The 268,815-nt window shown below is 39.1% G+C and overlaps 6 protein-coding genes and 1 pseudogene across 7 annotated transcripts; 5 read left to right on the top strand and 2 right to left on the bottom strand.

Moving 5' to 3' along the window:
- Positions 1 to 99,567: 99,567 nt before the first annotated feature.
- Positions 99,568 to 101,599, top strand: LOC145770993 (general transcription factor II-I repeat domain-containing protein 2B-like). Its single transcript, XM_082582732.1, has 2 exons — positions 99,568 to 100,774; positions 101,550 to 101,599. The coding sequence occupies exons 1-2, from the start codon at positions 99,568 to 99,570 to the stop codon at positions 101,597 to 101,599; spliced, it is 1,257 nt and encodes a 418-aa protein (XP_082438858.1).
- A 12,955-nt stretch (positions 101,600 to 114,554) lies between these two features.
- On the top strand, positions 114,555 to 117,352 carry LOC145770069 (exosome complex exonuclease RRP44-like). The gene has a single exon (XM_082581657.1). The coding sequence runs from the start codon at positions 114,555 to 114,557 to the stop codon at positions 117,315 to 117,317; it is 2,763 nt and encodes a 920-aa protein (XP_082437783.1). The 3' UTR covers positions 117,318 to 117,352.
- A 15,557-nt stretch (positions 117,353 to 132,909) lies between these two features.
- LOC145770853 (nucleoporin SEH1-like) lies at positions 132,910 to 260,668 on the top strand. Of its 2 annotated transcripts, none has more exons than XM_082582593.1 (11): positions 132,910 to 133,102; positions 160,391 to 160,547; positions 205,675 to 205,712; positions 205,787 to 205,867; positions 206,058 to 206,188; positions 222,048 to 222,146; positions 243,832 to 243,972; positions 244,343 to 244,418; positions 244,914 to 244,992; positions 257,779 to 257,911; positions 258,666 to 260,668. In XM_082582593.1, exons 1-11 carry the CDS (start codon positions 132,968 to 132,970, stop codon positions 258,748 to 258,750), a joined length of 1,155 nt encoding a protein of 384 aa, XP_082438719.1. In that variant the 5' UTR covers positions 132,910 to 132,967; the 3' UTR covers positions 258,751 to 260,668. The 2 variants fall into 2 exon arrangements, with proteins under 2 accessions (XP_082438719.1, XP_082438720.1); XM_082582594.1 differs by lacking the exon at positions 258,666 to 260,668 and adding an exon at positions 258,059 to 258,288.
- Positions 157,860 to 158,448, bottom strand: LOC145770109 (zinc finger BED domain-containing protein 5-like). The gene has a single exon (XM_082581694.1). It carries the CDS (start codon positions 158,343 to 158,345, stop codon positions 157,860 to 157,862), a length of 486 nt encoding a protein of 161 aa, XP_082437820.1. The 5' UTR covers positions 158,346 to 158,448.
- Positions 158,439 to 159,671, bottom strand: LOC145770108 (zinc finger BED domain-containing protein 5-like; annotated as a pseudogene).
- On the top strand, positions 186,607 to 187,761 carry LOC145770105 (zinc finger BED domain-containing protein 5-like). Its single transcript, XM_082581692.1, has one exon. It carries the CDS (start codon positions 186,607 to 186,609, stop codon positions 187,759 to 187,761), a length of 1,155 nt encoding a protein of 384 aa, XP_082437818.1.
- On the top strand, positions 237,562 to 240,350 carry LOC145770855 (uncharacterized). The gene has a single exon (XM_082582596.1). The coding sequence runs from the start codon at positions 238,256 to 238,258 to the stop codon at positions 238,511 to 238,513; it is 258 nt and encodes an 85-aa protein (XP_082438722.1). The 5' UTR covers positions 237,562 to 238,255; the 3' UTR covers positions 238,514 to 240,350.
- Positions 260,669 to 268,815: the final 8,147 nt, after the last annotated feature.

Here is a 268,815-nt window from a genome sequence, read left to right as displayed (position 1 = left end):
AACTAAATACTGTTCCGCCACACTAGCTATGTCTTCTAGAGTCTTTGGACTTTTCTCCATTAAATAAACGGACAGATCTTTTGAACATGAATCTGTGAATTGTTCCTTAACTATAAGGTTTGCCAATCCGTCCAATGATTGTTCGGCCCCCGAAAGTTCAAACCATTTTAACAAAAGGTTTCTTAAACGTTCAATAAATTGACCTGGGCTTTCATGTCGTTCAGGCTTTGCCTCACGGAATTTTTGACGGTATCCATGCTCGGTAAAATTGTATCGCTTTAACAGAGCTAACTTCAATCTGTCGTAGTTCATGGCCTCTTCTTGCGAAAGTCTTGAATATACATCAAGAGCTTGTCCCGATAATAACATGCTTACCTGGGTAGCCCACGTTGACTTCTCCAATTTGGCTATTGTAGCATATCTTTCAAATCTTAACAAATAACTATCTAACTCATCTTTTTCTTCAACAAATGATGGCAAATCTGGACGTCTAACTTGCGCCACAATAACATCTCGAACATTATCATTAGTAGAATTAGATCGCTCACCAATGTCCAGTTTTTGTTTTTCTAAATCAAGCCTTAACTTTTCCAATTCATATTGCGCTCTTCTCTCTTCAGCTTCTGCTTCGTACTGCCGTTGTGCACGTTTTTCTTCAGCTTCGTGCTGTGCCCGCTTCTCTTCAGCTTCTGCTTCGCGCTGCGCCCGCTTTTCTTCAGCTTCAAGTTGTGCTCGCTTCTCCTCAGCTTCAAGTTGTGCTCGCTTCTCCTCAGCTTCAAGTTGTGCTCGCTTCTCCTCAGCTTCAAGTTTTGCTTTCCTTATTTCACGAGAAGCTCTTCTTTCTTCTCTTTCGTCAGCTTCTCGCTGAGCTTTTTGATCCATCATCTTGTGATACTCTTCCACCACAAACTGAGACTTCTCATTGCCAGTCAGCCCCATTCGTTTAGCCATGCTCCCTAAGTCTTCAATCATCTCATGTTTGACAGTATCCGCCATTTTGACAGCTTGTTGTTAATTTATTATTCTTTCTATAAATCCTTCGGTATTCTTCGGGGTTTTTTTTTCGGTTTATCCCGGACGAGCCCCCAGAATGTCACGATTTCTTTCTATCTCTTACCAGGAAAAAGACTTGGAAAGGTTCAATGACGTAGTTTAATGGGTCAAACCGAAAAGCAGTCAATTAAATGTCGAATAATTCTACTAGTGAAATGATAATCTGACTTCTTGAAGGACTTTAACAAACGGCTTCTCAAATAACTCTAATTTCGAACACAATTTATATCAGCACCAATTCTCATCTACTTGTATTCGATTACTTCAAGTCTCAATCACCAATAATTTCTGCACCAACTACCAATCCACAACTCATAGCACAACTCCCATAATAATCTCAGAATAATAATTACGCAAATTACACCACTATTTATAGAAGGTGGCTTCGGTCTGGTAACATCGAGAAGGTTACGTAATGTCACATTGTTATGTCAAGTTGCAATAAATGTCAACAAGCAGAAGCTTATAGAAGTCTAAAGAATGTCACGTTCGCAAGAAGATTCTTACATAATAACGATTTCGCAATCGGACATTTACTGATAAGCAACCTTATGACGTCATGACAAACGACGCTCAGAAATCATGAAAAACAACAGAACCTTCTAGATTTTCTTGCTTACAGACGATTCTAGAAATACGTTACATAATACAGATTTCTCATTCAAAGGTTACTTCAGGTCAATAACCGATAATAACACATCGCACCAGAATTCTACAACCAAAACAACACGCTCGAAGATACAAAGCAAGCCATCGTGAGGCATTGCACCTTGATTGTGACACAAATCTACTTCGAATTAACAGAGCAAAACTTGAAATAGACCATCAGGAGACACTACCAAAACATGTGCGCTATTTGCATAAAGCGCTAATCAAAGACGGCCATTGGTAGAGCTTTGGTAGAAACTTTGCCTTGCTACAACTATAATACAAGCATATAAAGCGAAGTAGGCTGACACTCAAATAATTTGTGGGACCGAAAATCAACAGCTTTATTTTAAACACACAGAAAAACAACTATGTTTAACAAGTGTTTAACATTAACCTCGAATTTTTTGACACATTATGGTATCATCATTAGGACAACGACTTAGCCACGCCCGGCCTGGAGAAGCAATAGCCCCCTAAATATTTAATCTTGTCGCCACAAAAAACTTTTGATTTTGACATCAAATGCAAGTTGCTTGGAATTTAATACAAGTGTTTTGAAAACAACCAAGCAAATTTCTAGAAGCGTGGACACTCTTATCCACAAGTTTAAATTTCATCTCCAATGTGATTAATTTCAGTAGCCTCTAACTTAATCAAACTTCATCTCTAGCAATGAAAATGCATTGACACGTTAAGTGAGTCAAGTTTGCATCTTTATAGTGTATACTAGTTGGTTTGGTTTTGAATCTTTATCCTCGGACTGACAAAGCCTTGATAGGTTATTTCAGGTAGTTTCGCATACTCGTTGATAGGTTATTTCAGGTAGTTTCGCATACTCGCAAAGGCTCTTGACGCAGGGCCGGTTACCGAGATTGACAAAGTAAAATTTCCGATTGTTGAAGTATTATTGCCGGGAATTATTGCATCCATTAAGTGCCGCTGAATGGAGAGCAGTCGTTAGAATGCGTTGCTCAAGCGCACACCCCGAGAGTCGAACCAACTCCACTTGATCTTGAAGCTTCTTCGTTCACGAAGTCACATGCGCTAATCAACTGAGCTATCGGGGCGGATGAGGAAACTGATCAGTTGAAACTGATAATTCAGCAGTCAGCACACTCCATTTGTGTGGTCTTGCTCTGTAGTTTAAACGACATGTGGGTTTTGCTTATAGTAGGGCTACCATATGTTCTCTTTTTGGAGGATTTCTTTTCTCAAAACAAATTAATTTTCCTCCGAGGACACTCAAAAATGCTCAATTGACTCCATTTTTTCCTGTATTTTCTTGCTTTGCCTATAGGCTACTGTATTTTCAAAAAGATTTTATTTTAATGTGACTTTTCTGCGACGGCTTGTCTTTGATTTCCAAACATTTACTAGACAAATGCAACATGTTGTCACAGTTTTCTCTATCTTTTACACGTAAAGGGACTTTGTAAAGAAAACAAATCAATAGCCTAGCTTTTTTTCTCAACTCTAAACCTTAAAACATTTGACCAGGCTAACACTCACAATAGTATTTCTATAAATTTAATTTATGTTGTGGAACCGGTTTTCGTTCATTAGAACTCTTCAGCACAACTGAATCGAAACAAAAGTTAGCCTACAATGCAAATAGATGTCAACACAACTGGTCCAAAATGAACGAAAAATTACATATTAATTAGATAAAAATGTTCATGACCTCCATATTCTTTTCTTTACTTCTTCCTTTTCTTCACTATTTTGGCAAAAAACGCAACCATTGAATACTATAATTTGAACTAGCTTGAGCAAATAACGGCAAACAGTTGAAAAGTGAAAACTCAAATAAAATTTATCAGTAATAAAAATTTCACTTTTGATCATAGATATTTTTTTTTCTAGTTTTTCCATCCCTTGTCACCTATTTCTGCCGCATTGATTGCTTATTAACCTTTTGCATATTGCAAGTCTAGCATGATGATGTAATAGAAGCGTTTGTTCTAGGTTTCACTGACATAGCGTTTCTGTAATCCTCCTGCTTGGTAAATTTTATTTGAGTTTTCACTTTTGAACTGTTTGCCCTTACTTGCTCAAGCTAGTTCAAATTATAGTATTCTATAGTTGCGTTTTTTGCCAAAACAATGAAGAAAGGGAAGAAATAAAGAAAATAATGTGGAGGTCATGAACATTTTTATCTAATTAATATGTAATTTTTCGTTTATTTTGATCCAGTTGTGCTGACATCTATTTGTATTGTAGGCTAATTTTTGTTACGATTCAGTTGTGCTGAAGAGTTCTAATGAACGAAAACCGGTTCCACAATATACATTAAATTTTCTTGAAATACTACTATGAGTGTTGGCCTGGTCAAATATTTTAAGGTTTAGAGTTGAAAAAAAAGCTAGGCTATTGATTTGTTTTCTTAGTGATTGCTTTCCGTGTTAGGTAGATTGCCCATTTGAGGAAGTGTCATAGTACCAGATCACCTTTTCCAGTTAGTGTTTTCCACTTTTGACTTTGGAAAGGTTGATGACGTAGTTTATTGGAATATCAAACGTTAAACAGTCAATTAAATGTCGAATAGTTCTACTTTTGAGATTTTAGATTGCTTCCAGAATGACAGCAAACTTCTTCGTCGACTTCAAAACAGATATTCGCTACTACTTGCAACAGCAACTTTGTAGTCGACAATAACTACCAATTTTACAAACTATCCAACATCAGCTAAAACTCTACAATCGTCTTCAACATACTGTTGATTACGACTTCTCAACTTCTACTTCCCATAATACACATATACAATTACACAACTCTTAAAATCATAGTCAAATTACGCGGCTATGTATAACAGGTTTGAGTTGACTAGAAGCTTTTAAAAACTATAGCAATATTTATTTAAAAACTATCACAAGAACTCATTCTTCTGGTCATCAAGTCAAAGACATTTCCAGAATTGCACGAACACAAAATCTTCTAAAAGTATGCTGCCGTCTCAAGGTAAAGCGACGTAACTACAGAAAAGTTAAAGCCGAGAAAAAGCGCTTTAAAGTTAATCGTAAACCCTAACGACATTTTAATCGCAATTCAACATTTGATGCCTCCAACTGAAAGACCTTGCCTACTTTTTGTTTCAATGGGAACAAAAACATTGATTGCTGTCTACATTGATTGCTGTCCTACTTTTCGCTAATTAAGATAATTAGTGTAGTTACGTCGCTTTACCTTTACCTTCTGCTACAAAATTGTGGTCGATTTGCCGACATAAGAGGGCATAGCTTGTTTAGTATGTCTCCATGTAATCTCTGTCGTTAGCGTTATCGTCCTTAGAATCATTCATAAGCGTTTTCACAACTTCATGCAAAAGGATTTTTGCTATAATTCGCGTTTAACTTGTAGCTGTGTTTAAGCTAACTGTTGATTCTTATATTCACTAAAAGGATGCTACAAGACGCTTTATGAAGAGTGTTTGAGTAGGCTACAAAAGTTGCAGAATCAACACGCAACAAAATATTAACCTCATTTTGTAGATGAAATATTTTCACTTCAGAAGCAAATAAGAATTTTATCTACAAAATGAGGTTAATATTTTGTTGCCTGTTGACTCTGCAGCTTCTGTACTAATGTTTTCACTTCAGAAGCTAATAAGAATTTTATCTACAGTACAAAATGTGGTTATTCTTTTGCTACGTAATTGTCTTTGCAACACGAGCGAAACAGCTGGCGTTGTTTGGCAGACTGACATCCCATTGAGAATTTGGGATTGACTCTAGAATCTATTGTAAATCGATGTAACTGGGATTATTTGCTCTGGATTCTATGGTAAATCGACGTAACTGGCAGTTACGTCGTTTTGGCTTTGCATAGATGATCTTTATATGTAGTTACGTCGTTTTGACCAACAAATATCTCGCAAACTACTGCAGTTACGCTGTTGAGTTTTTGCTGGAAGAAAAATATAGTCATTGCGAAGCGTTTAAAAATAAAAAGTGGGAAAATCAAACATCTGTAGTTACGTCGCTTTACCTTGGGACGGCAGGATGGATGGATGGATGGATGGATGGATGGATGGATGGATGGATGGATGGATGGATGGATGGATGGATGGATGGATGGATGGATGGATGGATGGATGGATGGATGGATGGATGGATGGATGGATGGTCATTTTATTTTTGTTGTTGATTTTTTTAAAGCAAAGTTTTTAAAGTTTTTTAAGCAAGTTTTGCAATAACAGATTGCGTAATTAAAGGTTACTTTAGGACAATAACCGAGAATAACTCCTTAAAGGAATTACACAATTAGTGTAGCATACTTGTTCAAGAACATATAATGTGGCCTGCCGTTTGGATACGCATATTGATTGTGTCAATACTGATTCATAGGTTCTCCAAGAAATTGATTACCTTGCTGTTGTCGTTGCAAACGATCTATAACGTTCATCGTTTGATAGGTTCTCCAAAGCTCTTCATAATTGGTTTAAGGGTCAAAAAATCAACGAAACTTCAGATAGGTTTGAAGAAAAAATAGTTTATTGATTGATAATTTTATAGCAACAGTTGTAGCAAGTTTAGTTTCCCAGAGTCGGTACTTGCGGGGGCAACCACGTGGAGGTACTTGCTTTCGCCCCCAGTTTATTGATGTTGCCTTTTCTTGCCTGCAGTGCAATGCCATGCATCGTGAGGGTATGAAGAAACCTTCTGAAAGCTCATTTCACAGCATTGGCGCATTGTCTATTGTGTCCTTTTGATAGAGATTTCTCAACAACTACCACACGTCGAAAACCATCCGTTTCAGTACAACAACTTACTATTAAGAAGCAGTTTGAGGAGACGGTGATTTCATTTGTTTTTACCAGAGACCTTAGAATGTGCTGCTGTTGTATCCTACAGAGATAGTTATCCGTTTTTTTTTAAAGTAGCGCTCTACCCGCTACCGTTTCTTCTTCTTCAACAGATTAATCATGTTTAATCAGTTGTGGCCTCCCATAGCCTATGAACTCCCTCTATTTTGTTCTGTTTTTTTGTTTTGTTTTAGCTAGTAATTCTAGAATACTTTTTATTTGGGTAATTTGCTTGATATTGTCAAAATATTTCAATTTTTTGTCGTCCCTTTTTTCGTTTTCCTCCACCACCCCAGTCAACATTAAATTTTCCAACGAGTTGCTTCTTGCTATCAATACCGCTACTCGGGCTAAAATAGCGTGCGCTACCGCCACTTCTCCCGCTACTTTTGTCTTAACTTAAGCTGACACAAAAAGCACTTTTTGACGTTACAACGACCTTGCAAACAAATGATATCGTTGGTTACACAGACATTCTGGGGGCTCGTCCGGGAAATACTAAAAGAACAATAAATCAACAACAAGCTTTCAAAATGACGGACATCGTCGAAAATTACATGATTGTAAACTTACGGAGCATGGCTGAACGAATGGGTCTGAGTGGCAATGAGAAGTCCCAGTTTGTGATAAAAGAGTATCACAAGATAATGGACCAAAAAGTTCAGCAAGAATCTGACAAAAGAGAAGAAGAGCTGCTCGTGAAATTAGAAAAGCAAAACTAGAAGCTGAAGAGCAGAGAGCACAACGTGAAGAAGAAGCTGAAGAGAAAAGAGTGCAACATGAATTGAAAAAGTTAAGACTTGATTCAGAAAGAAAAAAGCTGGACATTGGTGAGCGATCTATGTCTATTAACGGTAATGCTCGAGATGTTACTGTGGCGCAAGTTAGACAACCAGATTTGCCATCGTTTGTTGAGGAAAAAGATGATTTCGAAGTTTAGAAAGTTATTTGTTAAGACTTGAACGATATGCCTCAATAGCCAAATTGGAGAAACCGACGTGGCTACTCAGGTAAGCAGGTTGTTATCGAGGCAAGCCCTTAATGTATAACTTGTTCAAGACTTTCGCATGAAAATGCAATGAACTACGATAAATTAAAGTTAGCTCTGTTGAAGCGTTACAATTTTACCGAGTACGGATACCTTCAAAGATTCCGTGAGGCAAAGCCTGAGCAGCATGAAAGCCCAGGTCAATTTATGGAACGCATAAGAATCCTTTTGCTAAAAAGGTTTGAACTTTCGTGGGCTGAACAATCGATAGATGGATTGGCAAACCTTATAATTAAGGAGCAATTTACAGAGTAATGTTCGAAAGATCTTTCTGTTTATCTAATGGAGAAAAGTCTACAGACTCTAGAAGATATAACTACTATGGCGGAACAGTACTTAGTTACTCATGATGAGAAGTTATCGATCGAAGAGACGTTGTTATACCATAATGACGAGGAGCAAACAGATCGTTTTAAAGGAGGTTCTGTTCCAAGAGAAGTACGTTGCTATTAACTGTAATAGCTTCGGTCATAAGGCTGTTAAGTGTCGAAGTAAGCCTAATAGAAATCATCAAGATGCAAGGAAATGGTGCAATCGTTGCAGTTGGCAAGAATACGAAGCAAAGGAATATAAAGATAGGTCGTTTTTCCTAACCAATCAGTCTGGAAAGAACGGTAAAGACACAGACGTTTATCGAGGCAGTTGTGCGATAATTAATCATTCGTAAACCACAGCTTAAGGAGACACCGGATGAAAATGATAATCTGTTGGAGAAGAAAGTGGGAAAGAAGGCGATAAAATGTGCTTGTGAAAAAATAATACCTGAAGATTACCTGCCAGTAATAGGCCACTGGGATCGTTGGAAAACAAAAGGTAAAAGTTTTACGTGATGCTGGGTCTGCCCGTATATTGGTGAGGAGAGATTTGGCAAAAGAAAGTCAGTTAACTGGAAAAACCGGCCATGTGATGTCGATTAATTACACTTTAATCCTATTTCCTGTGACTTTTTTTGGTCAGTTGACCTGCGGACGGGGAAGGGGGGGGGGTCGGTTCGACACTAGTACTCTGTGCTCGTGTAACTCCGAAACTACGCAAGATAGATCAAACAAATTTTCGCATGATGCAGTTAATAATTTATCTGACAACACAGCATCGAAAATCGTTTGCAATTTGTTCAACAGCACAACTTGAAAAATCACATGTGACGGGGCAATTCTTTTGTGTTCAATTTTAATCTTTTACGTGCGGACGTTCTCCACGCTTCAATGAAATCGTAATTGGCGCCCGACTTGCGTTTGCTTGTTGTTTTACCGGAGGTATTGTAAAAACATATTTTGCTTTGTTTCAACATTTGCAGAAAATTAGACAAAATCACCGCAAAAAAGGGCTTCAAGTTATTTTTAAGCCACATGTTATAGACTACACTTTTTCAAACGTACTGCCATCACTTGATATTAGAACTAAATCAAGCAATGAGCTTTAGTAAAGATTTAATTTGTGTCAATTGTGTTTAGTTCAGTTTTCTTTTCACACTCACACTGTCCAATTTGGTCATACATGATCAAGAAACACTTTGTATTTTACAGCACATCCCAGGGAGCTATTCATTCGTTTTTAAAAAATTTTTAACGTCTTGAGACGTTGAGTCGATGTAAAAAGTGTTTGATTTGCTGTCTGGCTAGCCTTTGAATACAGAAAAATAAGGAAGCTTAATGGTGTCACATGGTGTTTGAACAACAACCTATCCAAAGGTCGTTGCTTGCTTCGAAAGGGGCTAGTTCCAACTGAGGCCTTCATGCATTCCAAAAACAAAAATCGTCTAAAACTACTGACTGATAAACTATGTCACGATGCATTACAAAAGTGATATGGTTCAATACTTACCAACAATGATCAATTTGAAAGAAATAATTTTGCAAACAGTTTTGATAATGTGTAGCGATAATAATCGTTTAGTTAAATCGTATTGGTAGGCCATAGAAGAGGTCGTTTGTAGATTGCCAAATGGAACTCCCGTTCTGCATGACAAACTCAAAGTCGTGGCATAACGATACAAAAAATAAATCCATTTAACAAGATATCAAATCTTACAAAAAAATCTTTTTCAGGCTATTTGCTATTGGTTGTACAAAAACAAATCACTAAAGTTTTGACTTTTTCTTGCGGCAAAATTGAAGGTTATTGATATTTTAAAAATGCACATTGGTGTCTAAACAATTGAAATGGCATTTTTTATGTTGGCAACTAGATTTGCAAGGTCACATTTTCTACATTTTTTTTCTAATTTGTTGCACATGCATTTTGTGTCAAGCTATTTCTTATACATTAAAAGATTTCTTTGTCTTCAAATTTTGGAATAGCATTTTAGTTCCAGTTTGCGGTTGTTACTGCAAAAGCCATCTTTTGTAACTGATACACATCCAGTGCGGTGGGTGTGGTACACACCCAGTGCGGTGGTACACACCCAGTGCGGTTGGATGGCGCAGCGGGTAAGGCGCTCGTTTTCCAATCATGCAATCCTGGTTCGACTCCCGGCTTATGCTGGTTGTTGACAAAACACCGCTCACCTCTACCCAGGGTGTAATAAATTGGGTGGGCGTAGTTGCTGAAGTAAAGGCGGCCGAGAGAAAGGAACTGGCCACCCTACTCTCGTTAGTGCCGAAGGCTTATTACAATGAGAACCTTATCTTCTCATCCCCCGATGCTTGGATTCATGTATGGGACTCATCTTTTACACACCCAAAAACAAAAGGAGCATAAACTACTGCTGGCTGATAGATCACGTCACAATACATCATAGTGATGTTTAAAAACCCAGAAAAACAATTTTGTTGTATATTAGTTCAAACGTCTGCAGAAACATCTGCACTCTGCAGACGTTGAACCAATGACCTGACTTAACCAACTTAAAACAAAGCGATTGCTGTTCCCAATGTGCAAACGCTTTTATAAAAACTAATCAAGTTTTGGCCACAGCTTTCTGGCAACTTAGGCTACTCTGGTCAATCGACTCACGTAGCAAATAACTTATCGACATTACTGAGTAGGCTCACACTGAAGTTGTTTTGTGTAAAGTGTTGCTTGTGAAAAAGTGGAAGTAAAAATACAAAAATGAAGTAAATTATATTTACAAAGTATTATATTCTTGAATAAACCATTGTTAAAAAATAGTTTGAACAGGTTTCATCTGATAGAAACTATGATATCATCGCAAAGGATCAAATAGCTATAAAAATCACTTCGAGCAATTCTTTGTTATGATTTTCATTTTTCATCTTGCAAACCATGTGAACCTCAGTATACACATTGTTATGCCAAACGGTAAAAATCGTTTTTCTTTTGTTTTTTTTTTTAATTAGTTTTATGAGACAAGGAAAACGATCCGTATAAAAAATAATTCAATTCAACACATTTCCCTTATTTTGTTAGATATGCATTTTGTGCAACAATGCTTTAGAAAAATTGCTGAATATGGTATAGCGTTTGAGATGCAGTCAGAGAATGCAACTTTATGGTTGAAGGCGTTATTGAAAATGCCAATCCTCACGGAAATGTATTCGAAAACAAAAAGACACACAAGCGGCTGACTGATAGATTACGTTACAATACGTTACAAAAACGAGGCGTTGATTTGCAAACAACTGTGCAACAATCCAGAAATTATGAAACTTTTAGTCGGTAGGATCTATAGAAAAAATAAGAAAAAAACATGAAATTAATAAAAAAAATCAAATGCTGAAATGTGCAGGGGGTGCTGCAGTAGCCTACTGCAGTTTCTATAGACGAGCTGCCACTGGGCGTGTGGAACATAGGTTATGTCTGATGACAAGGCTTTAATAATGGCAAAAAAATTTGTATGCACAAGAAGAAATTTTGGGAGACCAAACAAGGGATGGCTAAAGTCGGCGATAGAAGACATTATGCAGGGGACTAGGTCGGATATAATCTTTAAATGACATAAACCCCCAATTTATTGAGAAAAAGATATAGGCCTACCCCGTTTTAAGGTAAGCTTTTGTGAAAATAAGCTTTTGAAGACCAACATTTGAATATAAAGTTTTAATTTATTGAGTTGGTGCTAATAGTCTTTCTGCTGAGATATATCAAAACTTTTGAATCCTCGTAGAGAAGAAATTATTTTGTAATCTCTCAAGATACCTCAAAATTGCTATTTAGGTAAAGATTCAGTTCTGATACAACATGTGCAATGTTTGTCAAAGCACAATAATTTAGCTGTGTGTGTTTTTCCACAAAAGCAGAGCAGTTTAGATAGATGATGTCAAGTTCTTTTCAGTATCCTTCAATCTCTCGTTTTTATAGAACATTTTAATAGGGATACATTTTAACAACATCCATAAATATTTATGTGAATATAAGTGTACGGTTACCGGTACATGCAGAACTTTATTGGCGGCTTGAGAACTCACTCCTTGTTGCTTCCCGACAAGCAATCAACAAAAAACTAATATTAATCCGTATAGTTTGAAAACAAAAGGACTAGCTAGTGGCAAGCTGAAATATCAGGGTATGTTTCTCGGCAGTCGAGTGTAGCAAGAACTCAGCTATAAACACGTGAGTAGCAAGAACTCAGCGATAGACACGAGTAGCAAGAGCTCAGCGATGGCTATTGGAGGCTACACCGGTATGGTTAGCGAAACACATTGCTCGCTGTTCTGTAGTGAGTAGTCAGGTAGTGCTGACGCCAGGAAGATCGTGCCTTCTCAACAATATCAGAGTATGTTATGAGAATCATGTCATATCTCTAAAACTACAGAAAATAGAAACGTTATTTAAAGCGGAATAAATACGTGATTAATTTTCAGGAAAAGTCAAAAAATTTCAAAGATGTGGATTGCGTAGTTCTTTAGTTGTATTGCTTTGAAAAATAAAAAGTCCCCTCCGACCCCCCACAGTACAAACAGTTAATCCATGGACTGTTAGCAAGGATATATATCGAAACTCCGTATCGTAGCGGGACTGTGAAAGCGTTATGTTTACAATACCCTTTAGTTGATTTTATAATTGGAAATGTTCCTAAGAGAGTTTCTAAATTAACTTTTTATTCTTGTAGCAAGAATGGTCACTTTGCTCGAGAATGTTCTGCAGATAATTTGCATCAGCGATGATCTTACGATCGCGGACACTACGAGCGCAAAGAACCGAGGAGAACTGGAGAAGATGTAGGCGACGACTGTCTGGAGTTTGCTATCGATGTTGTAGACGCAGACACTTCGCCAGGGAATGTGTTGCTGACGGCGGACATTCGGAAAACAGGGTTGCGTGACAACCACTGCTACCGATGTGGGGAGATTGGACATATAGCCAGGAACTGCTCGTTTGATAAAAGGCTTGCTACAACTGTCACAGAGAAGATCATCTGGCAAGGACTGTCCGGAGAGGAAATGTTTCCGATGTAGGAAAATTGGTCATCTTGCTCGCCGGTGCACTGAAGACATTGGTGAGGGTGGAAACGTTCGCAGAAAACGTGATAATCATTATTTTGAGAAACGCTGTCGTTGATAGATCATGCAACGATGAACTAATGAGTCGTTGAAGATAATTTAACTTATGGGAATTGCCGTATTGAGTGATTGTTTTGTTTTTGTAATGTGGTTGTATTGATTGTGTTGTTATATTGTTTGCAACAATATTCTAAGGGGAGGCGTATGACACAATCAATATGCAAAGCCTCACGACTGGCTACATTATGTGTCTTAATCAAGCGTACTGTTTTAATTGTATAATTCTTACGAAATGTTATTACTGTCCCATAGTGACCTTTGGTTGCAAAATCCTTATTATGTAATTTTTTTCTAGAAGATTCTGCATACGTGCAAGACTAGAAGGTTCTCCAACTAGATCGAACCATTTATCAGGTAGTAGGTTGTTATATGACGTCATGACGTCATAAAGATGTTTACGGGTAGTAAAACTTCACCAGAACAATCAGTTCTTTTGACGTAATATTAGCGCATTTTTGGAAGTTACTGGTCAAAACAAACCTGCTATAAATAGTGTAACTTGCGTAATTTGATATAGTGATAAAGATGGAGATTATTATAGCGATGATTATTGATTGAGAGTTGAATTGAAGTTGAAGTTATTGAATACGAGTAGATGAGAGTTGGTGCTATCAGAAGTTGTGATTGAAATTAGAGTTGTATGAGAAGCTGTGAGTGAAGTACGTTAAAGTCGAATATAAGAGTTACAGGTGTTGAAATCTATTGCTATTCACCGTTACTTTGATTAATTATTTTTTGGAAGTGCTGAGCCATTTGTTAAGGTTCTTCAAGAATTTTCATTTATCATCTCACTAGTAGAAAATTTCGACCATTTGTTTGACTGCTTTACGTTGATATCTCATTAAACTACGTCATTCATCTTTACCAAGTCTCTTTCTTGGTAAGAAATAGAAAGATGTTGCTTTAGCACTTGATTTAGGAGTTTTCTATTCGATTGTTCAGTAGCCTACGGTACTAAAGATCCATTTCTTATAGTTATTTCTTAGCCTAGAGTTAGGCCTATAGTTTTTGAAAATTTGCATTGCAATTATTTTACTGTTTTCTCAGGTATTTTATCTACCTAAAACATATATTTTAGCGTTATTGTAGACTGTAGAGTTTCACCGTCAAGGCGTTTACTTAAGGCGAAGATATGGTTTGTTTTTGACTTATTTAACCTCCTCATCAAATCCCTCAAATTAAAAGCAAGTTTCCAAATAAGTTGCGAAGGCTTGTTTAGAATAGGCTATAAAACAGTGGTTCGCAAGGGGGGAGGAATTTCCCACTTGGGGAAAATTTTTAATTTGCAAGGGAAAATGTGGTTGTAGGCTTTTAAAGCTTTTTAAGCCTAGTAAGTTGGCCTGGACTCTTTAGAGCGCGTTCAAATCATTTTTAAATTAACAATTTTTCACCCACTAACTAAACCTTTGCAACTTCATACTTTTCACACAAAACTTCAAAAGTTGAGAGTTTCAATAGAGAATGAAAACAGTAAACTAAGCATCTGTGATGTCATGGATACCACGCACTATACATTATCATTATAGCCTGTTTGGGAAAGCGAGCAATCACACGCAAAGAATTTTAGGTACCGTAGCTAGTAAAGGGGAAATGTAGATTTGATTATCGACTAAAAAGGTCCACAGGGTAAAAAAGGTTGGGAACCACTGGGTTACAGTTTAAGTTTCAAAATTTGTTTCATTGCGCCAATTCTAAATCAATAAATTTGAAAACAATGCAATCGATTTCACAAATATTCTAATTTCTACGGTGTTGACAACGTATTTAACATTTCATTTTACAGGCTTTGCAACCAAGATGACCTTGGTGTACCTGCTTGCACATTCTTGCATAGCAATAATGCCGTCCCACATACTAGATTTGGAACTCACTCACCGGAAAATCAGGTACCCAGTCTTCAGATAGGCTATTAAAAGCAAAATATCTTGTTCTGCATACATAGGCTACTTTTCAAAGATACACGCACAATCCTACTCTTCAAAGATACATGCACAATCCTACTCTTCAAAGATGCACCAATATCCTCAATAAACTAGCATACTTCTGTATTAGTGTTGACAAATAGGAATTTATTCCCTTGGGTGCAAATTAATGTTTCCAACCAGGGCTTGCCATAGCTAGGCACCAATTTTTTTGATATTTTTTGCTACCTGAAACTTGAGTTTCAAAATCTGGAAATTCGGTTTCATAGACAAATTCAACTTCAGTATATTACCTCCTTCAGAAAAGAGAAGGCTCTTTTTCGAAATTGCAAGACTCGGCGGAATAGTTTCGCAAGATGCCAACCGTTTATTCGAGCTGCGTAAGAAAAAAGTGATAGAGATAGTTAAACTTGAGAAAGTTTTGAGCTTTTCTAAGAAAAATGTGAAACGATCAAAAAGCTTTGTGTAGCTCTTGGTTCTATTGAAATGGAAGTCGAAGTTTTTTGCAAAGAGAATGTTGACCTATATCTGGCTGAAACAGTAATCACGTTCACCTTAAAAAACCTAAAAAACTTGGACACATAATTAGATAAGATCTTCAAAAGAGTTTGGAGTAGTGGCTCTCAACCCCTGACCATTGGGTCGCATGCGGTTCTCAACCATTCTTCCTGCGGCCCTCAGAAGAACAACCGAAAATAGCGAAAAAACATAGTAAGTTAATTACATATCGCACATGTTAAAAAAACTGTTTCATAATACCGTTTCCCCACACTAAGGATGCAGAGTAATTAACTGTGTTTATCAGGGGAATTACGCCAAACTTTAACATTTGCGAGCAATTTCTTTGCGTTCCATTCGCGGCATACCATAAGCAATATACACAGGGTGACCCAAAAAGATGCGTACCCATGAAAATTTCAATTGTGACTTTGATTGAAAAGCTATTTATTTCAAATTACAACTACACATTATTCAGTTTATGGAAGACCATTGACCAGAGTTTCAGCTTTTTCTGTTAAGTTTTAGTCAATTAATGGCTTTCCCAAGATGTGTTGTGTTCCAAATGTGAAAAAATCAAATAAAACATGGGTACGCATCTTTTTGGGTCACCCTGTATATGTTTCCTGAATTTCGTCCGTCTTCTAAAAGAAAATTCGGACCATTAAAAGCTGTGTTTAGTTGCAAAAGATGGGTATCCTTCCATGTTAGGAAAAAATCAAGGTCTTTATATTTAGTGCTGTATTCGTGAAAAAAGTACAGGGTATACTGACAGATTTGCCAAAATGATAAATAATACACAACTTTCAAAATACTAATCTATATTCTACCATAACATGAATTATCAACATCAAAATTGGACGAATGTTTTTGTACCTCGGTAGTCGGTACTGAATTAAGTTCATGGTACACCCGTGTACCATTGATCCTCAAATGATTAAGTAGTTAGGGAGTAGTTGTCAAGAATCAGTAAGGTTAGCATAGGCACTCTCTTTAGAAAACCAGAGGGTATACTATGGTTGCTCGAAAACAGCAGAGAGTATACTGCGTAATGCGTATACTTCCGTATACCCTCAAATACAGCACCGTTTATATTACGGCCCATACAGTTCCAAGTCACACCAGACACCAAAAGTACCACCTGGCTCAGATCGTCCAAGAAAAGAATTGGTGACTTTGAATCGCCTCGGTACTGGTGACTCAAATTGCTTCAAACACGTGTGACTCACCAGCCGTGTTTGTGGTGAACGTCCAACAGCACTGCACATCATAAACCACTGTCCAATGTTTCGACCTGCAGAACATGTAGATCTCATAGACCCTGATATGAAGATATTGCACTGGTTGCAACAACTGGGAGATGTTGCCTGCATTGCTGCCTCATAAGCAAGAAGAAAAAGATAGCACAACCCACAATGGAGCTTCACAGCACAAGGATCGCAGATAAAAGTGAACTCCAAATTTAAAAAAAATAGTTCATAAATCTTCAATTGTGAACATAGCGTACAGTAGGCTGTGATACACGTTAGCTGTGATTTATTGAAGGAATTGACTTGAATGTCGGCAAAACTGCTTATTGAAGCAATAATTGATTTTGATAAGACGAGCCAAATAAATAGCCTACTTATGAATTTATGATATAATATTCCAGTCGATATTGTGATTAAAACAACTTGATAAAAGAAACCACAAGGTTCATTATTGAATTAATTTGCAACAGTACAATTTTTGGAAATTTTGGATCGTCCCTGCACGACCGATTTTCGACCCTTTGCGACTCACGTTTGGGTCGCGACCCATAGTTTGGGAAGCACTGTTTTATAGTACATATGTTACTTTATGACTTGTTTTCTTTTGTTGCAGCCCTTTATAAAATTGTGATTTTGAATTTGGCCCCCGTGCTGCAAAAGGTTGAGAAACACTGATTTGGAGAAACGTGTGCAAGAATTGCTAAATATTCCAGCTACCTGGATGAGTATGAGAACCAATTTGGATACAAAATCCAAAACCCCGAAATTACAGCCTTTGCAACATCTCAACAAGAAAAGGTTCTGTTCACAAAGTTTTGTCAATCCTGTAAAAGAGGATAAAAGAGAGTTGAGGTTGAACTCGTTGAAAAGTCAGGACTCTTTCTGAGATGTTCCTTTCATGAAGATTAAAAACCATGACTGCGAGCTCATTCCTCCACACTCTACAACACAGGTTCTCAATCTGTTGGTTATGGTCATAGCACTTTTCTAACTGAGCCGCAGAGATGGATGAAGAATGATTTGAAACTTATAACGGTAAACTATGTGAAAAATGGAGCAATAAATACATATATATTTAGAATGTTATGCTCTAAGACATATATTAAGTACTCGAAATTGAATTGACTTTGCTATAGCCTAGTCGTATCGTGTCCGTTGATTGTCCAGTGGCATATAATGGTAGAAGATGGGGTGCCCCACTACAAAAAGCGTGCTTCCCCACTACAAAAAGCGTCGCATAGCGAAAATGTTCAGTTATTTGAGTAAATCAATCTGACCATGATGTTGCGACATCTTACCAATTTAGAAGCTTTACATATTTGTTATAATTTATGAAATATATTAACATTTTTCCATGAATGTAAAATGCATTATCATGGAAACTATTGCATGCACTGTTAATCAAAAGGATGAAAACGTTTGGACTGAAATCTCTCGCAGCAAGGATAGAAAGTAAAAAAAGATGAATGTTTCTACCTTTTAGAAATTAATCCACCCTAAGTGGTGGAAATGCATACGATGTTATTGGAGAAGGTAAGAAGTTTGTTGGAAATTGATTAAAGGGTGATTATTTCTCGCGGCAAGGATGAAATGAAAGAAAATAGTGAATTTTTCCACCAACGAAAAATTTGTTCAGACATCTCAAAAGAGTGATAACTGATAAGTACACTGTTAATCAAAAGGGTGGAATCCTTGGGTGGAAATTTCTATGGGTAGAAATCTCTCGCGGCAAGGGTGGAAAGCGAAAAGCATGAAGAATATTTTCACCTTTTTTATAAAGGATGGATATTTCCAGTAGCTCTAACCGTTTTAATAATTGAAGTAGTGTGCCTGCCTTTGCACACCTGTGTAGCTAGATTTATTATCACTGGGCATTAGTAGCTGGATGACCGCTTATAATCTTTCGCTGTCATCCTAATTGTGTCATAATCTATTCTAACCAACAACTTCAAATTACAATGCATTGTTTTTTGATGGTTTTGACAATTTGATTTGCCGGTATTCTGCTTGTTTGTACAGTACATTTAATTATCATATATTGGAAATTGGAATACACTGTTATGTCATAAATGCCATTGAAAGCTATTGTCCACTGATACCTGTTTGGTTGCCTATGGTGATAGGTGTTTACCTTAGTTTGGACTCTTTGTTTCATCTTTGCTTTGTGTAACTATTTTTTTGGCCATGTGCGAACTGAAGGCTGGGTGACCTATAAATTTGCCTTTTGTTGTACACCCTTGTTACCTATCCATAAACTGCATTTTAATACAACTTTGCAAGTGCTATTCTAATAGTTTCAGTAGACAGGGCTTCTACACTTGCAACAGTAGCTAGCTTGACCAGCAACTGCAGAATTTCCAGTGCGGATTTGTGGGATTTTGAAGCAACCTCAGCCAAAATATGACGTCGCTATTCCTCTTTGTTCTTCTTTTATAAGATCGCAACTGCAGAGCTTGCAGTTCAGGGCTTCCAAATATAAAATTTAACAAATCATGGTACTTTTTTAAATCCAGAAATTATGAAACTTTTAGTCGGTAGGATCTATAGAAAAAATAAGAAAAAAACATAAAATTAATAAAAAAAAATCAAATGCTGAAATGTGCAGGGGGTGCTGCAGTAGCCTACTGCAGTTTCTATAGACGAGCTGCCACTGGGCGTGTGGAACGTAGGTTATGTCTGATGACAAGGCTTTAATAATGGCAAAAAATTTTGTATGCACAAGAAGAAATTTTGGGAGACCAAGCAAGAGATGGCTAAAGTTGGCGATAGAAAACATTATGCAAGGAATCTGGATAGGATTAACTCCAACAACCGGAAAGCATGGCCAAAGATCTGTAAAAACTGGCTGGCCACTGCTAGCGTGGATAAAAGTCTGGTTTTAATCTATTAAAGAAAAGACAAATGGATGATGATGATGATACCACATAGGCTAACTTTAAACTGACACTTGCAGTCTTGCATTCCAAGTACCGGTAACCAGGGTTGGAAGTAACGACTAGTTGTCACTATTCGATAGCGTTATTTGTTGCTTTCTGAATAGCTAATGCTTTATACTCATTCCTTTTAAAAGTAAATATCGAATGCGCGTTATTCACTGCTTTTTTATGCAAGCAACGAAATCATTATTCGTTTTTCACTAATCCATATTTAGGAGAACTGCTGAATCATTTTTTGTTGTTAACTTATTTACGAGATTTAGTTTTCGGAATACTATCCGACCTAGTCCCCTTCCAGTTTTCGAACTTTAAAGGATTAGGGAAAATTTTGCGATAACACAGTTCAGAAAAACCATGCCAGTGAGAGTCGTTAAGAGTGTTGCCAACCTTGCGGCTTTCCCGCAAGTTTGAGCTTGTTTCTTCGAGTTTGCGTATTTTTTTAAGTTTGCGGGCTGCTTGTTATTTTATTTTTAGTAATTGCTATTCATTGCTTTTTTTAAGTATCGATAGCGGCAAGTCTTTGCTTTTTTGTGCACTATCGAATAGTGAAATAGTCATTGCTTTTTGACTAACGACTTCGAACCCTGCCGTAACCTACTGTATGGTGTGCTGAATCCTGCAAAGTTGTTTGGTATTGATAGCCCTGCATTCAAGTTTATGTCATAAGCCTATAAATGTTTTCAGTTGCAAAATACTGCCCAAAAGTATGTGTAGGCTTAAGGCAAAATGTTGCACAAGTGACAACAAACTGACTACATATGAAAGCTTAAAGGAATTTTGCAAGTTCTCTTTAAACTATCGTAAAGGCATTCCAGTAACATAAAAAAAACATCTTTGGAGTTGGAAACCAAAACCCAAATATATGCTTAGTCTACAAGGATAGGAAAATTTGGAAAACAGTGCCTATCTACAGCATTGATTCTAGAAGTAGGCTATTGACTTATTAACTATGAGTTAAAGCAAAACCTTTGGTCTAAGTCTCCCCCCTCCCCCTTGGTAAAGGCTGTTTAGTTGTAAAGCTTCTTTTAGTTAAACTTCGTAGCCCTTTGCTTTGCCATAGAGTTACATAAAAGGTAAAGGTGGTCCCATACTTGATTCAAGTGTTAGGTATGAGCAGGGCCTCCGAGAGAAATCATGACTGGTTGGGAAACAATGCTAAAAGTGGGCCCCAAAAAAACATTTTTTAGCAAAAATACAAGTAACGAATTTGTATCATGCGTTGTATCATGTGTTAAGCCGAACTTGGCTACTTTCCTCATCGTGAATCTGAATTAATTCCTTTAAAGTTATCTTTATATCTTTAATTATAAATATAATTATGTCTTTATAAAAAACTTCCTTCAATAATTATGAAAATCAACAAAAATGACTCGACTACACTTGCAGCAAAATTGCCATTGTTGCTCAATATATTCTCTTGAAAGAATTGCAGTAAAGTTATATGTAAAGTAAAGTAAAGCACACCTATGTAAAGTAATATGTATAGTATGTGTTATATGTAGTAAAGTTATATGTAGGCTATAGTGTTATATGTAAAGTAAAGTAAAGCAAGTAAAGTAAAGCAGTAAAGCACACCTCATACATGGTGTCTTTGGCCACGGTCGTTGGGAGGAAAATTTAGGTCCCGTACCAAAACAATTTTCCGGCCCCAAATAAAGACACTTCCAAGAAAAATGCACCATATTCAAAGAATGCAGTATAGCTTGTTCATATGTTCAAACTCTCTAGTGTTGAGGCAGATGAATTCTTGTCTGTTCATTGTGTGGCATCCTGCAAGAGCCGCTTTTTGGTCGGTGATAACGTCTCCTCCCTTGACAAGTCTGCGTTGGTTCCAGTCATGTTGTGAATCGAAATTGCTATAGGCCTAGGTGGTAATTTTAGTATAACCTACAGTAGATAAAGGAAAAATTGTAAACACACAATGCGGGCAATGAAAATAGCTTAACAAAGCATTCAATCCATTCCTAACCTTTTGCAATGCAAAGTTATGGATCACAGCATCAAATAATAAAGGTTCTGCAAGGTCTAATTTGATGCACAACATGCATAAACTGTTCACTCGGTTTTGAGTCGTGGTGGTGCGTAAACAAATCTGACAAATTTCAGTGTGCTAAAACCACGTTTTCAACTCGCAACCGTTGGAGGTAGGCTACTGGTTTACGTAACAAATTTCCAAAGCAACAAAAATAGTTGGAAAAGTGTTTCGAAAGTTGCAATCACTGATTTCTTTGAGTATATATCATGGGGTGATGCGTTCCGGTTTGTAGCTCAAGTTTGCCGGGTAGCTTTCTTTCGAAAGTAGCCTACCAACTTATCCAAAATGTCATTGTTGTACAATTTGTTAAAATTTGTTCCACATGCCTGCAACTGCACTTAAGACATACAATGATATTTCCATAGGACTTCAAACTTATCGATATCTTTGAGTTTGTTGAATGTTGATACATTTGTGAATAAACAACCAACAGCTAGCGAATCCTTTGCAACATAGCGTAGGGCGTAGGCTACAGTAGAATAAATTTCGTTTGTAAGTTTGAGCTGGTGAAGTGGAGTTGTTGGAGCGTTCCATCCTCAGAATTTTTTTAATTCATAGTTCCTATAACAACTTAAGCTTGCGAGTAGCCTACTCCTTCCAGCTTTTTGTAACTTTGGTTACTCTTTCCTTTAACTTGATTGAATTTATCGGCTTATTGTCCATCTGTCAACGTCGTGTGAGCCTCTTCTGGGGCCGAAAAACATTGAATGAACAGTTCTTTATCGCTGCATAAATAGGTTAGTAGAGCGAATCTCGCTTAGGACTGTGATCTATTCTACATAATGCAGAGAAGCACAGGTTTGAAACTGCTCAAGTAGTCTGCTTGGAATGGGATAGCTTTCTTTAGAATTTCCTATCTGGCTTGGCTGCAATTGAAAATGACGTAGGCTAAGCTTAGTCGATCAATTACACTACTCAAAAATGATAAAATATTTGAACAACACTACACACCATAAACTCCAACTCTAGTACATTTAAGCAATGACATCCATAAGCAGAAAATAGGCAAAAAGGGCTTACTTTCTTCAGTCTTGCTTGGACACTTTTCAAAATATGTTCATATGCCATTATCATATGCCTGGCAAACGCAGTTTTTCGTGTCAAAGTAGGCCTACACCAGTGACGTTCGGTGGCTTAAACCGTTGGGAAAGCAACTTGGAAATATGCTGCAGCAAGGTAGTAGGCACGAAGGGCGTAACCGTCGGGGGAAGCCCGAAGGCGTGTTGCCGAAGGCAACACTTCCATCGGGGGGTCTGGGGGCCTCCCCCAAAAACTTTTGAAAAACATTTCCAATTTGGTGCGCTGTGAGAGCATTTCCAAAACAAATCAAAAATAAAAATCTGTCAAATTGTGCTTCGCCTATGTCGTGATCATACATCCATCTGTAATGTTTAGAAGTCATGAACAATCTTAATTTTAACGTTGCAGGACCAAAATCCAGTGTTAGACATGGAATAGTAGTTGTCTAAATATTTAATTCGTCATGAATGTTCTTTCTCAGATATTTAGTTAGGCCTACACTACAAAAACTAACACTTAGGCCTAAACATTACAACCGCAATCAATTTGTACATAAAGCTGGATAAGTTTGCCTCCTGCGTATAGAAGCTTAACGAACTAAATATTGCATCCGCACCTGAACGTTCATTGGCGAAGTAACGTTATGTCAACGCTGTAAAAAGGGCAAATGCATGACTATGAAAGCTAGTAGGCTAAAGTACATGGCGAAGAGACATCAAAAAACAGCAACAATCTTTTCGCCATTATGATGCTGTGCTGTGTACCGTGACGAGAGACCATTTTGACGAGATAGTCTAGCGAATGTTTACATTGACGTCACTGGGAAAGCAAGTCTAACCATAACACATCTGATTGGCTAAGCAGCTGGTGACGTTTTGCAAAACGAGTGAGGATTGGATAAAACGAAGGCGTTTTTTGACGTTTTTGAACCTGGAGAAAGCAACTTTGATAGCTGCTTCCCTGGCGCCTCAGTGGTTGTTTCTGACCGGAGCATTTGCGTTAATTGGCATTTATAGGCAAGACATGTCGTTTGGTGAGGACTTAGACTACTCACAAGCGTTACGAGTAATTCTAGTCACGAATACAGTAATTTTCAAGTTAAAATAGATGTGATGAAAATAATAATAAGTTAAACCTAGAATTCAGTCATTATATTTTGCATAGTTTTCGCTCAGGTAAGCACTGCTTTTCTTGCTTTCCCTCACCGATCGTCACTGGCCTACACAGTGCTGTATTCGTAAAAAAGCACAGGGTATACTGCCAGATTTGCAAAAATGATAAATAATAATCTTTATTCTACCATAGCATGAATTATTATCAACACCAAAATTGGACGAGAGGTACAAAATTATTTATTTTTTCTATGAATACATTTCAAACAACCTGCCGAGAGGAATCTACATCTTTATCTTCTTTACAAATTTTGGATTTAGTATCCTTAGCTGATTGGTGGTTTAGCAGCCAGGATATTACATAATTTTAGCGGTGAATTGAGCCACAGGTGGTCCATTGCAATTAATGAACATCAAACAGCTCACATTATCATTCAATGAGCAAAGATGTTCTTAAACCTGTGATAATATTGTTCGTTAAACTGAAATCACGTTCACATTCTGCAGTCGAACAAGGTAAAGTTGAAATAGCTGTCAAGAGAGGCTTCAAATTATTCGGCACAATTTCAACTTTTTCATGGATTGACTGTATTTCATCAATGTCAAAGCGTTTACAAATTCTTCTCACCTCTGCTTCTCCATGACGCAAATTTCCTTTTATCCTTTTTTCAGGTTGCAATCTTCTTCTCTTCTTGCGTTTGAGGCCGCCACAGATCACGTTGTTACATCCAGGCGCAGAAGCCAATGGATTGTGTATTCATCGAGCGTTGTTAGGTCCACATGTCTATCTTGTGGTCGGTATACAGGACATTGATAGATAATGTGGTGTGCAGTTTGAAAATCTGAGCCACACGCATAAGATGGTGAATCGGCGAGGCCCCACTGGAACATGTTGCTGCTGAAACGGTCCACTCCAGTCCGCAGGCGATTGAGCTTCATCCATTCCTTCCCGGGTAGTTCTGCTCCTGGTGGGGTGTTGGTAGGTTGCAATTAAGTTAGCAGTATCAACCTCAACCAGTAGCTGACCATTGTCAGTGTCGGCATTAGTGCAAAGTCTCATTTGCATTCTGTTAACAATGCTCTGAATGAATTGATTCGCGTTAATTGGCACCATTTTAGAATTCTGTATCAGAGGAATATTTCTGAACATTAAACTATCCTTCGCTGCTAAAGTCAACTGTGTTTTTTCTCCCGGGTTTTCCTTGAAACTATCAATAATTCGTATTGTATTTACTAAAAATTCGGCTCTTGCTAAAGTCGTAGCCTACTTCGAGACTGAAGTTCAATGGATAACATGGATAATTCTTGCAGAACATCATACATAAGGAATCGGTAAGGATAGCATAGGCACTCTCTTTGGAAAACCACAGGGTATACTATTAGTTGATCGAAAAAGCAGAGAGTATACTGCGTATACCGCCATACACCCTCGAATACAGCACTGGGCCTACAGTTGGTCAAGTAAACTTAATACACGCTTAGCCAAAGCACTAAGCAGCACTAGTTTTCAAGTTAGAACAACATAACATTGATCGAAAAATACTTGTAAAGTTGTAACTACGCATTTCATTCAAAAATTTGTTTATTTTTAAGTTGATAAATTTTTGTTTTAGTAGTAAAAATGGGCCCCCCTCAAAAGTGACAAAATGAAAATCTACTAGTTTTTCCTTTACAATGTTATGCTAGGGGGAAAGTAGCCCGACTTCCCCCCCCCCCCCCTTCTCAGAGCCGCTGGGTATGAGAAGATAAGGTTTTCATTGTACTAAGCGTTCGGCACTAAGGAGAGTATAGGGTGGCCAGTTCCTTTCTCTCGACCGCCTTTCCTGCAGAAATTATGCCCATCCAATTTATTACACCCTAGGTAGAGGTGATCGGTGTTTTCAACAACCAGCTGAAGCCGGGAGTCGAACCAGGCTTGCATGATTGGAAAGCCAACGCCTTATCTGTTGCGCCATCGGAGTTAAAAATGGAGTCATAAAAGATTGTGGAATCAAAATCTGATGTTTTTGATCCGAATTGCCAACCTATGTTTCGAGAAATATTTTACGCACGATTAATAAAAAATAAGGGTCCATTAGTGAATTTTGGAGGGTCGAGATGGTGCTCACGCGGCCCTGAAGTTGACTGTGTTAACTATTAAACAGGATAACTGAGTTAACTCTTAAACCTGGCTTGAATAAGTAGTAAGCAGTTTAGTCTAGGTTAACTATGAAACGATTATCATCACTTTTGATAACGCACGAAGGTCGAGCAACATAGTAACTATCTATTTTGTCTTGTTTTTTGTTGTTGTTTTTTTATACTGATATAAATTTGTGAAAAATTTCACTTACCTTTTTTCTCTTTTCGTTTTTTTTTCTTTTAAATTTTAAGAATTCTGCTGAGATGTTGCGACCGTGCCATATTTTAAACTGATTGCCCTGCTTTGATATCATGCACGTTGTAACGTCCGCGTTTTGTTGATTCTGCCTTATTCTAAACCTCTGCTATGTTTGGCATGTATTGTTTTTTGTTTTGATGGTCAGAAATAAAAACAAACTGAATTGATACTGAACTTAAGCTAGCTAGACTATTCATTTAATCTTTTGTGTTTAACAATAGAATACGACATAACCTCAATTAGTGGGAAATTGAGCAGTGCTGTATACGAAAAAAAGCACGGGGTATACTGTCAGATATTCCAAAATGATAAATAATACACAACTTGCAAAAATACTAATCTTTATTCTACCAAAACATGAATTATCAAAACCAAAATTGGTCGACGGTATTAAGTTCATGGTACACCCGTGTACCATTGGTCCTCGAAGGGTTAAGTAGTTAGTTAGCAGTTGTAAAAATTAGTAAGGACACTCTCTTTAGAAAACCAGAGGGTAGGCCTATATTATAGTTGCTCGAAACAGCAGAGAGTATACTGCGTATAACGCCGTATACCCTCGAATACAGCACTGAAATTGAGTTAGTAGGCTCAAGTCTAAGCAATGGAATACATAGGCCAATGATCTACGTCGACAACATCAAGTTGTTGTTTTATGAGAACTCAAAGAGAGAAGATATTTGTGAAAAGAGTCAGTCACTTTTCCCAAGGCACGATTCTTCCGTATATAATCGCCAACGAAGGCAAAAATTTAACGCTGCATGCGGCTTCAAATTTGTAGCAAAGATCTCGGAAGAAAAGGTTATCACTTTGGTCCTCAAAGGCAGGCCAGATCTGGCCTCCCCCTATCATTTCCTTTAGTTACTTGAAGCATAATAATGTCATGCACTTTTTTTTTCTTTTTTTTTTTATCAAAAGCCAATCTTATGACATTGATTTTCCTACAAAATTTCTACAATTTATTAGAAATACCCAATACCTAAATGATGTAAACACAATATGATATAGCTTTCTTTACTCCACATGTCAAATTGCCAATATTGCCATAAAGATTCAACTACGTTTTATGTGTGTAGGATATGTTTGAATAATAGAAAACTCGCTCTTTTCGTTTCTATAATCTTTAAATTTTTACTATATTGCGTTGAAAAAAAGGTTTCAAAATATTACGTGACGTATTGTACAAGTTTCGTTTTCAACATTCTGTAGCTAATATCATAGAAAATGGATAGACAACAAAGTAGGCTAATTGGGATTGAATAGTGTTTTTCAACCCATTTACTTGTTGTCTGTCAATTTTCCATGATTGTAAGCCAAAACCACACAAACAAAAAAGTCAATATTTTAGGTACTATTGCTAAGGAATGCTGGGTTCCGTAAAAAATAAAAATTATAAGTTTCGGAAAGCATTGGCTGAAAAAAAACAATTGCAATTTTTGTTTCAATTTGATATTGAAAACGATAGAAACTACTGATATCAGGCCGATATAATTAGTCATTTTTGCATTGCACAACAATGTAAACGCTCATTATTTACTAAAAATTTCAGTCGTCATTTACATTGTAACATAATGTAAATAATGCCAGATTATACTGTATAACTAGTAAAATATCTATGGGTTTCTTGCATCGAAGATTTCAGAAGTAAAGCATGATGTAAGATTCTCACGCAAAGCTATCTACGGTAATATAACACACTGGCACACACACTTCGCATTGCGTTGGAGCGGGCTCATTGTTTTGCAGCGCTTCGCGTAAAATTGGATTAGCACGGTAGGAAGACGGAAGATAAAGCAAAACAATCGTTTTTGGGTATCTTTGCGAAAAATGAAATATCAAGTTAAGCATACAAAATGTCAAAATATTAACTTTTCAAACTTATTGACAAGTGATTTTTCTACACATTAGTACAAATTCTGTTCAAAAAGAACCAGCAGATCACACGTAACAACTGGTTAAATTTGGTCCAAAAATGGCCCTCCCTTGAGCAGTTAACTTGCGAAAAAAGGTTGAAAAGCAAAGGGCTGAAATGAATAAACACTCTACCCAATTCTTATGCACTCAAACAGGTAACCTAACCGGTAAATTTTCTACTCTTATTCAATACCTGAAGGCTTTTTTTTTTGCAGATGCATAAAATTTTACGTATGATATTCAGAAAACGACGCAGCAGCACTACTTTTTGTTTTCAGTTCAGCACGTGACAATGTTGTAGCCTAAGATTGCAGGATTGGTTACATGACAGATTTTTACAATTTTGGTAAAGAGGTGATTTTCTTGGACCATATAGACCAGGGGTCACCAACCTTTTTTGCATGCGGGCCACTTTGGCACTAAGGAGAGCTGTGGCGGGCCGCACTAATCAAATTTTAGGTAGGTTGACTCTTATACTAGAAAAGAGCGAATTACGTACCCAGTAGCCTATTAAGCGTTACATGTTGTTAATATTTATCTTAGAATACCGCAGCAACGAAATTAGTCGAACAACTCTACTGCCAGGCCAAGTTCCTTTAACTACACTTTTGACTTCTTTAACAATGTCTAATAAACGAGGCCACTTATTTTGAGCACTTAAACCGAAACGAGCGGTTTCATCAAAATATTCATCGCCAAGCAAGAGTGGTGTCGTCACTTCGCTTCACAAAAGATATCTTGCAATTAACAGTTTCAGTAAACAAGGAAATGTTTGGCACATCGCAATACAGGCAACAATAGTGACCTGTAAACATATCAGCAAAAAAATAGGCTCCAACAACAGGGAGAAAGAAACCAGGCACCATAAAACAAACGCTTGTGGAAATCACCGAAAAAACGTTTCTATCGTAACTCATGAACAGTGTTGCCTCTAAAAAGCAATGAGTTGGTTTTCCATCTTTTTTGAGAGAGCCTATTAAACCGTCTTTCCTTGATTATATTAGACAACTGTCACTTGCGGTGCTTATCAGCATGGCAAGAATTGTCGATTAACAACATTTTGCAGTACTAAGTTAGCCTGAATATTTTCATAATACAACCAGCAAAAATCTTTAAATTAATATATATAATATTTTGCCAATTTATTGCAAGTTGAGTTGGCACACCGACCTATTTTGCCAACAAAAACTTGCATAAAGGGAACACTGCTCGTGAAACACAATAACGGTGAAATGCACACTAGTCTTTACATGACATTTACAAATTTAAAATAAGCAACCCTATGCTCACAGACAATTTCGAAATTCGAAAACAGACGTTTTAATCAACCACTGGGACAGTGTGGTTGGACATCGCATTGGAATAACTTTAAGCGACCCCCACCTAGAACTACAATCTGATTAGTCGGTCGGTGGAATCGTATGCAAAGCGAAAATATGCTTCCCGGAAAGTAGTTTTTGCCTTCATGCTCTGTAATTCCTCAAGAAAAGTATTTTTGGTTATGCTTGTACGCTGATAGCTTCCGCGGGCCGCACATAACAGTGTGGCGGGCCGCATGCAGCCCGCGGACCGCCAGTGTTGATCCCTGATATAGACAATGTCTATGTCTATGACCGATTTTTGTTGGCTAAATTCGTTATAGGATATGATTTTTCATATTTTTTAAAATTAATTGATATTATTTATTGGTTTTCTACATAACTACTATTAATGCAGTCTAGTTTTAAGAACTTTTTAGTGTTTACAATTTATCGTCATGTGAATAGTTGGTAGAATAGTTAATAGTTGGTTACAACTTTTAAAATGGTCACCAATTTAGAAAAACGATAGAAAATTTGCTTGGATAAACGACCAATGTCATGTTGTTCAACTGGATCAGTAGCCTATACACACATCTGTATCTAACAAACATGTTTTCGTAACAACATAGATTTTAAGCTAATTTTTTTAAAAACCATATAATCTTGCCTTTGTCTAGACTCTAGAGTGAACTACTCGATGAGATTTGAAAGAATTGCATTGCCGTTTTTTCTGTCATACTTGTAGTTGTCTCTCGCAGCTCCATAGGTTTCACGCTTTTGTTCATGTGAAATGAACCATCTCGTCACGTCATAATCTTAATTATAATTTGGGTAACATTACCTCAATTCACTCATACACATCACCGTCCCAGCGAGAAAAGATGTTACCTGGTTTGGGGACTTTAGAATCATGCAAAAGTGATGCCAAGCGGGGATGAAGATTGTGACGTCATTGTTGTAACAAACAAAAATCCTAAAAAAAAACAAATTGATCAAAAAATATAAATAGTACCAAATGGAGATACTAAACTCATATTCAGCATAACATCACAATCTTCACCCCAGCTAGACATCATTTTTGCATGATTCTAAAGTCCCCAAATGCTTGCGAATAAACATGAGTTTAGTATCAACATTTTGGGCTCTTTATTTTTTGATCAAAAGCGAATTGCTCAGGAAAAAATAAAACATTTTTGTAATCAAAATTTTACTTTATTCACACCAATAAAACTTGTGAAAAAGGCATGAGCAGGTAAAAGAAAATTTAGTATACGTTTGTTAACGAAACAAAGTGTTGAAACAATGAAGTAGTTGATTTTTTCGGGCTTAATCATATAAATCGACACAATTTTTTTCATGAATAGATTTGAAACTGATTTCTTAGTTTTATGTTCGGTAAACCCATACCTCGCAATACTTCACATGTGAAAGAGGAGCCTACAAGTCAGATATGTTTCAAGTGTCCTTTCTTTAGCCCTTTGTTTGGTAATTCAGCTTTTCGATGAAAACCCAAGTTGCCGAAAAAGTATAATTTTCCCACGGAAATAACTTGAGACCAACTATTTTTCACTTTTCCAGTGTAACCACAACTTCATTTTTCGTTTCACAACGTTTGACCACTGCAAATACTTGAATGCGTGTGGCTGTTCGCGTTGGAGCTGTAGAAAAAGCACTGGAACTTTCAATTGAGTGCGACGAAGCATGTTAATCAATTAAGACAGGGTGTGTAAATCGGGACCCGCGATTTTAAACTTTTTGGGCCGGCAGAAAGGTCCGAATTTTAAATAATGTGTGGCCCGGTGGACAATTTTCATTTATGTCTCAAGTTTACAGCGTTTATGAAATATTTGGTTGTTTGGCAACCCTACAAGTTTAACTAGTGTGAAATAATACATAAAAATCTTTACCTACATCCCTAGTAGATATATCTTTTGATTGCAGCTACAGTTTATTTGTGGTAGCATTATTCCACTTGCTCGCACGCAGCATAAAACAGTCGCCCTGATAGGTCAGTTGGTTACGCGTCCCGCTCAAGATCACGCGGCGCTAGTTCGACTCTCGGGGTTTGCGCTTGAGCAACGCATTTCAGGACTGCTCTCCATTCAGCGGCACCTAGTGAATCGAATAATTCCCCGGCAACAACACTTCAACAATCGGAAAAACTTCACTCTGCCAATCTCGGTAACCGGCCTTGTGTCAAGAGCCTCTACAAGTCGCGAAACTACCAGGAATAACCTATCAATTCAATTCAATCCAATTTATTTTTCGTTGTCGGAAAAGAACAGCAATGATAAAGTTACAAATAGTGAACGGGAACAAAATCAACAAAAGGAAAAGGTGGCAAAACTACAAAAGTTTAAAACGTGCATGCGATGCAGATTTAAAGGTTACGTACACGAAAGTAAATTAAGCACGGTCGGGCACCAAACCTAACAGTTTAAAGTAGATGAATTAGTTGGAAGAACCAGTTGGCTCCACATACCTAAAGCAACTGGAGGTGCCAGTTGATGAAACCATGCGGGGACGACTGAACCTTACAACTAATATAAAAAAGAAAAATCAACAACACGAGCATTCAAGAATAAACAATAAACATACGGCATATTATTACATATTAAACATATTACATATTATCATACAAAATACTATGATTGTACAGTGTATCGTTTTAAGTAAAATGAAGTGTTCGCAGCAACGACAGTGGTGTGATGTTGAATAGGAATTGATAACTGATGGGTACAGGAATTTAGATTAATTAACTTATTATTTGAGCATGATATTAAACTGATGATCATGAATGATGAAAAATGTAGTGAAAATGATATGAAAATGGTCTTGATGGCATGCGGGTGACTTCGGTATCGGAGCGGGATGGAGTTTCTTTGGAGTTTTTTGAAATGAATTTCCAACCAAACTGCTGGAGAGTGACACAGCTTCATTGTTGTAGTACTCTTGTCAAACAAATCTACACAACAAAAAAAGTAACAGAAAGTTATAATAAGGTTCTGTGAACAAGTATATTATACGTAGTTCGGCTAATTAAAGGCGTATTGCATTGGTAACATATTAGCATCTAATAGCAGCCTATTGAAATTGAACAGTTTTAGGTGGTGATGGCAGATGTACGACAGTGACAGCTGTAATAAGCTAAGCAGATACTAGGTGTCAAACAGTAGTAACTTACTTGAAAGATTAAATGTACAAAAGTGGTATCAATTACACAATGGACGTATGCTAATCAGTTTGATTTTTTGTTTGCAGATGGGTTTTCAGTTTGCTGCAAAATAAAGGCGTTGTCAGTCCGAGGATAAAGATTCAAAAACCAAAACCAACCAAACCAAAGTCCGCATGCCGAAAAACCAGACAAAAATTCCGCTGCTGTGTTGCAGTTGAGTAGCCCACTCGCGTGTTGTGCGTAAACAAAGAGTGAGCATCTATCCTTTGAGCATCCCGCTGCAGTTCTCGCTCTTTGTCTGAAGGCGCCTTTATGTCAGATATGTGTGAAGTACAACAGCTGCGTGATCATTTCTTGGGTGCACATTTATCATAATGTGGTAGTCATAACCGGCTCGATGGCTTAGTGGTTAGTGCGCCCACTTCTGAATCGCTAGGCATGGGTTCGATACCCTGTCGGGTCATATCAATAACTTTTTTTAAATGGTACTGAATCTAATTTCTGCTTGGCAATGTGCAATGGAATGGATTCGGGTAATAATGTACTCGGTTAATCTTCTATACGGCAGCATTGACACTGTCTGCTTTGTAAAGCGTTGAGGAGCAACGCATTCTGCGATGGGTACAGCGCTATATAAAAACAAGCATTATTATTTATTAATACAGTGAACAATGGGTATTTTTAGTTGTGGGCGCGGACCAAACTGGTTATGCTTATTTGGCCCGCAGTGCTGAAAGTTCACACACTCCTGAATTCCGACATAGAATTGTAGATGTTTGATATTGTATTTTTATAAATAAACTTGGTCTTATGTATAAACTTTGTCTATGACTGTTTTTATTGTCACAACATTGACGACTGTTTCGCAAATTGTTTTCGGAGTGAACATTGTTGGTAGGCTACTACGAATTATATAGGCTGTCATCTTATGGCTAACGACTAGTCGGCATATAAACTGACTGATTGTGTTAGAGCAGTGGTTCTTAACCTATGGGTAATTACCCACATGTGGGTAATTTCAGGATAGCAGGTGGGTAATCAGCTGAACCAGAATATTTAGAATTATAGATGTAACAAACAATGTCACAGCTGTAAGTGGTAAAGTTGCTTTATTACTTATGCTTTTTTTATTATTTGAGTCCGTTCAAAACAACCAAACAAGCACAGTGATATTTTATCATTTTTAGAATTGTTTCGTCATAGTGATTTATTTTTCGCATCATTTTTGTTGCCGGTTTTATGTAAGCTAAAACCTCAATTGCTAAGGTAACAGGGATCAGTAAGTCAGTAGATGTAACAGAAAATATATTTCGCACTTGTTAGTGCATCGTCAGTTCTGATAAAGGGCAGTTAAGTTGTTATTTAAAACATTACTTGTAGGTTTTAACTGCCCTTATCAGAACTGACGATGCACTAACAAGTGCGAAATATATTTTCTGTTACATCTACTGACTACTGATCCCTGTTACCTTAGCAATTGAGGCTTTAGCTTTCTAGATATGGAACAGGGATCGTTTCAGAACAAGACTAGGTCAGAAAGCGAGGCAGACTCCGACTCAGCTCAGGAGCAGCCTAGAGCAGTTAGCTACGGTTTTATGTATTTCATTTTTGTGACATAATAGTAAGATTTTTCTTGTATAATCAGTTCAGTTACAGTTGTTTTATAAGCAAGCTTGATGGCTGCGTTGCTGTTAGCAGTTGTTTGAAGTAGTTTATATAGCTAAGTGTACATTTAGAGTTAGTGTTGAGACGAGCGAGCTATATTCTTTTGAAGGTGAAAGCTTGGGAAAATGATAGGGAAAGCATATCCAAAAGTTGTGCAAAACCACTAACATTGTTGACTATGTTCCCTTCCACTTATCTCTGTGAATCAGCATTTCCAAGTGTTGTTGCTTTGAAGTCAAAATTTCGAAACAAGCTGTTAGATCTGAAGTCAGATTTGCTTTGTGCAGTATCCAAAATCGCACCCAATATTGCATCAATTGTACACAAAAAAAAGCGCAAATGTCTCACTGAAACTATTGATGCCGTTCTTTACATTAAATGTTGTTTTTGTTGAATAACGCTGTTTTATATTTTTAATATGGTAAAATAGATAAAATTAGATTTTGGGTAATGGGACTTTGATCTGGACAGAAATGGGTAATAAGGGAAAAAAGGTTAAGAACCCCTGTGTTAGAGTATGAAGTTATAAACTATGATTAGGCCTACTTTCAGTGTTTTTGCTTCGTCCTTTATGCTACGACTTAACAGTTGTTGTTTTAGCATAGGTGTTTTTTTCTTCTTTTCTTTGTTTTTTTTCTCATACTACTTTTGTAAGGCATGATGTTTTTTGATATTTGAATAAAACCACTGGATTTCACTTGACTATCGTAGCAGTGAACAACTTTTACTTTTATTTTTATTGAACATAAGCCTGTCTTGGTTCAACGTAATGCCGATGCTTGACATTTTTCCTATTAAAAACACTGGAATTAGCTGACTCGATGACTAGTATAGTCTTTTGCTGCTTCCTGTCTGTTGTGGAATTTAGATTGTTATGGTGCTATTTTATTCACATTGTTTATAATTGTGCCGTATACTATTCCCGCAACAGACGAAATAAAGATTTCTCTTTATCTCCCTTGTATTTTAGTGTTTCTTTGGCCCTTACATCAGAAAACTAGTGTCGAGTAGTCCTACCAAGTTTAACAATATGCGATTAGCTAGCATAAATTTGTACTTCAACAATTATATTTTACTTTATATACTTTAGATGAAAACATGCGTTCTTCAATGAATTTGACATGTTGAATTCAAACAGTGGGCTATCACCCTAATGATGCATTTGTTTGTTAAAAAAAACTAGAACGAGCATCGAAGTTAAAACTACAGTAAGGTTAACATCAAATTCCAACTTTATTGTTGAGGTTTGGATAAAGGCTATCATAAAACAACCTCTTGTATAAAGTTTTTGATAACTTAGTTTTTACCGAAATCTTCCTCTGTTCCAAAATTTATTTTTTCGCTGACAAAATTTGTTTTTTACTATTTTCGCGGCTATTCCATTCTTTCGTTTCGTGAAATGATCATGATAAGTCAATCAAGAATCTATGTCAAAACCTTGCAGAGTCTATAAAGGTGAGTCCCACACTTGAATCCAAGCATCGGGGGATGAGAAGATAAGATTCTCCTTATACTGAGCCTTCGGCACTAACGAGGGTAGGATGGCCAGTTCCTTTCTCTCGGCCGCCTTTACTTCAGCAACTACGCCCACCCAATTTATTACACCCTGGGTAGAGGTGAGCGGTGTTTTGTCAACAACCAGCATAAGCGGGTAGTCGAACCAGGATTGCATGATTGGAAAGCGAACGCCTTATCCGCTGCGCCATCCCACCGCTTTCTTAAGGTATAAACGCCTTTATCTCACTTTTCTGAAAACATTATTTCAATAGTAGTGTGTATGGGTACAGGCCTACAAGTAATTTTTGTAGAGTTTTTTGCAACATTATCACGCTCATGAAACGGTGAAAATGTTGGCTGTTAATAGCCAGTAGCGTATTAGCGATGATAAAGGTGGTTCAATGTGTAGGTTTAAATCTGGAATCATTATAGACACAAAGATCTCTTTAAGAGCTCTACAACTCTAAAAAATGCCAACATGCGTCATTTTGAAGCTACTTTGTTATTTTAAAGAAGCAACTTTGTCTCCGTACTAGTATATTTGTTTGTTTTTTAAATATAGCCTTTTATATACAGATAAGCCTATTTTTTTCGGATATTAACTGCAATGGAGTGTTTGACTCTTATCATGTTTCGTCGTGCATACTCCTTCGGGCAAGAGTAAGATTTGAAAAAAAAAATCAATCAAGTTTTTGTATTTATGTATTTGTTCATTTATTAGTTTTAAATCAAATAAAAATAGGCTATTTTTGATAAGGGCACAATGATACATAGAAGCGCTTTAGTTTGTTCTGCTTTGTTGGTTTCTTTCAATTTTGAGTATTGTTACTGTAGCCGGACGCTTTTTTGTTTTTCTGTGCACATAATGACACCTCCACAAAAAATTACCATCGATTATTATCAAAGCTATGCACTGAAATTAAACTTGCAATAAACTGAAGATGAAGATAGAAGCTGAGTTCAAATAAAAACGAACAAATTCATGCTTTTACGAATGATCATAGCTGTTTCATTCAGTCTACCGTAAAAACGAAATTTAGTGTCATCATGTAAGCTTGTAAGATACAGCTTTAAACATTCATGTCAACTATTTTACGTTTTAACATCAACCAACTTGTAATTTTTCGATTAGTGAAATGAATGCAAAACATAAACTAAATGAAATTGAAAGTCTTGTTTTTTGTCATATCTTTACCCTGCATTGCGGGAAAGCGGACTTGAGCGCTATGCATCGGTGTACGCCTTCCGACGTACACCTGACCTACGCTGCAGCCGACGGCAATGACTGTTTCTGGTTGTCTACTCTACTTATGACTTAAATTTGGTACTACCCATTACTCGAAATCGATCACTGGGTAGAGGCAATTATCGTAAAGTTGCTTGCCAAGAGAAACAACAGCAAGTACGGGTGGCTGGAGTCGAACATGCAGGCTCTCGACTGCGAGCCCAACGCGCTAACCACTCGGCCACTGCTGCCGACTTTGTTTGAAGTCATACAATTCAGCAACATTAAATTAAAATTCTGTTCACGATAACTGTTAAATCAAGTCATGTGGTGTTATTTTTCAAAATTTGGTCTTGAATTTGTTTTTGCTCACAACGCTTCTTCTATGTTGAGCTGCAGAATGGTGGGGACGTCTGAACTCGTCCGTTGCCCCTTGCAGCTGTGCCGTCCGGGTGGAGGCTCTTGGTTGACAAGTTTCGTTTGGCATCTGCTCGGGAGCAGATGTTACTCACAAGATGGGGCACGAGTGATAATGCAGGATTGTAATGATCATAGCGAGTAAATTATTTCATTTTTCCCACATTTAAAATTAATTAGGCTGATGACCTTTTCCGAAGGGAACGTAGCCTATAAAAAATCAGAATGATAGCTGACAAGCAGCATAATCAGTAATCATGTACTTGGTTCCAGGATATTCTGCAAGCAAGAATTTAGCTGAACCCAATAAATTCAGGTAAGTTGTCTGATTTACAGGAATCAAATTTTGCTAAGCCTACATCTCAAAACAAGAAATGCAGCACCGGCAATTAAAACCACATCTATTGACGAACTGCGCAAGTTATTTGACAAATTGTGAAAACAAGTATTTTTTAACCCTTCGTCTCATAGGATCACTAACAACCAATAGAAATGCGAGCCCTTGTACGTCATAATTACAGAATTCGCGTTATTTCATTTTATTTTTCAAGACCAACTTGATGTTATCGAACGTTTTCAAAACTTTGTATAAATAGAATTTACACAATAGTGTTTTTTGTGTAAAATCGGGTTCACTAAGTCTGTTAGGTTAAGAACCTATTTATTACATTTGCACATAAAATAAACTTGAATTTCTCTCGAAGCTTGAAAAAAATTGTATAGAAAGGAATAGGCAGCTGAGGTACTTTGGGAAAAGACTATCTGATTTCAGTCACACGATTCAGAACCTACACAAGTCTAAGTAGCGAGACCAAGTTCCGACGCCAACACGAAGTAATCAAAGGTTGAGTAAAAAATTTGTGTTGAAAAAATCTTTGATCTTTAACAGAATTGTAGCTGACTACAAGTTTTGTTTTTGGGCATTTTGAAAACATTTTTATTGCTCGTCTACCTCGAGGCTACCTATGTGGCAAGGTGCTGCACACGCCTCAACTTTCTCAAAAATAGCTTGAAATTGTTTTTGTGCTAATGAATTTTGATCATCAATCCAAAGTTTATAAAAAACATCAACGTTTAACCTACACACGGGACAGTTTGTGTAACTCATTTTATAAAAAAAAAAATAATTTTTTGCCTCCAAAAGACGCTGTTTCAAAGTTACATAACTAAAGAAACCTTTACAACACACCATATTTTTTCTGCACAATTTACAAAACATATTGTTCTGAAAGTGTGGCCCGCGTCTGAGTTCATAATCTACTTTAGTAGTTATATCATATGACGAAGAACTTCTAGTTGTGGACCGATTTTCGGGCTTTTTTAAATTTTTGTAATTGAAGGGGCATAAATTCGAAAACTTCTAGCCCAGTGCAATAGTTATAAAAATATGTTTTTGGCCTGCAAGACTACCAGCTCAAAGTAACGCAGACAAGCCTACATCATGCCCCGATAGCGCAGTTGGATAGCGCGTGACTTCTGGAACGAAGAAGCTTCAAGATCAAGCAGCGCTGGTTCGACTCTCGTGGTGTGCGCTTGAGCAACGCACGTTAAAGACTTCTGGCATCTAATGGATGGAATAATTCTCTGGCAACAAGACTTCAACGATCGGAAACTTCCATCTGTCAATCTAGGTGACCGGGCCTGCGTTAGATTCAAACCCTCTACAAGTAAGCAAAACTGCCAGGATTAAGTTCTGCAAGAAGCTTTCCCAGCCCGTGGATAAAGATTCAATCAATCAATTATATTTGTCTTTTCATTTGTAATTATTCCGTTACGTAATAATCATATACGAGGTATCTTTTGCTACTGTTTAGCAATTGGAGTTGCACATGCAGTCAATCCGCTATCAGTACCATCGAGATAATAAGACCCATTGAGCTATTGTTACGAACAATCGTTCCCCAGATTAAACGTCACATAAAAATGTTCAACCGTTAAAATCTAATTAATGTAATTATGTCATAGAACAGGGGTGTGCAACGTGCGGCCAGCGGGCCAATTGCGCCGCGAAGAAAAATTGTGTGGCCGCGAAGATGTGCCAATTTTGAATTGTATGCAGCCCGCGAAACGTGTTTATAATTTAGTTTAGTCTGGCACGTGTGAACAATTCATTGTGGAGTGGATTATTGTAGATTTCGCATCTTCTGTAAAAGGGATAGTAAAGGAAAAACCTGACTTGGCGATTTTCCACGTTCTTTGTGTCATGCTACCATAAAACGATTTTCAATAAAATTTTGCCCCATTGCGGCCTGATCAGCATTCCATGCCCGCTTTTGTCAGAGCTTTCAAAACGAGAATTGGCGTGAGCAGCGAAGCGTGCGACTGTACAGTGTACAGTCTACGTCACTATAGGCGAGCAATCAGTTGATCGCGCAATAGTTGTTACTGCAGGCGATTTAACTGTAGGCTATGTATGTATGTACATCAAAACAGCAGATTTCAACATCAAAACATCAGTTTGCTCAAAACATCAGATCTGATGTTGAAACATCAGAAGTGGTAACGTGGCTTTTGTTATTGCTGTCGATAGTGACGTATTCTCGAGCAGTGTTTGCACTTTTTGGTCATTTTGAAAAAAATAAAAATAAATGAAACATGGAACTTTGGGCCTTGCCAGTGCCATTGAAAACATTTTTTTTTTTTCGGTAATTCTTTTTGAAATGTATTCTTGAATGTTCAGTTTACGCATTTTAATGCTTAATTCCCGTTTGAAAATTTCATTTACTATGCCTTTAACTATTTTAGAAGTCTCCCACCGGCCACCGCTAATCCATTGTATTTAATTATTTGGAACGTAAAAATGTATGGTCACATAAAAGGCATTATGAACAAATTACGACTTTGGAAAGCTCACGTAGTCTACACACAGGAAATCTTTTCCACTTTCCAACTTTGAGAGACTATGGAATGCATCCTAAGAAGAAAACTGAATTTGCAGACCAACTTGAAAAACTGTTGTATGAATTTTTGGCTCCTTTCAAGGACTTCAAATCTTATGAACATTTGTTGGTATGTTCGCTTCGCCATTCAACACAGACATTGACAAAGCACCAGCAGATATAACTTGAATTGATTGATCTTCAAGAGAAAACCGATTTGAAAGTAAAGTATTTAGAAATGAATCTTGGTGATTTTTACCGAAAACATTTCAACTAAGATGACTTTCCACATTTCAAAAAATCTATAACTTCAAAAATGGCTCTTTTTGGTTCAACGTAGGCTATTTGTGCGAACAATTTTTTTCTAAAGTGGGCGTCATTAAATCTCCCTGTCAATCGGTTCTGACAGACGAACACGTGGAAAATAGACTTCGATTGCGAACACTTCCATCAAAGTAAATTTGGAAAAAGCCGTCAGGAAAAGAAGCCAGCACGGTGACAATAAATTTGAATAGCAGTTTTCTTCAGAAATTTATGCGTCTTAACTTATTATTTCTGCAAGGAGATCCCCCTCATAATGCCATAAGAATAACATAAATAACAAAAAAACTACTTTTTTGTGCTTGCAACTACTAAAAATCATATGTTAAATAAACGTGCGGCCCGCGGCTTCACTCAGTTATTTATATCTGGCCCTCCTGTAATAAAGGTTGCACACCCCTGTCATAGAATATTGCTAGAAATGGTGAAGTTACATTTATTGAGTTCCATTAAGGATAGGAGATCTCCTGACTACGAAGTAGCAGGCCAGCGATTCTTTATCAAGCATCAGTTCAGTTTTTTTTTTTTTTTTTTTTTATAAAAATGCATGGAGAATCAGCAGAGCCCTATTTATGGCATATCCATTTCGCTCTAGTACTGTAGAGCATCATTAGTGCCTAAAAAGCAAACACACGAAAGCATTACCTAAATAGGTAAGAAGTGACGTTGGACCCGGACATTTATGATAACAACCATTGTTTGGTTACAGGAGGCTTGTCTGGTAGTCAGACCGAGGATTCCAAAATTCGGCAAAAGTCGGACAGAGGAACTGCCCCAAAACCGCATTTTAAATTTGCATAGCGCGCCATCCAGCGGTTGTAAATATTTGCTCTAAATAAAATGCAACTTATGACCCATATATACACGTAATTAACAGTCACAAGAAGATAAGTGTTTTACAAGTATTTAAAAAGGTTGTGATCACAGGTGTCGGCAGGGAAGGGGCACTTACCCTCCCTCTCCCGGATTATGATTTTACATGTAATTTGCTCGCAAGAATGCAATTTTCCAAAATCGGATTCGTCTTCCAGGTAAACACTTTCCCATCAGGTTTTCAACCAACTCTATTTTATTTTTTGAATTCTCTGAATATTTTCCGCCGTAGGCGCAACAACCACTTAGGGGAGGGGAAGGTAATTTGATACACTTTTAATATTTTTGCCTGTTAACTGAAAATTACGTGACACAAACTATTGATTTTAAGCTGAAATGAAAGTCTGATCCCTTACACACTTTTTAAAAACATTTTCACTTTTCTATTTTTGTTACTTTTTTTTTAATTGAAATTTTAAAAACGTCACTCAAATGTATCAATTTACCTTCCACGGAAGGTAAATTGATACACCCGGAAGGTAATTTGATATAGTAAAACTAATACAGAAATCCCCTTTGACAGCAAAGCAATAAATGAAAATTAAAAATGTGGTTGGCGTGCTTGGGTGCAAGGATGACTATTGAGGCCTATGTGTGGGGCGAAGCTTTTGCAGCGGGATGGACATGGGAAGGATCATTGGCTGGAGTTCTTATTCAAGGGAGGTGCTTTGCGCTTTTCTCATTTTTTGAAAGCATATAGCGTGTAGGCCTACGAAAGCCCATATAATAGTTGTTTCCCAAAGTAGCAGGTCTTGTTAATGAAGAATAACTTATTTAAATCAACTAGATCAATAACAACATTTATTACAGTCACAAAAAGAATTTAATATACTGTATCAATTTACCTTCTCCACATGTATCAATTTACCTTTTTCAAAAAAAGTTATAAAATTCTGATTTTTGTATGCTTGGATGCACATTGCAGAAAAAAACGTGACATGCCCTTGAAGCCTTATCAATGAACTGTCAAATGAGTTAGGTTTCATCTTTTAAGAACTTTTCTTTAATTTTCCAGACGAAAATAATCATGAGTCAAAAATTTTACGAAAATACTCAAAAAACACACTTTTACAATTTTATGCCATAAAAGCACGAGTTAGCTGCATGGTGCAATTTTTGTAGGCATTATTTTCACAGACCTTCCACCTAATGACAATATTTTTGACTAATATTTTTTGTACATTTCTGTAGGGGGGGTGTATCAAATTACCTTCCGTATCAAATTACCTTCCCTTCCCCTACATCAGACAGCAGTATTATTATTTTTTACAATTCTCGCACCTCACCACTCAAATGTTACTTTAAGTTTAGAACTTTTCTTTCCTATTGGTCACAGCGGTAAACCATAATTTCTTCGTGGGAAAATTGTAACTTAAAGTTCCCGGATCCTTTCGTCTGCATATAATGACCGAAGAAACACACACTTGAACTTCTTTTCAAAAAGTGTATTTCTGTAAAAATTAGCCCACGGCTACCGAAAACGAGGGGGTGCAACGCGTACACCACTGAAAACTGTCACTACAGAACAGATTACTTGGATAAAAGACGGAACCTTTGTCCAGCTAGCAAGCACTAAGCCAACAGTTAAAAGTGCGGCCAACTTTCAAACAATCATTTTACGAATGACCAGAATAGATAGCAATATCTCAAATTCACGTATGCAGTACTGTGACGCAATAATGAAAGACAACTATGAAGTCATTCCAACAGGTGTTTAAAGCTGATGTAATATTTCCTGTTTAAACAGGCCCAAACAGGTCTGACAGGTTTGACACAATTCTTATGAACGCTGGTGCAATTTTGGCACATTTTCTAGCAACTTCCATGACGTAATATTCAGTAGACTTGAACGGTTTTATATGACGTTTGATTTGTACAGAGATTGGCCGTAACATAGCGGCCCCTAGTTATGACAGTCTAACATGGCATAACTAAAAAAGAATTGAAGGACAATCGTGAGCCAATGAATAAAAACACATGATACACAAATTGTTTGAATCACTCACGTTTAAGTTAATACGCAAATACAAAGGGCATGCAAAGAATGAACAACAATAAGAATAAACACGACGATACATGAAATTGGTACCATAGGTACACGCTAAAATGACGCTATATACAATAGTTGCGATAATAACCGACTGTTCCGGGCTCAGACAAGGGTCGGCCACCGCAGACAAAACCAGGCTCAAACCCTAACACTTAGGTGTTCTTTACGGGGGCGAGGCACGAAATATCCCTCAACACGTAGTCTACTTTTACTTTCCCCGTACTCTCATCATAGTTGCAGACGGCAACCTTGGCTCTACGAACCACAGGCTTCCCTTTCCTAATTTGTGGAACTACCTCATGCACCCTCCCAAGTTGATACTTCCCACGTTTACCAATGTCTTGGAGAGAACCTACCACTACAAGTTGACCAGGCTCCAAATTCTCGGCCATTTTTAGCCATTTTTTCCGGCCCTGAAGACCTGGCAAGTAAAAATCGATCCATTTACTCCAAAACTGCTGAGAAAGTGACAAATTAAACCGATAATCCCTTCTTAATTGGTCACGATCATGTGGTTGCCCAACAGCACAGTATGGGTCTAAGTATGGGGTCAAAAGTGAGGCAGGGGTGATGACAGTAAAATCCCTAGGGTCGTCACTCAAAGGTACCAAAGGGCGTTCGTTCACGATCCGAACGGCACTACTGGTGTACGTAAGCAGTTCAATGAAATTGGGCTTACGAATCGAAGAGTCCAAAATGTGAAAAAAGTATTTGGTCACATCAGCCATGAAACCAAATCTTTCAAGCCGAAATCTAGCCAAGACATCTGCCAGAGGGTTTAACAAGTCAGGACCCGAAAACATTACATCATTAACACAAGTTCCTCGAAATTCAGACTTGCCATCGTAAACAATGCGCTTTTTTAATTGTGACGTCACAAAGTATGGTAAATACCATTCAAATCCCTTGACATTTCCTGCTTCACCAGCACGCTCAATATAGCCATTAGATTTAAGATCTTTCATGGTGTCAGTAAGGAAATCACGAAGTTCAGGTTGTTTTAAAGCCTTCTTTCTTAAAGCAGCAGCTCTATCTGACGCCAACACAAAATTGTTAGGTAGATCAATATCTTCCTTCAACGGAACAGGTATCTCAAATCGACCATCTTTCAACTCAATATTCGGTTCGACAAGTTCTCTAGCCAAAATATCATTGCGAGACAATTCACAGGTTTCATTTTGCAAAGTCAAATCCTGAATGACTTTATTCAGGTCTGCTATTTCCATATCACGAGACTCAATTTTACGCTGAAAGCCAGAGATGACATCCGACTCTGAAGACGTCTGCACTCTGCACACTTTAGCAACGCTTTCAACTAAGGGTGACTTACCACCACAAGCCAACCAACCGAGAGGAGTGAGTAAAGCATGCGGTTCACTGCGATTTTCACCAACACGTTCTTCTTTTGCCCACATCAAATAAGCGTTGTCGTTTCCAATCAGTACATCTACAGTACTACAATCATTCAAATGAAACATATTCACGTCATGAAAATGACGGAAACTACTTAAATCCTGCTTATGTGGTAAAGTCTTAACATCGTCAGCCCAAGCTGGGTTAACCACCGAAGTTATATCACAAAACAGTTCATTCGTCTCTAACGACTGAATGTTGAGTTTAACAAGTTCAGCACAAGTAGGTTTCTGACCAGCCAGAGTATCCATTTTAAACGACGCTTTATCATACGGTTTAAGACCAAGTTCGCACACCAAGTCACTCGAAACAAAGGTCAACTGCGAACCAGGATCATGCTGACAATACACCAACTTCGATTTGCCAGTCATTGGATTCAAAACACGAGCAGCAGTAACGCGGTTAAAGGCTGCTTTAACATTTCCAATCTTAACATTACGCACAGGAACTCTGGCACCAGCCTCATCTTTACCGACCAAATCCAGAGAATCACGTGACGTCACATAAAAATCATGCAGAAGAAAATAGTGTTTCCTATCGTTGGTAGGTCCACACTTACGACAGTTGTTTGCATGATTACAGTCTCTAACCATATGCTGGCGCAAACAATTCAAGCATTTGCCAGCTGTCACAATGACATCTCTCCGATCTTTAGGTGTCAAGCGCAAAAATTCTTTACAGTTAGACAAAAAATGATATTCAACTTGACCACGTGACGAACAACAAAAACATGCCGGTATGTCACTACGTCTGGCCACACCGCCGCGCGGTGCGCCAACAGCAGTCGAGTACTGCGAACTCCCTGAAATCACATTATCATGGGGTTTTACCGACGTCTGCCTAACCGGACATGAAGGCAATTTTCCTTTGCCAAACTTTTTAAATTGCTGCGACTCACCAGAATCGCCCATTAGCATAATGCTAAAATCAGTCGACTTGCGCGTTTCCTCTCGTACTACAAATTCAAACAAACTCTGAAAGGTAGGTTCCTCAGTGCTACCATACTGATCACCTAAAAAGTCAAGATAACGCTGCTTAGCGTCAAACGGGAGTCGCTTAGCCAAATCCAAAACAAAACGTCCTTCCAATTTATCACGCTGACCATAAGCTTTCGCGTAAAGCAAACACTGCGACAATTCATCTTTAAACTCTTTCAAATCACTGGAAGAGATAGAAGTCAATTTGCTACCATAGCGATACTTTCTAATTTCTGGTTCTGCGAAAAGACCTCCACGAACTCCAAAACGTTGGGACAAGCGAGCTAATGACATTTCTATCCTGTCTTCCTCTGACAAGCCAGGAGTGTCGGAAACCAAATTAGCAATCGTTTGTGCAGCTGTTCTAACACAAGCTGCTTGCAACAAAGTCAAACGAGTTCCCTTAAAGGGCGAAGCTGCCATCAAGGCCATAACACGATTTTTAAAGAAGACAAATGGCATATTATTACCATCGTAACCAATCAAGGCCGCCTTATCGAAGAACGTCCTACTATTTTGGTATTCAAAAAAGCAATCCTGCTGTTGAGAACTCGATTTAGCGGGAGAAGACGAGCTATATCCCTTAAGGGGCTGAGTGGGCTCAGTCACATGCACAGCCCGATCACGATCCTCAAACACGTTAAAATCAGGAGACACGATACGCCTCTCACAACCACCCAAATTACGTGTAGCTGGGCGATCAGCAACTAGCGGCGCAGAAAACTTTGAAGGGGGCAAAGCATTACTGCTAATGGCGGCCCCGTGACCTGTACGCTCTGGGGGAGGAGTTCGGTTGTAATTTGCAGACCTTGGCTCTACAGCCTTCGGAAGACCCTTAGCCGTGGCCCCGAGACCTCCTGAAACAGCTGGAAAACATGTGGATTGTACAGGTCCACTTACGGATTGAACAGGCGTGTGGAAAAGGTTAGGTAAATTAAACTGTGATTGATGTTCACTTCTGGAATGCCTAGAAGAGCCCTTCCTAGAGCTACGCCGGGAGCCCAACTCAGAACGATATTCAGCTAAAACTACCTCTTTACGTTGTTCGGCCCTCAACTGAGCGTCTTTGAGTGCGAACTTAGCAGCTCTCCCTTCGGCCTCAGCTCTCGCGATGGCCTCAGCTCGTATGGCCTCAGCTCGTATGGCCTCAGCTCTCGCGGCGGCCTCAGCAGCTCTTGCTTCGGCCTCAGCTCTCGCGGCGGCCTCAGCAGCTCTCGCTTCGGCCTCAGCTTGGATCTGGAGCTCCTCTCGTCTTAACTGTAGGTTAATTTGTGCAACTATCCGTGACGAGCTCTCAGACATCCTAGTGCTTACATTTGAGGCGCTATCCTCAGGATGTATGTCAGCATCCAACCTATCTGACAACTCACTTTCTTTTTGTTCGAAGTTATTTTTTAACGAGTTAAATTCGGGATCTACCCTATCACGAAGTTCTGCCAAGATTGCAGAGTTAACAATTTTACTCAAAAGAGCATGGAAATGCCGTAATTCCTCTTCTAAAGTAGATAAGTTAGATCGAAAAATTAACAGTTCCTGCTTATCACTCAAAGAACCTAGGGCTACAGAAAGTTTCCCAATTTGAGTCAAAATATCCCGTCTAAGATGCCGGGCCTCTCGAACTGACTTAGCCTCATCGTTAATGGGTCCCTCCCCAGAATGGCCTGCCCGACCGCAAAGAACATCATCAGGCTTAAACTCAGTCGAGTCGACGGCGGTCGAGTCCCTGTCACCACCGAGTGTAGACATATTAAATGTTAGGGCTAAATTTAACAATTAAAAAATTAAGTTACACAAACACACAAAAGTACAGTAGTTATAAAAAACTTAACTGCAAAGACCGTAAAAATACAAAAAAGAATTTAAATGCACGATACCGTAGCTGTACGAGTATGTGAAGTCCAAACGTCCACAAAACTTGCTTGGATTCTTCCACTTGAATCTTCAAGCACAGATGGATTGCCTTTAATCTTCTTTCTTGCCAATAAATGTCAAAGTTATTTTTCTTCTGTACCAAACTGAGAAGAAATGTCTTTACTTTTCTTTACTTCTTTAGACTACCAACCAATAAGATCTTCTTTTATTATTTCTTTGCTTCTAAGTGCTTCTTGGCCTACCAACTAACTAACTTCGTCTTTTATTTTTTTTGTGCTTCTAGTGCTTCTTGGCCTACCAGCTAACAAGCGACGTCTTTTATTTTTTTATGGTCACAGCGGTAAACCATAATTTCTTCGTGGGAAAATTGTAACTTAAAGTTCCCGGATCCTTTCGTCTGCATATAATGACCGAAGAAACACACACTTGAACTTCTTTTCAAAAAGTGTATTTCTGTAAAAATTAGCCCACGGCTACCGAAAACGAGGGGGTGCAACGCGTACACCACTGAAAACTGTCACTACAGAACAGATTACTTGGATAAAAGACGGAACCTTTGTCCAGCTAGCAAGCACTAAGCCAACAGTTAAAAGTGCGGCCAACTTTCAAACAATCATTTTACGAATGACCAGAATAGATAGCAATATCTCAAATTCACGTATGCAGTACTGTGACGCAATAATGAAAGACAATTATGAAGTCATTCCAACAGGTGTTTAAAGCTGATGTAATATTTCCTGTTTAAACAGGCCCAAACAGGTCTGACAGGTTTGACACAATTCTTATGAACGCTGGTGCAATTTTGGCACATTTTCTAGCAACTTCCATGACGTAATATTCAGTAGACTTGAACGGTTTTATATGACGTTTGATTTGTACAGAGATTGGCCGTAACACCTATGTTGCAGCTTACAAGATGAATTTGGCTTCAAAAATTGTGTCTTTGCAACCCCTGCTACTCCCCCACCCCTGCATTTTTTTCTACCGACACCCATGTTTGTGGTGTATTTGGTCATTTACTACAGTTCAATGAGTTTCACGCAATTATAACCGCCTACTTTAAATTGAAAATTCAATGTAGGCTATATGACACTTCAAGAACATTAGGATTCAGCACAGTTTTTAAATGACGCCATGTTGACACTTGATGGTGCACACGAAGGCTGTGAAAGTAGCATGGTCTACTTGTTGGAGGCATTCTTTCAACTGATATATATTTTGGGGATACAGCGTAATTGTACCGCAATAAATTCAAAGTATTCATGGAAAGCCCTTGCTTGTACAGAATTTCGGCAAATTCTTCTCCAATCCTGGAAATGTCTTCTTTTAAAGCTTCCTTGTTTCCGAAGGCGGTACATTTACGTTGGACTTTGTCCAGACTTTGTCCAGACTTTTTAAGATTTTAAAAATTTTACTTTTCCCATTCCGTAAAAGCAGGATGTTGTATCGCATCCAGAGAACGCATGGCAAAATACCAACGATCGGCACATATTTTCACCGAGAGCAAGCTGAGCTCGACGAATGGAAATTTCCGTGTTAGACGTTTTCATATAAATGCTGTTTCCACATGGTGCGTTATAAAGCAAAAGGATGAGTATATCAGTATCGTCAGCCATCACAGTTACTTGACCATAGGTTTCATGTTCTTCCAGCACCTTACGGACGATAGCGTCTCCTTCTCCTTCGGCCTTGTCCACAGTAATGTCATTACTGTGGACAAGGCCGAAGGTTGTTTGCGGACGATACATGTCTCATAGTTAAAGGAAAGCTGATAACTTAAATTTATTGCGAACCAAACTTAATGCTGAATTAGCTGCTGTAGAAGGTTCGATTAATGCCAACAAATTGACCATTAATGCCTCTAAATCCAATCTATTAGTAATTCCCCCTAAAAAAGGCTACAATAAATTCGATGAAATCCATGTTCTCTATAGGGCTGTTGAGCTAGAAACCGTCGACCACGCTAAGTACCTTAGAATAATAATTGATAAACAGCTGTCATTCGAACCTCACATTGATGCTCAGAGATCTAAACTTGCTAGATCTGTTGGTATTTTGTCGAAACTTAAACACTTTCTTCCTTTCAATGCTAGACTGCAGTTATATAATTTGCTCATACATCCACATTGAATGGAATAGCCATTTGGGGCTCTACATACAAAGCATATATCGCGAAACTACAAAAGTTGCAAAACAAAGCAATAAAAATAGTTGCTGGAGGGTTGTGGTCAGTACACGTCACGCCATACTTCAAGCAGGTAAAAGTTCTAAAAATAAAAGACTTTTACAAACTAGAGATTGCTAAATTAATGTTTAAAAACAATGAAAACTATTAATACTACAAAAAGTGCTCAATGCTAAGCAAAAAGGCAAAGCAGAGCGAATTAAATCAAACATAGTTATTGTTCCCGGACAATTATTCACCAAATCAAACGTCATATAAAACCGTTATGGTCTACTTAACCTAGCTGGCATCTTACGTCATAGAAATTGCTAGAAAATGTCCAAATATTGCACCATCGTTCGTAAGACCTGATGAAACATTGCATCATCGCCTTGAACACCTGTTTGAATTGCGTGACAATGCTTTTCATTACTGCGTCACAGTTACTGTTTACGTGAGTTTGAGATATCGCAAATTATTCTAGTCATTCGTAAAATGGTTGCTTGAAAGTTGGTGGCATATTTAACTGTTTGCTTAGTGCTTGTCAGCTGGACGAAAATTCCGTCTTTTATCTAAGTAATCTGTTTTGTAGTGACAAGTTTTTAGTGGTGTATCACGTTGCATCCCATTTTTGACAGCTTTGAGGCTATTTTTACAGAAATACAAATTTGAATAGACGGTTTCAAAAGAGTGTTTCTTCGGTCATTACATACAGACGAACGGATCCGGGAATTTTATGTTACAATTTTCCCACGAAGAGATTATGGTTTACCGCTGTGACCAGTTATTACTATCTGAAGCCTTTATAGTAATAACTAAATTAATGTTTAAATATAACCATAATTCTTTACCCTGTAGCCTACTTTTTTGAATTACTTCAAAAAAACATCAAACGTTCATAATCGCTCAACTAGACTTCAACAAAGCATCAAGTATAGTGGAGTAAAATATGGAACTCAATCCCGCTAGACCAGTGGTTCTCAACCTTTTTTTTTCGTGGCCCATTTTCGCTGCACAAAAATTCTTATGGCCCATTGATTGTTTATGCAAGAAAAAACTGCACAATAGACTTTAAAAAAACAGCAGAAAATGTTCCAAAACAGATTATAGGCTACCGTGCGTCAATGAGATGCGTGCTCCTGAACATTATTGATCAACTTGTAGTTACAGTGGTTCTCAACATTAATGCCGTATTCCTTCTTTGAAAGACACAACTATTGTTAATTTCTCCTCACAATAATTCACAAAAAAATACTAAAAACAGATCTGCACAAATTTCATATTATTAGAATGGAAATTACCATTCTGCAGCAAATTATAGCAGCTCCATTCATTGTTGCTACAATCAAAACAACTAAACAAAACACACAAGTGTAAAATTAACTATAGTAACACAAATGAAACTAACTCTGACAAATTTTTAAATAGGTCTGTGGCCCACCTCAAAATCTTTCTATGGCCCACCAGTGAGCCATGGCCCACCGGTTGAGAATCGCTGCATTAGACATTAAAAAAAAATCTTTTGACTCATTTAAAAAACTTTACAAAAACTATCTAATTACAGCTAATATTAAAGTTGAATGCAGTGTAATTTACTAATGTGGACCGATACTCTTTAAGCTTTTAATCGTTGACTATCAACACCTAATATTGGAACTTGAAATTTTGACATATCATGGATGCAAGTTTGTTTCTGTCTTGACTCTTTGTTGTAAGTGTAGATATTTTAGTGTAATGTTTATTAAATGTTTATCATCGCCTTGGCTGAGGGTAGCTGCTTGACTCGAAGACCGTCATGATCACTTCGCAGCTTCCCGTTGTGATTTACTTACTACAAAGATGCAGTGTACATTTGTTATTTTTCTTTGTTTCAATTGTGTTCGTTAAGCGTGCTGCATCATTTAATGATTTTGCTGTTACGTATAATATTGCACAACAAAATAAACCAATCAATCAATTACTACTAAGATTATCCGAAAGTAAGTTTATAAATATTTGCTTGTTACGTTTGTTTGATAAAAACGCGGATTTATTTGCCGGGATGGGTGTGTCTAAGCGAATTGCTACGTCGGGACAAAATGTGTTCAGCTTTCTGCGCTTTTGTTTTGCTCTTTTGGTTGTTTCAATATCATAACTGTCAAAAACAACGCTGATATTGGTATTTTCCCAGCTTTGAATGAAGATTTCAAGAAAATGTTTCATATTTGCAACTTTTGGCTAGGGAAGTCGGTAAATGAGAGCACAGCCATCAAATACAAGCGTAGCCTACCGTATAGCCTATGGGAAGTAGTTGTAGAACGACCGAAGTAAACAAAGCAAATTTATGAGATAAATGGACCATGTGAAACTGAATGTCTGAAAAAATAAAGTTGGATGGGGGTGTTGGGGGCTTGCCCCGAAAAATTTTGACAAATTTAATCTTGTTTTGATTACTTTCAGGTATTTTGGCTCAACAATATGTTTTTATCAAGAAACACGCTAATTTGTATGTAACCAAATTAATCAAATTTTAATTGAATTTGGGTAGAAGGTTTGGTTAAAAGAGAACCTGAAGTGTCACATTTAAATTTTTTTAGTGATTCTTCAGTATCAAAAGTATTACATTTTTTGAAAAAAATTGTTTGGTATATCTTTCTGTTTCGTAAATATGACGAAATGAAAATTGGCCACCTGATGGCGTTTTGTGATTTTGTTTCCATTACGGTTACTTTGCACGACCACTCGCTTTTTGCTGGCGTTAGAAAGTGTTGAAATAATCAAATAAAATAATCAATTGGGTAAGCACAAAAAATGTTCCTCAAATCTCTGTTGATTATACAAATCAGTCATCATAACAACCATTTTTTTTGCATTAAATCAACGCTTAGAGACGTTAAAAAAGCGTGTCCAGTAAGCGACGTGAAAAGTACAGAACAATCTGCCACATGAGCGTTCAGTTTAAAACAGGTGGAAAAGTGCTGCTTTGAAAGAAAGATCAAAGCCATTGAATTCAAACAAAACTAGGCCAGCAAAATGTGCCACAAAGACTGCCACTACACCTTTGTCACGGCAACATGCCTCGTGAAGGCATGAATTTCAGTTCAAATGCTGTGAGATGTTGTAAAATCAATTCTTTTTCCAACTCTGGAAGAGCTTGTTCTTTGTTGTCAACAACCAGCACCAATGATAATACTTTAAACATGGTGACATGTTCAATTGCTCATTCTAACTTTTCTCTTTCAATTATCAAGCTCGCTGGTGACAGCTTCCAAACCATCATTAAATGCTGAGCGGTACTGGCATCTGCTCCTGGAGAGGCCACCCGAGTCAGGCTGGTCGAAAGGTAGAGGTCAGACAAAACGTATTCCCCCCGCGACCAGGACAGCAGAGCCTTCTATAGACAATCTCCTGTTAATGACAGTGACATAAATCAATCACTCTCTTTCAACCTGCCTTGAGCCAACATGGAAGCAGTAGGCTACAGTTTCTAAATTCACATGGTATCAATATGTCCTTCACGTGGTCCCTCCTGTGAGCAGCCGAGTTCAATTACAAACAAAAAAGCGAAACGAAGCTCATCAAAAAGTCAGATAAAAATACTACATTCACGACGTTTCACAGCAATAACAGCCCTTTTCAGGGCATACGGTCGTCCCAGCTGGGACAAAGACCAGAGAGAGGAGGATTTGGCAAGAGTCTTTCCGAATCCTCCAGCTGAACGTCGAAGGGCTCACGACAAGCAAGCATGACATCGTCGAGCGGCTGGACCACGAGTACAATGCAACCACTGTTCTCCTCCAGGAAACTCACTGCACAACAGTGGGAAAGCTAGCAATCAACAACTTTAAACTTTTCTTAAATTAAGGCTGAATTCCTTATCCTGCAACGCTATTACTTGGCTATATTTACGGGAGGCACTTTAACATAGGACAGTTTTCCGTGCGAACCAGCTACCACCATTGCGCCGCGGCGCATTGGTTAAGAAAGGTAGGACAATTTTCCTTATAAACTCAATTGATTACAGTCATTAAGATCCTTCTTGCACTCAGTTCAGTTGCAGAAGCAAAAAGAACATTAGCAGAGGGACGAGGGTGAGAATCGAACCTACGCAATCGAAATGACTATTCCCTTGCCCTAACCTTAACCCATTAGGCCACGCTGCTTGTGGCGATACATTCACTTAATTTTTTTTCTATCAAAAATCTTTCGAGTAGATTGGTCAGAATATCACGTGCTAAGTCGCATGACTGAAATCAGCTGATTCGCATGGAAAACTGTCCTATGTCAAAGTGCCTACCATATAGTGACACTGACAGTAGGTACTATAATAATAATCATGCTTTTATTTGCGCCAATTGCGATAACATACAGTACACTGGGATCACAGATGCGATACAACAGACGACATGAAGCATCGAAGTGACATATAGTCTTCGAGTCAGCTGCTCCCCTTATTTTGGCTTGCATTTAAGTGTCTTTCGCCGAGACACAGCCGCGTGCTCTAGACCGGTGTCGAACCCACGTCCATTCGAACGTCGCGCAGATGTTCTCACCACTCGGCTACGCAGCCGACTGGTAAAAAACTTTATAGCCTAAGCTAGTACGTCTAAAACAGTTACCGATACTCTGTTTATTAACAGTGATTAACAGTTATTAAAACGTCCGAAAGAAGTAGGCTAAGCAAAGCACTGTATTTGACACCCTAGCTAGAATCTGAAAGACATCTTGACTATGATCACATGGTCACCCTACGTTCAAAGTCAAAAGTCAGGACGCATTCCAAAATCAAACTGAAAAACAGCCCAACATGCTAGTCGCATGCTATTATAAGTAGTTTTTTGCATATCTTTTCGGTTTGTCCGCCCGGATAGCTCAATTGGTTAGCGCGTGACTTCTGAAACGAAGAAGCTTCAAGATCGAGCGGCGCTGGTTCGACTCTCGGGGTGTGCGCTTGAGCAACGAACGTTAAGGACTGCTCTCCATTCATCGGCATCTAATGGATGGAATAGTTCCCCGGCAACAAGACTTCAACAATCGGAAACTTCACTCTGCCTATCTCGGATACCGGGACCCAAAATTTTTTTCCAACAAACTTTCTGTCTCATTTGCATATTTCTGTAAGCGTAGCCACTATTGGTTACCACGCGGCGCGCGTAACTGTTTTTACCGATTTTCGCCCTCCAGCAGGTCCAAATGTAAACATTGAACTTGAAAAAATACGTAGCCTGGAGACACACCTAGTCTAGTCATAGTTTAAAAAATTGAGAAAAGAAATTGATTCTGGTCACTAGCCTGATAGTAAGATTTTCCGAATTGATTAACAATTAACCCTAACCCATTAGCCTTCACCTTACTTTTTTGAAAAGCTTTTGTGCACTGCAAAAATTAATATAGGCCTAAAGAAAAAAAAAATGACTTCGATGGACGTCGAACCGATGTCCTCACGAATGTAAGGCAAAACACGAAACCACTGAACCAAACGCGCCAATGAAACATGATTGCATTCACACGGTATAAATACAAACTGTATGGGAAGTAGCAAAAAGTTGGTGGAAAAAAAATTCGCTACCGGACCTGCGTCAGTGATTCAAAGCCTCTACAAGTATGCGAAACTGCCAGGATTAAGCTCTGCAAGAAGCTTTCCCAGTCCGAGGATAAAGATTCAATCAATCAATTATTTCGGAAAACAAAAGTTTAAATGCTCTTATTTATTAATAGTCTTTTATGTCAAATTTTTAAAATTTATAATTTCCACATTTTGGCAATATTTCCACCCAAAACTTCCATAGGCCTACTACCACTAAATTACCACAATTTTTTCATTACCACATTTTTACCACAAGCATGATGAAACTTCCACAATTGTGGTAGTTTCCACCAAAGTGGAAGAGCTGCATGGTACTTTCATTTTCAGTACAATTTTGACAAAAGGATTGTGGGAAAGTTTTCGCAATTTCTTGCAAATCGTATTGTATCATTTTCTAACCAGTAAACTTTGTTTTGTTTCATATTATGTGATATAAAGTTGATTTTTGAAATCACGTCACCGTCACTTGTTTCCGTGTGGCAAGTGGTCACTGGCCTGGTTATTTCTTTTTCGCCACTACAGCAGTACCGGTACACCAGAAACGGTAAGGTTTGCTTTTAGATCAGTGGCCCACGGTTGGCCAGCAGCACCACTATACAAAGCAAAAAAAAGAACATGTTTTGATTATGCTAGCCCAGGGCTGCGATTTTTTCTTTTTTGTCAAACTACCAAAAATTCTGCGTTTGTTTGTCGAATAGTAATATGACGTCACAAGAGTCAGATAAACGTTTAAACCAGTTGTGCTGTGTAATTTTCAGTTATCATTTTGTGTGAGCGAGGCAGTTTCTCAAATGTTTAGCTTTGACCATATTTTTGCTGTGATACTATATGATTCTTTAGCATTTCTTTTAATAATGTATTTCTTATAGGCTTGAAAAGGGCTATATGACTAGCCGAAAACGTTCGCTTTTTGTTTTTTGTTTTTATAATGTTAAATGTAGTGTTGTTGCTGAGTTATGTCTGTTTATGGTTTAAAAGAGTTACCTCTCTACCCAAATTGTAAGATAAACGTTTGGCCGCGAATTACCGCACAAGTTGTGTGGATCTACGTCAGAGTCACTTACTTAAGTTTTTAATCACACGCTGGTTGAGTGATCTGAGTTGTGGTTGAGTTGAGTTGTGTACCTACCGCTACCGGACATGTATATTATTTGTTTTGCTACAGGAAGAGAACTGTTGTAAACGCTAAACTGAGGATCGCAAGAGAAAAAAGCCCTTAGGCTATACCCTAGCGTAACTTACTGCGAGATTTGTTGGAAAATGGTTATGCAATGCATGTACCCGCACTCAAACACAATTAGAGTTAGGAGCGGAATATGCAAGTTACCAAATGTTTGATGCCAGGCGTTACAACTTCGATCAAAGTTTTTTTCCAGCAGTGTTCATAATGTTCTTCTGGAAGAGAACTCCTTTCCATAAAAATAGCGGCGTTTTCCATCTGCATTTCTGAACATCTGGTCAGAAACTAAGTTGAATGCTATATGTGAAAAACTTTCGTAATAAGTAGGCTTATCCTACAGAGTCATTTTAACAGTGCAATATTGTTAATTGGCTCATACGGTAGGCTACGGCAAAATACAAACTGGCATAGACGACAAACGTTGACAACAAAAAGTAGCCTAGGTTATTTCATCTAGAAATAAAACAAAGTACCGGTAACTTCAGCGGGTTTAACATGATGTATTACATGCACAAATATAACATAATTAAAAATAAACTCTAACATTTTCGACACGTAGGCCTACGTGTGTCCTCATCAGGAATTACACATCTGCTATATACATAAAATGAAAATTGTAAGGTAAATTTGACTTTGCACTGTAACTGTATAGTAAAAATATCGAATTTACACTTGAAAAATCTAATAATACCATCGCTTTTCTTGATGTTGAAATTGAAATTAAACACAATTCTTTTGACACATGGATTTGGAGAAAACCTACCAACACTGGCTTGCTTTTAAATTATAACGCTCTATGCCCTAACAAATGGAAATCCGGTTTAATTTTGTGTCTGTTGTCTCGTGCTCGTTTGGTGTGTTCTGATAATCAGTTGTTTCGGAAAGAAATCAAAAAAATGAAAAATATGTTTTATTTAAATGGATATCCTTCCCACTTTTTCAATAAAGCCTAAAACACCTTCATAGCTGATGAACCAAAAGACACGCCCGAAGAAGTAGATTTTAGTAATTTTATTAGTATACCCTTTTTAGAAAAAGATTCAACAAGCTTTGCAAAAAACCTAGCTAAACTTATAAAAAAAAAAATATGTGACATTCATCCTGTGTATAAAACATTTAAAGTGCATTAATATTTTCAACTGAAGTTGCCTACCCCCTTTGCTCTTTCTTCGAATATTGTATATAAATTTAGTTTTTTGCGTGACGTAAACCAGACATACATTGGTATGTCAACCAGATAATTGTTGACAAGGGCCGGGGAGCACTTGAACCAAAACTTAACAACCAAAAGTGCAATTAAAGAGCACATCGCCTCTTGTGAAACGTGCACTGACAATGTCTCGATCGACAGTGGCGGCTGATAAGCTGTGAAAGTGGTGGCCGCGTCTTCGCGGAATGCGAGTTAAACGGCGGGGGGTCTGGGGGGTCTCCCCTAGAAAATTTTTGAAAAATGACACTTCATTTGGTACATTCTGTGCGCATCTTCAGCTCTAAGTTGTAATGAAAAGTTAAGATACAACTTTCGCATTAAATCTAGTGCATTCTGAGCGTTAAGATTCAACAAAGTTATTGATTTGTCAAGTAGAAGTCCCAGCTGGCTGCCAGACAACCTTCAACTGAGTTAGTGATGGTGCTGCTCTTCTGGTATTTTATAAAAAATTGCTGAAAAGGAGTCATCAGCCAAACTTACTGTCTCGCTGCAGCCCAAACGTTTAGCCTACTCAGAAAGCTGCGTATTAATTTTTTCTGTAATAGTTGTTTGGTGCCATCGTTCTGCATTGTTTCAATAATCTATTGGTGCTTTTCAGTTGTTTTAGGAATGAAAAACCGCTGATGCTTTCAACTTATTCATGTACGTACTTGTTTAAATTATTAGGTTTGGTGGCCGTGCTTAATTGTATTCATCGATACATATAGCCTACCTGAGACATGGATCTTTGCCTGCACGTTTCAGCCATTACGGTTTGGCCACCTTTTCCTTTTGTTGCCGTATTTTATTTCCACAAAACCGTTTCTTCTGTAAAACACTTTTGCAAAGTATTGTTCTGCAAGTAATATAGGTTGGGGAATCGCCAAACAGAATTAATTATCCCAAATCGGTTCTAAAAAAATAGTTAAAAAAATCCAAATAGCCAAACCCCAAATATGTAGCAAAATATCTTTGAAAATCGGCAATTTTTTTGAATTTGGCAATAAAATCGTCAATATGGCAACCCAAGGCGCACTGTTCCAGACGGTAGGCACTTTAACATTACCCACTGGTCGAAGAGGTACGCAATCATGCGTGACATGTTCATTCGCGATTCAGCTGATTTCAGTCATGTGACTCGTGACGTGTTTTCTGATCGAAAATTTTTGATACAAAGAAATTTAACTGAATGCTTCACCACAACCACCGTTGCCTAATGGTTAGGGCAGAGGAGTATAGTAATTTCGATTTCGTGGGTTCGATTCCCACCCTCTGCTAATACTATTTTTTCTTCTGCAACTGAACTGAGTGCAAGAAGGATCTTAATGGTAGCCACTTTCACAAGTCGAAATTGTGACTAAAACACAAATATTGATTGAACATGTCACGCATGATTGCGTACCTCTTCGACCAGTGGGTAATGTTAAAGTGCCTACCGTTCCAGACAGCGCCAAAACGACGAATGTTTCCGTTGTCAGACTGACAAACTACGTCATTGTCACGTGAGTTCGACTTGGATTGTTTGCTTTTATGATGCTTGCGCTTCGGTGCATGGAAAATCGCAGCGCCACACAAAGCAAAATCAAAGCGGTCAAGCTTGAGTAAAGTCATGTTAAGTCATGTGACAACGAGGTAGTTTCCCTCTCTGAGAAGGCGTTTCCAGTTAACAAGCGAAAAAGTTGGAAAGGTCTGCTAACTTCAACAAATTTAATAAATATTAAGAAAAATCACGACGTGTCACAGAAAAAATTACATTTCTTATTACGGGCAGAATGAACCAAAAAATTGATGGAGCTGCAGCGCCACAGCACCATTACACGAGCCGCCACTGTCGATCGACCAATTTAAAATCATCTCTCGAGGCAGATCTGAATTTCAGACTAAGATCATGGAGGCCTTAAGAATCAATCGTAATAATCCGTCTCTCAACCGGCAGTTATTCGCCTGTGGCTCATCGTTCCTCTTGTGTGTGTTCTAATTGTTTGTCAAGTGCCTGTAGTTTACCGTGACGCGACAATTTATCGAAAAACAATTTACCGAACGACAGTTCATCGAACGACAGTTCATCGAACGACAGTTCATCGAACGACAGTTCATGGAACGACAGTTCATCGAAACGACAGTTCATCGAAACGACAGTTCATCGAAACGACAGTTCATCGAAACGATTGTTTATCGAAACGACTGTTTATCGAAACGACAGTTCATCGAACGACTGTTTATCGAAACGACAGTTTATCGAACGACGAAGCACATATGCAATGGAATACTCAGGGGTTAGGGGTTAGGGGCTAGGGGATAATGGTTAGGGGTTACGATAAACTGTCGTTCGATTAACTGTCGTTTTGATAAACTGTCGTTCGATTAATTGTCGTTCGATAAACTGTCGTTTCGATAAACTGTGGTTCGATAAACTGTCGTTCGATAAACTGTCGTAGTACCGTAGTTTACACCTCATGTGATCTGTTTTCCACCGTATAATTTACTTGTAATCATTCCTGTGTCACTCGTTCAGTTTGTGCTTTTCAGTCTGGAGTGTCGTTAGTAGCCTATACAGTTACAGTACAAAGTCAAATTTACCATACAATTTTCATTTTATGTATATTGCAGATATGTAATTCCTGATGAGTGATGACACACGTACGTGTCGAAAACGTTAGAGTTTATTTTTGATTATGTTATATTTGTGTATGTAATGCATCATGTTAAACCCGCTGAAGTTACTGTTTTATTTCTCTATGGTTCAACAAAGCAAACTCTCTACCAAAGCGTTATTTCATCTATAAAAGAAACCCGTTGTGTCGAATAGCACGAAACGTGTGTGGCGAAACGTTTGATGCCAGGCGTTAGAACTTCGATCAAAGCATTTTCCAGCAGTCTTTAAAATACCGACGTGGACGCCTTGGGAATTTTTCGCGTAAAGTGTCGCTTTTAGGCAGGGACGGATTAAGGGTAGCCTACTGTAGGCCTAAGGCTGTTTTAAACCATAAACAGACATAACTCAGCAACAACACTACATTTAACATTATTAACAATTTTACCTCTGAAATACTTGACCCGTTGTGCTGTGTAATTTTCAGTTATCATTTTGTGTGAGCGAGGCAGTTTCTCAAATGTTTAGCTTTGACCATATTTTTGCTGTGATACTATATGATTCTTTAGCATTTCTTTTAATAATGTATTTTCTTATAGGCTTGAAAAGGGCTATATGACTAGCCGAAAACGTTCGCTTTTTGTTTTTTGTTTTTATAATGTTAAATGTAGTGTTGTTGCTGAGTTATGTCTGTTTATGGTTTAAAAGAGTTACCTCTCTACCCAAATTGTACTAAGGCTGTTTACTAGAGAAGGGCCTAAGTTTGAAAACCAAGCTACAAAAAGTAATAAGAATACATACATAAAAAATTCAAATTATTTACTGCAAAATAACATAAACATAACAGAAAAATGACTAATGATGCTGCATAATTGGTTTTGGAAACAAACGCAATTTTTTATGTCAAATTTAAAGTAGATGGAAAAGATTTTGGAAAGAAAGAAATGTATAGTAGGTACGCTACCTATATGCAATACTAATAGCCTACTCTACCTAATGACATCCTAAACCAGAGCAATCAATGTAGTCTCGCGACCCTCTATAAAAGTATTCAACTAAACCATATTTAATGCAAAATTTAACCAAATTTGATTCATGCCGACATCCAGCAGTTGTGTTTAATTTTGCTGTCCCAACGTAAACTTCCGAAACGAAAAACGATTTTTGCCATGTTATTAATGCACAAATGCCTGCAGTTAGCATGCTTCCTTGATTACGTTTGCACTCCTTTTGTCACGTGTACTCCGCGAGGCAGTACTCTGTTTTATTGGTATCACTTCATTCTGGCAGGCTAGCGAACAACAGCTTCTTTTGTTCTAGTTCTAGTGTTGAGTTTAACAATCTTACGTTGTGTATTTTGTTGCAGAAATTGCGATTCGATCATTTTTCTTTTGTTAATACATTTAAGAAAAATAACCGTCTTTGTTCATGATTGAATCGCAATAGGATAAGGTTAATCTAAAGAAATTTGTGGAATGGTGGTGATAACATGCGCCTTTCCCAACTGTAATTTTGAAACAGCCGATGTGCCCGAAGCGGTTGCTTGTGTGGTGCTGCAAAGTCACACGTGCAGTCATGCGGCTACGACGCGCAATGTTCCAGCGCCCGAAAACCTTGGTCCGAAGCTTATTCGACCTACTGTAGACATTGGAGTTTCTCCGGAAGAATGGAACGTGTTCACCAGAAGATGGAAGGCTTTCAAAGAAGGTTGCAGAATTTCTGATAAAGCAGCTTCAGCCCAGTTATTCCAATGTACCGGTCAAGCCCTAGGGGACAGCCTTCTCCAAGCTGACGCTGAAACAGTGAGTAAACCTGTAGATGAACTTTTGCTTGCAATGCGACAACTGGCTGTTATATCTGTCGCCACAGGGGTGTTACGGACAGAGTTTATGGCTATGCACAAAATGTGCGATGAAAAATTTCGCGCTTTTGCAGCTCGTGCTCGAGGAAAAGCGGATATATGTGCATTCACTACTAAATGTTCTTGCGGCCTGAAAGTCAGTTATACAGATCACATGATCCGAGACACACTACTCAGTGGAATTTCTGACAATGAGATTCGTCGCGACATGATGGGAATGGACAAAGTATTGTCGATTCCCATTAACGATATCATCGCCCTTGTCGAGAATAAAGAAATGGCTCGCAATGCGGTACCATCTCATGACGTTTCGGCAGTGTCGACTTTCAAGCGCAAGAAAAGCCAAAGCCCTATTCCAAGAGACCGTGGACACATCCAGGCAGCACCCTCCTCTCCCAATTGGTCAAAACAAACTCACTGCCCTAAATGCAATAGATTATTCAATCGTTACAGAGATGGCCCCAGAGGTTGGAACACTACGCCTTATTCCTTTTGTCTCGAATGCTTTTGGTCATCTCGTCATAAAAACAAATGGGGCGCTCCTCCTAAAGATACATCAGTCGGAGCACTCTGTGCAGCACCTACTGTACCTCAAATAGGCACATTTGCCTCAACACAAACTGACATCGTAGCCCGAGACCCAATGTGCTCAATAATTCGTGGTCCTCACCACACATTCCAAAAAGGGCATTGGACACCATCCCGCATGCGAGAACATCCCACAGTTCGGGTAGACATATCTATGGATGACTCATGTCATCATGGCAGTTACACTAGCGTGATAGCACAAGTAACAGCAATCGCAGATACTGGTGCCCAAATAAATGTATGGTCACTGAAGAACTTTGTGCAATCCGGCTTTGGACAAGAGACCCTTGTACCCGCACCAAACCTAATAGCTGCAAATCGCTCTACTATTTCCATTACAGGAGCATTTCGTGCCATCATTCGGGGTACAGCGCACGGCTGCAATGTTGAATGTCGGAGCATGATTTACATCAGTCAAGACGTTGACAAGTTATACTTATCTCATGACATACTATTGCATTTAGGTGCCCTATCCCCGAAGTTCCCAACTCTAGGGGAACATCAGATCAAGCAAGAAATGGCGCACAATCTTATCGAACCAGAAATCAACGTCGTCAGACTTGTTAACGGTGGCTGCACATTACCCAGCAAGCAACTGGAGTCGTGCACTTGCCCTCAACGTGGTGCAGTTCCAGCTCCCCCAACCAAGCTTCCGTTCCCGTGCACACCTGAAAACAATGACAAGATGGCAAACTGGCTACTCCAGAGGTACGCCGCATCCACTTTCAACACTTGCCCGCACCGCGCGCTACATTGTATGGCTGGTCCTCCCATAGAAATACATGTTGACCCCAACGCGAAACCAGTCGCTGTTCATACACCAGCGTCTATCCCCTTGCATTGGCAAGAAAAAGTACACGCTGATCTCCTCCGCGACGAGGCTCTGGGAATCCTTGAAAAAGTTCCCCACGGCGAACCCACCACATGGTGTCATCGCATGGTTATCACACGCAAAAATGATGGCTCACCACGCCGTACTGTCGACCTTTCCCCCTTAAACAAATTCTGCCAGAGAGAAACCTTCGCCTCTGAAGCTCGTTTCCAGCTATCCCGTCGTGTCCCCAGAAACACTTGGAAATCGGTGACTGACGCATGAAACGGCTATCACAGTGTTCCACTGCGTCCTTCTGATCGGCACCTCACAACTTTCATCACTCCCTTTGGAAGATGGCGCTACACTAGGGCACCGCAAGGATTCCTATCCTCTGGGGATGGCTACAATCGCCGTTTCAATACCATATTAACTGATTTTGTGCGTAAAGAACGCTGTGTCGACGACACAGTGTTCTATGATAACAAACTGGAAGAACATTGGTGGCGAACCATAGAATTCCTCACTTTAGTGGGACGGGCGGCATTGTCCTTAACCCTGACAAGTTTCAATTTGCCCAACGCACCGTAGATTTTGCTGGATTCCGTATCTCAGAAGCAATGGTCGAGCCCCTCCCTAAATACTTGCTCGCCATCCAAGAATTTCCAGTCCCGAATAATATCACAGACATACGCAGCTGGTTCGGATTAATCAATCAAGTAGGAAACTATGCTCAACTGCGTGACCTAATGGCACCGTTCAAGCCGTTCCTTAGCCCAAAGCATAAGTTCGAATGGTCTCAGGAGCTGGATTCCGCATTTGCCGCCTCCAAATCGGCAATTGTTGACGCTATTCGCCATGGGGTAGAAATCTTTGACCCCTGCCGTCGAACATGTTTGCGCCCTGACTGGTCTAATAAAGGCATCGGATATTTCCTTCTCCAAAAACATTGCGTATGTGCTTCCACTATACCGGACTGCTGCTCATCAGGTTGGAAAGTGACTTTTGCAGGATCCCGATTCCTCTCATCGGCCGAACGACGTTATGCCCCCATAAAAGGCGAAGCCCTAGCAGTTGCGTGGGGCCTAGAACAGAGAAAGTATTTTACGCAAGGCTGTGATAATTTGGTTATTGTAACGGATCATAAGCCATTGGTAAAAATATTCGGAGACCGTACGTTGGACGAAATCACTAACACTCGCCTGTTTCGTTTAAAACAGCGTACACTAATGTGGTGCTTTGATATCGCACACTTACCCGGCACAACCAACTGCGCAGCCGATGCTGCCTCACGTCACCCAGTATCATGCGATCTCATTGCTGTAGCGTCGTGTGCAGAAAATAGTGTAGCAGAAATGGCGCTGGTTACTACCATACAGGCAGATGCCGCCCATACCTTTTGCTTGCAATGGTCTGAAATCGTTCGGGAAACAGCCGCCAATCCAAACCTTAGCAAGTTAATGGTAGCTATTGAAATGGGATTGACGTTTCCCAACACCGGCGACATTCGCCCATATCTCCCCTATCGTGACGGGTTCTTTGTTGAAGACGACGTTATTTTATATCATGATCGTATTGTCGTACCACCATCGCTTAGGCCTAGAGTACTCTCAGCGTTGCATGCTGGTCATCAAGGTGTGTCTGCCATGGAACGCTGGGCACGTGCTATAGTATTTTGGCCCGGTATGACTAATGATATCCATGCTATTCGTGATTCGTGTACATCATGTAATCGTAATTCTCCATCTCAAGCAGCTCCTCCCCCGACGCCATGTGATCCCCCAGCTACACCATTTGAGAAAATTTTTGCAGATTATTTTGACTATGGGGGCCGTAACTTTTTGGTCATTGGGGACAGATTCTCGGGGTGGTCGGATGTATTTGCCACGCCATCAGGATCGAGTGCCGCAGGAGCAGCTGCTTTAACTCAACTCTTGCGCTCGTACTTTGCCACGTTTGGTGTTCCTGAGGAAATATCTACAGATGGGGGTCCCGAATTTACTGCTGCCGTTACTGAACTCTTTCTTAAAAATTGGGGTGTGCAGCACCGCATATCGTCATCTTACTTCCCTCAATCTAATGGTCGAGCTGAGGTGGCTGTCAAAACTGTCAAACGCTTGCTCATGACTAATGTGAGCCCAAACGGAGACCTGAACAACGATTCCTTTTTACGTGCATTGTTACAGTTGCGTAACACACCTGATCCTGACTGTGATATCTCTCCAGCAGAGATCGTGTTCGGTCACCCTCTGCGCGACGCATTCGGTTTTGTAAACCACCTAGTCAAGTTCTCCAATCGTCACATTCGTCGTACATGGCGGGATACATGGAAAGCAAAGGAAGACGCCCTTCGCCTGCGAGCTGGTCGAACCGATAAGGCGCTGTCTCAGCATACTCGTCCTTTACGTACTTTACAATGTGGAAACCGCGTATTTATCCAAAACCAAAACGGTAACTATCCTCGAAAATGGGACAAAGTAGGAATGGTTGTCGAAACGTTGCCGCATGACAAATATGTAGTGAAAGTTGACGGGTCGGGCAGAATCACAAAACGGAATCGACGTTTCTTGCGAGTAATTCCACATACTAAAGCATGTGCCGATCCCATCCCTCCTCAACCAAACATCATTGCTCACCCACAGAGCCTCCCATCATCTTCTTTTGCCCAGCCTCCTGAAACGGACTACTGCCCTCCCCACCCTCCGCATCTCGAGATAGGCCCTAGCCCAGAAATTGGAGAATCACCGATATTGCCTCTCGATGCAGATCACAGTCCGCCTGCACTCTCCTGCCCCACACCAGCCTCAATCCCGAAGCTTTGTGAGCCACAGCACTCACCCGAACCTCCAAAGCAGCCGCTACCTTTCGATTCAGTGGAACCAACAGAACCCACAAGTGGAGTCCCTCATATTGAAAAATCGCCTGTTTTGCGCCGTTCTACGCGGTCCCGACGGCCGGCATTGGATTTAGACGCATCCTCTGGTCAATGGGTAATCAAGGGTTTGAGCTCGTAAGTCTACAGTTTCGCCTTACGAGCTGGGGGGGATGCACAAATGCCTGCAGTTAGCATGCTTCCTTGCTTACTTTTGCACTCTTTTTGTCACGTGTACTCCGCGAGGCAGTAGGGGAAGGTCGGGACCCATGATCATGGTGGGAGCCATAATCCACCCCCGTTTTTTTTAATATAAAGTACTTTTTTTGCATTTTTTGACGTCATTATATTTTTTATGCCTGGATAACTTTCCCACAAACTTTTGGTCAAAATTGTACTAAAAATGGAGGTGCAAAGAGGATTTATAGGTTTTGGGTTAAAAAAGTAAATTTTTTTGGCTGATTGTGTTTTAAAATAACTCATTTGTTATGCAAGAAATGTTCATGAACTTTTTTGTAGTGGTAGGTGATGTATTTATGATGAGATTAAGCCGAAAGTTTTTTAGATAGCAATGTTAGTTTTTTTTTAGCTGTTGTTTCATTTCTGAACGATCAGGTAGGGAGCCTTGAGTCACCTTGTGTTGGGACCTACCAGCCATGACAAGTGCCTGTGATAGTAGATGTTAAAGTGTCATATGACATCATTTTTTTGTTTTCACACCTTTCCATTAGGATATATCACAATTCTGACTTTTGTTTCGTTTGCAACTATTAATTATGCTATTTCACATGAAAATTCTGACAACTCATCCCAAGGAATCATTTGAAAATTCTCCATCGGTTATTTCAAAATTTAAAGCTTGAAAGCTGGCTTGAAGATTGATTTCACACATAAATAATACAACTATGTTTTAAAATTGTATTTTTGATATGGCGAAGTGATTTCTTTGCTAAAATACTACATTTTTTGGCTTATCGCAATTGTGGCTTATCGCTCCCCACATGTGGGGTGCGATAAGCCGCTTGGCGCGTGTTTATGTTTTTAAGCGTAAATTAAACATTTGCTGAAATAATAACTTGTGCTTTTGCTGTAGAGTAGGTAGCACTACAAGGCATTGCAAAACCAATTTTTAGAGAAAAATATTGAGAAACGTAGAAAATATGCATCTAAAAGAAAAAAGTGGCTCGCAGGTCCCGACCTTCCCCTACTCTGTTTTATTCGTATCACTTCATTCTGGCAGGCTAGCGAACAACAGCTTCTTTTGTTCTAGTTCTAGTGTTGAGTTTAACAATCTTACGTTGTGTATTTTGTTGCAGAAATTGCAATTCGATCATTTTTCTTTTGTTAATACATTTAAGAAAAATAACCGTCTTTGTTCAATTAATGCTTTTATTACATTTCCTCCGATTGTTATTGTTATGGACAATCGTTCCCCAGATCAAATGTCAGATCAAAACTGTTCAACCATTAAACCTGGCGTCTTAACGTCATAGAATATTTCTATAAACGAGGAAATATTGCATCATCTCTCTCGAATTATAAGGTATTTCATCATCTTAAATCTTGAATTACGAAATGTTGCATAAGCCAAATTTACCTCGTGCTGGAATGACACAATAGGCTACTATATCGACTGTTACGTCACAGATGCAATTAAGTTATGTGGTTTGAAATATCCCAAGTCAGTTTCGTCATTTTAGAATTGTCGCTGGAAAGGTTGGTGGAATGTTAAAACTGTTTTGCTTGTGCTTACCAACTAGGCGAAATTTCCGTCTTTTATCCCAGAAATTTGTTTTGTGGTGACAAGTTTTCTACTGCGTAGTGCATAGGCTACGTGTTGCACTGATTTTTAACAGCCCGTGTTGCTGAGTTTTTCTTGAAATACAATTCGTGAAGAGGCTTCCAGAAGTGTGTTTCGCTGGTTGTTATCGCATACAGACGAAAAGATTCGAGAATTTTATGCTACAAATTTCCCACGGATATATGGTTTTCCGCTGTGACTAGTTATTTCCATTTTCTATCAATCTTAGCCAGATAATAGGAGAAAAAATAATGAGAATAATCTATGTTTTCGCACTTTCGCCCGTTGAATTTATGGCAATCTTTTATGGATTTATTTAAACCAATTTCAGTGAGATTGTTGGTGCTGCATATTTTTAACTATTAAGTTTGTCAATGCGTGCACCTGTTGCTGAAAGAACTTTCTAATAAAATAGCCGACACTAATGTTTTCAATGCCATTGAAAACCATACTGAGAAATCTATATTTTGCATAGGATTCTACAATACATATTTTTGCTCTTTTACCATAGCGTGGTTACTGGTTAACTTTAGTCTGCACAAAGCAACGTAGGCTACAAGAACTTGGTGAAAAATACCGAATGCTTTTCTATAGATAAAGCCTTTTGCAACGTCTAAAAGCTTAAACGATATAATAACCTCAAGTGGAGAAATGGTCGATTGCGAAAAAACATAGTTTTTAATCTTTTCTGGCAAAAAAGAATTGAAAAGAATACACTGGAACTTCAAGCACCTCGCGACTCTCCCAAAACCACAATGGTAGCGACCCCAGGTTGAAAACCCTTGCTCTAAACTCAATTTCGGTAAAAGTGGGGCCGACGTAGTTTTGGAAATGGGCTCGCTCTTCATATGTACTCAACTCGGTCAATCGTTTTTAAGCAAAAACTGTACTGTACTGGATCTGTATCACTATCAACCTTACAAAAATTTAATCTTAAAAAAAATTGAGGGCCGTATTTTTCCAGGGCCTAAGGCTATAGCCTTATTAGACTAATGGATAATCCGGCCTTGCTTTTAGGTCTTGCCTTGAAGTTCCTGTCGCAAGGAAATTTACGTAAGTCGGCATTCTTATGATTGCATCACGTGATGCTTTTCCCGCCGATTGTTCCTCGACCTGACTTGACGTCCTCCCTCAGTTTTTTTCCTTTTGTTTTTAATTTTTTTCCTGTAAGGGCACGCGTTTGTCGAATATTCATGGCGCGTGTCGAACGCAGTGCTTCCACTTTGAAGGATTTTATCCCGAAATAGGGATTTTTCAAAGCTTCGAAGGATAAAAAAAGGAAATGAAGATAGGAAGGATTTTTAACAATTTTACAAGGAAATTTTGTCTCAAAAAGGGAGTTGTTGTTTTTAGCACTTTTAAAGAATATTTCTTAATATTCTTCTTCAAAAGTTCTAAAAACGACTGGAATAAGGTTGATCAGTCCGCCCGGATAGCTCAATTGGTTAGCGCGTCACTTCTGGAACGAACACGCTTCAAGATCAAGCTGCGCTGGTTCGACTCTCGGGGTGTGCGCTTGAGCAACGCACGTTAAGGATTGCTCTCCATTCAGCAGCATCTAATGGATGGAATAATTCTCCGGCAACAAGACTTCAACAATCGGAAACTTAACTCTGTCAATCTCGGATACCGGGCCTGCGTCAGTGATTCAAAGCCTCTACAAGTATGCGAAACTGCCAGGATTAAGCTCTGCAAGAAGCTTTCCCAGTCCGAGGATAAATATTCAATCAATCAATCAGCTGGTCTCCATCGTTCCTCGCCATCCGGAACCCCTTCCCCTCTAACTCTCTTTCCCATGCTCGCCTTTCTGTCGCTTGTTGATTTGTATTCTCTCCATTTTGGGAATTAGACGTGAGTGTCTGATGAGTTAGTTCTCAACTCTTTTAGTTAAAATTAGGTAATCTGTGACTTACAGTTGAACTTGAGTAACAATGACAAAGTTCACTGAGCTTCCACGTGCAGTTAGGTATGATAAGCTTTGGCTGGTGGTACCGTATCCTACCAGTTTAGAAAAGTTAATTACAGCCCGTAGCCGGTCGTTTGGTTGTCAAACATTTGGTCGACATTTATTTGGTCGACAGACGTTTGGTCGACAAGAAATTTGATCGACAAGACGTTCGGTCGACAAGACGTTTGGTCGACAAGACGTTTGGTCGACAAGACATTTGGTCGACAAGACATTTGGTCGACAGGAAATTTGGGTTAGGTTAGGGTTAAGGTTAGTTAACTACCCTAACCTTAAAATGAATCGTTCTGTCGACCTAACGTCCTGTCGACCAAATGTCCTGTCGACCAAATGTCTTGTCAACCAAATGTCTGTCGACCAATCGTCCTGTCGACCAAATGTTTGTCCACCAAACGTCCAAACTTGTTAATAGATGGATAATTCGTTACTGGACATTTACCACCTGTGCATTTTCAGTGTTAGGGATAGGTTAGGAGTCCGGGTGGGAAAGATGAGAGTGGTAATTGGTAAATGACGTCCAGGACTCCAGGTGGTAAATGTCCGAGAACCGACAAACTGACAAGCATTTTTTTGGCTGGACAGTGAATAGAGGAAGTAAACCATGTTATTGTAAAATATGTGCGCATTTGTGTAGCCTACTGTTCTAATAAAACAACGTTGCTTCGATATACCTGCGCTACTGAAAAAAATCGAGATTGAAATAACTGAGTGAGTGGTTACGAGAGTAGGGGCTCAATGCGATCCTACAATCCCTCCTTTTCCTGCCGCAACCATGCTAGCAATCGTTTCTGGTATTTTTATTTATTCCGTATGACTTGATTCAGTGAGTTGGGATAAAAGCTGAAATTTTGTACACACTTAATTCTAAACGATTTAACTTAAATCCAAAGTCACACATTCCTCTAGCTTGCTTTACTAAATACTGAACCCAACACAAAGGCAAAATTGTGACCGGAAACAACGGCTTCCGGCACGCAGCTTAAAGCGACAATCAGTTGTGAAATCTCTTTGCAGCCAGGCAAGCCACATCACGCAGAACACAAAAACAACGCAAATTCAATGTCAACAAAACTTCCTAAAAAATGATGCAATCTTGGTTCATTGTTCCTAGACTGATAAAATATTGCATCAGCCGCTTTGAACACTTGTTTGAATGACTTCATAATTGTCTTTCATTATTGCGTCACAGTACTGCGTACGTGAGTTTGAGATATTGCTATCTATTCTGGTCATTCTTAAAATTGTTTGTTGGAAGTCAGTCGCATATTTAACTGTTTGCTTGGTGCTTGCTAGTTGGACAAATTTTCCGTCTTTTATCTAAGTAATCTGTTCTGTAGTGACAAGTTTTAGTGGTGTACGGCGTTGCATTCAATTTCTACAGCCAGGTGGCTGATTTTACAGAAATACAATTTTGAATAGACGTTTCGAAGGAGTGTTTCTTTTTCGGTCATTACATGCAGACGAACGGATTCGGGAATCTTATGTTACAATTTTCCCACGAAGAGATTATGGTTTACCGCTGTGACCAGAATACGATACCAAAATAGTAGGACGTTTTCCGATAAGGCGGCCTTGATTGGTTACGATGGTAATAATATGCCTTTTATCTTCTTTAAAAATCGTGTTACGGCCTTAATGGCAGCTTCGCCCTTTAAAAGAACTCGTTTGACTTTGTTACAAGCAGCTTGTGTTAGAACAGCTGCGCAAACGATTGCTAATTTGGTTTCCGACACTCCTGGCTTGTCAGAGAAAGACAGGATAGAAATGTCGTTAGCTCGCTTGTCCCAGCGTTTTGGGGTTCGTGGAGGACTTTTCGCCGAACCGGAAATTAGAAAGTATCGCTATGGTAGCAAATTGACTTCGATCTTTTCCAGTGATTTGAAAGAGTTTAAAGATGAATTGTCGCAGTGTCTGCTTTATGCGCAAGCTTATGGTCAGCGTGACAAATTGGAAGGACGTTTTGTTTTGGATTTAGCTAAGCGACTCCCGTTTGACGCTAAGCAGCGTTATCTTGACTTTTTAGGTGATCAGTATGGTGGCACTGATGAGCCTACTTTTCAGAGTTTGTTTGAATTTGTTGTACGGGAGGAAACGCGCAAGTCGACTGATTTTAGCATTATGCTAATGGGCGATTCTGGTGAGTCGCAGCATTTTAAAAAGTTTGGCAAAGGAAAATTGCCTTCATGTCCGGTTAGGCAGACGTCGGTAAAACCCCATGATAATGTGATTTTAGGGAGTCCGCAGTACTCGACTGCTGTTGGCGCACCGCGCGGTGGTGTGGCCAGTCGTAGTGACATACCGGCATGTTTTTATTGTTCGTCACGTGGTCAAGTTGAATATCATTTTTTGTCTAATTGTAAAGAATTTTTGCGCTTGACACCTAAAGATCGGAGAGATGTCATTGTGAAAGCTAGCAAATGCTTGAATTGTTTGAGCCAGCATATGGTTAGGGAATGCGTTCATGCAAACAACTGTCGTAAGTGTGGCCCTAACAACGATAGGAAACACTATTTTCTTCTGCATGATTTTTATGTAACGTCACGTGATTCTCTGGATTCGATTGGGAAAGATGATGCTGGTGCCAGAGTTCCTGTGCGTAATGTTAAGATTGGAAATGTTAAAGCAGCTTTTAACCGCATTACTGCTGCTCGTGTTTTGAATCCAATGACTGGCAAATCGAAGTTGGTGTATTGTCAGCATGATCCTGGTTCGCAGTTGACTTTTGTTTCGAGTGATTTGGTGTGCGAGCTTGGCGTTAAACCGTATGACAAAGCGTCGTTTAAAATGGATACTCTGGCTGGTCAGAAACCTACTTGTGCTGACCTTGTTAAACTCAACATTCAGTCGTTAGAGACGAATGAACTGTTTTGTGATATAACTTCGGTGGTTAACCCAGCTTGGGCTGACGATGTTAAAACTTTACCGCATAAGCAGGATTTAAGTGGTTTCCGTCATTTTCATGACGTGAATATGCTTCATTTGAATGATTGTAGTACTGTAGATTTACTGATTGGCAACGACAACGCTTATTTGATGTGGGCTAAAGAAGAGCGTGTTGGTGAGAATCGTAGTGAACCACATGCTTTGCTCACTCCTCTCGGTTGGTTGGCTTGTGGTGGTAAGTCACCCTTAGATGAAAGCGTTGCTAACGTGTGCAGAGTACAGACGTCTTTAGAGTCGGATGTCATCTCTGGCTTTGAGCGTAAAATTGAGTCTCGTGATATGGAAATAGCAGACCTGAATAAAGTCATTCAAGATTTGACCCTGCAAAATGAAACCTGTGAATTGTCTCACAATGACAATTTGGCTAGAGAACTAGCTGAACCGAATATTGAGTTGAAAGATGGTCGATTTGAGATACCTGTACCGTTGAAGGAAGGTATTGATTTACCTAACAATTTTGTGTTGGCGTTAGATAAAGCTTCTGCTTTAAGGAAGAAGGCTTTAAAACAACCTGAACTTCGTGATTTCCTTACTGACACCATGAAGGATCTTAAATCTAATGGCTATATTGAGCGTGCTGGTGAAGCAGAAAATGTAAAAGGATTGGAGTGGTATTTACCATACTTTGTGACGTCACAATTAAAAAACCGCATTGTTTACGATGGCAAGTCTGAATTTCAAGGAACTTGTGTTAACGATGTAATGTTTTCGTGTCTTGATTTGTTAAACCCTCTGGCAGATCTCTTGGCTAGATTTCTGCTGAGTAGATTTGGTTTCGTGGCCGATGTGACCAAGTACTTTTTTCACATTTTGGACTCTTCAATACGTAAGCCCAATTTTATTGAACTGCTTACGTACACCAGCAGTGCTGTTCGGATCGTGAACGAATGCCCTTTGGTACCTTTGAGTGACGACCCTAGGGATTTTACTGTCGTCACCCTTGCCTCACTTTTGACCCCATACTTAGACCCATACTGTGCTGTTGGGCAATCACATGATCGTGACCAATTAAGAAGGGATTATTGGTTCAATTTGTCACTTTCTCAGCAGTTTTGGAGTAAATGGATAGATTTTTACTTGCCAGGTCTTCAGGGCAGGAAGAAATGGCTAAAAATGGCCGAGAATTTGGAGCCTGGTCAACTTGTAGTGGTGAGTTCTCTCCAAGACATTGGTAAACGTGGGAAGTATCAACTTGGGAGGGTGCATGAGGTAGTTCCACAAATTAGGAAAGGGAAGCCTGTGGTTCGTAGAGCTAAAGTTGCCGTCTGCAACTATGATGAGAGTACGGGGAAAGTGAAAGTAGACTAGTGTTGAGGGAAATTTTGTGCCTCGCCCCCGTAAAGAACACCTAAGTGTTAGGGTTTGAGCCTGGTTTTGTCTGCGGTGGCCGACACTTGTCTGAGCCCAGAACAGTCGGTTATTATCGTAACCATTGTATATAGCGTCATTTTAGCGTGTACTTATGGTACCAATTTCATGTATCGTCATGTATTATTCTTATTGTTGTTCATTCTTTGCATGCCCTTTGTATTTACGTATTAACTTAAACGTGAGTGATTCAAACAATTTGTGTATCGTGTGTTTTTATTCATTGGCTCACAATTGTCGTCAATTCTTTTTTAGTTATGCCATGTCAGACTGTCATAACTAGAGGCCGCTATGTTCCCGACAATTGTTCACCAAATCAAACGTCATATAAAAACCGTTCAGGTCTAATGAATCTTAGCGTATTACGTCATGGAATTTTTCCTAAAAGAAATGAGCCAATATTGCACCATCGTTCGTAAGACCTGATAAAACATTGCATCATCACCTTTGAACACCTGTTTTGAATTGCTTGACAATGTTTCACTATTACGTCACAGTAACTGTTTACGTGAGTTTGAGATATTGAAATTTATTCACGCATTCTTAAAATTGTTACTTGGAAGTTGGTCGCATATTTAACTGTTTTGCTTATTGCTTGAATAAGCTGGACGAAAATTCCGTCTTTTATCTAAGTAGTTTGTATCGTAGTGACAAGTTTTTGGTGGCGTACCGTGCTGCGGCCCAATTTCGACAGCTTTGAGGCTATTTTTACAGAAATACAATTCTTGAAAAGACGTTTCGGAAGAGTGTTTCTTTTCGGTCATTGCATACAGATGAATGGATCCGAGAATCTTATGTTACAATTTTCCCACAAAGAGATTATGGTTTACCGCTGTGACCACGCACGTAGTACAAACGATAGGCTAGTGAAACGTAACAATGGTTTCTATGACGAAACACTACACTATATTGCTTTTTGCTATGAGCTAAACGCATCAAGACGTGTTCCCCTTACGACCATCAGCACTCTTGATAACGCACCATGGCCGATCTTCATAGCAACTGTCCATACAAATCTTCAATATATCAGCTAAAGTTATGTAGGCTAATAAAGTTATAGCCTATATATGTTTATTTGTTTTGTAACATTTTTTATTTTCCCTTTATATCTTAAATTTTTCTGAAGGTGTTGCGACCGTGCCAAATTTTTTCAACTCAATAACTTACTTCGATCACAAGCACGTTTTAACCTTCGCGTTTTGTCGCTTCTACCTTTTTCTTGACCTTTGCTATGTTGACGTGTATTGTTTTGATATGATGGTCAAAAATAAAAAAAACAACTGAACTGAACTATCCTTTAGTTTATTTGCAAGTTCTAACAGTTTTCCAAAGTTGCCCTCTAACTCCGCCATATCAACCAAGGCCCGCCCTAGCGACGCTTCATCTTGCACCATGGGGAGACCTCTCCTTAATTCTCCAACCCCCTGCAGCACCTCTTTTTTTTATGTCTGACGTCCCTGAGCACAGCTTCTGCAGTGAAATCAGCATGTGTAAGGCTGCTATGAACCCCCTGAGGATACACCTGCCCAACGCCCGGGTGTTTCGCCGCATTACCCCCAGACGCAGCGCTCCCTGTCCCACTGCCAACGGGAAACGCACGAGACACCGGATGGCCACCGTCACCTTCCATTTATCAATTTAAGAATTTACACTACTGTATACTATAGTCTACTCTACACACAGTAATAGCAACAGTAATAATGGACAGCGTAACCAACATGAATTAGGGACTTACCGTTTGCTGAGTTACGGTGACGCAAGCCTCTTGACAAACAATACAGTATTTAAAACATTATTATACACAATTGGGCTACACTAGAGTTCCAGTTTACAGCACAATCAATTAAAGTAGGCTATATTAAGTCCTTTCGTTGCAGGGAGTTTTCGTTGCACTGAGTCTTTCGTTGTAAGTCTTCCTTGGTTGAGATTTAAATTTGTTAGTCTTTAAGTTAGTCCTTTTTCTTTCAATTGTGTCAATTTTGTTAGTTCTTTTATTTCGTTATTTAGATACTTTATTGTTCTTTACTTATTTCGTTGTTCTTATTTTGTTGTCCAATTTTCAGCTTTTATTTGTGGTTACGAGAGTAGGGGCTCAATGCGATCCTACAATCCCTCCTCTTCCTGCCTCAACCATGCTTGCAATCGTTTCTAGTATTTTTATTTATTGCGTATGACTTGACTCAGTGAGTTGGGATAAAAGCTGAAATTTTGTACACACTTAATTCTAAACGATTTAACTTAAATCCAAAGTCACACATTCCTCTAGCTTGCTTTACTAAATACTGAACCCAACACAAAGGCAAAATTGTGACCAGAAACAACGGCTTCTGGCACGCAGCAAAAAGCGACAATCAGTTGTGAAATCTCTTTGCAGCCAGGCAAGCCACATCACGCAGAACACAAAAACAACGCAAATTCAATGTCAACAAAACTTCATCACAATTTCAATTCTAAACAAGAGGGCAATTGACCCGCCGGAACAGTGAGATTATAATAACTTTAAAGTGGTATTGGCACCTTTTTTAATTCAATTCAATTCAATTTATTTTTCTTTGTCGGAAAACAACAACAATGATAAAGTTACTAATAGTTTACGGGAACAAACCAACAAAAGGAAACGGCGGCAAAACCACAGAAGTTTAAAACGTGCAAGCTATGTAAATTTAAAGCATACGTCGATGAAAGTAAATTTAAGCACGGCCACCAAACCTAACAGTTTAAAATAGATGAATTAGTTGAAAGAATCAGTTGGCTTCACATACCTAAAGCAACTGAAGGTGTGACAGTTGATGTAGCCATGCGGGGACGACTGAATCTCACAACCAATACAAAAAAATAAAAACAAAAACACGAGCATTTAAGAATAAACGTACGGTGAGCCTATTATACAAAAAACTATATAGGCCTACTACAGTGTTTCGTTTGTAAATAAAATGAACTGTTCGCAGCAACGAAAGTGGTGTAGTTTCAAAACAGGAATCGATGACTGATGGGTTCAGGAATATACACTAATTATTATTTGAACATTATCTTATAGTGATGATCAATGAAAATGGTCTTGATGGCATGCGGGTGACTTCGGTATTGGAGAGGGATGGAGTTTCTTGGCGTTTTTCAAATGAATTTCCAACCAAACTTCTGGAGAGTGATGCAGCTTCATTGTTGTAGTAGGCTACCGTATTCTTTACAAACAAATCTATACAACAAAGCAACGAGAGTCAAAAGGTTCTTTGAACAAGTACAATATACGTAGTTTGGCTAATTTAAGGGCTAAAGGCGTATTGCGGACCACTGGTAACGTATTAGCATCTAATAGCAGCCTATTAAAATTGAATAATTTTAGGTGGTAGTGGCAGACGCACGACAGTGACTGTTGTAATAAGCTAAGCAGATACTTGGGGTGAAAGAGTAAATGTACAAAAGTGGTATCTATTACACAATGGACGTAGGCTATGCTAATCAGCTTGAACTTCAGTTCGCAGATGGGTTTTCAGTTTACTGCAGAATAATGAAAAGGTTTCGATTTCAGTAATGTTTTTGGGGAGATCGTTCCAGACTTTAACTCCACTGAATTGGATGGATTGTTGGCTTAACTTTTTGGAGTAATAGGGAAGAAAAAATCGATTGCTGTTTCTGGTTGATATGTGATGCAAGTTGCTGTTAAGTTGAAATAATGAGTTAAAGTTTTTTGGCAGTTGATTATGTTTCAGTTTAAACATGAATTTGCTAGTTTCGATGGTGTAAAGGTTAAAGGTTTTAAGTTAAATAATGTTAAAAATAATCTCGCGTATGAAGGAAATTTTGATGGATTTTCGACTGAGAAAAAAGGGATTTTTCAGGACAAAAAAGGAATCTGAAGAGGATTTATCAATTGTCTGAAGTGGAAGCACTGGTCGAACGGCCATGCCGCCAAAAAAGGCAAAAATCGCAGTGGTGTGTCTGTGCCAGGGTTGCCAGGTTGGCCTGTTTGGGGCCAGCTTCAGAAATCTGGCTCTTTTTTAAGCTGTTTGGCCCCCAAATGTTTAGTTGGCCCGTTGGCTCTTTTTGAGCAGGCTGAGAACTCTTACGTAGATTTTTCTGTAAAGCTTCAACAATACGGAAATTAAAACGTATTGTTTTGGCAACTCTTGACTTTCTGATTTTTCATTCTGTTTTCTTTTCATACGCGCCGCGGCTCTTTCTGACCGAGCCCGCGTCTGACATCAGCATGGCCTTTTTCTAGTGAGTTGAAGGATTGCCAGGTTGGCCTTTGTAAAGCCAGTTAGCTTTCCAATTTTGGATTGGCTTATTGGCCCTTTTTGAAAACCAGTTGGTTCCTTAAATTTTAGTTTAGCCCTTTAGTTTTTTTTGGACCTTGTTTGGCCGTTTTCAAAGTGTTATTATTATTGTGTTTGTTGGACTTGATCCAGGAAGACTAGGATGCCAAAGAAGTAGAAAGCAGGATATGAGAGCGGTAGGAAATGAAATAGTACGGTAATTGGGGAAAAACTTACCACAGACATTGTGTATGTATGCTGTAAACTCAAATGGGAGGATGATGGTGAATTGAATGAGGAAATATTTATTTAACTGTTAGATAACTTGCTCGGTGGAATTTATTGGGATTACATTCTCTGGATGCCTTTTTGTAAATTGTTTATTTGTTATTGTTGTGTCTCTCCAGAAGCATGATCTTACATGCTGTATGGTATGTTATGTTTCAGTGCTGCAATGTCTGTGCTACTTCTGGAAATAACGTTAAACTGGCTGATTGATTCCTATTTCAAACAATAATGTTTGTCGATTTTCCTTATTTTTGTGTACACAGTAACTATTTACTAAGGTACCGGTATTACTTTAGTTATTTTGTTTACAGGTGAAATATGTGGCTATATTGCTAAGAATGTGTTGCTAATTCAGTGAAACTGCTTCTTAATACTTGAAAATTGAGTTGGCCCTATTTTTGGCCCCTTGTTTTAGAAGTTGGCTCTTTTTTGGCCCTTTTTGAATGTGCAGTTGGCCCCTTGCCAAATTTACATCTGGTAACCCTGGGTGCTAGGCTGCTAGCAGCTAGCTAGCTCTGCCATGATTTGGCAGAACTTAATGTGCGCCATTTTCAAGTTTTTGAGATAAACGACTTTTTGTGTTTAAAGCTGATAAATTACCAAGGTAAAACACTCGAAGTTGACTTTTGTAAGGCTGGAACGGACAACCAAACAAAGTTTTTAAAAATGAAATTTGAGCCAGGTTTTTGTTTATTAAAAGGCAGTGGCTATTTGACCGGCTCCGGTCTTTGAATCTGAAACACTATTTGACCGGTCATGACGTCATTACATAAGTACTTTTTTCTTTTTCTCTTTCAAAGCAAAAGACGTGAAGCGCCGATATAAAGTTCTAAATTCAACACGTTCTCTTCAACTCAGTCCGTGGCGCATACGTTGCGTCTCGGGTTGCCATTCTAGAGGGGATGAGTTCGATGCTGTCCGGAAGCATTGACTTTTCTTTCATTTTTTTTATCTAAACTTTGAACCGAAGCGCATTTTTGTGGTCAATTTTTAATTTGAGTAGCCTACAGCCCATTTTTTCATGTCTTTTCAAATGTGAGTAATAAAGTTAGAGTTTTTTTAATTAGCTGGAATTTGAGAATTTCTCTGGGTAATTTTCCGATCGTCATAAGTGACCGTGTTTGCTGAACGACCCTACATTTTTGCTCTCAAGTTAGTTATATTTTTTAAAGAAGTATTGTATAGGCTATAACTAACTTGAGAGCAAAAATATAATTTTCTTTTAAAAAAAATGGACGATTGGAAAATTGGACCACTTATCACGATCGGAAAATTACCAAGAGAAATTCTCAAATTCCAGCAAATTAAAAAAACTCTAACTTTATTTCTCACATTTGAAAAGACATAAAAAAATGGGCTGTAGGCTACTCAAATTAAAAATTGATTACAAAAATGCGCTTCGGTTCAAAGTTTAAATAAAAAAAAAAAAAATGAAAAAAAAGTCAATGCTTCCGGATAGTATCGAACTCATCCCCTCTAGAATGGCAACCCGAGACGCAACGTATGCGCCACGGACTGAGTTGAAGAGAACGTGTTGAATTTAGAACTTTATATTGGCGCTTCACGTCTTTTGCTTTGAAAGAGAAAAAGAAAAAAGTACTTATGTAATGACGTCATGACCGGTCAAATAGTGTTTCAGATTCAAAGACCGGAGCCGGTCAAATAGCCACTGCCTTATTAAAACATGGCGTATATATTGGGTTTTGCCAGAGAGAGAGAGAAACCTTTTATTTTGTCTGCTGCGAAAAATAATATATAATACGGTACAAATATAAACCGGTACAAATATATTCAACAACAGACAGGAAGCAGCGAAACACTATATTAGTCATCGAGTCAGCTGCTTCTCGTGTTTTTAATGTGACAAATGGATAAGCTCTTTCACAATTCGCCCTGTTGGTCAACTGGATGATGACGTCACCATACGTCACACACGGTGGGATGGACTATTATAAAGGAAGAAGCATGGGGTGGAAATGCACTGAGTTAGGGTTTAGGGTTAGTAACACAGTAAGGATGCAACCTAGTTCGTACCCTGAACAGTTCGTACCCTCAGTTCGTACCCTAAAAAGATCGAGAAAAAAAATTAAAAAAGTCGCTGATCGCAGTTTCCGCAAACATTTTAAAATTTTCCCCTGAAAAGATCGAGAGAAAGATAGCACAAAGCCAAAGTCGCTGATCACAGTTTCCGCTAACCCTAACCCTCGCTGATCACAGTTTTCGCAAACATTTTTCCATAGTTTCTGCTAACCGCAGTTTCCGCTTACCCTAACCTTAGAGTAATCTATGCTCTAACCCTAACCCTTGCTGATCGCAGTTTCCGCAAACATTTTTCTGCAGTTTTCGCTAACCCTAACTCTAACCATAGAGTAATCTATGCTCTAACCCTCGCTGATCGCAGTTTCCAAACATTTTTCCGCAGTTTCCGTTAACCGCAGTTTCCGCTTATCCTAATTCTAACCATCGAGTAATCTATGCTCTAACCCTAACTGATCGCAGTTTCCGCAAACATTTTTCCGCAGTTTCCGCTACCATTTTTCCGCTAACCCTAACCCTCGCTCGAGTTGTTTGCGGAAACTCCGATCAACGACTTCGGCTTTGTGCTATTAAACTGCAATCAGCGACTTCGGCTTTTTTAAAATTTTTTCTCTCGATCTTTTCAGGGTACGAACTGAGGGTACGAACTGTTCAGGGTACGAACTTGGTTGCACCCACAGTGTAACATGTTCTTTTAATAGCCTGTCGTTTGATGTTTTTACCATTTAAAGTAAACTTTTGATAATGGTTTGAATTTGGTCAAGTTTGGGTGGCCACCAGATGGAGCTAGTACTATTTTGGGACTTGGTAGTAGGGATGGGCAATTCAGAATACCGAATCCAGAAGGATTCGGATCCTAAACTATCCGAATCCAAAACAGCAATAAAACCGGGTAATAAGATTCGGTTTTAAAGATATGTATAAATCTTGTGCAAGCTGACAGCTGGAGACGGTTAACTGAAAAAAAGTGTGGTTTACTCACTTTTTTCTTTGCACTGACACCATCCGCACTTTCAAAACCATTGTACACGCGTTGTGCACGCACGATGCATGCAACTCTACGTCACTCGCTTGCATGAGCAATCAAAGAAACTAAGCGCGCAATTTTCTTCAAGCTTTGTACACATGCACAATCATGCAATGCTTTTTTTCAATCCACGTGCGTATGCGACTCTGCGATAGTTTGACTGGTGGGGTAACAACATTGAGCAGATGTCCCTGCTAAAGGAGTTGGCTCTGAAACACCCCAGCATACCTGCCACATCAGCATCTTCCGAGCGATTCTTTTCGACTGCGGCTTGACGGCAACTAAGCTGCGCTCCCGTTCAGCGTTGCCAGATGGGGAAATAGAATATCAAATTAAAAAATTCTGGTGAAGTTTAGAGGTCTTTATTGCCAAGCTTTTTGACCTTGGAACCAGACAACTTTTTGGTGAAATCTGGTAAAATTTTCCCTACTCAATTTTTTTCAAGAAAGTTTTTTCAATTTTTTTAAACTTTTTAGCAAATAATCCCTGCCCGTATAGAAAACATTTTGCAAGAGGTTTGCATTTGGATGATGGCAGTGTATTATGTCTTAAAAACTATTTAAGCGAAATTGCTTTATTTAGGGTCAGGGCCGTAGCCAGACCGCAGAGCAAGGGGGAGGCCAGCTTTTTTTAGAGGGGGCCAAAAAATTTTTTTGGGCAAAATCATTATAATTGTAGCTGTTGCTCGAGAATGTTGGGATTTTGCCAGGGGGGACGAAATTTTTTCAGGGAGGGGCGAGGCCCCCCTGGCCCCGGCTGGCTACTAGCCTGTTTAGGGTGTTTTAAAAATCTGGTGAAATTTTAGTTACTTTTTGTTGCCAAGTGGCTTCCATCATCTGGCAACACTGCTCCCGTTTGGCTGCAAGTCATTTAGAATGCCTTAATGTGTTGCATTGCAACAAACATTTACTTTGATTGTGTAGCTTTTGTGTCTGAATTTTTTTACTTTTTGTGTTGCTGGAGCCTGGAGGTTATTAGGATTCGGTATTCTGGATTCGGTTTAGTATTCCGGAATAATTCTGGAATAGTGAATTATTCTGAATTGCCCATCCCTACTTGGTATTAACTTAGTTGGTTAGATGTATGCTTGTGCTTTCAAACGATAGCAAATTTGTTGAAATTGAACAACAAATGAATAAATGGGAGACAATTTCCTTCATGTGTTTTTCAGTGCATTTCTACCCCATACTTATTACTTCTTTCTTTATAATACTGTAGTCCATTGACGTATGACGTCATCATCCAGTTGATCAACAGGGCGAATTGTGAAAGAGCACCAAGTCGGAGCTGGTTTACAAGCTCCCCACTTGGTTAAAAAGACGATGACGTCACGGAGGAGGTGCCCACCAAAAAAATAGTACAAAAGTGGGGTGATTTCAATCAACCATGACAATGAAAAGCATGCAAGTGTCCGCCTTTAGTAAATTAGTTGTGATTTGCTTGTTTCTGCTTCAATTTTTACAATTGAACCAGCCCTGCAAAGCAGAAGATCTCACCTATGCAAAGCAATGTAACACAGGCCCGAAAAACACCACATATCTCCTTAGAAAATAGTTAAACTTGACCAAGTTTAACTATTTATCGGAAGAATACTTCTAAAGATACCAGCATTTAATCAAGAACATATCTCTGTCGTTTCTGCTTCGATTTTTACAATTGAACCATTGCTGGAAAGCACAAGCTATCGTCTACCCAAATAAAGCTAAGCCAGATCATAGAAGTTAAAAATATTTCCTAGGTAAAGAGTTGAACTTGACCGAGTTTAACCATTTATACGAAAGATAACTTTAAAGATACCAGCATTTAATAAACGCTAATTTAAAGAACATATCTCTGTCTATTTACAAGCAAAAGTTGAGGTTGATAGCTTTTTCACAAAGCGAGCAACCGGGCTTCAAACACAAGCAAATAGCGCCCAAGCGAGCAACCGGGCTTCAAACACAAGCAAATAGCGCCCGATGACTCGTTGCATTTCCGAATCGAAGCAAGTATACAAGTTTCCCCCGGTCTGCGATCATTATATGTCTTTATTAAATTAGTTGTAAGTTGCTTGTTTCTGCTTCGATTTTAACAATTGAACCATTGCTGGAAAGCACAAGCTATCGTCTACCCAAATAAAGCTAAGCCAGACCCTAAAAGTTAAAAAATATTTCCTAGGTAAAGAGTTGAACTTGACCGAGTTTAACCATTTATACGAAAAATACCTTTAAAGATACCAGCATTTAATAAACGCTAATTTAAAGAACATATCTCTGTCTATTTACAAGCAAAAGTTGAGGTTGATAGCTTTTTCACAAAGCGAGCAACTGGGTTTCAAAAACAGGCAAATAGCGCCCGATGACTCGTTGCATTTCCGAATCGAAGCAAGTATACAAGTCTCCCCCGGTCTGCGATCATTATATGTCTTTATTAAATTAGTTGTAACTTGCTTGTTTCTGCTTCGATTTTAACAATTGAACCATTGCTGGAAAGCACAAGCTATCGTCTACCCAAATAAAGCTAAGCCAGACCCTAAAAGTTAAAAATATTTCTTAGGTAAAGAGTTGAACTTGACCGAGTTTAACCATTTATACGAAAAATACCTTTAAAGATACCAGCATTTAATAAACGCTAATTTAAAGAACATATCTCTGTCTATTCACAAGCAAAAGTTGAGGTTGATAGCTTTTTCACAAAGCGAGGAACTGGGCTTCAAACACAAGCAAATAGCGCCCGATGACTCGTTGCATTTCCGAATCGAAGCAAGTATACAAGTCTCCCCCGGTCTGCGATCATTAAATGTCTTTATTAAATTAGTTGTAACTTGCTTGTTTCTGCTTAGATTTTTACAATTAAACCATTGCTGGAAAGCACAAGCTATCGTCTACCCAAATAAAGCTAAGCCAGACCCTAAAAGTTAAAAATATTTCCTAGGTAAAGAGTTGAACTTGACCGAGTTTAACCATTTATACGAAAAATTCCTTTAAATATACCAGCATTTAATAAACTAATCTAAAGAACATATCTCTGTCTATTTACAAGCAAAAGTTGGGGTTGATAGCTTTTTCCTCCATCCCCGGGTTTGATCCACATACGAAGTGAAATTTCTGCTCGTCATTGAAGACTTTACCTGCGTAGGCTAGCCTACTATTCCATCCACTGGGTTCATCTGAACACAATTATAGCTTCTCTCGCATTTCCGTCCTTTTAAACCAAATCTTTGTCATCTGGCATAGCCTTAGCCAGAGGTCATTTAATCATAATCTTGGTGTAGGCTATATTGAAGTACCGCACGTAGCTTCGATTTCGGAATTAAACGTAAATTTCAAAGTGAAATGATTTGTATATTGTAAAGAAAGGTGTAAGAAAACAACACAGTGAAATAAAACAAGCACGCTAAATGGAAGGATGCAAAACAGAATCCAACAATAAATACAAGGACAGGCAGAGACCATCATGAAACACATTTCGAATAGGTTTGCGACAATATTGCATCAAGCATAAAAAATAACCTTACATTACATGTTATCTCGCTAAGAAAACAGAGAACAGCCTTATATGATGCAGCTGCTATACTTCGCTGCCCTTTCCTAAACAAATTTTGAAAAAGCACACCCACTTGCCCGGCGTTTTTGCAAACGATACAAAAACGAAAATTGCTTTAACTAAGTTTAATGAATTCGTTGCACTCAAACTAATGCAAGATTTGTAGTTAACATTACAAAATACTTATAATTGTTATTCTGAACTTTTGAGAGGTTAAAAATTTAATTGTTTTTCAAAACAAAATGAAATAAAATTTAAATGACATATTTGGCAACCCTTGTCACAACTGGCACGCAGTAACTTTTGGACTGCTACACCATGGCTACACCGTATACAAAGTTTCGCGCTAAACAAGTGGATAGGCTTTTGCGATCGCTCATAAGATTTGTGGGAAATATTGATAGCGGGTCCACTGGCGCCGCCATAGGAACTCATCTAAGTATCCTGGGATCACCTCCCTTTAGTTCCATTTATGCGTTTGAATTTTCGCTTACAGTTCAGCCACAGGTTTTCTACGTGGTTTGTGTGAACACCTGTGGCTGAAACATACTCCAGACTGTGGTTTATGGTCCTATGGATGAACCCAAGATCTGAAAAAAACGAAAGCGAAATCAATCATCTCAAAAGTAAAGAACGAGGAATATAGTTACCGGTACCCTTAGTGGTTTCTTCCAGGGCTGTCTGGCGAGATATGAACCACTCCGACTCCTCAGTTTATAACCGCTGACTCCACAGCCCTGGCGTCGACGTTTTTGATCAAATAGTTCGTTTGTGCAATAGCAATCAGTTTCCAGGAGGTGGCCATTATGGGGTAACATCCTCGATGTAGCGGCAATCAACGCATGTGCCCTTTTTATAAAGTCGACTGGTAACCATATATCACGAAAAGACTTTATACTCGAGCTCATTGAATGTTTGTGCCACCAACTACAGAACAACACAACTATTGTCATGACACCTGAGTCAAGTAAACGCAGGAAATGCTATAGATTTTATACATAACATAGTATAGAAGAGGCTGTAACAATGCAACGAAATTTACGTGTTCCAAGTGTCAGAATCCTACATGTGGAAAGTGTTCGCAAAATGATTAGAAAGTTATTTTTGTGAAATTCAGCGGGTGTTGCAAATGATACTGTGATGCATTATATATATGGCTGGTCACAAGTGTACTCATTTATGTTTCTTTTACATCTGTAGGCTAGTCTAAGATTGCTAAACCGTGTCCCATGGAGTGCTTATTTCTTATGCTTTTTTGCTCGAAATAAGTTTTCAACAATACAAGTTGCATGCAATGCAAATGTGTTGCATGCAAACAATGCTTCTACGAAGATTTTGACAAAAATTACTCTCAAGAAACACAAAAAGTTTCTCAAGAGCCATAATTTGACAAACTTTGACTTTATTGGCAATTTTGACTTTTTTTTGACCTATAAACTTCTTAGAAACAGACCCCTAGGTGCTGAAAACAACTTTATTCTTTGTTTCGTGGACAGACGAGGACCTTAAAAAGTTTGACTTTATTGACTTTTGTGGGCCCTATACATCACATATTGATTAGCGGATACTTTGTTCCACTGAACTTCAAAGTCAAAACATATTTACTTTTCAGATGCCAAACCACCTATGACAAACAAATTCGTTGACTCGTTGCTTTGATTAGGAAATGCAACGAGTCATCGGGCGTTATTTGCTTGTGTTAGAAGCCCGGTTGCTCGCTTTGTGAAAAAGTTATCAACCTCAATTTTTGCTTGTAAATAGACAGAGATGTTCTTTAGATGAGCGTTTATTAAATGCTGGTATCTTTAAAAATATTTGTGGGATAAATGGTTAAAGGAGGTCAAGGTCAACACTTTACCTAAGAAATATTTTTAACTTTTAGAGTCTGGCTCACCTTCATTTGGATAGACGATAGCTTCTGCTTTTCAGCAATGGTTCAATTGTTAAAATCGAAGCAGAAACAAGCAACTTACAACTAATTTAATAAAGTCATATAATGATCGCAGACCGGGGGAGACTTGTATACTTGCTTCGATTCGGAAATGCAACGAGTCATCGGGCGCTATTTGCATGTGTTTGAAGCCCGGTTGCTCGCTTTGTGAAAAAGCTATCAACCTCAACTTTTGCTTGTAAATAGACAGAGATATGTTCTTTAAATTAGTGTTGATTAAATGCTGGTATCTTTAAAGTTATTTTTCGTATAAATGGTTAAACTCGGTCAAGTTCAACTCTTTACCTAGGAAATATTTTTAACTTCTAGGATCTGGCTTAGCTTTATTTGGGTAGACGATAGCTTGTGCTTTCCAGCAATGGTTCAATTGTAAAAATCAAAGCAGAAACGACAGAGGTATGTTCTTGATTAAATGCTGGTATCTTTAGAAGTATTCTTCCGATAACTCTGTTCTAAGGAGATATGTGGTGTTTTTTTGGGCCTGTGTTACCGGTACATTGCTTTGCACAGGTGAGATCTTCTGCTTTGCAGGGCTGGTTCAATTGTAAAAATTGAAGCAGACACAAGCAAATCACAACTAATTTACTAAAGGCAGACACTTGCATGCTTTTTATCGTCATGGTTGACTGATTTCACCCCACTTTTGTACTGTTTGTTTTGGTGAATACCTACTCCGTGACGTCATCGCCTTTTTAACCAAGTGGGAAGCTTGTAAACCAGCTCCCAAACATGTAATAATATAATTGTTAGCTTAAAATTACCTCAAGAACTTGACGCTTCCTAACAGCCGGTCGCATGGATAAAATGGAATTTTGTATGTAAATTATAACTTGAGATAATATTATCAACTGCTGCAAACGCATACCGCACCTCAAACAAGCAAAATATTTGCCCAGCAGTACTCGTATGACGTCACCTGAGGAAAATTTTTATTTTGACATCGCTTCATATGGCGTGTGTTCGAATTGAAAAATCGATACTTTGTTTCAAGATTGCGTTTGAACAAAAAAGTTTTTTTTATTTATAAAACAAGTAAAACGTGTTCTTGAGTATCTAGGTAGTTTATGCATTTTAACTCTCTGTTGGCTTTTGAAAATGGACTTGCATGGTAGGGTGTACCGCTTTGTAGTAGAGCCTAAAATTAACTCCCTATCCTTACCGGTCAGTCAGATCAGGGTTTATTTTTCCGCTGAGACTTTTCGGTCATTTGTCCGAAATGACTTGAACAAATTTGGTCGTTTTTTATTTATTTCAGTCATTTTAAGTCATTTTTGGTCATATACAGTCAATTGACTATATATTTTTTCTGACATTTTGACCGAATTGACTATATTTTTTTCGGACATTTTGCTAAAAAATCGGTCAATGACCGATAAATGACAGAAAAAAAAACCCAGAGTCAGATATAGCGATTTTGACGAAATTTGCTCCGAAGTGCTTTGTGGCCAGGGTTGTCCGTATTTTACCCGACCCAAAAAAAACCGGGTGTTTTTTTTTTAAAAACCCACTTAAAAAAGCCCATAAAAAACCCAAAGCATCATATTTGTCCAGTTTTTATTAGAAAATTAAAAGAATGAACAAAAACACTATGTACAAAGCACTTAAAACAAACTTTAAATTAGGACTTAAGGATGTGATTGTGAAGTAAATTTCCAAGAATAAACTGAAAACGCAGTGGATATTGTACACTGTACAGTACACAAAAATCAAGTAATGCCACTTTGTGTATACTACACTAAAACTCATTTATGCAAGAAGGCCTTATATCATACTATAGTTAAACTGGTGAAAGTACTACTCTACTGTAGTCTGTATATATGATGTAAAATGAAATTTAGGAGGCTATTCACCAATTACAGATTCTGGATTCTAACGCATGGCTGTTTCAGAGCGTTTGCCTATGGCCATTGGCCACGCAATCACTCATCCATTACTATATATAATACAGTCAACCCTCGATTTAACGGACTTCGATTTAACGGACTTCGGATTTAATGGACTCAGTATGCGCAGATCTATGAGTAAAAGAATGTACCAAAAGAACGGTTTTTATTGTTTTGGAATTCACCAGATTAGAAAGCTGTCTCTCACAACGTCACAATACGTATTGTGATCTATCAGCGTACTCTGTACTGTACTCTGTTAGCAAGAGCCTTCATTCGGTGCACCTTAGACTCAGTTAGAACTTGCCTGTGTTTAGTACGGTGCATTATGTCTAAGCCAAATGAAAAACGTAAACGTGTGAACTTGTCGGTGATGCAGAAACTAGAACTGATCGAAAAGCTTGAAAAAGGGGCCAGCGTTGCGAGTGTTTGCGATCAGTATGGTGTCAAAAAACAAACAGTCTTAGACATTAAGAAGAGCAAGGACAAGCTGTTGAAATACGCTACGTCTTATTGTGTTGATGCGGCGTCTTCCAAGGGTGGTAAAGTGAGCAACAGAAAACATGTGAAGATGGGTAAGGAACAATCTTTGGACGCAGCAGTTATGAAGTGGTACGTTCAACAACGGTCCAGTGGAGTAAATGTGCGTGGGACAGAGTTAATCGCAGCTGCTGCTAAACTTGCTACCAGTCTTGGCTTAACCGACTTTAAGGGCAGTGATGGGTGGCTTTGGCGATTCCGGAATCGCCACGGATTATTTAACGAGGTTCTGCATGGCGAGGCTGGTGATGCAGATACGGCAAGTGTGGCCCCCTTTCGCGAAAAATTAACAAAGCTGATTAGTGACGCAGGCCTCACCCTATCTCAAGTATATAACGCAGACGAGACGGGAATTTTTTGGCGTTCTTTCCCGAAGAATTCTCAAGTCCGTCAGGGTGAGGAGAAGACCAAGGGGAAGAAGACAAGCAAGGAAAGGCTGTCGGACTGTCGGTCCTGGTCGGGTCCAATGCCACCGGTACTCACCGACTGAAGCTAGCCGTGGTGGGCAAATCGAAGAAACCACGGGCATTTAAGGGGTTAAACGTCGAGCGTGACCTGCCAGTAGTTTACTACAACTCTAAGAAAGCTTGGTTTAACTCTGCAATATTCACTGATTGGTTTTTCTCGCATTTTGTGCCTGCGACTCGGAAATATCAAGAAGAAGTGCTGAAGATTTCTCCTGATGATGTACGAGCGATTCTAATACTCGACAATGCCCCAGCGCACCCTAGTGAAGAGAAGCTTGTAAGCGCTGACGGCAAGATAAGGGTCCTTTATCTGCCCCCTAATACAACATCGGTTATACAGCCAATGGACCAGGGGGTTATTAGCGCCTTGAAGAGGCGCTACATCCGACGTTACTTGGATGAGGTCCTGGTCATTGTAGAGGACGAAACAGATGCTGAGGTCGACACCAGGGGCCAGCGGACCTTAAGCAACATAAAAAATTACAATATTTGTTCAGCCATTTATAACTTTGCAGCAGCGTGGCAAGACATTAAGGTGTCCGTCCTCGCAAATTCATGGAAGAAAATCTTAGAGGACAAAGATTCAGAGGCCAACTTTGAAGGAATAGAGGCAGGAGATTTTCTCCAAATGTTGCAGCGTGGTGGGGAGGTATCCACCTCCATCGATGATATAACAGACTGGCTGGACGAATTAGATCTGGACCCAGGGTATCAGTTCATGTCTGAGGCCGACATAGTGGCATCTGTGGTGGATGGTGGAGAAGAGGAAAGCAGTGACGAGGAAGAGGCGATTGAAGTCCCCAAGGTGAAGTTGTCACCTCTACGGAGTTATATCGATGCCCTCATTGATTACTCCGCCTACAGCCAACTACCTGAGATGGCGCACCAATATGGGAAGCTCAGGATGATCAGGGAGCATATCACCAAAGAACTGCATATGGGGGGTCGCCAGACAAAAATCAACAGCTTCTTTGCCCCTAGCCGCCCTGTTCAACATGGTGCTCCAGCCAACCCATCTGTGTCGTCTCCATCTCTCTTACGCATCCCACCTGCCCCTGAAAATCTGAACAATGATGCCCCATGCTGCAGTCATCATCCCGCCATCCCTGAGGTTGATGTTCAGGAGGATGGACATGATGAGTTGATGATCATCTCTGACTCAGATTAATCCACATTTAAGTTGTGTACTGTAAATGTACCTGTGTACTGTAGTCGCGCAGGCTATACAAAATACAAACAAGGAACGCATTTCATGTGTCTTTAAACTGCTACTGTGTTGTACTGTACAGTGTTTGGTTTATTAAGCGGTGACAGATGGTCTACGCTATAGCAGAGTACTTGACTGTACACTGTACAGTAGTGGGAGTACGGTATTTTCGATTAACGGACTTTTTCCAGCAACGGACTGCTGCTGGTCCGCATTTGTCCGTTAAATCGAGGGTTGACTGTATACTGTATATAAATTACAATATTTATATAAATGATAAAAAATATTTAAACATGATGACATAAATGCTCCTTGCCTTCAAATCTAAAGCAAATGATACAATAATGTGATTTCTACCAAGGTAGCATCAACTTGGCATAGAAATCAATGGATGATGCAACATCCAACTTGATCTTGAAATTAATGGATGATGCAACATTCATGCAACAACAGCCCTAGTGCATTATTTTATTGAGTTATGCAAGCATGTACTGTGAGTGACAGGCACTTCATTCGTAAAAAGTAGTTTTGAGGTGAAATAAGCATGAATCTACCTTTTTTTGCATCTTTTTTAAAAAACCCAATAAAACCCCAAAAAACCCAGGCGGGTTGGGCTTTTTTAAAAAAAACCCGGGTTTTTCTCAACCCTGTCTGTGCTCTGTGGCGCCACTAAATTCGAATATTTTTCCCCAAAAATTTTTGGGATAGTTTTTGGTCCTAAAAGGAACCCCAAAATGGGTTGAGACATTGGTTATAAAAAAATGTTACAAAGTGGCACACCCTATTGCATGGCCCTTTAAGTTAATTTTTGCACGTCATGTGAGCGAAAGTGAATTTTTCCTGGGCCTTTTCTTTCTTACTGTAATACCAAATTTTAATAAATTTGCTACATCTTGCTGTAGTAGCCTACTCGTATATATAATCTAATTAATCTATAATATAATCTAATTTTGTAACCAACCTTGCCTTATCAATATTACTCGGAGGTCAAAGCCAGACATTGTGACGTAAGACTTGAACTAAGTTGCGTGTGATTAATGTAGAACAGGCATGCACAACTCAAAACAGTACACGGGCTGTTTTAGGAAAAAATATTTTTCGCGGGCCGCGTGCTAACGTTGTTGTAACTAGCGTGTAGCCTATTTTATATAATGTGACCGATTAACCGTCGAATAAGAGATATCATTGAGAAGATGGTTACTGTCAAGAGACGGTTGCCTCTCGCACTACAGTATCTAGTTGTTTTTAACGCTTATCGGCGGTAAAGCATCGGATTTGTTGATTATGTAACTGTAACCGTGGAGAAAAGTTTATTACTGTTTTGTTCTATTTATCTCTCATAAGAGCTTGTATCGACGGTTTTACTACAAAAGTAACCCCTCGACGGTGACAAACAATAGCAAATCCAACGAAGTATAAATTCCTAACATTAACAAGAAATCTACATACAAGACTAATATCAAAAAATGAAATTTAATGAGAAACGTTACATCTTTTGTTCGCAACAAGCAAGTCATAATTAGGCGAGATGCTGGAACTTGATATTTTTAGGATATCTTCCAAATGTCCATCAGTAATCAAGGATCGTTGCTTACTCTTCATTTTCAATCTTCCTTCTCTTGTTTTCAGTCATAACACGATTACGGGGTACTGTATATTTCACAAAATGCGGACAACTCAACCAACAGTAAAATTCTGATTTACACTGACACCTATGGTACCAGACACTACGTTTTGAAAATATTTATGCGCGCAGTTTGTGCAGAAACAAGCAACAAAGGTTGGATTGTTGTTGTAAAATTTTTCAGCAAAACTGAGCGAAATCACGGAATATCTCGTGGGCCGCATGACAAGGTTTCGCGGGCCGTATGTTGTGCATGCCTGATGTAGAAGTATCGATACTCCCATCGATTCTTAGTGAAGAATTCACCTTTGATTCAATGTCATCCATCATTGAAGCAACGTAAAAATCGAAAGTTTTCCTGAAGAAAGATGGACAGCAAGTAACTAACTGTGATGGTGATGCTGACACTGAAATTGTGGAAACAGCAATCAATCTTTCTGCAAGCAGACGAAATCCTATTGTTGTTGTAGCCGACGACACAGACATCATTGTTATGTTACTTCATCATTGGAGGGAAGATTTTCAAGGTGTTGTATTTTTCCAAGAAAGGGCTCAGAAGGGATGGAGCATGAAAACTGTTTCACCACCACTGGATACAATCAGAAAACATCTTCTGTTTATTCATGCATGGTCCGGCTGTGATACTGTTTCGGCTCCATTTGGAAAAGGAAAAGTAAGCTTTCTTAAGCATGTAAAAAAATCTGATGAACTGAAAGACTTATCCATAAAAGTGCATGCCTGATGTAGAAGTATCGATACTCCCATCGATTCTTAGTGAAGAATTCACCTTTGATTCAATGTCATCCATCATTGAAGCAACGTAAAAATCGAAAGTTTTCCTGCTTGAATTTTTTTCTGTTTTCCTGCTAAGGGATACAGTATTCACATTTTCTAAATGCGCGGAAATTACATTCTCGCAACACTTGTTCGTGCTATGCTATGACGATTTGTGTTATTTCTCGTCGGACAAATATGACTGATCCAGATGGTACTTCTCGCGGACATCACATGCTGTGATGGCGGACATGTCCGCCATGAATTTCGAGGCCTGCATAAACTCGAGTATATATGGTAGTTGTCATAAGACTTTAGGACCCATGTTTGTAAACCCGAGATTGTGAGACATTTGTCCTTGTATTGAAGTTTTCTATAGGTGAAGTGTATGAACAATAAAGTAAAGGTAAAGTAGTTTCGCCCTGTATGTTGGGTTGATTTCAATGTATGACGTTGTGGTATTTTTAACCAGGCCGGTGACTTGTACACTATGTACAGTACTGTTTTTTAGTATGTAAATCCATCATTACTGTATTTTTTCCATTAGATTGCAATTATCATTGGAAACAATATTCCTTTTTATATATTTTTTGCATGTAATAGTAGTCGTCACAGTGTAATAGTGGCGTCCAGAAAAGGTGAAGAATACAAAGCAAAATTAAATGTGTAGTGGATTGCTGCAGTCGTGAAATCGACAATTGTGTGGTGTTGCGCACAATACGAGTGACTGGTTAGAATGACAATTGTGGTGATGCGCATTTATCAGGTTAAAGTGAAATATTGTAAATTTTTCTATATATATTATGATTGTGAGCATGACTACACAATACACATTAGGGTGGGCTGAAAAACACTTATTTTTTAATTTAAAAAAAAAGGTGTTCTAAAAAGCTGCCAAATCGACCTAGAAATCATTTTCCAAAATTTTGGGGGGTGGCCCCCTCAATCGGCCGTGCCACCCAGCCCAAAAGGTCAAATAATGGTCAAATCGCCATATCTCGAAAACTACTTGGGCTGGAAGGGTCAAACAAAGCTCAAATGAAGCAGAAACACAAAGTTTCTATCTGTCCTAAGAGATGTTTTTCTCATAGTAGCACTACAAATTATGTTATTTCAAAAAAACGCTTTTTATGGTAAACTTGAGGGGCAAAATCACAGAAACTGTAAATTATTAAGTATATATATCAGTACTGCAGAATTGATTCCTGTGCCGATTCAGAGCAGAAATATGACATAATGAGGAAAAGTTCTTTGAACTCGTTAATGGGGTGTACAACTGTACATCGATGGCAGAAGGGATGCCACACTCTCACTTCTTGAAGCAGATAATGGCAGGCACTATCAAGCCACTGTCTTGGAAGAACATTATGTAGTTGTTGGTGAACCAGGCTGGTTTTACTTAACACCTGAAAATGGATAAGGAAAAGCTATTGTAAATTGTGTATATGAAGCTATGGAAGGCACTGCATTGAAAACAAAACTTGCAATGGTAGGAACAGATGGCACTCCTGCAATGACTGGACCCCATTCTGGATACATAAGATGCCTGGAAGTACTTTTTAAGAGACCTTTGCAGTGGTCTGTGTGCCTTTTACATGCAAATGAACTCCCTCTGCACCATGTCTTTGCAACTCTCGATGGCATTACCAATAGTCCAGATAGTTTTACTGGGCCTATTGGAAAATGGAAAAGCCATTGACTCTTGTGTTTCCGATTGGCCTGTGGTCACTTTTTCTTCTATTCTCAACCAAAACTTTTCGTTTTTGCCAAACGATGTTGTTTACGTTCTGCAGTTCAAAATTACGCTTACAGATTTTGTTTAGCAGTGATGGTTGGATCTGTTGACATAGACTTGAAGCTGATCAAGGTTGGTCCAATTGTGCACTCAAGGTGGCTAACTCTGGCTTGTCGCATCCTACGTTTTTATACTGCAACAGAAAATCCCTCAACCAATTTGGTGTTGCTAGCAAAATTTTGCATGCTGATATATTTTCCATCATGGTTTGAACTATAGCAAAATCACAAAATTACACATGGATCAGAAAACTTCTATAATATGCTACAAAGGATCATAAAATTTCCAAACAAAATCTTGCTGATATTGCCTTTGAAGCTGTGCAAAGAAATGGCTTTTTTGCACATCCTGAACAAGTTTATTTTGGGGATGCTTGGACACGAGGATGAAAGTATCCGCAGGCAAGCTGTAAACAAAGTGTTGTCCCTGCGTGGAAGGATCCCTGAATTCAAATTAGGCAACCACAACTTTGAAGGAGAGTTTCTGGAACTAGAAGATCAACACAGGCAGAGCCAGAGGGCAACAAGTTCAGTTCGTAAGTTTTTAATTCCGAAAATCAATGTGAAAGCAAAGGCATTTCACAAAATGGTGAACCTGGATTTTCCTGGCCTGCAAGAACCTCCTCTAACAAAGACATCTCAGTAATAGTAAAATTGAACAAATTAGACAAAGTCCATTGCAACTTGAACATCCTTGCCATAACCAAACTGTGGAAAGACATGTCAAACTTGTATCTGAAGCATCCAGTTCAGTTGCAACATTTGAAAGAAGGGATGGGATGATACGACAAAGAATCCGTTCATGAAAACTGATGAAAATGTTTGACAAAAAAAGCAATTCACCATGTGAATTAACAACAGATTGAATAATATTTATCTATTGTACAGTATATATATAATAGATATGTGATGCAGGATTGAAATGTGCTGATGCAAGGTGCAGTTAAATGCGGTTCATACAACATACATAGGCCCATGAGTTGGGATGCATGCAATTAAGTAGTCAATGTGCCCCATAAATTATTGACTGCTATCATAAACATAAGCGTCGATTTTTTCTTAGAAGAGAGGAATTCTGGGTGGGCGAGAGTTTTCAAACAGATTTCATTGAATGTGTATGTTTGCAAATTCGCAATGGTTCAGTCTTCAAAATGAGCATATTTTTACTTCGGCAAAAACGTTGCCGAGGCCAAACGGCAAAATTTGAAATTGCCTCGGCAATTACTGTGAATATTTAGTAGGAAAAGATTGTACTAAAACATGTAAAACGAGAAGCGAAAAATATACTAGAGTAGTCTATTACGAACGCATTGTTTGATTTGTTGTGATGTAATAATAGGGTGATAAAGCGAGCAACGCGATACGCACGCTGTTACGGTAATTCACGTTAAAAAACTCACGTGGAAGGAAAGTAAGTTAATTTTGGGTTGATTCAACATTCGAGTCCGCACAAATCGATTTAATTTTTCCGGCGGGTTATATTGCGTAACAACAATGCCCAATAAGAAATTTACGTTTGTTTTACATTAATTCGACATCTAGCGACGTTGAATTATCATAAAATAACGTTAATTGCTCAACAAGGTACAGGTAACATATTAATAGCTCCCTGCGAGAAGATCGCCTCGATTTACGTACAGTATAAGCCAACATAATTTCGGCACAATTAGGACACTGCGAGCAACATAAAGTCTGTTTTATGAACTAGTCAGAATCAGTATCATCAGATGCTTGATCAGCTGGACGAGATAACGGAAAGCGAGGTGCAACAAGGAGTAGATGCTTACAATAATTTGACGTCTACTGGAGTTAAATCAATGCAAATAGGGTGATATTTTTATGAATGATTCTCCAAGCTGGGCACGTGTCTAAGCGCCGGCGAAGTAGGAAGTAACCCAAATAAAACATCCAGCAATAGTAAGATTGAATCAACATCCTAGTCTGGTGTAGTCTAAGAAAATTAGTTTTTTCTTGTAATCTTGTGGTCCTTACAATCACTTCGGCAATTGCCGACGCTAATTTCGAAAAGTGTGGTTAGTCTTTCTCACAAAAACTGCGTTTAGCGTCGCTGCAGCAATTAAGCTTTAATAGGTTGGATGTTTTCTTTCTTGCATCTTGCGATCTTATGAGCGCTGCTAAACTAAACAAACTTCTTTTATGTTTTCCTTCGCGACTTAAAAAGCGAGTGACTCGTGACCTGTTATCTAGTGGCGCCTTCGGATTTGCCGCATTTTGATTTGTAAAAGCGATTGTTTTAGTACGTCTTTAGTTTGTATCGGTTATTTTATTGTCATGTTCATTATGATGTCATATTCACATTCCCTTACGCTGACCGGGAACTGAAGTTTGATTGTGACGTGATGAAAGTGAGACCATTCGGAGAAAAGACCAAATTGCCGACGCAAATTCGGAGAAAAGATCAAACGTGGCTTTCTCTCACCAGGAATTGCCAGTTGCCGTAGCAACAACAATGCAGTGAGTAACACATATTTTGTATGTGTTACTCACTGAAACGAGGGTGGGCAAAACATATTTTGCCCACCCTCGTTTCACGGCAGGGTGGGCGTCGCCCACCCGGCCCACCCTATTTTGACGCCTATGATCATAAATGAACCTACCAATTTCAGAGAAAAACGGAAATGTATATTATGCTATGTTTTCTTGCTAATTTGTGTCCAATTTGCTTACTAGTTGTAGAAAGTATGATATATTATAGTTGATATAGTTGTTCCCCATTACTCATAATTTGATGATAGCAATAATCATGTCAAATCACTGGACTTTGCAAGTACGTAACTGAAAAGGCAATGCTGGATTAATTGTATAATTGATGACTTTGTACTTGTAACACATTACAGGAGAAAATAACTGCTTCAAATTCTATGTTGTTTTTGCATGCTTTGCAAAATATTATATTATACATTACATGTCAAGTAAAACCATTGAATGTTATATATATTATATATATACATAAACTGAACTATTAACTCTACAAAAAGAGTGCTCAATACCAAACACATGGCCAAGCAGAGAAATATAATCAAATAAAATTACTAGTACCATAAACCGTAACAGCCAGTTTCACCCTGTGATGGGATCTTCAGATAGTTCTTGAATAAAAACCATATGAATCCTATCATAGGATGAAACAGGCTGTAAAGGTTTTTTGGATATTACTATTACTAGTGATTTTATTTGAATGTTATACAACAGGGGTGGGGAACCTGCGGCCCGCGGGCCGAATGCGGCCCGCGTGACTGTTCCATGTGGCCCGCGTCAAGATTTCTTTACCCAAAACATATTGAAAGTTAAACAACAGCTCAAAAAAGAGTAGGCTCTGCATTCTCGGTATATTGCGTAATACGTATGGCCTTCTATGACTAGTTAATCCATCATAGAAGGCCATTTGTAACAACAATGTGTACGTCACAATGTGTAATCTACGTCACAATGTGACCAGTCATTGTTAATCGGTCAGTTATGCTATTCGTGAAAAGTGCGTTGTAGAGTAGCCTACTTCTCAAATTAGCAAAATTTTGCGTTGTACAATGGCTTCTGGAAAGAAAAGAAAGATTGGTGATGAAGGCAGAATGTTCCAGAAAGATTGGACAAACTTGTACTTCTTTGTTGAAGTAAGTGGTAAACCTGTGTGCATTGTTTGTGGTAAATCTGTAGCAGCAAAGAAGAAATCAAATTTAGAGCGTCATTATGACTCCTGCCATGGTAATCTGAAACAGCTAACAGGACAGGCAAGGCAGGATAAGATTAGTGTCCTTAGAAGAGTGTTACAAGCGCAGCAAAGCACTTTGTCAAGGTACTGCAAACAGGATGAAGATATTGTCAGAACGAGTTATGAAGTTACTGAAGTGATAGCGAAGAAGCTGAAACCACATGCAGATGGAGAATTCGTGAAAGAATGCATTGTCACTGCTGTCAAGCTACTAGCGCCGGATAAGGTGGAATTGTTTCAGAAAGTCAGTCTGTCTCGAAGAACCATCTCAGATCGGATTAAGGATATGGGTGAAAATATTGAAAAAACATTGAAAGAAAAAGCTCATGCTTTCGATTTTTTTTCTCTAGCCCTGGATGAGTCGACCGACATAACCAATACCGCCCAGCTAGCAATTTTCATTCGAGGAACAACTTCAGACTTTGAAACACAAGAAGATTTGTTGTCATTGGAATCTATGCATGGAACAACACGTGGTGAAGACTTGTTTGAGAGGCTTGTTGTGGCAATGCGCAAATTTAATCTATCATTTGAAAGGTTGAGTGGTCTTGCAACAGATGGTGCTCCAGCCATGGTGGGTTCACAAAAGGGGTTAACTACACTTGTAAAAAGAGAAATGACACGTTACGGCCTTAATGCAAGTGATTTAGTGGTATGCCACTGTCTCATTCACCAAGAAAACTTGTGCGCGAAGTCAGTTCAGCTTAGTAATGTCATGCCAATAGTGATAAAATGCATCAATTTCATCAAAAGCAGAGGTTTGAACAGCCGCTTGTTTAAGCAATTACTGGAAGATCTGAATACTGATTACCACGACCTTGTCTACCACTGTGCAGTTCGTTGGCTGAGTCGGAGCGACATGCTTACACGCTTTTACTTGTTGCGAAACGAAGTCGATCAGTTCATGAATAATCAGGGAAACCATGTCGTTGAACTCACTGATACCCAATGGTTGTGTGACTTAGCGTTTATGGTTGACATTAGCAAGCACCTCTCCGAGCTCAACGTCAAGTTGCAGGGACCGAGTCAGCTTTTGAACTCCTTGTTTGCAAAAGTGAAATCATTTGAAGCTAAACTACGTCTGTGGAAAGTACAACTTGAAAACAATAACACTGCACATTTCCCTACCTTGCAAGAGCAAAAGCCTTCTACAACAGCCAAATATGCCCATGTATGTGTCAATCTTATGGAGACATTTAATGCAAGATTTTTGGACATAAAGAGTAAAGAAATGGAGTTAGATATTTTTGCCTCTCCTTTCAATGTGGTTGCAACTGATGTTCCTAGTAACTTCCAACATGAAATAGTAGAGCTCCAGAGTGACAATACGTTGAAAGCGATGTACCAAAACATTCCACTGCTCAACTTTTATCAACGCTACATAAATGCTGATGATTTTCCAGTGATGCGGAAACATGCTTTGAAATATGTGTCTCTATTTGGAAGCACCTACCGTTGCGAGCATTTTTTTTCCAAATTGAATCTAGCAAAAAGTCGGCTTCGCTCCAGACTGACTGATAAAAACGTGGAGATGCAGTTAAGAGTTGCAACATCTGCCGTGTCAGCAGACATCACACGACTCAGCAAAAATAAAAACTTTCAGCCATCCCACTAGCTGTGAAAGTGAAATAAATCATTGTCTACTTATCGCTGCATTTTTTATCTGTAAACAAAATTTCGAATTTTTAGTGGCCCGCCTGTGTTATTTCTCATTTTATGTGGCCCGCAACACTAAAAAGGTTCCCCACTCCTGTTATACAATATACAATTATACATATATATGTTTTTGCTACATTCCAGACCGAATGCGTCACCAAAGTGAAAATTTCTACATTTTTTCCAAGACTTAAACCACTCGTTTTAGTAAAATATGTATTTTTTCTAAATATCTCAATTTTTAGTGCAACTATACTAAAAATTTCTCCTGGAACAGATAGAAACTTTATGTTTCTGCTTCTTTTGAGCTTGGTTTCACCCTTCCAGCCCAAGTAGTTTTTGAGATATGGCGATTTGACCTTTAATTGACCTTTTGGGCTGGGTGGCATGGCCGATTGAGGGGGCCACCCCCCAAAATTTTGGGAAATGATTTCTAGGTCGATTTGGCAGCTTTTTAGAACACCTTTTTTTTTAAATTAAAAATTAAGTGTTTTTCAGCCCACCCTAATACACATAAGAGCAATAAGATTGATGGAAATTGGAAGGACTAGGAATTTTGCATTGAAGTGGCTAACAGTCTACACTTATGGTGGCACAAACTTTACCACTTTCTGTTCTAATAGATATTGCAAATATAATTATGTCCATAGGCGTCGAAATAGGGTGGGCCAGGTGGGCGGCGCCCACCCTGCCGTGAAGCAAGGGTGGCAAAATATGTTTCGCCCACCCTGTTTTTTTGTTAAACACTGAATTATCCAACCAACTGCAGCGCAACTTCTTTTTTTACGCTATGTCTCTCGCTAGGTATCCGACAGAACAAAGCAATTTTGCAACAACGCTACGTTGAAAATAGGCGGTCACTGCATTGTTGTTGCTACGGCAACTGTCACACGTTGGCAATTCTTGGTGAGAGAAAGCCACGTTTGATCTTTTCTCCGAATGTTCTCACTTTCGTTACCTCACAATCAAGCTTCAGTTTCGAGTGATCGTTAGAGAATATGAATATGACATCATAATGAACATGACAATAAAATAACCGATACAAACTAAAGACGTACTGAAACAATCGCTTTTTACAAATCTTTCCTCACAAACTTGTTGCTGGGTTTAAATTGGGGCACCGCGCGATGTTGTCATTTCATTATTGAAAAGTTAAACATGAAGCAAAGTCTAACATCTATTCGTGCATTCTTTGAAGTTAGTCCAGTCGCTGAATGATTTGACCCGGAAAAAAATAATACCAAGCTGAAACTTTGTCAGAAGGTTCGATTGGTCATGTGGAGTCACCAAGAAAAAAGCCCCATGAATCCCCCTTGGGAATAGTAAGTTTTGGCCATTTTCCATAATGGCCGCAGCCCCCATAGGCCAAAAATTCAAAATCGTCTAAAATTGATGTTTTATACTTCATTCGAAAGATAATTTCATACTGAATCACTTTCACAAAAGAACTATAGTCAAAAAATACACACATTTGAAGTTATTCGCCATTAAATGTGGACTATAAGGTAGAATCCACCATTAGGCTTTAGCCTGGTGTGACAAGGAGGAGTGACAAGCAATGAATTACTCCATTGTTAAACCAGAGCTTACGAAAAAAGTGTACAATTTCCCATCCGAAGTTATTCTTCAAACTGATTTTGGAATACTCAATAGATAAACAACAAGTCTCCATAAAAGTGGAAAATTAAAACCAATTGTAGCCTACAGCTACCGCAAAATGACTTCGGACCTTTCTAAATTTTCAAGAAAAACAAGCATTTTGTATACAATGAAATTTTTTAATAAAAACTATCAACCTTTCTTAATAATTTGTCATATTGCATTATTATAACCTTCTTCACATTTTTCACAATCTTCGCATTGTTAGTCACAATGCTTATTGTTAGTGGTATGATCTGATGTAAAACGCACAGCCACAAACCTGGCATAAATTTTGGTAAAAAGGTCCGAAGTCATTTTGCGGTAGCTGTATATAGTGTAGAAATTCAAAAGTTGCTGAATATAATTTTTGGAATATTTTATGCTGAATTACTCCCATACCAATATTGACATATTTTTGACATTAAAATACACCACACTAAACAAATGTTGACCGGTAAATAGAAAAATTGTAGAAATTATGTCAAAAAATGTGAAATGCAAGATTTTACATTTTGGGACACTACTAAAAAAACACCGACCTAAATAGTAGCCTAAAAAAGGATCTTTTATAACAAATTTCACTTCATAATTTTTTTTAAATCTTGTAACCAATGTCCAAGTACTGGCATTTCCATATTTTATAATAGAATAAATCAAAGCTATTCGTCCATTGTCGTTATCATCATCATTCGATTCGTGAACTTCGAGTGTCTAAAATTAATAACATTGATCTTAAGATATGAAATATCTGATCTGACGGCATGTCACCTGACATATAAATAGTTAAAGTCACTCCATACAACTAAAATGATGGTCACATGACTTGCTTCTGTTGTAATGAATTATGGCGTTTTATACTTATTTTCATCATAATTAACTAAAAGCTTGATTGTCCAAGAAATTAGAAAACACTGAACTGAAGAACTGTTTCACCTCTTTATTTTCACATCCTTCACCATGACAACCACTGCATGCTGTCACACAACTGAGGTCATACTTCTTACATGAACATCTCTTAGTACCACATTGATTCTTAGTTGATTGACATTTGCATCTTATAACCTGCAGGACACACTCTGGAGCAACTTTTTTGGCCGTCATTATTGGAGAATAATTGTTGTCTTGAAGTTTCCAGCCCCAGTCCTCTTCCTTTGACTCTATTTCCCTATTGCTTACCAATTTTCATATGGTTACTTGATAATGTGCAGTGTGCACGAAGAGCATGGTAGCCTAATAAGCTGCTCTGCTTGTTGGTGGCATTTTTTCTGGTTTCAACACACCCTGGGTTGCCATCTCCATATACTTTCTATGGCTAAAGTAAAATTAATAATTAATGGAAGGTATATAAAATAATAACTTATTACAGGGATGTTTAAAAGATCAAGGAAATTATCTTAAATTGCCTCTCTTCTGCGTTAATTTAGTTAAAATGTTACACTCTTATTCACAAATGCAATGCCTTTCAGATTCGTGCTAAAATGCTGATTTGTTATGTGGTTCGTTAATTTTCTGTACTAGAGTAATATAAAGTGATCTTCAGTGAGAAATGGTGTCCGACAAGTTGTTCGTAAGCAATTGTTCGTAAAACAATTGTTCGTAAAATTAATTCTTCGTAAAACAATTCTTCCTAAAGCATTTTTTCGTGCATGCAGTTAAAATTTGATGTAGCCTATACGAAGAAATGCTTTACGGAGAATTGTTTTACGGATTTCATTTTACGAAAAACAGTTTACGAACAATTGATTTACGAACAATTGCTTACGAACACTTGCTTTACGAACAATTGCTTACGAACAATTTGCCTATAACTGTGAGAAATACACACTGTAGGGCTACAATAACCGACTTAGCCAATACTTTTAAAACTAACCTGAGTTTCGTTATGGTTTCAGTTTTTTTCCACCATACATTGCTACAAAGATTGGTTCTGCCAACGTTGCCATTTTAGCTTGGTCTACCCAAACATCGCTCACTTTTATGGATAAGTCTTTCAGTTCATCAGATTTTTTTACATGCTTGAGAAAGCTTACTTTTCCTTTTCCAAATGGAGCCGAAACAGTATCACAGCCGGACCATGCATGAATAAACAGAAGATGTTTTCTGATTGTATCCAGTGGTGGTGAAACAGTTTTCATGCTCCATCCCTTCTGAGCCCTTTCTTGGAAAAATACAACATCTTGAAAATCTTCCCTCCAATGATGAAGTAACATAACAATGATGTCTGTGTCGTCGGCTACAACAACAATAGGATTTCGTCTGCTTGCAGAAAGATTGATTGCTGTTTCCACAATTTCAGTGTCAGCATCACCATCACAGTTAGTTACTTGCTGTCCATCTTTCTTCAAACTTTTAGAAATCAGATCAATAAAATTAAGCTTTGTTGTGTTCATTCGAAAGAAAACGATCCTGTGTAGCTGGTACAGAATTGATGGACGCCACTTCAACATTTAGACACTTTTTACTAGCAGTTCGTCGTATATGCTCATTTGACTTTGTAGAAGCGTATTTATATCCATCAAAAATAACATGAGCAGAACCATAGTGTCTTCTAACATAAGATAGCCTACATTGGCCTAGAGTTGAGCCAATTCAGCGAATGTTGAGTCTTTCAACCATCTGACTCTGTGAAGTAGGGCACCTCCATCAACAACATACAATGAATTTTTATCAATCTGGTCCTTACCAACAGCTTCTGTATCATTCATTAGTGCTGTTCTCAAAGCAGCTTTATCAGCTTTTCTCATGAGTCCATCCTTGAACAGTGAAGGAGGATATGGTGTCATTTCGAATGAAAAGTACTTCTCAACATCGTCTTCACGTTCTGCAATAGCGGTCAGTCTTGTAAAAAGGATGATTGGATTGACATTTACGTGTTCCTTGTCTATCTTGACAAAATTTCCAAGCAACTTCTTCTTCTCTCGTATTGTCGCTATGTGTCAGGGCATCCGTTGGTTAGCCACTGCCTGGTTTCGTTATCGATGGAAATTAGGCCTTCCATACCATGGGGTGATCTATATAGCCGGCAATCCTTGATAATCCAAGCAACTAACCCTAGTCCAAGCAACTCAAGTGGTTTAATACAGGTTTTGCGTTGAATAGTTGCAGTTGCTAAATTTTGACCATCCAATGTTTTTTGAATGATTGCTCCTATCTCTTCTGATCTCTCACAATTAACCAAATCTTCTCCAGATATAGAAACCCAGCCGGATGTCAAGGAATGTAGATCAGCAAAAGTAAACGGATTGCGTTGTTCATCATAGTCGTGCTTGCGTCTGGAGTCGCCCATATCTATGTGCTGTTCACTTGACTTTATATCTACAGCAGTGCGGAAAGCATCAGCATTGAATGGTGCACAATGGAACTGTGGCTCAAACCCAAAACCACCAAGTGGCGCACACTATCATGTCATTGCGTTTTCGTTAGAAATTTAAGTCTTACCTTATGACACTTCAATGAATCATAACATCAAACGTGGGCACTTTTGGACCACAGTTCTTTTGTAAAAGTGATTCAGCATAAAATTATCTTTCGAATAAGGTATAATACATCAATTTTAGACGATTTCGAATTTTTGGCCTATGGGAGCTGCGGCCATTATGGAGAAATGGCCAAAACTCACTATTCCCAAGGGGGATTCATGGGGCTTTTTTTTTGGTGACTCCACATCACCAATAGAACCACCTGGCAAAGTTTCAGCTTGGTATTATTTTTTTCCGGGTTTGACCATTTTTTTAAGTTCAGCGACTGGACTAAGTTTAAACCAGCTTCCAAAAGGTGTCGAGATGAACGCTGAAGAAGCCACGTCCAGCACGAATCAACGTAGATATAACATTGATGAAGAAAGCAGTGCTTCAAGGATCGACAGTGGTGAAGTCAATGTCTCAGGCAATGCACCGGTAGTTGTAAAAGACAGCATGAGCCATGGATCTCTACCTGCTCCATTTGACGTTAGCATGCTGCCGGATCAGCTTCCGGCTCGGGAAGGCCGTGTGTTGCAAAAGAAGCTTTTTTTCCGAATTTCAGTGGATGCGTCTTAACCCTGATGGTACTTGTTACTGTAGTCACCTGTCCGAACATTTTGCGGCAAATTCGAAGGCGCCACTTTAAAGGTAACAGGTCACAAGTCACGCGCTTTTTAGGTAGCAAAGGAAAACATAAAAGAAGTTTGTTTAGTTTAGCAGCGCTCATAAGATCGCAAGGCGTAAGAAAGCAAACATCAAACCTATTAAAGCTTCATTGCTGCAGCGACGCTAAACACAGTCTTTGTGAGAAAGATTAATCATTGGGAATTTGCGAACATACACATTCCATGAAATTTGTTTGAAAACTCTTGCCCACCCAGAATTCCTCTCTACTAAGAAAAAATCGACGCCTATGATTATGTCATACAGTAGACCACTACATATTAGGGTGTACCAAAAAAAACCTTACTTTCACTGATCTTGCTGTTGGCTGGCAAAAAGTTGTGTTTGGGGTCAAAACTAATGCTAATATAAAAATTTTTAAATTTCATTGTTGTTTGACGCCTATTTTTTTTGCGTTTCCATGGAAACAACCCAAATTTTAAAAAAATGGCGTAACTTGAAAACCACTATAGTTAGAAAGCTCTAATAAACACCAAAAGTTCCAGAACACCAATATTCCCATGAGTGTTTAATACATTTTATGGGTCTAGGTAATGTAGTTTTTTAGATATTTCCTAAAATACCGTTTTTGTAAAAAATCTAGTTAATTTACTCTAAAAATTATTTTATACATATTTTTGCTATTGCTGGCTAAAGTGGCAATGTAACAATCACACAATAGTCTGGCAATGTAAACAAAAAATTAAAGTACTTGACTAAAACCTTAAATTACCAGTATACATAGTATATATAATCAGTTAACATGCAGTAAGCAATACTATTTTACTTCCTTTGACAATGCTCAAGACAAAAGGTGTACCAGTGGTCCGGTACCTGTGCAGCCGTAATGCGATACGCAATGTTTTACGCACCATATCATTGGAAATCAATGTTGCTTGATTTGTAGTTTTTACAAGTACAGTTTCATTCCTTTTTTAGTACCTCTTTCTGATGATGTAGTAACTGTGGCTTGTTTTTCTCTCAATCCTTTGATAATCTTTAAAATATTTTGTTTTGCTGTAGAATTTCGGGTGAGTTTGTCATAAAATTCAGTAAGAAGACCCAATGCTTGTTCAGATGCATCATTGACAACTGGGATTGCTTTGATTATATTTTTTACCTTTAAGTATCAGTAGATTTTTGTGCCAAAACTTGGGATTAGCTGTGAAAAAACTTGTATCTAATTTGAGCAAATTGAACTAAGTCCATGAGTCTTTTCCTATAAGGTTGTGGAGTTGAGTTTGTTCAGGAGCATCACACCATGCTCGTTGGATGAGTAGAATAATATATTCATTGAAAATATTTTTATTCAAATCACACTTGCTGAAGTTAAATCTGGTATCTGAAGCAACATTGAATAAAATCTCATCTCTGGCAGTTTTTCTAGTATTTATATCATATAGACTCATAGAACCCTGGTTGACTGCATCCAATTCTCTTGATTCTCCAATCAATGATTTAAAACTACATTGCCAGTTGAGCAATGATATGAAAGAGACGTAAAAATATTCTGCAACTATACCTCCACTTTTTATTGAAATAACTTTCAGCATATTTGACAAAGTTTTATAAACATTTGTGGTACCTTTCTGGACACCTAGTTATATTTGCACTATTCAGCGATCATGCTTCCTTCACTCAAAAACAGAAAATGGGTAGAGAACTTTTAAAGTATGATGGAGCATTTAAATCAAGTAAACTTCCAAAAACCAGAATCCAGCAAATGCCAGTTCTTCAACAACAAACTCACCTCCACAACCTTATAGGAATAAGACTCATAGATTTAGTTCAATTTGCTCAAATTAGATACAAGTTTTTTAACAGCTATTCCCAAGTTTTGGCACAAAAATCTACTGTTCTTAAAGGTAAAAAATATAATCAGAGCGATCCCAGTTGTCAATGATGCATCTGAACGAACATTGGGTCTTCTTACTGAATTTTATGACAAACTCACCCGAAATTCTACAGCAAAACAAAATATTTTAAAGCTTCTCAAAGGATTGAGAGAAAAACAAGCCACAGTTGCCACATCATCAGAAAGAGGTACTAAAAAAGGAATGAAACTGTACTTGTAAAAACTACAAATCAAGCAACATTGATTTCCATTGATATGATGCGTAAAACATTGCATATGTATCGCATTACGGCTACACAGGTACCGGACCACTGGTACACCTTTTGTCTTGAGCATTGTCAAAGGAAGTAAAATAGTATTGCTTACTGCATGTTACCTGATTATATATATTATACTGTATGTATACTAGGGTGGTTCAAAAAAAATCAATTTTTGAAAATGATATGGGCTACCCTGCCCAAAAGTTTCCATTTCCAGAAAAAATAACTTGTGTAAAATATTTTTGAAAAATATTAATGTTTAGGGGTGCCCCAAGCCCCCTAAAGTTTTGGCGATTTCGTCATAAAAGCCTAAACTTAAAATGGCTGTGTTTCAAAAACGGTTCATGCTAACACACAAGTGTTTGGGTTCATTTTAATCAGCAAAGTGAGCTCTATGATTTGGCAAAGAGTAATAGTACTATACGGTGAATATTTAAATTTCTGATTTTCATGTTTAATTTTGTTATGTGTTCTAAAGTTGTATTATTGCTGTACAATAGTAAGCCTATAAGTCTATTGGATATTACCAAAGTCCACACAAGGTCTTAGGTCATATTGGGTCCCCCCACTATGACGAAATGGGTATCAGCTGATTAAAACAGAGGTTTTATGGCGACCAACCACTCACTGTTGCCCAATTAAGGTGTTCTTCGATGCTTGAGGAAAGCGTTTGCGATGCTGAGACACAAGCAGCAAAAGGAACTGCAACTGGTCTTCACTTTTTGTCAAATGTCCAGAAAATGTTTTTACAAGGGCAACATTTCTTTCAGCATGGTCATTATAGTGACAATCAGTGATCTAAAGAAATCTTAGGCCATCTGATAATCAATGTTTCCGTCCCATTCTGCAACTGGAAGGTGGAGAAAGGCATATGCGATTTTCAGTTTATTGAACAGCAGCTGTGTGTTGGCTGCAGCAAATGTTGTCAAGGTTTTGGTGTGTATGTCATCCAACAACACAGTAGCTCTTTTTGCTGGAATCCTCGGTTTCCTGAGCGACCATTATTGCTTTTGCCATTCGATCTTTGATGATTGGCTGGACATCATCATCAAAAAGAGACAGACCCACCAACTCTTCAGAAAGTTACCTCAAATAGCGAGCCATTTTTTCTGTTGCGACTTTGGAGATTGACTCATTGATGGTTGCATACTCTTTGAAGCTTTTCAGTAAACACACATCACTAATGGGAGCCATCACAGCCAATGGAGCAGTAATCCATGCTTTAACATAAATACAGGAAAATAAAACACACAGTTCACAAAGTCCTCTCTGTTCACGCAAAGTCAAATGAAACTGACAGCGAAACATCCACACTTTGAATGTGTAGATGACTTTAGCCATCCATCTTGCATGATGATTAGCACCAGGATATCAAAATGCTTGAAGTACTGAAGGTTAGGTCTTTGATGTTGTGTCCTAGACTTCACTAACGATGTACATTGCTGCTCGATTGGAGACATTAGCTCTGTCTAGGCTTGTAGATAAAGTAGGAGATAAAATATTTTCTTTACTCTTCTGGGATAAAATGGAAACATCAGATTACCCAGCTTATTCCTCACTCTCTGAGACAAATTCTTCAGTTGCTGAACTGCTGCTATCTTCCAGAGTAGCCATTGTGGCTGATGTATCAGCTTCCTCTTCTGCCAGTCGGCATTGCTTGTGTTGTTTTTCTACAGCATTTCGATGCCTTTTTTTCTTTTGTAATAGACTCCTATCGAGCTTGCCTAAACATCCTCTGCGACATCCTCAGCCAATCATCAAACATCGAATGGCAAAAGCAATAATGGTCGCTCAGGAAACTGAGGACTCCAGCAAAAAGAGCTACTGTGTTGTTGGATGACATACACACCAAAACCTTGGCAACATTCGTTACAGCCAACACACAGCTGATGTTCAAGAAACTGAAAATCGCACATGCCTTTCTCCACCTTCCAGTTGCAGAATGGGATGGAAACATTGATTACCAGATGGACAAAGATTTCTTTAGATCACTGATTGTCACTATAATGACCATAAGAAATGTTGCCCTTGTAAAAACACTTTCTGGACATTTGACAAAAGGTGAAGACCAGTTGCAGCTGCTTGTGTCTCAGCATCACAAACGCTTTCCTCAAGCATCAAAGAACACCTTAATTGGGTAACAGTGAGGTTGGTCGCCATGAAACCCCTGTTTTAAACAGCTGATACCCATTTTGTCATAGTGGGGGGACCCAATATGACCTAAGACCTTGTGTGAACTTTGGTAATAACCAGTAGACTTATAGGCTTACTATTGTACAGCAATAATACAACTTTAGAACACATAACAAAACTAAACATGAAAATCAGAAATTTATTTATTCACCGTATAGTACTATTACTCTTTGCCAAATCATAGAGCTCACTTTGCTGATTAAAATGAACCCAAACACTTCTATGTTAGCATGAACCGTTTTCGAAACACAGCCATTTTAAGTTTAGGCTTTTATGACAAAATCGCCAAAACTTTAGGGGGCTTGGGGCACCCCTAAACATTAATATTTTTCAAAAATATTTTACACAAGTTATTTTTTCTGGAAATGGAAACTTTTGGCAGGGTAGCCCATATCATTTTCAAAAATTGATTTTTTTTGAACCACCCTAATGTATACTGGTAATTTAAGGTTTTAGTCAAGTACTTTAATTTTTTGTTTACATTGCCAGACTATTGTGTGATTGTTACATTGCCACTTTAGCCAGCAATAGCAAAAATATGTATAAAATAATTTTTAGAGTAAATTAACTAGATTTTTTACAAAAACGGTATTTTAGGAAATATCTAAAAAACTACATTACCTAGACCAGGGGTGACGAACCTTTTTGCTGTCGCGGGCCACTTTGTCAATTACACATGAGTTATCGGGCCACACAACTTTTTAATCGTCAAAATTCCATGACGTCATAGATTGGAATCGACCAAAGTTGGTGAATAGTGTTTTCACACCTTTACACACCACACCTTTGTCCGGGAACATCGTGAATCTGGGGTGGTAAAAGGATAGACCCTCGGCCCCAGACGCTCACACGACGACGACGACACCTTTATCTTATAACTTTCCTATTTTTTAACTTTAAACCCTGAAAGTTAGTGTTTAGGGCAGTGGTTGCCAACCTTTTTTACCTGGTGGACCCTTTTGGTCGATATTCAAATCTAAATCCCCCCCCCCCCCCCTATAAATTTAGTTTGTTAAAAACTCGTTTACATTAATATTTTAATCTAAGTTTTGAAAGATAAACTAAACTTTCACTAGTAATAACCTTTTTAGCTGGTAATATTCCTTTTCAAACTAAAATAATTTAATTAAAGAAGAACGTAGCTGAAAAGTATTTTATTCAAAGAATAGGCATTCAAAATTCTAAGAGTCAATGCATTTAACAGTCTGTGTGAATCTTGTGATTTTTTTTCGATAACTCATGAATGTCGTGGAAGAGTACTGGAAAGAGCACAACGATTATCATTCTCCACGTCTAATCTGTTTCTTTGTTTTGTTATCATTTGCAAGAGTTGAAAAATCTGATTCGCATAGATAAGTGGAAGCAAATGGAAGGATACTTCGAGTAGCTTTCTCTGCCACTTTGGGATAGGAATTACACATCAATGGCCAAAATCCAGTGATTGATATCTTTCTGAATAAGTCTGTTGCGCAAGAATCCGTTTTGAGTTCTAAAACTTCATCCTGCAATTTATCGAGAAGTTTTTCCACCAGCAATGTGAATGAATTTTGTATTAAATCAAGCTCATCGTCATAAATTTTAGGAAAATATCGAATGAATTCCAGTTCTAATTCTAATGCTGTGAGATGTTGCAAAGTCAATTCTTTTTCCAACTCTGGAAGAACTTGTTCTTTGCCATCAACAACCAGCACCAATGATAATTCTTTAAACATGGGAACATGTTCAATTGTTCATTCTAACTTTTCTCTTTCAATTATTATCAAGCTTGCTGGTGAAAGCTTCCAAAAGCATCTTTAAATACTGAGCGGTACTGGTATCTACTCCCGGAAGGGCCACCCAAACCAGCCTGGTCGAAATGTAGAGGCCAGACAAAACGTACTCCCCTCGCGAAGAAGACAGCAGAGCCTTCTAGTACCGACAATCTCCAAATGACGATGACATAAATCAATCACTCTCTTCCAACCTTCCTTGAACCATCATGGAAGCAGTAGCCTACAGTTTGTAAATTTCCATTGTATCAATATGTCAATGGCTCATGGATACAGATAACCCATGTTGATGAGCAATCTGCTTTAAACAGAGATGGCAATTGAATATATACCGTATATTGGTGTTTTCCCTTGCATTTTCAGATTTAGTTTATTCAATGGACCAAACATATCAACCAAATAAGAAAGGAATCTAATCCATCTGTCATCATTCAGCAATCCACAAACAAATTTCAATTTTATTTAAAAGTCAAAAAATAATTTAAGCTTGTCTATGAGCTCAAACACTCGTTTGGTTACGTTTCCTCATGAAAGCCATCCAGTATTTAAGTGAAAAAGGAGTAGGCCTACGTGATGGATTGCATCCATGTCAGATTGTCAGTGCACTTAAATAATCGGGAGTTAATCTAATAATAATTTCCTCTTTAACGCTCTAATCTAGGCCAACTTACTAGGCTTAAAAGGTTTACAATCCTAAAACCAAATTCCCCCTGAAAATTTCCCCCCTAGTGGGAAATTCTCCCCCGGTTGGGAACCACTGGACTTTAGGGCAAGAAAATAGCAAAGGAAAGGTGTACCAGTGAAGGCATAAAACAGCTTTGAGATGTCTTTTGTCTTTAATGCATGAGCGATTGTCAAATTGTTTGCGGGCCGCACAAAATTCTTTGACGGGCCGCATGCGGCCCGCGGGCCGCAGGTTCGTCACCTCTGACCTAGACCCATAAAATGTATTAAACACTCATGGGAATATTGGTGTTCTGGAACTTTTGGTGTTTATTAGAGCTTTCTAACTATAGTGGTTTTCAAGTTACTCCATTTTTTTAAAATTTGGGTTGTTTCCATGGAAACGCAAAGAAAATAGGCGTCAAACAACAATGAAATTTAAAAATTTTTATATTAGCATTAGTTTTGACCCCAAACACAACTTTTTGCCAGCCAACAGCAAGATCAGTGAAAGTAAGGTTTTTTTGGTACACCCTACTACATATCATATAATAATTTAATGTTTTTATCTGGAATTATGTTTTTGCAATATAAATTTCTTTCTCTTATGTTTTTTTCAAGAACTCTTTGAAAAACTAATCACAATGAAGAAATCTAAGATTTTGATGGTAAAGACAAGATCTGGTAAAATATTGAAAATCGTTCGAGAGCATTATTTGCGAGATGACATTGATCATGGATTAGATGGAATAATGCTAGATCGTCACCCTTCACTAAAAAATGATCTTCTGACAAAAGAACATTTTCTTATCCCGGATACCAATGTTTTGCTTCATCAAATGGACATTCTTGAACAACCATGCATAAGAAACGTAATTATTTTGCAGACAGTATTGAAAGAAGTACGCCATCGTTCTTCACCAATTTATAAACGTCTCTGCGCAGTTATTCAAAACAGTGACAAAAATTTTTATGTTTTTACTAATGAACACTGTATTCTCACATGGTCTGAACGTAATAAAGGAGAATCAAGTAATGATTTAAATGATCGCTTGATTCGTATTGCGACAAAGTATTATGACAAATGCTTAGCTGATCGCAACCAACAAGCTGTTCTAATTACCAATGATCGGGAAAATTGTGCTCTTGCAGTTACTGATGGAATGACGGCATTTACAATGGAAAATTATGTTAAACATGTCACTGCATACCCTGAATTGGTGGACAAATTGGCCAAAATTAATGAAGCCGTTGAAGTAGACCAATCTATTTTATATCCAGAGCACCTAAAAATGTCTCAAATAAACACTGGCTTAAGAAATGGGCGGTTCAAGCAAGGAAAACTAAGTATCAGTAGAGAGAATTATTTAGAGGGAAAAATTATTTGTCCTGATGTTGAAAAAGGAGAAATTCTTCTTCAAGGGAGATCAAATCTTAATCGAGCCATACATGAGGATATAGTTGCTGTTGAAATGTTCAATGAGTTGGAGTGGTCTAACCCTAGTGACGTAGTTCTTGATGTTTCTGTTCAACCTGGTGCAGAACTTGTAGAATCAGATCAAAACAATAAAATGGTTTATAATTCTCACAAAGTTCCTACTGGAAAAGTTATAGGTATAATAAAACGTAGCTGGAGGCCATACTGTGGAATATTAGAAAACTATGGTTCTTTTGGGATGACTAGGCATTTGTTTACTCCAGCAGAACGAAGAATTCCTCGAGTTAGGATTGAGACGAGACAAGCTAAAACCCTTGTTGGTCAACGCATTGTTGTTGCTATTGATTGTTGGCCAAAACATTCCAAATATCCACAAGGTCATTTTGTGAGAGCTTTAGGTGAGATTGGAGACAAAGACACAGAAAACGAAGTTCTACTTTTAGAACATGATGTAGCTCATGAACCATTTTCTCAAGCTGTATTAAGCTGCCTTCCATCTTCTGATTGGTCTATTCCTGGCAATGAATTAAAAAAGCGACAAGATTTACGTTCTCTTCCTATTTGCAGTGTGGATCCTCCAGGGTGTACTGACATTGATGATTGTCTTCATTGCATTAACTTGCAAGATGGTTCTGGAAATTTTGAAGTTGGGGTACATATTGCTGATGTCAGCTTTTTTATCAGACCCGGAAGTGCAATTGATAGAGAAGCTGGAAGTCGTGGGACAACTGTGTATTTATGTGACAAACGAATTGACATGGTTCCAGAATTACTTTCATCAAATTTATGTTCACTTCGTGATGATGGAGATCGATTAGCATTTTCATGTATCTGGAAATTGGATTCACATGCTAACATTCTTGAAACACACTTTTGTAAATCTGTCATTCATTCGAAGGGATCATTGACATACGCTCAAGCCCAAATGTTGATTGATGATCCCAGTAAAAATGACTGTGTTACTGTTGGTCTTCGTGGGCTAAATAAGTTAGCTAAAATACTGAAAGCAAGACGAATAGAGAGTGGAGCTTTGAGTCTCTCTTCACCTGAAGTTCGTTTTCATGTTGACAGTGAAACTCATGACCCTATTGATCTTCAAACTAAACAGTTACGAGACACTAATTCAATGGTTGAAGAGTTTATGCTTCTTGCTAATTGTTCTGTTGCAAAGCACATTCAACATGACTTTCCAGAATGTGCAGTTTTACGTCGGCATCCTGAACCTCCCAAATCAAATTTTGATTCATTGATTAATGCTGCAAAAACAAAATACATTGATTTGTCAATTTCATCATCCCGTGAACTTGCTTTGTCTTTAGATGAGGCTGAACGAACTGATTTTTATACATCAACACTACTACGTATATTAGCAACAAGATGTATGCTGCAAGCAGTGTACTTTTGCAGTGGCTTAGAATCTGATTTTCGGCATTACGGTTTGGCAGCTCCAATTTACACACATTTTACATCTCCTATCAGACGGTATTCTGATATTATGGTACATAGGCTGCTTGCTGCTAGCATTGGTGCTGATATCACATTTCCAGACCTTTTGAACAAGCAGGAAACACAAAAGGTTTGCAACAATTTAAATTTCAGGCACCGAATGGCACAGTATGCACAGCGTTCGTCAGTCGCTCTTCATACTCAAATCTTTTTCAGAGGTAAATGTGTTGATGAGCAAGGTTATATAATCTTTGTTCGAAAAAATGCAATTCAAGTTTTGATACCGAAATATGGCTTGGAAGGGACAGTGTTTCTGGATCGTGATTATGAAGGCAATACTCTATGTTCAGTTGCTCTAGCTTATGATGAACAAAAGTGTGAAATACTGGTTGGTGGTGTAATTTTGCATGTGTTTGATGAAGTTGTAGTTCAAATATCTCATGATGCTTCAAATATTCAACATCAACGTGTCAACTTGAAGTTGGTTGAACCGAAAATTAAAGGAATATCTTCCCCAGATTAATTTCAGAGACTGTTTCTTTACACTACTAATGATTATCATAAATCGTTTCTTGGATCACTTAATTTGAACAGTATATACAATAATTGTTTCATATGTATATTATACATATGGTATTGCAGGATACCATATGGAAGGATACATATGATACAATTAACTCAGTTGTAGCAACTCAAAAGTTGTAATTGTAGTTAGTGATGTACTGACAACTGATATACATTCATAGGCGTCGATTTTTATTGAAGTAAGCTAATTCCATGGGAGTGAGAAGAGAATTCCTCATTATTTCTGAAAGCGATTTCTTCAAGTTGCCAATTTTCATCTTAAAATTAAATGATTATTATCCACGATTTGTCGATCGCATGTCAGGCCATCGCAATTGTCGTGCATCCTTATTCCTTTTGTGCCTTGTTTAATTTGACCGAACGACCTGGAAGACACGTGGCCACTTATGCTTAGGTAGTAGTACTTAGTTGAATGTAGTGCAATGAATGTTATTTGTTCAGGAATAATTCCGCCTGTCAATCAAGCAACAATATCACCACAAAACAAAGAGTATGAAAAAGTGCATAAAAGCTTTTGCTACTTGTTTGAATATTGTTGATTATTTTTGTTTCACACACTCATGATACATAACTTGAACAGTTCTGCGTTGTATCTGCAATAAAATCATGTGCTCGATACAAAGTTGTTGTGAGGGGTTTGATTTCTCTACTTGAAGTGCGTTGTTCAAGCTTACACCCAAACTGTCAAACCATTGTTTTCTTTGTTCTTCAAGTGTTGTTGCCTGTTTTTTATTTTACCCACTTGGTTTCTCTAAATAGAAAGCTGTCCTTGACTTGCATTGCTCAAACGTACACCCCTAGAGTTGAACCATGATTGATTAGTTTTGCCAGTTTCTTTGTTCACAATTGGTCTATAACTTAATGTGTTTTTGAGGCGTACTTTTTTGAAATTGTATTTGTTGTGTGTTATTGTGAAGCATGAAAAAGTATGTTGCCACCATTGCAACTCAAGTTTGGTAGACTGTTGAACTACACATGCCAAAAGTTGTAACAGACATTCCAGACATGGAATGGCCCGATTCGGCTAATTCCCTATTCGGCTATAGTCCGATTCAGCTAGTTCGACTAGCTGATTCGGCTAGTCTGATTCGGCTAGTCTGATTCGGCTAGATCCCTATTCGGCTACAGCTTTGAATTGTGTTAACCTCTTCATGCCGGACTTACCATCCAACTACTGCAAAAATTGTTTGGCTTGCTAAGTCTTCTTAAATTGGTATAAGAAAAAGTTTTTTGTTGTTCAAAAACGATTTTTTATTTTGGGGGGGATTTTTTCATATTGTACCGAATTCGGCACAATCGGCATCAAGGCAATAAAGCAACGTACAATGCAGATTTAAACTGATACAAATAAAAACGCATTTGCAACAAATCAACCCACCAAATCACCGAAAGAAATAACGCACTACAAATACTGTTCACTCACAAACTTCCCATAAGGTGTGCGGAATCATTAGTCACGATTTTTTTTGCCAAAGTCAAACTTTAGAATCTTCTATTGGCAAACAGTCATCTAATTTGTAGCTGCAGAAGTTGAAAGAATCAATCTTCAACAATCACATATAGCTTACATGTAAGTGAAGACCAGAGGTTGCACAGAGCTGTTGAACTAAAAATAGAACGGAGTCAATTAATGGTTTCTTTGCCAAAAACAGGGACAATACATATTTGAAATATGGAAGTTATGCACACACTGCAAAAATTGCATGAAGTTCCATTACTGACAGGGAGACAACAAAACAACGATACAGTCTACCAGTCAGTTGCCTTCCTACAGTAGTTGTGATTTTGATATTGCGAGCACGGTACGTACAAAGAAAATGTAAACAAAACAATTCGCACGAAAAATGAAACAGACAATTCGTACGAAAAAAGAAAACAAACATGTAAACATGAAACGACAAAAAGCTAACAGAATTCCATGAAATAACACAAACGATGCACTGTAGCTTTGAGTCCCGATGTCATTATTCATTTGTGGTACTCCACAAAGCAATTGCTTTTGCTGTTTAAGCAGAGATGAACTTCACATTTGGCACACTTGAATACTGGTTTCCCTGGACAATTTCCGTTCTTGCACCTTTGTCGTTTTGTTTCAACTGTGGGCCAGTGGCCACAGCCATCTTTCCTGGTGTCTTCCTGGGGGCGTGGAGTCCTGGACAAACGAGGTCGTTTCACTGAGCTGTGTGCTCCATCTAAAGTGCACGGTTCTGCTTCCTTGGATGGTCTTCCTCGCTTTTTCGGAAGAAGATCTTTGTTGCATTTACAGAGCGCTTCTGTGATGCTCAAACGAAATGCCAACAAGTCTTTTTGCCGGTTTTTAGGCACATTAAACCAATTACAGTCTCTGCGATACAACAACCACGCATTACATAAGCACATATCAACCAAATAAAAAAAAATTCGAAGATAATATTTTTTGGACTTCATGTGGATGCGATAGTACGATATTAGAGCATCAGCAGCATCCACACCACCCATAGAGCGATTGTACATACTGACAATGGCAGGACAGTTGATAGAAATGGCTTGCTTTTTCGACCTGTCCCAACGATTCGCAGAAGACAGAGGTTGAGCACTGCAGCATGTACTGACCAGCTGAACCGCTCTGTTGTCAAACCATTTGACCATTCGCACATTTATTCCTTCCACAGAAGTACCCTTTTCTTCAAACGTCCCCCTTCCTTTTTTGCGCATGTCCACATCTGTCGAAAATGTACATCCAGAAGCACGATTTGAGCGTATCGTGCCCAAACTGGAGATACCGCGTTTGGCCAGCTCAACAACCAACGGAATTGACGTGAACCAGTTATCAAAGCAAATAAGGTGGTTGAAGTGAGGCTTTACGATGCTAGCAAGGCGAAAAACAATGTTTGCAGATGCTCCTAAATCAGGGAATCCAGTTGCCGGTAAAATTTTTCCTGTGTAAATTTTGAAGTTGTGCACAATTCCTGTCGTATCACATAGCAGGTAAACTTTGTATCCCCACTTGTACGGTTTCTTTGGCATGTACTGCTTTATGGAAGAACGACCCTTGAAAGGAATCATCTGCTCATCGACACATAATGCTTGCTGTTGTGGAATAGACTGAAATTTGGGAAGAAGATGGTCTATGACGGGTTGGAGTTTAAATAGTCTGTTCGGATTAGCTTGGTCTTGTTCCAAAAGCATCGCGTTATCATTGAAATGAAGAAATCTTTTTATAACTTGCCATCGATCTCGGACCATAATATTTGCAATCTGATTTACTCTGGTTGCAGCAGCCCAGTACAGTCTTGATCGGGGCAGATGAAGAATTGTCATATAAATGACTGTTCCTAAATATTGTTCCAGCTCAGGTCTTGTTAGATTTAATGGTTTGGCAGGATTTGTTTGGACAGCATACAGATTGCTTTGCTCCACAATGTATTTGAGAAGCTCCTGATCAAAGAAAAACTGAAAATATTGAAATGGCGTTTTTATTTCTGAAGGGTCTGGCAAAGAACTTTGCCAAGAAGGTGGAAAAATGGCATCAGGAGTACTTCTCCAAATGAGCTTACGCGAACGTGCCTGATTTGAAGATGTAGGAGCACTTGCTTGCAAATCTTCTGTTGGTGACACATGCGCTTGATTATGAACAGAAGTGGATGCAGAAGGTTGGTCGTCAGGGCCATCTGAAACTTCATCAGAGCTATATTCTGGAAGTTTAGCGTTTTTCTTTGGAGGAAGATACTCATCATCACTATCACTGAGGCAGCTATCCTCGCTATCGTAGTCTAGGGGTAGCCTGACCTGGTAAGTTGATTTGCCGTAAAAGCTTTTTGGCTGCATTCTGAAAAAAAAACGTATACATCAGAACCTCTCACACACAAAAACTTTTAAGTTTGGCAATCAAACCAGTGATCAAAGTTTGACTTTCAAGTAGGCCTAGGATGTTTAACCGAATTTGAAAAGGTGGTGTAGACATTGCAGTTGTAATATAACGGATTGTTGCAGTGCTATCTGGTGAAGGGAGAACCACATTTTTTACCCTAATGATGTCTTCGAACGTTTATTATATCACGATACTTTTACAAAACTACACTGTAAATAAGCCAATTGCTGAGCCAAAAGCGCTTCTAAGTAATTGGTAATTTATCAATCAACTGTGAACAAAAAACCCATGAATTTTGGTACGTTGTATAATTAGTTGATACTTTGCTAATGATAACACTTGTAGCATAACCCTCGGCAATTTATTCACCTAAATGCCTATTGTGCCGTTTTCGGCACATGAACATAAACCCCCCCCATTCAAAAAGTACCTGCTAAAAACAACAAACAAAACAAGCATTGCATTTGTACAACTAAAAATAATGTTAAAAAAAATTATTGAAGTCAAATTGTACTTACTTTAATTTTAAATCGAAAGTAAAATTCTTCCTTCCACTGACTAGCAAATTTTCGAATGACCATGCTTGTATTTTTCCACAGTAGCCTAATCATGACCGCTTGAAGCGCTAACGATTCTTTTGCACAAAGCACATGTCTGGACGAAAACGGAACAACCGGCGTCTACGCAAAAACTTGTTTCTTAGTGCGTGACGAAAGGTTACAATTTAGCCTGCCGAAAACGGCACAATCGGCATGAAGGGGTTAAATTGTATTTTATTCCACAATAGCGTTTCTTTTGTATTCCAACAAAGAAAAATTAATTGAAATGAAATTTAGCGCAAAATGTTTGAACTATTAAATTAAAATGCTTGCTCTCATAAAATCGACATGTATCCTACGTCACCGTCTGTATGCAAACTTAACATATATTAGAATCCTCAACTATTACAAAATTCCAAATCCAACGACGCCTTCTGTTCATTTAGAGAATGTTGTATTTTATTCCACAATATTGTTTCTTATATACAGTAGAACTCGGTTAATCCGGATTCGGTTAATCCGGATCTTCGCCTAATCCGGATAAAACTGGAAGTACAAATGATTTGTAATCTTTTTCTTGAGAAACAGCTTCGGATTATCCGGATTATTTAATCCAGATCTTCGCCTATTCCGGACAAAAGTTGCGCTTTCTCTATCGCTTTATCCGGATTTTCCCGACAGTTTTGCCATTTTATGCTAAAACGTAACGTTTTCTCGCTTATTGCGAGAAATTTCTGATCTATTATTCCGTTAATGTGACGCAATAAATTATTACGAATTTCTTCCTTTCATGAACAGTAATCCCTCCTAACGCAAAATTCGTGCGCAAATGCTCAAACTCGTACTGTAACTTGAAAAGATGTCGGTGGAATTTTCGGCAGTATGTCGGTGACGTTTTTCCAATAGAAGACTTTGTTTGACCGTGATTTTTTGTAAGTTTTCCAAAGAAACTCGTCTTCCGTAACTGTTTTCACAAGTTTTGAGTGACTACAGATTATTCCGACACGCATGTCTGAAGATATAATTTTGCCAGTGTGTTCTTGCGTTAGACGCAGAGTCTACAAATACATTCGTTTTACGTGCATATTGCATTTCAAAAGAATTCTATCGCTAATGTGGTAATCGCGCGTCTCGGAATTTGCAGATGACCACACTAATGCGTTCAATTTCGGTGATTTTTACCGATACCCTTCTATCTAGGTAACGTCAGGCTTGATAGAACCGTCATCGGTTAATCCGGATCGTCACCTAATCCGGATGGAATCGCCGGTCAAATCGAATCTGGATTAACCGAGTTCTACTATATATATAAAATAGTTGAAATTGTCGAAGCTTTAGATCAGTGGTTCTCAACCTTCTTGTCTTAGTGGAACCTTTTTGGTGCCGTCAAAGCGGTCGCGGACCCCTAAAAATTTCTATTTGCAATTTTGGTATATTGCGTCTCCTTGTGGAATCATATGTTTCATAAGTTTCGAAGCAACACACTAAGAGGAATTTGCTAAATTTGCAACCCACTTGACAATTGGTGAAATTATGTTATGAGGTATATGTTGGCACACTGATCAACAATCAGTAATTTATATGCTGATTTGATATTTATAAATTTTATCAAAAGTTAATAGAAATTTTGCGACCGTTACAAAAAACTTCTCATTTTTTTCATTTGAGTTAATCATTGATCAACAATCCGCTGTCTCAAAAGAATTAAGTTAAATAGCCAACATAACCTTATTAAAAAGTTTAAGTCATTTATATATATGATATTTTTTAGTTAAGAAACCAAATGTTTATGCAATGTTCTTTGCAATTTCAAACGAAGCACCAGTGCGTTGCGACTTAAAGTTTGAGAATCATTGTAGGTTAATACATAAACAAAGCACAAACAATTTTTAAATTTCGTAATTTATCAATCATGCTGAAAACTCGGAAACTTTCACAGACCCCCTGAAATCGCTTCACGGACCCTTTGGGGTCCGCAGACCACCTGTTGAGAACCACTGCTTTAGATGAGTGGGGTTTTGACCTAATCACTGAGATCTTAAAACTGAAAAGCGAATTAAATTTATTTTTGAACTATTAATGTTTGCTCAGATAAAATTGACATGTATCCTGCGTCGCCGTCTGCATGCAAACTTAGAATATATTAGAATCCTCAACTATTACAAAATTCTAAATCCAACAATGCCTTCTGTTTATTAAGAGAATTTTGTATTTTATTCCATATTATCTTTTCATTTTTAGTTGAAATTATCAAAGCTTTAGATGAGTGGGGTTTAGACCGAGCCACTGAGATCTTAAATCATATTTATGACACCGGAAACATCCCTAGTGATATGGTACGTTCCATATTCATAACTTTACCAAAGAAAACCGGAGCAACAGAATGCTCACTCCACAGAACATTTAGCCTTGTGAATCATCTAACAAAGATATTCCTCCGAATCATGATGATGAGATTGAGACCAAAACTAAAATCGGAAATTTCAACAGCACAGTTTGGATTTTTTCCAGACAAAGGGACCACAAAAGGAATTTTTACATTAAAAATGATAACGGAGAGATGTATGTCCGATTTTTCTGTTTACTTAGAGAATTTTGTAGGTTATTCCACAATATCGTTTCTTTTGCATTCTTGCATTTTATCCAATGTTTTCTGTTTACCTTTGAGTGCCTTCCCAGACAGCAAAATCCGTCATTTTTACATTGATTCAACAATCAACATGTCTGGGTTCATTCAAAATAGGTGTTTTACATCAAACCAACACTTTTCATGATTAACAATAGAGGTTAATGAGATAAAGTCTCAGCGAAAACATGTCAACGAAAAAAAGACAGTTGCCAAATAGCGTTTGACATAAAAGATGAAGTTAATACCTAAGTGGCAGTTTAGAATAAACCTGGGTTTCAGCAGTACATGACCTGGAATTCCTTTGGTTACTTCCTTTGTTAAATAGGCGTCATTAAATTAATTATCGTTAGATTTTCAAAAAATTGCCGACTAGGGAACTAGCCGAAAAAGACTGTAGCTGAATAGGAAACTAGCCAAATTGGACTGTAGCACAATAGTAGGATGTGCCACTTTGTAACATTTTTTTCATAACCAAGGTCTCAACCCATTTTGGGGCTCCATTTAGGACCGAAAACTATCCCAAAAATTTTTTGGGAAAAATATTCGAATTTAGTGATGCCACAGAGCACTTCAGGCAAATTCGGAGCAACTGTCTGACCATACCACACCAATGCTTGATATAAACGACTCGTTTGCATGTCTTTAGTCAGTCAGTCAGTCACAAGAGTCAGTTCAATCATAAACATGATTGATTGAACTGACTAATACTTTTTGACATAATACTGTTTGTATTTTGTGTTATTGTGAAGTACACAAAAGTATGTGGCAACAGTCGCAACTCAAGTTTAGCAGACAAATCACCACCCTCTGTTTCAGCGGAATAGCCCGTTTTGGCGAGTCTGATTCGACGAGTGCCCTATTCGGCGAGTTCCCTATTCAGTGATTTTTTGATTTTTTTTTTAAATTATTGAGTACCGTAGCCTAATTATCATTGCCGTTTTAGGGGTTGAGGTTAGAGGTTAGGATTGGAGTTAGGGGTTTAAGGGTTAGGGGATTAAGGGTTAGGGGGTTATTTGAACGTTTAGCGACATTAAAACAATGTAAAAGCGGCAATGATACTGAGATCAATGGCAATGATACTAACTACGGCTACGGTACCCACTTAATTCAAAAGAAAATCGCTGAATAGGGAACTCGCCAAAAGGGCTCTCGCCGAATCGGACTAGGCAAATTGAACTCGCCGAATAGTAGCAGACCCCTGTTTCAGACTCGAGAGGTTTCTGCCCCTATGTAATCGACACCTATGAGGCTAGGTATGTAGAAATCCATAAGGATTCTGCTGGGTCAAGGAAAAAGTGTCAAGTTAGATGGATTGTACTGTATGTATCTGTATTGGTATTCAATGATATCCACATTCTTTGCATTTTTTTATGTACAGTGCTGACAATTTTTAAAGCAGTAGCAAACAAGTGGTCTAAGTTTTAGATCAAATGTTTCACATTACGAGTTACGACGTACACTGCTTATTTTGTGGTGAACCATTTAGAAATCTTTGTATGGGAGTGATTTTTCACCTAAATAAAACATACGGTAGGGTGATTCATAAATTGAAATTTTTTTAATTCAATGGGGCACCCTCTCGTATCGTGTCAATACCTGAAAATTCGCTCTCCACGATTTTTGATAGCTTTTCCCTTCAACAGTGATTATCCTGCTTGTGCTCGGTTCTTCCACCTCCCTGATCCTGCTAACGCCTTTTGGCAGTGGCACACTTTCGTTTCGTTCAGGCGTTTGGTCACTTTCATGCCGGCTGAATCCTGACTAGACGCAACTAAAAATGACTGGAGGGCTGCAATTTTGAACGCTTTTTCGGTGGCATCCTTAAGCTGCATAAATCTGGAATGTCGGCGAAAACTTTTAGTGGACGACTTTTCGTAATTTTTTGTATGGTGTAACAAGCGACTTCTATGTCAGATCAATAAATTCCCGCCTCTGACTTTTACAGGACGACTTTTCTTAATTTTTTCAATGATGTAACAAGCAAGTGAAGCAACTCCTATGTCAGACCAATAAATCCCGCCTCACAGTTTGTGACACATTGACACGCAATATCACTGCATGAAGTAGATGACAGTACACTCCAATTGAAATCGGAAAATAATTCAAAATGCAAAATCTTAAGTAATTGAAAAAGGTTGCTTTTATTATTGGGAATTGGCAGGGGGTGTAGCTTTCCTCGAATAGAATCATGTAAACGTGTAAATTTGCAGAACGTTAAAACTGCTACTTTTCTAAGAGCACTTTTTAAATAAAACTCAAAAAGTTTTGAAAATTGCATTTTTTTAATGAAATTTGAAAATAGATATTCATTTAGGGGGTGGAGCTATCAATCATCGAGATAATTTTATTTCCAAGTATCATAATTTATAGCGATATTATGAGCAGTTTAAAATTTTTCAAAAAAGATTTTTAAGGGAGGCAATGGAAAGATCGTATTTTATTGATTAATAAATCCCATTGTAAACCTAACAAATGTAACAATGACTTATGACAAGTAACAAATAAAACGATCGCAACAACAATGAAGAAAACTCGTAGCCACGAGTTGCGTAATCTTCACGTAGCTTGCTTGATGTTACGCGAGTATCATGCTTGTGACAAAAACAATCATTTTTTTGCAATACTGTATTGATTCACCTCTTGCTTTACGTTGACTTAAAGCAAAAACCAATGATCAAAAAAAGATTTAAACGTCCGTTCAAATTACATTTATTTGCAGTAAGTAATGTAACCTAAACGAGGTGGCTGCTACCCAGCCACAGCGCTTACGGGGTGGCCGTAAGTCGGCGCCCGTGATTGTAACAAACTAAATGCAATCACGTTCAGTAACACAAGAACGAATTAATTAATGCCAGGGCATGCTTGCGACTAGATCTTGATTTTGCTGCCTCTGTATGACTTTAGACCGGAGATTTGCGTTATTTTTTTTGAAGATAGAAATGCTAACCGGTTCGGAACAGGCAGTCCAGTGCTTTTCGCAACAATAGTTTCTGAATATCGCCAATCGCCAAATTATTTCCCAACATAAATAAAAAGAACTTCAAAGAACTTACGCAGTGTAGAGAAGTACAATTAGATGCAGTAGGTGCACAATATCATATTTCATCACAGACTTCTTTCAAACAGTTATGCTTTACAATTTAGACGCAAAAATGACCAAAATTCTGAAGGTGACACTATTGAACTAGCCATCCTCAAAAATCCTAATATAGAATCCAAGATTGTGTTTCTAGCTTCTCTAGAAGTCATTTAGCCAGGACTCAAGTTAATCATTCAGACTCAAGTTACAAACCCCGAGCATGGGAGGTTCCACTCCAGTCCTTTACTTAAGGAGTCTATGTTGATAACACAAAAAAATTTCAGCTCATTATCTAAAGACGTTTAGAAATTACCGCCTTTCAAAGTCACTAAGGTCCCTCAAAATGCGTTTGCATGTAAATTTTTCTCCATGTTTGCGTTTGGGTCTTCACTCTTCATAAATTTTAATCTAAAGCATTTACAAAGCTGAAATTTGGTATTCTGATTAAGAAGCAGCCCTAGTTTTCATATCTACCATCAAAATTGCTAATTTCAAATTAGTTTTAGATATAGCACCTTTCAAAAATTGAAATTTTTTACATTTGAAAATTTTTTATCAATTTTTGCTGTCAGCTATCTCCCAAACCAATAGTCACAGAACTACCATTTTGGATATCATTAATCTATACTAGTTGGTAATTAACCCCCATGAGACTGACACCAAACAAATGTGAAATTATTGAAGTTTGGAGGGTGCAAAGATGAAGTCCGAGCAAAAAACTCAAAATGAGCCATCTTGTGGTTAATATTTGACCCTGTGGAGTTGTGGACAGTCATTCAGGAAGTTGAAACTTTCAGGAAAAAATCTTGTTTGCCTAAGCTATAAACAGTTCAAGTTTCAAATATGCAACCCAACTCCTTCAATAGTAAATTCATCTGTAAAATCATGAGCTTAACCATCACATGCAAAAGTCTTGGGGATAGGAGGTAGGGTGCCTTATTTGGCAAAAATATAAATTTGTTAAATTTTGCTGAGGACACCCTTTTAAATGGTGAGGTTGTCTGAAAATATAGCTTATGCAAAACATTTTTGAAATTGATTTAGGGGTGGCCCACCCCCTTGAACAGTGATTATGCCTATCTTGAGTAGAAAAGCAGTTATTTAGAAAAAACCTGTTTGGCAGTAACATGATAATGTTCAATGGGATAGATGAGCTTGGCGACTTTTACAAAGTTTTGAAATGTTTGGCGACATCTTCGTAAGATAGAGTCGAAGATCATCCCGTTTATGAACTAGCAAGCGATTTCTTTGCTTTGAAAGCATCGGTGTCACAGCCGAAAAACCCTTTTCAACCATATATGAAGTAGGTAACGACAAAATCCACATGCTAGCTTTTTACCAGAGAAGCTCATATTTGCCAGCAAAATGCCACCAACACAAATCGTATCGATTATTTCTCAATTTCACTCTTGACTCATCATCTGTTTGCATATCAATGAACTGCTCTTGAAGTTCCACTTCTACAGTAGCCTATGTCTGTGGTTTCGGTAGAAAATGGTTGTACCACCCAGTTTGGAACATGGAAAGCGAAGTTTCATCTCTTTATGAAGCATGTCTAAATGTGAGAAGTATTTTTGCCGTTGTTCTTATGTAATAACATTTTAGCTCAAATTGGGAAACTGAGTTAAGATATTTTGACCCAAATTTTGCTATGTTGACGTGTATTGTTTTTGATATGATGGTCAGAAATGAAAAACAACTGAACTATTTTGTTGGCAAAAGAGAAAAAAAAAATAAGAACACAATAAACACAAATAATTCGCATAACAAGGTTGGCAGCGAAAGACCAAAAAGTCACCAAAGTCAGCTACCACCCAAACATTTAAAAAAAAGACCCAAAATTGAGAACATTAACACATATAGTACAGTACCAGCAGCACTTTACATAATACATTTACAGTGGAATAACTTCTTTTTTTTGGCCTTTCTAGACTTGCCTCATCAAGGCGTAACCGTTTGCTCACTAGTGTTGGACGCTATGGTGCAGATATGTTGCGTTGGGGCTTGGCAGAGAGTGCTGCTTGTGAGTGTGGCGAAATGCAGACGGCATCCCACATTATCAAGGATTGCCGGCTATATACAGTAGATCACCCCATGGTATGGAAGGCCTAATTTCCATCGATGACGACATCAGGCAGTGGCTAACCAACGGATGCCCTGACATATAGCGACAATACGAGAGAAGAAAAAGAAGAAGTGGAATAACATAGGGCTGTAGATCGCCTTCCTGTTTTAATTTCTGGAGACGGAGTTGATCAGCTCCTTGCTGTTCCAAAGCTGTCATCAGGGACTGGAGAAGCATCAGCTTCGGTAGTTTACGAAATTACAAAATGCTTTCGCATGTAAATTTTCCCCCATGTTTGGGTCTTCTTAATTTTTAATCTAAAGCATTTACAAAGCTGAAATTTGGTATTCTGACATTATTTTTTTGTCAAATAAGGCACCCTACCACCTACCCTACCCCCGAGAGCTGAGACTTTGCATGTGATGTTCAAGCTCATGATTTTACAGCTTTATTCGGCTATTTGCTATTGAAGGAGTTGGGTTACATATTTGAAACTTAAACTGTTTATAGCTTAGGAAAACAAGATTTTTTCCTGAAAGTTTCAACTTCCTGAATGACTGTCCACAGGGTCAAATATTAACCACAAGATGGCTCATTTTGATTTTTTTGCTTGGGCTTCATCTTTACACCCTCCAAACTTCAATAATTTCACATTTGTTTGGTGTCAGTCTCATGGGGGTTAATTACCGACTAGTATAGATTAATGATATCCAAAATGGTAGTTCTGTGATTATTGGTTTGGGAAATAGCTGACATCAAAAATTGAAAAAATTTGTTAAATGCAAAAAATTTCAATTTTTGAAAGGTTCTATATCTAAAACTAATTTGAAATTAGCAATTTTGATGGTAGATATGAAAACTAGGGCTGCTTCTTACTCAGAATACCAAATTTCAGCTTTGTAAATACTTTCGATTAAAATTTATGAAGACCCAAACGTGGAGAAAAATTTACATGCGAACGCATTTTGAGGGACCTTGGTGACTTTGAAGAGCTGAAATTTTTTTGTGTTCACTATACATCAATATGAAACTTCAGTGTGAATTTCAAGAAAATCTAAGAGGGTCCAGCTTGCACACCCTGTTGAGTTGACATGGAATGACCCATTTGTGTATTATGTGCAGCTTTCAAAGTCGGTAACAACCTTAAAATGCTTTTAATTGCCCTAAAAATTTAACAGGATTATTTTTTCAGCTATTGGCACGATACGAAAGGGTGCCGCATTGAATTAAAAAAAATTCAATTTATGAATCACCCTAACATGCGGTTATAGACAGTAGTCAGCCCTCGAAATTAGCTTCCATCCACGATGGCAAAAACATTGCCATCGCCAAATCAACAAACCTTGGATTGCAGCGGCAATTTCCATATGCTTTAATCAAACGAAATTTTATTCGCTTTTTCATCGTGTCACAGGGCGGTAGCCCAGAGCATTACGCAAGCTGTTTTATGCGCTGACAATGCTTTTGTGAACTGTAAAAAGTTTGCAACCTTGTAAATACTGGCTTAATTGTTACGTAAAAGTTATTCTTTCATCGAATGCTTATTGTTTATCGATGTCGCTGTGAATATAAATCATGGTGAAGGAAGATACAGTTAAAAAGTGGAATTTACCTGCTATAGGTTATCAAACAGAGAGAACAGAAGGAAAAGTTAGTATGGTATTTTGCAAAATTTGTGAAGAATTTTATGACGGAAACAAATCGGAATTAGAAAAGCTACGGGGCCAAGTTAAAAAAGTAGTACGAAATTGGATAAACAGTTTTTTGGCATTAAAGAAAAAAAAATGGTTTATTGCCATATACTTTACATATTTTCTGCTTTAACATTGCAAAACCTTTCAATTGTGCTGTTTGTTTCATCCAAGTGTTTGGCTATCATTCAGTATCATTGTAAAACTGTTATTGATACATAAATTTAATTTCTATTTAGTTAATTTCTGTAGTGATAGATTTGCAACTAGTTGTTTGTGCAAATGCACACTATGCACAGGGTCATCAATAATTAATGTTACAATTTCTAACAACTGTATTTAACGAATGGTAGACAATGTTTGAGTAACAAACATATAATATTATTGCCAAATAAATATTTAGGAAAAACAAGTTTTACTCAATGTGTCCGCCATTTGCGTCGATAACGCATTGGAGGCGCTTCAAAAAGGATCTGCATGAGTCATGAATAACTCTTTGAGGTATTTTGGTCCATTCTTTTTTCAGTTTAGCCTTCACCGCTTCCAAACTTTCGTGATATTTAGTTAAATCCTTGCTCTCCAGGTAAGACCAGATGCCAAAGTCTAGAGGTTCAGGTCTGGGGATGAAGGAGGCCGTTCTTCCTTTGAAATGAAAAATGGCACATTGGCTGAAAGCCAGCTTTGCGTTCTCTTACCTCCATGTGATGAGGCAGAATCTTATTAGAATGACCAATTAAGTTTTTTGAAGTGTTTTTTTGCACAAGGTAACAATGAACCATCAAAAATATCATTTCAGTTTTCTTGGTTCAATTTCACTCCTTGGTCCACAAAAATCACGAGAGAGACGTTTCTCAATGGTATTGGTATTAAGCAACTGTTTCTTCATTTGTTTGAATGGACTCATCTTCAAATCCTTCTTGAGAACTGTGAACATGGTTCCATAGGCCACGTTCACCTCCTTTGCCAGTTTTTGAATGGATCTCTTGGGATTTCTTTGTACCTTTTCTCTGGTTACTTTTATCAATTTTGAAGTTCTGGCTTTTTGAGGGCGACTTTGGTCAGGTTGATGTTTGACATTTCAAATTTTCATTCATGGCCTACACCATTTAGGCCTAAACAATATAAAATCGAGAAATATTCAATTTATTAACATTGTAACGCTAAATATTGATGTTAAATACAGTTGTTTGAAGTTGCATCGTTAATTATTGCTCACCCTGTATTTGACTTACCAGCAAGTCCCAACACCACTTATGTATTTGGTGTTCATTTTTGTGTAAATTATGATGAATATGATGTCCTTGAATCTACGGAGGGAATTAATATGTAGCGTAATTGGGAACAATTTTTTTAAAAGCTGAACAATGTTACAGTCGCTTTTGGAGTCATCTCGATGTGCATGTTTGATTACATTTATTGAAATTCTTGTGAAACTCGAACGTTTGTGAAATGTATCTATTATTTTCTTTACTTATGATTGTCTGTACCGTAAATGTCCAATAAGTGGCCACCCTAAATTATATTTAACAGGCATGCTTGTGGTTCGTAGCTGCTGCTGCATATGCTGCACAGGTTATGTACCTCTGGTATATTCAGATGTAGTTTTATGTACAATGTAATTTTGACCCCCGCCAACAAGGCGATTGAAATATTTACTGTGTACTGCTTTGTAGATTTAATACACTGGTACAATTATTCAAAGTGTTCTAAAGCATTGTACTTTCAATATTTTACAATGGATAATCTGAATTTGGAAAACACTTTCATTTCAAAGAAAATTGATTCCGGCCACAAGGATTTGATCCATGATGTCTCTTTTGATTACTATGGAAAACGGTTTGCTACATGTTCCAGTGATCAGAGTGTAAAGGTATCAGTTTGTTAAGTCATGATATTTAATTCTTTGATAACATAATTTTCTGCTGATGTAGTTGATGCGTATGTAATTATGTATTTGTATAATTATGTTCTGCATCACCATGTAAACTAATTTCACTAGTGTGGATATCTTCCCCAGTTGCTTTTACAGAGCTGGCCGACAGCCTGGGGGGGTAGGGTGTTCCATTTTGACAAAAATTTTTGAACTTGCACATGTAATAGTGATTATGAGATGGGATTTTTGGTCAAACAAAGTATCCTTTTTAAATTTTTGACCAACTCCAACTTTTTGAGGTCCCACAACTCCCTTGAAATTTAGAGAAATACCCCCTCAGTAGACATAAAGTTCAAATGTTTTCATTAATTCTGCATGGTTTTTCATGCTGAACAAGATTATATGGTGTTTAAGGTCTTAGAGTAATTTAAAATATTTTTTTTTTTAATTTTCAAAAAAATTACAATGCCGTATTTTGCGGCGTATAAGACGACCTGTTGTCTATAAGATGACCCCTGTTTTACAGCTATAAAAAAGCTTGTTGCAGACGATGACATGCAAAATACCTTGTGTGTAATTTCTGACAGTACTGCAGTTAACACAGGCTCAAAAAAAGGAATAGTGACGAGAATCGAGAAATATTGCAATCTGAAATACGGCCTTGTTTGTTAATATATGGCGCTGTTGAAACAAAATAAATCGACTTGACTTGCTATCGGCTTATTTGTCTCCCAGTTAGCAATTCCGTTCAGCAAAAATGAAGTAAGAAAGAATTTTTATAGGTTAAATTAAAATGGCCTTTGTATTTGTAATAAATAAGTCTGCACCAAGTGAAAAATGCACTAAACTATGAAAAGCAATTCAATGTTCTGTTAAATCTACATAAAATCGCTCATTTTGTAATTTTTGTTGGTCCAAGAAATGTATGTGATCAGTCGAGCGTGAATTTACTCAGTAGCCTATGTAGAGTTGGTTGATCACAATGTAACTGTAAAATCATGTGTATGCCATTTCTTTGAATGCAGTATTTGAACTACGCCACATTGTTTCATTCTCCAAGTATAAAAACTACGGATTGTAATCATAGAAACTCTGGTAAATGAGAAAATACATACAGTTAAATCGCCCGATCAGCTGATTGCTAGTCCTTAGTGACGTAGACTGTACAATCGCACGCTTCGCTGCTCATTTCCATTCCCGTTTTGAAAGTTCTGACGAAAGCACGCGCGGAATGCTGATCAGGCGCAATGGGGCAAGATTTTATTGAAAATCGTTTTATTGTAGCATGTTAAACACAAAGAACGTGTATAATCGCTAAGTCGGGTTTTTCCTTTAGTATCCCTTTAAAGGGGTAGGACTGTACAGTTTACGTCACTATAGTCTAGCATTCAGTTGATCGCGCAATAGTTGTTGTTGCGGGCGATTTAACTGTAGGCTATGTAATGTATGTATGTACAGTGTACACATCAAAACAGCAGATTTCAACATTAAAACATCAGACAGACATCAGACTCAAAACATCAGAACTGATGCTGAAACATTAGAAGTGGTAACGTGGCTTTTGTTATTGCTGTCGATAGTGACGTATTCTCGAGCAGTGTTTGCACTTTTTGGTCATTTTGAAAAAAAATAGAAATAAATGAAACATTGAACTTTGGGCCTTGCCAGTGCCATTGAAAACAATTTTTTTTCGGTAATTCTTTTTGAAATGTATTCTTGAATGTTCAGTTTACGCATTTTAATGCTTAATTCCCGTTTGAAAATTTCATGTCTTTAAGACAATCTCCTAATGGCAGTGACATAAATCAATCACTCTCTTCCAACCTGCCTTGAGCCAGCATGGAAGCACTACAGTTTGTAAATTCCCATGGCATCAATATGTCAATGGCTCATGTTGATGCGCAATCTGCTTCAAACATAGATGGCGATTGAATATAAACCGTATATTGGTGTTTTCCGGTGCATTTTCAGATTCAGTTTATTGAATGGACTAAACATATCAACCAAACAAGCAAGGAATCTAATCCATTTGTCAAACAAATTCCAATTTCATTTAAAGGTCAAAAAATAACTTAAGCTCGTCTCTGAGCTCAAGTACTCACTTGGTTACGTTTCCTCTTGAAAACCATCGAGTATTTGCATGAAAAAGAAGTTGGCCTACGTGATGGTTTGCATCCATGTCAGTGCACAGTTGCTTAAATAATCGGGAGTTAAGGGCTCCTCAACGCTTTAAAGCTCTGGTCTAGGCCAACTTACTAGACTTAAAAAGGTTTACAATGCTAAAACCAAATTCCCCCCCGAAAATTGCAAAATTCTCCCCTAGTGGGGAATTTCCCCCAGTTGAGAACCACTGCTCTATTGTAATGTAATCCCAACAAAAATTTCAGTCTCGAACATTAATGAACTTTTAAAATTAGTGGATATACATTGCAACGTTCACCATGTGTAGTCTACGGGCATCAAGTCTGGTGTGCTAAAACCAACCAAAGACAAAGCCCCAAATGCTGTACCGGTATGGACTCATTGCGTTCTTCACAGAGAGGCCCTTGCTGCAAAAAAGTTGTCTCAAGAGCTGCACGAAGTGTTGAATAATGTTGTGAAGTGTGTAAACTTCATCAAAGCAAGGCTACCAAATCGGCGTTTGTTTTTGTTATTGTGCACTGACATGGATTCTGATTAAAGCATTGCTGCTGCACACGGAAGTGTAATGAGTTCGTGTACTGAAGCGAGTTTGTGATTTGCGAGAAGAGATTGCTATCTTCCTGAGGCAACAGAACTGTGTGCTATTAGCCGAGAAGTTGTTGCAATAGGATTTCAACACAAAAGTTGCTTACCTTGCCAATATAATTGACTCTCTAAATTCTCTATATTTATCTATGCAAGGCAAGGGCTTTACGATGATTGATCACGCCGCAAAAGCTTCTGCTTACCACAAAAAACTCATAATCTAAGTACTCTGAAAAAGTTATGTCACCAGAGATGAGTATTGAGTAGGCTACAATATGTTTCCTCAACTAACGTAACATATTCGTGGCAAGGAAGTTGATATTAAGCAAACCATAATTGGACACCTGGAACAGCTTGCCAAAGTAGCCAAAATGATTGCCAAAGTAACACCTAGTAGCCAAAACGATTGGATAATTGATCCATTTTCTGGAAAAGATCTGCGTCAACTTCCCATCCGTGTTACAGTTTCTGGACATAACGACAAAAGCAGCAAATCGTATTTCTTTTGCGTCTTTCAAAGACAAATACCGTACCGCAAAGATTTGCAAACATCCCCTTTTGGGCTTCCATGTACAAAGTGTATCCCACAGTTTCAAAATTAGTGATTCAAAAACTGATTCTATTGGCTACAATTTGGCTTTGTAAGACTGAATTTAGTGCCATGTGTGCATTGAAAACTAAGCAGCAAAACCGGCTGGAAGTTGAAGCCGACATGCGGTTATGCCTAAGCAAAAGAATGCCTCGATTTCAAAAACTCACTGACAGCAAGCGAGCAACAGCTAGCCTATCTCATTAGCAATGTTGCCACTCTCTTGCCATGGAAAAGTACTAGATTTGACTGAAAAAAACATCAGATTCACAAAAAAAAACACTAGTATTATAAATTCACGATCATTTATATACATAATGTACAAACATGACAGCCAATGGCATTAGTGAGTGTTGAAAGTCCTTAAAATTTCAAAATATAACTGAATTTCCTTGAAAGTAAGAGCCCTAAAGTCATAGCCGTAGGAGAGTAAAACATTTTGGAGGGCGAACAAAATTTGCCCACATTTTTCAAATTCTCCCCAAATTTGGCCTTTGCAAGTATATTGCCCAAAACGCAATATTACTCACAATCTTTGAGGTAGTGTAGTCTAAGAACTCTACACTCATACGGTACTGTAGGCTATATTGTAATAAACAAGTGTAAACTGGTGCCTCGTCCTCTACCATTATAATCCACAGCCGAAACGTAAGCGACTTATGTCAGTCTTACACAATGTAAGCCGACGAAATGTAAGCCTACCATAAGGTAGGTTACGCTACCTACTTTAGTCTACTTTGGTCTACTTTGGACACTTTTCACAGTTATTTGTGTGTATTTTTTAAAGTATTTATGCTAAATATCTCAAATTTGGTCATCATCAGGTGTACCCAGACAAAAAACTCGCTGTCCACTTTGAAAAGCACTACAAACACATTGATGCAGCCAAACAAAAAATAGGTGGGCTACTTTGAACACTGTCCAAACTTATACATACCAACATAACGCTCAATCGCTAAAAAAACACTAGATAGCAAAAAAACACTAGAACACTAGATGCAACCCAAAAACACTGGAGTACTGTTTCCCGCCAATGCCCCATTACTGCCAATAACATCGCATCAGAACTAGTGAAAAACGGGACGTACAAAATAGGCGACCGCAAGTTCTCCAAACTTGTAAAGAGGGAAACGTCTGATCTCTGGAAAATCCCAACACCAGACGAGGAAAGCATTTCTGGTGAATTTACGTCCGATGAGTTCACCGCTGCCCTACAATCAACTAAGACCCGTAACGCCGCTGGTCCCGATAACATCTGCCCCGAACTTGTACTCCATGCTGGCACTGCCATGAAGTCTTGGCCGTGCAAATTCCTGTCTTCCTGCTTATGCCAACTCAAAATCCTCAAAATTTGGAGACGAGCCAAAGTAGTCGCGATCCCTAAGCCTCATAAGCCACAAGAGGATCCGAAGAGCTATCGACCTATATCTCTTCTCTGTATCCCTTTTAAAATCTTCGAACGTCTTATCTACACTAGAGCCGAACCAATTATAGACCCCCTCTTGCCCCGGGAACAAGCTGGTTGTTGACATGAAAGATCTACTGTAGACCAAGTCACTCTCATGACTCAAGACATCGAAGACTGCTTTGAGGCAAAGAAGAAGGCTGGTGCTGTGTTCCTTGACCTCACAGCTGCATACGACACCGTATGGCACCAAGGCCTCACCTGCAAACTCCTACACGTGCTCCCGGACAGGCACATGGTCCGCATGATCATGGAGCTCGTTTACAACAGAAGCTTTACCCTCACCACCGGAAGTGGTAAACCAAGCAGGTTATGACGCCTTAAGAATGGCGTCCCTCAGGGATCTGTCCTGGCCCCCCTTCTGTTTAACATCTACATCCATGACTTGCCAATCAAAGGTGTATCCGCAAAGTACGCCTACGCCGATGATTTGGCCATTTTACACTTGTCGAATCAATGGAATACATTAGAAGAGACTCTAAACCAGGACATGTCGACACTTTCGGCATACCTCCAGAGATGGAGACTGAAGCGCAGCGAAACCAAAACAGTGACAACAGCCTTCCACTTAAACAACCGGGAAGTGAAGCGTGAGCTCAAGATCAACGCTGATGGAAAAACCCTGCCCTTCTGCCCAAACCCTAAATATCTAGGGCTAGTCCTGGACAGGTCGCTCACTTACCGTCAACATTTGGAGTCACTACGCAAAAAGATCTCAACACGCACAGCTTTGCTAAGGCGTCTGGCCGGCTCAGGCTGGGGAGCCGGAGTCGATACATTGCGTATTGCCACCATCACGCTAGTTCACGCTCCAGCAGAATACTGTGCACCTGTCTGGAGCCGCAGTGCCCACTGCCATCAAATCGACACTGCCATTAACGACGTATCGTGGCAGCATGCCTGCGACCTACACCATCAGAAAATCTTCCTGTCCTTGCAGGCATCCAACCAGCTGAGCTTCGTCGCGAAGAAGCTATCCTGTCTCTTTCTCGTCGCGCTACGAACCCCAACCACTTGCTCTACTCAAGTCTCTATGAGTCTGTGAACGAGAAACCTAAGCGACTGAAATCGAGACACCCATTTGTACGACTGTACGTGCCGCACAACTCCTAATGAAAACCGCTGAAGACCAATCCATCAGTGCGGCTACCTGGGCGGACCACCAATGGAGCTCGGAGTGGAAGAAGAACTCCTCAAGACTCCAAAGTTTTATCTCCGACACCAGCAACCACCCAATTGGAATGCATTTGCCAAGGAAGGCCTGGGTGCGGCTCAACCGCCTGCGTACTGGCGTCGGACTATTCCGCTCCAACATGCACAAATGGGGGATGGCTCCATCCACGATTTGTGAGTGTGGCATGGAGGAACAAACCGTAGACCACACCATTTGTAATTGCGCCATCTACCATGCGCCAAATGGTGTGCGTGGTCTGCGTGAACTGGATGACAAATCAATTGAATGGCTGCTGGACACCTGCCCAAACATCTAGACCGCGTCGCCGCCACTGCCCAAGGGTGGTAAAAGGCAGAGCCCCTCGACCCTTGGAGTGGCGAAGAAGGTTCATACGAAGAAGAAGAAGAACACTAGATCTAGTGGAAAAACACTAGGAGTGGCACCACTGCTCATTAGTGATTTGATAAACATATTATTTTCTGAAAAAATTACTGATTTTGTTTGTTTGCTGTTTGTTTGCAATGCAATCTTGTAATTGTATGGCTTTTAAAACATTACGACAATTTGCTTGGGTCACAAGATTTTACCCAACTGAATTTTTTTACATGGGTTGCCTTAAAAACGTGTTGGGAACCACTGGTTTAATCTTTGAAGTCATTTTCATGACGAGGTCAAAAAGTTTTGCCGAAAACATTCGAATTTATGTAGTTATCTTTTTATTTTATGTATTGTTTTTGAATTATGCAATTCAATCCTATGAAGTTGCTATCAATTATATGATATATCTGTTTATGGTATTCACTATTCAAGAATTATTTCTCTAGGCACCTATTACACTAGCCGACAAAAAAATTTTTTTTTTTGGTGCGAAGATATTTCAACTGTTTTTAGCTAATATGAGGTCGCTGATTTCGAAAATAAAGTCAGTTTTTGTCTATCAAGTCTAGCTTTCTTGTTACGGTGATTCCACTGCATGCGTTCACTTATGCCTTTTCCGCTCAACCATGCACCAATGGGGAATGGCTTCTTCCTCCTCTTGTGAATGTGGTGCCGAGGAACAGACCGCAGACCACATCATCAATGACTGTACCATCTTCAAGCCACCTAACGGAGTGGAAGGTCTGCGCGTCATGGATGATGAAACTAAAGACTGGCTGCTCTCTAGCAGCCTTCCAGTGTAGTCCGGGAACATCGTGAATCTGGGGTGGTAAAAGGATAGACCCTCGGCCCCAGAAGCTCAGACGACGACGACGACTTATGCATTATTTCTCATGTAAAATCTATCCACCAGTCAAATATATTGTCAAAAGACATAATCAATTTCAGCAAGCCAACAAAAAACTTGAAAACGTAGGATCAATAGGTATGGTAGCTTCTTATTCTTCACCTTGCTTAAGTGTCTGCCATAAACTTGCGTTAAGAGATCTACGAGAGTGAACTGCAAAAGCATCTTCACTGTCAGAAAGTAAATCCAATTGTTGCAAACCTTCAAAATCAGCAACAGGAAGTTTTTCTCTGTGTAGTACTGGCCTGATTGCTGAAGCTAGGTTTGGATATTGCAAGGAAGTCCTATTTTTCCTATTTATGTCTTTTATGTTTACTGCACAAAAATAGTAGTTGCTTTTATGATCTTTTGGTTCACGCCACACCATTGTATTGGAATAGCAAGCCTTAATTCTTTTCTTTTTTTGTTTGTCCATTGATGTAAATGTTCTTTGCAAGTTTTACAAATAATGTGGAGAGCCCAAGACTTATCTTGATCCCCCAACTTCACTTTAAAGTAAGCAAGAAAAGCACGCTTTACAAAATCATCGATTGGTTTTCTGTTAGGCTCTAGTACAGGGGTGGGGAACCTTTTTAGTATTGCGGGCCACATAAAATGTGAAATAACACAGGCGGCCACTAAAAATTTCGAAATTTTGTTTACAGATAAAAAATGCAGCGAAGACAGTTAGTAGACAATGATTTATTTCACTTTCACAGCTAGTGGGATGGCTGAAAGTTTTGATTTTGGTGAGACATACATGACTCACCAAAATTAAAATTAGCAGATATCACATGTGATAACTGCTGACATGGAAGATGTTGCAACTCTTAATTGTAACTCAACTCTTAATTGCAATTCTTAATCTTCTATGATAGATTAACTAGTCATAGAAGGCCATTCGTAATATACCAAGCATGCACACCCTACTCTTTTTTGAGCTGTTGTTTCAATATATTTTGGGTAAAGAAATTTTGATGCGGGCCACATGGAACAGTCACGCGGGCCGCAGGTTCCCCACCCCTGCCCTAGTGCGTAATCACCACAGATGTTGCAGAAAATATTTGTGTTACTGAGACGTTTTCTTGATGTTGTAACCATAAGCGCGCTAGATTCCTCGGTACACGACAACTGGGCGAGACAAAGTGGGCGATACCCACTTGGGCGAGACCAGGTGGGCGACGAGACAAGTGGGCGACGGACCAAGTGGGCGACGAGCCAAGTGGGCGACGGATGCGAAAGTTTAGCCGTTCGGAAAAAAATACGAAGTTTTAATTTTTACTTTAAAATACAATGGTTGATTTGTGGAAGGGAGGCAATGAGAGTTCTCGCGCTGAGTTTCACGAAGCATTGGAAGCAACATTTTCAGTATTTTTTGTAGTCTAGTAATAGCGCTTGCTGTTTGATGTTAGTTTGCATTGTGACATCATCTTGACACATTATTTTGCAATTTGCGGCGTCAGGGTTTATCGTGAAGCTTAAGAGAAACCCCTCAGAAAAGAGACAAACGAATGGCCAAAGAGTGGTTTAAGTCAGTTATGAACGTTCCCTAACCGTTATCAAAGCTTGTCAGTATAAAATATGACTAGGGCCATTTTGTTTATGACCTAAAAATTGAAAAATATGACTTTATTTTTAGAGCATCAAAGTTATGCTAATCTCCGTAGTTAATGATTCGTATGCAAGTTTTTACATGTATTTTAAACAATAACACACTCGAACAATTAACAAAAACTTCTGTTTTGCTTGAAAATCACCACAAATATTCCAATGTCTAACGCATGTACCTACCAAACCAGCTACTTAGTAGTTAAGATCTCAGCACTGGCCTAGTGACCTACCGCAAGTGTTTATAATATTCAGAGACGGGATTGTGTGTTGCAAAATAATGTGTCAAGATGATGTCACGTCACAATGCAAATTAACATCAAATAGAGAGCGCTATTACTAGACTACAAAAAATAATGAAAATGTTGCTTCCAATGCTTCGTGAATGCCTCCCTTCCACAAACCAACCATTGTATTTTACAGTCGCGCTCAAAAGTTTAAGACCACCTGTCAAAATTTTGGATTCTTACAATTAATCTATGGAAATTATTTTAAATGTTATGTCATATTGGGTTTTATGCCATTACTGCAGTGTTATGTAACAGAGCCTTCTGTTTAAGCCATTATGAATGAGCTATTTCTTTCAGTAATAAAAAATTTAAACTCTTTTTTAAGATATGTTGCTGAGAAAAAGGGGCAAAAAAAGGAGCTTTTCAGCTGTGGAGAGGTCAAAAATTGTTATATTAAAGGAAGAACGGTACTCAGAAAGAAAAATATCCGAAAGACTAAAGTTCAGCAAGACAGCAGTCCATCAGGCAATAGTTAAATTTAAAAAATTTGGAAGTTTAGTGGACTTGAAAAAGGGTGGTAGACCCAGGGTTACCAGTCCAAGAGATGACCTATAATCCCTTCCCTTTGCATTAAGATTAAGTTGATAAGCAGGGCGATGGAATCTTTGTATTATTGTACATGAAAGGTTTCAGAATTCACCTAACAGCTACCTCACGAATGTCAGGTCCATTGTCATGAAACATGGTATAACTTATAGCAAGTTTTCGTGGTGAGCTGCATAACAATTTTGCTTGATTGATTTGTCGATGACAGAGTGCACTTCTACTGGCTCAAGTCCACGACTGAGTCATATCATATAAGGATTATATAAGTATGTATCATATAAGTATCATATATGTATCATATAATGTATAATGTATAATATAAGAAAAGTTCTGCTGGAGCATCGCTGATATATGTGGCCATCTTAGTGGCAAACCATACAGGCCTATATACAGTTGCAATGAATTGTGTCAATCTTGTTCATCGTATGAGCTGTTCTTCCAGACTATATGTTTCAGCATGATGTTATCAGCCACTCGACAGTCTCTTCATCCAGGGCCTTCAGTCCAAGCGTTCCATGTGGTGGTTGATGGATTGGGCAGTCATGGACGACATGGTCTACTGTCTGGTCTGTGGCGCCACACTCGCATCCCGGTGAGGAAGCCAGGCCCCGTCTGCACATGTCTGAACGAAAGCGACCGACGCCGGTTCGTAGGCGGTTAAGCCGGACCCACGCAAGTCTTGCGAGGGACATTCCCGGAGGGTTAGGATCGACGTCGGGTAGGAAATCACGGAGTCGGGAGGTGTTGTTTTGCCACTCCACTCCCATGTGTAGTCCGTCCAGTGTGCCGCACTTATTCCAAGATCTTCAACGTTGTTCAGAATCGTGTCAATGACTTTTTATGATGGATGGGTTTGACTAACATGATAGCGGCACATTCGATTTGCTCCTGTGAATGATTATATTTCCCAGGATCTCTGTGTAAGAGTGTTTCAGAGCATTCCCCAGAACTGATTGCATAGCAGATTTCCAAAAGGTAGATCTGGTCTGTGCTTAGATCCTTTGAATTGTCCAATTTTGGCAAATGGGAAGTTACAATTTTATCAAACAATGCGATCTCCAGGGCTATAAGGTTTGACCACAGAATATCGTCAATTTCACCAATTATGAATGTTTCTGATCCAGATGTCTTTCCAAATAATCCAAATAGATGCCGCAATGGTAACTTATTGATGGGCAGCATAGGTCAACAGCTCAACATATATTCCACTGAACTTCATACTGGATAATGGACATGATCTTCTATTCTAGCAATTACTCCATTACGATTCCCAGTGTTCACTGCTGTCCCGCCACAACCTGTCATTCGACTTCCATCCATGTTCATATTCTCGTCGATCATACATTTTAAAATGTCAACTGAACGACCACTTGGTGTTGTGACATGAGAGATGTAGATGTCACCAGGTTATGTCAGTAAAGCGTAGCGTAATGGTATTCTTTTATTTTTCTACTGTGGTGGTAGTCATCAAAGACATACAGTATGATTCATGCTTTTTCCCATTGAAATAGAGCGATATAAAATTATTGACGACATGTTGGGTTGGTTTCAATCCAGTACCCATCTTGACTCGGCTATGTCTCACTTTCCCTGGGTCAAAAATGATGTCTGTGGAGAAATATTCTTCTAACACAGCGTTTCTTACCCTTTTCTGACTTTAGCACCCCTGTAAACAGGTCTGAACAGTCTAGCACCCCCTAATTATCGTTGACATACGACTACTTACAGTGCCGACCAAAAGTTTAGTAGAGGCGGAAATTTTGCCATGTCTTCAGATCACTGGCGATGTATTTTGTAATGAAGTCTCTTGTTTAACAAACTGTGCAGTTGGTTGATTCAAGATTTGGTATTTGACTTTCATTCACCAACAGAAATTTAATTATATTCATATGTAAGTGAATCAACTTTCTTAAAACAACAGCACAGTTTGTTAGGCTATAAAAAAACACAAAATTTACCATCAGCGATTAAAAAGCATGTCAAAATTTCGGCGCCGCCATTAAACTTTGGCCTGCACTATTGAAAGGAAAGTGATGTACAAATTGATCATTTTTTTTTCTTCAAAACTACTGTCGTCATTGGTGATAAAAGAAATAGGAAATCCTGAGATTAGTGAAAGAACATGGACAAACTTAAGTTACCCAGCTAGATTACTAGTTACACATTTGATTTCTGTTGCTGCTTATGTGTGACCAATTTCTCTATTCAAGGCTTTGGGTTGGTCAAAACCACTCTCACATTGTGGAGCAACCCATGTTGAAGGCGGTTCCGGCCAATTGTTTTGATTTGGAGCATGGTGGAGAACGCCTTTTCACACAGGTAGGTAGTCGGAAATGGAACAATCAATTCCAATGCTGCTCGTGCCAAAGCAGGAAATGCTGTCAACTGATCACACCAGAAATCAGCAAGAGAAAAGATGAAATTTTGTCTGACAACTCTGATTCACCTGCATGTCAATCAGCTCCTCCTTTAGTCTATTATCATCACTCATGTCTGCCAAGAAGGGCTGCTGTATTAAGCTGCGCCCTTTTGGGGCAAATTTTTAATTTCAATTGGGGGGATATCTAAATATCTGTGTATGCCTGAAAAATGAAGGCATGCAAAAAAAAAAATTTTTTTGTTACTGTTTAGACCCTGCTGTCGGCCCTGGAACATTTGCAGGTTACCGGAATTTTGAAATCTTCATAAAATCTTCATCTTTTGTGCTAGGTAGGGCATGTTGGTATTCATTTCTATTGTTTTTGGATAGTTAATCCATTTATTAAGTTTACAGACAAATTTAGACATGTTTTACAATTTTAATTTTTGCAACGATGACAAATTTCCTTGCATTTTATGTAAAATTTTGTGGTTTCTGAGGGTTATGATAGTAGCAAATTAAATTTACTGGTTCTGGTACATTCTGAAGCAATATAAATAGACTCATTAGTTAAACATTTTAGCAAAAACAATGGCTAAGGAAGTCCAGATGAAAAAATAGTGTTATAATTCTTATTTATGTAACAAATTACATCACAGGCATGTAAGTATGTATGCTGTTTCTCAACCCATTAACTTGATTCCGATTTTACCTTCCAGGATACTACGAAATATACCTACCTGACTCATTCTTTTGAATGTATTGTAATAGCTGAGTGTAAGAATGGCATAGCAATCTTCAATAAAGGATGATCCTTTAGAAATAGAAAAGTATGAGTCACTGAAAACATCCGAACTTCCGCTTCATTTGAATGTGCTCAGACATTTTCTCTATCTCCGTACATTTCAATTTATGAATTCCACAACATCTAGTCAACTGCACAATGAACTCTACGAAGACATCATCAATATGTATTCATCTGCATCTATAGCAGCCACAAATTGCAAGAAGACCATCATAGACCAAGTAAAAGAGCTTGAAACCAAAAGAAAGACTGAACAAAAACAAGAATAACCAGCAGATTCTTGAGTTCAATAAGTTAGAGTTAACCAACGCGAGTGACACAGTGGGCCAATTTTTTTCTTGATTAAACTTTCTGGAAGATTTCCACTATTGGTCGCCTTACCCAGCTTATGCAGGTGCTTTGCATCATTTGAGAGATTCTGCTCAACTTGAACCGAAATTTCAGGATGTTTTGGTATATATATATATTATTTAGTGGTTCAAATAGTAGTGGCTCCGTTTCTCATACATTTTTGGCAAGCATTTTTCCGATTGGGCCATTAAAACTGTTTGGCCCTGAAGTTGATCCATCAATGTGTTCAAAAAGTTTGCAAAGTGATAACTCGCAGTGGTGAAGTAAGCGAACTACCCTATACTTCTTTCGATATGGGCCATTAAACCATCCTTCCAGCTAGTATTAGAGTGTGTACCATCTCCTCAAATAACACATATGTTAGATATGTTAATTTTCATTGAGATGAGATGATCCACGACACCTTCAGCAACACATTTTCCTGTAGAATACAAATTTTAAAGTTAAGACTTCCTAAAAAAAATTATTGAACCTAAGAATCTACTGGTTATTCTTGTTTTTGTTCAGTCTTTCTTTTGGTTTCAAGCTCTTTTACTTGGTCTATGATGGTCTTCTTGCACTTTGTGGCTGCTACAGATGCAGATGAATATAATTATGTTGATGATGTCTTCGTAGAGTTAATTGTGCAGTTGACTAGATGTTGTGGAGTTCATAAATTGAACTGTACGGAGATAGAGAAAATGTATGAGTACATTCAAATGAAGCGGAAGTTCGGATGTTTGCAGTGACTCATACTTTTCTATTTCTAAAGGATCATTCTTTATTGAAGATTGTTATGCCATTCTTACACTCAGCTATTACAATACATTCAAAAGAATGAGTCAGGTAGGTATATTTCGTAGTATCCTGGAAGGTAAAATCGGAATCAAGTTAATGGGTGGAGAAACAGCATACATACTTACATGCCTGTGATGTAATTTGTTACATAAATAAGAATTATAATATATACTATTTTTTCATCTGGACTTCCTTAGCCATTGTTTCTGTTAAAATGTTTAACTAATGAGTCTATTTATATTGCTTCAGAATGTACCAGAACCAGTAAATCTAACTTGCTACTATCATAACCCTCAGAAACCACAAAAATTTACATAAAATGCAAGGAAATTTGTCATCGTTGCAAAAATTAAAATTGTAAAACATGTCTAAATTTGTCTGTAAACTTAATAAATGGATTAATTATCCAAAAACAATAGAAATGAATACCAACATGCCCTACCTAGCACAAAAGATGAAGATTTTATGAAGATTTCAAAATTCTGGTAACCTGCAAATGTTCCAGGGCCGACAGCAGGGTCTAAACATTGACGGAAAATTTTTTTTTTGCATGCCTTCATTTTTCAGGCATACACAGATATTTAGATATCCCCCCAATAGAAATTAAAAATTTGCCCCAAAAGGGCGCAGCTTACTGCTGTATCCACTCTGGTTATGAGTGATTTGTGGGAACGTATTTTGCCATGAAGGTGGTTTCTTGAAGCGAGAGGTGAGCAACAATATTACAACAAAGCACCCACCAGGTAAGTTCGTACAAACTACTCAGGATCAAGTTGCGTACTGGGTCATTTCATTATAATTCATCCAGGCCATGGAACCATAAAATTTATAATTGTCCCATTTTTTCACAGTTTAAAATGCTTGAAATTCTGAGTTATTTGGCACAAATTTTGTCAAAATTGGTCGAGCGGTTTTTGTTTTATCGCTATTTTAATGTTTAACCACCAGGTGGCAATTTTTTTAGTGAGCCGCATAAAAATACTCATATCTTGGGACTTAGTTGCCCAATCTTCATAAAATTGGTATCTATCCCCCCATTTTCAGGGATGGGCTTTCCAAAAATGAAGGTTAAAATGAGCTAGGAGTTATACTTTTTGTGATATAAACATTTGTAGTGCTTCGATAGCATGGCCGATTTCGCCATGCGGCCACACATTTTTTTCAAAATTTTTTTGATCATTATTATTAGCATAGATGTTATATTCCAAAAATATCTTTTAAATCACTTACAATTCACAACCTCATAATAAAAATTGTGCACAAAAATGTAGAATTTTTAAAATAGTCAAAAACATTGGATTTTATTTTTTTTTGAATTTTGGGATAAGACTTTAGATTTCATGGGGCTACAACACCACCAACACCGATGGAGAAAGCCTGGCCTCATGGTCAGCCAATAACAACCTCACCCTACTGCACGATCCCAAGGGTGCAGCGAGCTTCTTCTCCGGACGCTGGAACACTGGCACAAACCCCGATCTGGCTTTCGCAAGTGATGACCCCGATAATTGCCAACTGGACAGATGTGTGCTAGAGAAGTTCCCCAGGTCCCAACATCGACCCTCGATTATCACGGCTCCAACGCTCATAATGCCTGTCCCGAGCAAGCCTGTCAATCGATGGAACTTCAGAATGGCTAACTGGGAGTACTACAGCCTCCTCACCAATGAAGCCACACAGTATCTCCCATCCCCTCACACCAACAACGTGGAAAAGCCTACCAGGACTTTTGTGATGCAATAACATCAGCGGCAAAACAATCCATCTCCCGCGGCCGACGAAAGACCTACATACCGTGCTGGGACAAGGAGTGCGAAAGCCTCTACTCCGACTTCCTCCACGCCCCTCAGGGCAATGACACCAACAGCTCAGCCACAGCTCTGCTGGCAAGGCTGGACTCAAAGAGGAAGGAGCGCTGGACAGAAGCCGTTGAATCAATCGACTTCACGCACTCCAGCCGCATAGCATGGAGTACACTGAACAACCTAACTGGCAGATCACGTGCCTCTCGTCAACAATGTCCCGTTTCAGCAAATTCCATCGCCTCACAACTTGTGGAGAACGGGAAATACAAATCGAGAGACCGTGAATCCGATAGATCCGTCTTGCAAGAAATGACGGACCTCTGGAGGGTAACAACCCCAGACGGGGACAACATCTCGGGTGCGTTCACCCCGGAAGAATTTTCCGCCGCCCTCCAGCACATAAAGCCAGGTAAAGCCCCGGGCCCTGACCACCTATGCCCGGAATTGATACTCCATGCTGCTGCCTCCTTAAAGTCCTGGTTAAAAGACTTCCTTTCCTGCTGTTTACGCCACCTGAGAATTCCCAGAATCTGAAGAAGAGCCCTTGTGGTTGCAGTCCCTAAGCCGAAGAAGCCCCCAGGGGACCCGAAGAGTTACCGTCCAATCTCACTGCTCTGCATCCCCTTCAAGATCCTCGAGAGACTCATCTACGCCCGTGTCGAACCAATAATAGATCCGCAGCTCCCCCGTGAACAAGCTGGTTTCCGACACGGACGATCAACCGTAGATCAGGTCACACTTATGACCCAAGACATTGAGGACAGCTTCTCGGCTAAGAAGAAGGCTGGCGCCGAGTTTGTTGATCTCACGGCTGCCTATGACACCGTATGGCATAGCGGCCTTACCTGCAAGTTACTCCGTCTGCTTCCTGACAGACACATGGTCCATATGATGATGGAACTTGTGCAAAACCGCAGTTTTACCCTCACAACCGCTAGCGGTCGTCGAAGCAGACTACGCCGACTTAAAAACGGCGTCCCACAGGGCTCAGTCTTGGCTCCTCTCCTGTTCAACATATACACCTACGACTTGCCCCCCACCATCTCCAGGAAATATGCTTACGCAGACGACCTGGCACTCCTGCACTCGGCAGGAAACTGGCAGTCAGTGGAGAGGAACCTCAGCCAAGACATGCAAACACTATCAGCGTACCTCCAGAAATGGAAGCTACAGCTCAGCAAGTCAAAGACAGTGTCGGCGGCCTTCCACCTTAACAACCGGGAGGCACAGCGTGAGATAAACATCAAGATTGATGGGGAACGCCTGCCCTACTGTGCCGAACCTACATACCTCGGCATAACCCTGGACAGGTCACTCACGTACCGCCGGCACTTGAAGTCACTGCGCAAAAAACTATCTACACGCGTCGCACTTTTGAGGCGATTGGCGAGTTCCGGCTGGGGAGCTGGTGCTAAAACTCTTCGTACAGCTACCCTAGCCCTTGTTCATTCCACTGCTGAGTACTGCGCGCCGGTCTGGTGTCGTAGTTCTCACACCCACCAGATTGATACCGCCATCAACGACGCACTGCGTACTGTGACTGGATGCCTGCGTCCCACTCCAACGGACTGTCTACCCATCCTAGCAGGCATCCAACCCGCTGAGCTACGCCGTAAAGGAGCCACGATTTCTCTCGCTCGCTGCGCTTTGGACCCCGACCATCTTCTCCATGCAACACTCAAGAGACCACCACCTATAAAGCAGCGGTTGAAATCAAGACGCCCCTTTGTGCCTGCCGCACAACAACTACTTAAGAACGCAGAAGAACTTGGTTTAAGTGCGGCACACTGGACGAACCACATGTGGAACACGGAGTGGCAAAATCACACCTCCACGCTCCGTGACTTCATACCCGACGCCGATCCCCGTCCACCAGGGATGTCCCTCGCAAGGCTTGCGTGGGTCAGGCTTAACCGCCTGCGAACTGGCGTCGGCCGCTTTCGTTCGGACATGCACAAGTGGGGCCTGGCTCCTTCATCAGAATGCGAGTGTGGTGCCACGGAACAGACCGCAGACCATGTCATCCACCACTGCCTAATCCACCGGCCTCCACACGGTGCGCATGGTCTGAGAATCCTGGACGACGAGACTGCTGAGTGGCTGAAGATTTCCTGCCCTCCAATCTAGCCTGGAAACATCGCTCATACGCCATCATCATCATTACCACTACTTGTATTACAACTATTTTATGAGCAGAACTGTAGTCAAGCTTTCTTCTCAATGCTAATATTGACGTAGATAACTGACTCCTATTCTAATAATTCTACTTTAATCACTAACAATTCATCAGCCCATACTGGGTGGTCCACCCCTTCCCCCCCTCCTTACTACGCCACTGTATGTCAAGCAAAGCATAGTAGTATAATACACTATTACACAAAGTGAAGGAGTCAAGACGTAAAGATGAAGGAGTTTAACACATCGAAAGGATGTAATGAGCTTGTCCGATGTGGGAAATAATTATATCATTTTCCAAACATGTCTCGCTGCTACTGGTACGACAGTGTGCACAGTACAATTGTGTTACTTTAATTTGTCAGAAGTTACATTAAAGAACAGCGACAGTCTTAATAGTTATATGCAACAATCTAAGAAATACATAACAATCTGAGAAAGAAAGTATATATATACATAACAAAATAAAGTCACACTATTCTGACAATATAACTACAAGTCTATACACTTCTGCTTTCATTTCTGAATTGGAATACAGTGTATAGGCTTTGTCTGCACTGATTATTGTAAAATTACATACATACATCATTGTAAGATTATTAGTGCCAAGAAGTGTACGAAACATTCAAGATAGTTTTAAGTGACTTTCTGCAATAAAATACAATTAAAAAGGATTCAATAAACCTATAGTTTTGCATGCATAACTAGTGCATCCCATTTAACATTATGTGACACTGGATATGAAATATGCTCAAATATGCTCACTGCAGAGCCATTACAACATGTGAGGGGCAACAATCGGAATGAATAAAAACGCAATTGAACAAGGGCCGCCATGCATGTAAATAAACCGACAACCACGGTTTCTACCATGTAGCTAAACATGTGAAAAGCAGCATGAATTACTATACAATTGAACACGGGTTGTCATGCATGTGAATAAACTGCAAACCACGGTTTCTAGCATGTATTGTACAGTAACTAAGCTCTGTGAGAGGAAGCAAAAATATAAATACAACATAAATGAACAAAGGTTGTTGCACACTTGGACACATAGAACAACATGCCATTATTGTAACATTAGTCAAGACCTAGACAGCAATTTCAGGCAATCAAACCCAACCTAATAGAAGCCAATCAATGCTCTTCTTGAATGCAAATGAAGCGACGATTCACAGTTTCCATGTTTGCAGCCGAAAATATGTATATTCTGCCTGTTGTAGTGGAAGGACTGTCCAAAATCATCATGATTGAAGAAATGTGCATGTAACACTTATCTTCACGGCCAGGCTAATCGAAAGATGGAGAGGGGCCACAAGAATGCATAAAATTGACCAGAACATCATTCTTTTCTTTGTCCACGATTTCAACAAGCCCAACCCACCACTGTCCGTCATAAACACATGCTACATAAGACATGACACTTACATCTTGGATGTTTATCATTGGGGCTGCATCGAAGAAACAATGTGTGCTAGGCTGCTAGCGAATTGTGAATCATCTGATACGCGCTTAAAACTGAAAGAACCAATACAACTTGAACTAAAGTAATGGTATCCACGAGTACCAGGCACAGTGCTTCCACGCTGGAATCTTTGTTCAAAAGTGGTCATTTTTTGCCACAAATCATGGTAAATCTCCATGGGACAGGATTGATGGAGTAGTAAAAAGGAAGCTGGGTAACGAAAGTCTAGGCAGACCAACTGCTAACCAAATTTTGACTGCTGCAGCTGCCTATCAATACTGCTCTGAAGCTGTAACAAGTGTACCTTTCTTCTATATAAAAGCTGAGGAACTGGTGCCAGTGAGAAATACTCAACAAAGATTCCAGCGTGGAAGCACTGTGCCTGGTCCTGAATTTCTTCAATCCAGATGATTTTGGACAGTTTCCACTATAACAGGCAGAATATACACATTTTCGGCTCCAAACATGGAAACTGTGAATCGTCGCTTCATTTGCATTCAAGAAGAGCATTGATTGGCTTCTATTAGGTTGGGTTTGATTGCCTGAAATTGCTGTCTAGGTCTTGACTAATGTTACAATAATGGCATGTTGTTCTATGTGTCCAAGTGTGCAACAACCTTTGTTCATTTATGTTGTATTTATATTTTTGCTGCCTTTCACAAAGCTTAGTTACTGTACAATACATGCTAGAAACCGTGGTTTGCAGTTTATTCGCATGCATGACAACCCGTGTTCAATTGTATAGTAATTCATGCTGCTTTTCACATGTTTAGCTACATGGTAGAAACCGTGGTTGTCGATTGATTTACATGTATGGCGGCCCTTGTTCAATTGCGTTTTTATTCATTCCGATTGTTGCCCCTCACGTGTTGTAATGGCTCTGCAGTGAGCAGATTTTGTCCAGTGTCACATGATGTTAAATGCAAAATGGGATGCACTAGTTAGTTATGCATGCAAAACTATAGGTTTATTGAATCCTTTTTAATTGTATTTTATTGCAGAAAGTCACTTAAAACTATCTTGAATGTTTCGTACACTTCTTGGCACTAATAATCTTACAATGATGTATGTATGTAATTTTACAATGATCAGTGCAGACAAAGCCTATATACTGTATTCCAATTCAGAAATGATAGCAGAAGTGTATAGACTTGTAATTATATCGTCAGAATAGTGTGACTTTATTTTGCAATGTTATGTGCCGGTGGGGTGTTGTACAATGTACATACTTGCTCAGATTGTTGCATATAACTCACTTTACTATTAAGACTGTCGCTGTTCTTTAATGTAACTTTTGACAAATCAAAGTAACGCAATTGTACTATGCACATTGCACACTGTCCTACCAGTAGCAGCGAGATATGTTTGGAAAATGATATAATTATTTTACACATTGGACAAGCTCATTACATCCTGTCGATGTATTAAACTCCTTCATCTTTATGTCTTGACTCCTTCACTTTGTGTAATAATGTATTATACTACTATGCTTTGATTGACATACAGTGGCGTAGTAGGGGGGGGGGGGGAGGGGCGGACCGCCCAGTATGGGCTGATGAAAAAAATTAAAATCCAATGTTTTTGATTATTTTAAAAATTCTGCATTTTTGTGCACAATTTTTATTATGAGGTTGTTAATTGTAAGTGATTAAAAAGATATTTTTGGAATATATCATCTATGCTAATAATAATGATCATAAAAATTTTGAAAAAAACACGTGGCCGCATGGCGAAATCGGCCATGCAATCAAAGCACTACAAATGTTTATATCACAAAAAGTATAACTCCTAGCTCATTTTAACCTTTATTTTTAGAAAGCCCACCCCTGAAAATGGGGGGGTAGATACCAATTTTATGAAGATTGGGCAACTAAGTCCCAAGATATGAGCATTTTTATGCGGCTCACTAAAAAAATCGCCACCTGGTGGTCAAACATTAAAATAGCGATAAAACAAAAACTGCTCAACCAATTTTGACAAAATTTGTGCCAAATAACTCAGAATTTCAAGCATTTTAAACTGTGAAAAAATGGGACAATTCTAAATTCTATGGTTCCAAAATTTCAATTTTCTGGATGAATTATAATGAAATGACCCTACTGGGAGATGACTACAATAACAACAAACCATGTATCAGGCTACTTCGAAACAGCAATCCTTGATATGACAACCGCTGTTGGGCTACTGACAGAAAAACAAAAAAATGCAGAAAAGTAAAATGGCGTTTTTTGATATTAGACTGCATGCATTTAGCACCCCTATAGTTTATTCCAGCACCCCCAAAGGGTACTAGCACCCCCGGTTAAGAAATGCTGTTCTAACACATCCTGCAAAGTAGCAGTGGCAATAACAGCAACTGTTTCATCAGAAACCATCTTTCGATTGCCTTCCCTTGCAACTCAAGGGATTGGGATGGTATTGTAGGCATTACTTGTTGAGACACTCTTCATGAAACTCGGATCATTATCGGATGAATAAGATAAAAAATCAGTTTCACAAAGCTTGTTGTGGTGTGTTAAACCGCACAACCATTAGAAGTTCACCCACTGCGCAGAATTGCCAGATTGGGCAAAAAAATGAGGTAAAATCACAATTTTTTTTGCAACTTTTCGCCAAATCTGGCAACCCTGTTATAGAAACTGAGGGTCATTGGGGTGAGGGGTTGCTGTGCACAAAACGATTTTGAACTTTGACGAAATGTTTAGAAGGTAAAGTCTCACCTAGATGTTCAAATTTATATGATAAATGGAGAAATCGACCCACCCTATTGTACGTAAGTTTAAAAAAACAACACAATTGTTTATTATGATAGACGTATGACACTAAACTTTGGTTTATATTGTGTGGATCTAAAGTCGAATAACCTTTGATAGAAACTTAAATCACGCCCTTTTTGTGTACAGAAGAGTTGTAAGGAAAACCATTTTGACCAATAAAATTAGCCTGAGCAAGTACAGTAACACAAATGTTAGTGTACATTTGATGACAAATCGTATTTTTTTGATTGGTAACCAACTAACCATGCCTTATGATGTTTTTATCTTTCATCATTTGTGCGATTTATACTCAGGAGTGGCTTATATTTTTGATCAATATTACACCAAATGATCAGCGATCAACCAGTATTGTTGTTGGAAGCACACGCTCTGACTTCCGGGGGGCGGCGCCCCCCATAAAGTTATGGTTGAGGGGAAACAAATATGGTTATTACAAGTGGTGTTTCAAAGATAAAACACTTCGCGAAAGACATTTAGATCATTTAAACGGACTTTAAGAATGCCGAAAGCGAAAAACAGCCTATGTTGCTCTTGCCCACAAAACAACAGCTGATCGCATGGCTTTCTCATACTGTATGGAAATTACAAAGTAGATGGTAGAGTAACTTACGCTGCTGGAATAGTCACGTAACTATTCACTGCAATATTAAGTAAACCAGCTAAACTAGACGCGCTATTGTCAACGAGGTCTTCCTGCTGTGAGATCAATTATGATTCAACAGAACGTATTGTTTAGTTTGCATTGTGTGAGAATTAAATCGAAAACAATTAAAAGAAAAAGTGTTTAAATGGTCTTGGTCGCAGATATTGCTTGCATTAACGACGTCTCTTATCGCTATTGTCACCCAGCTAACCTGACATCATTGTTTTATGTGGCCGCTTAGGTTTGACATCGACTTCAACGATCATGGAATGTTACGTAATAAGAACGATAATATGCTACACGCAAAAATAAAAAAATCGATCTCTTAAAACAGCTCTTTCTGCTGTTTTGTCTGGTGAGCTTAGCATATTGCTCAACAAGTGCATAAAGTTTAGAATTGACAAGAAATAATTAAATTTGAAAATTAACTTCAAATCATTGCAAATAAACGTATTCAAAACTTTTATTTAGGACGACGCCATTTCAAACTCCGTAATCTACGTCGGCAATGATTTTGCGGCAGCAAAAATGCGTTCATTTTGAAAACTGTCGAGCTGGAGACAACAGCTTGTCCCGTGTATAAGTTAAACCTGTCTTGTTGAGGTGAAAATTACTTGTGAACATCTCGACCGATGCTCGAGTATATAAAAGACTGTAAAGACTTTCGATAAAAAACAGAAGAGAAAACACTTCGTCGTTGTTAGCGCTTTGAAGGTAAGTAATTAGCAAAACGAGCGAAACGAACTTAATAAAATTGATAGCGGGTTTCCACTCTGCTTTAGATCATGATTTTTTTGCATTTTATTTCGATAATTTCACTGTCTTGATTGTTGTTATTCACTCGCATGAAAAGGAAATGAATCGGCTTGTTTTCCAACTGTTTCAATTATGAGCTAACAATATCAAAATTTTTACGACTAGGCGTACTACATGCGTAAAACTAATTAATCGTTTCAAACAGCGGTTCTAATAAATTTGGTTGGCGACCTAGGTGTCAATAAACAAGACAGTAAGCTTAATCAAAGACTATTTTAATTGAGTAAAATAGCGTTATGTTTATGACATCATCACCTTTCTCGCCCCCCCCCCCAAGGTTTTTTGAAAAGTCAGCGCCTATGGTTGGAAGTTTTAAGATTACTGTTATAGCTTTGGTAGAGACTAGAGAGGTACCGTACTTTTTAAAAACCATAGACAGACAATCGATAACAACTTCATTCAAGATAATTCGCAACTGTCAATCAGAGTTTGAAACTAAAATTCATGAGGCACTCCAAATTAAGCAGCACAACCCCAGGCTCAACAAACAATTATTCGCTGGAGGGGCATCTTTTTTGTTGAATTTGTATTAGCTTAAACGTTTATTTTATGTTATGTTGTCCGCTCACTATCTTGTCTCATAACCACACTCCCGCATAATTATGACAAATTGCTACCACCTTTTGTGTTTGTTCGTCAGTTGTTGCTTGTACGCAGGTCAGTGCAGTTTTATTGAATTTCAGTCATTTATTATTAACATTTCACGAATAATTGTTTTGTTTAGATGATTTAAGATATTTTCCTGAAGAGGGCAGAAAGTTTTTTGCCGAAAACGTTTGAAATTATGTCTTTATTTCATTTCTGTATTAATTTTGAATTATGCAATTCAATGTTATTAAGTTGTTATCGATTGTCTGTCTATACCAGGGGTTCCTAACCTTTTTATGTTCTCGTACCACTTAGCCACCACGGATTGTCGACACGTACCACTATTTTCAGAACAACTAATTTGATCCAATATTAAATTATTTGCAAGATGATGAATCTGGATGTAAAGTCAGCAAAAGTAGCAAAATTACCAACAAAATATCACAGAGTCCATTACACCACACAGCACAGAACGCATCAGAATAACAAAGAAAAAGATACAACTAAACACAAACACAATACAACTAAATTTAATGAAATTTTTGTTTATCTTTCACCAGTTGATCGATGCGTGGCATAACTTTGCTAATAGCACATCTGAAGTCATGTCCAGGGGCACTTAGTCGGTTTCGATTTTTTGATTTGATGTTCATAAGAATAGAAAATTCCTGCTCGCATTCCCAAGTAGAAGGAAAACTCAGTAGTTGTGGAATAGCGTGGGAAGCTAGCGTTGGGTATGAAGAAGCCATACTAAGCCAGAAGTTTATTGCAGAACATTCTTTGCGTTGTTTTTTTGCTGTCTGATCCTCCTGCATGTCTATCAGTTCCTCTTGTTCTCCTGTACCAACAGGTAGGTCGGCTGGGTCCACTGAGAAAGGATCTGTGATGTATGGGCAGCTTGTGATATCTGGAAAGTAATGCTGCAATTCAGCAGTTAGCAGCGAGAGGTGCTGGGTAATTTCTCTGGAAAAGTCATCACTGATTTCCATTTCAAGGGCTGACAGAAATTTATACATACCATAGCGCTTGTTTTCCACATTTTTCCTCCATAATTCTACCTTTCGGATAAAAGCTCCCAGTTTTGAAACAAAGTTTACGACAGTGCAGTTTTACCCTTGAAATGACAGATTTAAATGATTGAAAGCTTCAAATATATCTGACAAATAAGCCAATCTTGCATTGAATTCCTCGTCCTCCAGATCGTTTTGAAGTTCATGGTCTTTCTGTTGGAAAAATAAAAGTAATTCATTCCTCATTTCAAAAAGACGCTTAGTTGTATTTCCTCGAGAGAGCCATCGCACTTCTGTGTGATAGAGGAGACAAGTGTGGTCTGAGCCGAGATCTTCACAAAGAACTTTAAACAATCGAGTATTTAAAGCTGATGTTTTAACAAAATTTACGATTTTGACTACCCTGTTCAAGCACATTAACAACTTTGCAGGAAGAACCTTTGTGCAAAGAGCAAACCTGTGTATGAAACAGTGAACACTTATGACGCGAGGTGACACAGCTTTGACATGGGCTTGAAATCCAGACTTTCTACCGAGCATAGAGGGAGCCCCATCTGTCGTACATCCGACAAAATTTCCCCAATCCAGTTCATTTTCCTTGAAAAAATTATCTAAAGTGTTGAAAATATATTTTCCTTTTGATGTAGTGGACACCTCATGATTCAACAATAATTCCATTTTTACAGCATCGTTCTGTGTAAAGCGGACGTAGACAAGCAGTTGGCAGCAGTTTGTGATATCTGTGGATTCATCAAGTTGTAAGGCAAATCCAAACTTCGAATCTCTTACTCCTGCAATCACTTGGTCAGTGACATCAACTGGCATTTCCTCGATGCGTCGTTTCACAGTATTGTTAGAAAGCGATACACTATCCAACTTTGCCACTGAATCTTCTCCAATCAAGTTTCTGACTAATATCTTTGCTGCTGGCAAAACAAGTGACTCCGCAATGACATGAGCTTTTTTTGTTTTGGGCCACCAGAAGAGATACTTCATAGGATGCCTTCACAATTCCGGCATTATTTCGGTTAAACTGGCCTGTGGGATCCATGCGCTGTCGCTTCACGTTCTCCCCAAGTCGCTCAAAATAACTCTTATCTCGATTCATCTTATCTGCATGATTGGACTCAAGATGCCGCTTAAGCAAACTTGGTTTCAAAGCTGCATTTGAAAGGGTTTTCATACAGATCATGCACTGAGGTAAGCTATCTCCACGATGTTGAATAGCAATAAAGCCATACTTAATATAATCTGCGCTATACTTTCGCTTCGACATTTTCAAATATTTAAACAAAAATGTAATGCTGTTCAGGATTCAGCCACTACACGTCGGAAAACCAACATCAGAATGTGCAATGTAGTCTGTGCAATTCTGCAATTGCACAGACTACATTGCACACGCAATAGTTTCGTCACAGACACTATTCGCATTGCACACATAATAGTTTCGTCACAGACACCATTAAGTTCGCACAGCAGAATTGTATAAATAACAATGACAGCAGGGAGCAAGATCGACAAAAGTGGCTTACTGAGTGCAGAGAATTTAGTATCGAAAGAAATAAAAGTGTTGTTCGCATATTTTAGAAACTCATAATTAAACAATTGTTGCAATAGGCCTACTTTATTTGACAATACTACTACATATCGCATGCAACGGAGAGCTGCTCGCGTACCACCTGAAAAGCTCCCGCGTACCACTAGTGGTACGCGTACCACCGGTTGGGAACCTCTGGTCTATACTCTGTTGTTGTTTTCTAAAATGGATCAATAGATTTCCAAGGTTTGAGTTAAACAAGCCCTGGGCAATGGGCATGCTGTGGTGATAGCATTAATCGGATTAGAAAGGTCAAAAAAAGTTTTATATCTGCACAAGGCAAGAATAAAGTAGAATTCGCACAAGTAGTTTTGTGCGAGTTCTGGTGGTGAGATGTACGCTGTGGTGAGATGTGTACTGGGAAATCTGTCATCAATCTATTTTGTGAGCTTTTTTTTACAAAACTTGTATTGTATTATATACGGTACTTTCATCACATTGAATTTATGTTTAGGTTTGGGATTTAAAAGAAAATAATGAGTGGGTTTGCTCAGCTAGTTGGAAAACGCACAGTGCATCTGTTTGGAAGGTCACATGGGCACATCCAGAATTTGGACAAGTGCTAGCCACTTGTTCATTTGACAGAACTACGGCTATTTGGGAAGAGACAGGTAAATGCAATGATTTGAGTATAATACTTATTAAAATGAAAATCGAGAATATACCGGAGCACGCCATTTAAGTGCTGACAGCTAGGTGCCTGCTAAATGAATGTGCACACTGGCATCAAGATATTTAGGTGCAGCACTCTGTGACGCTTGGCCATTTAGATACTAATCTCAGTAAAGTCTATTTCATAAGGTGCTTGATGGAAATACTGCAGACAGGGGCATACATAGGATTTTCTCAAGGGAGGAGGAGGCTATTCGAAATGCCTTTAGAATTAAAACAAAATGAAAACGAATTAAAAAAAACGCCCATTTGCTAATTATAACCAGCCAGTTATATTGTGCAAGATCAGCCTACCATATTCAGTTTGTATTAACGATATTTTGTTTGTTTGCAACAACTAGGTTACTCATTTGGATAGATTTTGTATTTGAAACAAACAATGTGGTACAACACTCTTGATGTCTTGTAAATAATATAAATAGTATCAGGGTGTCTCAAAAAAATGTACACAAAAGTATATCAATGACACAGATAGACTAATCAATATTTTCAGACTTTTTCTGCTGTACCATGCAGCTGAAGCATGTAAGTTTTTTTCACAATGCACATTGCACAGTTGTTAGTTCAGTCTTTCCATTTGGACATTTTAACCTTTTACTTTTTTACACCACATGATCAATGTAATCTCCTCGTTTCCCAATGACAGCCTGCATCCTTGCTGCTACATTGTTCATCACACTTGAGAATATTTCCACTGGAATGTCTGCGTTTCTCGTCGAATGTTTGCCTTAAGTTGTTTGAGGTCTCTTGGCTTGGGATTCAAATAAATACGGTCCTTCAAGAAGCCCCAGTTCATGCAGAGAGATCAGACGTCCAGGAAACTTGGTTCGTAGGAATTCTCGTAGCTCTTGCTGTGTGTGGTGCAATGTTATTTCCCAGAAAAAAATGTTTTTGGAACTCTTTTTTCAAATTACTTTTGTGTACATTTTTTTGAGACACCTTATATAATGTCCTTTGGCCCCAAATCCACACATTTTGTAAGGACATCCTTTGGCCCCAAATCCACACATTTTGTAAGGACAAATGCACTGTGATAATCTATCGATTTTGCCAAACCATTCATCTATTTTGATGATTATATTATACAAACAATTTTCCATGCTAGGAAATTGTTGCTTTTTGATGGTGGTGATACTTGGGCTATAGTTAGGGCAATATATGGTTTGACCCCAAAAAAATTGCAACAAAAGGTTTTTCAACTGATTTGATTAGTTTTGGGTATTAGTATTGACATATTCAAAATCTTAAGCGATCCAACTTCCGGAAAGTGGTTATTTTCAAGATGGCCGCCAAACCATTAAAATAACAGGAAATTGACCAAAACTCGGTCATCATATGACCAAAACATGGAGTTTTGGTGTCTATATCTAGGTGTTTATACCCTGTGAAGTCAATGAGACCATTTTCAGATTTGTTGAATTATCTGATAGCCTATAAATTGAATATGGCAATCCAAGATGGCCGCCAAATCAATAAAATAACAGTAAATTGACCATAACTCGGTCATAATATGACCAAAACATGTAGTTTTGGTGTCTATACCTAGGTGTTTGTACCCTGTGAAGTCAATCAGACCATTCTCAGAATTGTTGAATTATCTGAGAGCCTATAAATTCAATATATAGCAATCCAAGATGGCTGCCAAACCAATAAAATAACAGTAAATTGACCATAACTCGGTCATCATATGACCAAAACATGTAGTTTTGGTGTCTATATCTAAGTTTTTATACCCTGTGAAGTCAATGAGACCATTCTCAGAATTGTTGAATTATCTGATAGCCTATAAATTGAATATGGCAATCCAAGATGGCTGCCAAAACAATTAAAAATGAACAATAACAATGTATTGGTTATTAAAAACCAGGTGAATTTCTATACATATTTGGGTAAACTAAGCAAGCGTAAAGAGTTCATACGATGTGGTCATGTACATCAGTAGACTCTTGACATAATCAGCGTAAATAAAGCACATGAGTCAAGTATTACTAAATCTCATTGCTGTCACTCTCCTTGTCATCGTCTGTAATTATGTGATTGCTGTATGGGTTGACACATGAACCAGTTTGGCATGGTCCACATTCAGCATGACATGGTAGCCCATACCTCCGGCAACTGCAGTGAGGTGGACACGATTCGCAATTGCAGTGTATCATTTTCAGTAGGTTGTCCGGGGCAGCTTTCATGTCCGTCATGATTGGAACCATCTGATTATTGTCTACTTTCCATCCCCAGTCTAGAGCATCCACACGATCGTCAGTAGCTTACCCATCCAGACCATAATCTGGTAGTAAACTCTGAGGCAGTGGAATTTGGTAGAGGATGGTGAAGGTGGCAAATGTTCAGGGTGAACAAAGGACTTGAATGTTGTAATTTTCTTGACCAATGTATTGCAGCGCTGTGTTTCCAGGTTACTACTGCCATCGTTGCCAAACATAACGATCATAGCTTTGTTTCCAAGATCCTTAATCAAACAGGTGATCTCTCCATGCAGGAAGTGATAAAGCACGAGCTCAGTACATGCCAACTCGCCTTGTTTGAAGCTAGACATTTTTTCCGAGAAGCCGATAAGTCTCAAATAGCTCCCGCCATCACAGAACATGCCAGCAGTGTGACGTCAGGCGATTATGAAGTAGTGAAAAAATCTGCCCCGAAAACCGATCACTACGTTCTTGATTGGGGGTTCTTGTTGCATCGAGTGCTATGGGAAGCTGGAGACAGTTGTGGGTCTATTGTACAGTCGTATGCAGATTATACCATTCGTCATTATCGCTTAGCAATGGTGGTCTTTGATGCATATGGTGGTCCGTCTATCAAAGACAATACCCATCAAAGACGCGGCATGAACGTCCACCGGGTTGTTCACTTTACTGCAGACACCAAGTTCATTGGAAAGAAGGAGCAGTTTTTGTCTCGAGCTTCCAACAAGGAAGGATTAATTTCTCTAATTTCTGCTCAACTGAGGAATAAAAGCTGCAATGTGATCAGCGCACCAGGTGATGCAGATGTTGACATCGCCAAGACGGCAGATGGACAGCCCTCATCGACATGGCACGACTTTAATTGGTGAAGACACGGCTCTTTTAATATTGTTACTATGCTATGCTAACACTGACCCAGACATTAAAGACCTTTACTTTCGCTCCGACAAAGCTTACTCAACCAAGATACACGACATCAACAAACTGAAGGCAATCACCGGGCCAGTAGGGTGGAGTGAAAAAAGTTTTTTGTTTAAATCGAAAAAAACGGGGTTCTTAAATCCCGACAAATGACCTAAAACTTCATTAAAAATTGACTTTAGGGGGTTGCCCCCATTTTCCAGCCGGCAACCCCCCAATTTATGCGCGTGAGGGGGTAAAATTGCCTATCTCGGTAACCACTGGTCGTAGAGTCATGATACATAGCTCAAAAGCTGCCAAAACATCATGTTTCTATCTGTCCTAAGAAGAAAGTTTGCTCTATTTACGATACAAAACGAGTTATAGCCAAAAAACCAAAATATACACACATTTTTGTTAAAATTCAGCATTTTTTCTGACAAATTGTGATCTGTCATCAGTTTTTTGAAAAAAAAACCTGATATGTTGCACAAGATATAGTAACACACTGATAATACCGAATGTGAAAGATGCAAGGAGGAACTACGGCAAGAAGAGCAACAAAATTTCAGTATAGTGAATGGTCTATACTTTGATGGACGTAAAGATACAACACAAAGGGTTGTGCAAGGTCCAAACGAAAAGCACTACAGATCTGTTCAATTGGAAGAACACTATACTGTAGTTGGCTAGCCGGGGAGTTATTACCTCACCCACTTTTCACCTGAAGATGGCAAGGGCAGAACCATAGCTCAACATCTATTCAATTCATTACAAGGTACAGAATTGCAAAATAAACTGACAGTTGTTGGTACTGATGGCACTGTATCAATGACAGGAAAACACAACGGATGCATTCGAGGCCTGGAAGAGTTGCTTAATAAGCCACTTCAATGGATAGTATGTCTGCTACACAGGCTACAGCTAATGAATTGCCTTTGGGACATGTGTTTGCAGGTCTCGATGGTGCTACAAGTGGCCCAGACACATTTGCAGGTCCAATTGGAAAAAACTACATGGAAGTGTATCCTGTTGGCCAATTACTCAATTCAAAGAGCTCTCGCCACCACTTTTGGCCTTTCCAAAGCTCCCATCCAAAGTTGTGAATGACTTAAGTACGAACCAGTTCTATGCATATAAAATTTGCTGGGCAATTATTGAAGGAAACATTGATGATCGTCGTCGTCGTCTGAGCTTCTGGGGCCGAGGGTCTATCCTTTTACCACCCCAGATTCACGATGTTCCCGGACTACACTGGAAGGCTGCTAGAGAGCAGCCAGTCTTTAGTTTCATCATCCATGACGTGCAGACCTTCCACTCCGTTAGGTGGCTTGAAGATGGTACAGTCATTGATGATGTGGTCTGCGGTCTGTTCCTCGGCACCACATTCACAGGAGGAGGAAGAAGCCATTCCCCATTGGTGCATGGTTGAGCGGAAAAGGCCGACGCCCGTACGGAGACGGTTGAGGCGCACCCACGCATTGATGATGATCTGGCTTATTTGGAGGTTGGACCAGTTGTGCATTCAAGATGGCTAACTTTGGGATGCAGAATTTTACGTTATTATGTGACAGTGGATGAACCGCCTTTGAACCTGGAGATTCTGGTTCGTTTTTGCCTTGAAGTATATTTTCCGACTTGGTTTGAAATCAAGCTAAACAACCATATAACAAATGGATCCATAAACTTTTTCAACTTGATTCAACGAGTTTTGAATTTTTCTGACCAAAACGTTCGGGAAATTGCTTTGAATGTGGTGACAAGAAACAGTTATCTCTCACAGCCCGAAAATATTCTGATTGCAATGCTGGGGGATGATAATGAAGACATACGAAATAAGGGTGTGACCAAGGTGCTTGCAATTCGCAAACATGCCGCTGAAACAAATTCACTTATGGACATTGAAAGTCATAGCAGTTGCAGTTCCAACCCATTGAACTGCGAACTGCAGTCCAATTCGTTTGTTCTATGTTCCAAAGTTGAACTTGGAAGCAAAGGCATTCCACGAGTTAGTTGATATTGAACCTTATCAACAACTTTCTCCAGCAATTGAGCACTTAACCGATGCAGAGTTGGCAGAATGCCGTGAGAAGCCTCTGATTTTGTTTTATCCATGCCACAATCAAACAGTGGAACGACATGTGAAGCTCGTAACAGAAGCATCAGCACAAGTTTCAGGATTTGAAAGACGAGATGGACTCATTCGCCAAAAAGTTAAGTCTCGTAAACTGATGAAAAATTTTGACACAAAAATGCATTTTAAATAAGCCGTTTTAATCCAATTGACATACCTATTCAATTTTTTTTTGTGATTATCGTGCCATCAGAAAGCCTGAATTATCATTTTAAAAACAGAGCCTTTTAGGATTAGCAAAGCTCACACTTGAAATATTTCAACTGAGGAATTACAAATCAACGAAATTATGAAAAAACGTTAAGTTTGGGGGCGACTGGGATATGAGTTTACCACTCTTCGAGTCTCCAGCCCCCCAAATATATGTCAAACACGATCTGCCTTCAGCCGTAATCAAACTCGTGCTTTGCCGCTGCAGTATTGAAAACCACGAGCAGTTCCGCTCGGTCATGTCGCTAACATGTCACACCAGGCAAAGCAACTTGTTTTTGCAAAATGAATATGAGTTCTTTCAAGTTCATCACCAAACACCTGTGATATTTTTGCACTGCTGCAATTAACATTATGCTTAATGTGAGTGCTTTATTATGATGTTTTGAACTGATGTTAAAAGGACTGTGTTGTGAATATTTTTAGATTATGGGCCCAATCTTCGGTATTATCAGTGTGTTATTATATCTTGTGCAACATATCAGATTTTTTTTTCAAAAAACTTATGACAGATCACAATTTGTCAGAAAAAATGCTGAATTTTAACAAAAATGTGTGTATATTTTGTTTTTTTGGCTATAACTCGTTTTGTATTGTAAATAGAGCAAACTTTCTTCTTAGGACAGATAGAAACATGATGTTTTGGCAGCTTTTGAGCTATATATCATGACTCTAGGACCAGTGGTTACCGAGATAGACAATTTTACCCCCTTGCCCGCATAAATTGGGGGGTTGCCGGCTGGAAAATGGGGGCAACCCCCTAAAGTCAATTTTTAATGAAGTTTTAGGTCATTTGTCGGGATTTAAGGACCCCGTTTTTTTCGATTTAAACAAAAAACTTTTTTCACTCCACCCTACCGGGCCAGATATAGCCTATGCTCATTGCTCACAGCTCCTCTTCATTCATGCATTCACCGGTTGTGATTAAACGTCAAGGATCTTTGATATCGTGTCCACTTCACTGTAGTTGCCGGAGATATGGGCTACCATGCCATGCTGGATGTGGACCATGCCAAACTGGTTCATGTGTCAACCCATACAGCAATCACATAATTACAGACGATGACATCAAGAGTGACAGCGATGAGCTTTAGTAATACTTGATCCATATGCTTTCTTTATGCTGATTATGTCAAGAGTCTACTGTACATAACCACATCGTATGAACTCTTTATGCTTACTTAGTTTACTCAAATATATATAGAAATTCACCGGGTTTTTTAATAACCATTACCAATACATTGTTATTGTTCATTATTAATTGTTTTGGCAGCCATCTTGGATTGCCATATTCAATTTATAGGCTATCAGATAATTTAAAAATTCTGAGAATGGTCTCATTGACTTCACAGGGTATAAAACCTAGATATAGACACCAAAACTGCATGTTTTGGTCATAGGATGACCGAGTTATGGTAAATTTACTGTTATTTTATTGGCTTGGCAGCCATCTTGGATTGCCATATTGAATTTATAGGCTATCAGATAATTCAAAAATTCTGAGAATGGTCTCATTGACTTCACAGGGTATAAAAACCTAGATATAGACACCAAAACTACATGTTTTGGTCATATGATCACCGAGTAATGGTCAATTTACTGTTATTTTATTGGTTTGGCAGCCATCTTGGATTGCCATATTGAATTTACACGCTATCAGATAATTCAACAATTCTGAGAATTGTCTCATTGACTTCACAGGGTATAAAAACCTAGATATAGACACCAAAACTACATATTTTAGTCATATGATGACCGAGTAATGGTCAATTTACTGTTATTTTAATGGTTTGGCAGCCATCTTGGATTGCCATATTGAATTTACAGGCTATCAGATAATTCAACAATTCTGAGAATTGTGTCATTTACTTCACAGGGTATAAAAACCTAGATATAGACACCAAAACTACATATTTTGGTCATATGATGACCGAGTTATGGTCAATTTACTGTTATTTTATTGGTTTGGCGGCCATCTTGGATTGCCATATTCAATTTATAGGCTATCAGATAATTCAAAAATTCTGAGAATGGTCTCATTGACTTCACAGGGTATAAAAACCTAGATATAGACACCAAAACTACATGTTTTGGTCATATGATGACCGAGTTATGGTCAATTTACTGTTATTTTAACGGTTTGGCGGCCATCTTGAAAATAACCACTTTCCATACATGCCCAGTCCAACCACCCACCCAACATTAAGAGACAAATCCCGACTATGATTGCAAAGCGATTGTCCACCACATCATTTCGCCAGAATGAATTTGATAAGACCGCATCTGTTTATAATGATGCCCTTTTGAAAAGTGGTTTTACGGAGAGAGTTTGCTACAACCCTGCTAATAACTTGCGCACATCCAGGGCTGCGATTTTTGCCTTTTTCGGTGACGAGGTCACTCGACACGCGTCATCACTATTCGACAAACGCCGTGCCTTGCGGAAAAAAAAAACGAAAAAAAATTGAAAATAAAAAGGAAAAAAAATGAGAGAGGACTAAACATCGTCAGGTCGAGAACAATCGGGGGGAGGGGAGCATCACGTGGTGCAAGCATAAGAGTGCTGACTTACGTAAACTTTCCTTCGCCAGGTACTTCAAAGCAAGGTCTAAAAGCGACGCTTCACACGAGAAACTCCCAAGGCGTCAGCGCCGCCATTTTGAACACAGCGGTAGAATGCTTTGATCGAAGTTCCAACGCCTGGCATCAAACATTTCGCAACACACGTTTCGTGCTATTCGACACAACGGGTTTCTTTTATAGATGAAATAACCTAGGCTACGTTGAGTTGTCAACGTCTGTGCCAGTTTGTATTGCCGCCTATCGGCGTTTGAGCTAATTAACAATATTGCTCTGGTAAAATGACTGTTGGATACTTGCTATGAAAGTTTTTCAAATGTAGAAAACAGCCTAGTTCCAGACCAGACGTTCAGAAATACAGATGAAAAAAGCCGCTATTTTTATGGAAAGAAACATTTTGAACACTGCGGGAAAATGCTTTGATCGAAGTTCTAACGCCTGGCATCAAATATTTCGCCACACAGGTTTCGTGCTATTCGACACAACGAGTTTCTAACTTTCTTCGAAGTAGGCTACTTTTACTTGTCAACGTCTATGCAAGTTTGTATTTATGTCTGACTTATGCACTTGTTGTTCCAAGAATGGAGAATTTTTTTGCAATGAGATGTTGAATCGAAAAAACGAGAAGCGAAAAATATACTAGAGTAGTCTATCACGACCGCATTTTTTGATTTGTTGTGATGTAATAATACCAAAAGTAGCGATACGCACGCTGTTACGTTAATTCACCTTAAATAACTCAGGGAGGAAAAGTAAGTTAATTTTGGGTTACCTTTAAAGTAAGTTAACAGCACAAATCCATTTAAATTTCCTGGAGGGTTATATTGCGTAGGCTACCCAGACAGCAAAAATCGTCATTTTACATTTATTCAACGTCTACAGACGTGAAGTCAATGCAAAAATACGAATTTTGATGCCTGCGTATCAATGCCCAAGAAGAGATTTACGTTTGTTTTACATTAATTCGACATCTAGCAACGTTGAATTGAATTATCATAAAATAACGTTAATTGTTCAACCAGGTACCGGTAACAAATTTAGAGCTTACTGCGAGATGATTGCCTCGATTTACGTTTACACTAACATAATTTCGGCACAATTGGGATACTGCGAGCAAACACGAGTCTGTTTGATAAAGAACTAGCTGTCAGAATCGGAATTATCAGATGCTGTATCGGAGGATGAGGTTGTCGCGTCGTCACTAGAATACTTGAAGACGCAAAACTGCCCGTTCATGAACGCGCGATGCCATATGATCGGAAGCATTACTTTACTGCCCAAGAACCATTTATCGAATTTCGTATTACTTTTTAACTTGACCCCGTAGCTTTTCTAATTCCAATTTGTTTCCGTCATAAAGTTCTTTGCAAATATTGCAAAATACCACACTAACTTTTCCTTCTGTTTGATAATAATCTATAGCAGGTAAATTCTACTTTTTAACTGCATCTTCTTTCACCATAATTTATATTCGCAACGACATCGGTAAACAATAAGCATTCGATGAAAAAATAACTTTTGCGTAACAATAGGCCGGTATTTATAAGGTTGCAAACTTTTTACAGTTCACAAGAGCATTGTCAGCGTATAAAATAGCTTGCGTGATGCTCTGGGCTACCGCCGTGTGACACGCGATGAAGAAGCGCATAAAATTTTGTTTGATTAAAGCATACGGCAATTGCCGCCGTAATCCAAGGTTTGTTGATTTAGCGACGGCAATGTTTTTGCCGTCGTAGATACAAGCTAATTTCGAGGGCTGTATACATGTCCAGTAGGTACATAACTTAGCGCTTGATACTCCTTTGCAATCACTCAACCAGCGTGCGATTAAAAGCTTAAGTGACTCTGATACCACACAACTTGTGCGGTAACTCGCGACCAAACGCTTATGATCTGACTCTTGTGACGTCATATTACTATTCGACAAACAAACGCAGAAATTTTGGTCGTTCGACAAGAAAGAAAAAATCGCAGCCCTGCGCACATCTAGGAAAAGGAGTCGAAAAATTTTGTGGTTTAACTTTAATACTCCTTTCAGCTTGCAGGTTGATAGCAACATTGGTAAGGAATTTTTCAAGCTCATTTCCATCCACTTTCCGCCCCATCATAGATTGCATAAAATATTCAACCGTAATACTATTAAGCTGAGCTGCAGTTGTACTCTGAATGTTGCAAGCATCATATTTACCCACAATAAATCAATATTGTAGGCTGATAATGAACCATCTCAGCCTGGTTGCTATTGTAGGGTGAAGCCAGATTGTCCTTTGAATGGGCAATGCTTGTGTTGGGCGATATATCAAATTTTCGATACAATACGATATCTTTTCAATATCGATATTTATTTCAATATCGTTCGATAATTCGTAACTGCAAACCCCTACAAAAACGTTGCCGAAGCCAAACGGCAAAAGTTGAAGTTGCCTCGGCAATTGCTGTGAACGTTTATTACGAAAAATTTCGCACCAAACGTGGAAAACGAGAAGCGAAAAATATGCTAGAGTAGTCTATCACGACCGCATTGTTTGATTTGTTGTGATGTAATATTACCAAAAGTAGCGATAAAGCGAGCAACGCGATACGCACGCTGTTACGGTGATTCACGTTGAATAACTCACGGGGAGGAAAAGTAAGTTAAATTTGCGTTGATTCAACATTCGAGTCAGCACAAATCGATTTAATTTTCCCGGCGGGTTATATTGCGTAACAATGCCCAAAAAGAACTTTATGTTTGTTTTACATTAATTCGACATCTAGCGACGTTGAATTATCATAAAATAACGTTAATTGCTCAACCAAGTACCGGTAACATATTAATCGCTCCCTGCGAGAAGATTGCTTCGATTTAGGTATGCACTAACATAATTTCGGCATAGTTGATACTGCGAGCAACACAAAGTCTGTTTGATAAGAACTAGATGGCAGAATCGGAATTATCAGATGCTGTATCGGAGGATGAGGTTGTCGTGTTATCACTGGAATCGCACACTTCAAGAGGCTCATCGCTTGGCTGTAAATCTACACTGTCTTCGCTGTTCGCAATGAAGCGTCCACGTTTTGCCGCTTCCGTGCTTTGATACCCATCCACACTAGGGTGCGGTTGATGCCCCGTAAAATTTAAAACTTGATTGTAGCAGCCCTAACTTTTTTTGGATGTGAGGCTTGGTCTACAAAGCTTAAATATGAAGTTTCAGCAAAATTGAATAAGGTCTAGGGCAGTGGTTCTTAACCTTTTTCCCCTTATTACCCATTTCTGTCCAGATCAAAGTCTCATTACCCAAAATTTAATTTTATCTATCTTGCTATTTTGCCATATTAAAAATATAGAAGAGCGTTATTCAACAAAAACAGCATTTAATGCAAAGAATGACATCAATAGTGTCAGTGAGACATTTGCTCTTGTTTTTTGTGTACAATCGATGCAATATCGGGTGCGATTTTGGATACTGCACAACGCAAATCTGACTCCAGATCTAAAAGCTTGTTTCCGGATTTTTATTTCAAAGCAACAACACTTGAAAATGCTGATTCACAGAGATAAGTGGAAGGGAACATAGTCAACAATGTTAGTGGTTTTTGCACAACTTTTAGATATACTTTTCCCATCATTCCCCAGGATTTTCCCAAGCTTTTATCTTCAGAAGAAGCCTTGACAGATGACTCCTAAATCATGTCTAAAAACCCTTCTTGGATATCTTCATCTTCTTCACTGGGAAAATTTTCATATTAAAATAAAATATCACTGGTTGTTTTGAACGGACTCAAAACATCAAAAAAAATGTAAGTAATAAAGCAACTTTACCACTTACAGCTGTGACATTGTTTGTTACATCTATAATTCTAAATATTTTGGTTCAGCTGATTACCCACCTGCTATCCTGAAATTACCCACATGTGGGTAGTTACCCATAGGTTAAGAACCACTGGTCTAGGGGGTCCAGATTGCAATCAAACTTTTATACGATTATCGATTCTCCCAAATTTCAATTTTGACATTAAATTGAGTGATTTATATATGTTTAAAAAAAAATGTGAGTGATTTTTGTATGTTCATTGCTCATGTGATACCAGCTAATTTTTGTAAGTTATTGCAAATTATAGTTTTTATGCTGTGAACAGCAGCTTAGGTTTTACTTAGAACCAGTGTGTCAATTTAGGGGTAATTTTGCATACTTCGTGCAATAGAATTTCTGAAATTTTTGCAGAATTATGGCAAACGTACTAAGTTTAGGCGAAATCTGTGAAGCATACTTTGCAAAAAATTTCAAAAATGGTGTCTTCAGATTGCAAATTCTTTGAATGAATACCCTGTTCAGAACAAACCATAACTGACACCAGAAAATCAGTGTTTTATACTTTTAATGCCGTTTACCACAGTGCTGTGTAAACTTTAACCATAATAAATTTAATATATAATAAGCTCTCCTTTGTTGCTTTTGAGTTAAACTTTAGATATTACGAAGTGACATTCTAACATTTGTGTTTCAGTGCTCTATGATACATAATTACATATCATTTCACCACAGGTTTTCACCTTAAAAAGAATTACTTCACCCACATGGTGCCTACACGCAGCCTAAAGTAAGGGCGACCTATATCTTCTTGAAGTTGTATACAAGCACCAGTTTTAATGCCCTGTATTACAGCTTGTTGTGTCAAAAACAAGAAATGTAACAAAATCTTTGCAATGCCAATCTTCAAGCAACTGCATACCGTAGTAACTTGTGACACAAGTGCTCCAGCTGTTTCTGTTGAATGGGTTGGAATTATTGGAACACCCAACAATTTAATGCCACCGATGCCAGATATCAAAACTCGGAACCTATCATCTTGCTTCTACTTGCTGGTTAAAGTCTCCAGAAGCTTCCCATCCCAATGTACAGCACCAACAGCAGGTGGTGACCATGCGGAGAGAATTTTTTATGAGGTATGTTGCGCTGTTTCAACTCTGACTGAGATGGATGAAGATTTAGCTTCAAAGCATCTCCAGAATAGGCTTGAACCATACAATGGAGAGTAAGAGATAAAGCAGTTGGTGTAATGCTGTTTCTGATTGCTGCAGAGACTAATCCTGGAAATTTCATTATGTCATGAGGAATGAACATGGCTGTTCCTGTTTTTGATCTTCTTTCATGAGAGTGTTTTTCCTCTATCTCACAAATCATTGAATATGTGCATGGCTCGTTGTCCACATCATCCTCAGCTTCTAAATCAATAGCATTATTTATGCCATTAACTCGGGTCTCCTCCTTTACTACTCGTCTATCTTGTTGTGGCCTGGTACTGATCTTTTTAACTTTTGCTTCTAACACTTTATCTTTTCCAGCCATGCTTGCTTCCCGGTTGCCTTGTATACTGATAAAAGGAATAGCATGTCTTCTTCATTGCTATTTTTTTTTCATTACATTGCGTGGCCAGAAAGGAAAGGTTTTGCTAAGCTTTTTCTGAAGTTCCTGTATGTTTTTTAGTGGTTTGCCCATGTCTCTCTTAATCTTCATTTGAAATTCTTGCTTGTAAAAAGAAATTATTTTTTCTGACATTTTTTTGCTTTGCAACTGTAGAAATGTTAGCTCACAAGTAAAACGTAAAAACTTGCTCAACTGTACTGTAATTACCTGCCTTCCTGATAAAATTTTTTGAATTAATTTGAAAATCACTTGCTTGTAGGTTGGTAATGGTAACTTGCTACGTTTGATACCTTGATCTGCTTTTGTGGTAACCGTAGCGAGTACAACATACCGAGGGTCATGTGCATAAGAAGAGATGGCCTAGCAAACTTTTTTTCGATACAACAGCCTACCAACTGAATACAAACTACGCGTATTGATTCTGGACTGCATTTTGTAATTGATAAATACGATTCTAGGCATGTTTCACCACATAGCATACTAAATGTCTAAGGTAATTCACCATTCCTAAGTTGTCACAATTAAAATGGTTAGGAGCCTTGTCTTGATATAGGAGAAGTGCTCTGTAACGACTCCTTACATTTAACCTTATTCTGAACCTGGGAACAATGCCTTAGAAATGATCTGCACTTACTAGACTGAAACTGGAGGTATTTGACTGAGCTAAACAGTGGTAAGTCATCTTGAAGGTATTATGACATCACATAGGCATGTTTTTACTTTTAGCGATTCTCAAGGTAAAGCTGACAAGTGGTGACCAGGAAGATTTCAGTCACTCACATTTAATAAAAGTTGTGTGTTGTACTGGCTAATACACAGACTATGTTGTTCTACTACTTAATACTTGCATTCTCCAGCAATTACATATCAAGCATATTTTGCAATAGGTTGTCACATTACTTCTCAAGATAGTGTTTGGCTGTCTGCTTGCAAAACCTTACTTGTTAAAAAATAATATGGAACATAATAATAGCAAAGGAACAACATACAGTGTGAAACATTGCAACTGTGGAGCCTAGATCACCTTAAATACAGAATTTACCATGATAAATGAAAGACTATGTAGCACTGTAGAACTACACGATTATGGCAATTAAGTACCAAATTTCTCAATTTTCAACTCAAATCTGGACCCCCTAAACATTTATAGATTGGTCTTAAACTTCATAAATATTGTTTTTGTACCAAGTGTCACCTATAAAAAAAAGTTAGGGTGTTTTGCTTCAGGTCGAGGCATTAGCCGCACCCTAATCCACACGCCTCTTTTGCAGAGCTCCATCAGGGTGTTGACTAAGGAGCAAATCTATGGCTGTGGCATAACGACTAGGAGGAATGACTAACCCTAACCTTACAAGCGCTTTTGTGGCCTCGGCATTTTTATTGCCTACGCTAATGCGCCATTCATGTATCTGCGTCGGCAATTGCCGACACTAATTTCGAAGACTGAGAAACTCTTTTCTTAATTAGTACAAAAATATCGAAAAGTATCGAAATATCGAGTATTTTTTCAAATATTGTATCATTTTGTTTTTTTCAATATCGCCCAACACTAATAACGGCCCGAAGGTTCGTAATTACATTGGTTGTTGTGAAACTACTTTTAAAAAACGTTTTTCCAACCATAAATGTACCTTCAATGATAGGTCTAAACGAAACAGCACCGAACTATCTAAGGCAGTTTGGGACCTTAAGGACAAGGGTGTTGATCCTAAAATAACATGGTCCATCTATAGCTGCGCTCAGCCTTATAGTGGAGGTGGTCGTAACAATTGTAACATCAATTTGCTTGGTTTCAATCTGAACAATCTAATTGAGGCTTTGTGGTAACAGATAGAGGTAGCCCTTTGTAATTCTGAGGGTTTTTTTTGCAGATTGGATTATGGTTTTAATATCTTTTCGGGAATTATAGGTTTAAAGGTTTTTTTTGCAGATTAAACTACAGTTATAATATTTAATATCTCTTCAGAAATTATCGATTTATTGCTTTTGCATGTTTTTCAGAACTTCTGATGATCCATAGCCTATAGGTGAAACAGGCTGTTAAGGATTCAGATAGTAATAACTATATTTGATTTGATGTTTTCTATTTTTAGGTATGTATAATGTGTTTAGGGTCAGAAGAGAATAAAAAGAAGTATAAGAGTATGAAAAAGAAGGCAAAGAGGGTTGTTGCAAGAGCTATGAAGAATGGTGCTGAGGAGGAACTTAATAAAATGGGGGAAAGCCAAAACAAAGTATTCAGACTCATAAAGCAAATGAAAAAGGATGGGAAAGATATTGTAGGGGGAAGATGTATAAGGAGTGGAGATGGGAAGTTGCATTTCAGCCCGGAAAGCAGAGGAGAAGTGTGGAAGGAACATATGGAAAATGTTATGAATAAGGAGAATGTATGGGATCATATGATAGAGGTTGATCTGGTGGAGGGTCCAGTGGGAAAGATTACTCGTGATGAAGTGGTGGAAGCAATGGGGCAAATGAAACTGCATAAAGCAGCCGGTCCATCAGAAGTGAGCGTAGAGATGATAAAAGCAAGTGGAGAGTTGGGAATTGAAGTAATGCTACAACTTAGCCAAAGGGTATTAGATGGAGAGGGAATGCCGGAGGAGTGGAAGCATAGTACTGTTGTTCCACTGTTCAAGAGAAAAGGAGATGTGAGAAGTTGCAGTGCATATAGAGGTGTAAAACTACTAGAGCATGGAATGAAAATTGTGGAGCGAATACTAGAAAAGAGGTTGAGAACATTGGTGAAATTAAATGATATGCAGTTTGGATTTATGCCAGGAAAAGGTACAGTGGATGCTCTGTTTATATTGAGAAGAATGCAGGAGGAATACCGAGAGAAGCAGAGAAAACTATATATGTGTTTCGTCGACTTAGAAAAGGCATTTGACAGAGTACCAAGGAAAGTGATGCAGTGGGCAATGAGGAAAAAAGGTATACCAGAGGTATTAGTGAGAGCTGTGATGTCTATGTATGAGGATGCAAGAACAAAAGTGAGAGTTGGATCAAATTATTCAAACGAGTTTTCTGTGAAGGTTGGTGTACACTAGGGTGGAGTGAAAAATATAAAAATCACTAATTCAAAAAACGTCCCCTCTCAATAGTTGCCTTTGGTCCCAAAACTAAGTTTAAAAGTGGTTTTGGGAAGTTGCCTCGAATACTCAGGTGACAACCTTGACGCAAAGGTCATGTGGGGGTCAAATCTCATAAAAATGCCATAACTCTGTGAGCGGTGATGCTAGGGAGCTAATTTTGATTCCAAAAGAAGCAGAATGTGCACTTTCCTATCTGTCTCAAAAGAATTTTTTTTCAAAATTTGACTAGATATATGGTTATTTTCACAAAATGTAATTTTCAGGTCAAATATGAATAACACATAGCATTATGCCCAATTTAACATCACCATAACATAATCACTCCACAAGAAATCAGCATAATGAGTATGATAGATCTCTAACCAATGAAACACACATTTGAGTGGTTTTAGAGCAAGCACAAGCACAGCAGGATGGTAATAACAAACAAATATGAAATTGGGTTTCATAATATTACAATAGCCTAGACGACAGACGTTAAACGCCAGTTTTGTGCAGGGGGAAATGATATCGGCACTCGGACCTAAGATTGAAATTGCTTTTTGGTATTGTATTGCTTCATCAGTTTTCGTGACCGAATCTTTAGCCTGATCAGACCGTCACGTCTGTTGAAGCCAGCTACTGCTGATGAAGCTTCGGTTACAAGCTTTATGTGGCGCTCCACAGCTTAATTGTGGCATGGGTGGCGCATAATGAGCTTTTCTTCTCTGATTTTTTCAATGTCGCAGTTACTCAGGTGTCGAATTGCTGGTGGTTCGTTGGTTTGGTCAGAATTTAAGTTCACAAGTTTGTAATAAGATTTAACATGAACGTTGATTGCTGGAACATTGAATTTTCTCACATGGACAGAAGCTACGAATTCTTCCCCATCGGATGGCTCGTTTTAGACTGGTGCTGCTTCGCTTTCAGGCACTTCATTTTCGATTGAAAATTGTTCAATGACCCCTCTCAAACTAAGGATTTTGTTCACAGCTAAATGACGAACTGTCTCATCTGCCAACATCCCCAAGAGAATGTTTTCTTGTTGCGCAAAGAATGCATTTCGATTAAGGACATCCAGTGCAATCTTCTTGACTTTATTGTTCGGAAATTTGACGACTCTTTGTAGGATGTTGAAGAAGTTTTTCAGCCCATCTGTGATCGTGTGGTAGAGCTTGATTTCAAACCACGCTGGAAAGTAAACTCTAATGCAAAATTCTACGATTGTTGTCAATGCTGTGGTTGGTCCTTGTACAGAAACATAAAAATGGGGTATGCGACAGGCCAAGGTCAGTCACCTTGCATGGGAAAGTCCTCCAACTTCGAGAAGCTCGGGATCTTCACCAACAGTGCCCAACATTACGGCCATGCAGATTCTGTTAGTACCCATAATATTCGTCATTTAGCCGTGAACAAAATCCTTAGTTTGAGAGGGGTCATTGAACAATTTTCAATCGAAAATGAAGTGCCTGAAAGCGAAGCAGCACCAGTCCAAAACGAGCCATCCGATGGGGAAGAATTCGTAGCTTCTGTCCATGTGAGAAAATTCAATCATGCTAAATCTTACTACAAACTTGTGAACTTAAATTCTGACCAAACCAACGAACCACCAGCAATTCGACGCCTGAGTAACTGCAACATTGAAAAAATCAGAGAAGAAAAGCTCATTAATCGCCACCCATGCCACAATCAAGCTGTGGAGCGCCACATAAAGCTTGTAACTGAAGCTTCATCAGCAGCAGCTGGCTTCAACAGACGTGACGGTCTGATCAGGCTCAAGATTCGGTCACGAAAACTGATGAAGCAATACAATACCAAAAAGCAATTTCAATCTTAGGTCCGAGTGCCGATTTCATTTCCCCCTGCACAAAACTGGCGTTTAACGTCTGTCGTCTAGGCTATTGTAATATTATGAAACCCAATTTCATATTTGTTTGTTGTTACCATCCTGCTGTGCTTGTGCTTGCTCTAAAACCACTCAAATGTGTGTTTCATTGGTTAGAGATATATCATACTCATTATGGTGATGTTAAACTGTGCATAATGCTATGTGTTATTCATATTTGACCCGAAAATTACATTTTGTGAAAATAACCATATATCTAGTCAAATTTTGAAAAAAAATTCTTTTGAGACAGATAGGAAAGTGCACATTCTGCTTCTTTTGGAATCAAAATTAGCTCTCTAGCATCACCGCTCACAGAGTTATGGCATTTTTATGGGATTTGACCCCCGCATGACCTTTGCGTCAAGGTTGTCACCTGAGTATTCGAGGCAACTTCCCAAAACCACTTTTAAACTTAGTTTTGGGACCAAAGGCAACTATTGAGAGGGGACGTTTTTTGAATTGGTGATTTTTATTTTTTTTACTCCACCCTAGTGTACTGTACACCAAGGATCAGTTTTGTCACCGCTGATATTTGCTATTATGGTTGACGTTGTAACTGAAGGAGTGAGGGAGGGCTTATTGAGTGAAATTTTGTATGCAGACGACCTGGTCTTGACAAGTAATAGTATGGAGCATAAGCGTAGAGTTTTAGAAATTACCGGGGGTGCAGTTATATCAGAATACTGTATCACACGCATAAACATCAAATACCGTATATACCCGAGTATAGGTCGAGATTTTTGGCAAGTGATTTTCACCTTAAAAAGCAGGTTCGACTTATAGACTACACGGGACAAGCTGTTGTCTCCAGCTCGACAGCCTTCAAAATTAATGCATTTTTGCTACAGAAAAACCATTGCCGACGTAGATTACGGGTTGTGAAATGGCGTCGGCCGAAGTAAAAGTTTTAAATACATTTATTTGCAGTGATTCAAATTTAATGATTTCTTGTCAATTTTAAACTTTATACACTTGTTAACCGATCAATTTTGTATTTTTGCGTGTAGGATATAATCGTTCTTATTACGTAACATTCCATGATCGTTGAAGTCGATGTCAAACCTTAGCGGCCGCATAAAACAACGATGTCAGGTTGGCTAGGACTAGGTGATAATAGCGGTAAGAGATCTCGTTACTGCAGGCAATATCTGCGACCAAGACTATTAAACACCTTTTCTTTTATCGGTTTTCGATTTAATTCTCAGACATTGCAAACTATCTTTGCTTCAAGAACATCGTGGGGAGTCATGATAGCACATTTGGCTGGCCTAGTTTTGTTTGAGTTCATCCACTCAGGTCAGAAGTTACTGTTTTTCCTTTGCATTACTGAATAAGCTTTTTCACTCGAGATAAACAATTGCTGGCGGACATTAGCCCATTTTTTTTACATTAATTCAATGTCTGCCAGTGTTGAATGTCCATGTGTTAATGAGCGGATTTCAATTTTCGTGCTCTGATAACAAAACAATGCGTTCTGTTGAATCATAATTGATCTCACTGCGGGAAAACCTTGTTGAAAATAGTGCGTCTAATTTAGCGGGTTTACTTATTATTGCCGTGAATAGTGTCACGTGACTATTCCAGCAGCGTAAGGTACTGTACGCTCTGCTTTGGAATTTCCTCACCCTATGTCAATACCGACAAGAGCAGGGGGTGCGCCCCACCCCTGCACCCCCTTACTCTACGCCAGTGGTATGGAGGGACTGGAGAGAAAGTTTGAGAAATGGAAAGAAGCATTTGAAACCAAGGGTATGAACTATGAAGGTGAATCTTGAAAAAACAAAAGTGATGGTGAGTGGAGCAGAAGGAACAGTTGTTGAGAACAAAGTAGATCCCTGTGGAATATGTGGCAAGAGAGTGATGAGAAATTCAATGCAATGCAAGGAATGTGGAAAGTGGGTACATGCAAGATGTGCTAATGTCAAGAGAGCCGCAACAAGATTGGCGAAGTGTTTTGTTTGTGGGAAATGCAGTAAAGGAAGGAATGAAGTGGAAGGCCATGATGATGAGTTCTGCCATGGCATCGAAACAGTGACAGACTTCTGTTATCTGGGTGATCGGATAAATGGAAGTGGTGGATGTGAAGCAGCGGTGACAACAAGGGCAAGATTGGGCTGGGCAAAGTTCAGGGAATGTGGGGAAATGTTGTATGGCAGAAAATTTTCACTAAGGATGAAAGGAAAAGTATATCGGAGCTGTGTGCGGCCTGCAATGCTATATGGTAGCGAGACATGGGTATTGAGAGAGAGTGAACTGGCAATCCTGAGAAGAACGGAAAGGTCAATGGTGAGAGCAATGTGTTGGGTGAAAACGAGAAGGGAAAAAAGGACTGAAGAATTGTTGGATATGCTAGAGATGAGAGTGACCATAGACCAACTGGCAAGGGCAAATGGAGTAAGATGGTATGGACATGTGATAAGGAGGGAGGAAGGAAGTTTTCTTAGAAAGGCATTAGATCTAAAGGCGGATGGGAAGAGGAAACGCGGTCGTCCAAGAAGAACGTGGAAACAACAAGTGAAGGATGAATTTAAAAAAGTCGGACTGAAGGAGGAAGATGCAAGGGACAGGGTGAAATGGAGAAAAGGGATTAAAACAATTGCTGCGCGGAAACAATTAGCCACCCCCACTAGTGGGGAACAAACCGACGATGGATTATGATGATGATGATGTTTAGGTATATACCTCCGTCCTCCATGGCCATACCAGTGTACCTACTGCACTGAGGAGACCGGAAGGTGCACTGTCTGCAGTTACAATGTTTTTATATTGTTATAATGTTTTATATGGGTATAACGTTTGAGACGACGTAATTGGCTTGCTCAAACCAGTGAGCCACGTATATTGAGGGTACATTCAGTGGTGTACGATTGATTTTGTTACTGCGGGAGAGGGCATTCGATATAACTTGACATTTATGATCAAGAGTAGCGTAGTGCTACTTTAAAGTCTGACCAAGGTTTAAGGTACCCTGGGCTATCTGTTGGTTGGTAAAATATAAACTCTCATGCTCTATGCCAGTGGTTCCCAACCTTTTTGTTGTCACGGACCCCTTCAGACAAATTATTAATTCTGCGGACCCCTTCCTAAATTTTGCCTGAAACTCAATTAACATACTATTGACTATTGCAAAGAAATTTATTTTCACACGAGTCAGTTCAATCACAGTATACTATTGACTATTGTAATAATTATGCTACTCACTACAGTACGGTGTCATATTGCATTGCCGCTGTGACTCCTGCGGCAAATATCACGTTAAACAGTTGCTTTCAAATAAGAAAATGAATGGATTGTTCAAGAATTGTCAGCAGTATTTGAATATTAAGGTGACCCAAAGTGCCATGCCGAAACTTTTTTCAACGTAAGCAAATTTAATAAGATGGTTGTTGTTGCCTTTCCTGAACTAAACGACTGAACTACGGTTGAGTTTTTGACAATGCAACACGCATGTCATCTTCAACGTCCACTGTCCAGGCGATTTCGATGTTGTTTTTATTGTAACAAGAGCTGAGAATCCTGCCTCGCAAAGGTTAAGGGTTATGAATGATAACAAAACAATAATCGCTTGCATTGCCAAGAATGGGTAGGTTTGCAGTTGTGAGCACCAAAATTCTTCCACAGTTTTTGAATGAAACTCAATGCATAATAACTCTTTTCATCTCAAATCAATTCTAAGGTCATCTTTACTGATATCGTCATCACTAATGTTGTTCAAGTCAAAAAGAAAATGATTTCAAATCCATGTTTCAACTTCGTTCGGCAGGTGTTCTAAATTAAAATAACGTTGACATGAGATTTGCAGGGCTTCAAGTGTGCGCAAAATTTTTCTCTCGTAGAGATCAAAAGAGTCCATTCTCTTTGAGTTTCATCCATCAAGATAAGATCTTCCAACATTGGAAAGTTAGCATAATTACCTGCTTCCAATCTGCGTTTTCAAACCGGCAACTTGGCTAAAAACGCTTTCAGTTTTTCAGCTGCATCAATTATTGTTACACCTGGTCCTTGAATGCCACGATTAACATTGTTAATATGATCGAAAATATCGGCTATGTAGGCCATGCCGTATAGAAAAATTTTACTCTCGAACAATTTTGAGAAGGGGCTTCCTTTTGCTTTCAAAAGAGTTGATACCTCATTTTTTAGCTGCTGCAGTCGTTTTAAAACTTCTCTAGATAACCAACTGATACAGTTAGTAACGTTTATTTTGCGTTATGATCATTGCCTAGTGCATTGCACCGAGTCACGTGCACTTGATTATGTCGTGCCGTCCTGTGGCTGTGAGTAGTTTGTAATCACGGCAGCAGGACTTCTTGGTAGCTACACATGATTTGTCCTTAGTTCATTCTAGCTTTACTCGTATTGAGACCTCTTTTCAATTCCTTTACGTTTACCTACAAGCGTAACAGTGGTGTCAGAAGTAAAATAGAATCTACGTTGCAGTTTTCTGAAGTGAGAAGATTATTACATTGTTGCAGTGGTTTCTGCACAAATTAGTCATGGAAGAAACAGTCAAAGCAATGCTAGCCACAATGGAGAAACAGCAGGAACAGTTTTTATCAATGTTAAATGACATTAGTCGAATGCAAACAACGAATCAGCGCCAAAGTTTGAAAGTTTCAACCTGGATAAGGAAAAATGGAAACAGTATATGCAAAGGTTCTTGCATCACATGGACATTTACAATGTTGCAACTGATGACAAGAAAAAGGCATGTTTGTTATCCTGGGTTGGACCCGAGACGTATAGCTTGATTGAGAATCTTTTTGGTGACAAAAACGTACGTGATAAATCATTCAACCAAATTTCAGATACGTTAGCATCGCATTTTAAAGAAACCATTCATGTTCAAGCAGTGCGCCATAGTTTTTACAATTGTAAATTACAAGTGAGTCAGTCTTACAAAGATTGGACAGCAAATTTTCGAGGGCTTGCTCAAAATTGTGAGTTTAGGGCTTGCTCAAAATTGTAAATTGTGTCTTGAACTCTCCGGACGTAAACTGGCTTCCGTTGTCTGAGACAATCGTGTCCGGAGAGCCTTCTATCGCAAAGATTTGTTGAAGTGCGCTGATTGTTACTTTAGAAGTTGCCTGTCCGATGTTCTGCATAGAAACAATTATAAGGATATTTTGAGTTCAGCAGACAGAAGAATCCTTACTAATGCAGAGGGAAAGGCAAGTTTCAGCTTTAACTTGCAAATTTTCCAGAGTTTTTTCGTCTGATCTTGGGAAATGTGTTAAGACAAAAGTTTCTATACACTTAAAACCGGAAGCAAAGCCCGTTTTTTCCAAACCAAGACCAATTCCATTTTCCAAAAAACAAGCTATCAAAGAAGAATTGGACAGACTTGTGGAGCGCAACGTTTTGCAGCCAATAAATTATAGCGACTGGGCAGCTCCGATCGTAGCGGTGTCGAAAGCGAATGGAAGTACACGAATTTGCGGTGATTTCAAGGGACTGAACCAGCAAATACAAGTGGATCAACATCCGTTGCCGACGTTGGACACGTTGCTGGAATCGCTGGGAAAAGGTCAGTACTTTTCTAAAATTGACTTGTCGGATGCTTACTTGCAATTAGAGCTTGATGACAAAGCAAAAAAACTTTGTGTCATAAACACACCTTTTGGTCTTTTCCAATACAATCGTATGTGTTTCGGTGTGGCGTCAAGCCCAGCCCAATTTCAACGTTGCATGGATAAAATGATTTCGGGAATCCCTGGTGTAGCAGCATATCTAGATGATATCTTAGTTACGGGACCGACAGAAAAAGATCATTGGAATAACTTAAATAAGCTTATGGATCGTTTAAGCGAGTATGGGTTTTGTGTTAAAGTACAAAAATGTAAATTTTTCAAGGATTCGGTTGAATATCTTGGTCATGTAATCGACAAAGACGGCAAGCGATCGTTGAGCACATCAGTCGAAGCAATAAAACAATTACCCCAGCCGCAAAACCTTCAAGAACTTCAAGCTTTTTTTGGGAAAATTAACTATTATGGTCGTTTTATAGCAGATCTTCCAGACAAGGCAAAACCTTTAAATTCTTTGTTGAAGAAAGGAGCAGTGTTCAGGTGGACACAACATTGCAAACTCGCTTTTCAACAACTAAAAGAGGACGTGATCAATGCAACCACGCTAAGTCACTACGATGAGAGCAAACCATTCATACTAGCCACCGATGCATCCCAGTACAGAATAGGAGCAGTTTTGATACAAAAGCACGATGGTGTGGAACGTCCACTCGCCCATGCATCAAAAACTTTGAGTGAAACGCAGAAGAGGTACTCACAAACTGAACGAGAAGCGCTCTCTATCATCTATGGAGTAACGAAGTTTAACCAATACCTGTACGGTAGGAAGTTTACATTAATTACGGATCATAAGCCACTAGTTTCGATTTTCTCACCAAAAAAGAATCTACCAGTCCTAACAGCTCAGCGTCTTCAACGATGGGCTATTACTTTAATGGCATATCAATATGATATTCAGTACAAATCCACTAATCTACATGGTAATGCAGATGGACTGTCTAGATTGCCTATGGGGTTAGACAAAACGTTTGACGCAAACGAGGAGCGAGAGAATGCAGAGGTTTCTCATTCTGTAGAGGAAACCATGGACGGTTTACCTTTAACTTTGAACGAGCTTAAAACAAAAACGCTTCACGATCCGGTCTTAAAATTAGTTCTGTCGTATATCCAGGACGGTTGGCCTAGAAGATTACCTGACAATGATAAGCTGTGCTGCTATGCTTCGTATAAAGACTCGATGTGGGTAGAAAACGATGTAATACTTTTACAACGTGACGGTTTTCCACAAGCAGTAATTCCGCAATGTTTGCAGGCACAAGTTTTAAAACTCTTACATGAAGGTCACTGGGGAATCACCCGAACGAAGCAGATGGCACGCAGATACGTATGGTGGCCGGAGTTGAACAAAAGCATCGAAGAGATGGTGAAGTCGTGCGGACCTTGCAGGCTTGTCGCAAAAGCTCCGGACAAAGAGTACCAAGCATGGCCGAAAACTACAAAGCCGTAGCAGCGGATTCATCTCGACTATGCTGGACCTTTCTTAGGAAAGATGTGGCTGATTTGCGTTGATGCACACTAAAAATATCCTTATGTTTCTATGCAGAACATCAGACAGGCAACTTCTAAAGCAGGGGTTCCCAACCGGTGGTACGCGTACCACTAGTGGTATGCGGGAGCTTTTCAGGTGGTACGCGAGCAGCTCTCCGTTGCATGCGATATGTAGTAGTATTGTCAAACAAGTAGGCCTATTGCAACAATTATTTAATATTGAGTTTCTAAAATATCCGAACCACACTTTTATTTCTTTCGATACTAAATTCTCTGCACTCAGTAAGCTACTGTTGTCGCATCGTGCTCCCTGCTGTCATTGTTATTAATACAATGCTCCTGTGCGAACTTAACGGTGTCTATGACGGAACTATTATGTGTGCAATGTGAATGGTGTCTGTGACGAAACTATTGCATGTACAATGTGGTCTGTGCAATTGCAGAATTGCGTTTATTCTGATGTTGGTTTTCCGACGTGTAGTGGCTGAGACCTGAACAGCATTACACTTTTGTCTTAATATTTGAAAATGTCGAAGCGAAAGTATAGCGCAGATTATATTAAGTATGGCTTCATTGCTATTCAACATCGTGTAGATAGCTTACCTCAGTGCGTGATCTGTATGAAAACCCTTTCAAATGCAGCTTTGAAACCAAGTTTGCTTAAGCGGCATCTTGAGTTCAATCATGCAGATAAAATGAATCGAGATAAGAGTTATTTTGAGCGACTTGGGGAGAACGTGAAGCGACAGCGCATGGATCACACAGGCCAGTTTTACCGAAATAATGCCGGAATTGTGAAGGCATCCTATGAAGTATCTCTTCTGGTGGCCCAAAACAAAAAATCTCATGTCATTGCGGAGTCACTTGTTTTGCCAGCAGCAAAGATATTAGTCAGAAATTTGATTGGAGAAGATTCAGTGGCAAAGTTGGATAGTGTATCGCTTTCTAACAATACCGTGAAACGACGCATCGAGGAAATGTCAGTTGATATCACTGACCAAGGGATTGCAGGAGTAAGAAATTCGAAGTTTGGATTTGCCTTACAACTTGATGAATCCATAGATGTCACAAACTGCTGCCAACTGCTTGTCTACGTCCGCTTTACACAGAACGATGCTGTAAAAACGGAATTATTGTGGAATCATGAGGTGTCCACTACATCAAAAGGAAAAGATATTTTCAACTCTTTGGATAATTTTTTTAAGGAAAATGAACTGGATTGGGGAAATCTTGTCGGATGTACGACAGATGGGGCTACCTCTATGCTCGGTAGAAAGTCTGGATTTCAAGCCCATGTCAAAGCTGTGTCACCTAGCGTCATAAGTGTTCACTGTTTCATACACAGGTTTTCTCTTTGCACAAAGGTTCTTCCTGCAAAGTTGTTAATGTACTTGAACAGGGTAGTCAAAATCGTAAATTTTGTTAAAACATCAGCTTTAAATACTCGATTGTTTAAAGTTCTTTGTGAAGATCTCGGCTCAGACCACACTTGTCTCTTCTATCACACAGAAGTGCGCTGGCTCTCTCGAGGAAATACAACTAAGCGTCTTTTTGAAATGAGGAATGAATTACTTTTATTTTTCCAACAGAAAGACCATGAATTTCAAAACGATCTGGAGGATGAGGAATTCATTGCAAATTGGCCTATTTGTCGGATATATTTAAAGCTTTCAATCATTTAAATCTGTCATTTCAAGGGCAAAACTGCACTGTCGTAGACTTTGTTTCAAAACTGGGAGCTTTTATCCGAAAGGTGGAATTATGGAGGAAAAATGTGGAAAACAAGCGCTATGGTATGTATAAAGTTCTGTCAGCCCTTGAAATGGAAATCAGTGATGACTTTTCCAGAGAAATTACCCAGCACCTCTCGCTGCTAACTGCTGAATTGCAGCATTACTTTCCAGATATCACAAGCTGCCCATACATCACAGATCCTTTCTCAGTGGACCCAGCCGACCTACCTGTTGGTACAGGAGAACAAGAGGAACTGATAGACATGCAGGAGGATCAGACAGCAAAAAAAACAACGCAAAGAATGTTCTACAATCAGGGCCTCTGAGAGAAGTTTTCACCAAGGGTACGAAGAGTCATTCCGGGCCCCCCTCTCACTCCGGGCCCCCTTCGTCTTGGGCAAGCGCGTGATGTTTGCTTAGGCGTATTGCACACCATACAACATTTTACTGCAGAATTAGACATCTGTGCGATATAATAGTATCAGGCTGTAATAAAACTATTACGGTATTTAATTTTAATAGGCTATGCACAATAATATTGAATATGAAAGATAAATATGTCACTTACCTCATATGATATAGGCCTACCCTGCCCTGCTGCCAGATAAGATAAGACTGAGCATCATAAAATACAAGTTTATAGGAACAGAGAATGAAATTGGCCTATTCTAAATTAAATTTTATTCCTTTGCATCTGAATAATGACGTAATGTAAGGTTTAGGTTAACTTGAAATTGTCCTTACACTACAGAAATTCCAAGCATGAAAAAGAAAGAATATCATAGGTTGTGAATACACACTACACACTAAGTAACACAGTGCTGATAAAAATGAGTAATAATACCAAAAATTTGAATCAAGTGTGAAACTAGGACAACATTGCTGTGCTACACCAACTGAGAAAATTGACCTGATGTGAATTATGTCTCCTCTTACTTTTCAAAAAAAGAAGATGCACATGTTGAAGACAAAAGCAGAAAAATGCACTTGTATGTTACATAAAATAGCAAAAGATGAAGACCAAAACACAATATATACATACAAGACATTCTGCAAGTACAGCTAAACAGTGTAGAATACAGCACTAAGTTGATAAGCAGGCAACAACAGTTCACTGCAGCATACAAACCCTAATAGTGAAGGTGTAAACAGTTAGAAATATGATACAACGGTTAGGAATGTAATAAACAAAATCAAAAAAGTTAGGGTAGTTACAAGAAAAACATTTACACTGCACACAATGTAGGTAAGACTTAGGAATGAGTATTGGACAGTACAGTAATTACTGTACCACATAATGTAACTTAAAACAGAGGTTCTTGAACACAATAATACTACATATACTGAATATTGTGATGTTACAACTAACTTCAACACTGGATGGTGATTGGTCAATCTTGAGTGGGACGAGTGGCAAGCAAGTAGAAAAGTTTCTGTGGCCTCTAATCTCTGACACAGGGTAACATGTATTTTAGATGCAGACAGTTAAGAGCCGGTCAAATAGGCACGCACACTGTGGCGTCACAATATTTAGGTGCGGAGCACTGTGGCGCCCGGTCATATAGGTGCTTTCCTAGTAAAGTCTGCAGGTTATATTATATCAGTTTGGTAGGTAGGGCAATGCTTTTCACACAATATGTTACATTGAACAGAAAAAATATAGCCTACTGTTTTTTGCGAGTTCGGCATTTGTTTGTTGTTAGTCCAGGTTGCGCCGGCGAAAGCTTTATCAATAAATTATTCAAGTTTCCAAACATGACTGAGTTCACTTTTAGTTAAGTCAAATAATAACTACATCAAAAATAAGTAAAAAAACATACCGTAGCCTATATTCAAGCGGGTGGTAAAAATTTTGGTGTGCAGTGCCTGATTATACTGACTATGCAATAATGCAAGTACAGCAAAGAACCCACTTAGCAAGCTCTTTTGTTTGAAAAGGTACATGAGGTGTAAGGATGAAGATTTTATTCAACAATTAATAAATATGGAAAATGCGCTATTAAACACTGCGAATAATGAAATAACCCACCTAAAAAACACAATGTAGATTGTAGACTTTACTAAGAATAGCACCTAAATGACCGGGCGCCACAATGCTCCGCACCTAAATATCCTGACACCACAGTGTGCGCGCCTATTTGACCGTCGCCTAATTGTCTGCACCTAAAAGACGTGGACCCACATACAGCCAGTTTAACAACCACATAACGGTATAATGTGCTATTACTGTTAGAACTCTGATGTAATGGACCAACACTCTGGTCAGTTTTTTTTTCTCCAAGGCATTTGGATGTAACAGAGTCTTAAATTCATTTTGAAGTAAAATAAGCGTGAAACTACCTTTTTCAAATAGTTTTTAAAAAACACAAAAAGCCCAAAAACACCCGGGCTTTTAAAAAAAAATCTGGCGAGTTAGGCAATCTCAACCTTGCTTTTGCTATGCTGCCCCCCGGACAGGAGAATAACCAACTTTTATGATTTAATTTAGGGTGCTTTTAACAGAACATTTTTAAAGTTAAGCAATTAAATCACCACTTTGGGCTCCTAATTTGCGCACAATGCACTTAGTTACCTTTCCGGGCCCTCTTGCTACATTACGGGCCCCCCCCAGGACTAAAGAATAACAACTTTTATGCTTGAATTTAGTCATTTAGGATGGTTTTAACCAAACATTTTTGCGCGTTAACTATAAAATCACAATTCCGGGCCCCCCAACGATCACAGGCCTGGGCTTTGTTATTCTGATGCGTTCTGTGCTGTGTGGTATAATGGACTCTGTGATGTTTTGTTGGTAATTTTGCTACTTTCGCTGACTTTACATCCAGATTCATCATCTTGCATATAATTTAATATTGGATCAAATTAGTTGTTTTGAAAATAGTGGTATGTGTGGACAATCCGTGGTGGCTAAGTGGTACGAGAACATAAAAAGGTTGGGAACCCCTGTTCTAAAGCAACGATCAGCGCACTTCAACAAATCTTTGCGATAGAAGGCTCTCTGGACACGATTGTCTCAGACAACGGAAGCCAGTTTACGTCCGGAGAGTTCAAGACATTTTGCATCAAGTTAGGAATACATCACCTCGCCAGTGTTCCACCCTGCTTCAAATGGCGAAGCGGAACGCTTCGTCCAAACTTTTAAAAGGGCGATGGAAAAAAACTATAAGGGAGAAGTGAGCAAACAAGATGCTCATCTCTTAGTAGTCACAACGTACAGAAGCACACACTGGCGCCCAGTCCCGGGCGGGCTGGCCGCGCCCGCCGGACATTTCAGGAATTAAAAAAAAAAATTTAATGCAATTTTAAGTCCCAAAATTTCTGTAACCATCTGCCACCTTCTGATACTAGCCTACTTACCTTATTCGCAGGGTTTTGTCGCCATATGATAGGCCCTACTAATTAAGCGATTAGTTTTCGTCAATTATAGCCATTGTTACATTCATGCAACGTTGATTCGCCGTTAAACGAGCAAAAGTGTCCAGCCGCGCCGTTTGTCTCCACTCTGCCACTGGTAGCCCAGTGCTATAAATCAAGTAAATTGCGCAAACCTGTGAGGAACTTCCTTCGCGGCACAAGTCTGACCGCAACTTCCACTGTTTTTACATCGTTTTAACATCACCAGATGTTAAATCTAAGCTAAGATGTAAGTTCTTCAAAGGAGTAATTTTCTCTCAAACGGCGTTATCAATTTACTCTGCTGCCAAAATGCTCTATTTTGTCGTCTCAATCATCACAGTTGCGTCTGTTACGTCACTAATATTAAACTGTGCACACCTGTTGGTTTGGCCGGATGAAACCGTTGGTTGTCATTAGTTGCAATTCAGCTCCTTCGTTATATTACTGTTCTAATTGTAGATTCAATGTAAGCTCGGTTCAATAGCGCAGTTTATCGCTGGATAGCTTCTCGGGAGCTGAATTGCCGTATAATCGCTTCTGCGTTGCATCACAGCATCTTGAATCTTATCTGCACGCCCGCTAAGAGCGACTTATCGTATGAACCCACCGATGTATTGTGTGTGTGTTTATATCGTGTTGTATCAACAATAGTAATGTAATTATGGAACTAGTATAGTATTGCAGTTTTCGTCCCGCAACCCGCACATACCAATCACAAAAAATATGCGGAACTGAATTACCAGGACTAGACGTTGTTGCGTACCAATAATATTTATTGCTTGTTTCCAAATCGTGTTAGAGGAGACATGGACTTAAATGTAAAACTAGGTTAGCCCAACAACCGAGCAAAATCGCTCTTTTGAAAAATGCACAAAATAACCTTTATGACGTGACAGTATGTGTTCGCCCGCCCAGCTATTTTGAAAACTCGGCGCCTATGGAAGCACACCTCACCCATGCCTCGACTGGAAGACTCCAGCCGAAGTTCTTCAAGGGCTCCAGCCGAAAACGCTATTGTCCTTGTTCTCGCCAAAGGAAAAAAGTAATTCAAAACAAGAACCTGCATCTCATAAGCGAAGCTATGAAGAAGGTTCATTAGTTGATGCTCGAAACTATGCATCTGGTTCAAAGTGGCTACCAGGTACGGTAATTAAAAGACGGAGACGTGTCCTGTACAACGTACGAACGCAACGAGGTGTTTGGAAGAGACACATAAATCAACTTCAACCCAGGTTTCACAACGTTCATACTGAAAGTAAAAGTGATTTTTCTGATTCAAGTAAAGTTAAGGTTGCACCAAGTCCAAAGAAAGATTCCGAACCGACCGATACCAATGAACACTCTGGGCATAGTATAGCTGTCCCACAGAGACGCTATCCAGTTCGAAACAGGCGCAAACCTGATTTTTATCAGGCTTAGTCAATATGTTTGTTAGTCGTATGTGCTTCTGACCCTAATTGTAATATGACCCTTATTGCAGTGATCTGTTAGAAGCACTATATATATTGTGCATGTTATTTCGTGAATACTTGGTTAGTATCACCCTCCCTTAGCTGTAATGTTTTATTTCTACTGCTAAGTGTTAATTTATAAGGGAGGAATGATACAGTTAGTAACGTTTATTTTGCATTATGGTCATTGTCTAGTGCATTGCACCGAGTCACGTGCGCTTGATTACGTCGTGCCGCCCTGTGGCTGTGAGTAGTTTGTAATCACGGCAGCAGGACTTCTTGGTAGCTACACATGCTTTGTCCTTAGTTCATTCTAGCTCTACTCGTGTTGAGACCTCTTTTCAATTCCTTTACGTTTACCTACAAGCGTAACACCAACGAACCTCAGAATGATACAAAAGTACTTTGTAATCTGACCCTACTTCTTGACAGAGCGCTTTAAAAGTACGGTGGTTTACAGCCTGAACCTGTTTAAACAGCCTGTTTACAGCCTGTTTAAACAGCCTGAGAAGCTGCTATGACTCATAACTGTATGGAAGTTACAGTGTAACTGCGTATTTATACCACTTTTCTTTCCTTTCCTTGCTGTACATTAGGGTGGAGTGAAACATGGGGTCAAAAATGAAAGTTGATAGAATTAATCTGTAATAGTTACTAAAAGTTGTGGTCTGGTAAATGCATTCATATGCTGAAATATTTCCGATTTTGAATAATATTTCTGTCTGCCGCAAGTTGATTGAAGTTTTCTCTGGTATTTAGGAGCTATGACGTCATCAAAATTAGCAGATAGTTACTTGTATCTAACTTCTGCCTTTGGTACTTCTATCTAACAATATCAGAGTTATAAATTACACATAAATTGTTGCAATGCAGTGGAAAATACGTCTTGTAGAACGCTTGTTGCATATGATCAACTGATCAGAAAAAACACGGATGTATGATATTTTCTTCAAATTTCTGTTCCTTTTACAAGTTCATCAGCACAGTGCAATGAAAGGTAAAGCAAACTACAGTAGAAAAGTGTTTTTCTTAATATAACAATGATGAGATTTCGGTTGCCTGTTTACTTTTGATTCCATACAAATATTGTAAACGCTTTCTAAATCATCGGCTTATACAATACATTTAGACCGAGAGCCAGGTCGATTTATTTGACTTTCTGGGTCAGTAAGGTTTGACAAGTGTTTCTAGACTGAAATTTTGTGGAGATTTCAAAAATAAACCTCTTACTTGCACTAGCCTGACCAGTTTTGTTATATTAAGCATTTTCTGACATGATACCTGTCAATATCGCTATATCCGTAAGGGTGCACAATTTGCCCCCCGAACTTTAGCAAAAAGTCTGAACTTTTTTTTGCTTATGAGGTTATCTTAGAAAACAACTTTTGCAAAGTTTCATTTTGATTGGACAAAGTTTAACCCCCCCACCCGGCCATTTTCTAAGGGGACTAACAGCATTTTCTTCATATTATCGCCACTAGATGGAGCTTCTTACAAGATGCAACTGCATATTTACTTTGGAAACATACCTCTCTTCATTCTGCATAATTTAAAAAAAAACTTATCTGAATTGGCCAATGGGAAGCAGAAATATGGGCAGTTTTGTGCTCTCCCCTAGCGCAATACTGCCTCTAGTGGCCAAAACATAACAACAATTATCTCCTTAAATGTTCATCCAATTGAAGCAAAACTGGTGTCTAACCCCCCATTTTCAAGGGTGGTGAGTTCATTTTTGCTGCTAGTTTTAATGATTCTAGCCACTAAGTGGCAGAAAACCTGCTTTTCATAAGTTTAAGCTAACGTAACCGCTTGGACTTGACTTCAAATATGCAAAGTTTCAACAAATGCAACTCATTGAGATGTATATCATCGAAAACAAACAAAGCAAGAACAGTGCAACATCTATTGTAATTGTGATAGATATTGTACAGCAATAACCTTACACGAATTTCACATCATAAAGGTCACACAGGTATTGAAACAGTAAACTCGCAATTAGATTGTCAGATACCATGACGCTGAATCTGTTTTCCTGTTTCTTTGGTTTGGTAATTTTTTTTCGCGAATTCTCTACTACTTGTAAAATGTTTTGGTATCGTTGTTCCTTGAGAGCAGTCCCATGAAAATCCTGGACCAGTTTGACTCCTCGTTCTGCTGTGTCATTAACCACACTGATGTTATTCACAATTGTTTTTGCAATTTTGTAAGTCTCATTGTCATCCCAGCTTTCGATAGGTTCACTTAAAAATGCTGAGTCAATTTTCAAGATTTTAAAAAATGACCAAGAGTCTTCTCCAATATAGTCCTGGAGATCCCTGTATGTGTCTGCTGGGAGTTCAGGGAAACAAGGTTTTCCAAATCCAGAGCCAAACCTTTTTGTGCACACACCGTCATTTTTAACTAAGATCATTTTTTGTGCCATCAGTTCTTTGGTTGAAGTTTTTACACTCTGACTCAAAAAAGCCAACGGTACAAATTCTTCTGTCAGATACCACATATGTTTTCCAAAACTTTTCAGAGCTACACCCGCAATGGCACCATCAATTGCATGATAATTAAGGAAGGAGTGAATGAACAGTTGGTCATTTTTTGGAGCAGTTGATGGTTCAGGAGCAGTTGGCCACCACGGGATATAACAAAATACAACAAATTTCACAAAGCGGCGAAGTTTCAACAATTTTCTTCTGCTGTGTTGCATGCAGTCATCGATACAGCAGATGGTAATATGTCAAAAGTAAACTTAAGTTAAATTACCACTGAGAGACATCGGGTTGATGCAGTTCAAAGAATCTCTGAAAGGATTGCAGGAAATTGGAAACCTCCATCAGTTGCCAACATCCATTGGGGGATGGTAAGCTTATGGATACATTAGAAGGGAATGAGAAGTAGAAAGACTGCCAATCCTTTTGTCAGGGGTTGGAGGTACGAAGTTGCTAGGGGTACCAGTTATCCCACACAAATCTTCTGACCCCGTAGGTGAGCTCATTGCAAAAGCATCCAATGAGCTCATAAAGGTATGGGACTGTAAAAGCAGCTTGTCTGAAATGGTGTTTGACACCACTAGCTCTAACACTGGAGCTAAAACAGCTGCACGTGTGGCTTGCAAAATATTATTTCAAAACCTTTGCTTTGGTTTGCATGTCGTCACCATATTGGTGAGATTGTGTTGACCCATGTTTGAGACACTTTACAAATTTAACAATCAAAGAGTCTTGAAATTGCTATTTTCCAAAGGTTTAAGAAATGTTTCTCTGCCATTCCAGTACCAGACAAAAACTTTGACTTTTTTGATATTTCACATGAGTTAGCTGAAAAAAGAGAAGAAATTGTTGAAATATGTAACAGACTTCTTGAACACCCAGTTAGCAGAGGAGACTACAAGGAGTTGGTTCTATTAACTCTTCTTTACCTTGGTGCACAGCACAGGTCCTCGTCCTGTCCCCCTGGGGAACCTGGCCTTGCGGCCAGTAGTAGCTGATGCAGTAATGCAGTTGTGCACTCGGAGTGGGATCCTCTTAAAGTCTACTTTCAACCGTCTCCGCTGGTTTGGACATGTTGAAAGGAGCAGCAGATGGATAAATCAATGCCGAGATGTGCCAGTAGCTAGTACAGGGGTGACGAACCTTTTTGCGGTCGCGGGCCACTTTGTCAATTACACATGAGTTATCGGGCCACACAACTTTTTAATCGTAACCTACTATGAAATCTTTTAGAAGCGACTCAAGAAATTATTCATGAAAAGTAACAAACGGCAGATGAAAGTAATAAATTTGGCAGCAGTAATAAATTTGGCAGCAGTGGCCGAGTGGTTAGCGCGTTGGGCTCGCAGTCGAGAGCCTGCATGTTCGACTCCGACCACCCGCACTTGCTGTTGTTTCTCTGGGCAAGAAACTTTCGATAATTGCCTCTACCCAGTGATCGATTTCGAGTAATGGGTAGTACCAAATTTAAGTCATAAGTAGAGTAGACAATCGGAAACAGACATTGCCGTCGGCTGCAGCGTGGGTCAGGTGTACGTCGGAAGGCGTACACCGATGCATAGCGCTCAAGTCCGCTTTCCCGCAATGCAGGATAAAGACATGAAAAACAAACAAACAAATAAAACCTTTACAGTTGAAATTATCTTACGCAGAATCGAAACATACAACAGTAAAAAATAAAAACAAATCAACTTGAGCAAAAAGGAGAGAGCAACAGTAGCCTACTTGCACTGATAATGAAGACAGTTTAGTTTTCGAAGCGTTTGCTTTCATATGAGTTTTTGCTCAAGTTGACTAAATGTTTCGACCATTATGCTCCGAAACAACAAATCAGTTAATGAAATTTCTTTTTCAAACAATAAACCCATGCGAATCATACAGCTGAAGCTATCTAATGCAGCATTGAAGCATAACATATTAAAGAATAACATTGAAGCAGTGAATTTTTTTGCTTAGTGGGATTTTTGGAACGTTTTTTGCTTGACTAAGCGTTCAATATTAGCTCGAACAGACGATGTGACAACTCTCAACTGCATACTAAGATTTTCATCTTTCATTTTCATGCCGATATCACATGATCATTGATCAAACTCCACAGATTTTGCGCAAAGGCTTTGCTGGTGAATAATGCAATGACACAAAGGAAAGGAGTGCGGTACCAGTGAAGGCATAAAACAGCTTTGAGATGTCTTTTGTCTTTAATGCATGAGCGATTGTCAAATTGTTTTGCGGGCCGCACAAAATTCTTTGACGGGCCGCAGGTTCGTCACCTCTGAGCTAGTACAAAGAAGCCTGGACGTCCCAGGAAGACATGGAGTGACACCGTAAACGATGACAGGAAGCGGTGGCAGATGACCAACATTAGCCCCCTAGATCGTGATGAATGGAGACTGAGGATGTGCCTTGCCAGACCCCGTCCTACCCTGATTCTAGGAAATGAGACGTAAAACAGGAAGAAGATGATAACACAAAAAAAACTTTCAAATCATTCAACAGACCTGGTGCTTTGCACAAAGCGCGGTGGATGTCTAAGCTCTTATACGCTATAAAGCTGGACTTATTGGGATCCAAAATATGTGATAATATGAAAGGTAAGTGACCTTCAACATTAAGAAATTGTGCATTTTTGCTTCTAGGTCATAATTCACCATGCTGAAGAGAACCGAAAGGTCGAAACAGCACTGTTCAGTGTCTATGGTTAATTAAAAAATTGTTTAATTAGGTAAACAACACCAAACGAAAATTAAATCAGCACAGACAAGAAATTGTAACAACCTTACCCTTTATGCAAATTTATCTGTGTACTAGACTAACGTTTGATACGGTAGCCTACTGCAAGCATATTCTTATGAACAAATGATGTTATTGTTCAGGAAAAATCTTTGGAAGAGGTCATTGTTGAAACTTCGCCTCTTTGTGAAATTTGTTGTATTTTGTTATATCCCGTGGTGGCCAACTGCTCCTGAACCATCAACTGCTCCAAAAAATGACCAACTGTTCATTCACTCCTTCCTTAATTATCATGCAATTGGTGGTGCCATTGCGGGTGTAGTTCTGAAAAGTTTTGGAAAACATATGTGGTATCCAGCAGAAGAGCTTGTACCGTTGGCTTTTTTGAGTCAGAGTGTAAAAACTTCAACCAAAGAACTGATGGCACAAAAAATGATCTTAGTTAAAAATGACAGTGTGTGCACAAAAAGGTTTGGCTCTGGATTTGGAAAACCTTGTTTCCTTGAACTCCCAGCAGACACATACAGGGATCTCTGTAATGTTTCGCGCTGGCCTTTACGTCTGACTGTTTCGGACGAACTCTCAAAGACGAACAGATAACTTTATTTGAATCTCAAACATAAATTGGCAATGTACACGCCCACATAGCTGCGGCACTAAAACGATTGACTTTGACAACTAGTTGAACTCGAGTTCGAGAATGCCGCATCGCTGTCGGGAAAGCGTATTTAACAGCGGCCAATCAAGAGGTCATGGAAAACGCGTAAGGCAAAATGTGAAACACAAGATACAAACTTAAAGGGCAAGTTCTCAAATAAAATAAAAGTTTAAAGGCACGTTTCCAATATTGCATCCCCCTTTGTCTGAAGAAAGAAAACTATTTCACAATACATAAACAGATTAAAATGAACTTATGAAGAGTGGTACACTGCCAGATACACACGAAATAACGAAATCCCATCTACTACACAATTTACTTTCAAAAAACTTGGATGAACAGTAAGAACAACTTATAGCACGTTGCACAACACGAAATCTAAACGTACCACGATACTATCACACTATGTGCACTACTACTTAGGTTGCACAGACACCATATCTCTCAGGAGGCTTTACTACCCGGCCAGAACGGGTCATCATATACGGTGCTGGCATATTATTTTGGCGTGGCGCATTGGGCTCGTCGTTAGATTGATCAAATACATGTGCATCAGGAACCAAAGGATTAAATTTGAATGTCGGCTCCACATTAATTAAATATCTCCGGTTTCTCCGGTAGGTGTTGCCATAAGAATCACGCACATTATAGGATCGCGGTGAATTGTGACGACCGGTTACGACAGCTGGCTCCCATTTTTTTCCAACTCTGTGGCGAACATTTTGGCCATTAACAAGAGGTCTCATGGGTCTACTTGAGCGATCATAATACCTTTTGTTGCGAGTACGACGTTTTACAAATTGTTTCTTCACAAAAGCGGGGTCAACTGAGACGGGCTTCAGTTGGTCTTCTGTCATTGGTATTAGTTCTCGCAATCTTCTCCCCATCAACAACTGAGCAGGTGATCCTTCAGGTCTAATGGGTGTGTTTCTGTATTCTAAAATACTGAGATAAGGGTCACGGTTGGTGCTTAAAGCTTTATCTAATAAACGTTTCGCAGTTTGAACAAACTTTTCTACAAGCCCATTTGACTGTGGGTATAATGGGCTGGAAGTTTTATGATTAATTTTCCAACTATCACAAAAATTTGCAAACTCTTTTGAGTGAAATGGAGGGCCATTATCTGATCGGAGGGTTTTTGGAATACCATGTCTGCAAAAGAAGGATTTCATGTGATGAATTACGTTTTGACTAGTGGTCCTATTTAACAAAGCGGTTTCAAAAAATCTACTGTAATAGTCGACGACAATTAAATAGTTAGCATTGTTCCAGTGAAACAAATCTGCTCCAACAATTTCCCATGGGTTACTGGGTGGTTCGTGAGGAATTAAAGGCTCTTTGGGATTGTTGTACTGCAATTGTTTACAAATGTCACAAACAGAGATCAAATCATTAATATCAGAGGACATACTAGGCCAATAAAACAGATCTCGGGCTTTTTGGGTACATTTCACAATTCCTAAATGACAAGCATGCAACATTTCAAGCATTTCTTTACGAAGTGCAAATGGCACAACGATACGTTCACCTCTCAAAATTAAACCATTATGCAAAGATAACTCGGATCTGAGTTTCCAATAAGGACAAGCATGGATATCAAGGCTCTTTTTATGTTTGGGCCAATTGTTCAATAGATACTTTGTTAAGATTTGTGATGTTCTGTCATCTTTTGTTGCATTTCTAATGTTTTCTAAACAGTCAGTCTGAACGGGAAACGATTCTGCTATCATTAAAACTTGGCTGTCTGTATCAAATTGGGGCTCACCAACATCTTCAGGGTGCTTTCTAGACAACGTGTCTGCAACCGATATAGACTTTCCAGGTCGAAATTCGACGTTGAGGTCATACGGCTGAATTTTGATCATCATGCGTTGTAGTCTTGGTGGCGCACTTGAAAGTGGTTTCTTGAAAATGGACTGTAGAGGCTTGTGATCAGAATGAATGGTAAAATGTCGGCCATAAAGATACTGGTGGAATTTAACACAACCATAAACGATGGCTAACATTTCTTTTTCGATTTGAGAGTAGTTTTGTTCAGTAGGTGTGAGCGCGCGGGATGCATAAGCGATTGGTCCTTTGTGTTGCAGTAGCACTGCACCAAGTCCATCTTTAGAGGCATCAACTTGAATACACACAGGTTTTTTCGGTTCAAAGTATTGTAAGACTGTACCTGGTTGCCTTGTGATGTAGTCTTTCACGTGTTGATACTGCTCGTCGTTTTCTGAATTCCACGTCCACGTGTCTTGCTTCAGGAGATTTCGCAATGGCGCTGTAATCTCTGATAACTGTGGTGCAAATTTTCTCAAAAAATTAATTAGTCCCAAAAAAGTTTGAAGTTCTTTCTTTGAATTCGGTGGCTTCATGTTTGTAATAGCATTGATTTTGTTTGGGTCTGGTTTAATACCATTTTCGCCAATAATATGTCCATAGTAAGATACTTCGGACAAACCAAATTTGCATTTATCCAAGTTTAGCTTTATACCTACTTTTCTGCATCGATCAAGTGTTGTTTTCAAGTTCTCGACTGCTTCTTTTTCGGTATCAGCCCACAGCAAAATGTCGTCAATAATAACGCCTTGCTTCGGAATTCCTTGCAGGGATTCTTCCATACGCTTCTGAAACACATCTTGTGAAACCTTTAAACCAAACGGTAATCGTAAAAATCGGTAATTTCCAAAGCTTGTTGAAAATGTTGTAAGTTGAGAACTTTCTTCGTCTAAAGGTATTTGCCAGTAGCCTGATCTAGCATCCAAAATTGAAAAATATTTAGCTCCAGAAATGTTACAAGCAACGTCTTCAAACGTAGGTAACTGGTGGTGCTGACGCTTTACAACTTTGTTTAACGGTCTCGGGTCCAAGCATAAACGCAACTTGCCATTCTTTTTACATGTAATAGCAATAGAATTTACCCAATCAGAGTGTTCGTTCACAGGTTCAACAATTTTTTGAGAAACTAATGAATCTAATTCAGCTTTAACTTTGTCTTGTAGGGCAATTGGTATTCGTCGAGGTGGAATTCTAACGGGAGTGGCATTTTCCTCAATTACGATTTTATAAGGTTCAGGAAAACAACCAATGCCATTAAATACATCGTTATATTCTCTAAGCAAATCTTGATATCTATCAGTGACTTTCGGCATGCGATGTTCAACTTGTAAAACAATTTTCATCAGACCCATTGAAGTACTTGATTTTAGACAAAAAAGTGGCGGTGAATGACTATCTACAACGTAAAATGTGTGGTTTTGAACGATGTCTCTATACTTGCAATTTAAGGATATTTTTCCAAGTGGGTAAATGATGGTTCCTCCATAAGCAGTTAGCGTAGCGTTGGTAGGAGATAGTTCACTTAAGTGAGAAAACTTTTCATACACGTTTTTTGGAATTACGTTAACTTGAGCTCCAGAGTCCAATTTAAACTTCACATTGAAATTGTAGTCAGCCATTAAGATATTTACAAACATTTCATCAGGGTTGGAGTCATTTTTGTCTATACAGCCAATAAAATATGATGACTCACCAATCACCATTGTTGTCTTCGATTGATAGCTGATGAATTGGTCGATTTCTACAAACGAAAGAAAAGTGGTTCGGCCGTCCACAGTTGTGGCATTTCTTTCCTTCTGCTGGACATTTCCTCCCATGCTTATACCCGTATTTGGAACAGTTCGGTCCACTTCTTTGTTGTCTTCGATCTTCTAACTTGAAGTGACGATGATGGCTGGAGAACTTCGCGTAATTGACGTGTGAGGATTCAGGGAACACGTGAGTGATTTGTTGTTGGGAAATCTCCTCGCCTTGCACAATTTCGATGCAACATTCCAGCGTTGGATTCAGTTCTTGTAACAATCTTTTGCGTACATCGTCGGACCGTACGCCTCTCACCACATTATCACGTATTAGGCTATCACGTAGATTGCCAAGCTCACAACGACCTGCCATCAAACGGAGATCGGTAACAAACGAATCGAATGGTTCATCCAGTCCTTGACTTCGAGTGAATAACTTGTGACGTTCAACGGTAATGTTCTTTCTCGGCTCGCAGAACTGCTCGAATTTGTCCAGAGTTGAATTAGGATTTTTCTTTTCGTCTTCTGTCAGTGTCCATGTGTTATATATGTCACGGCCCTCCTGTCCAATATACAATAGCAAGTAGCTGCATTTTTCGACATTTGATTTCGCAGATAGAGGCCCACTAAACGTCAACTCGATCATCTGCCTCCATTTTTTAAAATTATCAGCGACGTTTCCTCGTTGAAAGTTCATTTCATTCTTCGTTGCTTGCGTCGAATCCATCTGACACCATGTAATGTTTCGCGCTGGCCTTTACGTCTGACTGTTTCGGACGAACTCTCAAAGACGAACAGATAACTTTATTTGAATCTCAAACATAAATTGGCAATGTACACGCCCACATAGCTGCGGCACTAAAACGATTGACTTTGACAACTAGTTGAACTCGAGTTGGAGAATGCCGCAAATTTTTTTTTGAAAATTATCGGGTACCGTAGCCTAATTATCATTGCCGCTTTTACATCCTTTTAACGTCGCTAAACGTTAAAATAAACCTCTAACCCATACCCTTAACCCCTAACCCTACAACGGCAATGATACTTAGGCTACGGTACCCAATAATTAAAAAAAAAATCACCGAATAGGGCTCTCACCGAAAAAGGCTCTCACCGAATAGGGAACTCACCGAATCAGATTCACCAAAACCGGCCATTCCGTTTTTTTGCACCCTTTGCTGGCCATATTTACTCTGTTTATCATATCTCTTCTTTGTCAAATCCAATCTTTTTCCTCTACCCCTCAAAGTAATCACCAGAGACCACTTAAACAGACACTAAAAAAGTTAAGTGAATATCTACTCATTTTAGATGTGAGATGGTAAGTGTTTTTTTACCCCAATAACCCCACTATTTTTTTACCCCACTTGACTATACATCTTTGTTTGTGATTTTATCCTTCCATGAAATTTTAAGCATTCTTCTATAAATCCACATTTCAAATGCCTCAAGTCGTTTAACCATTTGTGATGACCGTGTCCATGTTTCTGCAATGTACTCCATATATAGCATTTCATAATTCGTTTTCGAGTGTTTATAATGTTAATTTTGCTTGTTAATGTCTTTTTCATTTTTTATGAAGTTGTTTCTTGTTATTTCTATTCGTCTCAATATTTCCATATCGCATCTGCCATTTTCAGTTATTGTGTGTCCCAGATAGGTAAAGCTTTTGACTTGATCGACCAGCATTCCATCAATAGTATCATTTAAACTTGGTACATTTTCTTTTCTTGTATTAATCATCGTTTTTGTTTTGTTTGTGTAGATTTTCATGTTATATTTCTTTCCAATATTGTTCACTTTTTCTATTATTGTTTGGAGAGCTTTTGCTGATTTCGCCAATAAAACAGCATACATACAATGTTACTACTTTAAAAAATTAGTTACTACTTTGAAAAATCTATATCTTTGCTTCTGTAGAAAATACGCAGCAAACACCTTTTTTACATGTTTAGTATCGGCCAAATTTTGCCGATACCAATACTAAAAAAATGGCTGATATCGTCAATACCAATATATCGGTACATCTCTAGTTAAAACTAATCTAGTTCTAAATAAATTCTAATCTAAGTTAATTCTAATCTTCTAATCTAGTTCTAAACTAATCTAATTAAAACTAGTTAAAACTAGTCTCTAGTTAAAACTATATTTTCTTAAGCTCATTCTGACCATTCAAAAAGAAAATCACAACCTCTTCTTTTTTTGTGTTTTCGTCTATTTAACTGAGCCATGTGATAAATTAAAGCCTTCGGTTGCGTCATAATGAACTGCATAATTCCAACTTCTCAACCCAGGAGCAAGAATACGGAAGCCTGTATTTGAAAGATAATAGCGAGGAAAAAAGTAGGAACCGAGATAAAGTTGTTTACCACAGAAATGCACGTCTAAAAATTTGGCCGCCGAGAAGGATCTCCCGGTAGGCCACGATGGCTGCCGGAAAAAAATTCAAGTTTTAAGGCCTGTTTTCACTCATCTCAAGCTAAAATGTTCAAGCTGCTTAGTATTGTATCAAGGTTTGCTTTAACTTCTGACATACTCCTTTGACTCGAGTTGTCGCGTATTCACTTTACAAAGTAATTAATGGCAATGACTAACCTTAAATCATTTTTAATAGGCTATGATGATTGATGAAAGACTATAAATTTAAACAGTTTACAGGCTTTAAAACTCGCGTTTTTTTCCAGCAGCCATCGTGGCCTACCGAGAGCTCCTTCTCTGCGGCCAAATCTGTGTGCTAGGAGGCAAAAATACAAATAACGATAGCACAAGTAAATAGTTTGCAACTTGTAAAATTAACTTGCAACAATGCTAAAATGATCACTTAGTGTTGTTGAAGTCTGGGCCACGTCCTGCAATAGAATCGTTGTACCACGCAATAACTGCTTTATTGGGATTGTAATCCGGTATTGCGGGACCATCTAACGACGCTAAATTGTTTCAACTCCTCGCTGCTCAGTAAATTGTTTTATCTGCATACTACCTTTCATGAAACCTGACCATTTATTCCGTTATGATATCACCATTGAGGATATGAAGTCACTAACCCACAGCGGGAACATGTCTCAACTATGAAGACACATGTTTTCCCCTTGGATGTCAACTACCCGAGTTCTTCTTTTTAACAACGATTCAATGTCCGACAACATTGAATCGACATAAAAGCGACAATATTGCCAGCTGATGTAAATTAGCATTTCGGATTAACACTTTGTTAAAATAAACGTTGGAAATTACAAACAAGACTTAAAGCCGGTGCTCGCAGCTGGATATATTTCATACAATAGCAAATGTTCCGCACAATGCAACAATGATGATTATGACATGCTGACCTAATTCTGCGTCACTGCTTCTAATTCCACGATCATTCTATTGCAAAATTAAATAATTGGCTAGAAGAAACCGGCGGCCAAACTTGGCCGACTGAGAAGGTAGCACCGGCGGTCATTTAAGCGCTACTTAGCGGCCATGGCCGCCGGCTGCTTTGAGGCTTTGTTTATATCTGTTTATGCTTGCAACAATGCTTTAATGCGGAATTTAGTTTGGTGTAGAAATTTTGACAGACCCTTTTTTGTGTTTAGTGGTGGAAAATGCTGGAAATGAATTAAATCATATCTGGGTGAGTTGCAAGTCACATTTGGTGCCCTATGGGAAAATTTCTCTTCAATATTTTTACTCCGTATTATTTTTCAGATTCACAAGGCCAATTTGGTTGACAGCAGAACATGTGTTAAAGATGTCAAGTTTGCTCCAAAACATTTGGGATTGGAGCTTGTAAGTTTTTGTAAATTGGTTTGTAGTTAATTATTGTAAATTGTATAAATCAGCAGTGAGCAACGATAGTTTTGTTATCTTCTTTTGTGCATCTCATCCTTAGTGCAGGACTCTAACCGGCAACTAGAGTTGCCTCTGTTTCTTATTGGGTTTATACATAGCCATTAGCTGCACTCTGTATGCTTTGCAGGCAACTTGTTCTGCAAATGGTGTTATAAGAATATACGAAGCACCGGATGTTATGAATATGACACAGTGGTCAATGCAACACCAGCTCCAATGTGAAATGTCCTGTTGTTGCATTTCATGGAATACCTCAACGTAAGCTTCATTCACATATCTACAGTATTAAACAATAAATACTATTAATACTACAAAACGTGCTCAATGCCAAGCAAAAAGCCAAGCAGAGCGAATTAAATCGAATATAGTCATTACTCTCTAAATCTAAACCCTTGACAACCTGTTTCACCTTAAAAGGTGGATCATCAGAAGGTCTGTATTCAAATAGATTCCTATTTGAATAAGACTTCTTTTAGGGTGAAACAGGCTGTCACAGGTTTATATACAGTATTATATTTGATAAAGAAACTTTGTATGAACATTAAACACAAATGTTTTGTTTTTTATGTTAAAAATCATACAACGGTTGTTGCAAATTGAAATACAAAGAAATTTTCACACAAGTCAGTTCAATCATAAACAGCTAACAATCGATTTCGATCAGCTAGATCATCTTCATCATCTAGATCATCTTCAGTTATGCTGAAAGCAAACAGCACAAGAAATCGAATGATGAACATGCAAAAGAATGAAAAACGTATCACTCTTGCTACATTAAAGAATTGATTGAAAAAACTAACAAGCAAAGGCAAAATAAATGAAAAATGGCACAAAAGAGTATGGTATAGAATTGTACCATCATAAGCCTAACCAAGAAACATCAACAATACGAAAAAATCTTGGTTAAATTGACAAAAAGGATAAAGTCTGCCCTTTAACCAATAAGGCCCCTATTCTAGCAAATATAGCGACAAAAAAATTAACTACGGTACATCAAAAGATATCCATGAGGTAACCTGACAACTATCTGCACAATTTTTTTTCCTGATTAAAATTGCAAGGTGTAAAAGTAGATATTATCCTACACGTCGTGCACTGTATCTATATGTTATATTCAAATAGTAGAACGACAAAAAAGCAATTCTTACATCATAAGTAAATGAATAGACTACAACTAAACAGTATCCATAAGAGTTTCAGCTTTGCTTCTATATTCTGGCACAATGCAAAACTCAGTGTTTGTTATCTCTTCAAATAATGTTATCATGCCAAAATCTGACTGGAAATCTATTAAATCTTCCAGTTCTGTAGTAAGTCTTCGTCGTATGAGCTGTTCTTCTGGACTATATGTTTGGGCATGATGTCATCAGCCACTCGACAGTCTCGTCATCCAGGGCCTTCAGTCCAAGCGCTCCATGTGGTGGTTGATGGATTGGGCAGTCATGGACGACATGATCTACTGTCTGGTCTGTGGCGCCACACTCGCATCCCGGTGAGGGAGCCAGGCCCCATTTGCACATGTCTGAACGAAAGCGACCGACGCCGGTTCGTAGGCGGTTAAGCCGGACCCACGCAAGTCTTGCGAGGGACATTCCCGGAGGGTGGGGATCGACGTCGGGTAGGAAATCACGGAGTCGGAGGTGTTGTTTTGCCACTCCATGTTCCATGTGTAGTTCGTCCAGTGTGCCGCACTTATTCCAAGATCTTCAACGTTGTTCAGAAGCTGTCGTGCGGCGGGCACAAATGGGCGTCTTGATTTCAGTCGCTGCTGTCCTCCAGGTAGGCGCTGGAATGTACTGTGGAGGAGGTGGTCGGGGTCCAGTGCGCGACGAGCAAGGGAAATCATGGCTCCTTTACGGCGAAGCTCAGCAGGTTGGATGCCTGCAAGGATGGGAAGGCAGTCCGTTGGAGTGGGACGCAGGCATCCAGTCACAGTGCGTAGTGCGTCATTGATGGCGGTGTCAATGTGGCGGGTGTGAGAGCTGCGGCACCACACTGGTGCGCAGTACTCAGCGGTAGAATGGACAAGGGCCAAGGTAGCTGTGCGAAGGGTTTTCGCATCAGCTCCCCAGCCGGAACCAGTCAGCCGCCTCAAAAGTGCAACGCGCGCAGATAGTTTTTTGCGCAGTGACTCCAGGTGTCGTCGGTACGTGAGTGACCTGTCCAGGGTTACGCCGAGGTAGGTGGGTTCGGCGCAGTAGGGGAGGTGTTCGTCATCGGTGGTAATGTTGATCTCACGTTTTGCTTCCTTGTTGTTTAGGTGGAAGGCCGCCGACACTGTCTTTGCCTTGCTGAGCTGTAGCTTCCATTTCTGGAGATATGTTGATATAGTTGACATGTCCTGGCTTAGGTTCCTCTCCATTGACTGCCAATCTCCGGCTGGATGCAGGAGAGCCAGATCGTCTGCATAAGCATACTTCCTGGAGATGGTGTCAGGCAGGTCATAGATGTAAGTGTTAAAGAGGAGGGGAGCCAGGACAGAGCCCTGTGGGACGCCGTTCCTGAGTCGACGTAGTCTACTTCGTCGGCCGCTACCGGTGGAAAGGGTAAAGCTGCGGTTTTGCACAAGTTCCATAATCATATGGACCATGTGCCTGTCAGGAAGGAGACGGAGTAGTTTGCAGGTAAGGCCGCTGTGCCGCTACAACATCGTCAATGTCTACAAGCCCCCACCTTCGCGGATAACATCAACAGCCATCCCAGTGTTCCCCCACCCCAGCCTCTATGCTGGCGATTTTAACTGCCACCACACAGAGTCTATGGCTTCTGTCCAGCGCTTCTTCCTCTTTGAATCCAATCTTGCCAGCAGGGGAGGAAGAAGACTTCCTCCTTCCTCCCCCTCCCCTTCTGTAGTAAGTGAACTATAGACAAACAAAACCAAGTAACTTTAGCCGGTTTAAAATGTTTTATTACAAACACAATTAAAAAATCAACTCAAACGTTTTCGACACGTACCTGTGTCCTCATCAGGAATTACTTATATCTGCACTATAAAATGAAAAGATAAATCTGATTATGCACTATAACTAACGACACTCCGGACCATACTGAAAAGCTCCAACTGAACAAGTGACACAAGAATGATTACAATTCAATTATATGACGTAAAATAGATCACATAAGGTGTAAAATAGGGTTGGGATTTCGGAATCAAATTTAAAATTCCAGGATTTTTTGGGATTAGCAAAGTAGGAAAATACACATGCAAGCTACACAAACCACATTTATTTATTGTTATACTGACGTAAAAACATGAGAGCATCCAGAGTATCATCGTTAAGATGATTTCTGCTTTTGCTAGCAAAATATCCAAGAGCTGAAAATGCAGAGCGTCAACAGATGTTGGCTCAATACTTTTCAATGCTGCTCATAATTTGTTTAAGTTTTCTGGTCTTTTTTTGCTTGCTTTATATAGCAGCATTTCTTTTTGCATTACTCGAGCGCAGACATCACAGTTGTGCTTCTTCACTTTCATCTTCTGCTACGAAAGCATACAGCTCTTGAGTTAAAGTCATTTCAGTGTCATGGCTACTATCTTCTGTAATGGCATTTTCATGCTGTTCAGTAGATCCTCGATCGAACTCAACAGTTTTCTGACGTTTTATTTTATGACTAAGCTGATCCTGCGGTTGATTAATGTAGGAAGGTTTCTTGACGTACCCAAAAAGGTGAACCACTTCGATATTCCAACTCTCATCGATTTGAAACTTAAAGCTTTGTTTCAAGTCCTGGCTAATTTCCGAATTTGGTTCATCAAGTTTTGCCACACCCAGGGCTGCAATTTTTGCCCTTTTCGGCGGCAATGCCGCTCGACACGCGCCGTCACTATTCAACAAACGCTGTGCCTTACGAAAAAAAATGAGAGAGGACGTCAAGTCAGCTCCAGGAACAATCCGGGGGAGCATCACGTGACGCAGTCATAAGAATGCTGACTTACGTAAATTTCCTTGCCACAAGTACTTCAAGGCAAGGCCTAAAAGCGATGCTTCACGCGAGAAATTCCCAAGGCTTCCGCTCCGCCATTTTGAACACTGCAGGAAAGTGCTTTGATCGAAGTTCTAACGCCTGGCATCAAACATTTCGCCACACACGTTTCGTGCTATTCGACACAACTGGTTTCTTTTATAGATAAAACAACCGAAGTAGGCTACTTTTAGTTGTCAACGTTTTTTTGCCAGTTTGCATTTCACCGTATAAGCCAGCGGTTCTTAACCTTTTTTCTATCACGCCCCCCTTCAATAATGGTCATGTGCTTCGCGCCCCCCTGGATTTTAAATAAGTATCATACAAAAAAATTGCATATTTGTCGGTTTATTGCTAAGCACTCGTGTGACCTAATTGGGGACCTGATAAGGTGATCGAACACTAAACAAAAGTGTAAAAAAGCAATCGAGCATTAAGTAAATAAAACTGTAAAAAAGCAATTTGAACAAAAAAGTAAAAATGAAGCAGCGTCGAGAAAATTTGATAAATCTGAAGTTCAGCGCAAATTGTTTTGTAAAGTTCTGGTCTAACTAATAAAGCAAGAATTTCTGAATACAATATAAAATAAGATAAAATACAAAATATGACAAACAGCATATAGGATAGGTCCTAGGACAATAAAGTAATTAAAAAAAATTGAAATTGTTGTAAAGCTCGCGCCCCCCTTGAAAGATGATTCACGCCCCCTTGGGGGGGCTCGGTTAAGAACCACTGGTATAAGCCAATTAACAAAATTGACTCTGAGATACTTATTGCAACAGCAATATGTCAGCACGATCTTCACCAGGATGGCCCGTTTTGGAGAATCCGATTCGGAGAAACCTATTCGAAATCCCTATTCGGAGGCAGCCTTTTTCTGAGAAAGCCCTTTTGGGAGATTTTTTGAAAATCCAATGACGCCTTTTGTTTATTTAGAGAATTTTGTATTTTATTCTACAATATCGTTTCTTTTGCATTCCGACAAAGCAAAATAAATTGAATTGAAATGCAGCCCACTCTGCCTTTGTTGTGCTCAGTGACAGCACTACTACGGACACAAGCACAGATGATGATAACGAATTTCATCAAAATTCCTCCTCCACTCAGATTATCAGGAAACACACAAAATCTGTGAAAATCGGAGTCAATGTCTATATCTATCCTGATATACTGAAAACACCGAAAGTAGTCCATGCCTTAGTACACAACAAAGTGTCTTCTGTTGTAGTGATAATTTCATGCATCACAGCAGAAATGGCAGCTCTCCTTAGTGCCAAAGTGGCCCGCATGCAAAAAACTTGGTGACCCCTGCCCTAGCGGATAGCCTAAGGGCTTTTTTCTCTTGCAATCCTCAGCTTCTCATTTAAAACAGTTCTCTTCCCGTGGAGCAAAACAAACAATTTACATGTCCGGTAGGTACTTGGGTGACCAAAAAAAAAACTAAATTTGATTTTTAAACTTTTTATTGTTTAGACCTTTGCATTATGGTCCAAAATGACGCCTTGCAAAGTTTGGTCCTCATTTGACGCCCTAGCAGTGGGCCGGTACCCCCCGCTGGGTCTAAACCGGCCAATCTTGCTGAATCTCAGCAACCGATAGGCATAGAATGCTCAAACTTGGCTTTGAAGAAGCAGAATGCATGGTTTCCTATCTAACTTCCAGAGGGTTTTGGGGTCTAAACCATTTAGTTTATGAAAAAAATGCAAAAAACACATTTTTGACCAAATGTGCCCCCATAAACGTGTAATGTTCAACTTTCAGTTTAATATACAACACTAATTGACTAATGACACAAAATTTAAAATACAAGCAACTTGTGTTTATTCATAGACAAGCTTTATTGATTTTGCACTTTGGTTTACCACTTAACTTTCAACCACTGACCAACCACTGTAATTAACCATTAAATAATTCAAGACAGTTTTTTTTCATTTTTCGTATTAGTTTACTACTTAAGTTTTCTTAAAAATGATTTTGTGGTTGTGTCCAGCTTTTTGGTAGACAATGACTTCTTGGCCATATCTCGAACTTTGGAACGGTTGGCATTAGTGACTTTGATTGCTTTGTCCAACTCTTACTCACTACTTGGAGCAGAAGCCCTTACCTCAACATCAGTGACCATGCTCAAAACTCTCTCCACAACATCATTTGTAGCAGGCATGTTCTTTAGCGGAGCTTTGAACGATGAAAACTCCTCCATATGGTGCTAAGATCTGGGACTTTCATGAGTAAGACATTCAAACTTGGGAAAAATTCTAATGAGTTCAAAAGATTCTGGTCCGATCAAGTCCAGCAAGTGAGTGGAGTTCAGAATACAGTAGAATGCATTTGAACTAAGGCCTTTCCAATAAATAACGGCTCTCTCAGAACTTGATCGAAATGTTTGGATCTTTTGCCACATTCGGACCTTGGTGGATATGCTCACACGATCACTTGCAAAATCAAACACAACGTGGCGCTCAATGAGGTACCACAGGTGCAGGTTGAGTTTCGCGAGTGCAGTAACAGCCATTTCAAGGAAAAGGTCCAGGTAGCCTAAGTTGCTTCTTTTGGTTATAGGTGCATTGTTCGTAAACAGTTGTTCGTAAAGCAATTGTTCGTAAACGATTGTTCGTAAAATCAATTCTTCGTAAAGCAATTCTTCGTAAAGCAATTCTTCGTATACATCAATTCTTCGTATACATCAATTCTTTGTATAGGTGAATTGTTCGTAAACAGGTGATAGGTGAATTGTTCGTGAACAATTTTTCGCAACAGCAAGGTTTGTCTTGCAATTTCCAATGAAGGTGCGTAATGCAAATTTCCCTGAATAACCAAGTTACGACGACACAAAGAAATAAGCACAATAAAAAAGCGCATTTTTTGTTATTTATTGGAATACAACAATTGTCTGTGTTTAGCAATTCTTTGCTTACACTACCAATACTACTTTGAGTAACTTCGTACAAATTGTCCACGAGCGAAGTTTAGTATGAAGTATTGTGTGCAATTCCACGCAAGTAATCACAAATTTCATCATCTTGAAAGTCTTGACGCCAAGTTCGGACGACTCTAGTTAGTCTTTCTGCACTGTCCTTGTACTTCTTCTTTGGAGGGGGTCCTGCCTGGCCACTGACATACTGTTCAATGCGAACCTCATTTAGGTTTTGCTCTCGCTTCATTGCAGATATGAACTTCCAAATATCTGGATGATTTGCAGATACTTGGAACATGAACCCTCTGTGCCATCCTTCAATGCTATTATTAGTTTTGGAAAAGCCACTGGCCCACTGAGGACGCCATCATAGCAGTTCCACATTTGAATTGCAAACATTGGAGGACGGCGCCCTTGATGACGATCTGGGCGCCCAACCCAAGTGTCTTCAAAGTAGTCAATTACTGGCTGAGCAACATCTGGTAATACATTCCCATCAATGAGAATGTCAAAGGCCTGGCTGACTTCATCAATAGGCACAAAAAAGGCCAGAGACGACAACATGCGCAGTCTCAGAGCGAACTCTGCACTTGTCTCGTACTGCTCCTTCAGGCCACTTGTTTGCGTCTTTCTCCAAATGCACTGGCACAAATGGAAGAAACAGCCATGGTGAGTTGAAAGTGGGTACTCTCTGCTTACTGCATTAACCATGGCCATCTCAAAGTCAGTCATGGTTGTCTCTGGAACAGCAACAGCAGGTAACAACTCCTTGATATTTTGCAGCAGATGAATGTATGTCCCTCTCCTTTTTTTCCCCCAGCAGGGCATACACCAGAGGCACTGAAGTGTTTTCCTTCAGTCCGTGTATTGTGTAAAGCTGTTCAAACAGTGAAGGCACTGTCTTGAAGGTGCCGTCAGCATACCAGTGCTTTGAACGGGCAAGAAGCTGCAGATTTCTTTCAGTGGCAAAGAGGACCATACGATTATCTCCAGGCCCAGAATCATAGGCCAAGAATGTTACACCAGCAAACGTTTGCTTGTACTCTACTGCAAGTACAATGTCACAGAGAGAATGTGGGATTGCCGGGCCTGCATTTTCTTTCAATCGCACTTGGGTGACTGCCCTTTTCATGCTCTGCACACTTGGCAGTTTTGCTGCCGTGGCTTGACTGAGTCCAATAGTTTTTGCTGAGACGAGGTAACTTGGGGCATCACGACTGTCTTTTGCTGCACAACGAATATTTTCCATAACCTTTGCTGCTTCGACGTGACCAGCATCTCCAGCATGATTGTGCTCACCTCTGGATTGTACAATGGCTGCCATAGCAGTTGTTACTCGTGCAGGACATTTCTTATTAAAATGCTCAAATTTCTACTAAGTAGTTTCTTGCCCTTGTGCGTTAAGTGCACTATAATCTTTGTAATAAAGCTGGCCACTATACAAAAGTTTTGGCTTTCCTTTTTCGCTGCTCACAAACTGTAATGCCATTCTGAATTAGGGACTCTACACTCTGTCTGCTCGTCTACACTCTACAGGTACAGCACGCTTTAAGCACAATTAGCACATCTCTAGCACAGGGGTGGGCAAACTACGGCTCGCGGGCCGCATGTGGCCCGCAAGACCATTTTATGCGGCCCGCCGGCACTTGCAGAAACTCCTACTCATCTCTTATTGTTTTAATTAAACAGGTTACGTGACAAAATATTATTCTCTTTACGAGTGTGTTTTTCTCCTCACTTTCAGTGCGTAAACACACACACGTCAGTCGCGCATGTGTTGCAACATGCTCTCACGCATTATTTGATTCAATTGTTTGATCATAAAATACAAATAGGCCTATTAGTGTGGGAGCTAAGAGAAGAAATCTTGATGTTCCTGGAAATGAAAAGCATTCAATGTGATTTTAGTACCAACATAGTTGATGAAGAGTGGAGGTTGGACTTCAGGTTTGCCATTGATATCATGGAAAAGTTGAACGAATTTAATGTAAAACTTCAGGGCAATGGTTCATTTGCACACGAGATGTACGTCTACGTTAAATCATTCCAAATGAAGCTTTCAATTTTCCTCAGACAAGCTGGTAACAACAAGTTTTGTCACTTTCTTTTGCTGCAAGGAGCAAACATTTCTGGTGAACTTGCAGCAAAGTATAAAGTTCAGTTGGATACCTTAGCTATTGAATTCGGCAGAAGGTTCCAAGACTTAAAGAACCTGGAACCGCAGTTTAATATGCTCATTGCTCAGCTCTCAATTCACTACAGAAGTTTATTCGGCTCCTGAGGATTTACAGCTGGAACTGCTGGACTTGCAAGCAAATAATGACTTGAAAGAGAAGTTTAAGTCAGATTCACTGCCTGACTTTTACAAGTCATTGTCTGACGATTTGTTTCCAAACTTAAAAAACTTTGCTGCTAAGTTTTTGACACTGTTTGGATCCACATACATATGCGAAAAAGCATTTTCTTGTATAAAAATAAACAAGTCGAAGAACAGGTCTTTGCTGACAGTCACCAACTTGCATGATGTTATGAGAATATCTACCAGCAAACTTGCTCCCAATTTGCAGAAGATTGTGAAAAACTGTGAACAGTTGCACAAGTCTCATTAACTTTTGTGATGATGATTGCATAGCTTTAAACGTAACTGAGTGTGAAATACAAAATTGTGTTTAATATGAATATGCGTTTATTTACACATCGGGTAAATTTTCCTACGTTGTAATGAGAGTGTGCGGCCCTCCGGCTGCAACATTTTTTCAAATGTGGCCCTCAGTACAAAAAGTTTGCCCACACCTGCTCTAGCATATAGGCTACCCTAATTGATTGTTTGTAAACAATTGTAACTGTTTTTTTTTTAAAAGCTGTAGCCTAACTTTTTTGAACATTTGTTTACGAACAATTAGTATTACGGTCAATTGCATGCCCGAAGAATTGCTTCACGAAGAATTGCTTTACGAACCATTGCTTACGAACAATTGTTTTACGAAAAACTGTTTACGAAAAAACGTCGGACACCGCTTCTTTTAGGGTGAGCTGAATGGCATTTTTGAGAGTGTTCCACATTTCTAAGTCATACGCTGCAGCATTTGTCAAACTTGGGGATGTAAACCAATATTTAACATAAAAAAGTGTTAAAAAAGCAGCCAGTGAATGTCATTCCCAAGGCCACAATCTTTTGTAAAAGCTGGATTTTTTGATAACTGCTGCTTGAACAAGGCAATTTAAATGGTATAAATGATCTTCGCCATCATACGTGCTAAATACACTTGGAGCCTTGAACGTATAATATTGTATCCACGCCGGAAAGTACCACCAAGAAAAAGAATGGACAATTTACCCAACTTTTTGTAATCTTCTCGTATGTTTATTCCATTTTGAAGCCAACTGAACAAGAAATCTAGAACTGATTCTTTAATTCTATTCAATTTTCTGTTGTTCGTTTGGAAAGTTTCATAAACTTAAACATTTATATTGTTCACCCAAACTTCTGCAAAGCTTTTAAATACAGCTTCATGTAATGATTCTGTGTCACCGTAGACCACTGAAGCTGCTCCACCACAAACAAGCCATAGGCGCCTAACCCGTGGGGGCCATGCCCCCACGCATATTTCTGCGTGGGAGCAACTTTTTATGCTGCATTGATACATAAAGCAATAGATGAACTAGCGATCGGCAGCAGGAAAACATTTTTAAATGCAAACCGCAACAGCTTCACTATAAATAATCACTAGAACGAGTAGCGATGCTACAATCCCACCCCAGGCAAAAAAATCTGTCATTTTTACATTGATTTAACGTCTGCAGACGTTGAATCAAAGTAAAAATGACTGATTTTGCAGCTTGAGACATAGCAAAAATCTACTATTTTGCGTCAATTCAATGTCATCAGATGTTGAATGCACCCAAAAACAACATAATTTGCTACGTTGACGCAGCGTGCGTTTAGCTTAATGCGCTTGCAAACAGACTCGATGTCGCTTTCGAAAGTCGAAACCTCTGCATAGAATTGTCGCGGCAGTGAATCGCTTGCTGTGAAAATGTACTTGAAGTCTCGGCCTGAGGTAACCACTCCCCAACGTAACAAGGGCTGGCACAAACCGCATTGCGCACACACGGCAGCATAATCATTAATCAACACAACAACGGACTCGCGCAAACTGCATGGCGCACACGCGACCGCTGCCATAGAAACCCGATTTGATATATCCTGGATTCATCATTGCTGTTGTACGAGTTTCAATGTAATCAAACCCTGGTTTATTGATACCATCTGCGCGCTTGATGAAGAATTCAAAAATGTCACGAAAACAGAATGCTGTCACACAAGTGATTGAAGAGTATTTCCCATGCCTGGCAAAACGAGGAAGCGATGCCTGGATCATGCGACTGTTTAACGCAGCCAAAAACACAATTCTTGATACCTTCGTTCAGATGAAGTTTGAGTTCCTGAGCCTGAGAGAGGACAACCGTTTGAGGACCGATTTTGAAAATGGTGAAAGCGTGGCCTCCTTCTGGGCAGGGTCTGCTACTATTCGGCGAGTCCGATTCGGCGAGTGCCCTATTCGGCGAGAGCCCTTTTCGGCGAGTTCCCTATTCGGCAATTTTTGAATTTTTTTTTAAATTATCGGTTGCCGTAGCCTAATTAACATTGCCGCTTTTACATCGTTTTACCTTCGCTAAACGTTGAAATAAGACCCTAACTCCAAACCCTAACCGCTAAACCTTACCCCTATACCCAACCCCTAAAATGGCAATGATAATTAGGCTACGGTACCCGATCATTTTAAAAAAAAATTCAAAAAATTGCCGAATAGGGAACTCGCCAAAAAGGGCTCTCGCCGAATATGGCACTCGCCGAAACGAGCCATTCCGTTCTGGGCAACTCAAAGTGAAGATTACTCTCAGCTGGCGAAGAAAGCTAACAGTTCAGTTCTTGTTACAATTCTTGTCTAGATTCATCAGCGTATCGCTGTGAATTAGGATTTTCAGTCAGGCTAACCATTAAGACCAAATTTCGAAACAGGCTTGCTATTGATGGATTGATTGATTGAATTTTTATCCTCGGACTGGTAAAGCTTCTTGCAGAGCTTAATCCTGGCAGTTTCGCATACTTGTAGAATGTAGATGCTTTGAATCACTGACGCAGGCCGGTCACCGAGATTGACAGAGTGAAGTTTCCGATTGTTGAAGTCTTGTTGCCAGGGAACTATTCCATCCATTAAATGCCGCTGAATGGAGAGCAGTCCTTAACATGTGTTGCTCAAGCGCACACCTCGAGAGTCGAACCAGCGCCGCTTGATCTTGAAGCTTTTTTGTTCAAGAAGTGACGCGCTAACCAATTGAGCTATCGGGGCGGACCCTTGGGACTTGAGGTGTTGCCTCATTACTCGGTGGTTTAGTGGTTAGTGCACCTCTGAATCGGTAGGCATGGGTTCGATACCCTGTCGGGTCATACCAAAGACTTTTTAAAAATGGTACTGAATCCAAATCCTGCTTGGCACTGAGCAATGGAATGGCATGGATTCGAGTAATAATGTACTCAGTTGTGCGTCTATACGGCTGCATTGACACTGTCTGCTTTGTAATACGCTGACGAACAACGCATTCTGCGATGGATACAGTGCTATATAAAAAACAGGCATTATTATTAATACTTATGTCCCATGGTTCAACCTTTTGATTGCATCGAAGCAGCTTCAGGTCTCTCATTAAGCATATTTCTTGGGTTAGGGTTTTTTTTTGGTTGACTATTTTGGCTGCTCCTTTATTGGTGACTCAATAAATTCTAATATTAAATTCAATAAATTCTATTGTTGCTTAATTCTTTCTCGTGCATGATTGGGGTAGTGGGGGGGGAAGATTGGGGGGGAAGAACAAGCACCTTCTCGTGGTCCCTCCCGTCAGTACCATATCTTTAGGAAAAAATATGCGAAACGAAGCTTGTCACACTCGAGCAAACCAGGCCCAGGTTCAGCCCAGGGTGGATAGGGAAACGCCCTTCTCAGGGCGCGGCAGCTCCTCTGTCGAAAAGTACTGACGACCCACCGTACTGCAGCTGAACACCGAGGGCATTACGGCCAGCAAGCTCAGCATCATCGAGTATCTGGCCACAAAACATCAGGCCCTCGTTATTCTCCTCCAGGAGACCCACTGCACATCTGTGAATAAGTTGGTATTACCCAACTTCACGCTCGCAGGCGCAACCATCAGCAGGAAACACGGCCTCGCCACGTTTGTCCATGAGCAACTGAGCTGGACGCCAATAGACCAGTCCAGTGCCCAGTCGGAGATAGAGTGGTTATGCATAGACATATCAGGCTATCACATCATCAATGTCTATAAGCCACCACCCTCACGCTTAACACCAACAGCCATCCCAGTGTTCCCCAACCCAGCCTCTACGCTGGCGATTTTAATTGCCACCACATTGACTGAGGCTATAATACCACCAACACCGACGGAGAAAGCCTGGCCTCATGGTCAGCCAATAACAACCTCACTCTACTGCACGATCCCAAGGGTGCAGCGAGCTTCTTCTCCGGACGCTGGAACACTGGTACAAACCCCGATCTGGCTTTCGCAAGTGATGACCCCGATAATTGCCAACCGGACAGACGTGTGCTAGAGAAGTTCCCCAGGTCCCAACATCGACCCTCGATTATCACGGCTCCAACGCTCATAATGCCTGTCCCGAGCAAGCCTGTTAATCGATGGAACTTCAGAATGGCTAACTGGGAGTACTATAGCCTCCTCACCAATGAAGCCACACAGTATCTCCCATCCCCTCACACCAACAACGTGGAAGAAGCCTACCAGGACTTTTGTGATGCAATAACATCAGCGGCAAAACAATCCATCTCCCGCGGCCGACGAAAGACCTACATACCGTGCTGGGATAAGGAGTGCGAAAGCCTCTACTCCGACTTCCTCCACGCCCCTCAGGGCAATGACACCAACAGCTCAGCCACAGCTCTGCTGGCAAGGCTGGACTTAAAGAGGAAGGAGCGCTGGACAGAAGCCGTTGAATCAATCGACTTCACGCACTCCAGCCGCATAGCATGGAGTACACTGAACAACCTAACTGGCAGATCACGTGCCTCTCGTCAACAATGTCCCGTTTCAGCAAATTCCATCGCCTCACAACTTGTGGAGAACGGGAAATACAAATCGAGAGACCGTGAATCAGATAGATCCGTCTTGCAAGAAATGACGGACCTCTGGAGGGTAACAACCCCAGACGGGGACAACATCTCGGGTGAGTTCACCCCGGAAGAATTTTCCGCCGCCCTCCAGCACATAAAGCCAGGTAAAGCCCCGGGCCCTGACCACCTATGCCCGGAGTTGATACTCCATGCTGCTGCCTCCTTAAAGTCCTGGTTAAAAGACTTCCTTTCCTGCTGTTTGCGCCACCTGAGAATTCCCAGAATCTGGAGAAGAGCCCTTGTGGTTGCAGTCCCTAAGCCGAAGAAGCCCCCAGGGGACCCGAAGAGTTACCGTCCAATCTCACTGCTCTGCATCCCCTTCAAGATCCTCGAGAGACTCATCTACGCCCGTGTCGAACCAATAATAGATCCGCAGCTCCCCCGTGAACAAGCTGGTTTCCGACACGGACGATCAACCGTAGATCAGGTCACACTTATGACCCAAGACATTGAGGACAGCTTCTCGGCTAAGAAGAAGGCTGGCGCCGTGTTTGTTGATCTCACGGCTGCCTATGACACCGTATGGCATAGCGGCCTTACCTGCAAGTTACTCCGTCTGCTCCCTGACAGACACATGGTCCATATGATGATGGAACTTGTGCAAAACCGCAGTTTTACCCTCACAACCGGTAGCGGTCGTCGAAGCAGACTACGCCGACTTAAAAACGGCGTCCCACAGGGCTCAGTCTTGGCTCCTCTCCTGTTCAACATATACACCTACGACTTGCCCCCCACCATCTCCAGGAAATATGCTTACGCAGACGACCTGGCACTCCTGCACTCAGCAGGAAACTGGCAGTCAGTGGAGAGGAACCTCAGCCAAGACATGCAAACACTATCAGCATACCTCCAGAAATGGAAGCTACAGCTCAGCAAGTCAAAGACAGTGTCGGCGGCCTTCCACCTTAACAATCGGGAGGCACAGCGTGAGATAAACATCAAGATTGATGGGGAACGCCTGCCCTACTGTGCCGAACCTACATACCTCGGCATAACCCTGGACAGGTCACTCACGTACCGCCGGCACTTGAAGTCACTGCGCAAAAAACTATCTACACGCGTCGCACTTTTGAGGCGATTGGCGGGTTCCGGCTGGGGAGCTGGTGCTAAAACTCTTCGTACAGCTACCCTAGCCCTTGTTCATTCCACCGCTGAGTACTGCGCGCCGGTCTGGTGTCGTAGTTCTCACACCCACCAGATTGATACCGGCATCAACGACGCACTGCGTACTGTGACTGGATGCCTGCGTCCCACTCCAACGGACTGCCTACCCATCCTAGCAGGCATCCAACCCGCTGAGCTACGCCGTAAAGGAGCCACGATTTCTCTCACTCGCCGCGCTTTGGACCCCGACCATCTCCTCCATGCAACACTCAAGAGACCACCACCTATAAAGCAGCGGTTGAAATCAAGACGCCCCTTTGTGCCTGCCGCACAACAACTCCTTAAGAACACAGAAGAACTTGGTTTAAGTGCGGCACACTGGACGAATCACATGTGGAACATGGAGTGGCAAAATCACACCTCCACGCTCCGTGACTTCATACCCGACGCCGATCCCCGTCCACCAGGGATGTCCCTCGCAAGGCTTGCGTGGGTCAGGCTTAACCGCCTGCGAACTGGCGTCGGCCGCTTTCGTTCGGACATGCACAAGTGGGGCCTGGCTCCTTCATCAGAATGCGAGTGTGGTGCCACGGAACAGACCGCAGACCATGTCATCCACCACTGCCTAACCCACCGGCCTCCACACGGTGCGCATGGTCTGAGAATCCTGGACGAAGAGACTGCTGAGTGGCTGAAGATTTCCTGCCCTCCAATCTAGCCTGGAAAGATCGCTCATACGCCATCATCATCATTGGGGTAGTGGAGATGCACAAGACATTTTAGTGGGGTAGCAGGACAGAAAACATAAATAACAGCTGCTATATGATCATAAAATGATGACTGTAGTAAGTTGTGAAGAACATGCACAGTTGGTGCTATAATTGCAAAATTAATAGTTCTAAGTCTATCATTATCTTCATTCATGTACTTCCAGGTACAGATATCATGCTCCTATGATAGCAGTCGGTGGTGATGATGTGAATGTGTCATCTGGTGGAAAAGTGTTTGTTTTCGAGTATAATGATGCTTCCAGGTTTGTTCCTTAATTAAATTTTATGTTGTTCAAGTCGTGATGCAAAAAAGGTTGTGGTTTTGTCATCTGATGTGATTGTGTAGTGTATAATACTTGTCAATCCTGATGATAAAGTAGATAATTAATAGATGAAAAATCTTTTTGTACCTGCAAACTGTGCAAAGCATAACGTTGTTGCAATTTTCTCCATGTTTCTAATATTGACAAGTCTCATCTGTGCATTGTGCAATAACCTAAAAGTAAAATCTGTTCAAATTGTATGAGGTAATGGTTGGAAAAATATGTTGTTTTTGCTGTGATAATTTATTTCTTGAACTGGTACAGCTTAATATTTTAGTGTGGTAAATAAGTAACTTGTCAGGAAAACATCACTGTCAGATAACAATACTCAGATTGTCTTGTCGGCTTGATTGTGATTGTCGGCTGCATAGCCGAGTGGTGAGAGCCATGGAACGGCAATCGAAAGAGCGCCGGTTCGACACCGCTCAAGAGCATGCGGCTGTGTCTCTGGCAGGACACTTAAAGGCATGCCTGAAGGTGGACACGAAGATACGACAAACAAACAATGATTCGGATTGTAGCTTGTATATTCGGAATGTACTAGCTTTCGAAGCCTAAAAGGGCTTGAACATTTGATAAAAGTTTTTGAAAGAGTTTTTGAAGAGCCAATCTAATAGAGAGTTGCCCTCAGTGAAATTTAACACTTTGTTTTGTTTTGTTTTTTTTTATTTTTTTTTGTTTTTGTTTTATTATTTTTATCCTGCATTGCGGGAAAGCGGACTTGAGCGCTATGCATCGGTGTACGCCTTCTGACGTACACCTGACCCACGCTGCAGCCGACGGCAATGTCTGTTTCCGGTTGTCTACTCTACTTATGACTTAAATTTGGTACTACCCATTACTCGAAATCGATCACTGGGTAGAGGCAATTATCGTAAAGTTTCTTGCCGATTTAAATCATTGATTCAAATCATGATTTAAATCAAACAATAAAAATCAAAAAAATTAATTTAAAAAAATCAAATGATATTGGACCCCCAATATAGAGGTAGCAGACTATCTTTGGAAGAAATTGACGAGGCAATGGAATTTGCTGGTGACATTTTGTCAGTAGTTCCCAATCATTTTGTCTAGAGATGTACCGATATATCGGTATCGGTGATATCGGCCATTTTTTGAGTATCGGTATCGCCAAAATTTGGCCGATACTGTGGCCGATACTAAACACGTAAAAAAAGGCGTTTGCTGCGGATTTTCTAGAGAAGCAAAGATATAATTTTTTTATAGTAGTAACTAATGTCACATTGATGTAGAAAAATAACAACCTGTTCAAATTTTTGGTACGTCACACTCCCATGACTTCTTGCGCGCAAGTTTTAACATTGGTTGCTTAGAGTGATTCTTTCACTTAAACAAAACATTTTGTTTCTGCGGTTTTGCGTTGTTCGATTCTTAAGTTGTGTAAGGAGACTCAATTTCTCCAATATTTATCATTTGTGTTTCTTTTTTACTCTCAGCAGAGTATGAAACTTGTAAAAGTTTTTCATCCATACAACGTCATGAATTTAATTATTATATCTGAAATCGGCATAATAACGTGACATCATCTAAACGTAACAGAAATAGCGAAGAGCAAGTATCACTATAAAAAAAAAACACAAAAATGCAACGCAAATAGGCAACATCAAAAGACATGGATGTTCTTTGACTTGTCAGCAGCAAATGGTGATAACTGTGGCTGTGGGAGTTTGTTGCGCAGCCTACTTACAGTACTTAGCCTACTCTGACATTGTTTAAGCTTGATGAGTTTATTACAACGAAAGGTGGAAATTAAATCACAAACTGATAGAACCAGCTTACTAAAAACAACCAAGTTACATGGTTTTTTTAAACGTTTAGCAACGTAAAAACGATGCAAAATTATACATTTTTGCTACCTTGGTAGTCTTGGCCTGGCAAAGGCTTCTCAACCAAACGACAAGCGCCCTTAGGGGTAGAACCTTTGACATACTGATATCCAATTGAACGAACCCGAACCATCAGATGTTAGGTTGTCCGTCCAATTGTGGCTATTTCAGCATTCAGCCAGAGAGTTGATTATTACTTTAAACTTTTTTTGCTAATTACACAACAAACAAGAGCAATAGCAGTGGTGGGAAGTTGCATTTTTCCTTTGTTCCGAGAAACGCAACCTTGATGACGTCATGAACAGCGTAGCTTCAGATTGGTTGATGGTTCAATGGGATATGAGTATGTTAAGGTGCCTACCGCCCTTAGGTTGCACATTACTTGTCGTATAGTTTTTGTACGACTACACAAATGACTTGGTTTACATTTTACATCTTATTATCAATTATGATTGCCTATTTGGAGAGTTTGCGCAAACTCTTTATTAATTTTTCAGAAACCCCAATTATGATATAATGTTCTTCCCTTATACCCCAGCTCTCAATCACGGTGGCCTTTCATTACTAAAACCTACTATTATGACACAACATTGAGTTGGGATTGGATTCTTGAATCTTCAAGCGCCAAGAACTTCCAAATCCGTCCATTGTCACTCATAATGACGTAATAATGCCCCCTTTGGCACCTAGTGTTGCCCATTTGAAGTTCCCCTTGCTGCTCTATAAATTTCCAAATTTGTTGGTTTTGTGGCGTATTTTGAAATTTATTTATTGTAAGCGCCAAACTTGAACACAACTAATTTTAAATTTAGGGGATTTTTTGGTTTTAGACTAATTTGTCACTGTGTCAGTCGCGGTGGTGCCACCGCTTGTGTTTTAGCACAAGATCTTGTGGTTTTACTTTTGATCTTGTGCTTTAAGTTTTACCTTATTTGCATAAAACTATTAAAAAAAGCTTTTTTTAATAGTTTTATGCAAATAAGGTAAAACTTAGCATTTGATATAATTACTTGCAAATACCAAAATTGCTTCTTTTTGTAACACTAAAGTATCGGCCAAAATATCGGTATCGGCCAAAATATTGGTATCGGTACATCTCTAATTTTGTCAGTAGTTCTCAATTATTGTGCTAAAACTGGGCTTTTCAAACCATACATGTTTCAAGAAGATGTGCTCAAATCAGTAATACCCTTGGCGTGGTGGAAGTCTCAGTCTGACAGAATCAGCAGTCATATGTTAAAGATGGCTCTGAAAGTTTTGGCAGCAAAAGCTTCTAGTGCTGACGTTGAGCGAGTTTTTTCCACTTTTGGTCTGGTTCAATCAGAAGTTCAAAATCGATTGGGCACTGCAAAAGCTGGCGACCTTGTATTTATGTACAAACTTCTCAATGCAAAATCAACTGCAATTTTGTGTCATCTGATCTTTTATTGTTTTGGTATGGTACGTCGGTAACATATGTTACACAGTTAAACTTTTTTTGCAAAAAGTCTGGTTGTAGGCTATGCATCAGTTGAGCAAAAAAGCAAAGTGATGTGCGCTCAAACGTAAGGAAAGATCTTAGTGTAGTGAGATGACAGTCTGAGACGTACCTCGATCTCGTTATGCACATTATGATTTAGTATTAAAAATATGTGCAATAGACAGGCTGGCCTACAATATGATAATAGAAATGATTAAACACTTGCAAAGCAAAGCCTTTCAATCAATCAAGGGGTTAAAAATAATTCTGCTATCTCACTAAAATGATCCCTTCCCCAAAGTAGACTCGGTGCTATTTTATCTAAAAAAATCAGGATTTTTCCAACCCTGGTAACGCCATGCACTTGGTTTTTCTTGACTTTTCCTAAAATTGCCAGGCAGATCTGATGATACTAAATTTGATGCTAAAAGTTGTGTAGTTTTCTTGTAAATTCAAGATTTTGGCGAATTTTTTCTATTTTTAGCTAACTTCAAGCAAGGCGTGAAATGCATTACATTGCGATAACAAGCCATAAGCTCATAATTGCTTCGTGCATCGATATGCGCGAGCAGAGAGAAACATCCTCTTGTTTTCCATTGTTTGGTTTGACCTCAATAACACAAAGCGCGTTATTTCTTATGCTACAAAAGAAAAGCCAGTGATCACAAAGTTGTTAATTAGAAACAATAATAGCAAACGTTTTTTGCGGTATCAGCTTTACGAAGAATAGCAATCCAGGATCAATGTAGGCCACAAACAATTCAAAACAGTTGTTTCAACCAGCAAATATCCATTGACGAATAAAAAACGTTACAATAAGAAATCTTCCCTTCGGTAGTGACACAAAAAACCTAGTTTCGAAATAAACGTTCTATGGAAATGCTCTTAATGACAAAACTTGCAATTGAGGAAATGTATCACTGCAAATGCTTTTGGAAGAAGCTGAAGAAATGGCGTTTTTGCAAACAGTAATTGTGACATACTGTATACTCAAAATTATGAGATCACGTAGCTGCTAACTCGATCACTACATGTCTCTTTGCTGCTTTATGTCGCCTACTTGTTGTTATGTGTTGCATTTTTGTTTCACAGTGCACTGTGAGTTGTTCCAAAGAGCGCAAAATAAAGATGATAATGCCTCGTCTTCACTACAAAATATTTTGTAATGTAGACCAGGCATAATGCTGTCATAATGTGTCACAAAATGCGTCACATAAGACAAACAACAAATCAGCTTTTTTGATCATTGATTCAACACCTGAATACGTTGCGCCAATGTATAAGAGGCCGGCTATTGTGAAAACGCGCCATTTATAAACGATCCGATTATACCAAAAAGTGAGACAAACTAATGGATCTGTAGCGCTAGAGAGCTCTGACGTCACACGTACACGTCACTAGAATTGTCCAGAAGGCTCCGCCTTGAGCGCATAACTGCACGTCTCGGGAATTCAATTCAGTAATCGGGAATTCAACTTCAGTAATCAACTTCACTATGCCGAATTCCTACCTTGGTTCATCGTTATGTAGATTTGCAGTCGTGTTGCGTTGTGTGATCGTATGTAAAACTCGCAATCCCACACTAGTACCTTCTTAAAGAAGTTTAGCTCATGATTTAAAATCAATCAGTCGTTTGCTATGTGAAAATCAGTCTTTTGTTATGTGAAAATTAGTCTTTTGTAGAGTTTTGCAATATGTAAAATCAGTTTGTGGAGTTTTTGTTTAATATGAAAAGTCGGTTCTTTCAGTTGAATGCAATATCTAAAATCAGAACTTAAAACCAGTATCAAGAAATCAGTCTTGGTAATTCTAAAGCAATATATCGGTTTCGTTGTTGCTACTGTTTTCTATTTTTGGCACTGCCAGGATGACGTTTGGATCAAGTTATTGTTAATAATGTAGCAGCGACAACATTTCGTATCCAGTTGTTGGTGATGGAGCTTTGATGATTCTGGTGTTTTCCTTTACTTTCTGTGTTGCTGGATCGAAGATTAAAAACTATAAACAATTACGTTGTGAGCAAGCATTGATCTTCTGAGTTGAGTTAGTAAACGATACAGCAGCATAATCGACCTCGTGTCCTATCATTCCTTGTCGACTTTGCCCAGGAATGTTGCCATCCCACTGATGGCTGTGTATGGGTGGATATGCTGAAAGCAGCGTCCGCTACAGATCAAAGAATGAATAAACAATGCTGAGAAAACTAAATCTAAGTGACGAACAATACCGATGTCTTCATTTATCTTGAAAAAATGCTGCTTATCAACAAAAAATAGCGTAAATAACAGCAGGGGTCCCAAAAGCAGAGTTTACTCGACTTTGGCATGAATTTAGTCAAACATCTAATAATTCCACACATGCAATAACGGCCACTCAACGGCTATAATGTTCATAATCAACTTGGTTCTGGGCGGTTTGTGTAACAGTTCAAGTGAAGACACTACTTGAAATGATGCACCACGTCCACACAAAAGATTTTCAATGAAGACTGAGTCTAAAAAGCGATATGGATTGTGGTGCACAGTGACTTCAAGTTTAGGACAGAAAAGGAACAAAAATATCACGATAAAAACAAAGACCTTGTGGGAAATTCGCGGGAATCATAACACGATGCAAATGCCATAAACGCGTAGTTTGCATGCTGCTCTATTAAACATTATAAATACGTAACCTGACAGTTTTCTTTTACAAATGTTTTACGTCCAACAGTAAAGTCTAAGCAACAATTTTTGTGAAGCGTTTACAAACCATGGTTATGTGAAATTATTCATCATTATTATTTCGTACTTTTCGGATGTTGTAAAACGTCATCAGAAAAAATCACAAAAAAACATTTCATTGCTTCAATGTAGTAGGCCTAAGAATTTTTTTATAGAATTGTAGTCACGTTTTTTCAACCAAGAAGCCATTTTTTGGCAATATGAAGTTATAGAAAATAATTTGCAATCCTGCAAATGTTTGAAAAGAATCTAGGAAGTCTTCTCACAATCTGGCACAAAATGATTATGTTTATTGTATCTCTGCAATATTTTTTACGACAAATTTTGAAGCTTTGTTAAAATCATTTTTATTTTTGATGTCAAAAGTTAATTTGTTTTGGCCAGAAACATAATCGCTGCCTTGCTCTTGTATCGCTTTGTCGCCTTTACGTGTATTTTTTGTGTTTTAAACAATAACGACCCACTCAGCAATTCAGTCCTTTTACATTGATTTAACATTTGTAAACGTTAAATTAACGTAGATTTGCTGACTGTGGGTTTATTTCACATTTCCTATGTTTACCAATGTTCCTCACTTCGCTGTTGCATTATTTCCACCCTGGCAAACCAGGACTCGACCAAACATATAGGGTGAAACTACTCCACCTTTGCTTTACTGTTCACACACTTCAATCCACATGTTTTGGTCAATTCCTCTTTGTCATGAGTTACCAAGGGGGGGACTTGTATACCAGCTCCAAATTTTTTGCATAATTTTACATAAAAAGTTAGGATTAACGAGACATTGGCCAAATTAATTACTTTCTTTCAGCTGCGGGGAAAAATTTGAACAATAGTTTATGAAATAATTCATAGGATGTGCTGAGAAATGCCTTATATCTCTCAATTTATAACTTTTTTCTCTCAAAATTTCAGCTCAATAGAGGTGAATAAAAGTTAGGAAAATTCAAGAAATCTCGCAGTCGCAACCTCAGTGGTTTTAGAGATACAACTGTTGATTAGGCCATTGCGTTTTGAGGTCAATTTTTTTAAAATACAAGTAATAGGTTTGGCTAGGTGGGAAATCACATAAAACCACCCAAAAAAATTTTTGAGCAAAAAGTATCAATGTTTAGGGGTCCCTCTGCTTGAGATAGAAACTTCGTTTTTGGCTCTAAAGACTCAGAAGTCACATGTTCATATCTGCTCTAAGAGGAATGTGTTCTTTAAAGTGTTGAGAAAATAGTTATGAGCCAAAAAATAATTTTCAGTGCATTTGAGACTTTGAAAAATCATAGTATCTGCCTAATCATGCATATTTTAAAAACAAATGTTTAGTTGCAGAGTAAATTGTGTTGAAAGGTGTTGTGTATACTATAAGTCAACAAAGTAACTGTAGGAAAATATCAAAATAAATGTGAATATTCTAAATTATCCCAACATGGGGTCATTCTACTGGAAAACATCTTTAGCTCAGGAATGCATTTAAGTTAAAATACAAACAAATTCAGGTGTATGTTTATGAAATGCATGTGTCAGCTCAGTAACAAAATGAAAAGAACAACGTTAACTAGCAACATACAGTAGCCTAATCCAATTTAGTTCCCAAACTGAGAGAGGAACCTGCTAAAGAATATTGAATGCACACAAACAAACACTGAAGGAATCGTAATGAACACTGTAAACAGCTAAAACTGCTAGCGAACACTGAATGCAACAAATTCACATCACAACTGTGATACCTTCAAGAAAACATAAAGATACACTCTATCTAGAAATCAAGTAAGCCACATCGCGCAAAGTCATGAAGAGAAATATGCAGTTACCAGACTCAACAGGAATATACAATTATAACAGTTGTGTATATTTCACACGAGCATAACGAGGCGCAAGCTCGATAGATACACTATCCTGTGAATCAGACAAATGGCTTACAATGAATTCAGTTCTACAGTCATGGACGTGACATAAGATCTTATGGAGTCGTCAATTTGCTTCAACATACTGCTTGGCATTGCATCGTCACTGTCTTTAACTTTTCTGTTCTGAAGGCATTGCGTTACATTCCCGATTAACCGTTCATTAGGCATTTGATTGTTTTTGAATGATAGCCAGTCTCGAATGCCCTGAAAATCATTTTTTGGCTCATAACTATTTTTCTCACTTTAAAGAACACATTCCTCTTAGAGCAGATAGGAACATGTGACTTCTGAGTCTTTAGAGCCAAAAACGAAGTTTCTATCTCAAGCGGTTTAGAAGTTATGCAATTTCAAGGAAAAATGGGCCTTCGACATTTTCGGGAGGCGGAGGGACCCCTAAACATTGATATTTTTTGCTCAAATTTTTTTGGGTGGTTTTATGTGATTTTCCACCTAGCCAAACCTATTACTTGTATTTTTTTTAAATTGACCTCAAAACGCAACGGCCTACTGTTGATACAAAAAGTTGAATTGACAGCTCCCCCCAACCTTCAAAGGGGTTAAGGGACAGCAGTTTGTAAGGGTGCTTAACGGCATGGCGGAGAGCACCTCTTGCATCACTGTGTTGGACGACTTCCATGCAATGGTCAATCCAGCAGTCCTACAAACCTTCTTCAAGGTTGATAGGAAGCATTGAGAAAAAGATGGCAAGCCCAGAGGACTCGATGGAAAGTTGTCGAATGAGTGAGTTTACTTGAGCTTGTTTACTGTTCAACAGCCATTTAAGAGCTGGTTACGTAATTGTTCCATTCATTATTAAACGAAGCTGTTAACCTGTTATATCTCCCAGGCAATTCAGGCTGGTCGCTTATAGGCATGTGCTGGAGTGGCTGTTGGATGGAGAAGTTCTGGGCAAGTCGAACAGAGTCGTGCTGCCATCCTGCATTGTCTCTTTAATCGCAGAAAGTACCCCAGCGACGATGGAGATTATGCTGGGTTCCGAAGACCAGTGTTATCATTTTAGTCTTTTTAAAACCAAATCTGGTTTATTTGCAACCGTTTGGTGTTTGTTTGTTTTTTTTTGGTTTGGTTTGTTTCGATTTGTGTGTCGTAATGGGGTGGTCTTTAAAATTTTTTTTTGGAAAATTGAATGGGCTACCCCTGATAATTGTTACATGATGAAAAAACTCATACAACAAAATTTCATTGGAATCGAAACAAATTTAGAGCGTGCTACCGCACATGAAAAATTCAAGAAATTGGGCAATTTTCATGATTTTTTAGAAAATATTTTAATGCCACTAATGGATAATAAATGCTCAAACACAACTTTATATGACAGATCAAAGGTCTTAAACACTGTTTAAACCTACTTTGAGATCACTGGGTAATGATATGAGTTTGCTGGCGGACTTTGAAAATCGTGGAAAATTCAAGGAATTTGGCGATTTTTATGAATTTTTTGAAGTTATTTTAATGGCACAAGCTAACAGCAATAGGCTCAAATGCAAATTTATGTGACATAAATGTTATTATTTCAGCATAAAAAGGTGTACTTTAAGCATTAGCATTGTATTGAATTCTTCAAATTTATGACTTCAAAGACAGTTGGTCGTCATCAAGATGAGATATGGCTCATACGCAAGTACAAACATTGTCTCACTGGGGGGAAGCTGCCATCAAAAAGAGAAGTTCTGCAAGTTTATTTCTGCTTGCATTGTATGGAAAAAAAGAAAGTTGGAGAGACTTCCTCTGCACTATCTGACATGGTATTAGATTTCTGGAAAAGAGCGAAAATTCCTTGCTAATTGAAAAAAATTGATTGTTACTATTGAAAAACTTGTAAACAACTGACAGAAACTGAAGATAAATGAAGAAAACAAAGCAAAACATTCAAATACTGCAAAAAAACAAGGAAACTAAATTTTCTGAAGACTTGCACAGATTGTTTGATATAGCACAGAGGTGGGCAAACTACAGCCCCGCGGGCTGCATGCGGCCCGTAACAACTTTCTGTGCGGCCCGTGAAAGCCTGAAGCAAAACTATATTAAAATAATCCTAAAATTGCTTAAAAATTTTAGTTACTACAATGATGACCTAATTAAACTTTTTTTCATATATTTCATCGTGATAGAGACAAATTATAGTTATTTTGTCGCATTGTAGTAGTTTGTTTTCCTAGTCACATTGTGATCTTGCATGAATGCATGGCTATTATTATGGTCAAATAAGCCATTGCTAAACACTGTAAACAGCCGATTACATCACAATCGAAATTTCTGACTTCGGCCTGTGGCATCATGGGACTTTCTTTTTCGTTTTAGTCTTGGATCAAGGCTAAGACTCTTGGTTGAGAGAAAAGCGGCGATTGCGACAGTTTTTCTGGTTATGTTAATTCGCTCACAGATGTATTATGTTTTTGTTCGCTCACAGTGCGTCTGGCAAAGTGTTATCTTGATGTGGGTTGTATTCAAATAAATAATTAAGACCAGTGGCGGCTCGTGACATTTGCTCATGGGGGTGCTGCAAATGTTGATCCTGAATATAGGCATGCCCCCCCAGAAAAATTTTCACTTTTATATGCTCTAAAATGCCATTCCTGGTGTTTTCAGGACAACAAAATAAAAATTTTAAGCAGTTGAAAACGTGGACTTTTAGAACTTTGAAATAAAAAAATTGCTTTTTCTAAAAGGTTGGTACAAAATAGGAAATCTGAAGTTAATAGATGGGAACATTTTGCTCATAATGTGCATTGCATATCAATCATTTTATTTTTTGTCATTAACGCATCCGGGACTAAAAAGATACTACCAACTACAGTAGTCGATATAGACCTACCAGCACGTGAATGGGAAAAGGTGGCAAAACCTTGAAAGGTTTAAAACGTGCCTGAAGGCTATATGTTTGTAGTTAGCATGGCCACAAAACCCAAAAAACAAACAGCAAAAACAAAGAGAAGCACACATATAGTAATGAATGACAGCCTAATGAAAAGTGTTGTGGATTGAATTTGCCAGTTCAAATATTGATGTGGATGAGCACTGAGCAGTCTTCAGTAATAATAATAGGACGAAGAAAGAAAACTGGACGTAAAAGAAACCCATCCTCAGGCAAAAGCCCATTTCGATGTGGCACAAGAGAACAGGTGTTGAGCTCTTTCTATGGTCAGACTGCACATCACACAGTAGCCTACGACGATTGAGGTTTGAGATCCAGCTTAAGTTATCGTTTCTTGTCCTGGTGGGTGACGGAACGGATGAGCTGGTATATAAGATAATGATGTCCTGATGGTGTTGATGAAGCTCTCATCCCTTTCTGTGCTGGTGTCGTGTTGGTCATGGAGTGTTGCGTTTGCTGTTAATATATACAAACAAACGTAAAAGTACAGCACAAGCAGTCGACATTACTGTTAGGTAGGCCTAATCTTTTGTAAATTATTTTGGATTTTAACTGAAATCTTCACAAGAATGCAAAACTACGTAGTCTTTCTATTGCGTATGCGTTTTGCTTAAATGTTGTTTTAGTTTGTGGACAAAAAGTGACTTTGTATCAGTCTTTCTAATTGAAGAAGGAAGTTCGTTCCATGTTTTCGCACCTGTGAATTCTATTGAATGCTGAGTAAGCGTTTTTGAGAAGTATGGAATGTTTAGAAAATCATTATTATGGTTTCTTGTAGAAAGGCTATGAACCTCTTTGACATATTTAAAAAGTTGGAAAAGCAATCTGGTAGTAAATTGTTGTGAAATTTAAACACGAAAACACCATATTCCAGTTTGAACAATTGCTCAATTGATATCGGGATCTTGCTACAACTGATTGTTGGGACGGAAAATACGATGAATTCAAAGCAGACTTTTTCTCCTAATTAACAAGTAACAAGGAAGTGTCCAACAGTCTAGCCTATACATTGGTTAAAATTATTTGCAGTATCATATATATACAATTATACATATAAGCACTGTTTTGTAAATAGTTAGCAGTTTTAACAAATTAGACAGGCTATTATAGGCCTAACCCAAAACATTAAAAGATTAATTAATCAGTACTTAATTTTAGGATGTCTTCTGAGGATTTGAGTATGTGTGTCTGACTGTCTGTGAATTAATAAATACAAAAATGTTGCCATTGATTGTCCAGACATTTCTTTTCCTGAATTGGTGTTTTGCATCATTGATGAGTTGAACTCTCCGCTTAGTGAGTGACTCAGTTAAGGTCATAGATGATCCAGCAAAGTTTTTCTTTCGCTGAATCACAAGATTTCTTACTGTTTGTCTGACAAATTTTATAATGATGGGTTATTTTATTATTATGAATAACAAATAAACAAAAGACACAAAGTTCCTACACTGCATGGTGCACATGCACTATGCAGGCAATAATTCGGGTGGATGAAAAGGTAAACAAGTGGGATAAACTACAAAACATAAGTTACTTACAAATAAACAATTCCATTTCAACCGGAACAAAGCTTATTTATAGACAAAATCCATTCTTCTTGTTTTCGTTTGAGCAAAAAGGTTAATGACTTTGTCTTAAATAATATCTGGGTGACTGTTGAAGAATTTTTTCTTCATTGAAATGACGGCAAGAGCATTTAGCCTTTCTTGATTCACGGTACTCCTCAGAAAAGTTTTGATTCTTTTTAATGTTGAAAAGCAGCGTTCAGGCTCTGCTGTGATCATAGGAAGGATTAGGAGGATTTTTAACAGTTTGGAAACTTCACTGAGAGCATCATTTAAATTATTTTTCTGAATAAATGTCAACAATTCAAATAACGTGGAATGTTGTTGTATTGTTTTTGTTTCAATTTATGTATAGGCCTACTTCGAAAGCCACCTTTTGTCCATATTGCATCGCCTCTAAACAACAAACAAGGAAAACAAAATGATGCTCTGATTATTATTATACTTCACAGCTACAGAGCCAACCTTTTCTTTGGTACCATTCTGTATTAAAGCCACGAATGTACTTCTTGCTATGGCTTATTGCATATTATTCCTGAATCCTGTCTTTTCTATTGGAAGATCAGGTGTAGGACAGCCTCTTCTCTTTATAGCAACTTTATCCTGAAGGGACAGCTGTGAAAAATTAAGTTGTAGCAGTTGACGCACTGTTACAGAACTTGCTTCTTGGGAAAGTATGGTTGTCATGACTCATGACTTCCAATTCTTTTGCACAATAGTAATACTCTTAAAAAAATCACTGAATACAAAATGGTAGGCTAGTCTAAGTATGAAATCAACACAAATTGCAATTTATACATACCATTAAGGTTTGATCTGGCACAATGGATTTGATGTATTATAAATGCAGTTTACAGATGCATAGCCTATTCACTGTTGGCATATACCGGTACGGTACTGTAGTTCAGGTTATTTTTCATCATTAACGTGTCTGGAATGAAAATAGTTGTGCAAGCTACAATAGGCCTACCATCAATATACGAACATGCCAATAAACAGGAAAAGGTGACAAAACCAAGGCGGTTCAAAACATGTCATGCAATAGCTGCCTACTGGATGTACGGTACGGTATACAACTGTAGCCAGCACAGCTGTCAGCTACTAAACCGGTTAAGCCTATACATATACCGGTAGGTCTATCTATGCTAATAAAAGTTAAAGAAAATATTTTTTTTATTTATTTGCGTCAAACTCAAGGTGGTAGCCTATGCTTTCTGTATGCATCTATTCTTAGTCCAGCATCAACATCATAATTGTCTGAAACACTGCCGTCTAACTCTACAAAAATACTTAATTTATATTGATCTAACTCTAGACTGGACAACTCAAAAAGCACTGTAAGTTAGTAAGGGAAAACACGCAGACGCTTGCCTGCCTTGCTAAATGCTAACTTGAATAGCTTCGACTGACAAGGGTTGCCAATAGGTATATCACTGGCATATAGTCCAGCAGTTTCTGTCGTAACGAAAATTTCAAGACTACAACATGGCAACATGGTACTGCGAAATTTGCAGTCCCTCACTCAGCCAAAATCGCCGCTTCCAAAAGTTTCGCGCATGCGCAATACAGCACAAACAAGCCGAAACTGGGACTGCAGGTCACTGCAGTACCAGAGTTTCCGTGTCAGAATTTGTTTAATACAGTGATTTGTGGTATTGTTTTCTACATATTAGCGATTGGTTTGAGAAGAATTTCAAGAAATACACATACATTAGGTTCTTCAATAAAGGTTAGGTTATATGTGCAACTAGGGAAATTACGCCAGGGGGTGCTGCTGCAGTACCGCAGCACCTTCTGACGAGCCGCCACTGATTAAGACAAACATTTTTTATATCTTTTTTGTAATACATGTACTGTATATAAAATCTCCGTTTCTTTTGTCACTTTAAAAATAAATAAAACTTGTGTTTTGACTTGTTAGATTTGACGTTTTAGCTTATAATCTTAACTATACTATATGCTACTGCAGCTCTCGAACAAATTCAGATTCTGAATGCGGCCCTCGAGATAAAAAGTGAAGTTGTCTATTTCATATCCAAGGCTCTTTGCTATTTCAGCAAGGACATATGTAGCAGAGCAATCTCTCACTTTTGTGCGATGTAAAGTAGCAGCCATTATCGGGGTTACAAGAGAATTTGTGCTCTCTTTTGTTCAGGTGAGTACAAATGATGCAATTTCAGTGAATTAGGAGTAAAAGTTGTATCATTTTCAGGTTCAGATTCACTAGAAGCCGTGATGATACTCATTGATAAAGCCTCACCCGCTCGTCTCTGATATTCTCTAAATGTCCTGTTTGATTCTGCTTCTCTGCCCTTACTCGATCTTTCTTCTTTACGGGCCAAAGTCATATCTTTTCCAGCCATGGAACCTCTTCACCCTTTCTCTCTTCAAGCAATTAAAAACTCACGGTCTTCTTGAATTTGCATTAGTTCCAAGGCATTTGGATGTGCTATATCAAACAATCTGTCCAAGTCTTCAGAAAATTTAGTTTCTTTGTTTTTTGCAGTATTTGAATGTTTTGCTTTGTTTTCTTCATTTTTCTTCAGTTTCTGCCAGTTGTTTACAAGTTTTTCAATAGTAACAATCAATTTTTTTTCAATTAGCAAGGAATTTTCGCTCTTTTCCAGAAATCTAATACCATGTCAGATAGTGCAGAGGAAGTCTCTCCAACCTTCTTTTTTTCCATACAATGCAAGCAGAAATAAACTTGCAGAACTTCTCTTTTTGATGGCAGCTTCCCCCCAGTGAGACAATGTTTGTACTTGCGTATGAGCCATATCTCATCTTGATGACGACCAACTGTCTTTGAAGTCATAAATTTGAAGAATTCAATACAATGCTAATGCTTAAAGTACACCTTTCTATGCTGAAATAATAACATTTATGTCACATAAATTTGCATTTGAGCTTATTGCTGTTAGCTTGTGCCATTAAAATAACTTCAAAAAATTCATAAAAATCGCCAAATTCCTTGAATTTTCCACGATTTTCAAAGTCCCCAGCAAGCTCATTGTCACAAACTCAATTGTTCTGCTGCTTATGCTTTCAGTCAAGCCCAGTCATTGTGACCTATCATGGTCCCTTTTGCTTTATTATGTCATTGTGTGATTTTATTTTGGCAACTCTGGTCAAAGTTCATTTTCAGCTGAGGCATGGCTTGTTGCTAGACAAAGGAAAGCTTACTTTATCTGTTTTTGACTTTTATGTATCATAGTTGAGTAAAAGGGTCAATTATTCTGTTATAGTTGAGTAAAAGTGTCGTTTATCCGGTGTCGTCTGTAATAACTAGATAGTTATTACTTTATCTTAATTAAGTATTCGCCTGACCAGTTAGCCCAGCTCTGCAGTTATAATGAGACTGTAAGTAACTACTAATTTTTATCCATTTACAGAACTGGGGTGTGCTATGTATTTCTAACTGCCATTCTTTTTGTTTTTCATGCTCGAATTCTATTTGAATAAGACTTGATTAATGTTGTAAACTGTATTTAATAAAGTGACTAAGGCTACACAAAAAGTGCTTCTTGCATATCAGTCCGCGCGCGTTTGTAAATCAGACAAACCGTGACATCTGGGGGCTCGTCCGGGATATTTTTATTCCAAAAATAGTGACTGTATATGCAAACCTGTTGTACTTTGCCTTAAAAAGAAGTTGCTTGCAATGGATAAGCTTATTGATGCAGGAAAACAACTGGGATACGAAGGTGAAGAGTTGAGAAAGTTTGTGGCAGATCAGCAAGCTTTTGAAAGAGAAGAGAGGCTTCGATTGGCTGATGAGAGGAGAGCAGCGACAGAAGCTCAACAAAAAATGAAGGAATTGGAACTAGAGCTTGCGAAAGTGAATGGAGACACTGCCTCGGTGCTTTCCCACAAAGGGAAAACCCCTAAATTGCCAACATTTGTAGATGGGAAAGATTAGCTTGATAGCTACCTGTTAAGGTTTGAAAGGTTCGCTGCAGCTAGTCGGTGGGACAAAGAAGAATGGGCAACATCGCTCAGTGCTTTGTTGACGGAAAAAGCTTTGGATGTTTATTCGCGTTTATCCGATGAGGCTGCGGTAAATTACGACCAGTTGAAGCAAGCGTTGCTCAACCGGTATGAGCTAACTGAAGAGGGGTATCGATCGAAATTTAGAGATGCGAAACCTCAACTGGAAGAGACTTCAGAACAATTTTTAGTTCGGATTCAAAATTATATTGAGAAGTGGATTGAAATGGCTGGATGTGGCACAGAGTGGAAAGGTGTTAGAGACTTGCTTGTAAAAGAGCAGTTTGTCAAGTCATGTCCAAAGAGTCTTGCCGTATATCTGAGGGAGCAAGCGCCGAAAGATCTATCTACACTAGCTACTATTGCTGATCAATTCCTAAGAGCACACAATCTCGACCTATCAGAAGTTACAAGAAAGACAAATGCAGAAAATGAGGGCAAGAAAGCAAACCCACACTGTTTTAACTGTAAGAGTCCTGGACATATAGTCAAAGATTGTCCGAAACTCAAATCAGACACGCCAAATGCTAGAAAGTGCTACATTTGTAACAAGATTGGGCACTTGGCAAAAGACTGCCGAGTACGCGTTCCAGCTAGGAAAATGGCCGACCTGGCGCCGTGACACTCATATCATTACCCAGTGATCCCAAAAGAGGTTTAAATAGTGTTTAAGACCTTTGATCTGTCATTTAAAGTTGTGTTTGAGCATTTATTATCTATCAGTGGCATTAAAATATTTTCTAAAAAATCATGAAAATTGCCCAGTTTCATGAATTTTTCAGATTTTTAATGTGCGGTAGCACGTTCTAAATTTTTTCCGATTCGGATGAAATTTTTTTGTGAGTATTTTTTCATCATATGTAACAATAATCAGGGGTAGCCCATTCAATTTTCCAAAAAAAAATTTTAAAGACCACCCTAGTGTCGTAATGCGATTTGTCATCAGTATTGTATGTTGGTTTATTCTTTTAGTTTATATCTGCTTCAATTTGGCTTATTCTGATCTTTTTTGTTAAGCTTCATGTGTCTTAATGCGATTTTTCATCAGTATTGTATGTTGGTTTATTTTTTAATTTATTTCTGCTTCAATTTGGTGTATTCTGGTCATTTTTTTAGCTTCATCTAGATTGTTTTTAAAAAACCTAGATGTCAACGCTGCCGAAGACAGTCCCAATGAATGCTAAAGCGTTATCGCATGATAGTCGACTGTACTACGTCCTACAATACAATACAAAATGTTTTCGATATAACCAAGTTTGGCTGTTGTAATCTATGAAACTAGCCTTCGGCGATGGGCTTCGCAAACCACTCCTGGCACACAGTCATGAACAACTAAATTTGTATAATGCTGGCTGAAAGATGCGTCTTCATTATGGAATGGATGCCTTATAAATTTGCGCATTCACTAGCAACCAAGCCTATCTTGGCTAGTTTGGTCTCCACTAAGTTCGACTCCATGTTTTCTCGATGTGTATACAAAATAGTCAGGTCATTTAATACGTGGCTGTGTTGTGTGTAGCTGCTGCAAATACGCTTTTAACATAGAAAGATATCACTCTACTTTGCATGCAGAGCTGGGAACAATGATGAAAGTGTTCATTGCAGAAATAAAGTTTAGTGCCACGTTTGCTAAACTGCAATCTCTTTGCTACTTTCGGCATCATTGGCTAAACTGAACAACGATAGCTGGCGTTGCATAATTTCTCTAAAAGACAAATCTATCGTTGTACTGTGTAAGCCGCTAGGGCCCAGAGTCTTTTCGTTTATCACCCTATATTCACACTGTTCTTGGACTACTCTGGAAGGCTTCGAGAGAGCAGCTGGACTATGGTTTCAGCATCCAAGACACGCAGACCTTTCGGGTCTGCTATTATTCGGCAAGTCCGATTCAGCTAGTTCGAATCGGCGATTTTTTGAAAATCCAACGATTGAATATTATTCAATATTTAGACATTGAATCAATGTAAATACGAACTGTTAGGCTAATTGGGTTCTTTGAACAAATCGAATGGCTTTTGTAAATGTTTCTCAGGCACAATTAAATTAGCCTAACAGTTTGATGTGGTCTGCAGTCTGTTCCTCACCGCCACATTCACAAGAAGTCGATTCCCATTAGTACAAGGTAGAAAGGAAAATCCCAACTTCCGTATAAGGACGGTTGGAGCGCACACGGAGTGCCTAGAGTGGAGTTTAGGGGGATGTGGATTTGATTCATGCAATTTTACACTCTTGGAAATCCATGCATCTTTCTTCACATTGAACCCAAGAAAAACTAAAGTTAAAAACAGCTTCATTGTCTTGAGGTGTGGCCGAGTGATTAATAACGACATGTTGGTCGCCCTAGTACAAATTATACAGGGGTTCAATCTCAAAGTTTTCGAAGTCAAGCATGTGCATAATTGCCATCGAGTTGGAAGTTCAATTCTGCTGAAAACAACATAGATATGCACCACTGAGGATCCTAAACAAGAGTGAAACTTGAGTATAGCATTTTCCATTTTTGTTCAATCGTTGCCTTTATGACTTCTACAAATCCCCACATAAAATTTCCATAATTTGGATTTGTTGCATGTTATTGCTCGTGAAGCATGAAAAAGTATTTGGTTTTGCTAGACTATTATTCACGTAAACAGCGCAAAACCGGCAGTTTTATAAAACAGTTGCTAATGCTTTTATAAATAGTAACGAAAAAGTGAAGGGCCAGAAATATCTCACCCCTCTTTGTCTCGGACCTGAGAGGGCGTACTACCCTGCCCACTGGTAATCGACGCCTATGGTCAAGCATGCTTTGGCAGATTAACTGGAAAGGACAATGAAAGAATTTTTGTATAGTGACGAGTTTGTGTTAATGGGTGACAGTTAGAAAGAGTTGGAAGAAAATTATGTTGGATGAAAAAATGCATTGAAAAACAAAGATTTAAAAGTAAATGTGAATAAAATTAAAATGAGAACTAGAATAAAATATACAAATGAAGTAGTGGCAATCAATGTTGTGGATCCATGCGCAATATGTAGCAAGAGAGTAATGAGTAATTCTACTCAGTGTATTGAATGCAAGTATTGGGTGCACAAGAGATGTTCAGGCATTTGTGAAAGATCGATGAGTTGGACGCGTTTTGAGTATAAAAAATGTACGAATAGCATGTGGAATTTTGATGTGTTAAGATAGAAGTTGCTATGGAGTTTTTCTATCTTAGAAATATGTTAGGAATAGATAATTGCACCGCTAAATAGGGGTCTGCTACTATTCGGCTAGTCCGATTCTGCTAGTCCAATTCGGCTAGTCCGATTCGGCTAGTTCCCTATTCGGCTACAGTCCGATTCGGCTAGTCCGATTCGCCCAGTCCGATTCGGCTAGTGAACCCTATTCGGCTACAGTTTTGAATTGTATTTCATTCCACAATATCGTTTCTTTTGCATTCCGACAAAGAAAAATAAATTGAAATGAAATTTAGTGCAAAATGTTTGAACTATTACATTGAAATGTTTGCTCACATAAAATCGACGTGTATCCTACGTCACCATCTGTATGCAAACTTAGAATTATTAGAATCCTCAACTATTACAAAATTCCAAATCCATTGACACCTTCTGTTGATTTAGAGAATGTTGTATTTTATTCCACAATATCGTTTCTTTTATAGGTGAAATTATCGAAGCTTTAGATGAGTGGGGTTTAGACCTAACCACTGAAATCTTAAATCATATTTATGACACCAAAAACATCCCTAGTGATATGGTACGTTCCATATTCATAACTTTACCAAATAAAACCGTAGCAACAGAATGCTCACTCCACAGAACAATTAGCCTTGTGAATCATCTAACTAAGATCTTACTCCGAATCATGATGATGTGATTGAGACCAAAACTAAATTCCAGGTCATGTAACGCCGAAACCCAGGTTTATTCTAAACTGCCACTTAGGTTTTAACTTCATCTTTTATGTCAAACGCTATTTGGCAACTGTCTTTTTTTCGTTGACACGTTTTTGCTGAGACTTTATCTCATTAACCTCTATTGTTAATCATGAAAAATGTTATTTTGATGTAAAACACTTATTTCGAACGAACCCAGACAACAAAATTCGTCATTTTTACATTGATTCAACGTCTGCAGACGTTGAATCAATGTAAAAATGACTGATTTTGCTGTCTGGGAAGGCACTCAAAGGTAAACACTGGATAAAATGCAAGAAGGCAAAAGAAACGATATTGTGGAATAAAATACAAAATTCTCTATAAACTGAAGAATCGGACATACATCTCTCTGTTATCATTTTTAATGTAAAAATTCAAACTGCGCTGTTGAAATTTCCGATTTTAGTTTTGGTTTGCATACAGACAGTGACGTAGGATACATGTCGATTTTATGTGAGCAAACATTTCAATTTAATAGTTCAAACATTTTGCGCTAAATTTCATTTCAATTTATTTTTCTTTGTCGGAATGCAAAAGAAACGATATTGTGGAATAAAATACAATTCAAAACTGTAGCCGAATAGGGTTCACTAGCCGAATCGGACTGGCCGAATCGGACTAGCTGAATCGGACTGTAGCCGAATAGGGAACTAGCCGAATCGGACTAGCCATTCCGGCTAAATAGAGCAGTGACATCAAGGATACGTCGTAAGGGTTAGAAAAAGTTTAAAGAATTGTCAGGCTCACTTACTTACTAGCAGAATGCTTTCTCACATATTAAAAAGAAGGTTATACAAGGCATGTGTTATAGAAATGAATGCTGGGTGGTAAAGAGGATAGATATTAGGCAAGTGCAAACCACAGAAATGGGGATGGTTTGTGTGATGTATGGCAAGATATTTCTTGACAGCAATGGTATTGATGTTTTAAGACAGTGGACTGATGTTGAGGATATTGCAGAGTACTTCCGTGGATATCGTCTGAGATAGGTTGGACATCTTGAATGAATGGGTGAGAACAATTTGACAGAGCAAGTTTGGAATAAGGTTCTAGATTCGGATTCTATACAAGTACACATTAAACACAATGTACCGAAAAAAACATTAGAAAACACTTGTAATGAAATTCAAGAATATTTACCCATTAAGCAAATAAATGAAACTTCTTCAGTTCAGAATCAAATTGAAACTCATTTTCTATCATAACTTGACTCTTGTGACGAAAGCTGATTTGTTAGTTTCACACGTTCATTGCTCATAAAAACCTAAATGTAATTTTCTGCACCTTTGACATTATTGGTTTAAGTTTGCTTAAGTCGCTTGTGTTATAGAGAGTGGGTGAAGATATACACCATCATGAAGATTACAGAACGAGTAAACGATTTGAGTTTTGCCCCTAATCTTGGAAGAAAACATCACATTCTTGCAGTTGCCTCAAATGATCTTCACATTTTTAACTTGAAAAGCACAAGGTTTGTAAACTGTAAACCAGCACATCATAGATATTCTGCCACTACTATTTTAAGAAATTATTTGCTGAAGGTTTGTATAATTATTGTACTGATGATATCCATGATTTGTGCTTTCTAAAGTGGAGTCAAGTAGCCGGCTCCATAGTGAAGGTCCCTGGCTAATGATCTGGCTTTGATCTAATGCCATTATAAGTAGCCTACTGTATATAGCCGCTATTATGTTGGTTTGTTATCCGCTTTATTCAGACCGTAGGTCTCATTTAATATGAGACTGTGCAGTTGGTGATGTGACTCTGATACAAAACTTATTTGTGTAGTTGAAGTATACAAAGCACTTTTACCTCATTATATTTTAAGCACTTTTTTGCAGCGCAAATGAAAAGGTTTCCGAGCTCACCGAGTTAAGCGTTCAGCCAGTCGCACAATTCACTGACCACAATTGTAAGGTAAGGAAGATAGGCTAAAAATGTAGTTTTGCTGTACTCGAGTAACTCAACACGCAGCATCCATGATAGCAGCCTCAAGCCGAAGAGCCCTTATGAAACAACAATATTCTGACTCCATCACCAGTTCACCACTCATCATTGCACTTGACTAGGGCAGTTAAGGCACTTTTCTGAAAGCTCGTAACAAACTGCTATTACCACAGCAACCATTGCTTTAAGAGGTTTATAGCTTTGGGACAGAAGTAATTATACCATAGACAGATGACACAACAACAGTTGTCATATGTATGTAGTCTATAGTATTGCTTTATATTTGTTTTTGAACATTACAGCATCTTCAAATTGATAATTAGCATTAATTGTTGAAATGGTAAACTAGTTCTAAGCCAATAAAGTGCTGTAGTGCATCAATCTTGGCATGGTCATTTCCTAGACTTTGAAACCATGTAAAAAGTTGCTGGTGGAGTTATTATGTTGAAACTTTCCTGTATTCAGGTTACCAGATTGTCTTGGAACGATCTTGGAACACTTTTATTATCAACTGGTGATAATGGAAAAATCTTGCTTTGGATGGGTAGGTTGCTTTGTGCTCTTCAAAATTTGGTGGTATTACATAAAAGTCAGCTACTTTAATAGTAAATACACCTCTAGCTTAAGTTGCTTTATCAGAACGCTGATTGGGATAATCAACCAATGTCGTATTTAACGGTGGAATGTGAACCACCACTAGCTCTTCATTTACCATGGTTTCAAGTTAAAAACAGAGATTGAGAAAAGCAAATACATTGCTCATCTTGTGACGTTATAATTAAACACTGATGGCGTCCTCCAGGCCTATCAGTTTATTGATGATCGATCGGTTGAGGTGGTTGATACCTTCTTAAGTTTATTCCATGATATTGTGATTAGAAAAAAACGCTAGAAATTACTCTGAAATCAAGAGGCAAATCATTTTCGAAAAAAATGGCCATGGAAAAGTTCCATATGTCATGGGAGACAAAACAACGTACATTTACCAAGACCAGTACATTTTTGGAAAAAACATCAGCATTTGCCGTGCTTACTTATGGCTGCTTCAACTGTTAAAAATACCGTGGACAGCTAAAATAACAAATAGGCCTACCTTTATTACAGAAGACCTTAAATTTAAAACATCTCGAAGATCTCTGATCAGTCAGTTTTGATTTTCATATTGTTGACGTAATAAGGCACTTGATTTGAATAAGGACCTTCTAATGATCCTCCTTTTAGGTGAAACAGGCTGTCAAGTGTTTAGAGACTACTAACTATATTTGAGTTTAGATGATGTATTATTTTACAATTAAAAAAAGTACAGTTGCAATAATATCAAATAAAAGAGAAATAGACATACGTTGTCTTGAATAAACATTCAAGAATTATTCAACGTATCCACCTTTCTCCATGATAACCTGGCGGTAACCCTTGAATCCTTGATAACACCAGAATGACACACAATCCCTTTTAAAACCTTGAAAATCTTAGCAGGTGATAACCCTTGTGACAGTGCTTGTCAATGATCGCATTGAAAGTCTTCGCCATAGGTGCAACTTTACTTTTCTAGAAAATTTATAGAACAGTAATAATCTAGGATGATTACAAGTCTGTAATAAATACAAATAACACTAAACAACACTGCTGAGTCCCTTTTCCACCAGGTATGAGGTAGGAAATGCTACCACGAAGATACGAGCTCTTTGACAAAATCGTTACGCTGGGCGGTAGGCGAGATGGGTTAAATTAAACCAGAATGCCCCCTAACAATCAAAACACCCCCCTTAATCCGATGTAATCATACCGCCCTCCTGCAAAATCAAAACGCCCCCTGGGGCGGCGGTACAGCCCCCGTTGAGAACCACTGCTCTAGCACATAAAGGTAGCTGATAAACGCCAGCGTGGTGCCGTTGAAGCATAGTAACAATGATTGAAAAACGTTTTTCTTGATTTCTTTCGCTTTGTTTATTTTTTATGAGTGTCAATAACGAGGGGCGGTTTGTTGTTTTCTCAGTTTAGCAACTACGCATATTAAGAGCTAAAGTTCAAAGTGACTGACCAGCATATAATTTGAAGTAGCCTACAGGCCTCGAAATTCGTTTTTGTTGACGGCGGACAAACGTGTTCGGTCGGAGCGGCTATCTCGGCGGACAAATTAAGTCTCACGGCGGACAAACGTGTTCGGTCGGAGCGGCTATCTCGGCGGACAAATTAAGTCTCACGGCGGACACACCAGTTTTAGCCGTCGCTAGTCATGCTTAATCACTTTATCCTGATACTAGTTCTTCGCCATTTTAGAACTATAACTACGGTTTTAAAGGCTTTTTAAAAATTCAGTAAAGTCACTCTGAAAGGCTTTCATCAGACCAACGACTTGCGCCGTGTAGCTGTTCAATACGTCACATAACTGATTAACTTCCACCGAACGAGGTCGTGTGGCTTATTGCGTCACAATGCTCTGAACAGGAGTCGGAAAATTTCTACACCAACGCTACTATTTTCTGCTGTGCAAAGTTTCACAGGCTTTTTTCTTTAAGTTTATTTTTGCGTGTCATGTGAGCGAAAGTGAATTTTCCTTGGGTCTTTTCTTTCTTACTGTAATACCAAAACTTAACAAATTTTATTGCATCTTGCTGTAATAGCCTACTCGTATAATCTAATTTAGTAATCAACCTTGCATATCATTTTCACTCGGAGATCAAAGCCAGACATTGTGACGTAAAACTTTAACTAATTTGCGCGTGATTAGTGTAGAAGTACCTCACCTGTACTCCCATCGATTCTAGGCGAAGAATTCACCTTTGTTACGCTGATTCAATGTCATCAATCGTGGAAGCAATGTAAAAATCGAAAGTTTTCCTCCTTGAATGGAAGCTAAGGGATACTAGATTTGTATCGCTAGTTCCTGTGTTATTTCTCGGTGGACAAATATGACCGATCTAGATTAGGGTGGCTCATTTTCCTTGATGTTCTTTAAAATTTTGTCAGTTTGGGATAATGTTCCATTTTGCTCACTGATATTTGCAAACCAAAAATTTTTGTTGGGTTTTGACCTTTGACCCTGGTTCACCCAAGGAGATTTTCTGAAAAATTAGTAAATTTCGAAGTGGTTTAGCAGTATCTGAAGAGGGGATTTCTCAAAATTTGACCACGTGATTTTGACTTTACTTTCTCTGTTGACTTCCACGTGGAACATCTTCACCCTACTCCAAGTCTGAGAGTCACTAATAGTGCATGCTTTTAGTGTCATTTTAGTTGATTTTACAGCCTTTTCGCAGTCAGTGAATCTATAACATATAGAGTAGGCTATAGACCAGGGGTCGGCAACCTACGGCCCGCGGGCCGGATCCGGCCCGCCAAGCAAAATTATCCGGCCCGCAGCATTTTTGCAAATTGTAGTTGGCGGGCCAAAACGAACATCCCATTATTTTATGCTGCCATTTGGTTTTACATAACAGAATTAAGATTACTAAATGTTATGTAAAACTTTCGCAATTTTTACTTTTCCATATTTATCCGTAACGCTCACTTGTAATCACGTAGCCTGTGTACTTATGCCGCAACAATGCTTAGTTAGGGCATTGTCGCCATTTTGAATTTCCTTGATATTCTTTCTCTGCGAACTGCATTTTAGAGAGAGCGACGTTGCAGGCCTGACAGATAGTTTGATAGATTTGAAGTTTTAAGAATTAGTTTGTTTGAAGGTTGATAATTTAGAAATATGTGTAGCTTAGGAAGCAGGAATTGGCCTTTTTAGTGACAGCCGGTCCAGACTTTTAAATTACTTTATTTTTTAGAGTTATAATTTACTCCCAGTTCCATTTTTCCGTTTTTTTCAACAAGTGATTCTTGTCTTTGAAGAATTTGCTACTTGTTAGAATCCACCAAGCATAGGAAATTATCACAAAGCGCCTTTGTACCCGCGACCTATCGATCACGGGTCGCTTTGTTATAGTAAACTAGGTTTGGGGCAAAATTTAGCTTAAGCTTGCAGAAGGTAGCATCAAGGTACTTGGCAGTTTCACCTTGAAGTCCGGTTATATTAGCCTATTTACTGCATGCTAGTTGCAGGCTACATGAGTTGCGTTAGTAATAGTCAATTAACCGTATATTTAACGGGAAGTTGAGAACACAACTTACTGATGACCACTTGCAAGATGTTATGATTCTTGCCTCATCCAACCTATCACCTGACCTTCAGAAACTTTCTAGCAGGAAACAACATCAAATATCACATTAATGTTGTGCTGTCAATAAATAAAGTACTTGGTGTTTTTCGTTACCAATTGTTACTATTTTTCTTTATATTAATCTATATAAGCCTATAGTAGCTAAATATGGAGATACTCTGATAAGAACGCCAATTTTAACAATATTATGAAAAGTAAAGAAAACGGAAGTGCAAATGGAAAACTTGTACGGCCCGTTGACATCTGCGCAGTTTTGTTTTGGCCCGCGACTGAAGAAAGGTTGCCGACCCCTGCTATAGACCAACAAAAAATGTTGGCACAAAAGATGAGAGTCATTTTAGAGTATTTCGAGGCCCCTGATTCCGAAAATGCACTTAGTTCTTTCGAATTGGCTCTAGTTTTCGAGATATTCGACAATGAAAATATTTTTGAAATCGTTACTCAAAAACTTTCAATTAGCAAATTACTTGTTTTCAGCCCTGTTTACCATTATGATGTCATAAATGCACTTGTTTAGTTCAATTAGTTCATATTGCACGAAAGTTCAAAACTCAAGTAAAGGTTGAAATGAACTGTGTTTAACGTAAGGGAGACATAAATATTCAATGAAAACAGTTGTGAATCAGTAGGCCTACATCACAAGTAAAATATCCAGAAAGTCACGTGTTTATGAATGCAGCTTTACAGTATATTGAAAAGGTAGGCCTACTGAAATAGATACTGTACAAATGAAATTTTATTCTAAGCCTTTGCTAAGGCCAAGTCTTTGCTGCATGAAGTTTTTTTTCTGGTCTATAAGCTAAATAAATGGCATACCGGTATAGGCTAATAAAATATGCCTTTGACAAGTAGGATGCTGGGCAAACAACCCAGATATATTTCACTGCATGAGGCAACGCAGATTAGCAACGTATTCTGCGATAGATACAGCGCCATATAAAAATAAACATTATTATTACTTTGACATGAAGCTGGGTGATCAAGATAAGTCCTGGGTTTCTCCTAAAGTATGCAAACATTGCACTCAAACCCGTTTCTGGGCTCAAGGCTAAGAAGTTCAGAGTGCCATGGCATAGAGAGTCGTAGAATCACCATGAAAATTAATACTTCTGTACGGTGAGCATGTTCGAAGGAAGTTGGAACATCATGTTTACATGGAGTGTGCAAGGCAGTCATTGCGTGGACGTTGCTATTTCTGTTTATTGTTTGCCCTCTCTTGTTTCAAGTGGTGATTTGCTTGAAACAATAGGAAAACTGGCATAATTGAGAGTAACCAGGCCCGTAGCCAGGGGGGGCGAGGCCCCCCTGAAAAAAATGTTGCCCCTCCCTGGCAAAATACCAACATTCTCGAGCAACAGCTACAATTAAAACGATTTAATCTTTTTGCCCCCCCCCCCCTTGCTCTGCGGTCTGGCTACGGCCCTGAGAGTAACCTCAATACCTTCAGTAATGTTTTGGAACAAGGTCAAGCTTTTTTCTCAAAACCATTTCTACCACTTACTGTAGTAGTTAAAGGATTTAGTTATCAAATATGGTAGCTGGAATCTTGGCTAACTCAAAAACTAGAGCCAATTTGAGAAAACTTAGTGCATTTTCAGAATCAGGGGCCTCGAAATACCTTAAAATGACTCTCACATGTCCAGCCTTTATATAAAAAAAAAATTGTTGGCCTGTGAAAATCGATAAACATCGTCAAATGATTCAAGAAACTGAAAGCAGTAGATATTTACTACGGTGAACGGTGCACAAAGAAAATCATGTCTAAAATGTGGTAGAATTCGACATTTTGAGAGTAATACACGTGTCAGTGTTCATGGAGTTGCTAATTAAACCACTTTGCTTGCTACAAGTTTGTGTTACTGCTTATTGTGCCCATTAAGATGCTAGAATGCGTTAGAACAGGGTTGTCCAAAGCCTGGCCCGCGGGCCGCATGCGGCCCGCGACCTCCTTCAATGCGGCCCGCCGCCTCTTCTAGAAAACTTTTAAAAATTACCGTATATCCTCGCATATAAGCCGATATTGGGGGGAAGAACAGTCACCTTCACGCAGTCCCCCCTGTAAGTAGCATTATAAATATGCGAAACGAAGACTGTCAAAACCGAACCTCGACCCGGAGCGCTCAGCACAAGACCCCACGAGAACTGCTCTTTTCAGAGTGCGGCAGTCCCACTGTCGACAAGTACCGTCGTCCCACCATCTTACAGCTGAACGCTGAGGGCATCACATCCAGCAAGATTGATGTGATCGAGCAGCTCGCTCATAAGAACCGAGCTCTTGTCATCCTCCTCCAGAAGACCCACTGCACTTCTGCAGACAAGCTAGTAATTCCACACTATTCACTAGCTGGGTCAACCCAAAGTAGGAAACATGGCCTCGCCACGTTCGTCCATGAGAGCTTGAACTGGACGCTTGCAAACTCCTCCGTCAATGAAGAAATAGAATGGGTTTGTGTGAGCATTGAAAATTACAACATCATCAATGTATACAAGCCACCATCCTCACGCCTGAACCCATCATCTATACCTGCATTCCCCTCACCCAGTATCTATGCTGGTGACTTTAACTGCCAGCACACCGACTGGGGTTACAAGTACATCAACAGCGACGGAGAATGCCTGGCTATTTGGGCTGCGAACAACAACCTCGCCCTCCTTTACAACCCAAAAGATCCAGCCAGCTTCTGGTCCGGACGCTGGGGAACGGGCACCAACCCTGACCTGGCCTTTGCAAGCATGGACACAGACAGCTCTCTTCCTGACAGACGTGTGCTAGAGAAGTTCCCACGTTCCCAACACCGACCTTCGCTCATCACTGCCCCTAAGCTTGTCGCTCCCATCCCAAGTGCCCCAGTGAAGCGATGGAACTTTAGAAAGGCCAACTGGAATCGCTACAGCCTCATAACCAATCAAAATGTGGCGGAACTACCATCACCTTCTACCGCCAACGTGGATGAGGCCTACCAAGACTTCTGCCGTGCTATCAAATCCGCAGCTAAACAAGCTATCCCTCGCAGCCGCCGAAAGAACTACACGCCGTGCTGGGATTCAGAGTGCGAAAATTTATACCGCTCTTACGTTCGTGCCTCACCAGGTGCTGCCTCTACCTCAGCCGCAACAAAACTGCTCGATCGGCTAGACTCACGGAGGCTAGAGCGATGGAAAAACACCGTCAACACTATCGACTTTACACACTCTAGCCGGATAGCATGGAGTACTGTCAACAACCTTACGGGTCGTTCAGCACGCCCTTCCCGCCAATGCCCCGTTACTGCCAATAACATCGCATCAGAACTGGTGAAAAATGGGACCTACAAAATAGGCGATCGCAAGTTCTCCAAACTTGTAAAGAGGGAAACGTCTGATCTCTGGAAAATCCCAACACCAGACGAGGAAAGCATCTCTGATGAGTTTACGTCAGATGAGTTCACCGCTGCCCTACAATCTACTAAGACCCGTAAGGCCCCTGGTCCCGATAACATCTGCCCCGAACTTGTACTCCATGCTGGCACCGCCATGAAGTCTTGGCTGCGAAAATTCCTGTCTTCCTACTTATGCCAACTCAAGATCCCCAAAATTTGGAGACAAGCCAAAGTAGTCGCGATCCCTAAGCCTCATAAGCCACAAGAGGATCCGAAGAGCTATCGACCTATATCTCTTCTCTGCATCCCTTTTAAAATCTTCGAACGTCTTATCTACACTCGAGTCGAACCAATTATAGACCCACTCTTGCCCCGGGAGCAAGCTGGTTTTCGACGTGGAAGATCTACTGTGGACCAAGTCACTCTCTTGACTCAAGACATCGAAGACTGCTTTGAGGCAAAGAAGAAAGCTGGTGCTGTGTTTCTTGACCTCACAGCTGCATACGACACCGTATGGCACCAAGGCCTCACCTGCAAACTGCTCCGCCTGCTCCCGGACAGGCACATGGTCCGCATGATCATGGAGCTCGTTTACAACAGAAGCTTTACTCTCACCACCGGAAGGGAGCAAGTCTTTTAGGCGCTGACAGTTAGGCGCTGACAGTTAGGCGCTGGTCTAATAGGCGCGCACATTGTGGCGTCTGGATATTTAGGTGCGGAGCACTGTGGCGCCCGATTATTTAGGTGCTATTCCTAGTAAAGTCTGTAGATTGTATCAGCATGGCAGCTTGCCAGAAAATTATATCATGGCTTCCGTGAGTGAAGCTGCTTAAACCGGCAATGCTTTTCACACAAAATATTTCTAGATCAATTTCTCGATCAAAAAGACTGTAGGCTAAATTAGGCAAACTTTTTCTCATGTGCAGAATTGTTTTGGCATTCGATTAAACTACATATATTTTTAAATTATTGTATCATGCTTGGGTAGTCAAGATTATAATGAAGTACACTTTTCTGCCAATTTTTAATTTTTTTAGAAATTAGAAAAAACACCGTATGGAAAGTTGCTAGTTGTATATTGAATGTTTTAAATTTTATTGCAAAGCTTTGCATCTTCGGATAGCTGAAGATGTATGCTTTCATTTGGTGTCAAGATTGTGCGTCTACGTCGATCACATGAGATGTTTTTACGGCGTAAATACAACAGATTTGTGTCAAAAATGTCTGGTTATTTAGATTAAACGTCTTGACCTCGGTGGTTGCGAAAGAGTTAAGTCAAATAATGACTACACTAAACATCAGTAAAAAAAATCATACCTTAGCCTATATTGAAGCGGGTGGTTAAAATTTTGGTGTGCAATGCCTGACTTTGCAAGTAGCGTAGGCTACAGCAAAGAACCCACAGTAAGCTCTTTTGTTTGAGAAGGTAGGCTACACGAGGTGGAAGGATGAAGATTTTTATTAAACAATTAATAAATACGGAAAATGCGCAAACAAACACTGCAATGCATACATTAAGCCATCAGCAGCAATTTTTTCACGATTACGTGAAGTTGAAATAGTCGAAACTGTCATATCAATCTTTGCTTTATGATGTGGCAAACTTACCAAACTTTTCGATGCAAATGAAGTGCTCAGATCCAACATCGGCTTATATGCAGGGCAATTAGACCAGTAGACCACCTGACCTCTACAGGACACGTACTTCTGGAGTAGAAGTTGCCGCTTTAAAGGCGCAGCTTTGTGCAATCTGTTACCTTTAATAATTACTTCTACTTGAGACGGATAGATCGTGTGGAGTTGAGGTGCGGGAAAACGCTCTACTACTCTTGATATTAGCACATTTCTACAGGACATTTGCAATGCATCCTGAACACAAGTTGCAGCCAGATGGAACTTTATTTAATCTGTTATCTTTCGCAATTACTTCTGTTCGGGATGGATTGGCCATGTGACGAGAACGCGTAAGACGCTTTACTACTGTTTACATGAATACATTTCTACAGGGCATATAGGGATATAGGCTACACCTTGGCTACAAGTTGCAAGCATAATGGTGAGACTTCGCTCGTTATTAAACCTAGTCGGGGTTTTGACGGAAAACTAAGTTACTCTTCACTCCCCCGCCCGCTTGAATACAGGCTACGGTACATTTTTTACTGATGTTTAGTGTAGTTATTATTTGACCTAACTAAAAGTGAACTCATACATGTTCGGAAACTTGAATAATTTATTGATAAAGCTTTCGTCGACCAAACCTGGACTAACAACAAATAAATGCTGAACACGCGCATTAAAAAAACAACATATTTTTCTGTTCAATATAACATTTTATGTGAAAATCATTGCCGGTTTAAGCAGCTTCACTCACGGAAGCCATAACATATTTTTCTGTTCAATATAACATTTTGTGTGAAAATCATTGCCGGTTTAAGCAGCTTCACTCACTGAAGCCATGGCATATTTTTCTCTTCAATATAACAATTTGTGTGAAAATCATTCCCGGTTTAAGCAGCTTCACCCATATATTTTTTCTGTTGAATATAACATTTTGTGTGAAAAAGCATTGCCGGTTTAAGCAACTTCACTCACTGAAGCCATGACCAACAACGCACACGCATTAACAAAACAATATATTTTCCTGTTCAATATAATATTTTGTGTGACAAGCATTGCCCTACGCCCCTACCTGCTAAGCTGATACAATCTACAGACTTTACTAGGAATAGCACCTAAATGACCGGGCGCCACAGTGCTCCGCACCTAAATATCCAGACGCCACAGTGTGCGCGCCTATTAGACCAGCGCCTAAAAGACGTGGACCCCACCGGAAGTGGTAAACCAAGCAGGTTACGACGCCTTAAGAATGGCGTCCCTCAGGCATCTGTCCTGGCCCCCCTTCTGTTTAACATCTACACCCACGACTTACCAATCACGGTATCCGCAAAGTACGCCTACGGCCTACGCCGATGATCTGGCCATTCTACACTTGTCGAATCAATGGCAAACATTAGAAGGGACTCTAAACCAGGACATGTCGACACTTTCGGCATACCTCCAGAAATGGAGACTGAAGCTCAGCGAAACCAAAACAGTGACGACTGCCTTCCACTTAAACAACCGGGAAGCAAAGCGCGAGCTCAAGATCAGCACCAATGGAAAAACCCTGCCTTTCTGCCCAAACCCTAAATATCTAGGGGTATTCCTGGACAGGTCGCTCACTTACCGTCAACATTTGGAGTCACTACGCAAAAAGATCTCAACACGCACAGCTTTGCTAAGGCGTCTGGCCGGCTCTGGCTGGGGAGCCGGAGTTGATACCCTGCGCATTGCCACCATCGCACTAGTTCACGCTCCAGCAGAATACTGTGCACCTGTCTGGAGCCGCAGTGCCCACTGCCATCAAATCGACACTGCCATAAACAACGCCTTGCGTATCGTGACAGGATGCCTGCGACTTACACCATCGGAAAATCTCCCTGTCCTTGCAGGCATCCAACCAGCTGAGCTTCGTCGCGAAGAAGCCATCCTGTCTCTCTCTCGTCGCGCTACGAACCCCAACCACTTGCTCTACTCAAGTCTCTACGAGTCTATGAACGAGAAACCTCTGCGACTGAAGTCGAGACACCCATTTGTACGTGCCGCACAACTCCTGATGAAAAGCGCTGAAGACCAATCCATCAGTGCGGCTACGTGGGCGGACCACCAATGGAGCTCGGAGTGGAAGAAGAACTCCTCAAGACTCCAAAGTTTCATCTCCGATACCAGCCACCATCCAACCGGAATGCATTTGCCAAGGAAGGCCTGGGTGCGGCTCAACCGCCTGCGTACTGGCGTCGGACTATTTCGCTTCAACATGCACAAATGGGGGATGGCTCCATCCGCGATCTGTGAGTGTGGCATGGAGGAACAAACCGTAGACCACACCATCTGTAACTGCGTCAAATGGTGTGCGTGGTCTGCGTGAATTGGATGACGAATCAATTCAATGGCTGCTCGACACCTGCCCAAACATCTAGACCGTGTCGCCGCCACTGCCCAAGGGTGGTAAAAGGCAGAGCCCCTCGACCCTTGAAGTGGCGAAGAACAAGGTTCAAACGAAGAAGAAGAAGAAGCCGACCCTAGAAAAACAACCTTAAAATGGTAAATTTATAAAAATCCGCATATAAGTTTTATGTTTAATTTGTAATGAAATGATATCTGTTATGAAAGAGTACAATGTACAACGACACTACAGCACTCTTCATGTCACTGGCTATGATAAATACACTGGTGAGGCGCGGCGAGCCCTACTCAATGATCTCAAATCAAACCTGCGTAAGCGTCAAGAAAACATGTTTCAATTAGTGAAGCCTTCGTCTTCTACAACCATTGCTTCTTATGATGTATCACTTTTGATGGCTAAATTCAAAAAACTTCAATGTATTCAATGCTCCGCTGACTATAACTATATCAGAAGCCGATGACGATTCGCAGCTTGAATTGTGTGACTTGCAAAGTGACCAGTTTTTATTAAGCAAAGCTACACTGCCAATCACTCAATTTTGGCCTCTTTTTTCTGAAGAGCATTATCCTAATTTACGCCGTTTTGGATTGCACTTGCTGTCAATGTTTGGCAGTACCTACCTTTGTGAAGCAGCATTTTCCGCAATGAAGTCGATTAAATCCAAAGAGAGGAATCTACTTAAACAAACATCTCTCGAAGCCTGCCTTCGTTTAGCCTTAACCTCAGTTGACATTGACACAGAGGAGCTGGCTTCCAAAATGCAGGCACACCCATCTCACTAAAAATTTTAAGTAAACTGTACCGTTTTACGTACTTCCTTAAATATTTTTTACAAATAAATTTATGGTTTATTCTTATTCATACTTGTCAGTTATTTATAAGGTTTCCTGGTCTACTGACGTTGCTTAAAATTTCCAAAACTCTCTTATTCGTAGTATTCACATCTTAGCTTCTTTAATCTATTCCCCAATATGTTTTTATGATAAATATAAAGATTCATTTACACATGTACGTGTTTTACTTTACATCTGGTACGGTGAGACAGTGTATAAGAGGAAAAATGTCAACTGCGGCCCGCGATCTAATTTCCTTGCCGAATGCGTCCCGCGTCCCATAAAGTTTGGACAACCCTGCGTTAGAAGATAGCGAGTGAGCGGTTTCAGGGATAAGCGAAAATTCAATATTTAAAGAAAATTCAAACCAGGTGAACCAGGGTCAAACGTTAATATTTTTTTGTGAAATTTGGTAAAGGAGATACATTTACCAAAAGGAACAATATTACAAACTGATGAAAAATTTAAAAGAAAAAAATTTTTTTTCGAGATTTTGAGCCAGCCTAATCTAGATGGTACTTCCCGCGGACATTACATGCTGTGACGGCGGTCATGTCCGATGTCCGCCGTGAATTTCGAGGCCTAAGCCTACATTATTAAGCTTGACGATATACAATGGCATATAGACGCAAAAAAAAACATCAATGCTGACAAACAAACATCAGCATTTTGAATGTAAGCAATCAGTCGGCTAGAAAGTTTGCCCCCCCCCCCCCCCCCCCCGGCGATTTTCAAAACCCGGCGCTTATGGCTACACAGACTCCAGAACCAATAACACGCGACGTCAGGGAACGTGAAAACGATATACGTAAAGTTCGCAGGAGCTACATTTACATGAGAAGCTTCAATATACGAAATCACAGTTGTGTTGAAGTGTACGGCACACCTGAACGTCAAATGCTTTGCTGTAAACTGCCTGATCTCGCCACAGTGGGACTTTTATTATTTTTAATTTTGCAGCAAACTACATCGACATTTGGAAACGGGTCGGGTCGCTAAAGAATAATGTACTTAACCAACCCGAGCACTCTCTGCCATCCTTTCCCATGCTTTTAAATGACTCCGCAATACATGCTACTAATAAAAACAACAGGTATTCGAGAGCAGGCGTGCAGAATCTTGGTTCTCCACGTCGTTGAAACGTTTGTATTTGAACTACGTTTCGGCACAGGCATTGTTAAACATTGTCAGTTATGTGAACTTGCAATATTCTGTAAATTTCTAGACTGTTCGTTTCCAGGTGGTGAGGCGCTGTTCGTTTGTACGATTGCGCCTTTCAAAATACGTACTAATCAAAGGACTCTGACTCACTGCCATAGTACAGCAGTACGACTACTTCAGATTCCATTTTTAAACTGTTGATGTCACTTTGCACCAGTCGGGTTATACATTGGCACAGTTGGTGATAAAGCGTTGTTAGCCTATTCTTCATACTTTTTGCTGTGATGATAATAATACAAACGTTGCCACAACAGATCATCGTTTGTGTTATTTTTTTAATGAGACAGACAGTTTGCCACAATAAACTCGATCTCGGGCGCTCTCATCAATGTTATTGTAGCATAAAATTGTATAGTCAGCTGCGTAATCGAGTGATGCGTCTGCACGGATCGGGTGTGCGTCGGCTCGACACCTATTGAGACAACACCGCTGTACCTTTGCCTGACATGCTTGCTGGGGGGCATGAAAATTGGCTTTCTTAGTTTCCCATTTGCTTAATCTAAAACTTCAACCACCGGGAAGAAGCCTCGATACGACAAAAATATATAAATCCCTATGGATAACTAGTTGAATCTAGAGAGTTGTTGAGGCTGGGTTGGTATTAATGCATATCTTTACCCTTTCAGAATCAATTTTCGTCGCTTCTTGCCAAATCGAGACCCTCCCCTACCAAGGCCAGTTGACCCGAGATTTGCTGGTGCTTATTATTAATTGTACAAGCAGTGCTAGAAAGTGCCACTTGCATGTACAATTGTAGGCTACATACATTGCAAAGTCTCACTCACCGTGTGAATTTAAACGGTTGGACTTGGACGTTGGAAAAAAATATATATATATTATATAAGGGGAAGATGGGGCAGGACGGGACGCGAAATTTTTTTTCCCACGAGATTTCTGTATCATTGATTCTAGTCACTCTAAAAGTAAGATTTTTCGAAAGTGTTAAGAGATTGGTTGATTCAGATTGCGAAATAACTATTTACCAATCAAATTCTGCAATGATAATAAAATATAAGCTTTCCCTAACCCTACTTTTTTTGAAAAGCTTTTGTGCACCGCAAAAATTAATTTAAAGAAGAAAAAAAGTTTCACTTCGTCGGGCGTCGAACCCTCGTTCTCACGATCACTAGGCGAGGATGAAACCACTGAACCAACCGTGCCAACGAGAAACTGTTGCATTCACACGGTTTTAATCCAAACTTTTACCAACATATGTAAATGAGACAGAAATCTCGTGGGAAAAATTTTTTCGCGGACGGGACACCATGGATATTTTTTAAATATTAGCTTTAGCACCTTCTACCCATTTAGATGTTACAGGATATCATGATTCTCGATGACTTGCAAACAAAGAGATGTTCATAGAAAAAAACGTGGTCGTGGCAGCAAGATGCCGTAACTGATTAGAGGCTAATTGCTATAAGAAATCTTATCAAAACTTTTCACATTTTAGCATGATTTCTGAGAGAAATCTGGAAGATGATACGTGATCTAGAGATACAGTAGGAATAAAAGTGCTTTTTGGGGTATCTGACTTTTTAGATGTGAGTTGCATATATAATAAACAAACAGAAAATTTCAAAATGCCAGTCCAGTCATTGGGGCAAAACGGGACAGAGCTGATTGGGGCAGGATGGGACATCTGTCCCGTCTTGCCCCACTGAAGTTATCAATTTTCAATGATATGCTAGCCCAACTTGTCACGTAGGAGCTAGTGCAATTGCTAAGTTAACTCGTAACTTGGGAGTTAGGCACATTAGTAAGCTTTGCATCACACCCTCCATTGGGGCTACACCTACTATAAATGGTAGAGGAGAGGTTAAATGGATTTTGTTTTATTGTAAAGTTGAAGCAGTTTTAGCATGCTGTAGCCAACCTTTGTTAAAACAGTTATCATTTTAGCAATATGTGGCTTGACCGTGGAACATAAAATGGTTGTCAGATAATTATGTTATTACAGTCTTTATTATTATCTCATTAAACTAAGTCAAAGCCTCTACAGACCAAAGGACCACCTTTACGGTCAAGTGAAGGACCACCTTTTTTGTCTCAAAATTCTATCTTTGACTTGAATAAACACAACTGAACAAGCAATCAATCAATTGTCTTTATGGAAAGCCTAAGATAGTTATTTTTTGTGCAAAAAAAGGTGCCACGAAAACTGTTCTGCTTATAATGGGCGTGGCAATTTTGTATGTGGTTTTTATGGAAAAAAGTAATCTGTCATTTTGCCCTGATGTCATTATGTGTGCTGTAAATGCAAGTCATTTTTGAAATTACAAGATATTATCAGTGGATTTGTGGTTTTTCAGTTGATTCCCCTTATAAACAATACTGTAATGAATTTTGGTGACAACGGGGCAAGATGGGACACGTGTCCCGTCCTGCCCCAGGTGTGGGGCAAGATGGGACAAATTATTTTTTTAATTATGAGGTCATGCGATAGGCTACTGACTAAGTCTCTATATCTTGCTGGTTGATAGTGGTGTGGAATAGGAATAACATGGTACCAAAGTTACCGATATTAATAAAAAGGAATTCTGCAAAACATCGGTTAAAGTTAAGTGTCCCGTCCTGCCCCACCTTTCCCTACATATAGAATTTTTAATTTTTGCAATAAAAATACTTTTCTTCACAAGGCTATGTAACATGCAATCGGCTTCATTTTCAGTTCGTTTTTATTTCTGACCATCACAACGAAAAACAATATAGCCTATACGGTACCAAACATAGCAGAGGTCTAGAAAAAGGTAGAAGCGACAAAACGCGGACGTTATAAGGTGCTGATGGTCTTGAGGGGAACACTCTTAATGCGTTAGCTCATCATGAAAAGAAAGGTAGGCAAAGAAAACCCCTGAAAGAAATCCTACCACAGGCAAAGCCATTTTAGAACGCAACGCACCAGGCCTTGTAAGACTAACAAATACCGATACAGTAGATATTGTTAAAACAGCATAGAAATATAAACAATTTGTTAGAGGATTTTTTTAAAGATACGTAGACAATACTGGTAATCAGTTAATTGCCCTCCGCGTAGGCCTATACAACCCGTTGGCCGCCGTAGCAAATGGAGTGCTGCATGCACGTAATGTAAGCGCTCTTGACACGGTAAGCACTTTAACATGGACAGTTTTCCGTGCGAACCAGCTACCACCATTGCGGCGCATTGGTTAAGAAGGGTAGGACAATTTTCCTTATCAACTCAATTGATTACAGTCATTAAGATCCTTCTTGCACTCAGTTCATTTGCAGAAAAAAGAAGAACATTAGCAGAGGGTGAGAATCGAAATGGCTATTCCCTAACCTTAACCCATTATGCCATATATCAAAGTTCAAAGCAAGAATCAACTCTCCGGCCAAGCGCCAGAAGGGTTACAACGACTGCAGTCAACTGGTTTACAAGAAAACGCACGCCTAATGTTCAAAGCGTCTGTAGTAGCCTATGGTGGGTCGAAACTTGGACTTTTTCTCCGATTTCATTGCTGCAAACTTTCTCTCTTGCGAATAGTCATAAAACGACATTCCTGAAAGTTTGAGCTTGATCGGACATCGTCTTCATTTCCAATTGAAAACGTCATAACTTACTTAATTGTTATTGTAAAAAGATGATTTATGCGTTAACAGATTCAATATAAGTTAGTTAGGAGAATCTAATTCAATGTGTAGCCTAGGTTACTGACTCCGAAAAATAATGACGTCATTAAACAGTCATTTGCAAATAACGATAAAACTGATAATCCTACATGCTTTATCTTTTAGTTACAGTATATGATAATGAATTGATGTACTTTCCCAACATAAACTTCATGCTGGTACTTGATGGCATAATTGGTGACGTCACCTAGCCTACATCATTAAGGTGAAACTGTTAAGATAGCATCAAGAACAGGTGGCAAGATTTTTGCTCGCCAAGAACACTACAGCAACCTGGAAATCAGTATTTAACTGCTGTCAGTCCAATATCAGGAACAGCTGAAGATATTACAAATGCTCTCATGGACTGTATCAAAAAGCATAATATGGTGCATTGTGTCAAAGTAGTTGGCTGTGATTCCGTTAATGTAAACACTGGGTTTAAATCAGGTGTGTTAACTGGACTGGAACAAAGCCTTGGTCATCGCGTGAGTTGATTTATACTATACATGCATGTTGCACACCAATGAGCAAGGTCTATGAGAGGAGGGTACCGCGTACGGTACATCGTTGGGGGGCCCGAAATTGTGATTTTATTGTGTACCGCAAAAATGTTAGGTTAAAACCATCCTAAACGACTAAATTCAAGCATAAAAGTTGTTACTCTTTACTTTAGTCCTGGTGGGCCCGTAATGTAGCAAAAGTGCCCGGAAAGATAGTTGAGTGCATTTGCGAGCAAGTTAGGGGCCTAAAGTGGTGATTTAATGCTTTACGTGCAAAAATGTTCTGTTAAAAGAACCCTAACTTAAATCATAAAAGTTGGTTACTGGGGGGAGGGGCGTAGTGTAGCAAAAGCAGGTGTGAGAAAAAGCCCGGGTGATTTGTTTTGTTTTTTAAAAACTATTTGAAAAAAGTAACTTCACGCTTATTTCACTTCAAAATGAATTTCGGAGCTGGAGGCAATAGCCTACTTTCAAAGCGGAGGCGGAGTAAAAGAAGTGAATCGGTTCACCTCTGCTAGGCATGTGGGGAATGCAAAAGTTAATGAAGAAAGGTTACTGGTCAGATGATTAATTTGATTAGCTTATGTTTTAACAAGATGTTATGTTTGAGCCTTGGTGGAGAGCTTGACTTGTATCACATAGGTGTAACACTCGGTAGTAACGTTAACGAATTTAACATTTTTTATTAAACACACGAAAAAATCAAGAAAAAAATAATACTAAATCCAACGCTTTCGACACCACATAGTGTTCTCATCAGGAATAATTATAGGCTACATCTAAGAGAAATAAATAAATGAACTTGAAAATTTTACATTAAAGCTGTAACCTACAAGCGACACCTCAACAGCAGCAACTGACACACGAATTCAATGCAGGATACACAAATTGGCGAGGGACAGATCGCATGGTATGCACAACACAAAACACTTATTAGTAGTTTTATTGCAGCCTGATACTATTATTGCGCACAGTTGTCCAATTCTGCAGTAAAATGTTGTATGGTGTGCAATACGCCTAAGCAAACATCACGTGTTTGCCCAAGACAATGGGGGCCGGAATGACTCTTCGTACCCCAAGTTAAAGTGTCTCTCGGAGGCCCTGCAAACCAATGACGCCAAGTTATTCAACAGAACCATTAACTGAAGATTTGTTTAGCATTATCCGCAACTATTTCTACTGTCTTTTCACCTTTGAACCAGTTCCTTAGACTTTCTTTTGTCGTATGTAATGTAATGTTTAATTCTTAAAAATATATTATTTGAACAATTTTCCCGCTTTTATGCTTATCCTCATTTCAAACAGATTGTTTGTGAAGACTATACTTTAGCAGTTTCCATATTTTAGTGAAAATTTACATGTTTTATTCAACTCTTTTATCTTGCTCCTACATCTAAACTTATTGTTTGGTTCCTCTTGAACTGTCTTTTGGTCACATGTTCCTGATGTTTTATCCTTATTAGTTTATCTCACTTAGAATACATTGGTTTGTGGTTAGTCTATGTAATACTAACATATACACTTCTTCCAAACACCCCTTCTTTAGTTTTTCTCTGATCTTATTGGTTCAAAACTTAATAAGTTTACCAACTAGTCTTTCTGTCTTTACATTCCCATAGTATTTTATCACCACTCTTGTGTTTTTCTTTTACAGATATTAATCCAAAGGTAAAGCTTTAATTTGTGTAACATTTTCAAAATAACTTGAAACGATTTTTTAATATATGTACAAAATATCATAAAATTGTGTTTGAACCTAAAAACAAGAAAAAAAATCCATATCTATGCAATACTTATCACCAAACACAGATACAAAATTGTTAAATCACTTATTTTTGATAAGTATTCTCTGTTATACAAAAACAATATATTTTTTACTTGAACACACGTTTTTTCTTTTAGATAAGTCACATATCTGTACACACTTTTGCACAGTAGGCTAATTGTCTACCAAAATGATGCTACTTCCACAAGCCTTGGTCGAAATGTTTGCTGTGACGTAGCCTACGTGTATTTAATATGATTATGTTACGCTAAATGCAAACTATCAAACAAAATCTGTTACACAAGCTTCTTCTTCTCTCGTTTGACTTGTAGTAACTTAGATTGGCAATGCCTCCTCATGCAGCCAAGATACGGTAGTTGGGTCCAGTTGTCGAATACCAGTGATTTCACTTGGGGGCAGTAAGATGGAACATTCGTGGAGTATGTGTTGCATTGTTTGTTCTACCGCTCCGCAGACACACATCGGCGAATTATGCAACCCCCACCTAAACAGATTAGCTCCAGTGCAGCCAACGTCACATCTGATCCTGTTCAATGTGACTCATGCCTTTCTTGAGAGGTCTGCTCCAGGAGGGGTGGAGAGTGCTGGCATAACTGAAAACTGGGGAGGATATGTGGCAGCTCGTTCCATTCCTGGGCTCATGTTTCCATGCAGCTGAAGTTCTTATCCACAAGTTGTGTAGCATGTCGATGGAATGGGCGCCTTGATGATAAGCGTTGAGGTCTGACCGGTCTATTTGTTTGGGAGTGACTGTGGAGAAGGTGTTGAGGATCGAGTCTCGCATGCAAAGCCAGTTTGTGAGAGGCTTCTTCCCTACGGACATGAGCAGGAGCAATGCCAGCCAAAGTTGGCAGATAAGCAGTAGGTGTGGGGCGGAGACAGCCAGTGATGACGCGCTAGGTGTCGTTAATGCATACATCCATCTTTTTTGTGTGTCTGCTGCGGTTCCACACAGCTGAGGCATATTCGGCTGAGCTGTAGACCAAGGCTAGTGCACTTGTACGCAAGGTTGATGCTCGGGCTCCCCATCCTGTTCCTGCTAGGCTTCTCAAGAGGTTATTTCGCGAGGTAACCTTGGCACGGAGTGACTCGATGTGGGGTCTGTAGGTCAACTGCCGGTCAAGTTTTACTCCAAGGTAAGTTGGGTTTGCAGTATATGGTAATGGATTTCCTTTTAGCGAGACAGACAGTTGACGCTGAGATTCCCGATTATTTAGATGGAAAGCAGAGATTGTTGTTTTCGACGCATTCAGTTTGAGCCTCCACTTGTCCAGATAGTCAGCCACCAGTTTCAGGTCAGTTTCAAGTTTTTTTTCCACCTCATGCCGGTTTCTGTGAATATATAGAAGAGCTATATTATCCGCATAGCCATACTGTTGCGATGTAGTGCATGGGAGGTCACTTAAATAGATATTAAATAGGAGTGGCGATAGTGTTGACCCTTGGGGGACGCCATTTTTCAGGCGGCGTGGTCTGCTGGGTTTTCCCTCATTGGTATGCAGTATGAAGGTGCGGTTCGAGATGGTCTCTACCAGGAACTTAACCATGTGTCGGTCAGGAATGAGTTGTAATAGTTTCATAGTAAGACCACGGTGCCACACAGTGTCATAGGCTGCTGTAAGATCCACTAGGACAACACCCACCTTCTCACGGGCTTCAAAACCACTTTCGATGTCATCAGTAAGCTTGACAACCTGGTCAGTTGTGCATCGGCCGCGTCGGAATCCAGCTTGTTCTTCTGGCAGTTTAGGGTCAACGATTGGTTCGAGTCTGCTCAGTAAGAGACGCTCAAGTAACTTGTATGGCACACAGAGCAAGGAAATGGGCCTGTAACTTTTAGGGTTATCAGCTGGCTTGTTGGACTTTCTAATGGCTATGATGTTAGCTTTCCTCCAGATCTTTGGGAGGAGCAACTTCTTTAGGCAGAATGACATGAACTGTCGCAGCCACTCTTTTGCGAGTGGTCCAATATGTTTAATTAGCTCTGGTGGGATTTTGTCTGGGCCTTGTGATTTGCCAGTTTTTAATTGTTTGATGGCTGCGTCCAACTCAGAGATGTTAAAAGAGGTAGATAGGAAACAGCTTGAACTGGGTACCTTCCATAGTTGGTTGATTTCATTTTTCACTGCTCTGGCATGCGCTTTATCAGCTCCTTGATATTGGCCATTTGCGAGAAGTTGTTTCGCTATGGAGTTGGCCGTTATAAGGCATGGCTTTGGTTTCGTGGTCCTGCCTGTGAGGCGGTTGAGCGTTGACCAGGCTTTACGACTTGAGTGGGTGAAGTCTATTCCAGCGACGGATTCCTCCCATCTATCTCTTTTTTTCCTGTTGATGCAGTCTGTTAAGTCAGTAGCGGCTGCCGCAGCTATCAAGCCATGTTCGGATGACATAAAAATATCATATTTTTGCTGACATTCGTTATCCCAGGTTGGGATAAAATTTCTCCTGCAGCTCCTTGGGATGGATAGCTTGGCTGCCTTGATGAGGTATTGACAGAATTTTTGTATGCTGTGTCCACTCCTACGGTGTTTGCTTCAGGAATCTGGTTACATTGCTGCTCTACAAGGTCGGTGTACTTTTCCCAGTCCGCTTTCCGGAAGTTCCATCTTGGGATGTATTTGGTTGGTAGCCTACTGGTCGAATTGGGTTAGTAGGGACAATCAGTGAGGGTCGGTGTTGGAACCGAGGGAATTTCTCCAGTACAGCGCGATGCGGGAGGATTCCGCCAAGCTTCACAAAGGCCAAATCGGGGTTAGATGTGGTACCCCATCTGGCAGAGCGGAAACTATCAGGCTGTTTTGGGTCGTGCAGAAACTGAGCCTCTACGAGGAATGTCCAATCTTCCAAAGCTGTCCCATCAGAGTTAGTGATGTTATAACCCCATTGAATGCTGTGGCAGTTGAAGTCGCCAGCGTACATGCATGGGGAACTGAAGTTCGGGATCGAATCGTTCAGAAATCTTGTCTGTGGTGACTTGTAGACGTTAACAACGCATACGCTCTCAATAGTAGTAGCGACCCACTCTATGTCTGAGTCACTATCATCAGAAGAGGATGCATGTGACCAAGTTGCAGCACTGTGCACAAACATCGCAACTCCATGGATTTTACTAAGAGTGTAGGAAGCAAGTTGGAAGCCCGTTATCTTCAGGCGCGAAACATCCACACAGTGGGTTTCTTGGAGCAGGATGGCAGTCGGTTGCAAGGGTTCAATCAGGTGTTCTAAAACTGTAGATTTGGCTCTTGAAAAGCCTTCCAAATTGAGTTGCAGCAAGGTTATTCCTTCCCTTACGACATTCGTTGATGTACTCCCTAATAAGGGCGCTTGATCGGAGTCGGAATTAATCGGAGACTGCAACTCCATTTGCATGTTGTTTGCTTCAGATAAGCTTTGCTTTCTCTTTGCTACTTGTCGGTTTGTTGTCATCAGTCGAATCCAGGGCTCACCACGTGGAGGTTGACAACTTGAGCCTCAACACAAGCGACAATCTATCAATCACCAAGCCAAGGTAGAAAACAACACAACATGTTCAAAAAACACATATTATAACTAGGTTATCCTACAAAATTATACCTATTTATGCTATTAGCACATATATATAAAATAAAACAATGAAAACTATTAATACTACAAAAAAGTGCTCAATGCTAAGCAAAAAAGCAAAGCAGAGCAAATTAAATCAAATGTAGTTATTACTATCTGAAGCCTTTACAAATTGTTTCACCTAACGGATCATCAGAAGGTCTGCAAAAACATGCAAAAAAAGTAATGAATCGATAATTCCTGAAAAGATATTAAATATTACACCTGTAATTTAATCTGCAAAAAAAATCTTTAAACCTGTACTTCCTGAAAAGATATTAAATATTATAACCGTAATCCAACCTGCAGAAAAAAACCCTCAGAGTTACTAAGGGCTACCTTCATCCAATACTACAAAGTTTCAATCAGTTTGTCCAAATGGAAACCAAGCAACTTGATATCAACCTCTATGACATCACAAAAAAGCAAAATGCAGTTTTGGTGGATCAATGCAACCTGTAGTAAACTGAACAAAATGAATGGAAATTGTTTGTTTAAAAACCTGTAAAAATTAAATGAGATTTATAACCTGTAAGAATCAAATGAAATTTAATTTTTTCAAAATTATAACCTGTGAAAATCACAAGGAATTGTGATGATGTAACCTGTAGTAACCTGAACAAATGAAATGAAATCTGTTTTCAGAACCTGTAAAAATTATAAGCTGTAAAAATCAAATGAAATTTTTTTAAAAAGTAACCTGTGAAAATCAAAAGGAATTTATTTTATTTTGAAGTACTTGAGTTTAAATTTGTTTCTATGACGACATTTACCCACCAGTTCGGAACGCCTGTTCAAAAGGTGGTCACTATCAGCCTTCAGAATAGCCAGCTTTTCAGCCAAACATAGGCCACAATTATTACGACCACCCCCACTATAAGGCCGAGCACAGCTGTGGATGGACCAAGTTATTTTAGGATCAACACCCTTGTCCTTAAGGTCCCAAACTGCCTTAGATAGTTCGGTGCTGTTTCGTTTAGACCTATCATTGAAGGTACATTTATGGTTGGAAAAACGTTTTTTAAAAGTAGTTTCACAACAACCAATGTAATTAAGAACCTTTGGGCCGTTATCAATGGTAGCTTTGTAAACAATGGCCTTCTGCAAGCATTGCCCATTCAAAGGACAATCTGGCTTCACCCTGCAATTGCAACCAGGCTGCGATGGTCCATTATCAGTCTGCAATATTGCTTTATTGTGGGAGGATATGATGCTTGCAACATTCGGAGTACAACTGTAGCTCAGCTTAATAGTGTTACGGTTGAATATTTT

Source organism: Aplidium turbinatum, chromosome 5 (genome assembly GCF_918807975.1).
Source record: "Aplidium turbinatum chromosome 5, kaAplTurb1.1, whole genome shotgun sequence".
Taxonomy (NCBI): Eukaryota; Metazoa; Chordata; class Ascidiacea; order Aplousobranchia; family Polyclinidae; genus Aplidium; species Aplidium turbinatum.
The sequence above is the reverse complement of the archived record's forward strand: the minus strand, read 5'-3'. Positions and strand labels throughout refer to the sequence as shown.

Excerpts from the sequence above, each read along its gene's own strand:
- LOC145770993 (XM_082582732.1), top strand. The coding sequence starts at position 99,568 with ATGGCTTCTGGAAAGAAAAGAAAGATTGGTGATGAAGGCAGAATGTTC. Across the intron at positions 100,775-101,549 it reads CGTCAAGTTGCAGGGACCGA|ACCGAATGCGTCACCAAAGT; the intron begins GTCAGCTTTTGA and ends GCTACATTCCAG.
- LOC145770069 (XM_082581657.1), top strand. The coding sequence starts at position 114,555 with ATGAAGAAATCTAAGATTTTGATGGTAAAGACAAGATCTGGTAAAATA.
- LOC145770853 (XM_082582593.1), top strand. The coding sequence starts at position 132,968 with ATGGATAATCTGAATTTGGAAAACACTTTCATTTCAAAGAAAATTGAT. Across the intron at positions 243,973-244,342 it reads TTTAACTTGAAAAGCACAAG|CGCAAATGAAAAGGTTTCCG; the intron begins GTTTGTAAACTG and ends ACTTTTTTGCAG. Across the intron at positions 244,993-257,778 it reads AAAAATCTTGCTTTGGATGG|CAAACTACATCGACATTTGG; the intron begins GTAGGTTGCTTT and ends TTAATTTTGCAG.
- LOC145770109 (XM_082581694.1), bottom strand. The coding sequence starts at position 158,345 with ATGTATAAATTTCTGTCAGCCCTTGAAATGGAAATCAGTGATGACTTT.
- LOC145770105 (XM_082581692.1), top strand. The coding sequence starts at position 186,607 with ATGTCGAAGCGAAAGTATAGCGCAGATTATATTAAGTATGGCTTCATT.
- LOC145770855 (XM_082582596.1), top strand. The coding sequence starts at position 238,256 with ATGGATAAGCTTATTGATGCAGGAAAACAACTGGGATACGAAGGTGAA.